The 283,830-nt window shown below is 49.4% G+C and overlaps 7 protein-coding genes across 10 annotated transcripts; 2 read left to right on the top strand and 5 right to left on the bottom strand.

Annotated features, from left to right (window-relative positions):
- Nucleotides 1-17,212: 17,212 nt before the first annotated feature.
- On the top strand, nucleotides 17,213-34,683 carry ASB13 (ankyrin repeat and SOCS box containing 13). Of its 2 annotated transcripts, XR_008464668.1 has the most exons (7): nucleotides 17,213-17,323; nucleotides 20,886-21,073; nucleotides 22,702-22,852; nucleotides 24,993-25,127; nucleotides 27,256-27,447; nucleotides 29,200-29,379; nucleotides 29,725-34,683. XR_008464668.1 is itself a non-coding variant. In XM_054189817.1 (6 exons), exons 1-6 carry the CDS (start codon nucleotides 17,281-17,283, stop codon nucleotides 29,325-29,327), a joined length of 837 nt encoding a protein of 278 aa, XP_054045792.1. In that variant the 5' UTR covers nucleotides 17,213-17,280; the 3' UTR covers nucleotides 29,328-29,436. The 2 variants fall into 2 exon arrangements, 1 of the variants encoding a protein (XP_054045792.1); XM_054189817.1 differs by lacking the exon at nucleotides 29,725-34,683 and having other exon boundaries at nucleotides 29,200-29,436.
- Nucleotides 34,684-41,650: 6,967 nt separating this feature from the next.
- Nucleotides 41,651-42,508, bottom strand: LOC128904890 (calmodulin, striated muscle). The gene is made up of 2 exons (XM_054189851.1): nucleotides 42,017-42,508; nucleotides 41,651-41,787 (listed from the first exon to the last, which is right to left on the bottom strand). Exon 1 carries the CDS (start codon nucleotides 42,506-42,508, stop codon nucleotides 42,059-42,061), a length of 450 nt encoding a protein of 149 aa, XP_054045826.1. The 3' UTR covers nucleotides 41,651-41,787; nucleotides 42,017-42,058.
- Nucleotides 42,509-48,046: 5,538 nt separating this feature from the next.
- On the bottom strand, nucleotides 48,047-103,912 carry NET1 (neuroepithelial cell transforming 1). 2 transcript variants are annotated; one of them, XM_054189743.1, is made up of 12 exons: nucleotides 103,764-103,912; nucleotides 74,220-74,286; nucleotides 68,996-69,055; nucleotides 55,223-55,330; nucleotides 54,261-54,428; nucleotides 53,420-53,482; nucleotides 52,885-52,981; nucleotides 52,689-52,765; nucleotides 51,934-52,191; nucleotides 51,508-51,678; nucleotides 50,429-50,615; nucleotides 48,047-50,040 (listed from the first exon to the last, which is right to left on the bottom strand). In XM_054189743.1, the coding sequence occupies exons 1-12, from the start codon at nucleotides 103,895-103,897 to the stop codon at nucleotides 49,640-49,642; spliced, it is 1,791 nt and encodes a 596-aa protein (XP_054045718.1). In that variant the 5' UTR covers nucleotides 103,898-103,912; the 3' UTR covers nucleotides 48,047-49,639. The 2 variants fall into 2 exon arrangements, with proteins under 2 accessions (XP_054045718.1, XP_054045728.1); XM_054189753.1 differs by lacking the exons at nucleotides 68,996-69,055; nucleotides 74,220-74,286; nucleotides 103,764-103,912 and adding an exon at nucleotides 59,895-60,032.
- Nucleotides 103,913-116,070: 12,158 nt separating this feature from the next.
- LOC128904868 (tubulin alpha-3 chain) lies at nucleotides 116,071-122,805 on the top strand. The gene is made up of 4 exons (XM_054189769.1): nucleotides 116,071-116,134; nucleotides 118,896-119,139; nucleotides 120,461-120,609; nucleotides 121,364-122,805. The coding sequence occupies exons 1-4, from the start codon at nucleotides 116,132-116,134 to the stop codon at nucleotides 122,345-122,347; spliced, it is 1,380 nt and encodes a 459-aa protein (XP_054045744.1). The 5' UTR covers nucleotides 116,071-116,131; the 3' UTR covers nucleotides 122,348-122,805.
- Nucleotides 122,806-127,293: 4,488 nt separating this feature from the next.
- Nucleotides 127,294-131,604, bottom strand: LOC128904873 (tubulin alpha-3 chain-like). Of its 2 annotated transcripts, none has more exons than XM_054189783.1 (4): nucleotides 131,582-131,604; nucleotides 129,121-129,341; nucleotides 128,770-128,918; nucleotides 127,294-128,265 (listed from the first exon to the last, which is right to left on the bottom strand). In XM_054189783.1, the coding sequence occupies exons 1-4, from the start codon at nucleotides 131,602-131,604 to the stop codon at nucleotides 127,294-127,296; spliced, it is 1,365 nt and encodes a 454-aa protein (XP_054045758.1). The 2 variants fall into 2 exon arrangements, with proteins under 2 accessions (XP_054045758.1, XP_054045765.1); XM_054189790.1 differs by lacking the exon at nucleotides 131,582-131,604 and adding an exon at nucleotides 130,210-130,227 and having other exon boundaries at nucleotides 129,121-129,343.
- A 3,623-nt stretch (nucleotides 131,605-135,227) lies between these two features.
- UCN3 (urocortin 3) lies at nucleotides 135,228-135,698 on the bottom strand. The gene has a single exon (XM_054189835.1). It carries the CDS (start codon nucleotides 135,696-135,698, stop codon nucleotides 135,228-135,230), a length of 471 nt encoding a protein of 156 aa, XP_054045810.1.
- A 7,811-nt stretch (nucleotides 135,699-143,509) lies between these two features.
- On the bottom strand, nucleotides 143,510-272,343 carry LOC128910301 (collagen alpha-1(VII) chain-like). The gene is given in 88 exon segments (XM_054203388.1): nucleotides 143,510-143,652; nucleotides 152,990-153,160; nucleotides 153,794-153,865; nucleotides 156,435-156,608; nucleotides 156,837-156,845; nucleotides 157,720-157,768; nucleotides 159,151-159,204; nucleotides 160,303-160,380; nucleotides 163,827-163,943; nucleotides 165,132-165,194; nucleotides 165,635-165,697; nucleotides 166,453-166,506; nucleotides 167,232-167,285; nucleotides 168,443-168,523; nucleotides 174,984-175,019; nucleotides 175,748-175,819; nucleotides 177,599-177,670; nucleotides 177,849-177,905; nucleotides 180,340-180,375; nucleotides 181,639-181,674; nucleotides 182,962-183,006; nucleotides 184,839-184,898; nucleotides 185,203-185,238; nucleotides 185,400-185,471; nucleotides 186,189-186,314; nucleotides 186,888-186,947; nucleotides 187,485-187,520; nucleotides 187,878-187,913; nucleotides 188,533-188,577; nucleotides 189,160-189,204; nucleotides 189,327-189,362; nucleotides 190,366-190,608; nucleotides 196,501-196,617; nucleotides 196,892-197,020; nucleotides 198,485-198,607; nucleotides 199,512-199,646; nucleotides 200,531-200,566; nucleotides 200,742-200,780; nucleotides 202,148-202,201; nucleotides 203,434-203,475; nucleotides 206,380-206,415; nucleotides 206,549-206,584; nucleotides 207,275-207,346; nucleotides 208,456-208,530; nucleotides 209,792-209,872; nucleotides 210,994-211,029; nucleotides 211,905-211,964; nucleotides 212,786-212,857; nucleotides 214,099-214,131; nucleotides 215,210-215,245; nucleotides 215,542-215,577; nucleotides 216,711-216,746; nucleotides 219,115-219,150; nucleotides 219,348-219,407; nucleotides 220,022-220,093; nucleotides 221,417-221,470; nucleotides 221,636-221,662; nucleotides 222,326-222,412; nucleotides 222,529-222,597; nucleotides 223,328-223,372; nucleotides 225,873-225,899; nucleotides 225,998-226,078; nucleotides 226,367-226,441; nucleotides 227,549-227,739; nucleotides 228,059-228,202; nucleotides 229,554-229,677; nucleotides 230,958-231,097; nucleotides 231,437-231,640; nucleotides 232,907-233,053; nucleotides 236,212-236,331; nucleotides 237,289-237,435; nucleotides 237,872-238,009; nucleotides 238,701-238,850; nucleotides 239,291-239,419; nucleotides 240,623-240,781; nucleotides 241,432-241,551; nucleotides 241,760-241,906; nucleotides 244,055-244,171; nucleotides 245,282-245,437; nucleotides 245,984-246,100; nucleotides 247,575-247,704; nucleotides 248,848-249,008; nucleotides 250,004-250,177; nucleotides 251,229-251,322; nucleotides 252,871-253,030; nucleotides 253,483-253,663; nucleotides 256,989-257,128; nucleotides 272,262-272,343. Coding segments are annotated over 87 exon segments (7,668 nt in total). The 5' UTR covers nucleotides 257,059-257,128; nucleotides 272,262-272,343.
- Nucleotides 272,344-283,830: the final 11,487 nt, after the last annotated feature.

Genomic DNA, 283,830 nt, shown 5'->3' with positions numbered 1-283,830 from the left:
CTTGTTATTTCTTGTCCTGTCACTGGGCACCACTGAGAAGAGTCTGGCCCCATCCTCTTGCCCCCCGCCCTTTAGCTATTGATGAGCATTGATGAGATCACCTCTCAGTCTTCTCTTCTCCAGGTTAAACAGCCCCAGAGCTCTCAGCCTTTCATCAGCACAGAGATGCTCCAGTCCCCTCATCATCTTTGTAGCCTCCGCTGGACTCTCTCCAGCAGTTCCCTGTCCTTCTTGAAGCAGGGAGCCCAGAACTGGACACAGGACTCCTGATGTGGCCTCACCAGGGCAGAGCAGAGGGGCAGGATGACCTCCCTTGACCTGCTGGCCACGCTCTTTTTAATGCACCCCAGGAGACCATTGGCCTTCTTGGCTACAAGGTCACATTGCTGCCTCATGAGCAACTTGTCCACCAGGACTCCCAGGTAGGTCCCTCTCTGCAGAGCTGCTCTCCAGCAGGTCACCCCCAACCTGTCCTGGTGCATGGGGTTATTCCTCCCTGGAAGAAGTGCAGCACCCTACACTTGCCCTTGTTGAATTTCATTAGGTTCCTCACCGCCCAACTCTCCAGCCTGTCCAGGTCTCACTGTATGGCAGCACAGCCTTCCGGTGTGTCAGCCACCCCTCCCAGCTTTGTGTCATCAGCAAATTTGCGAGGGTACACTCTGTCCCCTCACGCGGGTCGTTGATGGATATATTGAACATTATATATTGTCCCTGGTTGCCCTGTGAGGGTGGAAGAGGAACCGTGTGCCTCATCCTAGGAGACAGGAGAAGGGCTCTGAGCTTCTGCGGCAGCTGCGAGGAAGAGCAGATCCGCAGTCAGAGCGCTCGGGTTTCCACCTCGAGCGTGACCATTCAGCCGCCACCTCAATGAAACACAAGTATTTTAGTATTAGGAATTATTTCTGATGAAGAAACGTAGGATTTCTGGTGAGACTTCCTTTCTCAGTGATCTGTTCCTATTTCATCTATTAGAAAAACATGGAATTCGAGGGAAATTCGTCATCGTTTTTCTGGGGAGAGTAACAGGAGCCTCTGGAGGTCAGACTATTTCTAACTGGAGTTTCTATGTTGCTGTTTGCTGCCTTTTTGGGTGGTGGCATGCATGGTCTGTGCAAGAGGGAGAGCCCATGATCTAACTGTGGTGGGGACCTAGTTCCTGGCAATACTCTTATTTTGTCTTCTTTGAAAGAATGACTCATAAAGTTCTGGCATACTGGCAAGTCTAAAATAAAGAAGCAGTCATTTGAATATCTATTTCCTCTTTTATTCAGAAAAAAAAATGAATGATGCCTGCAGACGCTGTCAGTCACTCTGAAATAGAAAATAGTTCCAATGAAATGAATCAACTGGGAGGTGGAAGCAGCAGTTCCTGAAAAAAGACAGTGTCCTCCTGCTGAAAGACGACACACAGCGTTAAAGCAAATAATTAGGTTTGAGATCATTATTGACTGTGTGGGGCAGCATCAGGAGGCCCAGCTGCTGCTTGAAGTCTACAAACACAGTCTGAAAAATGACAGATGGCAAAGGACCTGCGGGTTCTCTCCCCTTGTCCTCCCATGTGTGAATCATGGGACAACAGATGACACAGAAATACGTGGAAACACTGAGTTTCTCCTATTTCCTTATAATCATAGAATCATAGAATGGTTCGGGTTGGAAAGGACCTTAAAGATCGTCTAGTTTCAACCCCCCTGCCCTGGGCAGGGACACCTCCCACCAGCCCAGGTTGCTCCAAGCCCCGTCCAACCTGGCCTTGAACCCCTCCAGGGATGGGGCAGCCACAGCTTCTCTGGGCAACCTGGCCCAGGGGCTCACCCCCCTCACAGCAAAGGATTTCTTCCTAATATCTCATCCCAATCTCCCCTCTTTCAGTTTAAAACCCTTCCCCCTCGTCCCATGGCTCCCCTCCCTGATCCAGAGTCCCTCCCCAGCTTTCCTGGAGCCCCTTTAGGGACTGGAAGGGGCTGGAAGGTCTCCCCGCAGCCTTCCCTTCTCCAGGCTGAACCCCCCAGCTCTCTCAGCCTGTCCTCATGGCAGAGGGGCTCCAGCCCTCTGGTTGTCTTCATGGTCCTCCACGAGACCCGCTCCAACAGCTCCATGTCCTTCTTGTGCTGAGGACTCCAGAGCTGGATGCAGTACTCCAGGTGGGGTGTCACCAGAGCAGAGTAGAGGGGGAGAATCACCTCATACTTCTTCTGATGCAGCCCAGGCTGTGGAGGGTTTCTGGACTGCAGCGCGCATTACCGGCTCATGTTGAGCTTCTCGTCCACCAGCACCCCCAAGTCCTTCTCCTCAGGGCTGCTCTCAAGCCATAACATGTGGCACGAGAGATTGGTTTGGTTTTCCCTTGGTTTCCTAAGGAAATGAGGCTTGTGATCACACAATTTTTGTCTGTCTGGCTCTTCCATTAACTTTTGAAGCCATTAGCTAGTTTCAGCCCAATTGGACAACGAGGTAGTGGTTTCAGATTCCTTTCTACAATTTTCTAGAAAATCAGTGGTCTGCTGGAGGACCGTCTTCCTCTCCTGCTTGTGAGAACATCTAAAGGGTAAACTGTCCCCTTAGCTGCTGCGAGGGAGTCCAAGTGGGAGGAGGTCACCAGTGGATCAAGGTAATTTTGAATAAATGTTTGCATTTGTGTAGACCTCAAAGCCAAAACATGAAGCCCATGGCTGGCTGATGCCCAGCATGATTGTTCTTTCATCGGCATGGCTGTCGGGACAGATTAAAGCAGGTCTAAAAGGTAAAATGCAAGCACATGGAAATATGGATGCCTTTTGGAGGGTGCTGAAAACCCTGGTGTTCCTCTGCTGCGGAGACTTTGGACAGACATGTCCAGAAGGGAGAGGGGCAACTGCAGAAACCAAGAGGAACCACAGGCAAGGGGGCTTCAGCAGGGAGAAGAGGCAAGATGGGCTTCTGTCACAGCGGGATCCTAGCATGGTTTTATGTCAAGACGGAGTTTCCCTTCCCAGGCAGTGCTTCCAGGAATGAAGCAGAGCAGCAGGACTGTCCTGACTGATCTTTTTGTACAAGTCTGCAGCAAGAAATTGCCTGGTTTTGAACAGAAACGAGCCTGAACCAGAAGGCTCCTTAGATGCTGCATCACCAGGCCAATCTGGAGACAGGCCCCAGCATCTGTTTGAGGAACTTCTGATGTGTGGTGGTACAATATTAAGTTCAGAGCCATTTGTCTTGGAAAGTGTTGGCTCAGGACCTTACTGAAAGAGAGAGGGGAAAGAGAACTTGTGGGTTTGTTTGACCTCTTTGGTAGCCTGTTATGTTTGGTTACTGAATGGGATCACCTGGCCAAACTGGATTCAGAGCACAAAAGGCAAGATGTAGGGAGTTGTCATTGGACTCAGCTCCCTCTTGCCTTGGCAGATGTTTATTGATCCTTATCTATGCAGAGATGACTTGGGGGGAGCTGTGGAAATGGCTCAGCCCGGGGTGGTCTCAACACGGCATTATAATAAGAACCCACTGCATTACAATGAGAACATGAGAACGGAAACCCGAATGGTGCCTTTAACAAACAAAACGCCCTAAGTCACCGTCCCATCCCACCGCTATTCAGTGAGTGTGACACCAGACATCACAAAATAAACGTTGCTACCTAAGGGGCCATCAAACCACCAGAGATAACCATCCCAGATAGTGCAATCCATTCCGGCACAATCCTGCCCAGTCATTGAAACAGGATATTTAAGTCCCAAGTTTTGGGAAGAAAAATGGGGAGTCTTCCAAAGATACAGCTGGCCCGTAGGAGATTCTTCCCCCCCTTGTCCAGGACACTGTGCAAGGTAGTTTCCCGGGACCGAGTGGCCTTGCCAGAGAGAGAGGGAAAGTGATTTAATAACATAGGTATGGTTTCTAGCATGCTCTAAAATCGTGATTTCTGCACTCGCTTAAGGTATTCATATCTAGCACGCTGGTGGTTTGTTTTGTTACTTTTTGGGATCACTCGTTAGGTGGTAATAGTGTATTCCATGAGCTGTTTTTGGTTTGGTTTTTTTTTTTCCTTAAATTGCAATAGTGCATTCTTCCATTGTATCCATAAAGACTTGCAATAGTGGCGTATCAGACCTCGGAGTGAAGTCCAAATAAATTGTTAATTTGAACCTCTCAGTGAAGTCTTTCTCTCCACCACAGTTACTCCTGCTGGTATGCCCAGAAGAACTGTAGAGCTCTCTTTGAAGGTGTCATGGTCAGAGAATTAAAAGTTTATGTAAAGACTTAGAATCATAGAGTCATAGAATTGTTAGGGTTGGAAGGGACCTTAAAGATCATGCAGTTCCAACCCCCCTGCCATGGGCAGGGACACCTCCCACTAGATTGGGTTGCTCAGAGCCCCATCCAGCCTGGCCTTAAAAACTTCCAGGGATGGGGCTTCCACCACCTCTCTGGGCAACCTGTTCCAGTGTCTCACCACCCTCATGGTGAAGAACTTCTTCCTAACGTCCAATCTGAATCGACCCCTCTCTAGTTTCAATCCATTCCCTCTAGTCCTACCATTACCCGACATCCTAAAATGTCCCTCCCCAGCTTTCTTGTAGGCCCCCTTAAGATCCTGGTAGGCCACTAGAAGGTCTCCTCGGGGCCTTCTTTTCTCCAGACTGAACAACCCCAACTCTCTCAGTCTGTCCTCATAGGAGAGGTGCTCCAGCCCTCTGATCATCCTCGTGGCCCTTCTCTGGACACGTTCCAGCACGTCCACATCTCTCTTGTAGCAGGGGCTCCAGAACTGGACACAGTACTCCAGGTGGGGTCTCACAAGGGTGGAGTAGCGGGGGAGAATCACCTCCCTCGACCTGCTGGCCACCCTTCTCCTGATGCAGCCCAGGATACCATTGGCTTTCTGGGCTGCTAGTGCACACTGACAGCTCATGTTGAGCGCCTCATCCACCAGCCCCCCCAAGTCCTTTTCTTCAGGGCTGCTCTCCAGCCAGTCACTGCCCAGCCCATATCGGTGCTTGGGATTGCCCTGACACAGATGGAGGACCTTGCACTTGGTCTTGTTGAACTTCACGAGGCTGGCATGTGCCCACCTCTCCAGCCTGTCAGGGTCCGCCTGGATGGCATCCCTTCCCTCCAGCGTGTCAGCCGCCCCACACAGCTTGGTGTTGTTGGCAACTTGCTGAGGGTGCACTCAATGCCACTGTCCATGTCGCTGACGAAGATGGCTTAAGGAATGGGTTCAAGCTGCAACAGGGGAGGTTTAGGCTGGACATTAGGAAAAAATTTTTCACAGAAAGAGTGGTCAGACACTGGAATAGGCTGCCCAGGGAGGTGGTGGAGTCACCGTCCCTGAATGTGTTTAAGTAGTTTAGATGTGGTGTTGGGGGATAGGGTGTAGCGGAGAACTTTGTAGAGTGGGGTTGGTGGTTGGACACAATGATCCCAAGGGTCTTTTCCAACCTAAATGATTCTATGATTCTATGATTCTATGTTAAACAAGACCGGTCCCAGTACTGATCCTTGAGGGACTCCACTTGTCACTGGCCTCCACTTGGACATGGACCCATTGACAGCCACTCTTTGGGTGTGGCCATCAAGCCAGTTCTTTATCCACTGAATTGTCAGTCCATCAAACCCATATTTTATCAGCTTGGAGATCAGGATGTCATGTGGGACAGTGTCAAAGGCTTTGCTCAGGTCCAGGTAAATGACGCCAGTTGCTCTCCCCTTGTCTATTGATGTTGTGACCTTCTCATAGAAGGCCACCAGGTTTGTCAGGCACGATTTGCCCTTGGTGAAGCCATGTTGATTGTACCCAATCACATCTTCGTTATTCTTCTGCCTCAGCAGTGCCTCCAGGAGGATCTGCTCCATAATCTTACCAGGCACAGAGGTGAGACTGACTGGCCTATAGTTCCCTGGTTCCTCCTTCTTTCCCTTTTTGAAAATGGGGATTATGTTTCCCCTTTTCCAGTCAGTGGGGACCTCACCAGACTGCCACGACTTTTGAAATATAATAGAGAGCAGTTTAGGAACCTCATCCACCCATTCCTTCAGTACCCGTGGGTGTATCCCATCGGGTCCCATGGACTTGTTCACTTTCAGGTTCATCAGATGGTCACGAACCTGATCTTCACTTAGGATGGGCAGTTCTGTCTGACCCCTGCCATTATCTTCTGTGACTCCGGGAGTGTGGCTGGAGCCCTTGCCAGTGAAGACTGAGGAAAAGAAGTCGTTGAGGACCTCGGCCTTCTCCATATCACTTGTCACCAGTTCTTCTGTTTCCTTTCTGAGGGGGCCCACACCTTCCCTAGTCTTCTTCTTACCATTAATGTACATATAGAAATTTTTGCTGGGCTCCTAAGAAGAAGCCTGGACTTCTGGGCTCCTCAGAAGGGATGGGAGCAGGCAGCTGGCTCAGGAATGGCTGCTCCTCAGCACCACGAAGGTTGAGCCCTTTTGGTTTAATCCAGGTGGACAGAAAGAGGTTTGTTCTCACTCATGTCTGCTCTGCTCCTTTTTCTGTCAAGAAAGATCAAACCAAAGAGCAAGGAAGTGCATGAAGTGCAAAGTCAGGAGCTTCTTGACCCAAAGGTCTACTTTATTCTACAACACCGTCAAGGTGTATGTTGTCTCCCATAAATCTGTCTTGTCACATCCTTCACTCGACTCAAGCAAAACTCATGATCTTGCAGCAAGACAACAAAATTTTGCCCCATCTTTCAAGAATAGGGGAAAGTCTTCAAAAATATCACAGCAAATACCATCTTCAGCTCTACACAGATGCAGGAATCCTCCAGCATGATGTTATGTGTGTGGTTTCTCTGAGATAGTTTCTCTCGTGCTTTCCAAGTCTGCGGGTGACGGACAGACTGTGATTAACTGCTGAGGATTATTCCTCCCAGAGAAACACCTGATTGAGTCTTCTCCCTCAAAATCTTCCCTCTAACCTTCCCAGCATATGCTTATCTGGATAGGCCAGCACATTTTCCGAGCCTACCGGTCCGTCAAGAGTCTCCCATCTCTTTGAGGAAATCCCAAATAACTCCCTGCTTCATGACGTGCTGTCGTGGTTTAGCCTCAGACGGCAACAAAGAACCACGTGTCGCTCGCTCGTGCCTTCCTAACACAGGAAGAATCGTAAGAAAAGGCAAGACTCTTGGGTTGAGACAAAGGCAGTTTAACAGAACAGCAAAGGGAACAGGCAAACAACAACAACAACAACACGGATAGGGGAATATACAAACGCGATTACGGAACCGCCGCTCCCTCGCCGCTCGCCGCTCGCCGGCCGGACCCGGGCCGCCCCAGCCCGCTTTTAAGCAGCAACTTCCTGCCCCCTCCCCCGGCAGCTCAGGGTGGGCGTGGCTCACATGGCATGGAATACCAGGAAAAGTTAACCCTATCCCCACCGGAACCAGGACATTATCCACCCCTTATTCCATACCATCTATGCCATGCCCAGCAGGTTCCAATGAATTGCCACCACTTTCCCCTGTTATATATATATATATACACACACATATAATGCCCTTAGTTTATGGGTCATCCCTCCAAAGTATCCGTTGAGTTCTTTTAATCCACGGCTTTGGGCTCCATCTGTTAGAACAGTCTCTCAGGGCAGGTGAGATGCTGGGTGGTGCTGGTCTGTTGCATGCTGTATTTTTTCGGAGCTTGTGACTGGTGCACCTGGTGTGGCTCATGCACGCAGTCCGTGGGCTGAAGATGTAGATCTTGAGGAAACTGCTGGGCGCCGGCTGCTGAGATCAGTTCTTATCCCATCATCCCTGTGCCTTACTTGTAGTACAACTGATAGCAATTATAGCAATGAGGACATACAGTGACGGTGTTACTTAGCAATTAACAGCACACAATCTGATTCATTGGCTATTCTCGCCCAAAATCAGATCTCCATGAGGTACACATCGGACTTCCCCATCCTTCCGCATCACCCACCAAGTGCACCCAGGTCCTTGGGCAAAAGCAATCCCACGGGTGGGTTTGCCTTTGCCTGAGGCAGGACTAACCCAGACTGTCTTCCCTAGCATATTCTTCATGTGCACTACGGGGACTTTATCCCCTTCTACAGTACGTGGAAACTTTGATTGGGCAGGGCCAGCCCGATTGTTAGATCCCCTGGTGTTAACTAGCCAGGTAGCTTTTGCTAAATGCGTATCCCAGTGTTTGAAAGTCCCACCACCCATTGCTCTCAGTGTAGTTTTTAACAGTCCATTGTATCGTTCTATCTTCCCAGAGGCTGGGGCGTGATAGGGGATGTGATACACCCACTCGATACCATGCTCTTTGGCCCAGGTGTCTATGAGGCTGTTTCGGAAATGAGTCCCATTGTCCGACTCAATTCTCTCTGGGGTACCATGTCGCCACAGGACTTGCTTTTCAAGGCCCAGGATAGTGTTCCGGGCAGTGGCATGGGGCACAGGGTATGTTTCCAGCCATCCAGTGGTTGCTTCCACCATTGTGAGCACATAGCGCTTGCCTTGACGGGTTTGTGGCAGTGTGATATAATCAATCTGCCAGGCCTCCCCATATTTGTATTTCAGCCATCGCCCTCCATACCAAAGAGGCTTCAAACGCTTGGCTTGTTTGATCGCAGCGCATGTCTCACATTCATGGATGACCTGTGCAATAGTGTCCATGGTCAAGTCCACCCCTCGGTCACGAGCCCATCTATATGTCGCATCTCTCCCTTGATGGCCTGAGGAGTCATGGGCCCACCGAGCTATGAATAGTTCACCCTTATGTTGCCAGTCCAGATCCACCTGAGCCACTTCAATCCTAGCGGCCCGATCCACCTGCTGGTTGTTCTGATGTTCCTCCGTGGCCCGATTCTTCGGTACGTGGGCATCTACATGGCGTACTTTCACAACCAGATTCTCTATCCGGGCAGCAATATCTTGCCATAGGTCAGCAGCCCAGATGGGTTTGCCTCTGCGCTGCCAGTTGCCCTGCTTCCACTGCTGTAACCACCCCCAGAGAGCATTTGCCACCATCCATGAGTCAGTGTAGAGATAAAGTACTGGCCATTTTTCTCGCTCAGCAATGTCCAAAGCCAGCTGAATAGCCTTCACCTCTGCAAACTGGCTCGATTCACCCTGTCCCTCACTGGCTTCTGCAACCCGTCGTGTAGGACTCCACACAGCAGCCTTCCACTTTCGATGCTTTCCCACAATACGGCAGGACCCATCAGTGAACAAGGCATATTTCTTCTCATTTTCTGGCAGTTTATTATATGGTGGGGCCTCTTCTGCACGCGTCACCTCCTCCTCTGGTGACATTCCGAAATCCTTGCCTTCTGGCCAGTCCATGATCACTTCCAGAATTCCTGGGCGACTGGGGTTTCCCATTCGAGTTCGCTGCGTGATCAGTGCAATCCACTTACTCCATGTAGCATCGGTTGCATGATGTGTGGTGGGGACCCTTTCTTTGAACATCCAACCCAGCACCGGCAGTCGAGGTGCTAAGAGGAGCTGTGCTTCTGTACCAACTACTTCCGAAGCAGCTCGAACCCCTTCATATGCTGCCAATATCTCTTTTTCTGTTGGAGTGTAGCGGGCTTCGGATCCTCTGTATCCACGACTCCAAAACCCTAGGGGTCGACCTCGAGTCTCCCCTGGTGCTTTCTGCCAGAGGCTCCAGGTAGGGCCGTTCTCCCCGGCTGCGGTGTAGAGCACATTTTTAACATCTTGTCCTGCCCGGACTGGCCCCAGGGCCACTGCATGGACTATTTCCTGTTTGATTTGTTCAAAAGCTTGTCGTTGCTCAGGACCCCATTTAAAATCATTCTTCTTCCGGGTTACGTGCCCATTAGTGACATGCTTTTTCTTGTGTTTGTTGGAAAAACGTGTTGTCTTTTCATTGCCGTTGAACTCTGGTGTTTGCTGACGGTGTATTCATGCAGCGTACACCTCCCGCGGTAAAGCACAATTAAGATTTTCATTTTCAGGTTTGACTTATTCTTGTGTTTGGTTTGGGGTTTGGTTTTTTTTTTGGCTACTTTGGTATCTTGCAGCTTCCCAAGAAACCAACTTTTTGTTGGAGTTGTGATGACAAACATTTAAATAAGCTCTAGTGGCACTGGGGAATCAGCACTCAAGTTGTTAAAACAACCAACCAACCCCCGATAAAAGCCTCTAACAAAACCCAGCTTGTTTTCTGGTGTTTTCACAATGGTGTTAAAACCACCCACCGCACTGGCAGCTACAAGGTCCGCTCAGGAAATGAGTCAAAGACGACAAGAACGTGACAAAGTACAGATGAGCATTTTCAGTGGTGAGCAAGCGATTTTTTTATTTTTTTTTTCAAGTCTCTCTGCCATTTCCCCCCCCCCACTTTTTTTAAAATCATTAGTGAGGCAGTTATTCAAAAGGAACAGCTGTGCTGCTTACCCTATATTTTTGCAATGTAAACCTGACAATCTCTGAAGATAGAGTCTAAACATTAATTATTAGTTCTTACCGGGCACAAGAGTGGAGCCAAGAGGTACAACCTCTTTCTATAACCAAAATGTTACTGTTTGATCGTGTCAAAACAAGACTGTGCGTACGATACCGTGCAGATCTCCTAAACAGAGTAACTTTTTCTTCTCTTGCAGTAATCAGTCCTGTAGTAATTAAATGGAGGGAGCGTTTGCAATTGAGCTGATACCGGCTTATGTGAGGCGAGAGTTGGTCGTACCACTCGTATTTCAGACTATCTGCAGATGCGGGCACGTGATCCTGTTCAGCTCAGTGATATTCACAGTGGATTATGTTCTCATAGTTGGAAATGTAGATTGTACCCGTGATCCTCCTCCACAACCGCTTCTTTCCCACTTTGACTGTACTATTTCCAACCTCTAACCTATCTCCTTCCGTGGAATCCTGTGTTCTCCCTACAGAAGAGCCAGGTGAGGCTGAAGGGGTGCTGGCTGGTCTCAGAGAACAACTTCTCTCCTGCCGTGGGCCACATCAGCCCATTCAGTGATGCTTCATCCCCTCCATCAGGAGAGACACGGAGCTGTTGGAGCGGGGCCAGAGGAGGCCCCGGAGATGCTGGGAGGGCTGGAGCCCCTCTGCTGTGGGGACAGGCTGAGAGAGCTGGGGGGGTTCAGCCTGGAGAAGAGAAGGCGCCGGGGAGACCTTCCAGCCCCTGCCAGTCCCTAATGGGGCTCCAGGAAAGCTGGGGAGGGACTCTGACTCAGGGAGGGGAGCCACGGGATGAGGGGGAAGGGTTTTAAACGGAAAGAGGGAGATTTGGATGAGATCTGAGGCAGAAATTCTTTGCTGTGAGGGGGGTGAGCCCCTGGGCCAGGTTGCCCAGAGAAGCTGTGGCTGCCCCATCCCTGGAGGGGTTCAAGGCCAGGTTGGACGGGGCTTGGAGCAACCTGGGCTGGTGGGAGGTGTCCCTGCCCAGGGCAGGGGGTGGCACTGGGTGGCCTTTAAGGTCCCTTCCAACTCTAACCATTCTGTGATTCTATGTTCTAAATCAGTAATATCCATACTTTCCAGAGGAGAGAACTGAGGCAGTGAGTGCTTTGCCGGAGGCCAGATAAGGAATTGCGTACGGTTAAAATGCAATCGTTCTTAGCCTTCTGCTTTCAGGTGTTGTGTACTGACAGGTGTTGTGTACTAACTCCTGACCTTATCAAACTGAGGCAGACACCGCATTTATCTCTTCATATTATTGCCTGTATCATAATTTCGTTATCTACAGCTGATTAACACCAAGCACTCTCTGAACCGCAGCTGACATTATATGCAGATCTGCGGAGATTTCCATCTCTACCTGGCGCTACCTGCTATTCTCCTGCACTAAGACGATGAATTTATCCACTTAAATTCATCCCTGGACCCACCTTGGGGCAAGAGGTGAGAGAATTTATGCGGTTTTCCGAGATCACTTCCAGCCCTGTCCTCTGTGTTCCTGTTAGGGTGTTGGGACACCAGCTCTTTGCACCTGTAAACAGGGAACGGGAACCCTGAAAAATGTAAAAAACCAGTTCTCTCGTCCTGCCTTTGAGGTTGGCATGAACGGCTGCAACATACGGACATAAAAGATAATATTTCACATTTTGAGAGGTCCCATCCTGGGCTAATCCTCGTACTGTTTCAGTTACAGGCTGTAGCAATTTTAGTTTTTATCAAGTTAGTGAAAGAAAGACTTGATTTTCTTACTACGTGAAAGTGGCAGCAGGTCCACCACTGTGCTGACTCCCACTGGAGTTATTTGACTGCATCTTCCTGCAATGGAAAATTCATTTCCTTCAAAATTAATATTTTCAGGAGAAAAATGTCCACTGATGGAAAACATTGATTTTTTCCCTCAAAGCGAGGAACAAGCACAGGGCGGGGATTTCTATTTTAGAAGCGCGGTCACTGCGGAATAGTAAGAAGCAATAGAGTTTTACTTTTTTTTTTTTTTTCTCCTAAAAACGTAATTTTAGTTTTTTCTAAAAAGATATATGGTTTCTTCCTTTATCGTGCTGTGGGTGAAGGGGGAAGCAGGTGTTCTTCAGCTGGCTGTGTACCTTCGAGCACAGCTCCCAACCACCTGAGAAACGCAGGTGCGAATGCCAAACCGGGAAGGGGGGGGGGGGGGTGTGTGCGCGTAAAATGGAAAACCACGACGAGAATTCCTCCAAATGTCTGGCAGGAAGGCAAAGTGAAGGAATCCTGCGGAATCTCTCCTCGGAGGAGCAGCTCTCCTCGTGGATCTGCTCCCGCGGAGACCGTTTGGGGCGAGGGGGATTATTTTTGGTCCCTTGTTTTTAATCCATTTCTTATGTCTCCTTGCTTACTTCCTCCAGCAATTTGGGAAGAACGGCGGGGCAAGACCGCGAGACTGGGAATGTAATAAAAGTAGGATACACAAGAAAGCCGCCTCTTTCAAGACCTGGATGTCAAGGAGAAAGGTTAATAACAACTATCGCGTGGCAGTTGTCCAAGCTGCTGGCAGCTGTTGGCAAAGCTTGGCTCCGCTACCGGAATCAAGGCGTCAGCGTTTGGAGCGCGTGGCACCTTTTCGAGAGTTCAAGAAGCGCGGATTCGAGTGGCGTTTCTCAAAACCAGCACCCAAATTTACCTCCTTGCCCAGGCAGGTGCCAATCCACGGGTCTGGTTTCTCTTCGGGTAAGGCAAAACAAACACACAGGCACCAAAGTCCTCGTAAATATCAGCTGCCTAAAGAATCTGTTGGGAATTAGGACAGTTTTGTGTTTCTGGGTGCGACTACGGGAGTGTGGAGCAGGAGGGGGAACGTGGCACGCAGGGGAAGAAAATCCAGGGATGAACAGCAGATAACTGCACAGCCTGGGTTCTTCCTCCTCATTTCTAATGCAAAGGACGGCAATTTAGAGAAGGAGGAGGAGGAGGGGCAGGTGGAAGATGAAGTCTGTGTATTACCCGGCTCTTTAATTTCAGTCCTAGGTGATAAAATGGGAGAAACAGAGAAGGATGTGGAAGATTTTAGGGCAGTCGCTGATATTTATGTTCACGTTCTGAGCGTGATATGCTCACGTTTGCCTCCTGTCTCCTGCGGTTTGGTCGCTGTGGCTTCTCTCCCACTCCGTGGCCCTGGGTGACTGATTAGCAGTTTATTGATAAGATGCAGTTGCTGCCCAGGGCTCTGAGGAAAATCATAGAATCACAGAATGGTTTGGGTTGGAAGGGACCTTTCAAGGTCATGTAGTTCCAACCCCCTGCCCTGGGCAGAGACACCTCCCACCAGCCCAGGTTGCTCCAAGCCCCGTCCAACCTGGCCTTGAACCCCTCCAGGGATGGGGCAGCCACAGCTTCTCTGGGCAACCTGGGCCAGGGGCTCACCCCCCTCACAGCAAAGAATTTCTTCCTAATATCTCACCTCAATCTCCCTCTTTCAGTGTAAAACTGAGGGGACAGAGTGTATCTTCAGCAAGTTTGCTGATGATACCAAGCTGGGAGGGGTGGCCGACACTCCAGAGGGCCGTGCTGCCATCCAGCGTGACCTGGACAGGCTGGAGAGCTGGGCAGAGAAGAACCAAATGAGGTTCAACAAAAGCAAGTGTAGGGTCCTGCACCTGGGAAGGAAGAATGCCAAACACCAGTATAGGTTAGGGGCGGACATGCTGGGAAGCAGCTCTGAGGAGAAGGACCTGGGGGTCCTGGTAGACAGCAAATTATCCATGAGCCAGCAGTGTGCCCTTGTCGCCAAGAAGGCCAATGGCATCCTGGGCTGCATAGGAAAGACTGTGGCCAGTAGGTCGAGGGAGGTCATTCTCCCCCTCTACTCTGCACTGGTGAGGCCACAACTGGAGTACTGTGTCCAGTTTTGGGCTCCCCAGTTCAAGAGGGACAGGGAACTACTGGAGCGAGTCCAGCGAAGGGCAACCAAGATGATTATGGGACTGGAGCACCTCCCTTATGAGGAAAGGCTGAAAGAGCTGGGACTCTTTAGCCTGGAGAAGAGAAGGTTGAGGGGGGACCTGATTAATGTTTACAAGTACCTAAAGGGTGGGTTTAAGGAGGACGGAGCCAGGCTCTTTTCAATGGTTCCCAGCGACAGGACAAGGGGCAACGGGCACAAGTTAGAACATAGGAAGTTCCGTTCAAATACACGGAAAAACTTCTTTACGGTGAGGGTGACAGAGCACTGGAACAGGCCGCCCAGGGAGGGTGTGGAGTCCCCTTCTCTGGAGATTTTCAAGACTCGCCTGGATGCAGCCCTGAGGGATGTGCTTTAGGCAATCCTGCTCTAGCAGGGGAGTTGGACTAGATGATCTCTAGAGGTCCCTTCCAACTCTGAAGATTCCGTGATTCCGTGATTCCGTGAAAACCCTTCCCCCTCATCCCATGGCTCCCCTCCCTGATCCAGAGTCCCTCCCCAGCTTTCCTGGAGCCCCTTTAGGGACTGGCAGGGGCTGGAAGGTCTCCCCGGCGCCTTCTCTTCTCCAGGCTGAACCCCCCCAGCTCTCTCAGCCTGTCCCCACAGCAGAGGGGCTCCAGCCCTCCCAGCATCTCCGGGGCCTCCTCTGGCCCCGCTCCAACAGCTCCGTGTCTCTCCTGTGCTGAGGCCCCAGCGCTGGAGGCAGCACTGCAGGGGGGTCTCCCCGAGCGGAGCAGAGGGGCACAATCCCCCCCTCGCCCTGCTGCCCACACTGCTGGGGATGCAGCCCAGGCTGCGGGGGGTTTCTGGGCTGCCAGTGCACGTTGCCGGCTCGTGTTGAGCTTCTTATCAACCAACACCCCCAAGTCCTTCTCCTCAGGGCTGCTCTCCAGCCATTCTCCACCCAACCCCGAGCACCAGCTTCCCCGGCCCTTCCTCCCCACAAAACGTCCAGTGTCCCCACTTCACCCTCCCAGCATCTCCCCGTGTCCCACACCAATTTCACAGGCTCCTCCAGCCTCCCCTACCCCTGTCAACATCCCAGTCTCTTCTCTCCCCAGTGCCACCATTATCCCCTCCCTACACACACACACCAGTGACCCCAGTACCCCTTCCCACACCCCAATTCCCCCAAATAACACTTCCCCATGTACACCAGTACCTCTTCCCCACACACCAGTGCCCCAAATACCACCTGCCCACACACACCAGTGCCCCAGTATGACTCCTGCGCACACCAGTGCTCCCAATAACCTCCCACCATACACCAGTACCCTCCTCTCCATATACACCAGTGCCTCCAGCCCCTGCAAACACCAGTGTCCCCAGTACCCATTCTCCCCATACAGCGGTGTCACCAGTACCTGTTCCCTGCAAAAACCAGTACCCCCAGAACTCCCTCCCCACATACATCAGTGGCCCCACTACCCGCTCCCTACCCGTTCCCCCCACCAGTACCCCCAGTCCTCCCTCCCCCATACACCAGTACTCCCAGTAACCCCATTTCCCCTTCCCCCCATATATCAGTACCCTCAGTACCCGCTCCCTACACACACCAGTACCCCCAATACCCCTCCCCTCCGCAGTACGCCCACTACCCCCCCACACACCAGTACCCCCAGTACCCCCTCTCTGCACACACCAGCACACACAATACCACGTCCTCCCCTGACCAGTACCCCCTCCTCACCCACACCAGTGCCCCCAGTACCCCCTCTCTACATACACCAGTGCCCCCAGTACCCCCTCCTCACCCACACCAGTGCCTCCAGCACGCCCTCTCTACATACACCAGTGCCCCCAGTACCCCTTCTCTCCTGCACCAGTGCCCCCAGTACCCTCTGTACTCCCTCCATATACACACCAGTGCCCCCAGTGCCCCCTTCCTCCCACCCCAGTGCCCCCTCCATATCCACACCAGTGCCCTCTCCATATCCACACCAGTGCCCCCAGTACCCCTTCTCCCCCACCCCAGTGCCCCCAGTACTTCCTCTGTACACACACCAGTGTCGCCAGTACCCCTTCTCCCCCACACCAGTGCCCCCAGTACTCCCTCCCTATCCACACCAGTGCCCCCTCCCTATCCATACCAGTGCCCCCAGTACCCCTTCTCCCCTGCACCAGTGCCCCCAGTAGCCCCTCCCTGTATACACCAGTGCCCCCAGTACCCCTTCTCCCCTGCACCAGTGCCCCCAGTACCCCCTCCCTCCCACCCCAGTACCCCCTGTACTCCTTTCATATACACACCAGTGCCCCCAGTACCTCCTCTCTCCTGCCCCAGTGCCCCCAGTACCCACTCCCTATCCATACCAGTGTCCCCTTCCTTCCACCCCAGTGCCCCCTCCATATCCACACCAGTGCCTCCAGTACCCCTTCTCCCCCGCACCAGTGCCCCCAGTACTCCCTCTCTACACACACCAGTGCCCCCAGTACCCGCTCTCTATACACACCAGTACCCCCTCGCTTCCACCCCAGTACCCCCTGTACTCCCTCCATATGCACACCAGTGCCCCCAGTACCCCCTCCCTATCCACACCAGTGCCCCCAGTACTCCCTCCCTCCCACCCCAATACCACCAGTGCCCCCTCCCTATCCACACCAGTGCCCCCAGTACCCCCTTCTCCCTCACACCAGTGCCCCCAGTACCCCCTCCCTACACACACCAGTGCCCCCAGTACCCCCTTCTCCCCCACACCAGTGCCCCCAGTACCCCCTCCCTACACACACCAGTGCCCCCAGTACCCCCTCCCCATCCACACCAGTGCCCCCAGTACCCCTTCTCCCCCGCACCAGTGCCCCCAATACTCCCCCGTCCCTCCCCAGTGCCTCCCCGGCCCCGCCCGGGCACTACAACTCCCGGCGGCCGCCGCGGCCGGGGCCGGTAGCCCGGAGGCGGGGCGGAGCGGCGGAGACCGGAGCCGGCGGCCGCTCCAGCGCTGCCGGAGCCGGCGGGCCCGGGCCATGGCGAGCGCCGCCAGCAGCGGCTCCCTGCGGGGCGAGATCAGTGCGTGGGGGGCGGCGGGGCGCCGGTGCGGGGAGGGGCAGGGCGGGGCGGGGCGGGTCTGCTGCGGGAGGGGACGAGGGCCGGGGGGGCCGTCGTGTTTTGGGGGCGGGCAGGGTGACTTCGGGGCGGGCAGCATGGTTTTGAGGGCGGGCAGGGTGTTTTGGGGGTGGGCAGAATGGCTTTTTGGTGGGCAGGATGGTTTAGGGGCGGGCAGGGTGGGTTTGGGGCGGGCAGGATGGTTTTGGCGATGGGCAGGGTGGGTTTGGGGATGGGCAGGATGGTTTTGGGGACGGGCAGGGTGGTTTAGAGGCGGGCAGGGTGGGTTTGGGGATGGGCAGGGTGACTTCGGGGTGGGCAGCATGGTTTTGGGGGCGGGCAGGATGTTTTGGGGATGGGCAGAATGGCTTTTTGCTGGGCAGGATGGTTTTGGTGATGGGCAGGATGGTTTTGGGGATGGGCAGAATGGCTTTTTGGCGAGCAGGATGGTTTAGGGGCAGGCAGGGTGGTTTAGAGGTGGGCACGATGGTTTTGGGGGTGGGCAGGGTGCTTTAGGGTGGGCAGCACGGTTTGGGGGTGGGCAGGTGGCTTTGGGGTGCACAGGATGGTTTGGGGATGGGCAGAATGGCTTTTGGGTGGGCAAGATGGTTTTGGGGATGGGCAGGGTGGTTTAGAGGTGGGCAGGTTGGTTTGGGGGATGGTCAGGGTGGCTTTGGGGCAGGCGGCATGGTTTTAGGGGCAGGCATGGTGGTTTAGAGGTGGGCAGCGTGGTTTTGGGGGTGGGCAGCGTGGTTTGGGTACAGGTCGGTTGGTTTAGAGGTGGGCAGGATGGTTTAGAGGCGGACAGGATGGTTTTGGGAATGGGCAGGGTGGTTTTGGGGGTGGGCAGGGTGTTTCTGGGGGCGAGTGGCCTCTCCCGAGGAAAGGGATAAGAGGAAGGTGAGGATGCTCTTGGGAGAGCCCCTGCTTCTGGGCATGGGGAATTATCATTGTCCCTCCACGAACTAACGTGCGGGTGGGATCCGAAGAGACGTTGGGGAGCTGGAGGAGAGGGGATGGCTCCCTCCTCGGAGGGAGATGGCAGGTGGGAGCCATGCAACACCCTGGAGGGCCCAAACCCTGCCTCCCACCAGCGGCTGCCAGCGGGGCCGGAGGTGACAGAGCTGCTTGCGCAGCTGCTGAGAAATCCTGTCCCTGGGACGGGGGACGCAGCAGCTGGAGCGGTGGGCTGGGACGGGCAGCCTGCCCTGCCGAGGGACCGCAGCAAAGGCCGTAGGCGATGCAGGGCTGTGCTGGGCGGCTGGTTCCCCCAGTAGGGATGCTCTCTGGTGGCATCGGGAACCAGCCGCGTTCCTGTGTTGGCGAAGCGGAGCCCTAAGTCTTGAACGTGCAGATTTCAAAAGTCTGGCCCCCGCCTTGTGGTTACCCTCCTGCTCCGTAACGGCGGGTGCCGCTGGCTTGAGGTGGATGTGGGAGCCCCATCCACTGGGACCGACGATGTTCTCTCTCACGTGAGCCACGTAAGGAGTTGTGGAGAACAAATTTGAGGAGCCTGCAACTTTGCAGGTTTGGGGTTTGTTTTTTTTTTAGAATGTGTGATGGGCCTTTAATGAGATGCTGCTGGGGCTTGTTCTTCTTCCCAGTCCCGTTGGTGGCAAAGTGATGCTGCTCGGTGGCTGGCAGTTCGAGGGCTCCATCCTCATTTGAACTTCTTGCTTCTCCTGACATATACTGTGAGAAGCTCCAGTAAAGGAATAACATCCTCCCTGGGAATATTGGCAAAGGGAATGAAGATCTAACAAGCAGATAAAAGAGCCTGAACGTACCCTGTGCTGTGAAAATGCCGGTACTCGTGATTCCTTTTCAGGGGGTGATTTCCGTCCACCGTCCACCTCGGCATTGTGGTGTTCTTCGGGTCAGCTCCATCTTTTATAACCACTGGCTTGTGTTGGTGTTTACTGCTTTGCGCTGGTAAATAAAATGCCGCGTTCAGGGATGGAGAGAAGGCTGGTCAGTCCAACTGAAATACATGACAAGGCATTTATTTTTTAAAAAATAAGGCAAATAATCCTTTTTCTCCCACTCCACAGACATGGGTGCCTGCCTTGGAATGAGGGTCTTACGGAAGTGTATTCAAAGGAGAGGAACTATGGCTGCGACATCTGTTTTGCTGATGGTTTTTAGTATTGATCTGTTTGCAGGCAGATACTGCTCCTGTAAACCCTGCTTTCGCAGGGTGCCGAGGCCCCTGTTTTTAAACAGAGAAGATGCGTTTTTCTTGCGGAAGGTTGCGTGAAAAGGCGTGGGGCTGTTCTTGAAACTCGTTGCTTCCTTGAAAGCAAAACGCACCTGAAAGGAGAGGATATGGCTGTTGGTGCTGGGAAGCTAAGCCCAGACTTGCCCCCTGTGAGCGTAGATGCTGAGCGAAGGCGTCGAAGCCAGAAACTTAGTTTTCAAAGGTCCGATGACCTTTTGGGAGGACAGTTTTTAGGTGGCCTGAGTTGCTTTCTGGAGGCATCCCATTTCCAGTGATTTTTAGGTGCAGCCAGGAGGGACAGTCCTCCTAACGTTAAGTGGTTAAGAGCTCGCTGGGATGAATCTGGACCTAACAACCTCTGGACCTGCCTCCTTGGTCCTTGTGGCCAAGAAGGCCAATGGCATCCTGGGGTGCATCAAGAAGAGTGTGGCCAGCAGGTGGAGGGAGGTCATCCTCCCCCTCTGCTCTGCCCTGGGGAGGCCACACCTGGAGTGCTGTGTCCAGTTCTGGGCTCCCCGGTTCAAGAAGGACAGGGAACTGCTGGAGAGGGGACAGCAAAGGGCCACCAAGATGCTGAGGGGACTGGAACACCTCTCTTATGAAGAAAGGCTGAGGGATTTGGGTCTCTTCAGCCTGGAAAAAAGACGACTGAGGGGGGATATAATCAACACTTATAAATCCTTAAAGGGTGGGTGTCAGGAGGATGGGGCCAGGCTCTTGTCAGTGGTGCCCGGGGACAGGACAAGAGGGAACGGGCACAAACTCAAACATAGGAAGTTCCACCTAAACATGAGGAGGAACTTCTTTGCTGTGAGGGTGGCAGAGCCCTGGCACAGGCTGCCCAGAGAGGTGGTGGAGTCTCTGTCTCTGGAGACATTCCAAACCCGCCTGGACGCGTTCCTGTGCCACCTGTTCTGGGTGACCCTGCTCTGGCAGGGGGTTGGACTGGATGATCTCCAGAGGTCCCTTCCAACCCGACCATTCTGTGATTCTGTGAATGCTGCTGGGGTTTGTACTTGGGTAAAGTTTTGAGCAAGTACAGCAAAGCGTTTCAGAAACTGTAAGGGACCATTATGAACAGTCCCTGCCAGGGCAGCGGTCAACGGGGAACCCACAAACACAAAGCACCCAGTTTAAAATCCCGTGCTGAGTCGGGGGCACGGTGAGGAATGAGCTTCTTATTCCCAGTTGTCTCTTCTAGCTGCCAGCCCGTGTTCCCCGACTGCTTTTCTCCAGCACGGAGAGACTCATTTGCTCCGCGCGCGTGATTTTATTAATTTACTTATTTATTTATTCTTTCCTCTCTAGGCTTCTGGGCCGATCGAACGCCGGTTCACGAAGCAGCCAGGCGGGGAGAAATCCTGCAGCTGCAGCAGCTGATAGAGAGCGGCGCCTGCGTCAACGCCGTCACCTACGACTCCATCACCCCCTTGCACGAGGCGAGCCTGCGAGGGCAAACGCAGTGTGTCAAGCTCCTGCTGGCTGCGGGGGCCCAGGTATGTTTCCGGGACTGATCCAGCTGGGCACATCATCTTGATGTCTGGAGTTATTTCTGGGATCTGGATTCTCCCCATCTAGCTCTAGGCTCTTCTTCACCACCCTGGGCTTTCTTGACAGTCAGCAGAGGATGGCAGGCCTCTTCAGAGGGTGTTTGAGCTTGATGAGGACTTAAAAAGCTGCCTGGAAGTGTTTTTTCTCTCTGTCTCTCCCCCTCTTTCCTCACTGACGATCAACAGAGCCCGGAGGGGACTAGAAATCTAATTTCGATGACTCAAATATCTAAAGCTAGCTGGGTTGAGTCAAGGAGCCAGGAGGGGAGCAGAGGACATGTAGCTTCCAGCGGGGATTTATATTTATTCATTTTTTTTCTTCTTGTATTTATTTAATTTTATTATGGAAACAAAAATCAGTCTTTGGATATAGCTAGCGCCAACTGTCTTCAAGGGCTTGTGACTTCTCAAGGCTGAAGACAGCCGTCGGCAGAGCAAAGCTGGTGGAGCGGAGCACACGTGCGCTCCGTGGTCCTTCTCAGTGCAAAGGCGGCCAGCTTGGCTGAGTCCCCTGATGAAACTGGGCTTTGCGCTAAGGCAGAGAGGAGTTCCGTTGTGTTACGTGGCCGCAACGCTTGTGAACTCCAGCAGGAAAGCAGTAGAAAAATATAACATGGAAATAACAGCCTACACTTAGAATCATAGAATCGCCTTGGTTAGAAGAGACCTTTCGTTTCACAGAATCACAGAATGGTAGGGGTTGGAAGGGACCTCTGGAGATCATCCCGTCCAACCCCCTGCCGGAGCAGGGTCACCCACAGCAGGTGGCACAGGAACGCGTCCAGGGGGGTTTGGAATGTCTCCAGAGACGGAGACTCCACCACCTCTCTGGGCAGCCTGTGCCAGGGCTCTGCCACCCTCACAGCAAAGAAGTTCCTCCTCATGTTTAGGTGGAACTCCCTATGCTCAAGTTTGTGCCCATTACCCCTTGTCCTGTCCCCGGGCAGCACTGAAAAGAGCCTGGCCCCATCCTCCTGACACCCACCCTTTAAGGATTTATAAGTGTTGATTATATCCCCCCTCAGTCGTCTTTTTTCCAGACTGAAGAGACCCAAATCCTTCAGCCTTTCTTCATCAGAGAGGTGTTCCAGTCCCCTCAGCATCTTGGTAGCCCTTTGCTGTCCCCTCTCCAGCAGTTCCCTGTCCTTGAACCGGGGAGCCTGGTTCGGATCATTGAGTCCAACCATCAACCCAACACTGACAAAAACCACCACTAAACCATATCTCTAAGCGCCACATCTACTCGTCTTTTAAATCCCTCCAGGGACGGTGCCTCAACCACTTCCCTGGGCAGCCTGTTCCAAGGCTTAATCACCCTTTCAGTGTAAAAATTTTTCCGAATATCCAGTCTAAACCTCCCCTGGCGCAACTTGAGGCTGTTTCCTCTTGTGACTTCAATGTACATCTGTGCCCTGAGAGTGACGGCGACAGCGCAAGCCAGGTTGCTGGTAGTCGCAACCAACTCTTTCCTGAATATTTCTTTCCCAGAATACTTCTAGGGTTAAAACAAGTAAAAATGTCGGCAAGGGGGTCTTGCCTGCGGGTGCCTAACGTTTTATTTTTCTGCCCTGAAGGTGGATGCCAGGAATATCGATGGCAGCACTCCGCTCTGCGACGCCTGCGCCTCGGGCAGCATCGAGTGCGTGAAAGTGCTGCTGTCGCACGGCGCCAAGGTGAACCCCCCCCTTTACACCGCCTCCCCTCTCCACGAAGCCTGCATGAATGGTAAGCCCGCACGGTCTTATCTTTGCACGGTTATGTGTAGATTGGGAAAAAAACCCAACAAACCAACAATAAAAGCAGCTGCCAAGTGTCTTAAATCGACCATAAGCTGTCGTTGCTCATCAGACCGTTACAGCTTGCGAATATTTCATCTTTACGTGGGCACACCTCCTGTTGATCGCAGAACGCAAAGTGCTGTGTTATCGGGTGAATAAAGCCGTCCCTTGTGTTGGCTGCTTTTATCCCAGGTGAAAGACGTGGGATAAGATGTTTGGCAGATAAACTGCCAGCTTCTTGATGCTCTGTTAGAAAACCTTGAGCCGAACCAGTGGCTGCGCTCTTGCGAGCAGGGGGGTGTTTGCGTTTTTTCCCTCTGATCCAAGTTGAGATGGAACAAATTGTGGAAAGAGCCCTGGGAGTCCTGGGGGACAACAGGATGACCATGAGCCAGCCATGTGGCCTCGTGGCCAAGAAGGCCAATGGCATCCTGGGGGGCATCAAGAAGAGTGTGGCCAGCAGGTGGAGGGAGGTCATCCTCCCCCTCTGCTCTGCCCTGGGGAGGCCACACCTGGAGTGCTGTGTCCAGTTCTGGGCTCCCCGGTTCAAGAGGGACAGGGAACTGCTGGAGAGGGGACAGCAAAGGGCCACCAAGATGATGAGGGGACTGGAACACCTCTCTTATGAAGAAAGGCTGAGGGATTTGGGTCTCTTCAGTCTGGAAAAAAGACGACTGAGGGGGGATCTTATCAACACTTGTAAATCCTTAAAGGGTGGGTGTCAGGAGGATGGGGCCAGGCTCTTGTCAGTGGTGCCCGGGGACAGGACAAGAGGGAACGGGCACAAACTTGAGCATAGGAAGTTCCATCCCAACATGAGGAGGAACTTCTTTGCTGTGAGGGTGGCAGAGCCCTGGCACAGGCTGCCCAGAGAGGTGGTGGAGTCTCCGTCTCTGGAGACATTCCAACCCCGCCTGGACGCGTTCCTGTGCCACCTGCTCTGGGTGACCCTGCTCCGGCAGGGGGTTGGACTAGGTGATCTCCAGAGGTCCCTTCCAGCCCTATGATTCTGTGATTCTAAATTGCTCTAATTAAGGCACGAGACCGTTTTAACCAGGTCGTCCTGTCGCAGACCCCTCCTGGTTGTTCAAAGCTGCTGGAGGAGGCTGTCAGGAGGGAAGAAAGTGCCGGGGACTGTTGGGCAACGTTGCTGCCTGCTCTGCTCCTTGTCCCTCTCACGGCCTTTTCCAGCTGGAGGGTCTGTCGAGGGGATAAAAGAAAACTTCAGGGGCCAAAATAATATCCCAGCTGGTGTGTGCCAGCCCCTTTCTGCTCCCCCCGTCCTCTACTCAAGCCTCTTCTGGACATTTGGATCTGGGTTACGGAGCAGGAGCAAGTGACAGCAGCAAAAGGGTTTTACATGTAATTCCTCCCTTGAGCTTCCACTTGCAGGGATGCAACACTGGGAAAGCCTGAATGTGAGAGCGGCAATGTGCCCGTTAGATGATTGTGACCGAACTTCTTAATCATTTTGTGCCTCAGTTTCCTCTTTGTAAGGTGTAATACCTCCTCTCTCCTCCCCTTCACTGTTTTTATGATATGCTGTCCTGGACAGTTTCCCTTCGACGACGAAGGCGATGGCAGACAGCAGTTTTGACAAACAGGTGGTTACTTAAATCCGTAGCTGCGAGCTCTTGCTTAGCTTTTCCTCGTTAAGCCTTTTTTCCTAAGGCTGGATGATGATGACTGCCCGCTTCCTGTTACCTTGTGTTGTCGGCATTGGAGAAAGGAGAGGTGGAATGGTCTTGAAGGTGATCTGATGCACCCAGGGGAGGATCAGCAACGCAAGCAGCTCCACGAACAGCGGGCGATTGAGTGCAAACCCTTGAATTCGGGTTTGTTTGACCTGACTCCCTGCGAGACCTGTTAGCTCTAGCTCAGCGCCGTGGAGATGTGACTCTATTTCTCGTGTCCTGGTCTCGGTTTCGGTCCCGCAGTGCGTTGCGTTGACTCACAAGCGTTTCTATTTTGCAGCCAGCACCCCGAATACTAAAGGGGCTGTTTGTGCCTCAAGCGGATCTCAGCAGGCCGTCTGCTCCCGTTTGAGCTGGATTCTTTCTTTTGACTCGCATCTTCCCTTTCTAAAGGTAGCTCGGAGTGCGTGCAGCTCCTCATCGACGTCGGTGCCAACTTGGAGGCTCACGACTGCCATTTCGGGACGCCCCTCCACGTGGCCTGTGCCAGGGAGCATCTGGACTGTGCAAAGTTGCTGCTCAAGGCAGGTATGGCAGCCGCGGGGTTTGCTGCTGGGCGGGCAGGGGACGGCGGTGTCTGCACGCAGCGTTTCCCTCGGTGCTCCACAGCGGTGATCCCATCGAAGAGCTTATTCATTCGCAGCATAGTCATAGAATCATGGAACGGTTTGGGTTGGAAGGGAACTTTAAAGGTCATCTAGTCCAACCTCCCCTGCCATGAGCAGGGACATCTTCAACTAGACCAGGTTGCTCAGAGCCCCGTCCAACCTGACCTGGAATGTTTCCAGGGATGGGGCATCTACCACCCCTCTGGGCAACCTGGGCCAGTGCCTCACCACCCTCAGCGTAAAATATTTCTTCCTAATATCTCATCTAAATCTCCCCTCTTTTAGTTTAAAGCCTATCGCTACAGGCCCTGCTAAAATTTGCGCCCATCTTTCCTGTAGGCCCCCTTTACATACTGCAAGGCTCCAGTAAGGTCTGCCTGAAGCCTTCCCTTCTCCAGACTGAACCCCCCCCCAACTCTCTCAGCCTGAATATAGATGACAAAGGTGAAAGGTTTTATCTTCTCGTGAGCAAAGCTTAACGCATAAGCATTTTTTCGGCCTATGCCTGTCAATATCCAGTTTGTGACGTTCCCATCCTCTTATTTTAATAAATTCAGAACTCTCCAGCCCCCTAGAGCCAAGTTGCAACTTCTTTCCAAAAGTGGTACCGACTGGTGCGCGTGCGTTCAGCTTTGGTAGCACCGTCGCATGGTTTGGGGTGGGTGTTAGGGAGAGACGTTCGGGTTTGATGTTGTGCAGAAAACCAGAGATGAAGTCCCTTTATACCTCAGGGAGATCTGGTTGGTGTTACGCCCAGATGAGTTCGCTGGATGTTCAAAGTCCACGTTCTGTGCTCCAGGTTTCACATCCCAGTTTTCTTGCTGCTGACTTTGGGGGAATTTGGATTTAGACTTCTTGGCTTTGCCTGTGCTTAGCGGGAGGGGTGGGGATTTGCTTCATTGAACATTAGTTGTCTGAAAACGACACGTCTAAGCTAGTTTCTTTCCAGTGGCTCCCCTTCCCTGTCTTGGGCCCCCATTAATTGATTGCCCAAAAATGCCTGTTTCTCCCTGGTAATTGTAAGGGCAGTTCAGTGGGGGCTACACGTATCTAAAAGCCCGTTGTTGGAATTCAGTGAGGTTCATCTCACCTCTGCTGAACAGGTCACTTGATAAAATGCAAGCAGTTGTGGGGGGATTGGAAGGACTTTTGGCTGTCAGCTTATAAAAGCCGAACTTTCTTGGCAAAAATATCTGTAACTAAGACTTGATCCTGCAGTACTGGCTCATGGTGAGCTGCAGCACCCTGTGGGTCTGGCGTATTTCGGTCAAAACAGTTGACAAAGATGTCACTGTTTGAGTGGGAGCGCTCCATTGAGATGACCGGGAATGGCTTTTTGCTGGCTTTGGACAGCACAGGTTCAGGAAGCAATTCTGAACTTCACGCTCAGCAGCCTGTTTACCCAGTAACGTGGGCTAAAATCCTTTCCCTGCAAGAAAAACGTAAACCCAGAGAATCATAGAGTCATAGAATGGTTTTAGTTGGAAAGGACCTTAAAGACCATCTAGTTCCAACCCCCTGCCCTGGGCAGGGACACCTCCCACCAGCCCAGGTTGCTCCAAGCCCCGTCCAACCTGGCCTTGAACCCCTCCAGGGATGGGGCAGCCACAGCTTCTCTGGGCAACCTGGGCCAGGGGCTCACCCCCCTCACAGCAAAGGATTTCTTCCCAATATCTCATCCCAATCTCCCCTCTTTCAGTGTAAAACCCTTCCCCCTCATCCCATGGCTCCCCTCCCTGAGCCAGAGTCCCTCCCCAGCTTTCCTGGAGCCCCTTGAGGGACTGGAAGGGGCTGGAAGGTCTCCCCGGCGCCTTCTCTTCTCCAGGCTGAACCCCCCCAGCTCTCTCAGCCCGTCCTCACAGCAAGAAAACTCTTGCGTTGCCAGCACTGAGAACTTGTTCAGCAGTTTGGTTTCCTGTTTGTGCTGTTTTGTTTGGATCGTGTTCCAGCTGCTCGTGTGTGTTTTAACAGCAGCTTTTTTCTCCACTCCTTACGTTTGGGTCATGTAAGGCTTTCGTGAATGGGTTTGTTTTTCTTTCTGGCCTCAGGGGCAAATGTGAATGCTGCTAAACTTCACGAGACAGCCCTCCACCACGCGGCAAAAGTGAAAAACGTAGATCTGGTGGAGATGCTGATTGAGTTTGGAGGAAACATTTACGCGAGGGACAACCGAGGAAAGAAACCATCGGATTACACCTGGAGCAGCAGTCCCACAGCAAAATGCTTTGAGTACTACGAAAGTAAGTGAGATATGATCCCCTGCCCCAGGAATTCAGTGACTGCCAGCTCCATTGCACCAGATCTCCATTCTTGGTCCACTTTGTAAATCCCTGATCATCTTCCTGTGAAGGTATAGAGCTCTCGGTGGCAAATGTACGGCAGCTGGCCGTAGGCTAGCTCTGCTTAATTGTGGTTGAAAGCCAGTGGTAAGATGGTCCAAATCATGCCCTCATGGAATTCAGGTCCCTCTTGTGTGTCAGCATCAGCATTTACGCTTTGATGCATTAAGTCAGGTCAAGGAAATCGCCCAGTTGAAAACTCATTTTATTTGGGGCAGGGAACGCATTAAACTTCAGCTGCGCTGGCTGCCTGATTTTGGAGGAGACACTTGACTGAGGTTTGAGGGCGGCTTTGACTCAATCTTTGTCTTGGTTACCCTTAGTGGACCTCAGAGGAGTGGACCTCAGAGGAGTAATTCACAGGCCCTTCTGAGCATGCTCAACACCACTGCATTAGATGATCCTAAAAGTCACAGAGTCATAGGATGGTTTGGGTTGGAAGGGACCTTTGAAGATCATCTAGTCCAACCTTGCCTTTCACTCAATCAGGACACCTCCCACCAGCCCAGGTTGCTCCAAGCCCCGTCCAACCTGGCCTTGGACACCTCCAGGGATGGGGCAGCCACAGCTTCTCTGGGCAACCTGGGCCAGGGGCTCACCCCCCTCACCATAAAAAAAATTCGTCCCTATAGAAAGAAAAATTTCTTCGTTATAGACGACTGAAGTATTTTCTGGCTTCACAATCCTTTGTGTGGTGAGCATTTTACAGCCCCTTCTCCCTCTGCCTTCTTTCCCTGGGGCAGTCTCTCCTCTGAGTTATTCCTTGCTCTCTTTTCCGAGAGGGCAGCGAATGGCGCTGGTCTGGCTGCAGCTGAGCTGCCCGAAGAGATTGGATCCTACGTGCCCGTAGACACTCCTTGTATCTCACCAGAGTTTACTGCGCCCTCAGCCCAGCTGGCAGAACTGCAGGTGTTTTTGCTTTTCAACACAGACTGTTGTAACAGTCTGGCGATAGCTTTAGTGTTTTGTTTTGGTTTTTTTTTTTTCCCTCTTGATTTGTATCATTAAATTCGGGACTAGGTCCAGGAGAGATGCAGATCTTGGAGGCTGGTGGTTGCCGAGGCTTTGGGGTAGGGATAGCAGCTTCTTAGGAATGACTGCTTCCAGAGCAACGTGCCCGGTTGTCACTCTACGTCTACGCATGAGCATGGACACCCAGCGTCGCGGCTGCAGGCTGGCTGGAAGGAGCTTGGGGAGTTTTCTTGGAGCTCTCAGCAGAGGGCGGAGCGAGAAGGGTTAACGCAGTCCTTAGGTGGAGGAACGGAGCGGTAGAGAAGGGTTGGAAGTAGGTTTTGTTCCTATATACAGTGTTGCCGAGGCTTAGTACAGCATCATCCTCAGAGCAGGTGACCCAGTGGGCATCCTTGGGCTTCAGGGGATGCAGGCGAGGAAGGGAGCTGGGAGAAGCGCCCTGCAGCTGTGCTTGGGATTTCTGGTGGGATTTGCATCGGGAGAGAGCGCTCCCATGGCTCTGCAGTGCCTTCCTTGGGCCTGGGTGCTGCGGGAGGTCGAGCGCTTGTAAGCGGAGCCGGGCTTGTGATCACGGTGGGGGCGATGGCGGGGGTCACCCTCCCGGGAGGTCTCCGCTCTACGGGAAGATCAGCCGTCCGCCGAGCCGCAGCCCTAACTTTGGGTCCTCTTTTCTTGTTTTAGAAACGCCTCTGAGTTTGTCGCAGCTCTGCCGAGTTACGGTGAGGAAAGCCGCCGGGCAGCGAGCGCTGGAGAAGATTGCCAAGCTAAATATTCCTCCGCGATTAATCCAGTACCTGTCCTACAACTGACGGGGGCGAAGGTGACCGGAAAGGATGATATCTTTAGCTCCCACAGTATGAAGTATATGTCTCTTTCTCTTCTACCTCCCCCCAAGAAACTAATTGTAATTTAAGCAAACCGGTGTAAATAGTATTTATGAAGCAGCGCTTCCTCTTCTCCACGGGCAAAGACAGGCTCAGGCAACGTGTAGCACTGGCTTGAAGTTGTAACCTCGGCTGGGGGGATCTGTTAGACTGTCACCGCGTTCGAGGCTGGGGCGCTCGCTCTTTGAGCAGGATTAATCTCGCCTAATTTTACCTGTCTCGGGCCTAAAGGCATCTCTGCGTGTGATCTCTCCCGCCTCCCTTTGCAGTCAGTGAAGAGAAAGAGATAATTCCGGCGCGTGATTCATCTGTCCTGTTTTAGATGCCCGTGCTGGGACGGTACGGTGTGCCTCGGGAGCGCCTGTCTCCGCTGACTGCAAAGGGATTTAGAGGCGATACCCTCGGCTATGGACGTCCGTGCCCCTGCAGGGAGGGTGCTGGATCCCACCTCTGTGTTAATAACTCCAGTGATGGCTGCCTAATGCCAAGGGACAAGGCTTGGGAGACCTGCGCGTTCTAGCTGGCGGCAAAGGAAGTCCCCGGCAAGCTCAGGACTAATTAGAGGCGCCGCAACCGGTTCCTGACTTTCCGTGAGCATCAGCGCTCCTTGGCTCGACACCAGCGGTGAGGACAAACTGCTGCCAGATCAGGGTTGACTTTGCCCGCGCTCCTTCCTCGCTGAAGGGGAGCCAGCTCTTACCGTAGCGTTCCTCTAGGGTATCACCGTGTCTGATTTCCAAGCCCACGCAGGAAGCAGGTCTCTCTGCACGTCCAAGGCTGCTTCCCTCCAGATGGCTGGTCCCAAAGGATATTTTTCCACTTGCTCTGAGCCGCCGTGGCCACTCTGGTGGTTTTATGTGCAATAAGTGGCAGAGCTGCTGCCCGCCGGTGCCTGAAGCACGGCGAGGGCATTTCCCCGGTGTAGTGATGCGCCAGATCCCTGCGGCGTGTAATCGCCCGCGAAAGGCAATAGGAGGGCTGGGCTCTGCCTTGGGTTTTGAGATTTTTTTGTTTCCCCCTTTTGATTCCTCTCTCGATGCTGGATCCATCTCCAGAGGTTGGCAGCGGGAGCCAGCCCCGAGCCCGCGCGCTCCTGAGCGTCGTGCTCAAATCAGCTTCAGCAGGCGCGACTGCGGCTTTGTCCTTCCGTGATTTAAACCTTCGGGGTGACATTTGGATGAGCGGAGCCAAAATTGTCGTCTGCCTTCCAGATGAGACATGACGTGTCGTCTGCAGGCAGTAACCTACAGGATACGCGGTACTAAGAGCTCCCCGATGCCCCCACGGCAGGTCTTAGCGCTGTGAGGGGAGCAAATTCCTCCTCGGAATGGCAGCAAATGTTACAAAATCCGCTGTCGGACGTGGCATGGAGCTAACTCGGGGCTCTCAGCATCCTTCAGGCTGTGAACTAACGCTTGAGGGCAAACGGTCGCTTGCCTGCTGCCTGCAAGGTCCCATGTCCTGTGTCCCCCCCCGCCCCAGCCAGCACCATGGGGCTCAGCCTTGGGAGGGGGAAAAAGCACAGGGTCAAAGAGCTGAGGTGGAACTGAATGCACTTTAATGGCATTCCAGCCATAAACCAGCAAATCGCTTTGTTTTTTAATTTTTCGTTAGGTTTGTTCCCCCACCCTTTGTTGTTTTTTGGTGTTTTTGTTTTTTTTTTTCCTGTGCCGTGTATCCTATAAAACAGGACAGAAACATTTTTGAGATCCTGCTCTTTGGGGGATTGTCTGTTTATTATTCTGATTTTTTTTTTTTTTTTTTTTTTTTTTTTTGTGTTTAAACGATCAGAAATGTGAAATTGCCAAGGAGCTCAGGGAAGCCCCGGAGATGTTTATTGCGGGATTCCTCCCTGTGATTGATAGGATAAAGGTTTTGTATTGTGTCTCTGTAGAAAAGCTTCCTCTGCCCAGCGTGCATGTCCTTAGAGATAAATACGTATTAGGAAACTGCACCTTTTGGTAATTTGGGGTGAAAACCTTCCCTCTGGGTTCAAATTGTTAGCTTGCTTTTTTAACACTGCCTCAGCTGGTGAAATAACGAAATGGTAAAGTCCCAAGTTTCCAATGTGAAAACAAAAGACTCCTCGAACAGCCGAGAATAAATTTACAAGTTCCTGTTTACATCATCTTTATTTTTTCCCTCTCTTTCAAGTCACCTCCCTGGTAGGTCCTAAAGTGTGGTTATTTTTTTTTTTCAATCTGTCTCTTTTAAGAGGTCTTGCTGATCAACGCGAGAGAGCTGAGCATCTCCTATTTGGCGGCGATAGCCAGAGCCGTTCGGTAGCGGTATCCTTAAGACATCCACATGTTACAGCTGTATCTGGAGGGAAAGGTGTTCCAGGAAAGTCCTTGGAGACCCAACGAGGTAGAAAACGCCACCTGAGTCGTTCCCTGGTGTGCTGCGGGTGGCCGGGTCACGCCACGGCTGTTGATGTCCAGATGGGTGTTCACTTGCGCGTTTCTGGGTTTCCAACCTACGAGTGAAAATTGAGATGGAGACTCTTTTTAGTCTTTTATCCAACCCGTCGAGCCCTCCCTTCTCTTCATCCCGCAGGGATGTCTCAGCTGGTTGCGAAGCCCCTTCTGAGCTATCAGGTTTTACAGCTCAGAGGAAAGGCCAAGCAGACGCCAAATTAAACCGATGCGATGTTTTGGCTTCCCTTAATATCTCAGACTGCACTTTTTGCGGCAGTTAGCAGTTACTGCATGAGTAGCGGCGTCATCCTTGCCACAGCTATGGTCTGGAGAGTTTAGGAATCACTGCGGCCGTCTCAAATTAAGATGAAAATTAGAAGCTTTGGGGATTAACCTTGCCCTAACAGGGTGGCAGGGGGTTACGCTGGGTGTCAGATTTGGATGAGGGTCTCTCCTGGCCCGTGAATCGCTGAGAGAACCTCCACTTACTAATACGAGAGGCCGCGGCAGGGCATCGGAGAGCCATCCCCAGCGCTCCGCTTCTGCCAACCCATCGCTCCGCGCCGCCCTGCATGATGTGAGCCGCGGGAGTGGACGATTTGGGATGGCCCTCAAGACATCCCAGAGGCTGTGGGTGTGCTCTCCTGTATCCCACGAAGCCGTACCCGTCTCTCGTTGCACCATCACGTCGCAGGTGTGGGTTGGGAAAGGCAGTTGTGGCTGCCCCCAAGAGATTCCTCCTCCGGTTATTTTCGCACTGGTTGTTTTATTTCTTATGTGTATAAGAAAGGTCTGAAGAGGACCTTATCTTCTGGAAGTTTTATGCATCTCGCCTGGGTGCAGCCTCTGGCCACGTAGGGTTGACTTCTCTCAGTTATGGGTTAAAAAAACGTGGAGATCCCAAGCACCCAAGTCACGCTTAGTTTATGGGAACTGGCTGCTTTTGCTGTTTCGGTGGCAAGCGAAGGACCCATGGGTTTGTAAAGAGTCTGGGGATTGTTGGGAATGAAAGAGGCTGGCTGAATCACGGGTGTTATTAAGTGAAACTCCTCGGCTGACTCTGCTTGGGTTACACCCTCTGCTTTATTTTTATGTCAGGTTCTGGCTATTATTTGACTTCCTTCACCCTCTAATCCAAATGTCAAATCAGGGCGTGAATCCAACGCAAACAAACCCAAACCCACCAGGCCAGTCCTGCTTTCACCCGTCCCCTTCCTTGGGCTCCCCGGTCTGCAAACCCAGTTGAGCGTTTCAGGCCACCTCCCCTCTCTTGTGGGTTTCTCCTTCCTGCGCCACCAGCTTTGCTACGGATCCAGCAGCATGGGGAGCCATCTGGAATAACCCCACTGCTTCGGAGAAGCCCAGGTGAGAACAGGGCTTTGCTTTCATCCATGAAAATCATCTTCTGGACAGTCAGCGTTGGTCCTGGGCGCTCCCAGTTGCTGCTGGCCGGGCTTCTTAAGATCGGCTTGCAAGTGGGAAGCTTGATCCTAGCAGCTTTTCTCCAACCATGTGAAGTTTGTCCAGAAAAAACAAGGTGTGACTGAAGCCGATGCATTGGAAGAAAGCCTCCCGGTGCTGAAGACTTAACTCCTTGTAACGCCGGCAGCCGTTACTTTGCCCGGAGGAGGCGGAGAGGAGCCACCCTTCCCCTCCGTGCGTGAAGGAAGGATTTGCGCCATTGGTTGCAACTTTCCGAGTCTCGGCGTAGAGAAGCAGCGGAGAAGGGAAAACTTCAAGCACAAACAGCGTTAGTTTTTGGGGTTTTTTTTTATTTTTTAGTATCTTCAGGGGACTTTGTACAAGAGATTGAACCCCAAGAGCTGCCCTAACCTTAGTGAGCAGCAAACAAAGACCTCGGTGTCCTCTGGAAGGTGGCACCTGAAGATGAGTAACGCGGTGGTTGCATCACGTTTAAGGCAAGCATGAGCATGAAGTCTCTGTTCTACCTCTTGATTTAAAAAAAATAACATCTCCAAACGCTGAAAACCTTGAGTGTTTACCTGAGCCTTCACACACCCCGTTCATCACTTCCCTCCTTTCTTCAGGGGAAGATGCGATCTTGCAGGGACTTGCAAGAAGATGACCTGTCCCGTACGCTTGAGCGGGAGCAGATAGGTGTCAACCGGGTTGGGGGGGGTCTCTGCTGACTTGCGCTTGCTTGAGGTCCAGCCTCGGGCAGCTCGGAGTTGGTGAACGTCCTGCTCCCTGGCCCGGGGGCAGCTGGCACACCGGTTGTTTTGAAATCGGGTTTTTTAAGGCTGAGGTTGTTATTTTCAAACTTAAAACCTAAATCCATAGCAAGGTAGCAAAGCACAAGGGAGGGGAAAAAAAAACCCTACTGATTTCCGAGGACCTCTGGAAACCTTGACTACTTCTACGTGGGGCACGTTTAGGTTTGTCTGTGCTGTTAGTTAACTCCAGGCTCTCCTCCCTGCGTGCCACCAGGATAAAAAAACCTCATGGGTCCTGCAAAAAACCCCAGACCGACTCATTTCTTCACCCCACAGCGTAGATGGGGCTTGTGCTTCGGTGTGTGCCCTGTAAGTGGGATACCCTGGTGCTTCTCTGGGTTTAGGCGCCAAGACGCTGGGCTCAGAAAGCGTTGACCTCTGTTTGGAAAGAGTACAGCGTGCTATGAAGAGGCTATTTGTATTTATACCTGGTTGTCTGATGTTTTAATGGTTTCTAGCACATCGTGACGGTAAGATTTAGGCAGGTGCAAACGGGCTGGAGTGTTATTTCATGATTAAAATTCGCTCTGAAAGGTTTCGTCTGTGCTTGACTGTGTCTCTTCCACAGATGGCTGTGGGGTCCGCGTGGGAGCCCTGCCAGCTCCCCTCGCCTCGTCAGCCTCATCCCTAATTGATGCTGCAGGCAGGACCGTGGCTTTATGGACCTGTGCAACCAGCCGAAATTACCCTCCTGAGGATGAACCAGCCTGGTTGGCCACATCCAAAGGTTGCCCAGAGAAGCTGTGCCCCATCCCTGGAGGGGTTCAAGGCCAGGTTGGACGGGGCTTGGAGCAACCTGGGCTGGTGGGAGGTGTCCCTGCCCAGGGCAGGGGGTGGCACTGGATGATCTTCAAAGGTCTGTTCCAACCCAAACCATTCTGTGACTCTATAGAAATAGGCTGGTTTTTTTTATAGCGGTCACAGGTTTTTCGGGACATGGCAGCTGAGATTTTTGAGAGGACGTGGAAACGCTAAGAAATAAGCGCCCCCCCCACCCCCCACCCCCCGCCCCTAAAAAGTTTTGGTCCTTGTTTCCCAGGGATGCTTCCCGCATCCAGCTGAAACGTGGGCAGAAGGGCTTGGGCTGGGGAAGCCTCTTCCCCCCGGGCAGCTCGAGAAGGGGTTGGGGGAAATCCTGAGTCCTGGAAGAAAAGGGAGGCTGGAAGCAACATCCCAGAGGAACTGGGAGGAAGGAGATGCTGTCCCACCAGCCAGATCCTTCTCCTGGAGGAGGAGCCGATCGGGGTGGGGAAAAGCTGCCTGTGGGTTTTGGGGGTGATGGTTTGGGCGGGGGGGAGGAATCGCCACCGATTTGCCATGGGGGTGTGTGTGAAAAGCTTCAAAAATCCGCAGGTTCTTGTTGCCGCTGGGGTTACGGGGAGCCTCTTCCCGCCGCGGTGCCGCTTGGCGGTGCTGCTCCCCCCGGTAAGAGCAGCCAAAGCTCCCCGGGGAGTGGGAAATAGTCAACCGGCCGGGGCTGCACCGGCCACGTTTTCGCAGGAGAAAGACAAATCCTGGAAGAGCTTTGAAAAAAAATCTGCTCCCCGAAACAAGCCTGGGCGGTTTTCCGTGGGCGGGCGGCGAAGGAATCACGGGTCCCCCGGAGCCAAGATGCTCTTTTATTCCGGCAAAGCTCTTAAATCTGCAAACCACGGGCCCCGTTTCGCCTGTATTTGTTTTTTTTTTTTATTATTATTATTATTATTATTATTTTATTTTTTTCCCATATCCTGGGTAAAAATAAATAGCAACGACAAATCACGTCCGGGCGATTCGATTCCTACATCCTGGCTTCAATTCTCAGCGTCGCAAGAAGCTTTTTCGCGTTCCCCAGATCTGTCAGTAAATAAAATTCCCTCTGCTCTGGGCTCAGGGGGCGGTGGGCTGCGTTGGTTTTTTGTTGGTTTGTTTGTTGTTTTTTTTTGGTTTTTAAGGAGAAAAACGGGAATGGAGGGGAAGTTGTGGAAACGCAGCCCGGCTGGGGGGAGAGGGGGAGCGGGGGGCAGGTTGTGCCTCCCTGGGTGGGATGAAAATAGGGCAAAAAAAAAAAAAAAAAAATGGGGACGGAGGGACTGCAGAGCAGTTATTTCTTTATTTTGGCTTTGCCTGGGCTCACTTTTTTTTTGGGGGGGGGACACACACGACATCTCTTCTTGCAAGGGCTGATTTGGGCCTAGCGTGGATCAAAGTGGGAAATTAAGGGTGTTTTTTTTAGGATATAAAGAAGGGAAGGCGCTGGGCTCTAAAGCTGTGGAGGTGGGTGGGTTTTATTGTGTATCTCTGCGGGGGGGGGTGGAGTGTGATTTATAGAACTACAGCACCATCCTCCTGCCTAGCCCGGGAGGAGAAAAGAGGGGAAAAGGCCCCAAAATCTCCTCGGGCTGGGACGCGGGGGGCTGCGGTTACGTGGGGCTGCCGGCACGCCGGGCCGCGTGCGTGGCGGCTGAGGTCATGGCGCTATTAATTTCCCGTTAAAAGCCCCCCCGACCGCTCCGGGAGCTGCAGGGATGGAAAATGAAGCAGCTCCGATTGCGGCCGCTGCAGTTAACCCCTGCAGGGATGTCTGACTTTTTTTTTTTTTTTTTTTTTTTTTTTTCTGGGTGCGGAGAGAGCCAAATCCCACGGTGCCAACGATAGACTACACCCCTTGAAGGTCGATGGTGACCACCTTGGCCACCCTACGGCTGCTGTAGGGTCTCATCCGGCTCCTGGAGGGCTCAGGGTCCCCTGAAATGTCTGGAAAACTCTCCCGGCGCCTGCGAAGACCTCGACTGATTTAATCCCCCGCCAGCCGAGCGGGCTGGAGCCACATCTGCCCACCCTTCGGTGCTGGAAACCCAGCCATCACCGAGCACCCGGGGGCCATCGGTTGGTTGCATTTCACCCTCAATGCTCCCCCCCGCTCCCAGGGGCTGAAGCTGGGGGCTTATTTTGGTAACTCGAACTTGGGCAACCCCTGGGCTGTGGAAAGGGGAGAGAGGAGCCTTGTGAAATGCCGCGGCAGCTGGGGGATCCCAGCGTCCCCATGAAGAGCCCCAAGCGTCTTCGTGAAATCCCTTGGTGCTTTATGTTGAGCCTTGGGAATGCTGGGGAAGCGAGATGGGGGTGCCGGGGAGGTCTCCCCCCTCCTCCTTGCAGCTGGGCACAGGGCTCATCTCATGCCCCAACAACCTACCTGGCATTTGCAGAGCATGGGGACCCCTGTCCTGGTCCCCTTTCCTGGTCACACTTGTCCCCAGCTCGTGGTTGTTCTGGTCCCCTCTTCTTGTCCCACTTGTCTCCTGCTCCTACTTATCCTCAGCCCAAAGACTTGTCCTTGTCTCCTGGTCCTGCTTGCCCTTGTCCCCTGGTCCCTTCTCCTGGTCCAACTCCATCTCTTGATCCCACTTGTCCTTGTCCCCTGGTCCCACTGGTCCCTTCTCCTGGTCCATCTCCAACTCTTAGTCCCACTTGTCCCCTGGTTTCACTTGTCCCCATCTCCTGCTCCCATTTGTTCCATCTTTTGGCCACATTTTTCCTCTTTCCTGGTTCTTCTTGTCCCCAGCTCCTGGTCCCACTGGTCCCATCTCTTGGTCATGCTTCTCCCCAACTTCTGGTCTCGTTTGTTTTCCTCTCCTGGTCTTGTTGGTCTTGTGGTACCATTCATCCCCTCGCCTTCTCCTACTCATCCCCATCTCCCTGTCCTGCTTGTCCCCTCTCCTTGTCCCAATTGTCCCTTCCCCAGCCTTGCTCTCTGGGGCAGCAGAGGCAGTTTTGGCGTAGACCTGGCAGGATTCAGTGCAGACTTTTGGGGCCAGAGCCTTTCCCCATCGGGGGAAGCCCACGCAGCCCCCCAGACCCCCTCGCTGGATGCCCTGGCAAGCGCAGCCAAGAGGGGAACGCGATTTTGGCCGGGCTGTGAGCTGAGTCCAAGGAAACTCGTGTCATGCAAAGCAGCTCAGTGCCTTGGATGCTGTTGGGCGTCTGCATCATGGTGGCACCCAAAGTCCCACGTGGGACAGCGGGGCTAATACCAAAAAAAAAAAGGAGGTAAACCCAACCACTCAGGTCCCCAAATCGGGCACTTTGCCCCCAAGCAATGTCCCATCTGGTGCGACCTCGGGCTCAGCCCTGGATTTGGCACCAAATTGCTCCATTCAACATCATCTTGGCCATCCCTGGGCACCCGTCGCCCATCCCGTCCCATGCCCCTTGCCCGGTCATGGGCCAATTTGTGTTTGATTTGTTTTTTTTTAATTTCCCGCCCGTGCAGTGCTTTCTCCTTTCACAAACGACCTGAAAGTGGAAAACCAGCGAGAGAAAAAAGCACTTTAAAACACGTTAAAAACCACCCCTGAGAAATGAAACAGCTTCCTGCCAGACTAAACATTGGAGAGATGTACTCCCAAATGTACCCCCCAAAAAAAGGGGGTTTTTTTTTAAGTTTTGTTTAGTTATTTATTCCCCTGGGCAGATCCTGGCTTGCTGAACCCAACCCAGCCCTCCTCCGCGGCATCCCCTCACCCCTTGCCCCACCAGCCCGGATCAACCCCGCTTCAAAAATCCTTTTTTTCCCCACTTTTTTTCACGGCAGGCGGGTGTCGAGGGGCCTCCCCTTCCCGCGGGCAGCGACATTTCCCAGGCGATACGTCACGTTTGCTTAAGAGTTATTGCCGGGGAGGAGGCAGGGAGCTGCGGGCCCGGGGTCGGCAAGAAGGAGGGGAAAAAATGGGGAAAATGGGGAAAAAAAATCCTGCCCTTCTTTTCAACATCCTTTGGGAGGGCTCAGAAAAACTCCTTGGTCCCCCTTGAAGGAGGTCTCAGTGTTTTTTCCCCAACGTTTAATTGATGTGTTTTGAAAGCCCAGTTGTTGAAATGTTGTTAAAATGACTTGTTTTGCTAAAAAAAAAAAAAAAAAGGGAACGGGGAGAATTTGTGACTGATTCAGCAGCGCTGGAGTAGAAGCCGCTCCGGTCCTTCATGGTGGGTGATGCTGGGGCGGGGTGTCATTAGCCGCTTTTCTCCTAAAACCCATAATTTTGGGTAAACAGGGTCCAGGTGAAGCAGAACCGTGAGCAGGGGGAGGGGAGCGATGGGGGGGTTACACCCCTGTTTGCGGGTGGTGCTGATGCTGGAGCCCTCGGTGGGTTTTTGTCGGAAAGGCTGGAGGAAAATACATGGAAAGGTGGTGGAAGATTGTTTGCCAGTGGTGGAAGTGGGATCAGCTGCTGCAGCCTGGATTCAGGAGATCCCCCCGAAGTCCCATCCCAAGGGATCCTCCAGGGCCCATCCTGCAGGAACCTTCATGTCCCATCCTAGATGATCCCTATGTCCCATCCTAGATGATACTCACATCCCATCTTAGATGAACCCCCAGGTTCCACCCCAGACTATCCCCCAAGTCCCAACCCAGGTGGTCCCCCATTGTCCAACCCAAGTGGTCCCTCATTTGCCACCTCATATGGCCTGCCCCATCAGGTCTCATCTTAGATGATCTCCTAGATCCCAGCCTAGATGATCTCCTAGGTCCAACTGCAGGTGATCCTCCAAGCCCCATCCTAACTGATCCCTGGTGTGTTGTCCCAGGGGACACTTCTTCCCTCTCCAGGTCCCATTTTAAATGATCCTCCCAGGTCTTTTCTCAAGGGATCTCCCAGGCTTCATCTGAGATAATCGCCCAAGCTCCATTGTAGATGGTTCCCCACATCCTTTCCCAGGTGACAACTCCCCCAGATCCCATCTTAGATGACCCCCAGGTCTTATCCTAAGGGATCCTCCAGGTCCCAGCCTAGATGATGTCCCAGGACCCATCCCAGGTGACCCCTACCCCAGGTCCCACCCTGCGATCTTCATCCCCAGGTGCAGGAGACCATCCCGACCAGCTTTTGGGGTGAAAATGCCTGGTCTCTCTTCCTTGACACCCCACGGTCTCCCCTTTCCACCCTGCAGGGACTCCTCCACCTCCCAGGCACGGAGTCCATCGCCTGTACCCGCTCAATTAATTTAATCATTAATCAACGCCGCATTCAAACCGCCCCGTGAGTCATGGATCTGCCCCACGTGGGGGAAGGCAGCGTGCAAGCTCCAGGATGGATCCTGCACACCCCATCAGCTCCTCCACCTCCCGTGGGGCAATTTGGGCCTCGAAACTTGGATTTGGGAAGCAAAATCCCCTCCCTTGGCCATGCTGAAGCAAACAAGACCCTCCCATCCATCCGTCTGTCCATCCTGAGTGATGCCGGCGGAAACCTTCCCTCCGTGCTCCCGAGCATCAAATTGAGGGAGAAATGGGCAAACCCACAAACGAACATTCTTTTCCGGGCCGGTGCCGCTGCTGCCGGGGCTGCGGGGCCGGTGTTTCTGGCAGGGGTCCAGCCTCCCGCTAAAGACCGTTGGTAAGAAAAACCAGCTCAGGATAAGTGGCGTGAAAAAAAAATACTCCGGTAATTAAACAACCCCAGAATAGAAGGAGAAAAGGTCAAGCCTAAAAATACAGGGTATGGTTTTGCGCTGAATACGTGGCGTTAATAAATAATCGTGTTTTCGGGAAGGTCTAATTTTAGCGTCTCGGGTACAATAGCCTGGAGTGACCCCTTCGCTTGTCTTGATCTGGATGGATTTGGAGGATTTTTTGGGCTGGCTTTGCCCTGCTCGTGTCCCCCCCGCGGGGCCGCGGGGCAGGTGGGGTGCACGAGCGAGAGGGCAGCGCGTGGTGAAGGCGCCGGGTGCCGGGCTGGGATGGAGCGAGCGTGGGCGTGCTCAGCCCCGCCGGCCGGCGTGCAGGCACCAGCCCGGTTTTCCCAGCGTCGGGAAAACAACCGGGATTGCCAAAGATCCCAGCCCCAAGGATGGGCTGGAGGTTGGGGGGGTGAAGTCCTCGTGGTGACCTGAACATCCCCAGAGCTGTGATGTCGCCGTGAAACAGCCATACCCTGCTCATGCCACCTCCCTGTTTGCTCGTTGGTGACTGGGCATTAATAAGACCCATTATAATTAATTTTTCTTCAACCCCCTGCCATGTAGGGGATCACCCCGGCCCGGGGCGGGAGTGATGCTGCAATCGGGTTTCACCCTCTCTGTGGGGAAACTGAGTCACGGAGAACATGACGGGGTGGATTATGGCCAGGAAAGGTGAATCCCGCTCCACTTATCTTTGGGATGAAGATTAGGGCTAAATCCATCTCCTTTTAGATGGGGAGGAGAAAAGGGCCCCCAACACCCTGGCAGACCCTAAAAGCGATGGAGATTTGGGGTGAGGATGGCCACAACGGGGTGGGGCTGTGGCTGGAGGGTGCCCAGCACCCATGAGGGGCATTTTTCCAGCTTGTAGGGAAGAAGAATGGGGGGAAAGAGGATGGGGGTGATGCGGGGCTTCACCCTGACCAGGATACGCCCATGTCGGTGATTTTGGGGGGCTTGTTTTATAACAGGGACCCCAAAGAAAAGCTGAAGGAAGCACTGGCAGCCATGGGGGGACATTTCTTTATTGGACTCGGTGCAGTGCTGGGGGACATGTGGTGGCCACCAGCACCTCTACGGACATGAGAGGTGCATCTCGTGGGGGGCAGCGGGGAGGGACCCCCCGTGTCCATCTGCAACCCAAGCCCCATCCTGCCAGGTGGGACGCCCGCATCCGACGCAGACACTGGCTGGTGATGTTCCATCTGGGATAAAAGAGGATTTTTCCAGCCTGGGATGGTGGAGAGAAGGCGGTAGGGGATGGAGGGGCTGGGGGACCACCACAACCTCTGTTCCCTACAAAGAAATGAAGGAAAAATTTTTAAAAAAGCACCATGAACTTCATTTTCGCAATCTCCAGCAAGAGTTGCTGGGCAAGAGATGGTCGGGATGGGGGAAATGCAAGATTCGGGATGGGGGAAATGCAAGATTTGGGGTGGCCATTTCAATGGGTGGGGTGGACCCCGTGGTCCGGGACTTTCCATGCACGTGGGGTTGGGCGCGAAGCCGCATCCCAGCGAGTTACCTGTGGGGATGGGGTTGGAGATGGGTAGTATGTGTGGGGGGGTCACTTCTCCGTCATCATCCTCACGAACTCCTCATAGTTGACCTGCCCGTCGTTGTTGCAGTCGGCCTCCTTGATCATCTCGTCCACCTCCTCGTCCGTCAGCTTCTCGCCCAGGTTGGTCATGACGTGCCGCAGCTCTGCCGCACTGATGTAGCCGTTGCCATCCTTATCAAAGACCCGGAAAGCCTCGCGGATCTCTTCCTCGCTGTCCGTGTCCCTCATCTTCCTCGCCATCAGCGAGAGGAACTCGGGGAAATCGATGGTGCCGCTGCCGTCGGCGTCCACCTCCCCCACCATGTCCTGCAGCTCCGCTTCGGTGGGGTTTTGCCCTAACGAACGCATGACGGTGCCCAACTCCTTTGTGGTGATGCAACCGTCTCCATCCCGGTCGAAAAGGGAAAAAGCCTCCTTGAATTCGGCGATCTTCTCCTCCGACAGCCGCTCGGCCATGGCGCTCCCCGCTCGCACACGGCTCTGCCCCGGCACGTCGCGGCGCCGGCGGGGAGGTGCGGATGGGGCCTCCTCCCTCCAACCTGCCTCTCCCCAGAGGAGGAGGAGGAGGAGGAGGAAGAGGAGGAGGAGGCAGGAGCTGGGGCACGCGGGAGAGACTGAGCTACGGGTTCAGCTGGACCCTGGTGGAGCAGGCAGGGCAGTTTCAGGGTGCTGGAGAAGGGTGACCACCTTGGGCCACCCCAGCTGCTGTCCCGCTTGCCCTGCCAGTGGCATTTTGTGGGGCCGGCTCCTGATGAACCTCTAATTAAGGAATTTGTGCTGCAGCTTGCAGAAAAGTGGTGGTTTTGAGGCGCTGGAGGAAGGAGGGTGATACACACTATTTTGGGATATTTTAATGCAATTTTGGTGGGGTTTGGAGCTGTGCAAAGCCCTCCAGCCCTTTACTGGGGGGGCTGAGAGGGGACCCCCCCAGTCTCCCCAGCCCCAGGACCATCCTGGCGATGCTGGCGAATGTCAAACCTGCCAAGGGAGGGTTCCCTTCTGCAGGTCCAGGCAGAGCCTGGCTGCCCGGAGCCGGTGTGCTCCGCACTGACGGAGACCTGAATCAGCCGTGATGCCTCTTCCGGGCTCCCTGGGAATGGCCCCGCAGCCCCCGGGGCAGCTGACGTGGTGGTGCATCAGGTGAGAGGTGTCATGAGTCCTGCCCCGGTTAGTCAGGGGTTAACGCCTGGGGCTGAGTGAGGGTTAACCATGCTGTAATGGCCTGCTTTCATTTTTACTCATCTCTTACAGCAGGGAGTACAGCGGGGTTGCGAGGGAAATGACAATGAGGGCTATTTCTCTGTCCATCTACCCATCCGTCCATCCGTCCGTCAATCCATCCGTCAATCCATCCATCCATCCATCCATCCATCCATCCATCCATCCATCCATCCATTTATTTATCTGTTTATCCACTCATGCATTTATCTGCCCATCCATACTGCTATCTGTCCGTCCTACTATCCGTCAGTCCACCCATCCCTCCATCCCTCCATCCATTTGTCTGTTCATCCATTCATACTCGTATCTACCCATCCATCCATCCACCCATAAACTCAACCAATTTATCATCCATCCATCCATCCATCCATCCATCCATCCATCCATCCATCCCAACAACCAACCATCCACCCAGCCACCCAACCATCCATCTGTAAATCCATCTACCCTCCTAACCACATTACCATCCATCCATCCATCCATCCATCCATCCATCCATCCATCCATCCATCCATCCCTCCATCCCTCCACCCACGTGTGCATCCTTGTGTCCATCCACCCGACCACATTATCATCCACTCATCCATCTGTCCATTTCCCGATACATCCAGTTGCCCAACAATCCATCCAGTCAACTATCCATCTGTCCCTCCAACCATCCATCCACGCATCTGTCCATCCATCCGTTCATTCACATTGCCATCCATCTACCTCTCCCTCCAACCATCCATCCCTCTTTCCTATGTGCCCATAGCAGCCCAGTGACCTTCCCCAGCTGGGCCAAGGAGCTCATGGACCAGATGATCAGGCGCAAGGAAAAGATAGTTTGACTTTCTTGGCTACAAGAAACTGGTGCCAGTTTGCCCCAGTTTAACCCAGTGAGGAATTAGAGCTGTGGGATTTGCAGGAAGGCCACAAAACAGAAGCCAACCCATGGGACAATTGAGGAATGAATGGGAAATGGGGCCTCCAGGTGGGACAAAGTCTGGGAGGGGATCACCGTCTCGAGGAAAACCTCATCTGGAAAAAACTCCGGGCATGTAAATCACTGCAGTTGCAGGGAGGACTCGGCCCAGCCGTGCCGGGAACCTGTCTGGCGAGAGGCACGGCACTACTCGCCCTGCGAGCGCGTTTCGGGGAGGGGAGGGGAGGTCCCGGCAGCTCCTCTTGTGCAATGAGCTGCTCCCTAATTGTCTGTCTAATTGCCTTCTCTTGCTCTTCTGCTCCAGATTTAATAAGATGGAATCAAAATTGCTGTGAAAAAGCCCCGGGCAGCCAAGCAGGGAGCCAAGAGGAGGGGGAGCTGGCTCGAACCCAGCTGGGAGAGGCAAACACCAACAAATAAACGAGTGTTTTCGAAGCCCGGGAGGATTAAGGTGCTTGTTCAAGCTGTGGGGAGAGTTGTTTGAGCTCCAAAATGAAGGTGGGCTGGGTGGAGGGACCCTGGGTTGCTTTGTTGAGGAGGAAGGGGTTGCTCCATCCTGGGTGTTCCTTGGTGCTGAGCGAAGCTGGAAGCTGCTGGGGGGGTTGTTTCCCCATGCCTCCCAATTGCCAGCACCCATCACCAGCATTCATGATCTCCCCATCATGAGCACCTATCACCTCCCCACGACCAGTACCCATTGTCAGCACCCATGACCTTCCCATCACCAGCACCCATCACCTTCTCATTACCTCCCCATGACCAGCACCCATGACCACCACCCATCACCTCCCCGTCACCAGCACCCATTACCTTCTCATCACCTCCCCATGACCACCACCCATCACCTCCCCATCACCAGCACCCATCACCTTCTCATTACCTCCCCATGACCAGCACCGATCACCTCCCCATGACCAGCACCCGTGACCTCCCCATCACCTGTCACCAGCACCCATCATGTCCCCATGACCAGCACCCATCAATTCCTCATTGTGCTCCCATCACCAGCACCCATCACCTCCCCATCACCTCCCCATCACCAGCACCCATTGCCTCCCACGTTTCCAGCAGTTTTTAGGAGAAGGTCAAGCCAACCCTTGATTTTGACTGTGCTTAACTGCACCCTCATTAGCATGGCAGGATAATTAACCTCATCAAACTGCCTGCTGGCCCATAAAATCCCGCAGTTTGTGGCCGAGTCCTATTTACGGCATCCGAGATGGGCTGTGGGGTAGGATGGGAAAGTGGTGAGGCCACCACGGTGGGAGGCAGAGCACGCAGCCGCTGGCTCGTGGGCATTCTGGCAGCTGGTTTCCCTGGGATGTCTCCAACCAGAGCTGGAGGGGTCAATGCTTTGATGGAGGGTGCAAGTGGCTGATGTTAAAGCCTCACATGGTGGAGCGGGGCCAGAGGAGGCCCCAGAGATGCTGGGAGGGCTGGAGCCCCTCTGCTGTGGGGACAGGCTGAGAGAGCTGGGGGGGTTCAGCCTGGAGAAGAGAAGGTGCCGGGGAGACCTTCCAGCCCCTGCCAGTCCCTAAAGGGGCTCCAGGAAAGCCAAGGAGGGACTCTGGCTCAGGGAGGGGAGCCATGGGACGAGGGGGAAGGGTTTTCCACTGGAAGAGGGGAGATTGGGATGAGATATTAGGAAGAAATCCTTTGCTGTGAGGGGGGTGAGCCCCTGGCCCAGGTTGCCCAGAGAAGCTGTGGCTGCCCCCATCCCTGGAGGGGTTCAAGGCCAGGTTGGACGGGGCTTGGAGCAACCTGGACTGGTGGGAGGTGTCCCTGCCCAGGGCAGGGGGGTGGCACTGGATGGGCTTTAAGGTCCTTTCCAACCCAAACCATTCTGTGATCCTATGGTTTTCCAGGTGTCAGTGCCCCGCTCGACCTCAGCGTCTGGCTTCGAGCCCTTTGACCCAGGTAACATCTAGACAAAACCCCACCCCAGCCCAGACGGTTAACAGCAGGCAGTTGGAGTACCCTGAGCCTGCGCAGCGTGTAATGCCAGCCCAGATGTGCGCAGATGTGCGCGGCGACATCTGGGTTTGCGTTTGCAGACAAGGCGGCGGCGGGAGGGAGTGAGGGGGAGGCTGACGAATCTGTGGAAAAAGAGAAAGTTGGATGGGGAGAGGGAAACCGCTTCGGCGGGGAAACCTCCGCAGGGCCCCGTGCCCCCGTGCGAGCCCAGACGCGCCGAGGCCACCCGGTCCCGCGAGCGTCCGTGGGGATGGGGAGGAACCTCCGCGAAGCCCAGCATGAATTGCGTGGGAGGTTTAATGCGGAAAATGGGATTTTGGAGAGGCTGAGCTTGGGCACGATTCCGCAGCGGCTGCGGGGAGGGTCCCCGGGGGATGGCGAGAGGTTGGGTGTAGAATTTGGTGGTTTGTGTTTTATTTTAAGCATGGTTTTAATGGAGGTTTCCAAAGTCGAGGGGGGGTGTCTGCAGGGCAGCTCAGAAAATCAGGCTTTTCTAGCCCAAGCGAAGGGACCCCACTCCCAGATGTCACCGGGCTGGAGGAGGGAGGTTGGGATGGGGGTGCCGGGGAGATGCTCAGGAGAGGGATGTGACCTGCTCTGCCCAGGTCTCACCTGTAAACCAGGTGTTGCCTCCGCTCCGCACGTAGCGCCTGAGCTGGGTGGATCCCCCAAGGTAAATACGGGGCTGGGGAGCTGCTTGCCGAAGGTGGACGTGCCCACGTGGCCGCTGGGGCACGGACACCTTCCCTTTTGCTGGCCCCAGTGGGGACATCACGTCATCCAGGGTGGCTGAGGATGCAGGGACATGGTGCCTGCCCCGCTTCCCCCTCTGCCTTTGGGTGTCTCACCCCGCTGTGTCCCGGGGTCCCCCCGTACGTGGGCTGGGGGCGGGGGGGTGGTGTCTTGGCTCAGGGGCGAGGAGAGGGCTGGCCAGGACCCACCGGAGCTCAGCGCAGGAGGAAACCAGGAAAGCCCGGCTTGTTTAGTCTAGCAAAGCCAGGGCGGTCTGCACATTCCTGCCGGAGGGACGGCGCGGGGATAGGAACCACCGGGAGTCAGGGGGAGAATTTACTTTTAAAGGGAAATTAAGTTCTTGGCTAATTTGCCGACTGTTGGCCAGAGAATGAGGAGATGAAGGTTCAGCCCCAGCCCGACGCGTGGGAGGATGAGCCGGCTCTCTGCGGGATCTCCTCGCTGTGGAGGAAGAGCTGTGTGTCCCAATAGCTCATTAATGCCTTTTTTTTTTTTTTTTTTTTTAAATGTCAAAAAGAGCCTTTTTTCCCTGTTTCTCCCTGCTTGCCTCCTCTGGATCAGAACTCAGCTTCCCAGGTCACAGCTCATCCCAAGCCGTGCCCTCCCTTGGAGGAAGCGGCCCCGGCAGAGGGGACTGTGCCTGAGCAGGGTCCCCCCTTCTGCTTCTGAAGGTTCCCCCAGGAGATTTCGAAATATTTGCTAAACAGGTAGTCTTTTGGTTCTGCGGGGCGGTTTCTCTTCTGTAGGAAGGAGGTTTCAGTGCCTCAGGAGGACAAGGAGTATCCGCCTCTGCTCCCTTTTCCCCCAGAAAGGGCGGGGAGCGATGCAAGCGCTGGGGTGAGTCACGCAGCTGTGCCCCGTTTCACAGCGGCGCCCGTCGCAGACAGAGGGCGGTGGCCACCGCTGAGTCCCACGAAGCCCAGGGGGCTGTGAACCAGCGGCTCGTGTCCTGCCTGGCCACAGCGGCGCGAAGCGGAACCGTGACACAAAAAGGGTTTGGAATAAAGCCCCGGCTTCCTCCGTCCTTTCTCCCAAGCTGGGTGGGCTTGGAGAAGCGCAGGTACGTGCTCACCTGCGGCCATCCTGGACGTGGACGAGCGTGTCCCCCCCAGGCAGTGACCCCGATGAGGCAGGCAAGAGGCCGTCAGGAATTTAGTTTTATTTGGCACTCGGAACTGTACAATACATTTACAGAGAACCACACGTTTGAGTCTATGTACACCCTCTTCCCGTTGCCACCATTACTGGCCACACACGTGACAGGCAATAACCCTCTACACCCGTTAGGGCTTCTCAAGCGGGGAACGCTCGAGGACAGGTGTGGTGGGATCGCTTGCTCGCCCCACCATCTCCAGTCCAACGGCAGGAACAACCTGCTGGCTTTGCTCAAAGCTGTCACTGCTTTGTTTCCTCCACCGCATCGCAACGCGGTTACCGCGCTGGCATCTCTCACACGACTCTTTGGACCGCTAGAACATGGCAGTGTCGCCATTACGAGTATGTACAACCGCTACCTCCTCCCTCCTTACGCCTCATCAGCTTCAAACGCTTTCTTCTCTCTACCTTTCTACAACATGCAATAAACCCCCTGGTTGCCTCCAGTCCTGCCTCCCCGCGGAAGGCGTTTCATTTCCAAAAGGCAACATTAACAAGAAAAATCTACCTTTGCTCCCTGCTACTCCCCCTCTATCTGCTGCTCCTCTTCCCTCCCCAAAACCCTTTACGACGTGCCTAAAACCTTCCTAAACCAAAACGTTCCTAATCCTCCGCTACCGACGCAGTTCTCTGACAGTAGTGCGGAGCGCGCGCGAGCCGTTGACGTGGCTGACGTCGAGCGTCTCCTGCCAGCCGATGGCTCGCCCGCGCCCCGCAGAACTGTGGAGTGACACGTGAGAAACAGTCCGTACACGCACACCTCAGAAGGATCAAGTACTCAAAAAAGAAATGCCAAGTCTGAACAACAATGACATACAAAAGTAAAAAAAGAAAAAAGAAAAAACAAAGAAAAAAACCAAAAAAAAAAACAACCCCCAAAGTTGAAACAAAACAACTAATAAAAAAATTAAATATCTGGCAGGTTACAAGAGTGAAAATGAGGAATGTACAAAGGAGACAGTAAGATGAAAGATTCCAGTAGGTAAAATTGAGAACCTGTTGAACCTGGGGTCTGTTTTGTTATTTTTCTTCTTAACATGAGAAGTTGCCTGGACTCTGATAACCACACACTGTACAAGAGAAGAAGAAAACATGAATTCAAGTTTCGAGTCTCGCAGTGTTGATCCAAACCCCCTGCCAAGGGAGGTGCCCCCAGGCTCGCGGTGACGGCCCAAACTTCTGCTTTAGCTTTACTGGTTTCCAGCCTCAAACACCGCGCGTGGAAACCTTTCAGAAGCCAAAGTGTGCTCCTCAAACCTGTCGTGAGCACTCAAAAGCACGAAGGCTTCTGAATCACTCACTAAGAGCGCTAAAACCAGGTTCAAAGTGGCCACGTTTGTAAAAACAGACTCCAGTTCAACAGTGTTAACTGTATACCAGTAGCTGCCATTACAACAACAACAAAAAAAAAAAACAAACCCCAAACAAAAAAATATTCCGTTCAGTAGAGTGAACCCGATCATGCTCACATTACAAGAAAAATGTACAAATTATTTATAAATAAACAGTCTTGCACCAGGATGGCGCTGGGCTCCTTTTTTTTTTTTTTTTTTTTTCTTTTACACCAGCGTTTCTTTCCGCTTGCCACTTAGCTGCTTCTCCCGCGTTTTTCTGTGCCCGGATGACGTTCGGTGTGTTTTCATCCCCTTGGCTTCCTCCGAGTCCAGGATGGAGCCGCACTCGGACGTGCTTTCGTCCAGCTCCATCTCGGTTATGCCAGACATGGCCGATTGCCTCTTCTGGGCTTTGATGTTGGGCGCGGAGGGGTTGTTCTCCTCGGCCTCTTCGCTCAGCTCCGGCAGCTCCTTCAGCTCGGCAGCAGCAGCAGTTCGCTGGAAGGGAGCGATGGCGGTTCGGATGCAATTAACCCATTGCTGCTTGTGGAAGACATCGTTGGCCTGCAGCGTGTGGGACTGGCCCGGGGAGGGATCTTGAAAACGAACTCGGAAGATATTTTTAGCTGGAGATAAACATAGGAAAAAGCAGATCAGTTCCTAGCTCAATATTGAGAGATTCCATTGCCAGACAAGCGACCTGGATTGCCCTGCTCTGCTCCGGGGAAAGCTTTCAAAACCCCACCAAACCCCCCGCCGCCGCCGCCCCAAGCCCCACAATGCAGCACGGACAGGCTGAAATGGATTTTTATTTCTCATGTGAGCACGAGCTGCAAAGTTCATGGCCGCCAAATATAAAACTGCAAAGCCCAGCAGTGACAGTTTAAAGGTGGATGTTAACGCAGATCACGTGTCTGCTCTCCTCAAGGAACCTCAGTCCACAGAGATCTACGCCCAGGTGTAATCTCTCCTCACCAAGAGATTCCCAGGCAGATGAGCTGGTTTGCTCCCTACCTTTATCGGAATTGCCAAAAGCTCCTCGGAAGGAGCCTCCCATTTTCACATCGCCATCCTGCAGGTCTTCGAGGAGCAGCTCCTGGACGGGGATGGGTTGCCTGTACACTTGGTAGGCCTGACGCTCGTTGCGAGTGACCGGCCGGGTCAAAACCAGGATGTCTTGGAAGAGGAAAACGTAAAGTTTCTGAAAGGGAAAACACATTTGAATATGAGCAAATATGTACCGTGTGTATTCAAAACGGTTACACATCCTCTGGGATTCAAGGCCACGTTATCTGAAGTTTCGCTCACATTAACTTTCTGAGAGTTTCCTGTTACAGCAACGTAAGGCCCTGGCAGCGGTGGCCCAGACCACAATTACATCAACAGGTTTTATTGTTTTAATGACCCTTAAAAAGTGAATTATGGCTTACAGGTGGCAAGAACAGGACTATTAGAAGCAATATCTTGTCTTTCATACAAAATGCTTCATGTATACAGAAGTGTAATGGCCGAATTAAACAAAAAACCTCCTCAACCAACCAAAAAAAAATAAAGAAAACGGAAAAAGAGTTGATGTTTGAAACGGGGTTACTCCTGGAAGCCAGAACAAAAGGCAGCAAACCCTTGGGTACAGCAGGGTCTTTCAGCACTGCTGCAGCGAGAGATAAACTTCTGGCAGTTCAGCTCAAAGCCAAACAGGCTTTTGCAGGAACACTTTTGTTTGGAAGAGCTGTGCGCCAGCGCTCATAATGGGGAATGTCAGGGCACCTGAAAGTAAACAGCCGGCAGGAAATCCCTTTTGATGGAGTGCTTGGGCACAGAGCACACTTTCTATGGTAATTTCTGTGCTAATTATTTTCCAGCTTCAGAAGGCCAATTGTAAAGCTGTCAGCAGGAAACTTTCCCTTACACCCTGAAACGCAGACTGCCATCAGGTGCTTTCTCTTCTGCTTTTTAAATTTAGCTAATTGTCTAAAGTAAGCCTAAGGATGGAAGGGCTCCTGGTCCTGCTATGACAGACAAACGGTTTTAACTACCTCTCAGGGAAGGTTTCCAAACTTGACAATTAATTACCATGAACATGAGGGACTTACATGTCCGTTTTTATTCTTTAGCTCCCCGTGGCACAGTAAAGCTTTGCTGCCTTCAATCCTCGGGTCCTTCTGCTTCTCATCCAGGTACTCCAGCTTGTCAATGTAATACTGGCACTCCGACTCCCCCTTCTTCAGGTTGATGTCAGAGAGGACTCCTTGGATTATAGATATCTATAAACCAAAACATTGACAAATGATTAAATAGTGACCTCCGCTTGTATATCTTCCCTTTAAGCGCTACTTAAGGACTCCAGATGATGGAATCCATATGGACCCATCTCTCACTTGCTTTCACAAAGGGTTACAGATTTGTGTCCACTGAGAAAACCGCCCCATGAAGTTGCCGAGGTTTTAAGAAAGCCTTCTGGAGCTCCAGAATGACATGCTTATGTCAGAACAACAATCACAAAAATTACTATTACTTACGGCTTCTTCCAGAATCTGGATATCAGGATGGTCTTTGGGAGTGTGCCTCAGGATCTCTTTTAGGAGCAGTGGGTATTTGACCAGCCGACTTCGAGGAATGTCCAAGAAGCTCCAGAGGTCTAGCTTGCGGCTGAAAGGAGACTCAAGGCAGCGCTGAAGGAAGTCCTGCACTCTCCGGTCCTGCTTCTTCTGATCCAGAAGCGCTTTGGCTGCCAGCTGATTGCTACAGTAACCTTTGTAGGCATGGAGTCGTGGTAACTGCAGGGGAACAGAACAATATTCAGGAGTCAAATTCCGTCTAGGAAAAGCATATCGCATTAACGTGTCAGACTCGAGGAGTTCTACTTCCCTTAGTGCTGTATTTTGCCCAATAAAAAAGAGCTAACAGACTATCTTGTATACGTAGCTAGTCTTTTGTGAGGAGAACAAGGGCATCCTGCATGCAACGCCTTTGAAGTTCAGATGTTTGAGATTAACAGCGATAACACTATTGAAATCACATCAGTGGCAAAGAGTCCAGAAGATATAGACATTTTAAACATAAATCAGCAAGTAATTGCAGTCACACTAGTGTAAGTCTCCAGGGTAAAATCGTGGCCCATTACGGCTGACAGAGTCCCATTGTTTTCAGTGTAGCCAGGATTTCCGTTTCAATCTTTCGCTCAAGGCCACAAAAGCCCACAGCTTTTCGGCTTCTAGCTTTAAACACTCTTTAAGCACATTGTTAGCCTGCTATCTCTAAGTTATGTACTCACCCACTTGACAAGAATGGGCCCAATCTGCTCCACTGTTCCATCTGGTTTTGTTGCTTCTCCTAAACTTGCCAACAAGTCTGGAATCGAAACACAAAAATAGAAATTGCAACAATGCCCCAGTACACTGTTCAAATGTGAGAAAGCACAGAGTTCCTCTTGTCAGCACATTATGTGAAAATGCTCCGGTTGCTCTTACCTTCGTGCAGAGGAATGTAAGAATCCAAGTCCCCAAATATGTGGGTGAGTTCCTCCTCAGACATGATAGAGAGTTTCAGCATGGGATCGTGATAGGCCTGTCAAAGAACGCCAATATTAAAATATATTCAAATCTCCCTAGCCTAGATGCTGACAATTTGAATATGAGGGGATGCATCACATGCAGGACAGATATGAAGCGAAGCCAACAGAAACAGTAACATTGACTTTTAATGGTAAAAGATTCATCTCTATACGAAGGTATCAAAGCCTTCAAATGGAAGGGACTTTGCTGTCTGAACTGTTCTCCTCTGGGAGAGGGATTCCCCAACCAGCTCTGTAGGACTGCAAAGCACAATCGTTTTTTGGCTGGGTTTGTTGCACTCAAACCAGCACTGTATGACCACTCATGTCAGCTTTCCAGGCCAGCTGTGGATTCTGGGCCTCATAAAGCTGATATGTAACGATTGCAGGTGAAAGAAACTTCATTATTATCTGTAATATGATTACTGACTGCAGGAGAAGAACTCACTCACCTTTCTGGCCAGCTTCAGGTCTTCAATTAGGTCCTGCTCTCCCCTGGACATTTCATATATTGCCTGTGAGGAAGGGAATAAAGCATGGAGAGTCATTTTTAATCCCAGTCTTCGTCCAAAAGAGCCTTTCAGCTCACATAATGCACATCCTGTCTCTGCAGCTTGAATGGTTTTGCCATCTGACTCACTGTATGCCACCTGGGCATGACAACTTCAAGTAAATCTGCCGGCTTTCCCAGCTCCGAGAAAGCAACATGACTTACAACTGTGTGAAAGCTGTGACGCTCGTGCACAAGCCAAATTAAATATTAGCGCCTTTTAAATCACTGCTTTTACACAGGCAAGTACGAAAAAAACAAAACCCAGAAAACCACAGAGGTCAAATCCCAGGCGTCTTTAGTCAGCTTCTGTGTTGTCATTAGAAGATTTGTCTACAAACTACAGGAAAAAGGCAAGCCAAGGCCTTGCCATTTGGCTTTCAACCAATTGTCAAGAGCTTTAAGAGAAAGACAGCTGGCTTTACAAGGAACCCGACTTTGGGTCTGCTGCAAAGCAACCAGTGTGGCTGGATCTCGAATTTCAGAAATGCTGAGCACCCCCACGGAAAGAGTTTGGCATCTCTGAAGAGTCAAACTGGGGAGATGAACTCCCTAGTGACTGAAGAGAGAGAAGCCTACCTTTTCCCATGCCTAATGCAGAAATAAATCTAGTGGTTTAGAAATGAAGGTGCACAGGATGACACAGTCACCCACAGATGCTCGTTACTCCTTTCCCCGCCAAGGAAACAGCCCAAGCCAAGGCCTCTGCTGTGTTTCCCAACCCTGTTTAACGGGCAGCCTACCTCCTGGCGCTTAATTTCTTTGGTGCTCAGGGACTCTTTCATGTTGACATCTAACATCTCAGACCAAAGTACGCTGTTTCTTCTTTTAGGAGGAGTAGGAGCAGCGGATCTGCTACATGACTTCTGGGCACAGCCTGGAGACTTGCTGTCACTGCGAAGGGCAAATGACTATAGGGATTAAAAAAAAATAAAAATTAAACAAAAATACGTGGGGTCAACATTTCATAAGTGTTATAGTATTATCCATACCCCTCCCAATCCTTCATCCTCCTCTGTTGTACAGGGCAGGAAAACACACCCAGACACTTTTCCTCAGATAAAGGAACACTTTAATCAAGCTGCTGAGAAAGCCCAGAGACTGGCAAGCTTTTCCATGCACCCCCCCTGCCCTGATCCCACAGCAGCGCTTGGGAGGAGGATGGGAAGGTAAAGCTTGGGTCTATTTCCAAGGTATGAGGAAGTAAATAAACTAGGATCATAATTCTACCTATAATGGGGCTAATCAGGAGCCACTTGAACTCTGCACTCGTGATTTGCAATGTTTCTAAAACCCAGACACAGAAGCACTCTTATCTGCATGTGTGGGGTATAGGGTTCCTTAGACAACACCTCTCTAATGCTATTGAAAGATCACTGAACAGTCAGTTCACGTTTAAGCACACGCTCCAATACACGTTATCTCAAGTACTGGAACAGTTTATCAACTAATTCTCCCTATGAATCAGTTGTTTGTTTTTTTTTTACTACTTAAACCCTCAATAACCTGTTTATCTAGCAAGCTACCTCTGAATTCCCAAACTCTTCTTCATCCCCAAGTCCCAAACAAGCCTTCTATCCTTGCATGAATCATGTAGGAGATTTTCAAGAGGTGCCTTGAAATCCCAGTGTCTGTTTTAGCCCCAAACCGCCAGTACCTTCCCCATGTCTCTAGACTTCTAGGACTAGAAGGCTCTGCTTTTTACCTGTATTGTCTGCCCAAAGCGCCGAACTGCACCATTTCTTACAGGAGAGATCAAGTTCGCCAGGGATGTGACCCGTGCTAAAGGACGAACCCGCTTATTGCTTGGCTCCTGTAAATAAAGCAGAGAACAAATTGTACTGGCTGTGACTCCCACTTCGTTTCTCAAGCCGCCCAGGCAGGTTTAAAAAGCACGAACCCACTTAAGGAGTGAGAAACGCAGCAAAGAGAGTGTTTTGAAGTAGTCATTCATCTTAAAAGGAAAGCAGAGGCTGTAAATATTTGTCTGAACTTAATAAGGCTGCAATTAAACTGCAGAGAGTTTGCCCAGTGTAAAAGAGGCAAGATAACATACACGTCAGTCAGAAGTCAAAATAGGGCTCGAAGAGGGACTGTTATGGTTTGAACACAAATAGACTGAAGTGTTCTCCTCTGCAAGGCAAGTGACTGTCATCTAAAGATGGAGCGATGATCTGCATCTCTGTTTTATCATGTTTTCCTTTGTAGGAAGAATGTGTTTTTCCATTTTAATTTTCTTTTGGAGAGAAAAGTAGCAGCCGGGGCCCAAGACAGCCTCAGCAGCTATTCTAACAAATAGCAAATGACCACATGCTGAACATTCCTGCGAGGGACACGCACACATGAAGGGGATAAAATTTAAAACCTTCAGTTTACAAAGCTTCCTCCCCCTTCTGCTCTCCCCCCACCCCCTGCAAGCCATCATAATTTTTCTTAAACGTTGTTTAGATTTGAAAGATAGAGCTTCTGCTTTTCTACACCACTAATCCCTGCTGGGAGCCCAGAGCATTTTCAATTCTGTCCTGACCGAAATGCTGCCAAGAAAGAGGAAACGCCCCATGGAAACCTCCTGCTGCTTAAGCTCAGATCAGTTTTTAAAATCATGCTGGCAACCCCACATATTTTACATCAAAAATATTGTGTTGCAAGGACTGTACAGGAAAGGTGTGCACAACGGGACACCAGGAAGAGATGGACTCAGAGCTTAAGGCTAGGAGAAAAGCTAGATAAGGTGCCCTGGTGCTCTTAAACATCTGGCAGATGGTTGGATGTGACTCATCACCACAAGGAAGTTTCTTAGCGTTAAGATGAGTTGATGGAAGCAGACTCTTTTTTGAGTTCATCTCAGTAGAAATTTTACCAAAGCTTTGCTAACAAATTTTTTGTTAATGCCTAACATAAGTCCCGCCTCTTATGTTTCTAAAGGCTAAAAGGCGAAAACTGCTTAGGACAAGCTCTCCGCTGTCTCTATTTCCAGTCTGAGATTGCAAGATAAGGGGCCCAAACCCTTCGCTTCTGTGTAGCAACCGAAGTGACAAATGCTGAGACCAAAAAAAAGGGAATAGGAACACACAGAGCTGGATTCCAGTCATGAGACTGAGGAAGCATAAAAGCTACGTATGTAAGATCTGATTTCAGCAACATGACCCGAGGAGTGGCCCGCCTGTCTGCCTACACGCAGTGTTAAGCAACAGAGGAGGTTAGCTCACACTGAATTAAGCCTTCAAAGTTGTGGGGGGGGGGGAACATGAAAAGAAACAATTTATGACTGCTGCAGAGCAGAAAGACCTCTTGGCACAGCACAAAGCGTGTTCAAAGCTGCGCTTGAAACGTTTGGGTAATCTCAGAACTATGAGGGTACTATAGAAATGGGGAGAAGCTGTAAGAGAGTGCCCTCAACCCCGGGACCCCGACCCTCAGCTGCGTACAGCACTGGGAACACCACAGTCACTTCTTTCCTTTGCCAACCATGAGCCACTGCGCTCAGGACAGAGTCAGGCAGGAAAAGGATTCTGCAGAAGGCTGGAAAGTTAGGCCACACTCAGAAGACGACAAGGAAACTTTAATTAGTTACAGACATTTCTGAGTGGAGGAAAATGATAGGTAATTTACTTCTAGAAAACCACCTATCAGAGTACTAGAATAAAGCGATGCAAGCCAGGAGAAGCTTAAGAAACTGCAGGAACGTAAGCAGAAAATATACAGACAGCAGCCACACGCAGCTCTGTCAAGGCCAGTGATATAAATAGCATGGAAAAGAAAAACCTGACAGCGAAAATTAATAGCAAGAAGCCTCAGTGCTTTAGAACGCTTGTACAGTCTTTCACAGCTCGCTGTCCAAGGGTCAACTCTGCAGCCCTTCCAGATACGAGACACAATGACACACTATCTGCGCTGAGGGACATGTGTGAATGCCTTCCCAGCACATCTGTGCTGGGCTGAAGCGACACATGCATACACGCAAGGTCTGGCAGAAGGCATTCCTGCCTCTCCGTTTGGGACAGGCAGTACAAAGAGACTCCCTGGGATTATAAATCGCCACTTTTCAGAACAGTTGATACGTACCGAGACGCGCAAAGACAGGCTTGAAGCAAAAAGCACTGCTCTCTTGAATGAGAGGGAGCATGGCTCCCGGGGAACCCTCCTCTGCTCTGAGGAGGGAGGAATTTCGCATGGATCGGCATGACCAGAGTGTTTTCTGTACGTGAGATGTGCTCCCCTGGGGTGTTCGGCCAACAGAAAAACTTCTGTGTGCTATAAATTCAGCTTAGCTAAAGGCCATTTCCCCTCTCTTAAAGAGAAACAAATACCACTTTCTGTCCTGTGAGTGCTCTCAGACATGAATGGCTCAACTGCCAAAAAACCGCATCTGTTTCTTCTTCTTCTCCTTCCAACTATATCGTTTGATCCAAGACAGGGAGGCGGGGGGGAGGAAAAATCCCTCTCCTCAGAAACTTCACCTTCTCTAAGATCTGCATTTCAGCTTGGGGTCATGTACTCCACTTACAGTCAAACCCAGCCGCGGTGTAAGCTGAGACTCAGTGCAGTTCATACTACGGATAAATTTGGCTCAGTATTATTTTTTTTTTCAGTCCTGTACTTCCAAACAATGATTAGCCTGTCTCCACGCTATATTACTTACAGAAGCCCAGATTAGAATGATGTCTGTAAAGTTTCTGTAACAAGCTAGCAGCGTTAAGCATTACAGCATCGACATAATTAAAACCCCAGCGAGTTCACCAGCACTTCTGCTTCCATTCAGATTTTTTTTTTCCAGGGGACTTTTTATTAAAAGTGAATATAAATATATCATAAACGTACACACAAAAGCTAAATCGGTGTGCCTCAGCTGGCAGACAAGACTTCACGCTAGTGGAATTTCTTCAAATGCTTCTAAGTGCAGGTTAACTCTTCGCATTATGAAAAGACTGCGCCTTGCTGCTCGAAAGAAAACCAGGCTCCACTTTTGAGCAACAAACACTTTCCTCTAGCAGCACGCACGCCTATAACCTTTCCCCCCGTGCTAGGTAATAATTAGTGGTTTTTACAAGGATCACTTACTAGAGTGCAATGTCCTACGTGCCAGTCCCAGACCAATGCGTACAAACACAGTGACAAATCTAAAAATCACGCGCAGCAAAACTTTTCCTATTAAGCCAAATATGCACAAAGGGTTTTAGTCACCAGCTCGAATAATTCCTGCCAGAAATCATCGCCACCTGACTATCTTTTTTTAAGACTCACGTGCAAGGAGCTTGCTGAATCTCAAGCTCTGTTCTGAAAACGGCTGCCTGCACTCCAACCCAAGAACCAGCCTCCGGTTTGACACGTTGGGACAGAGATTACCACCCTCGCCTTTCTCAAATTCAACCGGCTGTTCGCAACCAAGGGAGAAACCTGGCCTCACGCTCCGCTGATAACTCCAGTGGCTCTCGATAGCAACTCAGTACCTGGCACCGATAGGAGTGTTGGTTTAGGAATCATTACTCAACCCCAAACCCAACTCTTAACTTCAGACACCCAGCATGCTGGTTATGCCCTACAGAAAATACACACTTTAAGAACTAGAGGCGATTTATTCTCCTTTAAGAGATCTGGTTTATGTTATTTCTCTCCCAACATCTGGTTTCCCTTTTGCACAATGAGATTGCCCAAGTTTGGCTGTTTTAAAGGCAGGATTTTAAGAGGCTGGCGACTCAGACCGGAGCCCCGAAGCCCCAGAGCTGTCTGGAGCCGCCTGTTTTTTCTTTTTTACCTCATCTCACCGCTAATCTTGGAAATAAAACCCTGCCCAGGGCAGTCGGTCCCTACCTGGCTGCTGAACTTTTGCCTTCTGTCGCAGCAGGAGGCATGCGAGCACCTACTAGGAATGCAATTACTCCCATCTACATAACAACAGACGATAAAAATAACAATACATCAAAAACCACCACCCCTCCAAACCCCGACCAACCCCCATGATTATTTCTTTGGGCTTATGCAGCAAACAAACGCCCTAATTAGGAAAAATCCTGTCAGTGGAAAGAGCGCACAGAGCAACAGGAGTGGGGTTTTTTTGATGAAAACTCCCCCGGGAGGAGCGGGGCGAGGCGAGGCGCCGAGCTCGGCTTCGGCTCCCCCGTCCCACTCCTCCAGGACAACCCCCCTCCAGGGGTTATGAAGTTGTCACTTCTTTTTAAAGACATTATTTAATTTCACTTTAAATCACCGCCTGCACCTTACGCCGGGGCCGGCGCCCAGCGGGCAGCGCACCCGGCTCCTCGCCTCCCCTCAGGCGCGGGGAGCTCAGGCGGGGGGCTCCCAACCCACCACTTTCCCCTCATAAAAACCAAAAAACCACCCTTTTTTTCACCCCCTCCAACCCCGCTCCTCCTCACCTCCTGCTCCCTGAAGGACTGATTCTGCGCGTCGATCACCCGGATAGTCCTTTTGATGGGCAGCAGCCCCCCGAGCTCGTCGTGAGCCACCATGGCCGCCCCTACGCGGCCGCCGCCGCCTCAGCCCGCGCTCATCCCCGCTCTGCGCGCGCCGCCGCGCCGCGCCGCCACCTCACCCGCGGGGGCGGGGCTACCGCCGAGACCACGCCCCCTCCAACCACAAGTCACGCCCACCGCCCCTAGCCCCGCCCCCTGCCTCCCCGGCGGGGTGCTCGGGTGCCTCCTGGCCCCTTTCCCGTCCCTTATTTCCTCTTAAAATCTCCCAAAAATGGGACTTTTGCGAGGTTCTACTTTAAGGCAGCAAGGTGCGGGCACCCACTGAGGGGCGAGGGGGCTGTTCCATCACACCCCACGATGGAAAGCAGTTTGAAAAGCACGGGGCTTTCGCTATTTGCGCCGAAAAGAGACAACACCAAATATGTATGTTTTGGGTTTTTTGGGTTTTTTTCTCCTCTTTTTCTTTGCTGGGGCCCGCTGCTGTCCCATGGCCACTTCACAAGTGTGGAGGTAGGGCTCACTCCTGATGGCGGCTCTCGTCGCCGCTGGAGCATAAATCATTTCCTGCTGCGAGTTGCTGTTTTTTTTTTTTAACTGGCCTCAGCTCTCCTTGCTCAAAAAAAAATAATAATAATTCTTGTCTAGACCTGTGCTTTTAAGTCTGCTCTTGGCTTTAAAGGTTGTGCTGGCACGGCTCTGTTAGCCAGGGGCTGGGCTGAACCTCTCCCCCCTCTTCTAACAGGGGAGCCTGTCTCAGCAGGCCTGGCTGGAGATGCAAAGGGTTTGTATTTTTTGTTTATTTTTTCAAGTCATATTATTCCTGGCGCCGCTACAAATCTCCAAAATAAAAGGTCTCTTGTGCTGGTAAAAATAAACCGAGTTTATTTGGCGATAGGAGGGCAGCTGCGTTGCTGTCTACCTATGCTAACCAACCTTTATTTTATTTAATTTATCTTGGAGGGGATAAATTTGGGGTGGCCGGGAGCGATGCAGGGTCCCCGGATCCCACATGGCTGCTGCAGGGTGGGGAGAGGGTTTGAAACGGTGTTTCTCAGAGTAATGGGCAGGAGGAAAGTCTTGCTGTCCCCTCCCTTGGCTATTTATTTATATTTTTTTTTAGCTTTGTTTGCTTTCCTTCCCTGGAGAGTTGCTCTCGGAAAATCTGCGATGCGAGACCAGGACATCGAGGATCGTCCACAGGACGATTCTCAGAAACTCGGGGTACAGCGAGTTTCCGTACCCTTGTTTACTCTTTCAGATACGGGTAATCCTTTTTTTGGATTACTAAAATCAACCATTTTTAAGACAACTAACGACGAAAGGGACGATGACTCTGGGGAGGAGCAGGTAAACCCTCCGCTGAGTTTGATCATTTTTTTTTTTTGAGGAGTATCAAACATGCCCATTTCTCCTACAATCTAAGGTCAAAGGTTTGTTCAAATTGGTCTAAAGATTCAGGTCTAAAAATTGGTCTAAAGATTCTCAACCCCGAGAGCGCGTCTCTTCTCAGTGAGACGTAGACAGGCCGTGCGGAGCCAACTGAAAATAGGGGATGGACAACCAGGAGCCGAGAGGGAAGGCGTGAAGCAGAGTCACGCGCACAAAGGTGGCACTTAAATGCTTCTTGTTTGGACCAAAACGTGATGTCCTGCGTCTTGAAGCACTCCCTGCCGTATGAAGTGTTCTCGGTGACGTGTTAAATAGTCCCTTCTTCTTCCTGAGCCCTCGGGGAAGGGACCTGGGGAAGCACGTGATTCACCGGCGAGGAGATCCCTGACTTTTCTGCGTGACACCTTGTGAGGCTAATGAATTCGTGGTGATGCAAGCCCCAGCTGATGCAGTCTGCTGATGTCATGTCGTGGAAACGTAAAACTCTGGCCTGATGCAACAGGGTTCACCGTATGCCTCCTGGCATGGCATGTGCAAAGGGTTACGTGCCCTGGACAACTTTCTTTGTTCAAATTAAGGGGTAGGTAAGGCCTTAAAGCAACAAAACCCCCTAAGATAAGCGGTTCCCAGCTGCCCCTGTAGCAGATGGGATGATTTCTGTGGGTCCGCCGTATCATCAAGTGTCATTTTGAGGCAAAATCCACCCTGGGTGGTGGAGATGCACCGTGCAATGGGTACTCATAGAATCACAGAATGGTAGGGTTGGAAGGGACCTCTGGAGATCATCTCGTCCAAGCCCCTGCCAGCGCAGGGTCACCCAGAGCAGGTGGCACAGGAACGCGTCCAGGTGGGTTTGGAAGATCTCCAGAGAAAGAGACTCCACCACCTCTCTGGGCAGCCTGTGCCAGGGCTCTGGCACTCTCACAGTAAAGAAGTTTTTCCTCAGTTTCAGACGGAATTTCCCATGTTCCAGTTTGTGCCTGTTGCCTCTTGTCCTGTCACCAGGCACCACTGAAAAGAGTCTGGCCCCATCCTCTTGCCCCCTGCCCTCTAGATATTGATGAGCATTGATGAGATCCCCTCTCAGTCTTCTCTTCTCCAGGTTAAACAGCCCCAGGGCTCTCAGCCTTTCCTCAGCAGAGATGCTCCAGTCCCCTCATCATCTTTGTAGCCTCCACTGGACTCTCTCCAGCAGTTCCCTGTCCTTTTTGGACTGGGGAGCCCAGAACTGGACACGGGACTCCAGCTGTGGCCTCCCCAGGGCAGAGCACAGGGGCAGGATGACCTCCCTCCACCTGCTGGCCACGCTCTTTTTAATGCGCCCCAGGAGACAATTGGCCGCCTTGGCCACAAGGGCACATTGCTGCCTCATGGGCAACTTGTCCACCAGGACTCCCAGGTCCCTCTCTTGTAGAGCTGCTTTCCAGCGGGTCAGCCCCTAACCTGTCTCTCAGCCTTTCCTCGTCACAGAGATGCTCCAGTGCCCTGATCGCCTGCACAGCCCTCTGCTGGACTCTCTCCAGTAGTTCCCCGTCTTTCTTGAACTGGGGAGCCCAGAACTGGACCTTGGTAACCAACATGCAACACAGGGAAGGCATTAAATTGGGGGAAGCCTGAAGGCAGCCAGGGTGGAAGGTGATCTTGCGCAGGTATAATGACCATTCCCCAGGCCCACGGCGTCCCCTCTGCAGCAATGTAACCAGCAGCTCAGAGCATGCTGCGACACCTGCACATTAGTTACCTACTCATGACGCGCAAGAGGCAGTGTGAATATGACCTTGAAGTTAGTAAAGTTCATTGTAGTGGAAACGCCACTCCAGTGGGCAAACCATCCGAAAAAAGGCTGTGGTACTTGGGAACGCTCTGATGAAAGCCAAAATAGATGGAAAAAGAAAGGAGAGTTGTTCCTCGTGCAGCAGAAGCAACAAAGCCAGACTTACGGATTTGTACCCTGTACGCCTCACACCATAATCCAAACTTCCCTCTGACTCAGGGCATACTCTTCTGCCCAGCACCATCTCTCTCTGTCTTCCCAGTGCCCCCTTACCCCTCTGCCCTGTCCCCAACCTCCTTTGTGCCTTCTCCTGTCCCTCCAGCCCACTGGGCAGGGATCAGCCCACGCCGTGGAAGCTCTGAAGCCACGAGAATGCAGCCTGGCCAGTCGCTGTGTTGAGCGACGGATAACAGACCAGTTCTTCCGGCACTCCTGCCCGTGGGTATTAATAACATTCCTCCCCCATACTCAAATGGGGATTTTCACTTCTAGGAGCAAAATACCGTGGTGACTCCTATCCTGCTATCAAATTAAGGAGCTGGGAAGAGTTCAAGTGACAGAGGAGTCAACCAGCCCTCATTGTTTTAGTCTTATTTTTAGCTTGGGTTTTCATTTCCACGGAGAAGGGAGGACTGCTGTTATGCAGAGCTGTGTGCCTGAAGTCCTGGGCGGTCTCATACCTGCGACATTCCTTGCTCCTGCAAGTTATTCTGGGTAGGGCTGCTGCTAAATAAAAATGCTCTCCCGGCTATTGACATGTTGTTTTGTTATTTCAACCCCAAAGCATCATCAAATAAATTTTAGATTAACAAACGATGGATTCCTAAGAAAACACGCATCCAAATTCCAATGTACAATTCCAGACTGATGTAAGTTTTCACAGTTAAAAATACTCAGTTGTCTAAGCGACACATGGCATCTGGCTAGTGCCAGGGGTTGCCAAGCGTGGCATGCAGGAATGCTCCCCCAACAGCTGAATATGTCCTCCAGCACCTGTGTCCAGGGTGGCCGCCGCTCATGACCTGATCCCGTCTCTTCGCTTGGCACTACTCAAGCAAATCACGTGCAAGGATGGTGAGCAGACAGTTAATGTAAAACCCTAGCAGGCCCGGATTGTGATTTTCAGCCTACCTTCAGTGGAAGAGAATTATTACAGCGCCCTCAATATTCTTGTAGTTCAGGTCTGGCCAGGTTACGCAGCTCTAACCATCAGCCAGGACACTTCAGAGTTTCTTTATTTTATACCGAACCCTGCAAGAAGGATGTTTGCTGCTGCTGCTGACGAGCTAACGACAAAAGATCTCGGTTCTGCCACCGTCTGGAGGAGAAGACCTTAGCTGGTGCATTAACAGAGCCCGGAGGCAGGGGGGTATTCCTCAGTGGGCAGTTTTCCCAGTTTTCACAGGTCCTGGATGCCTCTAATCTGCCTGACATCTGGATTCAATTTCTTCAAAGAAAGAACCTGCGACATTTTAATCCCTTTGGCGGCTTGAAGTCTCGGGGAAAACGAAAGCATCCATTACATTCATAGCATATTCATTTTCATTGTTGTGCGGGTACGTTTTGAAATCCTATTTACTAGGAACAGAAATCCACCTAAAACCTCACTTTACAGCTATTCTTAATGCGCTATATATAGCGTATCATGCAGAACACTCAAGGACTGGAATAAACGATATCTCCATAGGCAATGATCTTCTCCCATACATGTTCACGGACCCAGGACAGTCAGACACCCTCTGCCATACACAAAGTTGTTTACTGTCCATGAGCTGTGTTTAACATTCCACTCCCAGATATTTATATTCAGAGCCAAATTCAGAGCAGTATTCTGGAAAATGAGCAAAAGTAGGCTATGACCCATCAAGAGAGTATTGGGTCATCTGAAAAGTTTACGAGCCGGTCTGGAATCCAGCATTTATTTTGGATGGTGGGAGGTCACTATAATTAGTTGCCATTCATCTCCATTATACAGTTACAAATAAAAGAAAGCCTAACACACAGCGCAGATGCATTTTGACTGAACTACAACCTACAGCATTCTGCAGACCCCTGTAGAAAACAAGTTACCTCAACCATCTCCGAAGTGAACGCTTGTGCGCTCAGGCCAGAAAAGCAATTTCCATCTTATGAGTATGAACGCAACACCAGAAAACAGGGACCGTCCAATCTCGTGAGAGTATTAAACCCAACACCTGCCCTAACGACAAAGTAATGGAGCGAGAAGCTACAGTTGACTTCAGCTCCTAACCCGCTCACGTGCCGACTGTTGTTTTTCAGAGTTGCGCGGTGTAGCCAATGCCAGAGATGTTCGTTTTGATCAAAGTCTATTTCCAAATACAAATTTGTAACTTATGCACGGGCACGTTCTTGCATGAATCAGACACGCCAATAAAATTCCCATAAAAGTCCTCTAGAGCGGTTGTACCTTTGGAAGGGGGAAGGGAGGAGGGAAGGACTGTTTTTGGTGTTTCTTTAAAGCTTGTGGATATATATTCTAAAGGAAGGAGTTAGCGCTGTAGTTTCTTGTATTATTTAGTGATGGTCTTTAGGCTGTTACCCCTGCCTGAAGGCAAGCTGCTTGTGGGATGCTGGCCATGGAAAGACATTCATTGATGGTTTCAAACGGTCCGGAGGAGCAAGAATGCCAGACACAAGGATTCTCTCTCCACCTCCTCTTTTTTTCCAAGCAATATTTTACATGCAAAAAAATCAGTGTTTATCTGCCTTCCCTGGAGAGGTTGTCGCTGTCAGCTTTATCGTCACAGGTTCTCTCTGTTGCCAATGCTAGTACAACTCCAGGGCTTGTTTGGGCTGAAATTCTATCCAGGCTGAGTAATATTCACAGAATTGGTCCCAAAAAGGTGAGTAAGGCTTTGAGAAGGACACAGCATGGAGGTTCATAGAAAGGGTCCTCGCTAAGACTTCACTTCCTCTTTGAAATCCCTCTTCCTAAAGCCTTACAAGGACATCCCATAACCAACAGAACACAACATCCAGACGAGACGTGATTCTTACCCATTACTCAGCCTGGCTTCATTTTGCCTCTGGTAAAATACACCATCGGATCCGTCTATTGCCTGTCATATACTGAAAAGTATTTATCTAGTTGCTAACAAACATCAAGGTACACACACACCTTCAAAAAACACAGTGCTGCTTCCTCCCATGAATCACTCGCCACCTTACATAACTGCGGGGGTAACACGGAGCCGTTCCATACGGGATCACTTAACAAAATGTTTGTTATAAACCTACCTGAAATGCAAAAATAACTCTCCGTTTTCAAGCGCAAAGATCTGCTTAAGAAATTCCTGTCCTCAGCTTCTTGTTTCTGTCCCTGCACTGTAATTCATTCTCCCTTCTGTCTCAACCGGACAGTTACCAACAGCCCATGTTGTAGTACGGCTCGAGACATGATCTGGGGGAAAAAAACCTTCTTTCTCCCAAAAGGAGAGTGTTTTGGCTCAAGAGAAGGGGTGACTCAGTGCTGAAGGAAGTGGATGCTGTAACTCTGGTCTCAGGTTGTAACTTCCCAGTCATATTTTGGTAATGTTTGAAGGGTTTTAGGCTCTATGTCAAAGTAGAAGGTTAACAGACCTAATAGATCCGGTTCGTTTTTGAGTAGGACCCTGGGTGACAAGGGGGAGATTAACAAGCCCAAATAAACAAGAATAGCCGGGGCATCGCAGTCCGTCTGAACTGGCGTGATCTCCCCTGCCATTTTGCATACCATCTTCCTGGTATGCGGAACGATAATCTAGAACATGTGAGGTTTAAACATCATTAAAGGTCTGCTCAACCTTTTCAGAAAGACGGGTACACATCCAAATTAAATAATCCCTTTCCCCTACCTTTATTTTGAAAACATACATTGGGGAAGGTGCCAAGTCTGGGATACTAGGGTGCAGCTCCCTGCTCCAAAGCAGCCCTTCGTGGGATCACCATCGACACGGCAGTTTTGGCAGCACAATTATATCTAGTAGGAGTGTGAATGCAGTATCCTGGCAAAACTCCTCCGTTATTACAAGTATGGTGACAAAACAGCAGCTTGTCAGCTGAGCTATATCTGCCGGGGGAGATAGTGGAGCTGAAATAACAGTTATGCCGTGGAGTTAGACATTTTAGAGATAAACTCCGAAAAATCAGTTTCCATCTGTAGGATGGGGATAAAAAAATATGGTGTGATGTACACGTAACATTCTTAAATTGTCTTGAACTTCTCTTGTGTCCTTATTTTGTCAATGAAACAGACATATCCATGTCTGCTGGAGCCAATTTTTAGGCTATTGCTTCTCCCTCATCAAATCTAGACAGAGCAAAGTATAACCTGTGCTACAGCATAAGTGCTCAATGAGACTCAGATGACTTTTGAAAATCTGACTCTAAATAATTGACTGTGATGCTTTTTGAAACTTTTAATAACCTTGAGGATTGGTATCAAAAAGCCTGAAAATTACAATCCAATTAGTGCCATTAATTTATTTTAACAAGAACAGTGGAGTATATTTGGGGTGTGTGCCTCAAATGTCCAGGAGAGCCTGACCCTTTCAAAATAACAAGCTAAAAATCAGGTTAAACAAAAGCTGCAGTCTGAACTTTGACTGTATTAGCCTAGGGATTTCCCTTTTTCCTTGGAAGATTTCTGTTTAAACTCCTAAAAGGCGAGCACACAAATTACTGTTGATATTTTAGTTTCACCTTGAAGTGATTGCTTTGTGGAAGAACCCCTAATTCGTGCAATTTTGTCCAACACATAAAAAGGTAGTCCGATTAAAAAGAAAAAAAACGAAAAAGAAAATCCTCTTCCCTGAGGGCAGCCTTCCTAGCCATAACACTCCCATCTGCATCAGAAAACCAGAAAGACCTCAGAAACAAAACAAGCCCAAAATGCAGTCAGTTCAGAGGCATCTGCACTGCTGTGTCACAGCCCTCTGCAGATAATCTTTTTTTTTTTTTTTTTTTTTTCTTCTTTTCCCTCCCCTACTGGGAAATTACAGGAATGATCTTATCTGGAAGAGGAGATCTAGTCTAGAGGGGTCAAAGCCCAGAGCTAGCCTCTTGGACACGACCATCGGTCATGGAAATCATCCAGCAGTAGCCAGGTTAAGTGAGGCTAATAAATAATGCACAAATGCAAAGTAAGTAACAACAACAGAGGATGCACTGGTCATTAGGTCAAACAGGAAATTCCCCACTAACAAATTACTTTTAATCCCAATCTAATAAACCGTAAAACCCACGTAGTTAACTCTGAGCTCAATAGTTACCTTCCTAGGAAAAACCCTATTTCCATTCCTTCCCCTCTTCAGAGAAGTGTCCGACAGTGAGACCCTTCAGGGCAGATGGACAGCGGGAAGTAGTTTCTCTTTCAGAAAACCAAACTGTGATAATCCGTGGAAAAAGATGCAACTCTGCACCTCCCCACCCTCATTTTTGTTAGTCACTTTAATCCATCGCTTTAAGAACAATTTGCTACCCAGCCAGTCCAGCTTGTTTGCAATACAACGAAGTGAACTAACCAAAGTCAAACAAAAGCAACATTTGAAGGGTCTTTCCACAGTTTTGCTTCCTGGCACTTGAAAATGCTTATGTTCTTGCTAAGTACGGGTTACAGGCATTTATTTCGCACAACATTAAAACTGTGGCGGATTCAGGATTCAAATGATTAAAACAGGAGATCACAAAGAGTGTTATGGATATCGCTAGCAGGACTCAGCCCACCCCAGAGGTGTATGCAAGAGCAAACACAGCTGTACACGTCTCTAAACTGTTGATGGTGAAACGCAAACACAGAAAGTATGGCATTCCCCGGCAGAAGCCACTATAGTCGACAAAGGAGATGGTTGCACAATACCGTAGAGGAGTGTGTTTTGATTACCTTGAAGTCAAGGCTGCAAAGGCTGACTGCATCATCGTCTTTCTCTCGGCGCTTCCTCTTCTGTAAGAAATGAAACAGTTACAGCTGTACACTCGATTTGCCTTCAGAAAGAAGGCTCTGCTTTTTTATAAAACAGACTAGAGACATTTTCTTTCTTTACATCCCCAACTAACTGTAATAACTCAAAAAACCTAAAGGTTGAAAACAAATGCAAAGCAGGTTTATGCTGTTTCATGAGGTTTGTCACCTGATCAATACCGATAAATTATACGCCGATTAGCTTGTTTCTCTGCGCTCCCATAATTGTGGCTGTGAGTAAAGTCTTAAGCAGGAAATCTCAGTAGCAGGACAGAATGCAGCGGTTACCACTGTGAAACGATTTGAGATTCATTTAGTTAAATGAAACATTTTTTGTGGTTCCTGAGGTCAGCAATCCAGCAATAAAGCTGGGCTTTTTGAAAGAGTCAGGTACGAAGAGGGTCAGACTCGGCGATCATTAGGATCCGAGGTCTCCAGGGGACGCCAGGAGATTCCGTGCCTAATTCTTACAATGTTTGCTCAGCAGCGTGGCTGGGCTCGGGCAGGGGTCTGAGAGCGAGGGGGATCTGCAGGTTTCACCCTGGAGGCAGCGCCAGCATAAAGCAGTTTTGCACTAGGTTGGTTGTTCCTGCTCCTCAGCTACCCTCTAATACCCAAATATATGTTATTCTGGGGATTCTTACTGCGCATCACGGATTTGTTTTATAGTGCAGTTCCCTAAACAGCTGAATGCGTGTACGGGAGGGCATTTCAATCACCTATTTAATTCATTACTTTGGACATGGCCAGTAGACAGCTGTGGCTGAAGCATCCCTGATAGGAACGCAACGGACTAAAAGAATAACCGTGTTTGTGGAAGAAAGATGAGGCTTTTGGCCAGGGAGCTCTCAGCTATTTCCCTTTCTAAAGAAGAGCACAAGCCAGTGGAACAATGATCAAAGCCATCTGCACTGAGCTTCCTGATACCTCCCACTATTTCTGTACTATCTGGGCTTTTACATTATTTTTTTCATTACCCAGATAATGGAAAACCAATCGTGGACTCATCCTGTTAGACTGTGCCAGCCTGCAAATCACCTGGTCTGGAAAAAACCTGGGTCACGAGCATAAATTGTTTGGTCACCCATGAAACAAATAGTTGATTTTCATCCTCTGTTTGACCCTCGTCCTTCGACATTTCGGAATGAGTCAAGTTCATCCTCTTCCACTTCATTAAGTCCAAAAGAAAAGAAACTATTTTGTGTTTATATATCGATCTACATGTTGTTTATCAGTTTAACAGCCTAGACATTGAACTAGGTGAAATGAGGAAAACGCCCTCTCTGCGGCTGCAGAGGGAAGTACTACCACAAGTCCACTCTGAAGTTCAGCAAAGTTCAGTCTGGTGCTCTACCAGTCCAGCGGCTTGACCTTCCGTCAGAAGCAAATACGTAATTCCTCTTTTCTTACAATTTAATAATATATTCAAATCACTTGAAAGTTTCAGCTTTAATAGAAGTTTGTCATCCATTGTAAGTGTATTTAAAATGTTTGAATACAGGTATTCATTCAAATTATTTTTAAATGCTGACCAGCCTAGTTTCCATGGTTCCTTTGAGAAGGTGATGCTGCTGAGGGGATGTCCAGCTTCCCCGGAGGGTTCTCAGAAACCTGTTCTCTTGTTTGGTAGTGTTTTCACAGGATGTGTTTTATGCTGACTCTACCATTTAACTATGAAATGCACACATGTAATGGGGAGATATTACAGAAGCGCACTCACTAGTTTCTTATATTTTGGGTTTCGGTGCTGTGTTTTTTTTCTCAGCTGTTCAAACTAGTTACAGAAGCGGATTCAAGTACAACATTCCCCAGTGATTTCTGGTTTTCTGTTTTTATTCTGTATTTGCAAAGACAAGATACCGACTCTGTCACGTGAGCGAGTCCCTTCACTGAGACTTGCCAGCTACAGAGCACAAGTTCTCACATTAGATGTTATGTCTTACCATATTTATAGCATTGACACTGAATTAATGTCCCAGCACGCTCCGCACTTTTTGAACAGACCTTTGGCAGGCTTGAGAACACATGCAAATGCAGACATTTGTTCTTTTAGGTTTAGTAAAATATTCAGGGTTGGTTATTTATCAAACCCTGCAATAAAAGACTGCTATAACCACACCTTTTTGGTCTGCAGATTATTTTTCCCATATGTAAGTCAAGGATATTAGCATCTATTTAACAGAAGAAAACTTGCAATAAAGACAAAGACACCACGCCTTTTTGGTCTGAATATTATTCGTTCCTTATGTAGTCAAGTATATTAACATCTTTAACACACAGCTCCAGACCAAAGCCCAGACACGAAAGGAAGGCCAAAGTTTTGTTTTTAAACTGGCTAGACTTATGCAATAAGTATTGCACTGGCTGGGCCCCATTTCCTTTGCCCAATATAGTTCCATACAAAAACTTAGACATTTCGCTCCAGAGCCAGCTGTATCATTCCTCCGCGGTGCCAGAACCGAAACAGATTCCAAGAAAACGGCCTCTTCAGACTGCTCAAATCTGGGCTTTTAAAGCCACATGATAGGAAAGCAACTGCTACGGTACTGTTTTCTCACATTTTTGAGACGGTCACGATCAGAGATCTGATACGTTAACCTTCTCACGAAACTCAAGTCATGTGGAAAAAGTTACTTCTACGAAAGTTATTAAACTGTAAAAACCGTGAGACCCGATTTAGGCTCTCAAAGAGATATTGTAAAGGAGAAGCATAAAAAAATGCTAATCGGGAGGGCAAATTAAATATTTTGTGACTCTATTTTAGAAAGACCTAAATAACGCCATGAGCATGAATGCTAATTACATTTCAAGGATTCCGATTAAAGCTCCAGGAACGCTTTTTAAGAAAGTACTGGTTTTCAATTTGAAAACAATTCTAGTCATCTAGTTTTCCTCTCTCCTACTAAGGGCTTTTGCCTAAAAGCAGGATATTTCGTTCTTCAGGGATCAGTCTGGTTTTTGCTGCTTATTGCCCACCTGAAGTCATAAAATACCAATAAGGCTTCAGATGAGGAATGTGCATCAGGACAGTTAAGTCAACAAAGATCAAGTGCCTGTTTCTCATAAACGAATCTTCCTTAATGAAAAGGAGAAAGGAAAACAGACCACGAGTAACCTTGCTTCCAGTCAGAAGCCATCCAGAGGATGTTTTAACCCAAACTACAGTAGTCTTTTCTTAGAATTATGCAGAACACGTACTAGTCCTTCTCTTTAAACCCACCCCACCTCTGCAGGCATGAAAAGGACACTTGGCTGAGTTACCCACTTCCCCTGAGGCTCAGGCCAGGTACATTTTACAGACTTTTGGCCAAACAGCTGCACAAACTATGGCATGAAGAGATGCTATTTGTGACTGGCATAGGAGTACTTGGTGGTCATGGGGCAAAAAGAAACCCCTTGTGTGACACACTTAGTCCAGCACATGAGAGACGACACCAAGAAAAGTAAGAGCTCTTGCTTGCCAACAGGCTGCTGCCAAAATACAGCGCTCTGGTCAATGTGTGTCGGCATAATTACATTGGCAAAGCCTCTAAGCGTAGACCTGGTCCCTGGCCACAAGGTAAGGATGTCTGCTGGGCAACCGAACTGCACAGCTATGCGCTCTCCTTCGTTATTCTTTCTCTCCTGTATTTTCTCCTCTTCCAGTGTTTGATGTATCAGTTAAAGACTAACCTCTAGCTAGTCACAGGAAAGCTTGGATGTCCAGAACAGGGCTAGAGTTCAGAGGTACCCACCATCTGTAGCTCCAAATGAAGCTACTTGGGCTTGAAGGGAGAAGTGGCAGTGGACCAGGTTGATGAGGGACATGGAGGAGGAATGCAGATAAGCAACGAAGTCCTTCAAAAACAGTTGCTTTGGTTTTTGTAGTCTGTCATGACATGCAATACGTTCTAACTGTAATTGAGAGTTGAGCTGAATATGCGAATAGCCAAATAAAAGCAGATTAAAAAACATACAAAGAACAGGAACAACCTGAAACTCAATCAAAATGCTTTTAATTTGTGATGATAGAGCACAATATTTTCAAATTTGAAAGAATATAATTTCTAGGGCTTTGTAATGTAGCTGTAGTCACCAGATGAAAGTTTCTAAAATTAAGTGAAAGAAAAATCTACAAAAGATTATGGTTTTGTTTAATCCACTCCCACACTGGGCTGGTGTTCGTGCAGCCTCAGAATTGCACATGGCTGCCCTTCAAGGCACAGCCAGCAAAGTTCTGTCTAAATACATGCTTTCACAAGATGCTCCAGTTGATTTTAGATGGGATTTCCTTCCTAAAAGTTAGTCCTGTCCTTTTCCCCACCTCCAGACACATTCTCACGCCCTTCCTTGTGCCACTGCAAGCATTCATACAGCTTGTGCAGTCAGCTGGATCAGCTCATCCAAAACTCTTTGTTTTCTTTTTGGTAAGGCAAGGTTTTCAGCCAGATCAGTTTGCTGACTGAGGAAAGCATCCCCACTTCCACGGGGCAGTGGGGGGCAAATCAGCTTAGGCAGCTCATGAAAATGAGCTTTGAGGTAGGACAAGATCTATATAACACAACACCTACTTCAGCTGACTAATCGCCTTGCAATCCTTGGTGCATGAAGCGGGACAGACGTCATGAAGCAGAAATTCAGAACACAACGCCAGTGTAGGTCCTCTGAACCACTCTCCAGAGGGGTCCATCTCCCTCTGCCAGCTCTAGAGGCTGGATGTGAACCACTTCCCTAATAAGGGATGCATGTTAAAGGATGGAGAGAAGAGTACAAGGCTTACAGCAGTTAGGCCATGTGCTTGCTCTAGGTAGTTTCTACCAAAAATACAGATTTTTGCATTTAAGAAAAAAAAAATAGAAAAAAAAAAGGTTTACTTCTACACCCTGTGTATTGCATTGCCAGCATAGTTAGCAGGACTGCTGAAACACATCAGAAAGTAAGAAGTTTATAAAGAAAACATGGTGTCCCGGATATCCTGCTTTAATCCCTGTGTGCAAAAAGCACCCTCCAGGTAAAGCTCCGAAGCCTCAGCGCTCAGAAAGTGTCTAGCCAGGTAGAGAAGAATGTGTTGATTTTCTTTCTCTTACAGGCAGAGGCACCTTCGCCTCTGAATTCCTGCCTTTGTTTCATGTTTTTGCAATATGCACCCACCAGTTGATTGACTCACCAGGGTGAAGTCCCAGTGTGGTCCCGGAGTCAGAAACGTGAAAGAGCTGCCTCGTCTGAGAGGGTACCTGTGAGCAGAAAAAAGAAATAAGGTAAATAATGTAGCAATTGATAAACTACATCTGTTTTCCACAGCTTTCATGGTATCATACATCTTCAACTCCTAGCACAACAGTTGCGAAGACAATGATGTAGCACAGTCTTTGGGAAGGAGAGATCAAAAGGATTGCCAGTATTCCCCACCATGATTGCAGGTGTTAGATTAAAAATCCCAGTTTGCTACAATAAATGGCTTTGTGCAACGGAGGCGGGCAAAAACCTCCCACTGGGCCCTGCAGGCTGGTCTGGAGGAAAATCTCTTTTTGACCACAAACCTGCTGATCTGACCAAGAGGAAGGATAAAACAATAATAATAATAATAATAATAATAATAATAAAAAATAACAATATTGTGGCCTCATTTTCCAAGGTTAATGAAGCTGAAATGAAAGGAGGCAACAAGCTGCACCTTTGACAATGCAGCCTTGTAGTTTCCCATAAAATTACAACCAGGAATTGAGTTGTGGTCTTTCATTAAGTCATTCTCGCTCCAAGAAAGTTAAACCACCAGAAAGCACTACACACAATAGACCGTTTGTATAATCCCTGCTCTTTGAACAATGGTAAACGAATTGCCTTATGCAAGTCATTTATTGTACTAGCACCGAGTTAAGCAAACAAGTTATGTTCCAACTTTCACTGTCTGGTGGACTTAAGGTATGTTTCCAGCAACAATTTTTTAAAGCTTATTCTGGCCATAGTATGGAGAAACATTTTTTGTCTGTCATTGGCTTTCTACATGTAGAATTTTAGTCCCAAATGGGCCACACTTTTTTTTCAAGGGCAGCCAGATGTATCACCTAATGGGGAGATTTCCCCCTTGCTGTCACAAACTCAGACAGAAAAGGCATCTCCTCGCCAGCTGCACCTTTCTTCTTCGTACTGAGATCCCACAGGATTATAAAAAACCTGGAAATAATATAGGAATGCAAATCCTTCTGACTTTCAAGGGACTTGCACTCCAGCATCGCTGAAAATTCATCTCGCAGAGTATTAGTAGTATTTAACGTCAGCAGCTCTCCATATCGGAAGAGAAAAAGCATTTGTCTGTAAAAGGTTTGTGCAGGGTGGGGTGTTCTGGATTGGTATTTGGAAAATATAAGTCAACCACCCAGAAAATACTTTTGCGCTTCTACCAGCCAATGCAGAGCAACAAGGTAAATGTTATATGAAGTGCACCTTATTGGAAACAAGATGTGAAAGAATACAAGATGCTTTTGGCAACAAGGCAAACATTTTATGCAGCAGATATAGACTGCACAGGTGAGCTCTCTAGCACTTTCCCTCCAGAAATATATTTCCATGCTGACCCTTTGCTTAGCACATGTCTGTTAATACAAGTGACGCTGTCTTTTACTTCAAACTCAAATCTGAGAAGAAATCTAATCAGCTGCTGAGTGCCTGAGCTAGTTCTGTGCTCCTCACTCCAGGAAGGACCGGTGTCCAGGCAGCACATTTCGTTTCTTGGGATGACTCAAGGAGATAACCCAAAACTGTTATCTGGCATCTGCTACCAAAAAGAAAAGATCACTACGTGCAAAAAGGGCACCTTCTCTTTACTCCCCACTCATGGTGAAGGAATGTGTCTGTCACACATAAAAGGCTGAAGCAGCCTTTAGCAGAAAATGACGCTACTTTGATGTGGACGGGGAGTGAGAGCTGTTCAGCCACCTCAGTAGGTCACACAGAAGAGGAACAACACTTCCCTGCAGCTTCTGGGGTTGCCAAAGTCCCTTTGGGACCTGTTTAGGGAGCATTTCACCTGCTCCAAGGGTCTGAGCGAGGCAGCTGCCATATAAGCAGTGCAAATGCTAAATGAGAAACATCTGCAGTGGAAAACCAGGAAGCAGGATCGTCATCAAGGGCCTCAAAGTGGTTAGAATAGTAAATATGCCACCTATGTTATATATATACACATAGCCTTATCTATCTAAATATATAGATATCTAAAATAAATACCTAAAGTTTAAAAAATACATAAATATAAAAAAAAAGCTTGTTTAAAAGTCCCGTATGCACAAATGGAGACTTATGTAAAACCAGAGGAAACTTTTCCTCAGACCACACAACCTTCAGGTACCTTCGGATCAGCCAAAACCTTTTAATACAATCACTATGTCTGTGACACTGGTCCAGAAAGGAAAGTGGCATTTCCAAGAGCTGCATACCAGTACACTGATTGCTAGATGGAGAAGAAACTTCTGGAAGGGAACATTCTTTGGGATTTATAAGAGTACATACCGCTCGGGAAGAAAATCTGGGAATGAGCATCGGATTTCTTTGAAATTTAAAATAGAGTCATTTTTTTCTCATGAGAAAGAAAAATCCTTACTGTCTAATCCCAGCATCTAACCTGCTAGGCTGCCCGGACCAAAATTTATGAGTTTGATTAAACCTCCCTTGACTACAGATAGAAGAGCAAAGAGATAATTAATGGTGTGCAAACTGTGCCCTGCGCAGCTATAAAGAGCTACCGGAATGGACTGAGCCTCAGTCTCTAAGGCAGGCAGGAGCTTTCATGCTGGGAAGCAGGAGCACAATTTTAGTCCATGAATCTTGATCTCCGACACCAGAGGCAGCCAAATTGTGGCCTGGAAGCCACACGAGGCTTGCAAACTGTTCAGAGTAACTCCCAGTCATCCCAGTATGAACGTGGGCTGCTTGTAGCTGCCTCAGTTACGTTGTCCTGGGTGCACCTCGAGTTGCGTCCCCCTGCCCGTCGGGAGCAAGGGGACTGCAGGTATGAAGATGAGAACAAGCAGGGGTTTGGCTCATTTGTACTAGTGCATTCATCTTTCCACCAAATGGAGATTTGACGGGGTATAATCAAGTACGTTTGGCTACAGCAGCCTTTTAAAAAGCTCAAATTTAAAGGTATCGTTGTCCTGGGTGCGCCTTGAGTTGTGTCCCCCTGCCCGTGGGGAGCAAGTGGACCGCAGGTGTGAAGCTGCCATTGAGAACAAGCAGGACTTTGGCCCATTTGTAGTACTGCACTCATCTTCCCACCAAATAGAGATTTTTATGGGGTATAATCAAGTACGTATGGCTACAGCAGCCTTTCAAAAAGCTCAAATTTAAAGGTATTGTATGCTTACCATTATGTTCTCTTACACTCATATGTTTAAATCAACCACTGTAGATTTCCATTTATTGCCCAACGTGTTTCATTCCTATTATACAGACATTATAATAAGGTTTTAATCCAAAGCAGTGTTTTATTTTGGCATGCCCATTGTAAGGCTTGTACCTCGTGGGACTGCCTCTGTAGCGTTTCAGATACCCCTCTGCTCGAGCTGGGGTGGGACTCCTATAGCTAAATGCGCAAGACGCCTCCCACTCTGGCCTCCCCACTGTCCTTGAAAAAGGCTTTTCTTGATGTCTCCTGGAAACCTGCCTGATGGCGTCTTTCGAAAGACAACCTGCAGAGATGATCACACAGGTATTAACCTCTCTACTGCTACTGCTCAATATCAAGACTACACAGCCACCATTCTTTCATGAAAAGGAGAAATGATCACGTATGAGAGGCATTAACTTGGAAACCTCAGCATTTTAGAATGAGTGTGGAGGAGTGTGGAGTACAATAGGATTAAGACTCAAAAATCTACAGGCAGCTTTTTTCCAGTTGTCCACAAGAGCTGGAGAGAAATTTCTCCACCTCAGACTCCATCATCTAAACTTTCTCCCTCGGTCACTTCAGCTGCGGGGAGAAATGCAGCTAATACCTCCCACAAAAGGCATGTGATATAGAAATATCTGCCCCAGGTAAAAAGTTCCCCTCAGTCATCCAAACACCCAACACAGATCTTCTGCAACAACAGAGCCCATTATAGACCGGCTGCTCTTTCCTCCTCTTCAATGGTCTAGTGAGAGGACTCAACCAAGAGAAGAGGGCAAAGTAGAAATCAGAAACTGCTCCTACTCACATGCCACCAACATCGACACTGTTCTGGGAGTAGGAATTCTCTCATTTGTTCTAGGGTCACGGTATCACAGACATTTTCTGACTATCTTTTGTTGTAGGAATGAGCTTTTTGTGGTGTAAAGAGATCTTACTGATCCTCTTTCCTCCTTTAAGTCTTTGGCTTAGTGAAGGGAGCTGAGATCTGCCAGGAGCTGTCAGGAGTGGCAAATGGACAGACATAGTATGAGGGTCTGCTTCCCTCTAAGTGGAAAAAAAGACTTTTGGGAAAGTGGCCTCTGTCATCTCAAAGCTTCCTCACATCTCCGGGTGTCCCCTCTCCCGTCACTGCTTGCTAACTGAGCCTTGAAGAAGTACCATTTAAGCGAAGATCATTGGGTTGATTGCCTGCAGAATTGCTTGAATTTCTGCTCTGCTTGTAGCTCTGCTAGAGCCTGCAAAGCCCTTCAAAACTACAAAGCCAAATTTAGTCACCTGCATGACTAACGTGTATTACGTGTAAATGGATGAGTCATAATTGTAGTGCTCAGATGGGCATCCCTTGCAAGGTCTGTCAAGAATCTGAAGAACAGTGCTGGTGAATTAAAGGTCAGCAATGACCGTAAGAGCAATCCTGGAAGTTTTACCTAACGCATCGCACAACGCAACGTGAGAAAAAGCAGAGCTGCGTGACAGAGCGCTGCGCTGTTGGTCATCGCTCAAAACACTGTATGATTAATTGAAACAAGTGCAGAGTGGCCTGGATGTAATGTTTAGTACCTGAAGACAGCAGAATAAAATATTGTGCTGGTGTCAACAGTTGGATATAGTTAATTACCGTGTTTACTACAAAGCTGTTGCAACAGCCCAGCCCAGTTGTAGGAACATCCATAGATATCCCTGCTGTGTCACCCAAACGAAAGGACTAAAGTTGTGTTCAGTCACTTCATTGGAAAAGATTCTTCTTGATAGAATGTCTCCAGCATAATTTCCTTGTTTAAGACAGGATGAGGAGATACAGCCTCTTTCCTTATCTTAACAGGCTCAAGACAAGCAGAAAGTGTTAATTATAACCGGCTGATTCATGTAACTTTGAAACCTATTTCAAAGTGACTAAGAACTTCGGGGTTATGAAGACGATTACGTGAACACACAAAAATACTTTTTGAGATGTAAAATGTTGCGGCAACACTCTGGCAAAGCAAATCTCTCCAATCTAAGAGCAGGGGAAGGACAATCTTGTTGAGACTGTACAGAAAGAACAAACACTTTTGTTTTGGTACCCTCAGTTTGCTTCAAGAAATGAATGTTCCAGGCTGCTTACCAGCAAATGATGATACTGCCAGTCTTGCCAAGAGTAAGTCTTTCCAGAGCCTGTTAAAATAGAGATTGCCATACTGACAGTCCATAGAGAGATTAGCTATGAAATATTTTAACCTTAAAAGAGCACGTGTCATTTGTATTTTCAAGTTGGCCTGCAAACAGGTTTAAAAAACCAGCTACCAACATTGAGAGAGGCAGGGGAAGTCCTGAACACAAAACCTGTTCGGCAACATAGCAGGGGAGGAGATGGGGGCCCCAATAATCTTAATAGAGGAAGTTTGGGCAATTTAGTAGATAACATATTGATAAAGGCAAGCAACCGGGCAGGCTCAATTGTTTCACATTGAAGCCAGACTAAGGAAACAGTCATTGTTCACCGCCTTCCTTGAATAAACATCAGGATCCTCTCACCAGCACAGGACGGTATGGATGAAGCAATGGCAGTGAGCACTTGGCCAAATTTATTCTCAAAATTTAATTTCAAGGTTGATGATTCCCTTTCAGAGCTGGATGTGTTTTGAAGTTCAGAAGGGAGGGGTAAAGTGCAGTGAAAACACACACCTCATCTTAAATCAATTTATCAAAAAGCAAATGTTTCTGTCAAGTGCTGTGTTGCTTCTTAAGCATCTTTTTATTGCGTGTCTTCTCCAGAGACAGGGTTTTTTTGTGTTGACATTTGCCATTTTTTTGAGGAAGGGCGGGGAGAAGGCATAAAAGAGATTTTGGGGTCAACAACAATAATCCAAAAGACGTCCACAAAGGGTGTGCTAGAATAGATTCCCATTAGTCAGACTAGAGGACAAAGCACAGAAGAGCTTCACTCATCAGGTTAGAGCAACTTCCCATTAATGTTATTTGAAACATTTTTCTCCCTTTTTACTGTAAATCCGTACCGCCTAGTCAGCATCATTCGACAGTCTGCACTCTTTTTTTTACTTATTTTTGATGACTTATCCAGGAAACTGCAGAAAAGCTTTGATCTGGCAGTTCTCTTAAACTTTTTAAAGTTCCAAAATACATTCTTCAGACTGGGCAGCAATTCTGTGTTTCCTTCCCCTCTGACTTCCAACCCCCCCCCTTTTTTTTTTGTTTTCAGAGCAAGCTGTTCTTAAATATAAACCACTTGCACCAGTTAAGTACTAAGATGGTGACTATTACAGCAACATGAACAGATTAAAAGTCTTTCCCCAAACGAGCAAGCCACACTGGTGAATCCTGTTTTGAACGACAAGAACAGAAAAGCTCCACAAAGAGTCTTTTGAATTTTAATTTAAAGCTTTTCTGCAGGGGGGGGGAAAGAGCCTCTGGATTTCCAACTTACTGTAGTTAATATTTCTACTTCTACAATATCCAGAGGCCTTGGCCAGAATAAGAGGCCTCCCAAGCACTGTGCAAACAAACTCTGACTAAGGGCACTTATGGCAGTACTTGTCATGGTTCCTTATCTTGAAAAGCTCCAGGGTAAAAGCCTTACTTGAAGAAAAACCTATTGACAGACATTTTAAATATCTAAAAGCAAGACAGAAGAACTCAGTACTTCAATGGCCAAGAGGAAAATGGTGCCAGTGCACTCCGCATGGAGTTCAAGTCCGCAGACTGCTTCTCCATCATTAATGCTAGCTCATTAATGCTATCGCTGCCAGTAACACACAAAAGGAAGCGGGATACTTAGAGCCGTAATTATATAGAGCGCAAAAGAATGACGGGTTGCTCTCTGGAAATGTGGTTTAGAAAGCTGCAATAACTTTCTGGCAGCAGCAGCATCACAGTTTGCAACACTGGTGCAATTAGTAATTCTAGCAGTCTCAGCTTTCAAATAGCAAAGCCATGAAAACCCACGGCAGCGGAGTTAAACAACGATCAAAAACACTTCAATCCATCTACCACTTGGACAGGGCCGAGCAGCGCTACTGCTGAGCTGAGAACTTCTTGTACTTTTCAGACACTCTGGAATAGCTATTATTTTGCTCTTTTATGTTGGAACAACCTCTGCTTCTAAAAGGAAGCGCCTTCAGACACTCTGGGAAGGTTTAAATTATACAAAGAACATTAAATTTTTGTTTAAATAGTTTTATGAAGTTCAGCTCAGACTAAACGGGAAGAGTGATTTTCCATTTTAGAAGCGTTTTCTCCTCACAGGTATCGGTGGTATATTATAGCTATTTGTCTGAAGAAGCAATCAACAGCAGCACTGAACACGAGCAGATAAGCCCCAAGGAGATTAACCATGCGCTGATATCCTTAAATAATCACACGCCTGACCTCTCCGGAGCTGCACGCTAACAGTCTTTCCACAGCCAACGCAGCAACATCTAGTTTCATCTGAGGATTGAAGTGATATCTTTTCACCACACACTTCCCTTATGACCCAAGCATCTTCCTTCCAATTTGCCTTCACACTTCCCTCCCCAACCGGGTATCTGCTCCAAGTCAAATCCAGTAAACGCTGAGCTCCCGAGCACTGTTGCTAAGGCTGGCAGCCAGATCTTTCTGCAAGAGAAAGAGAAGGACTTTTCGGTAGCACATGGTCAAACCTCCTCTTTTCCCCACCCCGATTCCCTTTCCAACCGTTCAAGTTACTTCAACGTTTATGCTTAGCACACAGTGAGCATTTTTCAAAGGCTTCTGGGCGAATGACGCACTGCAGCACCCCGTCAACCGAGCACTGAAATGAAACAGATAACAATAGCCTTTTGTGAAGATTATTTGTAAGAGCCTTATTTCAGCGATTTAGTTTACAACGTGACCGTGCAAACATTTGCCCTTGCCAAACTGAGAGGTAGCAAACATAAGCCCGGGTAGGAAAACCTTTGGTCCACTTTGCTGGCGAGCTGGCCCGCTGAGACAGCTCTGCAGCTGCACAGACTGTCTTCAGTTGCCATCTTGGCCTAAGGTTGCTTCTGAACACACATACAAACATGGTGAGGAGGTGATGGGAACACTGTAAAAGTCTCAGGGAACCCGTACTGCCAAGGAAACAAAACCTGGACGCCTCAAGGAGTCCATGAATCCAGACTATGCCCAAGCCAAGAGGACAGACACACCACAAGGCATGAGCCGTAACTGTGGCGCTCCAGAAGTACGGTTCCTCTTACAGGGCACAGGAGGGAGCTGGTGTCCCTACAGACTCATCAGAATTAACATCTTTATGCCAGTGATGGCATTGCCCAGCTGTTCCCTCACCCGAGCCTTTGCCCTTGCCTCCATCCATGTTTTGTGTTGGAAGATAGCAAGAGCAGGCTCTCCTCCACACAGCCTTGTGGCATGCAGGGATAGAGCTGTACAAAGAAAGTTCCAGTTCTGCAGGCAGGTATTCTTGCCTGCAAGCACGTAAGAGAGGATTATGGCAATAATCCATCACTAGAAAGAGAAAAACTTTATTCCTCTTCATTAAGAGAAAATGAAAGCTACTGACAGAGCTAACATCTCCCGATAGATGATTAAGCACATGCTGCGTGTAGTAATTCTGCCCACTTCACAGAGCTATTTGTACTCTCATTTCCAGAGATATGATGTAAATGCTGAGCCGAGGGGGGAGGAGGGCTGTAGGGAGAAGCAGTGCAGCTGCTGACAAAATATTTTGCTTGTCAGAAGCCGTGCAAGCGCTCTCGCTGCTGCAGGATTGTCCCTGGCAGAAAGGCACAGCCCCCTGAGGCAGAGCTCATGCACCCCCAGAGGTCTCGAGCAGCCCCGTTTCATGCATCAGGCCCTTGTCAATCAGGTCTGTCGGCCGTGGACGATTTCTCGCATGAATGATGAGTTAGAAGATAATCCCGACAATTAAAAACCAGGAACAGAAATAAAACCGCACCAAACACCACATGCCGAACCTCGGCTCTCCTTTTCCTGCTGAGCGTGTAGCCAGGCCAGGGCTCATCTCATCTGTCAGCCCCCCGACAGGGAGGCAGTTGTCCAGGCTCCCCTGTCACTCCTGGGGAGGGTGACACCTCCAGCTAGGCATTTTAAGCCAGCTTGGCTATGCCCTGGAGGCGCCTCTCTTTCTGCTTGGGCTATAAAGGAACCTTGTGTGTGGCTCAGATTTAAGCAATCAGCTTTTAGGTGACCAAAGTTAGGTGAAATGAATCTTCCATGCAATGCTTTGGAGATATCAGCTGACAAAATGTCTGGTTAGAGCTCCGATGCAATATTCATAAATACATTTTTGACTCACTTGGTCATGTCATCCTAGATGTCCAGTTGATAGCAGGTATGTCTAAAGGCTTAGAGAAATCTTTAGGCAGGCTTTATTCTAAATAGTTCACATCCTCTTCAGCAATTTTGGTCCCAAGGTCAGAAATGAGCTGTGTTGCAGCGAAACCATCACCATTAAAAAAATAAAAGTGGACTTCTCAATGCAAACGTGTTAAACTTAAAGCGACCAGGTGATAGTGCACAAGCACAATAAACGCCACAAATAAACGCTTAGGTCTTTGGACTACATTCAAGGAGGAAAGAGGAAAAAAGGAAATATTGTAAATAGCCATGCTTGCAGGAAAGCACTGTCTCACAGAGACTAGACTCGAAGATAAGACTGTCTTCACAGCGTCTTCATATACTAAAGTGAAGGCTGCTGTCTCTAGGTGCTGTAATGAACCACTGACCCTTTTGGATTAACTTTACGTGACTTTTTTTTTTTTTTTTTTAATTCCCACAAAACCAGGTTCTTGAGGGCTGCAAATGAACTTTTCACTTTTCGAACATTTTGAGGCAGGGAGCAAAAAACTTTAAACATAGCTCTTTCCACTTAGAGTGACCCCTGCGAGCCCCTTCCCCTGCGATACCTATTTTGAACACTCTCAGGGGAGAGCGGTCAGGATGGAGGAATTCCAAGTGCCCAGAAGCCATGGGAGCGAGCTCCGCTGCCCGGCAGCCATGCCAGCCGAGGAAGACTGGGTCGCTTCAAATCCAGACGACTATTTTGAGTTCTTGTGGGAACCAAGCTTGATCCAATAAATATTAGAAGTTATCACAAGAGAACAGTCAGGCAAACATACATTTTAGTGCTGACAGGCACAAAATTTTCTCTTTTTTAACTGTAAGCAGCTATGCAAACAGTCACTTCAGCTGTATATTTTTCTTTTTTTACGCAAACTGTCGCTGGTATGAGTGCAGTTATGCCAGTTGTAGGGCTCAGGGGCTGGAACAGCAACTTAACGTGGTGTAACAAGCTACTGCTGACCAGCTGAAGCAATGTAAGAGTCCACAGACATCTTTGCAACCTGTAGCAAACGCGAGGTAGTCCGAGCAAGAGTCCAGTTAGACTTGCGCTCAGTGAAAGAATCATCTTCTGCTGAGGCTGAACATGTGCATGTAAAAGGTTATTAAAGAACGGCTGAAATGTGGTTGCTTGCTTCTCCTAGCATAGCTTTCTTTCTATTATACAGGATTATACTGTGGCTCAAGGCTCTCTTAAAAGTGGAGGAGATGGGGGATTTGCAAGAGCGGTGGTACTGCCACGTGTGTATTTAAAGGAAGCCATCTTGCCCCTTGCTCTAGTACCAGTGCAGGGACTCAGCAGCACTAGAATAATGTGTTTGTAATTACTTATGATTCACAACAAAAACAAACCAAGCCACAGGATGGCTTCGGCTTGAAATAATCTAAGCCAGCATTTTTCCTACTGCTCAGGGCAGTTCTACAGAAGCCATAAAATACAGCTTGACTGGGGTGGGGGCAGGTCGCATCCCTTTTCCTGACCATTCCAGTAGAGGAGAGGCCTTCCTGGCCACAGCCCCACCAGAAACACCCCAGGTAAACAACCAGCCTGAAGGCTGCAAGGTCCACACGGGATCAAAACGAGACTAGACAAAGCCTTGGAAGAGATTTACTGGGGGCCACTAAGCAGACAAACTGAAAACTGGTGGAGACTGAGATGGTACAGGAAAAAGGAGCATCATAAATGTTAGTCTTGTTCTTACTTAGTGCCCAAATCATAGTTGGAAACAGCTCATTGGGTCAGAAGGACCCTTGTTCTGAACCAGACCTTACGTTCTTAAAGTTCACCTCCTTCTCATCTTTGGCAGGGCTATGAAAAGACGGCCTGCATTGCTTCGCAGGCTGAAGGAGATTAGCACTTATCCCACGCAACAAAAAAGAAACGGGGACAGGGTTAGATTTGGGCAGAGCAGACCGAGCCAGCAGAAGCAATCTAGGAACCGTGGATTAAAAAAAAAAAAAAAAAAAAAAGGAGCCATAGGAAAAACAGAAAAGGAGACAAGAGAGAAAAAAAAAAAACAAACCAGAAAATACCAAGGACTAAGGAGTTGGGCAGGAAATGGCTGCAGGGTGGAGCTGTATAATGTAATGTCTATACAATTTAAGGGTAAGATAGGAAGAGAAACAGGCCTTAGTAGGTGGGTGGTAAGGCAGAACTCAGTGACTTCATATTTTAAATATTTAAACATTACAAGTACTTGAAGGTGTACTTTGCTCATACAAAAGAGATTGTTTAATGCTTTTACTTTCTGCAGGCACAGTCCCTTTCATTCTTTTCTTACTAAATGTAAAAATGAGTAAACACATTTAGTGCTGATATCCCAGGCAGCTCTGCAAGCCAGTGACAAATTGACCTGTGCTAAGTTGACACAGGCCAGTAATCACCCCAGGAGAACTCATTTTCTCAAGCAGGGTTTGCACTGTTTTATTAAATTAATTTAAGGCACTTTAACTAGTGTACCTTCTGTGCTCAGGCAAGATAACTGTTTCCTTTCACTGTGACTACCTTTCTTCACACTGTTTTAACCTTGAACTACCTCCTTTCTCATGTGAGCTTGGAGGCTTCAGATTCCTCAAGGTTCCCTTTTCATGCAGCATTTCAGCCTTGCCCTTTCTATGAGAGCTTCAGTGGCGGGTCCCAACTGAAGCTGTTCCAAATGGTTGGTACCTGTTCTGACCCAAGCTTGCAGTCACAGAGCTCCAACATAAAACCGCAGCAGTGCTTCTCGGTCCTCCATGCCCATCTGTATGTGTTTAGGACATACATCATGATGTTTCCTGCCAAGACCCTCCACTCTCCTGCTGATGGGAAAGCATTAGAGCAGTATCACTTCTCAAATGACTTCGTTCAAGGCCTAGATGACAACTTCCAGTTCGAGATACCTTCATTCTCCTAATCTGGCCAATTTAGCTCAGTTTGCACATGGATGGCAGTAGAGATCAGGTTAGACCTCAGGCTAGAAGCCAAATTCTCATTATGGGGATGACAGTCACAGATGTTATTTGGCTATCTGACCGTAGAGGTTTTAGAGGCAGTAGCAGATAAGGAACTGAGTAAAGAAAGGCCTGCAAGGAGAGGAAAAGAGCTTGAAACTCAGACAAAACAATACAGATGAAGGATTAAGAAATCAGGGAAAATGTAGTTACTGCAGTAGACAAGGAACGGCTGCCTCCAGGGATAATTTTATGGAGGCTGGCAAGGAAAGGCGGCTGCTTGTGGGCCAAGGAAGACATATGAGCTAGCATGATGAGAGAGGGAGGAGAGTTCAGACACGAGTCTCTAATCTCTTTCCACGGGAGAAGTATAAATACACCTGAAGTCTGTTTTCAAGTTTTAAACAGGGAGTAATAATGAAGTTTTATTAAAAGTGTTATAGCTGTTTCCAGTTATTACAACAAACAAACAAACCACCCACACACAAAATAAATCTCACAGCGCAAGGGGAAAATAGCACCTCTCTAGAAAGAACGTACAGGCTTTAGAGAAGAGAAAGTCTGCTAGACATGTCCACAGGAAACCCGCTATTAAAACTCACTCAGCTCAACCAGTGGTTATTCATGTTCAAGAGAACATTCTTGGACAGTTAGTACAAAGATTACTCTGTCTCTTCTAAAGATTAGCCCGAAGCAACTCTTTACACAAAGAAAATCGATTTCTGTTCCAGAACAATCTCAAATCTGCCCCCTTACGTGTACGAACTAGTAGTGCAACAGCCCCACTACACACGACTACAAAGAGCAGTAGGCTCGATGCAAAGAGATAATCCCCAACACATCAAAATGAATGTCAAAAACCGAGTGGGAGATACATTGCTTAGCTGAAATAACAAGCAGCAACACAAAACGTTACATATGTAAACCTGGTTCAGAAAACACAGCTTGATACAAGGATAAGGACTATTGCATTGACAACGTTGTTTATCTTAACACTTTACCTATTACAGAGGGCAACTCCTTTCCCAACTGTTGGTACGGCACAAGTTAAAACACCAACTCATTTTACTGATTTAAACCACCTTAGGGAAGGGGACGTGACACCAACAGCAGCTGGCAGCCTTCGAGGCGGGCGAGCCAGAGGCCGGGCTGTGCTGTGGTTAATAGACATTTTGCTGAAAGTCAGCACTTCTGCGCTGGCCTCCGTCTGTCCTTAACTGCCGAGACGCGAAGCTGAGCCCTCTGGAAAACAATTAGAACAAAATCAGCTGCTCGGGCCCAAAAGCTGCTTCGAAAGATTGTTGTACAAAGTGCAAAGTCCCATGAAACAAGTGGCAACATCATTTGTGGAGGACAAGGACACTAATTAGATAACGCTTCGTAGTGCTCTAGGTGATATATTCCAGCCAGTTTAAGGGATTTATGAACACAACTGCCATTAAAAATAAAGTCACCCACAGGAATTAAATCTCTTAGTCTCACTGGAAAGCCTTGCACCTAGAGGTTTAAACTAAGCCAAGCGCCGTAACTGACTCTTCTCACTAAGCAAGATAAGAATTTGTTTTCAGACCTTTCCATAAGACCTTCATGTGTGCGGGGGAGGGAAATCAGCTTAATTGTAACTTTATGCAATAGGCTTTTGTGGTCTCTCTGATGCCAAAGACTAACATATTCTGGGTTCTCAAAAATGAGCCTGGAACCACCCAGACAACTTTGCAGGAGAGCTTTTAAGTGAAGACACAGGTGATGAATGCTCCCAGCCCTGCTGTGTTCCTCCTCCAGCCCACCCACGTGCTGAGAGCCCAGGGCGCCCGGGACATGTTCACATGCTTTGGTTTCCTGCTTGCTTTTCTCCCTCCAAGTCACTTTGGAGCTTACCGAGTTTAAACGGTTTAGGAAAAGGACATGGTCAGCAGACCATATGTCACGGAAGAATATTAATTCAGTGTGGGAAAGGGAAAAAAGTCAGCCTGTGTTCAAGAAATTATTTCCTTTCATCCTGGGTGGGGAAGCACTAACCATATGACTCAGTAAAACGAAATTAATCCTAAATGTAGTCTAATGGGTGAATTTACTGTGAATAAACTCAAATCCAGAGCAAAAGGAAGAAAAGATCTGTTTCCCAATCCAGTGGTGACACCTAGAGGGAGAGGATTTCATTGCGTGCTTGGCAGCTCCTGAAGGGACTGAAAGAGATACTGGAAAGCTCAGTCAGAGCCAGCGGTGGCTCTGGAGTCTCTTATTTCATACTCTGGAGTTCCCTTGTGTGTGCTCCAGCACAGGAGGACACAGCGAGAAGAAAGCTCCTGGCAGTAACAGAGCTCCAGAAAGACAGGAGAAGAAGATGGAGGAGAAAAGGGAGAAGCCTGAGCCTCTTCCAAATGGCCCTGGAAGGTCTCTCTTCCCACGAGCTCCTCTGTAGCAGCTCCCGATGCCCAGTCACCCCCACACACTGTAGGAAGAACAAAGTAATTTGCACAGTAGCGTCAGCAGGATGCAAATCATGGAATGGTTAGAATTGGAAGGGACCTTAAAGATCATCTGATTCAAACTCCCCTGCTCTGGGCAGGGACACCTCCTACCAGACCTGGTTGCTCAGAGCCCTGTCCAGCCTGGCCTTGGACACCTCCACGGATGGGGCATCCACAGCTTCTCTGGGCAAATCATGCTCAGCCACCTCCAGGATCACAGACATGGAGGACCCAGGACATTAACTCCACTCCTCAGACTCAAGGGCTTGATCTTCACAGGCTTTTTTTTTTTTTTTTTTTTTTTTTTTTTTTTTAAAAAAACCTGCCACCTTTTTCTCTCAACTTTGCACATCATGAACGAACTGTTACACCTCAGTCATGGAGGTGGGGAGAAAAAGACATCAGAGAAGCCAAGCACAAGCCAGCTCCATAGGAAACCAGGCTGCATTATTGTCTGTCCTTGGGATGGCTTGCTAAAACATGCAGGAAACTTTAGCCAAGGTTGTTACTACTCCTCCACATAAGGTGGGGCCCACCTGGATTTGCAATTCTAACTACATTATTGGCTTTATGCCTTTTTTGTTGTTGAAGTCTGCATTTTCTTTGGCTTCACCAAAATAAAGATCAAGAATAAAGGTGAGCAGTCAAGCATCCAAATGGAGCAAGGATAATACTTGCAGCACGGAGCCTGTAAGATCGTGGCTGCACAGAGACACTTTGCATCCCTCTTCAGGGATCTAAATGCTTCTTTTGGAGAACTTGTTGACAAGCATGGGGTCCTGCTCAAGGAACAAAGAAATTGCCTTGTCCACCTGGGACCCACCCAGACATCTGACAATCAAGTCTGAAAGAATCCGTGCCTTTTTCCTCCCTGTTAACACTACTGGGAGGACCTCCATCCTAGCTTTAATTTCTGGGAAGACTTCAAAGTAACCCTAAATAAAATTGCCTGAGGAAGGCAAGGCACCGGGAAGTCAAGGCCTGTGATCAAGCTTGCCTTCCTGTCCATTTGCAGGTGAAGTTGAAAGTTTGGTCAGATAATTGCTTACAATTATGTCAGCACATTTAATAAGGTACTTCCCCTCTCACCAGGATGTGGTAACTGGGGGACCACCAGGACTACAGCACCACAGAGTTAAACAGATTTGCTGGCAGCCTGTAATTTCGGGTGTGGAGAAACTGAAGAATTATTTACATTTCTCAGAGCAAAGGGAAGAGGTACGCCAGCTGAAACAACGAAGCTGCAAATTTTAAACAGTTAAAAGAACAAGGTATGTATTTAGGCATGTGAATCCTATGTGAAACTGCAGCTGCTTTCCAGGGACTGCTGAAATTTGCCCTGGAGAGTATAAAAGCTGGGAAGCAAGGAAGATGTGCAGCTAGGAGGACAAACTTAATGACCGTTTAAAATCTTATTTGAAAGCAGGTCACAAGCCTTCACCTGCCATTTTCTCCAGCTCATTGGGTATGTTAATAGCATGACATGGTTTAGTTTTGAAGATGAATCTAATTCCTAAGCTCGTGCCTGCAGCCTTTTGTGTTCAGGGCTTGTCAGGAGGTGACAAAGTCACACTCGAATGAGACACTGCCCGTGCACGGCTGTGAAGAAACGCGCAAGGTAAAGCAGTGGTTGCCCGCTGAGGACACACTCGAACCACATTACCAAAGGCCAAGTTCTCCATGGCACTCCACTGCATGACATATTTTTCCCAATGAAATGCAAAGCAGAAATCCCTCAGTGACAGCCATCCCAGTCGCTGTGACAAGCTCTGCTGAAGGTGGCACATTGGCCGACTTAACGTAGGACCTGCTCTTCCAAGACAAAAGTCCTTTCAGGAGCAGCTTAGGTGATGCTACTTGTTTCCAAGCCAAATTCAAATTGAATGATGCACCTAGAGTCTGTTCCAGAATCTGGTGGATGCATTTTCCTGATTTGGAGTATTTTATGTTTATATTCAGCTGCTAGTCTTGATTAGCAGATGAAGTAATTCCTGCGTTCACTTCCTTTGCAGGTTTTTAGAAGGCCCTTCAATTACAGCAGTAAAAGGCATCGGGTACCCAGACACCCACACTAAATAAAACCCCACACTATATAAGTGACACTGTCTTCAAGAACAGCTGTGATGCAAACATGAATACTCATCACCTGTGAGCAGATTTTTGAAATGTAAATAAAAGTTCAGTGTATTCTGAATGTTTACATCTTTTAACTCCCATAAAGCAGACAAACGTTCCAGTATAAAAGGAATACCAGTAGTCAAATTCCATTAGCTTCCCTGGGAATTGTCCATACAAGCTTAAGTACTGTCTAATCATCATTCAACTGATTTACACTGGGGGGAAAATGCTTTTCCATCCTCATTAACTGTTTTACCTCAGCAGCATCAGGATCATCACCAGCTTTTTCCCTCCCACTTAGAATGATTATACGCAAGTTTCTCTTAAAAATAATTTATGTTTCTCTCACCCTATTGCTTCTCAGTGTTTGTTCACCTCTCACCATCATGTTCCTTTCTGGGAAGAGTTCTTCCTTCCACAGTTTATCGTCAGGGCTGCCTTATCACTGCTTTCCTTTCTCAGGCATTTCAAAACTTTCCTTCAAGTTTTTTTGCTGCAGTGGGTTGACACTTAGCAGAAACACCATGTTTCCTGCTGTTTCTTCTGAGCAACGCAACAGATGATAGCAGATCTAAAGCTGACGCAGAAATGAAAGTATAAAATATACTGGCAGATCTGACAGGAAAGGAAGAGAAGGGGGGGAAGGGGAAAAAAAAAAAAAGAGAGAAGGCAACAAGTAACTTTAGCCAACTGATAGCAGAGCTAGGAAACAAGTGTTAATGGTAGGGATGAAATTTTCCCAGTATCCAGAGAGGAAATCCTTGCAAGTCAGCTGAGATGGGAAGTTTCGATGGCTGTCAAATTGACTAGTGTTTGAAATAAATCTATTGTACAAAGCAGTTTAGGGTAAAAATCAGTGAATTGACTGGAAACCTCGTCATCAGTTTCAGTGGTCATATTTTCATTTGCACATTGCTTTTAAATCTTAGCAATGTTTTAAATGAAAAGTGTTGGTGAAAAGCCCAACAAGAAAGGATTTGCAAATCAGGAAATCAAAAGTAATGATAACTTCCCAGTACAACTAATGTCCATAGGAAACTGGGTGGTCCTAAATTCATTCAAGATTTATAATTTTAAGATCTAAACTCTGTCTTTCACGAGCATGCCTCCCTCATTCATGTATTTTCCGTCAAACCAAACTGTGCTTGCTTACTACCACAGACAGCAAGATCCACTACAACTGCCAAAAGATACCACTTCCATAGTTATTACCTCACATAATATATAAATAAACATATTTTAAAATCACTTCCTCCCAACAGGCTTTTGCCAAGCCTCCAGCAAAGATGAGCCCCTATTTAGGAATCCTTCATTTAAGAAATTATGTTAATAATTTTTTGCATTAGTGCTTCTTCATTATCTTCCTACAGGAAGATTCATGGGTTAATCTGCAGCCACTAGACACGCACACTAAAATACTCTGAACCATTTCTCCACACTTTTAATATATGTGAATCTAGACAACTGCTTATCATATGCCCATGTCCTAGACCAGACAAAGACTGAGTAAATATTTCTTTTCAGGCAATAAATGTTTACCTACAGCTTATTCTAAGTACTTTTAAAAAAGATGTCGGTAAAACAACCCCCCTAATATTTTAATAAGTTAAATTCAAGAAAAATGTTGCCCTCCTGAATACATGAGGAAGGCCAACCCACATTTTGTATTTCTCTTGAACTATTGTATTAAAAGAAACTGCTTCTATGAAGTGGAAGAGGAAGAGAGCTTGGCAGATTTATTACTTCATAGGAGCTGAAGGGCACTTTAGGTGCAGGACATCTACTTTGGCACTTCTGAAAAATGGTCTAAGGTATTTGCTCACATCCTTCCGCATGTAAACAGCTCCCAAAAACTGAGCTCAGAGGAAGAAGAACCACTTTCAAATCCTAAAGGGCAGGGTTTTACTTGGTGTAACTTTGGCAAGACAAAGAGCTGCCCAGAAAATTGAAACCAAAAGAAATTAGGCAAAAGGTTCCTAATACAACAGAAAGTGAAAGCCTTGACATCTGGCATGATGTCAAGTGTGAATAGTGAGCATTTGGGTCAGTAGAAATAGGAACAATGCAAATATTTAAAGTACACAGCTCTGACATTCGAAATGCTTGACCCAACAGTGGAAGCTGAAGAGGGCCCACAAGTTCTCTACTGGTGATACAGCAGCACAGTCTCATTCTTCTCCCATCAGACTTGTGAATGCCTCTCCTTCGGCCTGTACAAGTTTCTCCTCTCTTCCTACCCCTTTATTTTCTCCATGGTCTTCCCTTTCACGATGATACCCGGATCTAGCCCCGCAGGGAGCTGCCACAGTGCCACAGCACTCTGCTTACTCAAACCTACTCACATTTCCAACCCTTATTTGCAGAATATCTCATATTAAAGCCTATCCACATGACAGGCAATTCTGCAGGTTAACAACAATTTTGCCCCTACTTGACATGCCCAGCGCTCTACTAAACTCAGTCAAACACCATCTCCATGGAGAAGGAGGACTTCGGTGCTGTCGGTTTTCCTCACCTCCTTCAGTAATTTGCTTAGCTCTGTTTACCAGACATAATGCTCCCTTCCTTGCCTATTGATCCCTGCCAGCCTTAGAGAACGCTTCGAGATGTCTCTAGTAGCCACACCAAGAAGAGCATGAGGTTTGATGGCTACCTGCATGCCAGCATGTGAGAATGAATGACAGGTGACCTGATAATCAGAAGCAGGAAAAGATTTTTGGAAGCAATCTTTACATTTTTCATCTCTTCTTTGATTTAGACAAGAAAAGCACTTGTCCAAGAAAATAATTTTCCAATTCTTTTCAATATGAGCTCTTGAAAACACTCTAGAAACAAAGCTGGGAGTTTAAACCCTTTCAAAGGGTTAAGGGCAAGCAATGGGAGCTGGTGAAATACTTCCAATTCAAGAGTTTCAAGGCTTTTGTGTGAAGCAGTTGCACCTTGAGTCTGTGCTGGTTTGACATCCACTCAGCAAAGCACCAGGGTGCTGGTCTGAAGTGCTGTCTCCACATTCCCAGACAGTTAGAGCTCAAGTTCTTACAACTCCTTTTTACCCAGTAGGGATGTGAGTACAAGGTCTGTTATATTCCTGGAGTTGAGAAGGGGATTAAGTAAACCAGGTCTTCTCTCCTTCACAACTTTTCTTTAACCTATGTGCTGTTCTCACCTAAGCTCGTTAGACTTGAGGTCTAATGTGATGGCAGCATACATGGTACATCCAGGCTGCCTTTCTGGCAGTGGAATGAAAGTCAAGAGGAAAAATAACTTTGGTATGATTTGAACTTCACTCTTCAACATATGTCATAATATTCTTGTTCTGGAAAAAAAACAACGTGTTTTGTCACAAAGAGATGCAGCCTTTCCCAGTAGCTAAATGCTACTCACTGTTTGGATAAGCTAGGCACGTCTCTCTGGTTTACTACTGGTTTAACGCTTGTCCCTTATACTTGCTAAAATCAGGGAAACTACAGCACACTTCTTCAGCAAACCACTACAAAAATAATTTCCTAATCCTCCATATTAACAGCATTATTCCTCTCTGCACGCTCCATGCCCCTTTGGAGGATCCATCTTTTTCTACAGCATCACATCTATTTGCCTTCATTTTAAGGCTCCTTACAAGACACCCACTGCTATCCTCAAAGAAGCCTGTGCCCACCACTGTTATTTAGAAGGAAGGCTGCTAACTTTCTGCTGGTTTTGATTAGCTGAACTCTGGTATTTCCCCATGTATTCTCAGACCACCTACCCTCTACAGTATCTAATAGAGTCATTCTTCCATCCCTTTCAAATTCTCCTGTTCTTGTGCTCCCTTGCCTGCCTTTACCTGTTGTCTGTTGTGTTACAGATGCAAGATTCAGTCTTTTGAGAAAGACCATCTTTATGTTGTTTCAGTTTCCTTTGATCACACAGGATATAGTCAAGACATGCAAAGTCTCCTCCTAAAATGAAGATAACCAAGACAGGTGCCTGGATAGTTCACTGAAGTGAGAACTGGAAATGAGAACTTGCATGATTTCACTAAAATGATTGTCCTCATATGGAGTCAGTCAGTTCTCCACTATCCAGATCAGCAGGACTGTAAGAATTAGTTGCTTTTTCTTGACCTTTCCCTGCAGAAGCAGCATTTGATTAAGTGCTTTGTTTGGTAGCTTTGGTGTTGTGGGTTCCCCCCTCCCCTTTCTTTTCTTTGTTTGCCCCCCCCGCTTAAGAGCTACTGCAGCTACTCATAAATAAAAAGTAGGGGAAAATGAGATCTTCTCCCTGTCACACCGAACCATGTCATTGCTGCTGGCTTATCCCAACCTTCGCCTGATACCTAGGTCCGAAGCAAGCCCAGTCAGAAGAGACAGCTAGAGTTAAGAACATCCCTAACTGTAGAAAAGATACCTTCAGCACACACAAATATTACTTCACTGGGTGCAAAAGCCCTGAAGGGCTCATTCTTATCATCAAGGGACCATGTTTACAGCAGAGATGCTACCCTTATCTTTTGACTCGCAGGACAGAAGTTGGCTAAACCTGGCAGTAATAAACTGTCTTCATCCACTGCGAGTTACTTATCTGAAGGGAGCATTCTGCAAGGCATCTGTGATGAGCTTGCCCTGAAAATATTAATTGAAGCAGTAATAGCTGGGCTTAAGCAACTGGATGTTGAGGATAATGATTTGTGAGTGAAGATAATTATTTGGTAAGTGTACCATGACTTCTGTTTTACAAGACAATAACAAGCAGGCTATCATCAGCATATAGTAATTAAGAGACTGGTGTTACCCACAGTCAACATTCACATAGAGGGATGTTGAGAGTGCTGAAAGGTTTTAATAACTGGCTGGTGGCACTTGCTACATGGAAAGCAATCATGGAAAGTATCATGGTTTAGAAAAAGCAAGTTCTGAATGATTTTGCAGGTCTTTCCTTCTTCCTCCTACACTCATCTCATCTTCCCTGTGAGAAACTTCATTCATTTCCACCATCTCCAAGCACTGAGAAACATCAAGCTGCACTGGGAGCACACTGCGGGTGGAAGAGCATTCCACAGGCACTACCAACATTTCCTAGAGATACTCGTTCAGAGGCCACCAAAAGTCCATGGAGTGTATACTTCAGCTTGTATTATTAATTCTGCCTGTGTTTTAGCACATTTCACATGTCCCAACAGTAAAAAACTCAGGAACTATTTCCAGAGCTGTGCAGCTGACTAGTCAGGTATGCTTACACCTTCTTTGGCTCTTGCAGAAAAATACAGGGTACAAGACGGTTCCTCCACACCAAGAGTTGTTAATAGGTGCCCAGTAAGGTCAGAATTTCATTCCAGTTTGCTGGATTTTACTACCGGATTTTAATAAACCCTCTGACACTCAGAGTGTAGCAAAAGAGAAAGACGACCTCAAAATGATACAGCTATTTCCCTGAAAAACAGTCTCTAGAGGAAGAAAATATAGTGTCACAAGATCACTGCCATCAGTGTAAAACCTTTCAGTTTTTGGGATACTTTGTTCCTAGCCCTTTCTCAGTTCCTGAAGTATTGTGTGTCCTTTTACAAAGGACAGCTGAGAAGCACAAGTAACAAAGTACACAAGTCGTATTTTCACCCTTAAAAACCCCAAACCCTTATTTGATTTTTATGAATTATTGACAAAGTATCAGCATTCTCTTACAGTAACTTCAGCCCAAAATACGGACGCACAGTTTAGGATACTATGGCTACTGGAGCATTACCTGTCTCCTGCGAATTGCGCATTAGAGGCCTATGGAAGGACAACTGGCTGAAGTGGTTGTGTATAAACTTGTCGTGCCTTGAACACATTCAACCCCAGACAGAGCCTGCTTTTGGAATAAAAAACAGTGGTAATAGGAGAGCCTCTAGACATTTTCTGAAAGCTACACTGTAGCTTCCAATTATGTTCAAGTGATGCATTTTAATAGCTACCTTCTTCAGTGGAGTAAAAGTTTCCATTTGTGCTAACTTTGAAGTGATAATAGGAAGGAAAAGTGTATGTTTGCACTCTTCGTTAGTATTTTACCAGCCCAAGAAAGTCTGATGGAATATAGGCTTTAATCACAACAGAGATCAAGAGCAAACCAACATTCATTTCAGAAAAGCCATAATTAGGGAGAAGAAAGGAAAGAGAGAGGCATCACCATCAAAAACACTTGGCCTTCACAACAGAGTGTTAGGTCACTGGCCAACAAACAACTGACTTTAAACAGCATGAACGTGTAGAGTGAATAAATAAAAGCCAATTGAAGAGTTTACTGCAGATTGTGCAGAACAAGTAGGTGATCAGGGAAGATTTTTAAAAGCTGTGTTTTATATATATATATAAAAACATATAATTCAGGAAGGACTCCCTTTCTTCAGATGCATCCTTAAAACCCATTCTTCTCCCGTGTGGACAACCAGCTGCTTTGTTCCCATCTCTGCTACGGAAACCTCTTCTTGACAAACCTCCTGCACAGGCTGCAGCGAAGGGTCTGGCTTCACATTACACCTCTCCAGAGTGAATGCAGGCTGCCACCAAAACCAGGCCATCTTTCTCCCTTCCTCCCAGGCAGATCCCTGTAAGTTGAATTCAGCTGTCCATAGGGAAGGGTGGTTCAGCTGCTGATTTAATGTAAAACTTCACTTTTTGGGGTGAACCACGCAGTTCGCCCTGCAGCCGCACAGTGACTGGGACTGCTGCAAGGAAAGCAGCAGGAATGGAGGTGGTTTTGGGAGCCCAGACCCCACCTTTGGCAGCAGTTTGCAGTTGCACCATCTGTGACAAAACACAAAACCAGACTCTCAGCTCTTCTCCAACACCTGCTACTCTACCAAGCTCCTTTGTCAGCCCCATCCATTGATCACACCAGACAGAAGCTGCTTGTCCTTGCTTTCTTAAGTCAATACCTGTCACCCTGCTTCAGACCACCTTTTTTTTGCTCAGGGGTTTACTGTGACACCACCTTTGTTTGCACAACTTGACAATTGAGCATCTTTTCCACCTTCTATTCTAACGTGACCTACATAAAAACATTAGCTTCTTTTAATCCTTCCATACAAAGTCAGCCACTTAATTGGGATTAATCCCATTTGAATAACTACCGAGAAGTGACGGTTACGATTAAAATATTTACAAGTACAAGAATACGTACAATCAACTGTGACTCTCTTCAATTCTCACTGCAGATATCTTGTCTCAAAGTGACACATCATTGTCTCTTGTTCAGAACCGCACTGTCTTTACAAGATCTGGGACCCCAGGTGCTGAGCAAGTCCCAACAGATCACAGAAGAGGCACAAACACTGCATGCGAGTCATAGGATCAGTGGTTGAAAAGAGCTCCGGCTCTCTACTACCAAAGATGCAGACACTCAAGAAGGGGAGCGTGAGCTAGGGCTCTAATTAGATATGTGACTTGACAGCCCACCTCTATCCTCAGAAGCTCAGCAGTACTCCAACTGTGCACGATCGCCTCTGGGTGCTTCCGCAATATGAAAGCTACAGAATGTTTCTAGACATCGGAGAGAACAGTTGACTCTGCACAAAGATAAAAAAATTTTGCAAGGTCCAGGCTTGCCTGGGGTTGGAGGGGACCTGTCTCCTCCCAGCATGGTGCTGGGCCATCCCAGCTGGAGGGAGCTCTTCCAGAGCCAGCCTCCACACAGGCTCATGCAGCTTGGCAAAAGATGTATGCAAGATGCAAGTCGGGCTCAGATAGCATGTCTGGGGCAGGAGAGAGGAACTCACCCTTTTATTTATGTGTGTTACCTCAGAAGAGATAACATACCCTGAGCCGTCAGCTTCACCTGGATTCACCTTGACTCTAGATAAACTATGAATTTGGGAACAAGATTACAGAGCAAACAAACCCCAGAACAAGGTTTCTTTCATCTGTCCCAGAAGCCTACCTGCAGGTTTTTTTTTGCCATCTTCTATCTGCCATAGCTGGGGACATGAAGTTCAGAGAAACAGTCACCCAGCAACAAGTAACATGGTCTGATTCTGGGTCAGAAACCAGTTGACAACAGACTGAGTGTTTTCTCGGTAAACCCATTCCTCACCCCCCCTCAGGACTGCCCTACTTTGGGCACACTCTCTAGCTTCCTCTCCCTCTGTTCATCAGAGCAATTACCTCTCATGTTTATACCTTAAGGCTGATTCACAACTTCATGCAGTGGTATTGCCAATGGAGGAAAGGGATGAATGGAAAATTATAAGATGTTAAAGCAGTTCCCAGATCAGAGCTATCAGGGGAAATAGTCCCTGTTCATAACTGTGTGAAGTCACTGTCTCTAGCACGCTGTCAACCATCTCCTCCCTTTTTAGATAAAACTCTGGGATTACACAGACAAGAGGCCAACTACAAATACTCTGTCCAAACCACATCCCTTCACACCTCCCTGGCCACATATCCCTCTTTTGGAAGTGTTAGGAATTCTCTGGCATCACAGAAGTGAAACTTGATGCTTTCTACACAAGTTAAATGAATGCTTAAAAAAAAACCCGTCACTGAAACAGCAGATTCGAGACTACTCAGGAATGTTGTAGCCTTGAGAGTCTAAGGGTACAAAAGCAAGGCAGGGTCTGCAAGAGGACACGTCTAATAAAGGATATTACCTCGCCCTCAAACATTGCTGAATGTATTTAGTGCATTCACAGAGTCTTTCAATCGGACGCCTCAGGATTGCAACTGGAGCTCCGTTTCTGCCTGGACAGATATTTGACTAAAATCGGTCTGGTGGGCAGAGGACTCCTCCTCCAGGGTCAGATTACAGGGCTGGAGACAAAAGCTTTTTCATGCATGTGTGCACACACACTCACAAGGTTAAGGCAAATTAACAGAGGGAGTGAGGCAATTCATTGTGCATATGTTTAAATATATTCATGCTCTAGTGCAAAAGCGCTTTCTTAGGGAGTAGGGGCCTTTGCTTTAGTGTTCCATGGGGTTCTCCGGAGGGCCAGATGAATTCAACCCCCCAGTTTGTGGATTTTCTGTTAAGAGCAGCCCTGTGGAGCAGGCTGGCCGTTCAGACCACAAACACAGTGCAAAATGGGAGTTCTTGCCTGTCCTAGCCCAGAGACTCAAGTACTGATCCTGCCCACAACAGGTCAATAGATGCAGTCACCATTAACAAGGGGCAAATCACACACTAACCTATAACAGCCCATGCAAGGTTAGACTGGTTTAAAGCTCAGGAACTGATCCTGGTAGAAGGACCACTCGGACATAAGGCACAGATTGTGCATATTTGGCCAAAGTGTTTTTTTAAAAAAATGCTTCTGGGCTGGTGGTTTTTTTGTTTGTCCTTTTTTTTTTTTAAACCCCGTCCCTCTGTCCTTTTTTGCCACTTCCCCAACAGCTGAAGGGATTAAACAATTCAAATTTTGTTATTAGTGGTTTGCAGCAAGACAGTTGGCTCTGCATTACTAGGGTGGCAAAAACACAGCAAACTGGTCAAACGGTGCCTGTCAGTATTTGTGAGACCCCATCTGGATACTGGGTCCAGCTTTGGGCCCCCCAGTATAAGAAACACCAACAATTGGAGCAAGCCTAGCCAAGGGCAAGCAAGGTGGTGTTGGGGCTGGAGCACAGGATGAATGAGAGACCAACAGCAGGTTCACTCAGCCTACGAAAGAGAAGGCAAAGGGGGATTTAACTGCTGTCTACAGCTATCTTAAAAGGGGGTAGAGAGAAGTAGAGAAAGACATGGTCACACACAGCAGAACGGAAAGTGGCAACACGCACAAGCTGCAGCAAGGAAAATTCCCATTAGATGGAAGGAAAAATATTTTCCCCCAACAATAAGTGCAGTCAAACTCTGGAACGCAGACCCAGAGAGGTAAGAAAATCTCTGTCCTTAGAGGTTTCTGAAGCTTCACTGGCCAATGCTCTGAGCAACCTCACCTAAATTAGAAGTTGGCCTTGCTTTGAGCAGGCCAACTTTGCTTTGACTGCAGACCTCCCAGAAGTCCCTTCCAGTTAAAGTTTTCTATTATTCTGTGAACAAGCCTCAAGCCAGCGACTTCTTGAATTGCTCTACCTACATCGCAAGACCACATCTAGGTGCCGAGCGGGCATCATCTTGCTTGCAAGTCTCCAGATGAAGGTTTAATACCTACATGTCTTATCTGCATAAGCTCCTTTCCCAGTTTTATCACAATTTCCCTGGGCCTCACCACACAGACAAGCCTCACAAAGGAATGCGCGACCATCCCAGAAACTGAGCCAGTGTGTTTCATCACCTCACTGGATCACTGAAGCCTTCAATTATGCTACGCTTTTCAAGTGCAGTAATTAAGGAGCTACAATTTGATCTTCAAGATGATACCCAAGCATGTTCCTATGAAAACATTTATTTTTAAAAGTTCATTAAAACGTTCTGCCATCCAGAACACACAATGGTTACTAAAACTGGCCATTATGGAAACCAAGCTCACGGACGTTTACCTGGCTTTGATTTAAGTCACCTAATAAAGAACATCCACTCAAGCCTGTGGGGAATTTCACCAGGTTTTGAAACAAGGGACTGCCCCAGTCAGCTTCTTTTCACTCATTCCCATGGCACAAACAGGGCTGCAGGAATCATAGAATAGTTTAGGTTGGAAGGGACCTTAAAGATAATCTAGTTCCATCCCCCTGCCCTGGGCAGGGACACCTCCCACCAGCCCAGGTTGCTCCAAGCCCCATCCAACCTGGCCTTGAATCCCTCCAGGGATGGGGCAGCCACAGCTTCCCTGGGCAACCTGGGCCAGGGGCTCACCCCCCTCACAGCAAACAATTTCTTCCTGATATCTCATCTCAATCTCCCCTCTTCCAGTTTGAAAACCTTCCCCTTCGTCCCATGGCTATCCTCCCTGATCCAGAGTCCCTCCCCAGCTCTCCTGGAGCCCCTTTAGGGACTGGAAGGTCTCCCCGCAGCCTTCTCTTCTCCGGGCTGAACCCTCACAGCTCTCTCAGCCTGTCCTCACAGCACAGGGGCTCCAGCCCTTGCAGCATCTCCATGGCCTCCTCTGGCCCTGCTCCAACAGGTCCATGACATTCTTGCGCTGAGGACTCCAAAGCTGGAGGCAGCACTGCAGGTGGGTCTCAGCAGAGCAGGAGCAGCTCCCAGCACTCCCACCCAAGCAGCTGGAATGAGAAGGGCTACAATCCCCCATCAAGCACAAAGAACCAGAGAAACAAGGACAAGACCCTGATCACATTTAGGGGTGAACCTCTGCCCAAATACAACATCTGGAGGTAGAAACTGGGCTGAGGTAACTAGACCCACATTAGTCAGAAATGGGTCGTTTCTACATCACCTGCATGCTTGGAGAAGTTATTTCCTAACCTTGAGGGCAACAGAAAACATGAGCCTCTACTGATCAATCTGGGTTTGTCTAGATACCAGTCAGCAGGAGGTGGGTCACTCAGGGGTCAGCTGCTGGTAGGGCAGGAGCTGCTTATAAACACATCCAGGTATCATTACTGGGGTCAACAGAGAGAAGCTGATCTTCAGGTCAACTTAAGTAACAGTTTCTTTCACTGGGTGGTCTTGGGAAAGTTTAACAAGTTCAATATATCAAAATACCAGTAAGAGATGGCGCACACACAGGGATTTAAAAATCAGAGTAAAAGCCAGGGCTGACACTGGAGCTGAGGTGGGTCTCCCCATGCCCAGGAGAAAGAGTTGATCTGGTGTTATGGTCTGCAGAAATCTTCGCGGCTCAGCCAATCTCTCCAGGAGATGTAAAGACACCCCACCCCCAAATTATTCCCACCCCAGGGAGCAACAAGGATCCTCTCCTCCATCTCCCAAACTGATGTGGGCCATGGGCAGCTGGCCAGACACCCCCACAAGAGATGGGGGAGAAGGAAAGCTTTTGCACGAAAGCCTAGGGGTAGTTTGGCATGCAGGGGTGGAGATAGGAGCAGATTACACCCCACCTTAAGGGCCAGAAACAGGCAGGTAAACCAGTTATGACCTGAGGAATACCCCTCCGCCACTCTTACCTTGTCAGATGGGGCATTGGTGGACCCCTTGCCTAATTACAGGATACTTGGGGACCCCCTAAATTAACAGAAGCTCTCACCTTACAAGACAGGAGGGAAAGCCTGCTGAGGGTAGGTGGGGGGGGAGTCCTTTGTTACAGGATGGAGGGAGGCATCCCCTACAACCTGGAGGGGGAAGGAAAGGAGTGTCCGTCTCATAAGGTAGGAGGTCAAGGAGTTCCCTACAGCCTGCAGGGGAGAAGTTTCCCTTATGAGATAAGAGGGAGGATCCCGTACAGCCGGAGGGAGGGAATTTCTTTTGTAACATAGGAGAGCGAGGGGTCCCCCACAGCCTGACAGGGGTTTCCCTTCACAAGACAGGAGAGCATAGAGTCCCCTGCCGGCCGAGGGGAGGCCCCCCCCCCCCCTTATAAGACGGTGGGGCGCGCATGACCCAGAGGGAACGGTGGGCCACTGGCGGGGCTCCAGCCCCTGACGGGGGGACGGGGAGGGATCGCGGCTCCTACCGGCTGCAGGAGGCGGCCGAGGCGGCCACACCGGGGGTGCTGTCTGCCGGAGGCGAGCGGCTGGCGCGGGCCTCAGCACTGGCCCTGCCCCGTCTCCGCCGAGGGGGCTTCTGGCCCACGGGCTCTGCCTCCATGGTGACAAGTCGCGCCGGAGAAGGCGGGGACCCGACCAAGCCGCGCCGCCTCCGCTCAGCGAGTAATGGCGACAGCGGTGGCGGCGAACCGGCGGTTTGAAAATGGCGGCGGCGGCGGCGGCGGCCAATCAGCGCGGCGGGCGGGGTGCGTTGCTAGGAGACGCGGGGGCGGGGCAAACGGAGGGGGAGCGGCTCTGAGGGAAGAGGGGCGGCGGGGAGGCGGGCCGTCGCCCCCCAAAGAGCGCAGCGCCCCCTAGCGTCCGGCGGGGCGGGAGGACCCCGGCTAAGGGGAAACTGAGGAACGGAGCCGTTACGGCCGGCCGCCACCCGCCCTCTCCGTCCCGGCCAGCGCTGTGCTCCCTTTTCTCCCGCCCTCCCTCCTCCCCTTCAGCCTTTTCTCCTCGGCGAAGGCAAAGCCAGCACCCCGCGGCCCCGCGGAGGGCGGCAACTTTCTCATCCTCGACAAAGGGAGGCAGAAATCAACAAGAATTTGGAGAAGAAACAAATGCGCCCCCCCCCTTCCCTGCCCTTTCCCGCCAAGAAAAACCCATACCTCAGAAATCAGCTCAAATCTTAAAAATTTATGTCAGGCACCCCCCTCAAAGCACACACGAGTGCTTTAAAACACTGAGTGCGCCCTTGGCAAGCTTGCCGGTGACACCAAGCCCTGTGGCACGGTCGACATGCTGGAGGGAAGGGATGCCGTGCAGTGGGACAGGCTTGAGAGGAGGGTCTGTGCAAACCTTATGGGGTTCAACAAGGCCAAGTGCAAGGTCCTGCACATGGGTTGGGGCAACCCCAAGCACAGATCCAGGCTGGGCAGAGAATGGCTGGAGAGCAGCCCTGAGGAGAAGGACTTGGGGGTGTTGGTGGGTGAGAAGCTCAACACGAGCCGGCAACGTGCGCTGGCAGCCCAGAAACCCCCCGCAGCCCGGGCTGCATCCCCAGCAGCGTGGGCAGCAGGGCGAGGGGGGGATTCTGCCCCTCTGCTCCGCTCGGGGAGACCCCCCTGCAGTGCTGCCTCCAGCGCTGGGGCCTCAGCACAGGAGAGACACGGAGCTGTTGGAGCGGGGCCAGAGGAGGCCCCGGAGATGCTGGGAGGGCTGGAGCCCCTCTGCTGTGGGGACAGGCTGAGAGAGCTGGGGGGGTTCAGCCTGGAGAAGAGAAGGCTCCAGGGGGAGACCTTCCAGCCCCTTCCAGTCCCTAAAGGGGCTCCAGGAAAGCTGGGGAAGGACTCTGGCTCAGGGAGGGGAGCCATGGGATGAGGGGGAAGGGTTTTAAACTGAAAGAGGGGAGATTGGGATGAGATATTGGGAAGAAATCCTTTGCTGTGAGGGGGGTGAGCCCCTGGGCCAGGTTGCCCAGAGAAGCTGTGGCTGCCCCATCCCTGGAGGGGTTCAAGGCCAGGTTGGACGGGGCTTGGAGCAACCTGGGCTGGTGGGAGGTGTCCCTGCCCAGGGCAGGGGGGTGGGACTGGATGATCTTTAAAGTCCTTTCCAACCCAAACCATTCTGTGATTCTACAGTTCTAAAAACGCAGTGTGAGCTTGGGGTGTACAGTGGGTGTGGGCATGGGGTTGAGGCAGCAGCTTCCTTCACAGAGCTGCCTACCCGCACTCCTCGGCCCCTTTTCCCTCTCGCTTTTACAGGGTTTTCCCTCTCTCCGGACAACAAGGGATGTGCCCGGACCAAATCGGCCCCGTCCAGTGTCACAAAACCATGCAAAGGAAGGTGGGATTTTTGTCTCCTGCTCGCTGGCGCAGGACGGATGGGATCTCGCAGGCTGTTGTCCCTGAGCCATGTGCACGGAACTACTGTGTAAACCATTTGCAGTGGGGTCTTCAATTCTGATAGTGCTGGAGAAAAGCAGACGCCTTGGCTAGACAGATGTTGGCTAGCAAACCCCAGAAACTCTGCCTTGAAAAGTGATCAGGAGCCTTCATGGTTCCTCTTCAGATTAAGTGGTGCTTTGAACGAGACACTGTGTGAAAGTTTAGACGTGGTCAGGTGAGGGTATCGGTTGGAAACGTTTCCCACTTGGCCGAGGTTTTGATTTTCCTCCATTTCAGCCCTTTCCCTCTGTGGAAAGTGGCTGTGGTGGAGGGGATGGGGTCTCTCCCTTCATGGGGTGGCAGCTCCAACTGTTCCTATAAGAGAGGGTGGGTTATGGTTTATTATTGCTTATAAATTGGAACTATCTCCTCTGGAGTTCAAATCTGCCTTTAGACCAGACAGTTTTGGCAGAAAGCTCTCCCTTTAACAATGCTGGCACCCCAGGCAGCTATGCTGGAATGGCCTTTTACAGTTTATCATGTTCATTTCAGTCGCAGGTTGATCTCAACTTCTGTGTAGCAGTTGGATGAAATGCTTTGAAACCCATTAAAAACCCCACATATGCACAAGGCGTTTCACTGACTTGGCTGCATTTTAGTAATGAATCAGAAATGGATTCTTCAGAGACACCAAAAAACAAGTCTACCTTTTGAAGTGCAACCTGCAGCTCGATTCAGAAAAAGTAGATGCCCCCTCTTGAAGCTGAAGAGAGCAGCCTGCCAAAAGGTTTAACATAACCATATGCGAGACAACGATTTGAAGGTTTTAGAAAGAAGTTGTGCTTCTATTTTGAAACGTACCATTGGGATGGGAGAAAGACTAAGCATACCCGATACACCAGGCTTACCCTCAGCAGAGTATGCCAGAAGAGACAGACTCAGCACTGATATTATGCCAAAACTAAGGGAATTAATTTTGCTTATTTTATTCCAGTGCAGACTTAACATGACAAAACTGTGAAGTTTCTATTTTTGTTCAAACCTAAACAGTTTAGCAAGTTGTATTGCCTCACTTGGTATTTCATTTATATTGGCTTACAGTTACTGATAGACATTCATAAACTTCATCTCCACCAGCCAAATTCTTTCACGTCTTTCCAGTCCTTCTTCATAGCTGACTCCTACCTCAGAGACCTCTCCTGCTCAGCTGGACCCTGATTTCTGCAGCAGCCATCCACAAACTGGTGTGTCCTCCTTGGTTTTGAAAAGCTTCCAGTTTCTCAAGACCTCCTGTTTTTTGCATCCTGCAGTGGCTGCAGCTGCATCCCTGAACACTGTATCCCGCCCCAGTACAGCAGGCAGTGAGCCATGGGCTTATCAAATGATTTTTCCGTCTAGTTGGAGAACTCTGCACAGATATTGGTAGTCTGAGAGGTGCTTGTGGCAGGCCTTCTCTGCTGAAACTATGGGTATGTAGGTCATGAGGGCAAAGCACATCCGAGGATGAGGTCTCTCCTGGTGAAGTCAATACTGAAGTCTCTGCTAAACCAAGGATGCGATGGGAGAGGACACCACCCCATCAGCAGGTACAAGTGGGATGCTGGATATCCAGGCTGTGGTTGGTGATGTCCTACATCTACGATGTGGCTCACTTGTCTCCTGTGGAGCCCGAGCGCTCCAGGGTGGGGTGGGAGGTCATCACGGAGATGCCTGTGGAAGCCGGCAGGTCTCCCTGTCTTCAAGTTGATTTGCAGAGCTACAGCTTGGGTCTGAATGACCAGGAACCCTTGCACGATCCACCAATCAGCAGGCAGTAGAAGAGGGGTTCTGGGAGGCTGCTACAGATGAGTATTCAGTCCGAACGTAGATTTTTGAAGGCCACTCTTTGTTTGGAGTCAATCACAATTGGACTGAGCTGTGGCCAGACTGGGGAGAGAAACATACCCTGAATCTGAACTCGAGCAGAGTCAGGTCTGCCTTGTTATCAACTTCTGTCACACCCACCTGTCTTTGCCTTTCAGGTGCATGTTCAAGACAAAAAAACCTCTCCATCTGGCTTCAAGCAGAACTCAGATGGCCTCCGCTCTGCACCCGTCACACTTTATCTGCCATTTTGGAAGTCTCATCAACCAGCGCTCAAAACCAGTGTTACCTTCCCAGGGCTGTATCAGTCCCAGAGTGTTGGCAGCATCTCCCTTCCCACTGACGTGCGGCTCACAGTGAAAGAACAACAGTGGACAACAATCTGAATTTCAACCGTAGCAAAGCACTTTCACTGGAGACCATAGTAAGAAGGAGGCCAGGTAGCAGTGGAAAGAGAGGAACAGAGCAGGGAGAGGCAGACTGAAAGTAAGAGTTACTGTTACTTTCCTCTAGAAGGGTCTTAAGTCTTTATATTTGGTTAATTTAAATTACAGAGACTCACCTACAACTCTCCTTGAACTCACAGCAGCCACAGGATCTGCTGAACAGTGGAAGAAAAAGGGGAACCTCAAAGCATGGGCCACAGCTCAGAAGAGGTAAGAACCTCTCATCATGGGCCACAGGATTCCTAGTGCAAACATTTTAGGAAAGCTGAGAAGCCAGTCCAGCTCAGGGATCCTTTTCATGTCTCTTGTAATCCTCTTCACTAGATTTCCATCGATTTTGGTGTTTCTCCAGTGACTGTAGGCTGTGGAGCTAGATGTATGCTCTAGACAGCTGCTCCCCTAGCCCGCTCTCGCTAGTGAAGGACCCACAGGAGCTCGTTCATTTGCTTGGCTATGGAACCAGGGCCTTGTGGTTGGACCCGACGTTCGAGGCAGTACTGCACTGTCCACCTGCACACCACCCTGTCCAGCAGAGATGGAAATGCAGAAGCCCTGAGTAGGACCAGGGAAGAGGCAAACTGAGATGTTCTGTGAAAGAAATCTTTTCACAGCTTCCGTTCCCTGCTGAGAGGCAGCAGCAACAGCAATGATTTCATCAGAGGAGCCAGAGGCTGCCCAAGCTGCCCACTGTCCTTCCTGACGCTATGGAGATCTGCCTCTCAGATATTCCTCCCTCTCTCTGCTGTATGGCAGTGCCTATCAGACTGGAGACATCCTGCCCAAGGGGTTCCCCAGCTTCTCATCCCAGCAGGATGAGGGCAAGCACTGGGCAGGAGGGGTACATGACTCTGCTAATCAGCACATGAGCAAGAGTCTTCAACTGGACGCGCCAGCCTCACCCTGCGTCTTCTTCCTTGACTTACGCGTGAGACTTACCCGCCGCATAGCCCTGATAACTACTACTTGTGCAGTTTGTGTGCTCACCAGAGCTTGCTGTTTTAATAAGCGTAAGTGGATTTAGGATGCTATATAAAGATATTATCTCAAAGTCAGGCATTTAGCTCAACACTGGTTGGTACAACCAGCCTCTTTTGTGATGGTCAGGACAGAAGCTCTGCCTTGCTTCAGGCCGCGTCCTGACTTTATGGCCGAGTCCCTGGTAGTGTCTGAGGCTGTTTACACCACTAAAGGTGGACTTGGGCAGCCAGTGTCCATCAAAGACAAAGTCATGCTTGAAGATTATGCCCACATGGTATCTATGGGATCTCATGAGTGGTGCACAGCTGGAATTACTGACTTGCTTGAGGGGCTGTCTAAGAGGGTGGTGAAGGGCCCACTGATGCTACAGCACCTCCCTGCTCCACGTGCTGTCAGGGGCTGCAAAAGAGTTTCAGTGCATAAGAAGGTCATGATGCTCCAGGAGAAATCTCAAGTTTGAGCTTTGCTCCATGCTTCATCTTTGAGGCCTGAAAAGATTTTGCTCAAAGGAGGGCTTTTGCCTGCTAGGCTTCCTCCTCCCCACTCTCAGCAAGGAGTAGTAGAGACTCTATTGACCTAAACGTCTGTCTTGTTAGGACTATTCCCTTTTGGAAAGATTTTTCGGATTAGGCAGGGGATTAGTAACACATGCATTAAGGACTTGTGGTTCTCAAACAAGCAGACTTAATTAGGCAAAGATTAAAGCACGCTTCGTTGACACCGATCTCTTTCAGGATTCAAAGCGTCAAGTTATTTTGTAGAATTTTATACACTTGGCAACGTTGCTCATTTAAGCACTTACACTACTTCGAAAGTAGTCATCTGGAGGATTCAAGGCAGCTTAGACATTTATAGTGCCATAAAACCTTAGTCCATAAATTGCACGTGATTAGGGAGTGTGTCACCGTCAGTATTTAGAGGCATTTAAAAAAACCCACCAACCTGATTTGTATTTTCATCTAGAAAAAAACCCCCTAGAAAATAAGCGCCATAAAACTACATGAATATTATCCTTGCATTCCAGGTAGTCAGCAAGCATCAGGCTAGATAATACGTGTGGTTCACAGCCACGGCAGGAACTGTGCCAAATGACACAATCAACTCAGGAAAGGTTTCAGAGCTCTTCCATGAGGCTTACGAGGTACCCAAGCTGGCCAAACTGCCGCTGTAAGCCTCAAGTGCTGCGCGTCTCAACGGTTGCACTCCGTACAGAATTGATTCCTTTGAGAAAAAAAAGAAAAAAAAGGCAAATTAGTTTGGATAATCCAAGTGTCTCTACTTTTCCATTCTCACTTCTCACACCTTCTACAAACATTATAGTTGGGCCTCGCTTTTGTTTTATCTTAGCCAGAGAGCTGACCCATGTGAAAAAAAAACCCCAGTTTTAATAGTAGCACAGCCCCACGTGTATTTTTACAATGTATTTCAACTTCCAGAAGATGAAGGAAAAAGTGTTCTTGCTTTTACATCTTCTATATGGTTGTTTACGTAGGCTTAATGACAGCATTTATCATTGTCACAGATTTAGGACCATTAGAAAAGCCCCGTGAACTGCAAGTAATCAGAATCGTCAGTCATCTATTAGCTTTGTCTGTGGCAGTGGGAAAGGAAAAACTTCTCCTTTGTGCGGCTCAGCACAGCGGGGAAACAGGTCTCTAGCTACAGCGTTACGACGCCCTTTTGACACTGCTGTGTATTTGATTTCGGCAGCTCCAAAACAATCCTTTTTCCATCAGGGAGCAGGGATATGTGCAGGAATGAGAAGATCCCACGCAGCCAAGAACAGCCCGGACAATCAAATGTGCCTACCCACCTTTGCCAGTCATGCAACAGATTTCTGTACACTGCACATTCAAATTAATCCCAATAATTCAAATTAAACCTCTCTGCTGCAATCTAATTCTTCCAAAACACTTAATGCAAAGCTTCAGTTTTCAACCCCACTAAAGGCAGCGTTGGTAGCTCTGGCGTTTACCACGAAGGGAAGCGCTAAGGCTACGTTCTTAAACTGGTCATGGACTTGGCAAGAGCTTTTCTAATCAATGTTTTCCCATGTGCAAACAGGTGGGAAGGAAAAGTGTCACTGAGAAGGGCCTTTCATAAAGGATCAATAACAAATTGAATCAATGCTGACATGCAGCACCAGGCAGCTCCATGGTGAGGACTAACAGCAATGCCCCGATGAACGATGGGGATTCTGGTTCAGTCTCTTCGATTAAAACAAAAACTTGCAAGACTGGTAGTAGGGTCAACTACTAGGAGAGCAGAGAGGGGCTGGGATCCTCTGCAGAACCAGATAAAATCACTTTATTGGCAGAGAAAAAGACACAATTCAGTTTCCTCAAGAGATGTGCACACACACGCACTCTTGACTGATGAGGTGGATTCAGCTTTGTGGACAGGGAAATGCAGGAGAGAGATCAAGAAGAAAAAACCCAAATATCGGACAGGTGAAAACAAGTCACACAGCAGGAAGTTTGTTCCTCGTAGTCCTGCTGAACAAATTGAAACTAAAAGTGCCTGTGAGCTGATTCTAATGTTGGACAAGGTTCAAGGGCAGGGGACAACCTGGTTGGCAGGGAAATGCGTTGAGGGTTATGTGGAAACCACATGGAGTTCAGAAAGTCCCTGAGCTGAATAAAACTCAGAGGAGAGATTTCAGGGGATATGTTAAATACATTTTCCTGACTCTTTACACGTCTCCAAGCAGCTGCTCGTGGCCACGGTTGGGAGCAGGAGGCAGACCTTGGCCTGACACCTTACAGCCACCCTGAAACTCATTAAAGCATATAAGTCCATCATTTTTCAAGTTGCTTTAGAAGAAAGTTTTTCCTTAAAGCATTTACCTCATTACTGGCGAGGCAATTAAAGGGAGAAGAGTAGAAATAACCCTTTGCAACCGGAGAACAAATAAAAATATATCCTTGTGCACTTGCTATTGCTAGAGCCTAACCCCACCGCAAAGAAGCCCGTACCCCACAGCTGGTTCCTATCTGCTTTAGGGAACGCGGAGGAGAAGCACAGCTGTGCAGAGACAAATAAAGAGATGGTGCTTTCTCCACCCTCAGTTACGGGAATAGCTTTGAGGCAGAGCTGGTTGGGGGAATTCTGCTGGAACTGTGTTCTGCTGAAATATGCAGTTCCACTCCGATCGAGCCGTCTAGCAGAACGGGGATGGGTCTGCCAGGGTTTTATTTGGAAAGAAAAATGAGGGGAGTGGGGAAGAAGTTGGATTGTCAAAACATCCCATCCTATTAGCCTTGAAATGAAGGGTTTCAGTTTTAACCACTTTTTGCTGTAACTTTTTGCGTTACAATAGAGAACGTCAAAAGTTCCTACTGATGCCGAATGCTTCTTTTGACAGTACTGTATTAGTAATTTACTTTTGCGGCAAGTTTAATTATTTTTTTTTTTTGTGAGTATAGCTGAGTGGAACCCCGTGCATTCAAATTGCTCCACTGTCTCGCCCGGCAAGGACGTGTTTGCAGATGGAGTTTGGCTGAGGGAAAATCTGCACATTGGAGGGAGGGGTAGGAAACCACGTAAGCAAAACACGTGAAGTTATCCCTGCTTGTATCCTTCACGTGCACGAAGCAGAAAGGGCTGACTCCAAGGCCAGGCAGTATCAAACCAAACCATGCAAGGACAGAAACACACAGAGTGAAATGCTGGAGATGTGCAGGCTAACGCTTGGATAAATCATCTCTGGTTATCAGTAACAGATGCCTGAGCTGAGGTTGGGGCCTCACTGCATGATAGATAAAGGACAACCGCTATCAGGAGCAGCGCTTCAAAGTCAGCCCTGACAAACCTAAATTAGGGTAGCAGTGGCCTGAGGCCTCCCTACAAGGAGAAACGGGGGTGTCCACAAGACTAGTTGGCCCGTCAATACGTGGGTGCCCTTGGGAAGTTCCTAATTTGCTCATCAGACGTAAGGCTGAAGGCCATACAGCAAATTTTGCAGGGCCACCGTGTGATGGCCACCAAAGCTCCTGAAGGTGGCAATGACCTTGTGAGGAGTGTGCTCACTGCTGGCTGAGCTTTGGGAACCGCTGGCACAGGGCAAGTTCCTCCCCTGTCACAGGCTTATCTGTGAATAGTGGCGTTACATAGGATGAGTCCAGGTTTTTTTCCCAGGTTTTCCCAGGTCACTGGGGAGTTCCCATTAATGGTGTTAGTGGCTTCGTGCCTCTGGAGGACAACGGAGGCAGATAGAGACCCGCTGGGAAACGGGATCTGGCAGTTCAGGCTAACGTGGAGGATGGAGATCTCTAGGACTGTTGTTCTGCATATTCGGCCAGCGCTGAATTCACTTGAAAAGACAACAACTGCCTTCGGGGGGATGAGGGTGTAGAAAGTTGGCAGCTTTCGCTCCCCTGAAAAAGGCATAATGAGAGCCAGTGGCTGGAAGCTGCTGCGAGGGAAATTCACATGTGAAACAGGGAGCAAATTTAACTAGGTGAACAATTAAACATGGGAGCAAATTATTTCTGAAATGGTGGATTTTGGAACTACATGAATCACTATTTTTTCAGTTCAGCCAACAAACCGAAAATACTAAAAAATCTCACATTTGGCTCAGCCTGAAGTAAGGTGAGATTCCTCCTCCCCCGCCCACCACCACTTTTTCCTGCTTTGGCAACACCAAAAATGAATATTGAATTAAATAAATTAATATTGAATTAAATATATTCTCTTCCCAGGAACAAATCCTTTTGATTCTATGGGGGATCCTCTAACAAAAGCAAATGACAGGTGTAAAAGGTGACATTTAGGTGCCATTGTCCAAAGCAGGACAGCAAAAGCAGTACCTTCTCTGTTCCTCAGCAGCCTGGTGAGTCAAATGCTTGCCCAGAGTGTGGCCACTGATCGGTTCTTCCTTCCATCTCAGGACACTTGTCCGGCGTTGTTTTGGGATGCCACGCACGTCCTCATGGGTAGGGATTTGCTCCGTAGAGGCGAACAGCAGCTGGTGCCGGACCACCTGGTGGGGACAGCAATAGGAAAACCAGGAAGAGCGAGGAGGCGATATCTGGGATGCGGGAGTGGGAGAAAAGAGGCAGCAGCTGTGAGGTCTGGCTATAAAAAGGCCGGGAGCTGCCGCAACGGGTCCTCTGGGGGGGTGGTCTCTGTCCTTTTCGTTGGTGCCGTTCTAAATATGTCTTGGAGCTGAGATCGCAGCCAGGTTTTCTCTGTCACCACCAGACTGTGGCACGTCTCTCTTTTGCTTTCCATTCCCCAAGAAAGACAGAAATCAGCCCCAAATCTTTTTGACTTGGTGTTGACCAAAAGCACATCATTTAGCGGATAAACCCTTCATGCTCTAAGATGCCTGAATTTCTTATTTTCTCATTGAGGAACAGATGCCTCTTGGAAGGAGAAGATCTTGTCTGACTGGCAGGCTTGGTCCACGCATTTGGGAGGCTCTTGGTTTAGGCCAGAAATGAGTAGTTTCTCTGTACTCAGGGGCCACCTTTATTCCCAGCAGAAGTTTGGAGGCCACGGTGTTTGCATGATGCTCCGTCTAACAAAAGAACCCTGCCTGACCCAATTACGGCTGAATTCCCCCACTTCCAAAACAGGCATAGCCATGTGCTCAACCTGCTTGGCTTGTATTCCCTAAATCCATGGCATAGCCCCAAGCAGGAACAGGGTAATGCTCCCATCTGCCCTCAGAGACAGAAGTTGGGCTGAACATGCCAGTGGAGGAGAATTCTTCCATAGATGCCTTCCTTTTGCAGGTCAGCTCATCTCTTTTTCTGTCAGGGCTGCGGTCTTGTCCCCGTGCCTCGGCAGAGCTGGGGGGTGAATACTCAGCAGAGCCCATATGCGCTGCTGACAGTACAAAGGGAAAGAAATCTTCTCTAAAGATTTTTACCCTATGGCTGGAGATGTCCTCACAATCAGGTCCTTACGTACAGGTCCTTGGTGAGAGGGTTAATTTTGCCTCCTAAAAAATTCCTTGGGATCAACTTAGAACATGTTGCTTGAGGACTCGCGCAGGTGAGTTCTGAATACATTCAGGGATGAAAATTCCCCCATCCTTAGGTTCCTGCTCCAATGTCTGACCACCTTCATGGTGAGTTGAAAGGTATCCTCTTCTCAAGCCCTACACTTACCTTGTCCACCTATGTCCTGTACTCCAAATCCGACCAGCTTGGTGGGCTATGCTGGACTTGCTCCAGTCTACCAATGTCTGTCTTGTACTGGTCAGATCAAGCTGGGCACAGTAAGCAGAGAGGGTCTCACAAATGCTGAACGGAGGAAAAACTCCCCGTCCCTGACTGCCTGGCTGTGCTCGTGTTGTGACATGGTTGTGTTCCCCACCACTGAGCTGTCAACCTGTTGCAGCTGTGGCCAAACCAAAGAAGGTTTGGGAACCTTTGAATGGGGGAACGAAGAGGTAAATAAAAGAATTAGTAAATAAGTTACCACTAACCACTCTTGTCTACCTGCTGCGAATAACCATGCAGGCGGTACTGGGACTTACGGACAGATCCAGAGCAGTCTAAAGACGTACCTACCCATCTGCAGGATGGGGCCAAAACTGGCTCAGAGTCTCCTTACATCAGCTCTTGGCAGGAGGGTGAAATGAACCCTTAATGGCCAGCGGCAAAGGGAGGGCCTGAGCCTACACCTGAATGTCCCAGAGGTGCAGGAGTCAGCAGATTGCCCCGAAGGTCAGTGGGGATACGGCAAAAAGACCAAGAATTGTGATGGTCTCTAAAAATAGACAAGACACAGCATATCAGTGGCAGCGCTCTGAATAACGATAAGGGGCAGATTGTTTCTGCTGGATAAAGTGAATCATATGGGGGCACACAAACTCCCCCAGAGTTTCCTTCTTTTTAACCAAGCCTAAATTTTGGCACCTACTCCTCCCGCAGTCGAGGGTCATTAAAAAAAAAGAAAAAAAAGAAAAAAAAAGAAAAAAGTTCCTATCGCACTGTTGCCAAGGCTGTTTAGTCACAGAAATCACACTGGTTAGACGCTAACAGACCATTTTGTCCCTTGCTGTTCCTAGGGATGCAAAGGAAAAGGAGCTCTGTTCCTTTAAGCTAGCAGAAAGCTTCTTTATATTCAGGTGGAGTCAAGCCTTCCTGGGCTATAAAGTTGCAGGGAGAGGCAGGGGCAGCAGCTGTTTTGCTTAGATCTTAGCAAGCCTCCAGTCTCACCATGGTAAGAGCATGCCTTCTATTTGTATTAGTCTAAACTTAAAATATAGCCTGTATATTTTCCAAGCGTACTGAGCTAAACAGCTTGCTCTTTTTTTCTCTCTCCTTTCTCTTGGGGATGTTAATTACAAGCAGCTTTGATTGCTGATTACCTTCTGGTTCATTGATTCCATGTTTGCTCCTTATAAGGGAAAAGTGAGGGACTTGGTTGGAGGAGAGCTATTTAAGTGGCCTCTTGCTGCTTTTCACACTGAGTTTGCAGCTCCTGAGGTGGGGTCTGTAGAGTTGCAAAGTTTCTGCCTCTTTAATGCAAGTTGGGTTTTACTTTTCTGGGGGGGAACCAGCACATCTTGATACACAACTATGTGATAGACTAAAGTTTAAATTTTGATGCTGTTGGCCCTTTTCCCAAAGTTTAACACTTGGACTCTTAACGCTGCCACGAGCAACTAGTGCAACTTGCAGAGACCTTTAGGGTTGGTTTTTTTTTTTCTTTCTCCTTAGGAGTGAGCTGCCATGTTGCCTTTGTCTGCTACAGACCCTTGGGATTAGATATTAAATGCATAAAGTCCCCCTTTCCTTCTAGCTTTTTAATTGACTCTTTGCTCTGAAGGCTTTGCGGCTGTGAAACTGAATTGGATTGATCTGGTTACTAGAAAAACTGCAACCCTGAGCAGTGCTGGCTGATCTAGTTGAAACTTTTTGTAAAGAATAACACAACTGTCACATATTGTGAGTGCAAGAAAGTAACATGTTGGAAAATGTGGTGGTGTCCCTTTGCATGTTGCAAATGGAAGCAAACTTCAAAGTAACGCCTGGCGAGTCAGCTTTTGAACTTTTCCTTTTATCTATCTGCTGACTTCTGGAGTCTGTCCTGGCTATAAAACAGTTAAACATTTACATGGTATTTCCAATGGGAAAATCAGCTGGACAACAATAGGCTGCCTATAGCCAGGGTCTGTAAAATGCAGTTCATCTTGATGCAAATGTTGGAGATCTGGGATCTCAAATAACCTCCTGCCATATTTGACGTGGGGGAAAAAACCTGCAGAAAAAAGTTGAACGTTTTTCTTTCCACCAGCCCCCACCCCTTTTTTTTTTTTTTTATTCCCATTCCCTGTGCTCTGGGCTGAAAATACCAGTGCTCCCTTGAAGCAGGTGCTGGGACTGGGGAGCTGGGAGAGGGTAGCGAGCGCAGCAGCTGTCCCAGCCAGTGCCGGAGGAGCGGCTGCGGTGACAAATTGTGTCACTTCACCCTTGCAAATTGTGGTGAGGAGCTATTGCAACCATCTTGCGGAGAGGGATGGGCAAATGGCAGTCAGCATTTCCCACATAGTGCAAATATCAACTCGGAGAGGCAGGACTTAAACACAACCTCCACACTCAGCAGAACTGGTGGTCTCGGCCCAGACTGGGATTAAGCGGTGTTTAGCCAGCTGTGGGTAAAGGGGTTGGTGTCCCTCTGGGGTACGAGGAGTCTTCATCCAGTTGGTGTCTAGCTTTATGGTGGATGACCTGGACATGCTGTGGCCATTGGAGTTGCTTGAGGGCTGAGAAGTGTGTTGGCACATCCATGCTTGGAGACTAAGACGGGAGAAGTTGCATTGCGTCCTTCTCCCGATGGCTATTGCCACAAGTGGTTGGTGCCCAGGACTGCCTAGCACTACTTAGAGGGTAGTGACTTTCAAGGGACAGAGTCCCTCCAGCAGGATAGTTATGCCTAGGGGTGGTCACACACAGAGTGTCCTCTCAGCCCTGAGACAACTGGGTTGTCGGTGACATTTGTTACGCTCTGCTCGAGGTGGGCTACTTGGAGCAGGGGAGCTGGGCTTACCCGTGGAGATCCCCAGCTCTGAGTAGGACTGGGGTGAAATGAACCAAACAGCCCATCAATGCTACAAATAATGGGATCAGCGACACTGCTTGCCACCCCCAGGTGGGATCACCAGCTCCCTTTCACCCTTTCATGGTGATCCCTTGGGAAGCATCACCGCCCCAATGCCTTGCATGGCAGTAATTGGGAGTCTCTGCTTGGGAGCGGAGACATGAGCCTCTGTCATTGCTTTGATCTTGGGGTAGTGGAAACAGCAGAGATGCCAATTACCATGGGAAGAGTGCAACCATCAAAAGTCACCAGAGAGTCTCTAGAAGACACCAGTGCCTCCAATACTGCCCTGGAGTTAGAGGCTCCTGGAGGGTGAGCTGGTTAAAGAAGGACTTGGAGCCTCTCCCCAGGTGTCAGTCTGCCCTTGTTTTGGCCCCAGGCATCTGCTGGTTTCCTCCAGCCTCGTTTCCTGCTGTGACTCCCAGCTTGGCTGTGGGTTTCCCAAGCTTGGCTTCTCCCTGCTTTGGTACAGAGCTTTTTTGGATCAAGGACCCCAGAGCTGTTGTCCCTGATGCCCCATTTCTCTGGGACCCAGGGGACTGACAGCTGCTCCGCTCCATGGCAGGGCCAGTTGAGCACTGACTGAGGAGCCAGCACTGCTCAGCTGCTTCCTGCCTCATCATGAAGCCCATCACCTCCTTCCTTCCTCCTCCCCTGGGCTGGGAGAGCCCTTCCGAAGGATGCTACGTGTGCGGCTTGGCTGTGTCCAGCTGCCCAGCAGATCATGGTTTGATCCTTGCTCCAACTCCTGGCGGTGGGCGGAAGCCACCTGTTTCCCTCATCATCCACAGTAGCAAATGGCTCAAACAAGAGCCGTGGGGGCTAGTGCTAAGTGACAGGATGTCTAAAAATCGCCTTAACAAGCCATTTCCCCTTCCAGAGGGAGTGCATTTCCATCCACATCGGGCAGGCTGGCGTGCAGATGGGCAATGCCTGCTGGGAGCTGTACTGCCTCGAGCATGGGATCCAGGCGGATGGGACGATTCCTGGCCCCAAGCAGGTGAAACCTGTGGAGCCAAAGTCTGAACAAGTGGATTCTTCTTTTGAGACCTTCTTCTGTGAGACAGCGTCTGGGAAGCACGTGCCCCGAGCAGTGTTCATAGACTTGGAGCCCACTGTCATCGGTAATAGTGGGGCAGTTGGGTGTTGTGGCATCTCTAACCATGACTCCTGATCCTTGTTTCCTTAGGACTTGTGCTGCTGCCCATATTGGCCAGCAGCTCCCACTCCTCTGCGCCAGTAAAATGTCTCCAGCCATCAGAAGGAGACAGAGTTTGCATTTCCAAATGGACCTGGGAGTGACAAACCCATTACTCTTATTACACTGCTTTGTCTTTAGTTGGTCCCTCCTTTTAAGAGACCTGCTGTCTTGAGCAGGATCCTCAGCAGGTGTGAAGTGGCATGAGTTTATTAACCTCAGTGGCTCTGAATTCCACCGTGCTATTACCTGATGTGGCACATCGGGTTTTAATGCTACCTGCGAAGCATCTTTGGGCAGATGGGTACCACAAATTTCGTGGTTCTGTGGAAACTGGGTGCCTTGCTACTGCAAGCTGTCTACTTCTCCTTCCAGCTCCATTAGTGATCTCTGGGCTTTTGACTTGATCATGGCACTTTAATTTGGAGTACCTTCCTAGAAAACAAATTCTTTTTTTTTGCTTGAGGCAGAGATGACTCCCAACCACCTGCATCCATCTACCTGCTTCTGCCTTCTAGGCTTTACCTGGGTGTTTGCACCTATCTTATCATCTAGGATGTGTGACTCATTATTTCATGTAATGGAAGGAATGCAGACTTTTGTTTTGGTTCCACTTAATTTTTAGGCACCTTATCAAGGCGCTAAATTGGAAACCTAGTGAGCAAGCCAGTAGAATATGAAATGTATCTAATATTGAGACTGAGTGGGTTTAAATACCTGCTGGAGATGTCTCCAACCTCGTTGACTGCATGGAGCCTAGAGAAACTGCTCCTAATGCCTGTTTTCATAAGGTGCCTGAAGCCGGGTTGGATATACCTAGCAGAAATGTCAACACACTGACAACACTCTGTCTCCTCTTCCGTGTGCTGTAGAGCAGAGGATGGAGGTGGTGCTTCCAGCCACCTCAAGATGCTTTGCAACAAGCAGAAACACAAGCTGCATGTGGTAACTATAATCCTACAATAATTTTGGAAACATAGGCAGTGTCCTAACTTCTTGAGATCCTAATGTAATCTGGCTTAAATTGGCTGCTGGGTGAAGATGGAGGATTTATAGTAGGACCTAGACAAATTAGCCTGGACAGGGTTATTCTTACCCCTTCCATTATTCCCAGTCTGAACTAACCATGCCATGACTGTCATCTTATGTGGGGTCCTGGTAGATTTGCCGCGTGTTTTACTCTGTCACACTAATGTCTAGAACCTGTAACTGTGTGCTGCTCTCCATGACTGCTCCTCCTTGTGTAGATGAGATCAGGACTGGCCCCTACCATGCGCTTTTCCACCCGGAGCAGCTCATCAGTGGCAAGGAAGATGCTGCCAACAACTATGCCCGTGGCCATTACACCATTGGGAAGGAGATTATAGACACTGTCCTCAGCAGAATTCGTAAAATGGTAAGAATAAAGACAGTCTTTCCCGTAAAATGACACACCATGGAAATACAATTAAACTTTGGGTTTGGGGTAAAAGTCTTAAAAGAAAAACACCTCTATGTGAGCTCCAAGGGCAGCCGCTGTTGCTGTGATTAGATTTGGGGCTCAGTAAAGCAAGGGGCCATTTGAACAGGTATATCTGGCCTAAAAGCAACTGTTGTTATGTATGTGTGAAGTGACACACTACTAGACCTAAGAGGCAGAAGAGAAGGACTTTTGATCACAGGGAAGCCACTCCCTGGTTGTGCAACTGCAAATATTAATTCTTAATGGACAATTGTTAGCCCAGCTGGGTAGACCAAACTCCACATTTGATAGGAGTGAAGCAGGATTGTAACAAAATACTTGGATGCCTGTCAGTGAAATGTTTTTTTGAGATGTCTCCTAAGGTTCTAGGACCCACACGCTAGTTCCCATCCCCTCTCAGGTGCAGAGGTATGCATTGAGCTAATTATCCATGAAATAATGGAACAACTTGCCAAGAGTCTCCATCCTACCACGCAGATTTACCTATGGCAGGTCCATGGAAATGCTGTAATTGCTTAACACATGTATAGTTCAGATGCTCAGGAGAGTGACATACTGAGTGAATCCATTCCAGGGACTGGGGCGCTCTGGCCAGTAAGTGCTCTAAACAGAATTTATTGCTGTATTACTTGGGATATTTATTCCAGTCCTTAACAAAGAGAGGTCAATATACATTATTCTGCTGCAGGCTGACCAGTGCAGTGGACTGCAAGGGTTCCTGGTCTTCCACAGCTTTGGGGGAGGCACAGGCTCCGGGTTCACCTCCCTCCTCATGGAACGGCTCTCCGTGGAGTACAGCAAGAAGTCCAAGCTGGAGTTCTCTGTGTATCCAGCCCCACAGGTCTCCACGGCAGTGGTGGAGCCCTACAACTCCATCCTCACCACACACACCACCCTGGAGCACTCAGACTGCTCCTTCATGGTGGACAACGAAGCCATCTATGACATCTGTAACCGCAACCTGGACATCGAGCGTCCCACCTACACCAACCTCAACAGGCTGATTGGGCAGATAGTCTCGTCGGTCACTGCCTCCTTAAGATTTAACGGTGCTTTGAATGTTGACCTGATTGAATTCCAGACCAACCTGGTGCCCTACCCACGGATACACTTCCCACTCACCACCTATGCACCCATCATCTCTGCAGAGAAAGCCTACCACGAGCAGCTGTCGGTGCCAGAGATCACCAATGCTTGCTTTGAGTTCTCCAACCAGATGGTGAAATGTGACCCGCGCCGTGGCAAGTACATGGCATGCTGCCTGCTGTACCGGGGCGATGTGGTGCCCAAGGATGTGAACGCAGCCATTGCAGCCATCAAAACACGCCGGTCGATCCAGTTTGTGGACTGGTGCCCCACGGGCTTCAAGGTGGGTATCAACTACCAACCTCCCACGGTGGTGCCCGGGGGAGACCTGGCCAAGGTGCAGCGGGCTGTCTGCATGCTGAGCAACACCACAGCCATTGCGGAGGCGTGGGCCCGCCTGGACCACAAATTTGACCTGATGTATGCCAAGCGAGCCTTTGTGCACTGGTACGTGGGGGAGGGCATGGAGGAGGGGGAGTTCTCAGAGGCCAGGGAGGACCTGGCTGCCTTGGAGAAGGATTATGAGGAGGTTGGAAGGGACTCGGCAGATGGAGAAGAAGACGAGGCTGATGAGGATGAGTATTAACAAACTGCAGTCTGTTTTTAATCAAGTCAAACCTCAGATGAAATACAAACCCTCTGTTGTCAGGCTAAACTGGTCTTGAGTGCCTGGAGGTGCCAAAGGATTACCTTGAACCTCGATGCTACCGTTTGACCTATTATACCTTTTCTGCTTGCATAGTCTATGTGCTCATAGCGCACTTCTGTAGCATGGGTGTCTCGAGCTTTATCACGCTGTTGTTTATCGATGAGTGAAGCTGAATAGGTGCCTGGCTTAGTGTTGGGGACGCATCCTGCCTGGGCAGAGCATCCTGGTTCCTAGTCCAGGGGAATGCGGCAAGCTGCCTGCTTTGGCTGAAATGGCAAACCTTTGCTCTGGCTTTTACTGTAAAAGCACCTTTTAATTAGAAATGTACCTGTACACTTCTATGCAACTTTTTTTTTTTTGTATTTGAATAAAGACATTTTTTTGTTTTGCTTTGAGTTCTTTGGGTTTAATCAGGTTGTTTGTAAGGGGAGGTCCCTACTGCAGCGGGAGAACTGCAAACGCTGCTAAGGGTGTGCTCTGGGTGGGCCATCTGTGAAGATCATCAACCATAATTATTGCTGTGAGGGAAATGCCCTATATCCTGCAGGCACTTGTCTGTCTGGAGCTGGATGCTGCTCTTCTGACCCTGAAGAGTAGCCCAGAGGAAGCATGTCTGGGAGCAGGCAGGAAATCCCCAGTTTGACCAGCGCCAATTGGGGAGTGATACCTGAGTAAAGAGCACCTTCCTGGTGGGGTTCTTCCCTCCTCACTGTCTCTGGTGAAGCTTACTCGATGTCTGAGCAAGTCCCAGCTGCTGGGGCAGTGCTGTAGCTCTGGGCTTGGGTCTTGCTCAGAAGTTGAGGTGGTGTGATTGTGAAACCAGCCCCGAGAGCCTGGGGTTGGAGTTTGCCCCAGGGAGGTGAGCCAGGTCCGTCTGATGGGGTGACTCAGGAGGAAAAGCAATGAAATGCCCCAATAAGATATGGGGAGGGTTCCTAAGGCTGTGGGACAGGAGAATGGCTGGCTCCGTGCTGTGTTGAGTCTCCAGGTGCCCTGCACATGGCTGTTGCATCACACTTTGGTTTTTATATACCATAGCCCCATGTCCACTTTTATCTCAGTGCTGGGCTCTGTCTCAAAATGGAGTCAGTGTTTCTCTCCAGACTTCCCCCATGCCCTGGAGCTACAGCTGCCCTCTCGCCTGACAGGGGGGATGATTCTGGAGATGTTCCCAAAGCGATGCCTGGGGAGGTACATCCAGGGATGGTTTGAGGGACGGGGACGTATTGCTGTGTCCTATACTTGGGAGATGGAAGTGGAAGGAACCCAGAGCTTATTGTTGACTGTAGTTAGCCCAAAATTCTGGGGTGTTGACAGCATGAGTGGGCAGTAGGTGGACTCCTAGGAAGATCCCCCTTGGTCTGAAGCCTCCTCTGTGCTCAATTCACTGCTCTGAGATTGCCTGAGATAAAATGTTAGGCATGTCCCATTGCTGTCAAGGAGGCTGAGCATCAGACTACCCTTTGAGGCTGCTCCTTCTGGGGATGGTCCTCTCTTTTATCTTTGCTGTGCTGATGGAACCCATTGAGACACCCCAAAAAAGGTCAACCCAAAGTCTTTGGTGCTCAGTAGGTCTCCTCTCATACACCCTAAGTGGTCATTTTCTACACCCTGATTCCTGGGGACAGGGACAACCCACCTCCCGGGTTTCCACTTGATTGTCCCCAGCCTATACCCCTAGCACTGACAACACCCCTCACAGGGGAACAGTAACTGCTCTGTTTGCCAGAAATGAGACTGTTCAGGGCTCAAAGATACTTTCCAAAAGAGAAAAGATGACGTCTGTCTCTGTACCCACAGGTACTTGTGCTGGGAAGTTTCCAAGCATGGCCTTGAGGGCCGCCACCTCTCCCTGGTGGCTCCATTTCCCATAGACAGCTGGGGCTGGAAGACACTGGTTCAATCCCCCTCAAAATGTGGGTGGCAGCAGCCTGGTGTGGACACAAGGCGAGCATCGCTCCCACTTGGAGCTCCGCGCCAACCCAGTGTGGCTGAGCAAGGGCAGGAGCGCATCCATGTGTTTCTGAAGCTTGGAAAGCAACCAGCACAGCACCAGGGCTGATGTAGTTGGAGCAGTTGTTTATTACTGAAATCGATTACTCTGGTATGTCCATTAACACAGACCTGCTTCTGCCCTCCCACAGATGCAGTGAGGGAGAGAAGGAAAGGATTTTCCTTGGAGGAAGAGCAAACCCATGGTTTTTGTGGAGTTGGCATCTCCAGCTCAATGTCCATAGGCAATGCTTTGTCCTCTCCATGAGCAGCGGATACTCCAGATCCATGCCCAAGAGCAGCATGGGTTTCTTTGCACAGCTTCAGCTTTATCGTGCCTACCTGTGTGCTGGAATAGCAAAGCTGGTCATAAAAAAAGTGCCCACCAAACAGCAACACATGGAGCAGCCTGAAGGATCTATGTTTCCACCATGTTGCTCCAGCCCATCCACCACCACTCATTCACTAGTTCATTATTGCAATAAGGGTAGACCACAGGGGCCAAGGCAGATTTGTTCATCGTTGTCCTGTAGAGAGGAGGCTTGAGGTGCCTGTAGAGCTCTGCCACTGACTTCTCACAAGGTTTTGGGCAAGTTCCCTCTTCCTTCGTGCTATCCAGCCCTGATCCAGCAGCATCTGCTCCTTCTTGCTTCCATCCCATGGCCTGATGCAAGAAGAGAGCTGTGTCCAGAGCAGGCTAGGGAAAGCTGTACATGGTCCTTCTGGGGTCAGGGGTGATAAGGCTGCTTAGCAGGGTGGTTGCTCAGCACAGAGGGACTTGGTCTTCATCTGGCTGGGGGACAAATTGTCTCACTCCATCATCAATTCCAGGCCGTTGCACACAGATGTGATAGAAAGGATCCTGCTGCCATTGCAAGCAGATGAGCCCGAAGCTCATGAACATTCACGAAAATGCTCTGATGGAGCTGCAAGGCCTTCAAGGCAGTGGACAGGACAGTGGTGTGGCTGCAGAGATGCATGTGTTCACAACCCGACTAAGAGCTGGACCTTTCCTCCACTTCCAGCATGGGTAAGAGCTGTGCACCAGCTCACACCAGCTCTCCGCCTTCAAGAGCTAGTGGGTACACCAGGAGATTGAAAATGAGAAGAAGAAAAAAAAAAAAGACAACCCCAAAAAGTACTTTTTGTGAGCAGGAGGTTGACCCTCCAAGAAAGCAGAGTGTTTGACAGATCTATGGAGGTTAAACGTTTCCAGTGTCAGAAAAATCAGACTGTCTAGCTGTGACCTCAGGCCACCAAGCTTGGTACAGTGGCTGAGACTCTCTCCTGCAGCACTGCACTAGTGAGCATTGAGATGATCTGCCTTGACTGCATGCCACAAGGAGGTCAGACAATGAACTCCAAAACAAGTTCCCTATACCAGGACATCTGCAATGAGCAGAAGAAGAGCTCACCCCACCAAAAAAAATATAAAATAATCACATAACACTCACTCAGGTGCTGGCCCAGTACCCAGGAGGGGAAGGCAGAGCTGCTGTTCCACCTGCCTGAACTACTTTTTTTCTGCTTTGCCCTCTCTCTCCTCCCCACCCTGTTCTTTTTTCTCTCTGGAGGGAGGTTTGAGCATCACTTTGAGGTCTACCTCAGCCCTCTGCAGAGAGGCATTTCCCAGCACATAAAACTGCATCTGGTGGGGCCAGGAGGCTCAAAGGAGGTACAGAATTGCTCCTTCCCTCTTCTGCAGCCATCACATTGCCAGTCCACCAGTCCCAACAGCATGGCTCCCCCAAGCAGAGGGCAGCTGGAGGTGAGACAGCCCCCAGGAGCTCCCACCTTGGGAGATTGCCACCCCCAGGAGCCCAGCTGAGTGATGGCAAGTGGAGACAGGCTTTAATAATAACCACCTCCCACCGCTCTTGCCTCAGGTTGTTCAAACCCTCTTCCAGTGCAACCCAGAGCCAACACTGTCAGCCCTTCAATCACAGCCTGACTGCAGATCCAGCTTGCCCACCATAGCCCAGCCAGCTCCTTTTCTTGGATCACTTACTGGCAGGAGAGTCCCCAGCGGAGAAATAACCTGCTCCAGTCCAAGGAACCTACAGAGATCAATTAAATCTCCTTTTTCAGCTCATTATCTGTCTGCAGGAATTCTAGCATCATGTCTGGGGCACAGCCATCACCCAGCACAAGAGGTAAGAAGTCTAACTGGGGAGATGGCTCCTTGCTTTATGACTTGGAGCTAGGACATGGTTTGGCTGCCTTTGCAGGGCTCTGACAGACAGCAGAGCTATTTCATTTCTCATCCTTGAGCCCAGTTGAAATTCCAGGCAATCCCACTCCTGGCAGCTGGACACGGATTGCTTTAGCAGGGCTCTGCACGGCAGCAGGGGACCAGAGAAGCCTGATCCCACTCCCTGGTGTGCCTTGGAGCAGAGAGCAGCACAGAACACCCAGAGCCAACTGCGACTGAGCACACAGAGAGGCCACCGGGAGCCAGTGCCCAAGTGGGATCATCACCCCAGTGTCAGTTTTAACACGGCAGTTTCACCCCAGGGCAAAGGGTCACACTGTGCTGTCACCCACCCCAGTTACCTGGGCTCATCCCAGCACCTACAAGCAGGAAAGCCCTATGGGTAGGACCACAGTGACCGAGGAAACATGGGAACCACTCTGCAGCTACCACCCCCTACCTCTCCCATGATCTAGTTAGGTCACACATCAAGACAGGAGAAGAGGTTTTGCTGGTCACCATTTATTCAGCCAGCTTTCTGCATACACAGGTCTTGACCAAAGAGTTGCTTTTGGCCAAGCTGTAGAGTATCCAAGTCACCATTCCTCAGACCCAGCCCACAACTCCGTTCTCTGGAAGGAATTGCAAGAGTAGCATCCAAAAAGCTTCATCCAAACTGTCTTCCAACAGGTGAAAAATACTATTCCTCATCACACTCCCCTCCATCTGCCGAGTCCCTTCCAACCTCCTCATAATCCTTCTCCAAGGCAGCCAGGTCCTCCCTGGCCTCTGAGAACTCCCCCTCCTCCATGCCCTCCCCCACGTACCAGTGCACAAAGGCTCGCTTGGCATACATCAGGTCAAATTTGTGGTCCAGGCGGGCCCACGCCTCCGCAATGGCTGTGGTGTTGCTCAGCATGCAGACAGCCCGCTGCACCTTGGCCAGGTCTCCCCCGGGCACCACCGTGGGAGGTTGGTAGTTGATACCCACCTTGAAGCCCGTGGGGCACCAGTCCACAAACTGGATCGACCGGCGTGTTTTGATGGCTGCAATGGCTGCGTTCACATCCTTGGGCACCACATCGCCCCGGTACAGCAGGCAGCATGCCATGTACTTGCCACGGCGCGGGTCACATTTCACCATCTGGTTGGAGAACTCAAAGCAAGCATTGGTGATCTCTGGCACCGACAGCTGCTCGTGGTAGGCTTTCTCTGCAGAGATGATGGGTGCATAGGTGGTGAGTGGGAAGTGTATCCGTGGGTAGGGCACCAGGTTGGTCTGAAACTCAGTCAGGTCAACATTCAAAGCACCGTTAAATCTTAAGGAGGCAGTGACCGACGAGACTATCTGCCCAATCAGCCTGTTGAGGTTGGTGTAGGTGGGACGCTCGATGTCCAGGTTGCGGTTACAGATGTCATAAATGGCCTCGTTGTCCACCATGAAGGAGCAGTCTGAGTGCTCCAGGGTGGTGTGTGTGGTGAGGATGGAGTTGTAGGGCTCCACCACTGCCGTGGAGACCTGTGGGGCTGGATACACAGAGAACTCCAGCTTGGACTTCTTGCTGTACTCCACGGAGAGCCGTTCCATGAGGAGGGAGGTGAACCCGGAGCCTGTGCCTCCCCCAAAGCTGTGGAAGACCAGGAACCCTTGCAGTCCGCTGCACTGCTCAGTCTGCAGCCCCAAGGAAAAGACCAGAAGGACCGAGTGAGTGGAGCTATTCTGGTCTCATTGGACTTCAGTTAAGCTAAAATACTGTGTTTAACCATCAAGTTTAACACATCTTTTTGTTTTCTCCCCCCCACAGCTTCCACTTCTAACAGGTGAGATGTCTTAGACACAGCAAATGCAGCTGCTTTTAAATCATCTCCCATTTAACCAGGAAGAAAGGCCTGGCCTGAGAGAATGTCATACAGGGTCAAATAGATACCCATGACAGTAGCAGTCAAGAAGATTAGGAAGAGTCTGAAGGCCACTAAGATGGCATCTTCAGTCACTTGTTTACTCCTTCAGTCCCAACCAGCAAGACACACACCCACATGAATCCCATCATGTTGCTCCTGACCACAGTGGCATGGTCAAGCTGACCAAGATATTCTTCCCCCCATTGCATCTCTTGATGGCCAAGGCAACAGTAACCAGAGCACTAATGCAGAAGACCCTCTACAGAGTTGTTACCATTTTCCGAGCCTTGTCAACGACCGAGTCAATGATCTCCTTCCCAATGCTGTAGTGGCCCCGAGCATAGTTGTTGGCAGCATCTTCTTTGCCATTAATGAGCTGCTCCGGGTGGAAGAGTGTGCGGTAGGTCCCAGTCCTGATCTCATCTAGAGGAAGATGGGATCTCATGAGGGTCACTGGCACAAGATCCACTGTCTGCCAAGTTAATTGCACTAATTTAGATGCAGTTTTACATGGAAGCTGGTAGCCTTACTACCAGTTTAGGTGGCCAACACAACACCTCAGGGCAGAGAAGGTATTCCCCACCCCTGCTCCCCTCAAGAGGTTTGGAGACCTTCCATGACTTACCAATGACAGAAGGCTCCAGGTCAACAAATATTGCTCTGGGCACATACTTCCCTGAGCCTGTATCACTGAAGAAGGTCCCAAAGGAAGAATCTGTTTGCCCTGGGGATGCAGTGGGGGAGATGATGCCATCTGGCTTGATACCATGCTCCAGGCAATACAGTTCCCAACAAGAATTGCCCATCTGGACACCAGCCTGGCCGATGTGGACAGAAATGCACTCCCTCTGCATGGGGGCAGGAGAAAAGAGGAGGTTATGAACGTGCTCTGACAAGTTAGACTAAGGCTGGCACTTCTGGGTGTCTTTATACAGCACATGGCCAACAACCAACAGGAGCACTAACCCAGCTTGGTGGCACCCAAGAGCTGCTGAACTAGCAACATCTCTCTGACGAGATGCTTTATCTCCCACAAAGGCAGAGATTAGGGCATTGCGGTAGGTCCCTCTGCATCCCAGCACTCTCATTCCATTGCTGGACAGCCCTGTTCCCAGGAGCAGGCCACCAAGCCCAGCACGTGACAGCTGTCGAGTCCAACTGCTCATGGTTTCTTCTCTTGACTCTGCTGATCTTGCCTTGGGGCAGAAGACAGGGCACAGACAGCCTTCCCAGGTACTTCACCTGGGGAGGAGGGAATGATTCAGCCCAGCCAGCCTTAGGCAGCAGTGCCAACACTCCCCCCAGGCCCTTCCCAGGGTGGTAGGGGCAGACTTCTCCCCACCCACATGGGCAGCAGCAGCAGACGACCTCTGCCTCTCTCCGACGGTAGAAGCCTGCAATGCTGAGCTTTGAGTATTGACTATCAGAGTAGTTTCTCATCTCCGTTTAGACCAGATGCAGCCACAGAGAATCTCTAGCTAGCTGAAGACAGCTAGAGAGGATCCCAGCTAGGATGGGTAGGGACCAATTCTTCATCTTCTCCATACAAGACTAGCAGTTGTCCCATGAATCAACCGCTCTTGGCTTGCAGCGAAAGGAGGAGTTCTCATGCAGAAAGTGTGGTTGAGCTCTTGAACTCCTTGGCCCAGGAGGCTGTGAAAACCAAGCTTTGGGGTTCAGGGAAGCTGGACTAGAGACTTCCACTGAGGCTTACTGGGGAAAAAACCCACATCCAGTTCAGGAAGCCCTGAGCTACAAGATAGGGAAGTCTCAAATGGGGTTACCAAAGGTTTAGTCTGCCTGCTGTGGCCTGGGCAGGACACTGGGCTGCTGGAGACCCAGCACAGCAACTCTCAACTTTTCTCGCGAGAAGCTTGGCCCGGCAGGATCCCTACAAAGCACAGAAATAGGGAAGCAACAGCCTACATGAGAGCAGAGGGTCCTGCCCCGAGGGTTGGAGTCCAATGGATCAGTCCTCAGCCACGACTGCATTTCTCTTCTGACTCAAACAGTTCTGTGACAGCCACAGCCACCCACCAGCCCAGGGCCAGAACAGGAATGCTGAGCCAATCTCTGCAAGGGGAGACCTTCATCCCCTGCTCCACATCTGCCCCAGCTTCACAGCAGATCCAGATGGGCACCTATCTGATCCAAGACTGAGCTATGTCACCATTTAACCCCACCAAGACCTTTAAAGTATCTTCCTACAGGGGAACAGGCAGATCTGAAGCTGTTGCAGCAGGATAGTCTTCCCCAGGCCAGGAAGAGGTGCAAACCAGGCTTGCAAGGCCAACCCAGCTCCAGAGGGCAGCTCCCAAGCACAAGCTCTGCACCCCCAGAAGCCCCTTCTCCAGGGCCCACCATATGCTCCTCCATAACCCACAACCACTTTCATCCCCAAGGAAACCCACAGCCAAGGGCAAGACACCTTCCCTGAGCTGGAAAGAAGAGATCCCTCCAGCTCCACCCTCCTCCAGAGCTAGGAAGGACCAGCCATGGCTCTCAGGGAGCAAAACCAAGCCCCACAGCTACTCACCATGGCTCTGAACCACCTGGGCTCCTCACCACAATCACAACCACCTCCCTGAGGGCACACCTTGTCCACCTCCCTCTTGGGCCTTTTATAGCAGGCAGAGCCGGGCTCTCTGCTGAAGGGCCCCCTCCTCCTCCTGCCAGCACCTGCTGGCAGAGGGTTCAGGTGTTTCTGCCCTGGGAGCAGCAGCCATGTGGGGTAATCCAGGTGCTTGGAGTGACTTGCACCTGCAGACCCATGGACTTTGGAGTTTCTTTGGCTTTTAACTACTCAGGCAGCATTGCTTTCCCCGTGGTGTCTAAGAGCACTTTCTGTGAAATCAGGAAAAGAGCTTTGAATAGTGGTTTGTTTTTTTTTTTGAAGAGTATCTGGTTTTATTTCTTTAAAGAATGAGGCTCATTTTTAAGACTTTCTTTTCAATCTTCAGGACTGGAAATGTGCTTTCTACTTTCCATCCCCCTTTTTCCAAATGCAAACAGCACATCTGTTGAAACTCCTGGGGATGGACAGGAGTTGCAGGAGGGGGCTGCTGCCTTGGTCGTGGGGCTGGGACGGCTTCTCCAGCATTGATGCCATGAGAAAGCCAGGCTCTGAAGGCTCCATGGCAGTGCTGGCTCCTGAAAACACAACCCACCTACCATCCTGCCATGTCTGAATTTTGGAGCATCCCCCTCCCTGACCCCAAGCCATGGTCAGTGCAGAGACCAGAGGTGTCCCCAGCCTGCCCCATGGAGCTGTGTCCTGCTGCCAGAGAGGAGCGCAGGACCTGTTCGCTGCTGGCACACTGGTGGGAGAGGGGACTTCTCTGTTCCTCAGCGTCCCTTCTCTAAAACAGGGATAAGAGCAGTAGGTGGCAAAAATTCATGAGAGATGCTGAGGCTGTTACATGATGTGGGGCTGATGGATGTCCTGGAGGACTTGGGACAGCTGAGGAGAGAGGTGACACTACATGGCGTAATGCCGGGACTTAGAGGCACCAATGAGACTGTCACATTGCCAATGGACAATGGTTTTATTTTCCATGCAGCATACATGAAAGCAAGAAACTCATGGACGTGGGATGTCCCAAAGGCCAGAAACGTAAGTTTTAAAATCTGATCTAGGCTTAAGACAGGGAGGCTGCCTCTACGTGAACACAGCCCCACCTGGCCCAAGTCAGAGCAGGAAAGGACGTCCCAGGAGCAGGATAGGACATCGCAGGAGCAGGGCTGGACATTCCAGGAGGAGTCTCTCATGATTCCCTCCAGGTGTATCTGCAGCCTGAAGTGCATCTCACCCTCCTACTTAGGGCTCAGCTCCTGACGTAACCCTCGGCGAAGCCACCACGTTCTTGGTGCTCTCTGTCCTGAGGAACACGGGATAACTCTACCCCTGGTGACTGCTGGAAATCAGCTTGGTTTATCTAGCCAAGACCCTGTGTGTGTGAACGTGGGTACATCTTCACACAGCAGGAGTGCATTTTTGGCCAGATGCTCAATGCCTGTTGGGTTACACTGCCTGAATCCTTTCCTCACCAGATGGGTGTGGGACCTCCTTGATCCCAAAAAGGGGTTCGACCCGAGGGGTTGCCTAAACCACTGCAGCATCTCTGGTTTGCTCTGATATGGGTGAAGGAGGCCTTTGAGTATGGGCACATGGAGGAGGAGAAGGATGACAGGGGGGTTCCTGGAGGCCAGGGAAGAGCTGGCTGCCTGGGGGAAGGATTATGAAGAGGCTGGAAGGGACCCAGCAGTGGAAGAAGAAAGATATGTTGGTCAGAGAGAGCATGCAGCAGCTGCGCGACCACACCTGAAGAAACTGCTTTTTTTGAGGGCAATACCAAGAGTTTGGGTTTTGTCCCTGCATGAAATGGCAGGAAAAAAATGAATCCTCACTTGACTTTTACAAAACTGCACATATCACCCCAAACAGCAACGCTGTTCTTCCCCGGCACAGCGGCCTTGGCTCCATGTGGCCCAGAGCCAGGTGGGTGCTGATGGAGATTTCAGCGCTCCTATTTCCATCCAGCTTCCTCAGGAAATCTGGCTCCTCCACCCTCTGCCTGTGTCTAAGCCCCTCCAAGCAATCCCCGGTCTCGCTTGGCAGAGGTTGAGAAGGAAGATTAATTTTGGAAGGGTTTGTCCAAGGCAGTGCCGGGTGTGGGTGAGACTCCCCCACTGGGATGCAGCTGGGGAGGGAGGATCTCTGCTTTCCCCATCACTCGCTCTCAGCTGGTATCTGCTGTCCCCATCTCAGCTTTACACGTGAAAACACAGACTGGTGCCAGCACACGCCTTGGCTCATCTGCTCTCATCATGTCGCTTCAATGTTAATTGCCTTCATTAAAGGGGAGCAGAAGAAAGACCCAGCGCGAGCCTCAGGCATGTGTTGTTTTACTTTCCAGGCACTAGCATGGGGCTGAGATGTTCCCCTTGTCTAACCCCATGTTGGGAAAGGACCCCAAGTAGGGCTGATGCAGATCCTCACGGCAGTGGATGGTGGGGAAAAGCCCATTTCAAGCCTGGGCCAGTGCTCCACTGGCCCTCACTGGGGAGCACAGGGGAAAACCTCTTCAACTTTCTGCTCAAAGCAATGATTTCTCTGAGCAAATCCCTCTGTCGCTCCTTGCTGTGCCGAGGCTCCTCTAGGCAGCCCTGGGCATCAGAAAGGCTGAGCCTGGAGAACCTTGGGACACCTTTGGCCAACTCCAGAAAGGCTTGAGAGTGCCTCCAACAGGGTGCCCTGTCCGGGGCTGACCTTGCTCTGCCCTGCTTTGCCCGACCAGATGCGAGCGTGCAAGCGTGCCTCAGTTTTCCTGGGTGTAAAACGGGGACAATGCATATGTCCTGCTGCACAAGAGCCCAATATACCATGGGGGACGGATGTGTAGGCTGGTGGGCTGGAAAAATGTATAAAGTTGTATTCAGTGTACGTAAAGGGCCACGTAGTCCAAGGCTACTGCAGATTGCAACAAGGAGAGATGTCACCTGTACACCCTTGGAGCTGAGGCAGGAGGGGCTCGTTGCACAGAGATGCATGTTGGTGTGTTGCCTGCTGGAGATGTGTGCCATCAGGGGAAGGTGCTAAAGGGCCTGGTGTGTTATTTTGGCTTTGCTTTTCAGGCTTCAGTTGAATTTGGGTCCTGTGGGTCAGCTAGGAGCCTTGGCCACCCAAGCATGGGCTTGCTGGGGCTGAATTCAACCTTCTCTGGCTGCCCAGTGGGGCAGAGAGGAGACGCCTCCAGCTATGTCTCTGCAGGTGGCTGGTGGGTCCATCTGCCAACCCTTCAACTGAAGACCTGTGGCCCTTATTAATACCCCACCTGGGGTGCTCCCCATGGCAGTGTCCTGGACAGACCTGGTGAGGTGCTTTGCTGCTCTTGGAAAACATCTCCTGGGGAAGGAGAAGCCAAATTCCTCTCCACCTCCCACACCTGCTACATGCAGGGATGCAGGCCAAGAGACGGATTTTCCTGTTGGAGCTGGGCTGGGAGGTGATGAGAAAGGGAGATTTAGAGGAAGGGATAAATAGTCCAAGGTGAAGGGGTGGGAGCCTGGTGAGCTGGGACTCAGTGGAAGGTGGAAAAGAGCGGGGTGAATGAGGACTGTCCCGATGCTGTCCCAGCTGCAACTGCTGAAGGTGCTCGTGGGGAAGGAGGTGGTTGGTTGTAAGACAACCTTAAAACCTAGAGAGTTCCCAGGAGGAGAAATTGGGAAATCCCTCTTGAGGTCCCCTGACCAGTCTTGCTTTTCCCTTCCCAATGCAGTCATGGTGGTGTGTAGGAACAGCTTGTGTATGGGGATGGAGTAGCGTCTGAATCATGGTGGGGACAGTGATATGAGGTTGAGCTGGAGGGATATTTTGGAAAGCCTACAGGCCCAGACAAACCCGACCAAACCCTCTGTGGAGGCGATGGGAGAACAAAGCATTGGAAACTCAAGAGATCGTAGCTTTAATAGGGACCTTCCCGAGGCGACATGTCCCCTTGCCCTGCTGCAGACATTTCCCCGCGTGCGGAAATTTCCAGCAGGAGGGATGGAGGAGATTGGGAAGGAGAGAAGGATGAAGAAGAGATATGAAAGTTAGGTAGTTCTATGGGTCAAAAATATACAACACTGATATCATACACGGTCATCAGTCCCCTCTGGCTGGCAGGCTGGGGGCGGGTGGTGGCCCTACGCAGCCAGCCCTGCTCTGAGTCCCCCCTGCCCTGTGGGGGGTCACTTTCGCCGCCCGATTTGGGCCATGAGGTGCGCGTTGGCGGCAGCCTTCGCTCGCAAGTTCTTAGCTTTGGCGATGTTGAAGAGGATGTTCATGATATTGGTGGGGACGTCGAGGGAGAGGGTGACCTTGGTGCGACGATCGCTCTTGGCCCGGTTTTGGTATGTCTTCCCCTTCACCTGCGCCTGGGAGACATATTTGTAATGGCCTTCCCCTGGGAACGTCCTTTTCCCCATCTCTTCGTCCACTGCGTCCTCCCTCTCCTCCTCTTCAGACACCTCCTCTGGTGATGGGGAGTCGAAGCCTCGCTTGTCCAAGATGGCGTTTTCCTCCGGCAGGCTCTTCTGGGCTTCGGCAAGGGCTGTGTTGAGGCAGCTGAAGATTGAGGCGGCGTTGTAGAGGCGGAGAGCCCAGCTGGTCTCAGCAGCGCAGAGGAGGGCGAGGAGGAGCAGCAGCCTGGTGTTGGCCATTGCGGTGGCCTGTGTGGTGGAGAGAGCGAGGGGAGGGCAGAGATGGGCATGAGCTTCCCGCGGGCCCCAGGGGCAGAGCACTATCATCCCCCCATCCTCCCACATCCCATGCTCCTGGGTTCACCTCCCACATCCGTCCACCCCAGTCCCACCTAGTGGTTAGGGTAGGTGGGAATGAGTTGCCTTGGGGCCTCCTCCTCTAAGATGCAACCCCCCAGCCCTTGTTTTTGGGGTGCTGGGTGGGAGGTGGGATGTCCAAGGTGCTTTGCAAGGCTGCAGTCTCCATGGAGGGGAAGATTTGGCCCCCCCTTTGCCGAAACACAAGTGCCTGCTGCAGGAGAGCTGGTTTCTACCATGTTCCCTGCCTGGGGCAACCTCGTTGCAGTTCTCATGCAGCCCTCTCCACCTTGCTAACACCTCCACAGAGTAACCGGGTGTACCACCAGCTGCTGTAAAGGTTGGTTTTCCTTTCAGCTCCTCTCTGGTCAGCCTGAAGCCACCAGAGGTGTTTCTGTGCTCTCTGAAGTTGACGATTGCCTCTCTCACCCAACTTGGTCTGAAAAGAGTATGGAGAGTGGAGTACAGTCAGTTCCAGCGCTGGAAGGGGAATTCAGTCAAATGGCTTATGTCACCTCTCCAGCCCCAGCTTCTGGTGCTCCAGGGTTGCCCATTACCCCATGGTTCCATCCCCAGGACTCCTCTGCACCGTGGGTACAGGACAGGACATCCCTGGAAATGTTCGAGGTCAGGTTGGATGGGGCTCTGAGCAATCTGATCTAGTTGAAGATGTCCCTGCTCATTACAGGAGAGGTTGGATGAGATAACCTTTCAAGGTCCCTTCCAACTCAAACTATTCTCTGAGTTTCATGATTCTATGTCAGGCTGCCCCATCTGATGGCACATTTTGGGGGCAGCCCCCCCATGGACAGCCCTGCTTGACGACCTGGGGGCAACTCCAAGTTCACAGCACAGCAGCATCACTCCCTGCTTGAAATATGGTCATTTTTAGGTTTCATGAGGGCTGAAAACCTCAGGATAACACTGCTGCTCTGTGAACCTCTCCATTCTCTGAGTCCTGTCTCTTTGGGAAGCGACCCATCTCCCCGTATACCCACCCTACCGCTGAAAAAGGCCACCTAAAAGGCCACAGGGGATCTCCTGGTGGGGTCTTTGCCCTTGTCGAGGTCAGACAAGTGTCCCTGGAGCCAGCCCCGAGGGCACAAGGTCCTTCCAAGCACTTGGAGATGTGCTGGCATTCCCAATCTTCGGGCCCCATCTTGTGGCAAGGACATCGTATGGCAAGCCCTGGCCAGGGGACAGTCCCCAGGAGTGTGGGACCCTGCCTGGGGCTGGGGTTTCATCTCTGATCTGGGGCTGTGAGTTGCTAAATTATTTGCTATGGGGATGGGAGTGTGGTGGGGCCAAGAAGGCCGGTGAAGCCCCTGGGCAACGCTTGTGGAGCAGGATGGACCCTGTGGGCCATGGCCCCATGGACCTCCATGGGCAGCTGTGTCTTTGGGCTACTGCTGGGGATGGAGGCTGTGCCTCCCTGTGTGAGGGGCTGCTGGCTGGGGACACGTCCTCAGACCCATCCAACATCACATCAACCCTCGTGTCCCCAGGAGCCGTCATTCTGGACCTGCTCTTCTGCTGCTGAACCACAGTCCCTGAAACTGCTGTCACCTTAACTCTGCCCTTCACTGTCCCTTGGAAGGGGAGATTGGGGCAGGTCATACAGGCAGGATTTGAGGGACCTCCTCGATTTCCACTTCTTTGCCTCACTCCACAGAACTCCCCCAGGCAAAAACCATCCCCTTAACTCTGCCCTGTGTCCAGAAGGACCTGCAGCAGCCGTGGCATGACCCAAGCAGTGCCAGCAAAGCTGTCGCTGTAGGATGGGGCAGGAGAACCCTTCCAAGGCACACAACCCCCATGCAAGGGCGATTCGGGGCTCGAAACGCTCCTTGCTTCAGCCCCAAAATCAGATATTTAAAGCCTGGAACTTAGTGTTTGTTTACAAAATCTTAACAGGACAAACATCTTTCTCCCACCCCAAAGCGTCCCCCCTTGCAGTTGCCTTTCAGCCCCAGAAGAAGCCGTTTTCTCCCAAGCAAACCCCTTGCAGCCCCTGCTAGCAGGATGGGGTGCTCGGGGCATGAATTTAGAAATTATTGAGTTTCTCATCCCTGCCTGCAGCCCCTGCTCTCCTGGGGATGCTCTTTGGCCCCGAGCTGCTGGATGGAGAATGGGAACATCTCTGAAAGCCCTCGCAGAGCCGGCACGGCTGCTGGCAGAGAAATGAGCTGGTTTGGGCTGCCGCTGCCAGCTCCAGAGCCGCGGAGCAGCATCTCCGCGGAGCAGCATCTCTGTGGAGCAGCATCTCCACGTCGCCTCTCCCCGACCGCTATTTCACCACTGTCTGAAACGGGCATCTTGGCCCCGTGGCCTCTTGGGCTTTTTCTACTTGGAAAAACTCTTTGGGGACCTTGGCCAAGGGAGGGGAAAGGCAGAGCGAGGGGGAAGCGGGGCTGAAACACACCCGCAACCCAGCGCCTGCTTTTCTGGTCCTCGGCTGTGGGATGGATATCCTGGCAAAAAAGGTAAAAATCAAGGCAAAATAGCAAAAAAAATGCAGCTTCCAGCTGTGCTGGCGGACAGCACAACCTGGTATTTTTGGGTTCTCTTGTTTTGCATGGGGGTTTTCTGCCCTGGCATGCCGGAAGGTTTTTTTTTTTTGGAGCAGAAAGCAAGTTGGAATTGGGTTTTCTTCCCTCCCCGCCCCCCCAAAAAAAGCAGGAAAAAAAGACGAACCACCTGCGGTGGATCTGAGGAAGTCGGAGTTAAATCTGCCGCTGCAGGAGGGTGACCTGCGGGTGCCGAGGGTGGAAATTGCCAGGATGCCCGTGAGAAATTTACAGCCACGATATTGAGACGGTGGCGACAGCCAGGGCAGGACCATTCCTCTCGGCTGAAGAGCTGCCTCCCGGCTTTAACGGAGAAAAGTAAATCGTTCCGGCGAGGCAGCTCCGGCAAACTGGGGACAAAGCTATCGGCAGGATGTCACCGGCTGCTCGGCAGCAGAAGCGCTGGATTAAGCTAATTTTTTTCCCCGTCAAAAAGTAAGTCTGGAATAAAATAACACTGCGGATGAGACCTGGAGACTTTTAAAATTCTTTCTGATGCCGCCTCCATTTCCCTAATGAATCTCACCTGATGATGCTGATTCCCAGGGCTCCAAAATCCAAGCTAACCCCGGGGGGACGGGGCTGTGCCCTCCTCTCCTCCCCATCCCTTTAACCACAGCACCGGTTTGTCTCCCCACTTTTCGATTTCCCAAGATGTCCAAACCCTACCCAGGCTGCGCAGCCTCCAAAAATTGTTATAATAATAAAAAGAGATGTTTCTTTGGTTAGAAAGGAGGGTGGGGGGAGTCTCTTAACACAGTATCTTGAACTGCTTTTCCCTATCCTGCTTTTCTTTTTTTTCTTACAGAGGGACGTGGGACCTGATCTCCCGAGGAAAGCACTGAAATATTTAAAGTTTGTGCAAATGAAGCTGGTTGCTGGTTAATAAACGAAACCCGGGCACTCACCTGGTAGTTGGCGGCGGTCGGGATGGGAAGGGATTGCTGCGGTCTCACTCCGAGGAGAGAGGCATCAGGCGCGTTCCCCTGAACTTCTGCACCCTCGCTTTTCTTTTATTGTTATTAAGAGGGCTGTGATAGTTTTTCTCTCTATGGAAACGCTTTTCCCCTCCCTCGTGTATATATAAAAATGAGCGATCACGGGGTTTGAGTCGTAACTCCAGACGTGGAGCCTTCATTTGGGCATGATTTCATTAAGATGAAATCAGAGGGAGCTGGCAACGTCACGGGGCTGCGGTGCCTCTCCCCATTCAGAAGGAAAAAAAAAAAGGGGGGGGGGGGGCGAAGAAAAGACATCTGAAGCTGACAGCCTGGTGAGAGTCACCCAAAAATTAGGTTGTCTCCAATGCTGGGACTTTGCCGGATCACGCAGACATGTTTTTCCCCTGCTCCTCCAGGTAGCCAGGCACTTGGTGCAAGGATATTTTAAATGCAAAGGGTCTTTACGCCCCCTAAGGATGCCCGTTGGGGTTTTCAGCATTGATTAACAGTGTTATCCCCAATTAATGTGTTTCTTTTCAAAGAGGGGGGCTGGTGCAACACCAGGACAGTGCTCATAACCCCCGCCCGCAGCAGGTACAGGCTTGCCCCGCTCACACTGCTCTGCCCTCCGCCTGGTTTCCTGTTGCCAGGGGGTTTTCTTCTCCCAGGCAGGTGGTGAAAACCCTGGAAAACTGAAATTTTGGGGACCTTCTTCCAGGATGTGGTGGTACAGTGCTGCATTGGAAGAGGAGGGTAAGGATGATGTGTGTCTCAAAAAAACCCAACCCTCAAACTCCCCAAAGGCACTGAGGTCCATCAGAATTAACTCAGGTTGCCCCAAGACAGCAGCCAGGCTGGAAAACCCCCAGTCTGGGGTCCCAGGACCACTCTGGTCCCAGTGTGGTCCGAGTGAAGTCTCCTTCATGCCCCATGGTGCTAGTTTGCAAGCAGAAGTGCTTTGTGCTGTAAAGGGAAAGGGGATAGAGAGATCTCTGGTGGAAATAGGGGTTGCTTCATGTGGTCCTGGGCTGAGACGCTCGAAGGAGTCAGGTCTCTGGTGGAGGGTCCCAGATTTGCGGCTGGGCTGGAGGTTCCTGGTGGTCCCAGGACCCTGCTCAACCCCGCCCGCTTGTCAGAGCTCCTCTCTGAACCCTGCTTTAAAATGCCACCATCACCTTCTTCTAGCAAAGGGCTGGTGGGGTGCAGTCATGCCTGTTAACGGACAAATCCTACCAAAGGTGGGGAAAACCCTCTGAGCCCCCCCCGAAAGGTAACAGCAGCCAGTAGCGACCCTGGATGGGCTCTGAGTTAGGATGGGGAGATGTTCTTGCTCTTGGAACACACCAGGGATGGTCACAGTGACTTCTTTGGAGAAAAGGAGCCATGACTGCATATTCTTGGATGAGCAGCTTTGAGCTTCTCACCCAGCCCCTGAAGATGCTGGCTGTTGTCTGAGAGGCAGTGACCAGTGATGCTGAGAGTTCTCCTTTGGCTTCAAACTGGGGTAGAGCATTCTCCCCTTAATCACCTCCAGCTGTTGGCTTAGACACATCGGGTTTCACCATTCCAGCAATTCACTCCTTTTTCATTTTCATTTGAAGCTTTCATCTCTTGGACCGATGTTTTCTTTTCCCCTCCTTCGGTGAGATCTGGAAGGCAGTTTGGTTACCCAAATCTTTGGAGCCTTTGGTCATAATTTTGGGCAAGCAAATCCTCTTGCAGACTACAACCCAAAAAGCTGGGTGGGAAACTCCGTTAGAGGCACTTCTTCCTGGCAAGAGCGAGGGAAATCATCATCTGGCCCACAGTCCTCACTCTTCTCCATCTGGCAAACGCTCATGGACTCATTTATTGCAGAGGGATGAACCGTCTCTAAGGGCTGCATGGTCTCTGGAGCTGATGAAACCCTCGAGCTCCTGCTCTGCGGTGAGGAAGCAGTGATAGATGAGAGTTATTTCCAACCTGTCCCCCATGGTGGAGGTCCATTAAAAATTATTTCCCCCTCTGCTCGTTGCAGATGTGTGAGCGCTGATTCTCAGCAACCTTCGGCTTTCCCCAGCTTGGATTGTGCCCTGCCTTTCCTTGACCTCTAGAGGGTAAGAAAGTTTCAAGTCATCACTGTTACCCAGTAGCTTAATTAGCGTTGGTGGACCAAGTGACATCACAGGGCAAGACCTAAAGCTTGGCAGAAGGTATCTAAGGCTTTTTAAAATATATGCAATTCCGTGGGTGGTGCTAAGCTCCACCCAGGTTTGACTAAACCCAGGTTTGACTACCCATGGATGAAGGGTGGACAGTGAGGTCTTTGCCAGCATTTCTCTTCTATCATGCCTCCTTGGAGAGATGTGTGTTCCATCCTTTTGCTCCCTGAGGGCTGCAGATTTTGACTGTGGTCCTTGCAGAAAGCTCAGGAGACCCTTGGACACTGTTTGGCTCAGACCACTGATAGCCCTGCCTGCTTCAGAGTGGGTTAGGGACTCACCTCCCTGATTTTGTTGGTCTGGGGATGGCAAAGGGGGTTGAACGTGGAAATATATGTGGGATGGGGGCTCTGAGTGCTGACCTGGCCAACGGGTGCTTTATGAAAGGTGTGTGGGCACTTAGAAAATGGGTTCCCCTCTGCCTGCTGGAGGGGGATAATGCTATCCCTGCCTTGGCATCGCATCCCATTGGGGTTGAGGAGCACTTTAAAAGGGCTGGGAGAACCATTGAAAATATCTCCAGTGACATTTTGGACTCATTTGTCACCTGCTCAGAGGAGATCAGCTGAGGAATATAAAACATGTGGACAGGTTATTGCTTCTGGCATGGGGCATGGGTTTGGCATCCCCTGGCCCCAAAGGTAGGGCAAAACTGGTACTCCAGAAATCGAAGCCTGGTGCAGCCCTCTTTTGTGAGGACCTGGCCTCCCTGATCACCTCCAGGAGTTTCAGGTCTTCAGGCCAAAACTGAAGCCCTGTTATTGCCAAAATCACGTGGAACCTGTGATTCAGGTACTCGGGGAAGGGAACATAGGTTAGGGAAAGGCGTGATGTCAAAGTAGATCAATTAACCCCTCTAAAGCCCCCTCTCTCCTGGAGATGATGAGATTTTTAACTTGTTTCAGTGCATCTGCAAAGTGAATTAAACTATATGAAGACCATAGGTTGGCACGGGGGAAGGTCTATTTGGCTGCATCCGCACAAGTGATGGCTGCTTCATCGTCGCAACCATCCCATCCCTTGTGGTGGGGTGGTGGTCCTCTCTCACTGAAGCTTTTCTGGGGTTGAGAGGAGAGTGTGTCTGGTGGAGGGCAAATGTGTGAGCCTGTAGTTTTTATCTATTGCCACTATCTCAGGCTGTCCCCATGGGCTGTACATGCTCTGAATGGTTGGAAATGGGGTGTTCAGCCCTTCCTGGCTATTGACTGCAATGAGATGATTTGGGGACATTGGGAAAGAGCGGACCCACATGCCAGGAAGTCCTGTAGGACCCTGAGGGGGTGTTGGTCAGTGCCAGCTGCCACCTGGGCTCTTCAGGGTCTGCAGCTACTGCAGTAGCCTTGCACAGCAGGGTCACAAGTGCAGTTACCATCTCCACTGTGGGTCTATCTTCACACGATGGGGGTTGAACCTCATCCCATTTGGCTGAATTGGGTGGCAGTGGATCCCAAAGGTCTCAGGGGACCAGGGCACAAGAGAGGACTGAAAGGCAAGGAGGGACTTTAACGCTTAACAAGCTGCTTTCCTGGGCAGCCAAGCTTGAGACAGATCGTCCCCGTGGCTGCAAAGGCAAAATGCAATCAAAATAACCCTAAAGACATGCTACATTTTAAGGAATGGAGTATGTACACGGGTCCTCCTCAAAAGTCAATCCTGCTGCCAGAATGACCCGTGTAAATATGAGTCTATTTATTTTTTTCCTGCAGAACGAAGCTGTAGCACGGAGGCGAATGCCTTTCCCATCATCCAGCATGTCAACACTGGAGCCAGGTGGTGAAACCCATCTCCATCTCCTGGGCAGATGCTAGGGTGTATTTCTGTGTTTTACTCACCCATAAAACACTTTGCTGTTGGGAAGGGTCGGTGCAGGACAACATCCTTTTGGGAGGCAAATCTGCATGCCATGGATGTGGCATGGAAGACGTGGAGTCTTCGCGGTGATTTTATTAGGGGAAAATAGCAAAGAGAAGGCAGCGCCTTCGACGTCAGACTGCCTGGTTCAGCCCTATCAAGTCTGCTCTGAAAGCCAACCAGACTGTTTTAGCCGTCACCGGCTGGCTACCGTGGCTCGCAGATCCCTGCTTCAGTTGCTTTTGCAGGGGATCAGAGAGGAGATTTTGCTGCAAAAACTGCAAAAATGAAAATATTTTCATGAAAATAACCCCAGCTGACCCTGGGGAGGGAGGGAGGGAGCCGTGCTACGAACAGCCTGGGGCACCCATGGGAGCTGGCTGGCAGCAGAGAAGGCTCAAACTCCTGCAAAGTTTCTCCGAAAATTACCAAACTCATAAAAAATGCAGGCTTTGTCACGAGTGTCCTCGCGCGTCTCCCTCGTGCGTCTGTCTCTCCAGGAGCAGGACACCTTCCCACCTCTCCGCAGCCTGCCCTTGCTCTCGCCGAGCTCAATTTCCTCCTGTGAATCATCGTTTAAAGCCCAAATGTGGGCAGCTGAAGAGGATCTTATTAAAGTTTCATCACTACAACCATTCCGCTACCGGGAAAAATAAGACACAGCGACTCGTGGTCGTATCGCACCAGAAGCCTTGAAAGCAAAAAACACACCCCAAAACACCAGCAGAGAAGTTTTGCGATGCAAAGTTCTGTTGATGGCTTCCAGGCCCACAGTGGCATAGAGTCGTGGGACACAGACGCACTGTGGGTCCATAGAGGGGCGAAAGGGAGTTTTCTGGTTTGCTTTGCCCCTTCTTTAATAATCTCTAAGACTCAATTTGCATTTTCAAGGCTGTGGAGGGAGGAGGACCTTGCTGTGATACAAGATTCCCCATCTCTCTGTAACCCTACAACGAATGTCCCTTCCTGTCCCCTGAGACTGGTTTTTGGTGGGTTTCTCTTCCCCATAACCCCATTTTGGGGGTGATTTTCACTCCTTCCAACAGCCCAGCAGCCACAAGTCCCTGCATGTCTCTCCGAGGGGGCTGTGGAGTGGGCGCTGAGGGCTTGGAAAGCTTTGAGCCAGGACCTTGGTAGAAAGAGGAGAGGAGCTGGGGACATGGAGTTTGTTAGTTTTGCAGGGGTTGAATTATTCTTTTGCCTTTTTTTCACCTTCTTCGGCCTTGAGTCTCTCGCTGCTGCTGCAGGGTCACCAAGGGATTTACAGCCCTGGTTGTATGCAAAGCATTTGGCTGCCTGTAACGAGCAGTTACCCACCCCACCTTCAGCGTTTCATGTTCCTGGCAATTAATTAGCTCTGCTTTGAGCTTTTGATGCAAACATAATATCGGAAAACCTCTTTGGGATTAAATGGGCTGGGGCTATTTTGCAGATCGCTACACATGCTTCTCCAAGAATCGTTTGGGCCAAGGACCAACTTCACCACTGACAGCCTTCAGGCATGAAGTAAAGCTTGGTTCTTGATGCTTTCCTTCCAAAAGAAGAACAGAAAAAAGCAATGGAGAAGAAAAAATAATCTTAAATCCTCCAAATTGTCTTCCCCAAGTGTTTGCTGCGATGTTTTTATCTGCTCTCTCTGTGTTGCACCTCCTACCCCTTCTCCAAAGAGGTGTTTGCACCACCTGTACACATGGTATGTGCCTGCAGCTACCTGGGCATCACACCTCCAGTTGGAAGGAAACATCTAAAATCAAGAAAAAATGTAAAGGGAGGCAGCAGGAGCCTGGATCCACGTGCAGGAGCAACACTGGCCTTGGGACATTTATCCTGACGATGGGTCTTCATGTAAAACCTATTTATACCCCATGGAGTGAAGCATGAAGAGAGCTGCTTCTCCTTTTTCCTGTGTCTGTAAGCAGGGATCGCTCACACTGGTGAGGCTGCAGCAGCCGGATGAGGTGGGTGGGAGAGACGTTGCCCAAGAAATGCCATGGTTGCTTCACTACAGATGGGTTATGATGCTCCTCCGGCACTTCTTTGCCATGGGGATCATGGCCATGGGTTGGCCCCTTGGCTTCATGATCCATGGGGAAGTGCTTGGGGTGGTTTCAGGGGCAGGTGGGACACATCTGGGGGATGCAGGGCCCTCCGGTGGGGCTCAGGATGCTCGGCTAAGGGATGCCCAAGGCAGCAGATGGGTGAGGAGCCATCCAGAGGAAGCCTGAGGGATCAACTGGGATTTACTGCGGTGGTTTGGGATGCAAAATGGGTAAGGATGGACAGCCTGAGGCAACTCCCGCAGGAACACTGGCTTTCAGATAGGGAGAGTTTCTCCCTGGTTTTCCTCCTAACCCACACAACAATGATGTCAGGGGCAAATCCAGCCCCATTTTTGCTCCTGCTTGTCCCAGCTCAGATGGGTGGAGCTGCCTTCCTGGCACAGAAGGTTTTTCGGGCTTTTTCAACAGATTCGCTCTTTCTCAAGGGCGTTGTGGCTGTTGGTTTGCAATTCCACCCTTGCAGTGGGCAAGGGATAGTGTTCACCAGTGGCCTCCCAGCGATGCTGGCACGAGGCCATATATACCAATATGCTCCGAAGTGATGGATATCACCCAAAAGGGCTGTGGGCAGCACACAAACCTCCACCAGCTCCTGCAGAGCCCGAGCACGGAGGATGTGGTGGAGAGTTTTGCAAGCTGGACTTGCCGGTGCTCAGGTCCAGCCCTGCATTAACTCATGGCCATTTGCCTCCGTGGCATCTCCAGAACCTAAATTACTCCTGCTCTAAAAATACCGCCTAATTAATTAACCTAGCTGAGCGCAAATCAAGCTGGTGACAAGATGGTGAACTTTTTTGTCGCTTTTGACTCTGGCAGGAGCGAAGACAGGGGCTTTTGTCAGCTCCCTCCCAAACAGCCTGTCTGCTCCAATCTGCTGGGCGCAGCCAGAGGACGCTGGATGATGCTCGGGGCCTGGCTGTCAGTGCTGGCGGCCATTTCGGGGATTGTATCATTATCAAATTACTAAATTACACCGGCCCAGCCTCTTCATCTCTGGCAATCCATTTTCTTTTGTCAGGGTTGCTAAGGAACCGCCTGTGGACATCGGATGCCGCGATGAGGCGAGCTTCTCCTCTCCACACCTTCTTGCAAGACTTCTCTGGCTGGATGCACAAGAAACCCCCTCCTGCAACAGGGCTGAGCATGCTCAAGCTATAGGTGCACGTATATCCATAGATACAGACCCAGCTCAGCTCCTGAGCCGCGTGGATCCACAAAAAACGAGTGATGGGATCACTCGTGCTCCAAAATTGCCCTCCGCTTTGCCAGCTCCATGAGGATTCTGGTTTTATGTACATTAAAGCCCCCCCAGCTTTTCACATGCTTGGAGATGACCGCTCGTAGCGATGCTCTCTGCTTTCTAAGGCCATTCTCCAACGTGTGTTCAGGAATCTTCTGGCTTCGCCCTGTTTGGAGCAGCCCCAGCTCCCTGCGCCTGGAAAGCAGTTGGCTCGCCAGCAAATCGTTCGGCCCTATAAAAGTCTCCCCCACCCCGCAATCAAATCATTTCAAGAAACTCAATTAGAGTGACATGACATTTCCAAGGAAACACCGAGGATGCGTTCCGGTAATGTTTTGGCCCTGCCAAAGCGGTTCAGATGGCAAATCAATAGTAAACATTTAAGGCTAGATGTATTAAAAAAAAATCAAGTTATCAATTTCCCATTACGCCTCAGCTGCCAGAGCACTGATGGGAAATTCAAGCTGCATTTAATACACCTAGCAGAGAACTGAACAGCTTGATCTTATACACTTGCCCACAATATTGGTTTTCACTTCTCGAGTCTTCCAGCCGCCTTGCAAATCTGAATTAAGTTATCTGGCTCCCTGGTGAGCTGCTGCTTCGGCCTGTGCCATCAGCACGATGTATGCTGAAGGGTCTTGAGCCAAATCACCCTCCCCGTGAGCCTCTGCCCCTCTCTTTTGGCTACACCTTGACCATGTAACCAGGTGACCAAACTTGTCTCCCAGACTTGGCTTTGGGATATGTGCGCTCCTCGCCAAGCTTGGAGCCAAAAGCTGCCAAGAAATTCTGCACGTGGGGAGGTGAAGCCCTATTTTAAGTGATGGCACTGAACTTAAAAGGAAAAATGAAGGTGTTGTCCCATTTGTTTTTGGTATCTGGGAATAATGAGGCAGAAAAAGAAACTCCCCATGTTCTCCAGGATGCCCCAGGTCCTCCAGGTCCATTTGCTCACCTCCAGACCCTCACTGTGCTGCTGATCAATGGCTATAAAAATGATCTTCATGCAATTACTATCATCTCCTCGGGCTTGATGTCCACTTAACATGCCTGCCAAAGGATTCACCAGCCCACAGTGATGCACCCTCCTCTTCCCTAATGCCCTGGTGCAGTTGATAGTTGGAGAGGGACTGTGAAATGCAGGGCTGGTGTCCCTGAGAGAGCAACCCTGGGATGGAGGAAGGCTTTCTCCTCTGCGTTTTGGTAAATAAATGCCACTTTGAGTAATTCATGAGCTGTCTGGTGGCAATGGTCCCAAGGAGGGATGCTGTTGCACCATGAATTGGAGAAAGGCTCCTGGGAGCATCTCTGTTGTCTTGGTGGAAACGCCACGTCGCAGCACACGGGGAAGGCAGAAGCAGGACATGGGGGCAGATGCCCAGGAGGAGACATCCTGGGAGTGTTTGGGGAGCCGAAGGAGGCATGGGGAGCGTGCACTTTGCAGAGCACTGCAATGAGAACCTGGCTACAGGATAGGGACAGGCCAGCCGGTGACCCCGAACCATGCGCTGGGGATATCGGGTGATTTGCACCCCAAATCCACACAAGCGGCTGGTTTGTAAGGTGGAGATATGTCCTGTGCATCACTGTATCAACAGAGATGGTGTAGCCACACGTGGGCTGGCTTGGTAGTATGAAGCAGGAATGAACAGTCCGGCATTTCCTCTGATGGCCAACCCGAAGCCTTTCTTCTCAAATCCCAAGATTTTTCTTGGGAAAAAATCTCCCTACCTTGCTGGGCCAAATCCCACAGTCCTGGGCAGGGGTGGTGAAATGCTGGACTCTGGACAACGTGCAGTCTTGGGCAGCACAAGGGAAGCCAAGGGCAGGGAGGCTGGTCTGCGGGGACATCTAGAACATAGCTACTCCAGACCCATAAATGTAATGTTTTGGGTTTTTGTTTTTTGGTTTGTTTTTTTTTTTTTTTGCCATTGCTACTAAAACACCACAGGCTTTGCACTGAATTGACACCCTGGGTCAAGTGGTGGTGGCCACTGGAGTATGACAAGCCCATATTTCTGCTGGAGGCCACCAGTGCCTTCGCTGAAGGGATGCTGTCAGGGTGAGCACCACACCAGAGAAAAGGAAGCTGGTAGGAGGATTTTTTTTTTTTGCTTATAATAATAAATATTATTCATGAGTTTTTTCGGTGTTAATTAAATAGTAAGAACTGTTTATAGTGGGTCCCCTTTTGCCCATACAGATATTTTTGCTCCGGTCCAGCTGTGGGCTGGTTTACATCAGGAACGATCATTTGGGGAACAGGGCTTTGCAAGCAGAGATGTCCAAAATTAGATCAAAATCAGATCAACGTGGGTGAACCTTTCTGGAGGTGCATCCCCAGCCCTTCATATCATAGAATCATGGAATGGTTTGGGTTGGAAGGGACCTTAAAGATCATCTAGTTCCACCCCCCTGCCCTGGGCAGGGACACCTCCCACCAGCCCAGGTTGCTCCAAGCCCCGTCCAACCTGGCCTTGAACCCCTCCAGGTATGGGGCAGCCACAGCTTCTCTGGGCAACCTGTTCCATGTCTGAGCTCCTTTTTCTCTCCTCCCCTTCTTTTAAAGCTCTGAAATGCTGTTTGCTCCGCACAATTGTGGGAATTCAATGACTTGTGCCCCTTGAAAAGATCCCACCTAAATAAAGATCTTCATACCAGGGTGCCAAATGAACCTGTGGGTCTTGCACTCCGTTAGGTCCCTGTTTTCTTGGGCACGGTGGTTATTTTTGTCAATGCAGTTTAGGAATGAAGGTTTTTTCCTGCTGGTTGCAAACGCTTTGCTCCCCTGGATGGTCTCAGCTCCCCTGGGCCGATGGAGGAGCTGGAGTTCAAGTCATTCCATGTCTCCTGAGCTGCTGAGGGTGCAACACCCGCACAGCCCGGCCATGGCTCTTCAGGCATCGGCATCCTGCGATGTCCCTTACAAAGTGTCCCCCATCGCTGTGATGCCAGGGAAATGCGAAAGTGTGGGGGGTGTTTCCTCAGAAAAAGCACCTGTTTCTCAGCACTGTGGCCTCATCTGGAAATGCAGAAGAGCTTTCTTTTTGGTGATGCCGTACCCACTGTTTTGCTTCGGTGGGAACATTTTGTTTCTTTTCCGAGGGGATATTTTTCTTGCCACGATACAATACCTGAATGTTTTCCTTGCCAAAGTACATTTCGATACAGAACAGCATCTCGAGAGGAGAGGCTGGAAATGTCAGTCTGAAAATGGCACTTGTCTCATTGCCAACATTTACCAAATTATTTTTCTTTTGTTTTTTTTTTGAGTGAAAAAGATTTTAGCTGTGGGGCGAATAAAAATAATAAAAAAAACCCCCTATGCTGGTCCCCCTTTGGGGCTTGGGATACTGTGGGTAAGTGAAATTCTTCTTCTGCCGATGCTGCCCTGCTGGGCCGGGGAAATCTGAGCTCAACCCTACCAAATTGTGCGGCCAAACTTTTAGTAAACCCCATTGATTTCCTAACCGTCTCCCCGCCAATCCCACTCCAACATGAATCCTCATTTAGCCATTCTGTTCCCACCAAAGGTGTTTGGAGGGGGAAAAGCAATTCCCAGTGCAACCTTTGAAGACACAACGCAATGTACATTCTTTAATGAAAACATTTTTTGTCAATATGGGGTAGAAAAGCGACCATTTATAGAAGCTTTGGGCGTGTGTATTGGGAACCTGTTGTGGAGAGAGGAATGGAGGCTTGCACCCATGGATGCTCACATTGACGATGTGTGCTCGGAGGAGACGTTATCGGACAGGACCCCTCCCAGCTGGGTCCACGTGGCCACCAAAACCCAGAGGTTTACCCTCCCACTTGGATTTCCGCACCTCTCTGAGCTCCAAACGCCTCCAAGACTTGGCGTTGGCATTTTGCAGGGAGAAGCCCCGTCTGGTTTTGAATCCTGATTTTTTCTTAATGTATGGTTTGGGATGGCTCCTCTTCACCTGCCCAGGAAATGGTCAAGTGATGGAGAAGGTGGGACTTGCTAAAGGCCATAGGGAGTTTAGGGACGAGCTGAAAGGTTACCTGCTACAGGACAGAGCTCAACCTGCACACCTGGTCTGACATGGGGAATACATAATGGAAATGACATAATGGAAATTCCCAGCTTTCTCTCTGTCCTTCTCAGGATTATGAACTAGGATTATGCACAGCAGCATTAACACACTTTTATTTTACAAAAATAAACTCAAGGGTATGTGGCGCCCGGTTTTGCATGGTAGTCCTATGGGGCGAGCGGTGCAGTCATGAGCCTCTGGACATCTCTGCTTTCCCAAGCAATCAGATGCGTCCCTCTCCTCATACCACTTTAATTCCTGCTCATAATTACAGTCTTCCAACATCTTTTTTCAAACTTCCTTTGCCTCCTCACATTAAATGGTTTGTCTTGCTTGTCCAGTCTTCGAGACGTCCTGGAGACACTTCTTGCAGCTCCATTTCTTTTTTATTTAAACATGGCAATTGCAGCCGATCACCTCCCTCTGTCTGGTTTTCAAAAGAGAGGAAAGAGAAAACAAAGGGGATGTTGGAGGTTGGCTACAGCTTGGGCTTCTTCTTGGTCCTCCCATGCTCACAGCAGCTTTGGAGATCCTTGACACAATGGAATTGCCTATACCAGGTTATGCCACAACACATCAGAGATCCATAAAGCAGATGTTCCATCTGGTCCACGTCCGGGCACCATTTAGGGTCAGCCAGGAGAAATGGCCACATAGAGGACACACAGATCTGGCTTAGTTTTGGGTGACTCCCACTCCCCAGTGGTTGCTTCTCCCCCCAAAGGGAGTGCAGACACAGTGCTGGAGGTATCTACTGCTGCTTTGTGAAGCCTACACTATCTCTTAATGTTGGGGTAGAGCATTGGCTGGGAAGAGGTTTGTTTATTACCTAGTGCTGCTGGGACAGGACTTAAAGCACTGAAAGTGGCTTCCCCTCACGCAGTAGGTTGCAAAGAAGCGGGCCACCAAACGTGGGCACTGACCAGGCTAAATGGACCAACTGGTCTACCTTGACTGCCCTTTGGGTCAACAAAGATGGGCTCCCCACAGAGCCCAAGGAGTGATGCTAACCCTTGTGGTGGGATGGGGTAGGACATGACAGAAGAAGGCATCCAGTTTGGGCCTTCCTGGCCAGTCAATACATATTCCTTCTGCCCAAAGAACACTTCAGCTCTCCAGGATGTCCCTGCCTGTCCTAAACTGAGCAATGAATATTTGCACTGCCTTCTTCCTTGCAGAATAAGAAGCCCAGGCTGTGTGAAGTCCATTGTATATCAGAAAGATTCAACTGGCTGATAAAAGACTGGGTAATGGTTTTGATTTTATGGACAATAGGTGCCAGCCTAAAACACAACCAACAAAATGCAGAGCACCTGAAAACTCTGAAAAGAACCTCAACTTACAGATCCCTGCCTTTAATTTCTTTCTTTTTTTTTTTTTTTTTTTTTTCTTTTTGTAAATGCCTTTGAAGACAGAGCAGATGAATCTCACCAGGGGTTTTTTGTATTGTTGAGAACTAATGCATTTCTCCTGATGCCCGGAGGGGTTGCCTTCATGCAGAAGAAAGGTTGAGAGAGGAGTATCTTTCTAGGAAGGCTGGTTTCAGCCACAGCTGTGTACTGCTCGGCAGCTGTACTGCTGGCATTACTGTCAGGGCCAGCAGGAGCTCGTTTTCCCTGCGGTGAGCTACCACATGCCTGGAGAGGAGGAAGAGCCACGCAGGCTGACCCCATGAACCCTAGGAGCCCCACTGGGTTTCCAGGAGTGAGTTTTGCCCATTGAAACCCTGGATGAGGTGTGACCCCAATGCAGGGGTGTTTGGGACTGCTCAGGTCAGGGCAGCTCCACCAGCTTCAGGTTCTGCCTGAAGTCCTTGGTGTCTAGAGAAGCCAGCGAGGTGCTTGGATGGACAAGTCCATGGTTCAGAGGACACCAGGCCCCCAGATTCCTGCAAACCTCAGGCCTTAGAACACATGTGGTGGCTGAGCTCAGGGTATGCAAACTACCAGGACCCAGTGCTGGTGCCCACAAGGACCCTCCTCATCACCCACAGGTCCATCTGCATCCCATAAGCAGATGTGGCCCAAGGAAGGAGATATCCAGGAGCTCCTAGGAGGGGCTGAGGGGGACCAAAGTGAGCTGAGAGTGGGAGGGACCTTGCAAACTAGAGGCATCCCTCTAAGTCCTTGCTTGGTTCTGGTGGGGCGCCATAAGGCAATGGAGGTGGGCGTATCGTGGATGGGTTTTTTCATGCTTTGACCTTACCGCTGGCGGGAGGAAGAGGAGGGTTGGAGTGCTCAGGGGCTGCCTTACCTGCTGAGGTTTTGCACTGCCGCTCACATTTCCACTTGGTTTTGAAGCGGTTGCTGTTGCCTCGGCATCCCCCAAAGATGAAGGGCCGGCAGGCGTTCGCCTCTGGGTGGTAATACCAGAGCAGGGCGTAGTGACGGCAGGAGCCCTCATCCATCGGCTGCAGGCAGGGGGCTGCAGGGAAACACCCCCCCACCCAGTCATGTGTCAGACCCAGGTGGGAAAAGGCCACACTCTGCCACCCCAGTCCCCCCCCGTGTGAATGTGTGGGGCTGGTCCAGGGACTCCCACTGCCCCACAGTCAGCACCTTACCCCAAAGCAATGGGGCTGTCAGAGCAAAAGGGGCAGCAAAGACCAACGGGGGGCATCCAGCAGCGGATTTCCATAGTGGGATGAGCACGAGGCTCCTTTTTGCTCCATGGCACCACCTGCCCCTGCGGTGCCCATCATGGTGGTCTCAGGCCTTTGCAAGGGGACAATTAACCCCTGGGACCTGGGGCGGGGGGGTGTCTTTGCAGGGGTGGGTGCATTCGGGGCGTTGCTTGGGGGACTCTCACTGTGCATTTTGCTGGAACGGCTGGACAACACAGAATCGGGTAAAAACACCCTTCAGTTTTTTCACCACCAGCTCAACGGCCTGGGGCAAAAGAGGCTGCTTTAAGCCAAGTCCAAAACCGAGATTTGAGGCTCTGCTTGCCGGCACGTGGAAGTCTTTCCGTGCCGCGTCCCCTTGATCTCAATGCCAAAAAGCACTTCCCACCCGGGAAGTGACTTCCCTAAATGTCACTTAATTCAGCGCATTTCACCTGGTAATTGACTGTGGGCTTCTCGCTGCTTCTGCTGAGAGGGACCCGTTATCTGCTGCTCCCGGGGAGCCGCTGGGGAAGCAAATGGAAATCACACGTAACGAGGGCACGCAAACAAATTAGCCACCATTTAAATATAGATCATTGGAGCCTTACATGGCTTTCTGCCGGCTAACAAGTTCTCTTAATAAATGTCACAGAGCAATTGGCGAGGGGAGGGAGAAACCGGCGGCAATAAAATTCTTAATGGTGTTAAACAACTCAGTCAGAAAGGTTGGGTGTTAGTCAGAGAAAATGGAAGTATTTGTGGTTGTTTGCAGGAGATAAATGTCAGGCTGGAGTTTTGTAAATCTGCGAGCTTTGAAAAGCCAGGAGCGATTGTAATCTGGCAGTAATAACCCTCCGATTGCAGAATCCTGTTAACATTTAGAGCGCCTGTCCGCACTCATCGCTTAGCAGAGCGATTTATGAGCCCTCCTGCCTCAGACCCGGGCTGTAATGGGATTGTCAGCTGGCGACGGCGGCAGCTGAGATTCAATAACATGTGGTACGCCCCATCGATCTGAAAACCGCCCAGATCCCAAACGCTGCCTTGATATAAAGTGAGTTTAAACCCAGATGGATGATGTCCTTGATGTATGACACAGACATCAGGAGAGCACTTGGGGCTGGGCAGGAGGAAGGCGGTGATGGTTGGGGTCCAGTACTAGGCTTACCTAGGATTTGGGGGATTTGTTTGGTCTTTAGCAGGTTACACGAGGGGAAAATGGAGGCATGCTGCACGGCCAGCCTGCAGAAAGCTTTCTCTCTTAGATGCTGGGGGACCAGAGTTTGGACGGGACTGTTGTAGAGGCACGAGATGTTGCATTTTTAGACGCCTCCCTTCTGCTGAGATACACCTGGCCCTGCGAGTACCTGTTTCTCTGAGACAAAGTACTGACGCCGTCCCCCTGCCCGTGTCAACGGCAGCTCCATCCATGCCACCCAACCCTCCTCCTCCTCCTGCTGACAAAATCTGAGCAGCCACATCTTAATTTCTGACTGGCTGAATTGCAAGAAATGAGTCTGGACTCTCCCCCATTACGAGTCCTGCCCCGTCTTGCAGTGTGTTTGGACTTTGAGTGCTGAGTGCAGAAAGCCCTCCGCAAGCAAGCCCATAATCCCCTATTCCTCCCCACCAGCAGGATGTTTTCCCTCTCTGTCTCCCATAAATCAAGATTCAAAGCCAAGCCCTGATGAGGAGGGTCAGAGGGTCCACGGGTAGCTGTGGCATGGATTTGAAGATGTGATGGATCTGGACGATGGCAGCTCATATGGGTCCTTCTGGGTCAAAGTGATTTCCAGGTTGCTGCTAAAATTTAGGGCTACCCAGAAACCCAAGCCAGTCACGTCAAAGGGTGCTGGTTGCCTCCATCAGCATCCCAGGGGATGGGCAGGCCCATAGGGCCATCCATGACCCATTATCCTATGGGGACAGGAAAAGGAGGATATCCAACTGGTAGGTCTTCTGTGCTAAGGGGACCGTATTGCTCATCAGGTCTAGAAGAAGCTGGGCCAAGCGTTTCCTCACCATAATGCTCACTACAGTGGTTGATGATCAAGAAGAAAGGGTAGATGATCTGAAATGCAGCTAAAACTGCCCCATCCTGTCCTCTCCCTGGAAAGGTGGTCGTTCTCAGCCGAGCATTAATGGATTTCCCTGTATCCAACATACTCAAATCCTGGGCTTTGCCACTGGGACACTGTGTCCCAATGCATCCCAAGGTGGTCCTGCAGCCTTCTGGGGAGCCACCCCATTGGTTGTGCCTACAGAGTGGGCCATGAACCTCCCTCCAGCAGAACATTGCTCACCTCCCTGTGGCTGAGCAGCCTTCATCCCCAAAAATGATGATTGCACCTTGGCTGCCTGGTGATGCTCAAGATGCTACTGGGAGCTTAATAATAACTAAAAGTGTGGCCAATATTGGATCATGCTCTTGCCCTGTCCGGTTGCCTGGTGTAGAGGTAGATGTAGTGTGAGTAGATGCCACCAACCCACTGGTGTTTGTGTACAGGTGGGTCTGTATTACATTTGTCCTGACCTTGGCCCTTCTCTCTCCCTCTCTCTCTTGGGCAACACCAAGGGACAGAAATAGAGCTGGTTGTTTTCCCATTAGCTGTAATCAGTAGCTTTATCCATTAAAGTGTTCGTGAGGCCTTGGGCAGAAATAGTCTGTAATAGCTCAAGTGTTTGGTCTCAGAGACGTAATTTCTGGCTGGCAGGAAGCTTTACTAGAAGTTGCAATGGACACGGCAGGGAGAGGGGAACAAAATCTGCCTGAAAATGGCTGCCTCCTTCCAGCCTTTCAAAATACATCCTTTTGCAGGTGGTGATCATCAGTGGGGCCGTGCATATTTGGCTTTTTCCTCACCTGCCACCCGTTCCGGGAGCATCAGCCCACCTTGTCCCAGAGCCACAGATCAGCTCTTTTCAGCACAGGGGATCACAGCATGGGAGCTCTCATTGGAAATCCCGTCACTGCCTCCTTTCTGCCCAGTCCCAGGGAAGAGGATTTAGCACTGGGTTCATGGGGTGCTCCAGAAGACACCATCTGCCATGGTTGGAAAGACGGAAAGCATGCAGCCATGCAGCTGCACTTACCTGCAATAGGGGAAGGTGGATCCCTGAAGGGCTTCACTGATGTCACCAATGTGGCCATCCTCTGGGTTTTGTTAAGCATTTCTTCCTGGCTTTCACCATCTCTTCTGATGTGTTCCCAAAGCTGGAGCTTTTGGAACCCTTGGAGCTGCCTGTTGATTTCAGTTGCCTCCAGACCTGTGGATTTAATTGCTGGCTCACCGATGATGAAATCTGGTGGCACAGTTGGAAAGCCACCATGCCTTGAAAAATAGCTGTAGCTCAAGAAAATTATCGCCACTGCGCAACACAATGTGCGAGACGAGTCACAACACAACGTTTTGTTGGCCAAAGCCTACAGAGCACTGAGGTACGTAGTCATATTAGCAGCCTTACCCCTTTCCATGAGCATCCTTCCCAGCTCACCTCCACAAGCTGCAAACGTAAGACAGACAGTGCACAGTTTTTATTGCTACTTCTTTTTTTCCCTAGGTAAATAAGATTTTTCAACCAAATCATTATTTTTACAGGCAGCACATGCTTTCATGCACTATTTTTCACCCTTTTTTTTCCCCCTCCCTTCAAAGCGTTCAAATGCCCCCTAACATCTCTAGGCAGAAACGAGTGCGACTCCAGCTTAATGGCTGAAGTGTCTTGGCAAGTGGTGGTGAACCCAAACCCACCTTGGCCGTAGGCAGACCCCAGGGAGTGGGGCAGGAGTGGGGCAGCTCTCTGCTGGCCTTCAGGACCTCTGCAGGGCAAGGAAAGCAAGACCCCAAAAGCCTGGAACCCTGGTGATATTGGGATCCTGGGGTAAAACCATCCCCAAATGCAGCGGGTTTCATTACTGGTGTGGCGCTGGTTGGCGGTTATTCACCACCCGAGAGGAGAGGTCTGTGTGTCAACAAGTGCCACGAAGTAGACAGGAATTAAAAGGCTGTTATTAGGCAAAATGCAGCTCCAAACTTGCCCCCATGACCCAACGCCTTTCGTCAATCAGCGGGGAAATGGAGATGACCAGGGAGGAAAGCTTTGCTAACAAAACTGCAGGGGAAGAAATGGGAAGAGAGAGGGCTTCAAGGGAAAAAATTAAGAGTTTGAGTAGGAGGTCAGGACTATGGCAGAGACCTCGCGGCCCAGAAGCCCACACTCGTCTCCGAGCATGGAGAGGTGGCGCGTCTCCGTTTGCTGCTAATGGGGTGATATTTGCTCTGCCGAGCCAGCATGTGCTGGCACTCAAATTGCTCCAATTTAGTCACTGGCAGGTGTCAGAGCGGTGGCCCCAAGTGCGTCTCGACGGCCGACTTACCGCATTTGCCTCTCATTTCACTCCTGACCACCTCCTTCACCTCTTCCTCCTGTGCCGTGGAGGGAAAGCAGAGGTTAGTGGTGATTTTCTACCCTGGTACCATCTCCCTCTGCTCTGTGTCCTGTCCCGACTTTGCTCGCCCCACTGGAGGTGGCTTTTGGGACCACAAGTGAAAACATCTCAGCTTGGGTATGGCCAAGATCAGAGATGTATGTTTGGTGTCACAGAGACTTGGTTCAAGATTTGTGGCTCATCAGGGAAATGATTCCTTTTGCAAATTCATGTCCATCCTGCAGCCAGCTCCTCTTGCCCCAAGGAGCTGAGACCCCGAGCCCAACGTGAGGACCATGGCACACCTCAAGTCCGGGCTGGCTTTCCAGTGAGTCTCCACAACGTTTTGACACTGTCCCTGAAGCCATGGTCTCGCAGATGTCCCTCACCTCTGAGAAGCTTCATCAAACCACCTGCATCCATGCAAAGGGTCTGCTCAAATCATACTGCAGCCTTGACCCATGGACATGGGCTGTAGCACTAGATTTAGATGAGGTGTAGCTGCACCACATTTTGTTCTTCTCCTCTGCCTTTTAACCAGCTAATGATGTTCTCCACAGAGGGAGACATCTGATCTCAAGGATTTTGAGTCTGTGCCTGACCCTTGGGCCAGACAGCTGTCACTGTTTCACTTGAGCATCTTCCACGTGCTACAGCTGGTATCCTACTGCACTTCATGTGGTCACTACCTCTTATCCCTTGTAGGGATGACAAATTTTGGGACGCTTACTATGCAGGGAGCTGGGGTCTTCAGCCGCCCGCACATAGGGCACCCTCGTCATGCCAAACCAAATCCTGCTTGTCCTCCACACACTGGAAAGATGAAAGTACCCCGTCCTATCAGTCAAGTGGCGCAACACACATTTGCTCAGGCAACAGGGCGGAGACCCTAAGGTTAGGGGAGCTGCAACAGGGATCTTGCCCTGACCCATGTGGGTCAACCATTCCTTCTTCAGGATTTATAAACCCAGAGCAGCAGCTTTTGGAGTAACGCCAGCTCCATAATCCACTCTGAAAAGGGGGCGCATTGCTTTCTCCTGCTCTTTCTTTGCATTTGATCATCCCTGTGGCATTGGCACTGATCCTATCTGCCAAGCATGAGTCTGAAGCATCACAGGGAGGATGGGAGTGGGGAAATGTGCCTCGGGTTCTGGGTCATTTTTTGGGCTTGACGTAGTACAGCCCAGCACTTCTCCCACCCCAGCCTGTGCATGTCTGACGTCTCTGGGTAACGGCCAAACCCCTCATTTCCCGGATATTCTCTGAATGAATCTCTTTCTCAGCATTTCCCTCCTCCTCTACACCTCTTAGGGGTAGTTTGTCCTATTTTCTCTATTCAGGCCTGTGTAATAGGATGTGATCTTGGGCTAAAGTACTCACAGAAAGACCAGGATCTCCCTTTTCTCCTTTCTGGCCGGCTGGACCATTTTCACCCTGTTAAAAACACTTAAGTCATTACAAAAGCTCAGTAGATTGACCATTAAATGCTCCAAGGATAAATTGCACCTTAGAGAGGAAAGGATGCACTAGGAAGGGAGACGGGGAAAAAGGCTCACATGTTTTCCCTTAAATTCGAGGGATATCTGTGAGTAAATCACTGAGTGAAGGAAAGGACTCATCCATGTACAAGGAAGCAAGAACAAAAATGTGTATCAGAGAGCTGGCTGCAAGCTCCCAGATTTTTTGGGAACTCTGCCCTATCTAAACACTAAGGACGTTACCAGCTACAGTTTAAGTCAGGTTTCTTTGCAATTTGTAAGGGACCACAAAAGCTGAGGTGGAGGCGTGAAGAGGATCTGGCCTCCAGAGAACCTCTGGGAACCAGAGGAAGCAGAAGATTGCAACTGGGATTGCAATCCCAGCACTGAAAAGGTGAAACACAGGGAGATGCTGAGGTTTGCCAACAGGGCTTTCTGCCTCCCAGGAGAAAATACCTCGAGAATTTTTCTGATCAGAACTGGTGAAAACTGGATTTGTTGTTTAAAATTGATTAAAAATATTAAAGGGAAAGGACGGATGCAAAAAGCCCATGAGCCAGCGTTGGCAGGACCTGCAGCATGTAGGGACCGATCCAGAACATGGGTTGCAGGTTGGGATCCGGAGATTAAGCTCATACTGTTATACTCTGATGTGCATTAAAAGGCCGAGCATTACCCCTCTGCATTGAAGGACTGCACTGAGTATGGTTTTAGTCCTGGTCTGCCATGCCAAGCACGGGTGAGGACGTGCTGGCCCAAAATATGATGTTTTCCCAAAGAAGTCTTATATAAATCTACTGGCAGCCCACAGGGCTCACAGCAGTTGTTCCAGTTGGAGAGACCTTCAGGCAGAAGTGTAGGCAGCATTGCCCTTGTCCGGTGCCTGGCACTTGGGGGTAAAATTCATAAAATTGTAAAAAACCAATATTTGGAGAGCCAAGAAATGCAACTGAGAACAGCCAGGGTTCATCCAGCCCCAGTGCAGCGCTCTGCACTGCTGCAGGGTGGTGAGGAACCCCACTGGGAGGCGAGGCTGGCTCATCCCCGTACTGACCATTTCTCCTTTTCTGCCATCCACGCCTGGAGGTCCCCTGAGGCAGAGCTGAGGTCTCCCTCTTTTCCCTCGTGGACCCTAGAGAAGAAGAATAAAGCTCAGTTAGCAGTGCCCAAGCACCCTCCAGAGATACCCCACACCACCAGTTGGGGGTTTCCCACTAAAACCCAACCTGGCATCAGTAGGAGAAGACACTCAGAGCTCTCTGGATTTCAAATGCTCCCCAGACAGATCAGGCGTGATGAGTCAGAGCCCTGGGCTTTGCCCCCTCTGCCCTGGGCAACCACAAGGAGTTTCCTATGGTCCCTCCCTGCAGAAAGGATGGATGCTGCGGGGGTAGAAGGCAGGTTTCTCTCCCTGACACTCTAATTTAAGAAACGGAGTCTCAGCAGGGGGAGAAGGGCTTGCAGATGGAGATAATACCCTCCCACACTAGAAATGAGGGTGGCCTTGCTGCTGTGGTTCAGACCCAGGGACTTTCTCTTTTAATTTAGAGAAAAGACAAGTAGCAGTGTGGGTGTAGAAAGTGGCATCTCACGGTCTCTCTTTAATCTGTGTCCAGACGAAAGCCATTCATTATCTCATACACGGCTTTCTAAGCATGCAGTGCTTGTAACTGCTAATATAAAAACTTTCAGCCTTTTTAAACATACATGAGGGGCCCCCGCACTTTCAGCTCCTTCCTCCCTTCCGTGATTCTTTTGATATATTTTTCATTGCAAGGTACAGCCTGGGGAGCAAGGGAAAGAAGAATAATGTTGCTGCTGTGGTCTGAAGCTGGATCTAGTCCGTTTTTTATTGTTCTGGAAGGGTCTTCCTACAGCTGCACCCCTTTAGGGAAAGGCTCAGGGGCAGTCCTTCCTATAATCCCCCTGTCAGTGGTGAAGCAGCGGGTGGGATTCAGCTGTAGCTGTAGGCTCCTGAGCAACGCAGGAGGCCCAGACCATCCTCTGTGCCCTTGCACCATGGACCGGATTGGTCTAGGTCAAGCTTTTATTTGATGACATCTCAGAACACAACACAGATGTTCCATCTGACCATCAGTGCAACGTGGACCTTGCTGCACCCACCTGCATTTTCCCTTCCTTAATCCCTTCTTCCCTAAGATTTAACACTCAGTGTTGGGTATTTTTTGTTTTACGGCTCCAAAGAGCAGGGTACAAACTTTTGGAACACGTGATGCTCTTCCTCTGTATGGGGGAAAAACCAGGTTAAGACTCACTAAATCCTACATAGATACCTTTATACCGTCCAAGTCAGAAGTCCTTGCAAGGGGCCCTAGGACAGGGAGATTGTTGAGATCCTGGAGAGATGATCTAATGAAGTCCAGACTCATTCAGACTTCCACACAAAACTGGGTCTGAATTGTCCCAACTTCTGCCCTCAAAAGCCAAAGCAATTTTCACCAGTGTATCTTTACCAGCACAGTCCTGAGCTGTCAGATGCAGCTACACATCGGCTAAATTCTCCATGCTATTGAATGCGCTTCTCACTTGGTGAAGGATAGTCATTGGTCATCAGAGTTTGGATTATTTGCCTGAAATAATTCAGCAGGGCATAAGAGAATACAGAAGAAAATCTACCTCTTCTCCTTGTTTTCAAAGCAGCAGCACAGTCAAATCCCCATTTAGCAGAAAACTCAAGTATTTTACAAGCCATATGTGTGGATGTGTGTACACCCAGGCTTTGCATACACACACACGCAGATGAAATCCTTACACATGGTTGTATAAGGATACATCAGTCAAGGGTGAAACATGGCACGCCAGATGTTTGCCAGGCTTAGGGCCTGGTAGGAGCTAAAACAGGGCTATCCCTGAGACAGCTTATAGGAAACAGTTGCTCTTTCATGTAGTCAACCAAATTTCGCTTTTCTTTTCACGGAATCACGGAATCTTCAGAGTTGGAAGGGACCTCTAGAGATCATCTAGTCCAACTCCCCTGCTAGAGCAGGATTGCCTAAAGCACATCCCTCAGGGCTGCATCCAGGCGGGTCTTGAAAATCTCCAGAGAAGGGGACTCCACACCCTCCCTGGGCAGCCTGTTCCAGTGCTCTGTCACCCTCACCGTAAAGAAGTTTTTCCGTGTATTTGAACGGAACTTCCTATGTTCCAACTTGTGCCCGTTGCCCCTTGTCCTGTCACTGGGAACCGATGAAAAGAGCCTGGCTCCGTCCTCCTTAAACCCACCCTTTAGATACTTGTAAACATTAATCAGGTCCCCCCTCAACCTTCTCTTCTCCAGGCTAAAGAGTCCCAGCACTTTCAGCCTTTCCTCATAAGGGAGGTGCTCCAGTCCCATAATCATCTTGGTTGCCCTTCGCTGGACTCGCTCCAGTAGTTCCCTGTCCCTCTTGAACTGGGGAGCCCAAAACTGGACACAGTACTCCAGTTGTGGCCTCACCAGTGCAGAGTAGAGGGGGAGAATGACCTCCCTCGACCTACTGGCCACAGTCTTTCCTATGCAGCCCAGGATGCCATTGGCCTTCTTGGCGACAAGGGCACACTGCTGGCTCATGGATAATTTGCTGTCTACCAGGACCCCCAGGTCCTTCTCCTCAGAGCTGCTTCCCAGCATGTCCGCCCCTAACCTATACTGGTGTTTGGCATTCTTCCTTCCCAGGTGCAGGACCCTACACTTGCTTTTGTTGAACCTCATTAGGTTCTTCTCTGCCCAGCTCTCCAGCCTGTCCAGGTCACGGTTTTGCTCTCGGTTCTTTCATGTTAATTTACATATTCTCTTTCATATTAATTTATATATTCTCTTGTCCAAGCCTGAAACTCAGCTAGTCCCACCAGCACAGCTGAGAAGGGTATTTTCATTTCCAGTCCTCTTTCACTTAAAAAATTCTTCCTTACTTAATGGCTGCTGTCTAAGGGAGGGCGATTAGCACTAATCTCTAGTATCTGTCCCTCCGCATTGTGTTGGCAGCAGCAAGACACTCTTCATTACCATAGAATCTGGGGGCAGCATGTTCCTGCTCATAAACAGTATTAGCATGTCTCATTTCCAAGTCTTTTTGTTAGATTTCAAAAGGTGCCCAGCATGTCTTGCATGCAAAGACACTTATTAAGTATGGCCCACAAATGGGGTCTGAAAGCCACCAGTTCCTTCCGAAACCTTGGCATCCTGCACCCCAGATAATTAGCAACAGGAGGGGTGCACTTGATGCCCTCATAACTTGAAATTATCAGCCTTCCTTTCTTCACTGAGAGGTCACATCTTATGCTGCAGATAGGAAAAGAAGAGAGGAAAGGGGAAAAAAAAGTCTCTGGTGATAAACGCACCAAGAGATCTGAAGTACATTGACCAATATCCCAGAGAACGACAGCAGACTTTGCAGCCATGTTGAGCTGGGACGCCTCAGGTGCCAGTTTGTAAGAGGTGGGGAGATCTATGAAGTGGGGAGATGTATGTGTACACAGTGACATATGGAAACACATCTGGGGTGCTATGTCGCATAAGGAAGTGAGGTACAGATCTCAGCAGGTTTTAGGGCATCCTACAGATCACTTGCTACTCACCTGTGGCCCTGGTTCACCCTGTGGCCCTTGAGGTCCATCTGGTCCAGCAACTCCAGTCTTCCCAGGCCATCCCATTTGTCCTTTGAAGCCTCCCAGGCCAGGAACTCCTTTGGCCCCCTGACAATCACCGACACAAAGCACAGGTTTGTTTAGAGATGGGCCAGTCAAACATTATCCAAAGACTTCCATGGCATTGGCAACTAGGGGAGACCCTTTACATTCTACTTTGTCTGCTGTTGGGCCCTCCTGAGGAGGAGAAAGAGAGTTACCAAGAGCTGGCCTATGAATTTCCTACTCATCTGCACTGTTGAGCTTCCTCCTGGAGCTGCTGCGAACAGAAAAGCCTCCCATTAAACACAGCAGAAGGAAAGACCTCCAGTCAGCCCAACACCCAACCTTCAGCAGTGGCCGACAGCAGATGTTTGTGGGAGAGGAGAAGAACAAGAGAGGAAGGGATGATATTTCCCCAGAAAGAACCTCTCAGCCTTTGACCATTCACAGATCAGAGATTTAGTGATCAATGGCGGTTGCTTGACAAGAGGACTCAGTGTTTGAGACAGATGACCATCAGGGGATGAAAAGCTGTTTTCAATAAAAGCAACACATTCTTTAAGACCCCAAATCAGCTGCAGACAAGATGGTGGAACTGAATGTGAGAAGGACTGGAGGGGGTGGAAAATGCCCAAAGACTTGATGGAGGCTGCTGGGATTATTGTGTGGTTTTCTTTCTTTCAAAACAGTTGCTGTTTTAACTGAAAACCCACTTTTCTCCCATGGGGAGGTATAAATTTTAGACTTTCACTTTAGAGAAGAAAATGGGAAATTAAGCAATGCAGAGAGGCAAAATCTGTGGGGAGTGATCAAGGTGGGGTCTCCTCAGGGAGCTGAGAGCAGAGTCCAGGAGCAGGTCAGTTTGGAGACCTTTCCCACTCCCATGGCCAACGTGCCCAGGAGGCAGCAAGTATTATCCACTTCTTCTGCCCCACAGCTTCCCAGGCACCCTCTACCCTGGGCATGGCGATGTTGAATAAACTCTGATAATTAAGGGTTTGGATGGCTGTTCCTCATACTAATCAGGCACCCTTCCGGGGTTTTGCACATCAGCAGAGGGTGAATTTAAGGAGACCTCCATCTCCTGCCCTTTCCAACTGCAGTTCCAGCCTTAATGCTCTAGACAGTTGACATTTGCCCACTGGAAAGGGTACCAATGATGTAAAAAGTGTATAATTTTGTTAACTTGACCTGATGGATGTGGGATTTATTCCTTTATAAATGGCAGCTCGATGCAGTCTGGCGAGTACTAACCTTTTCTCCTTTCTCTCCAGGAATCCCCGAGGCACCATCGTCCCCTGATGCTCCCTGTTCACCCTGGAAGGAGCCAAGATAAAATCATGGACTTGGCAAGGTTGCAATTTGCTGGATGAACTGGCTTTTCTTCAGATTACAATATTATTTACTGAGTGGGACCCAGCAGGGTCTCTCAGCTTGAGCATTGGTGGTACTCAAGGAGACTGATAGAAATCTCATTATAAAGCCCCATTACGTGACACATGCTATAGGGCCTGTGGAGCATCGGGGCTGGGGTGGATGAAGCCGGTTGAGTCTTGCAGAGGCAAGTGAAGAGGTCCCCACCTGAGATGTCCAAGCATCTTCACCCAGGTCTATGCTGGCTTATAGGAACAGATTCAGAATAACCCCCTTTGTGCCCTTTGAAAGAAAGAATCATGTTGCAGAGGTGGATTTGCAGCATCTGCTAAGCTTTTAGGAAACCTCCTACTTGTAGGCAGATGCATAATTTAGATATTCACCTTTGGTCCATATGGTCCATCTGATCCTGGGATTCCTGGTTTTCCAGGACTGCCAATTTCTCCCTGTGGATGGAAAAGCAGTGGATGGGCTGTAAGTGCACACAGCCCCTAAAACATCGGGAAAACTGGCTCCAAAATGGCAAGGTAAGTGGTACTTGGGGGGGAACATGATCACGCTACTGGTAACAGAAAGCCTAAGTATAGGCAAAGTCCTACTTCAGACCAGTATAAATTTTAGACAGCCCTGACTCCAAGACCACCTACATGAAAGTAGGTGGGAAATTCACTGAACGGTACTTCATTTACCCAATAGGCCAAGGCTGATGAAGGGAGATATTAATAACAACAACAACAACAGTCACAACATATCCCATTGGCTCAGCTATCAACAGCTCCCTTACTTCTTATCAAGCTTTTCTAAACCTTTCATAAAAAGACCATTAAGGGTCATTATCCCTGTTTATAGAGGAAGGACCAGTGGTGCTGACAATCGGAGCGATGTGCCCAGCAGTAATTGTGAAATGAGTCCAGGCAGTTGCTAAGCCACAGAGCAGGAGGGGATTTGGGCAGGGTCTGTTGGTTTTTTTTACACTAGGTTATCAAAAAGTTCCCTGCAAGCCTTAAAACCTTCCTGTCCATGGCTCCCTGTGTGACCATGTCCCCCTGTGCTGCAGGCTGCAGCCCTGTGCCACCAAGAGGGACTTCTCCTGCTAGAGTTAGGGTGGCTTCTTCATGCATGATGCTGTCCTGGGCTTAAGTGGGAAACGCTGCTGGAAATGGGGCAGGTAGAGCAGGACAGAAAGGCAGGCTTAGCTCACCTTGATGCCTTCGGCTCCAGGAGCACCGATGCGTCCCGGAAGCCCTCGTAAGCCCTGAGGATAAAGCAGATCAGAGGTGGTGACGTTAAACCAAGTTGAGGGCAGGAGGGAGGAACTCTGTGTGTGCATAGGGCAAACCCCAATGTGGCGCTGCAAGCTCTTGCTTTGCTCGCAGCATCCCGGAGAAGAGAAGGCTCCGGGGAGACCTTATAGCAGCCTTCCAGTCCCTGAAGGGGGCCCACAGGAAGGCTGGGGAGGGGCTGTTTCAAGGGCATGTTGCGATAGGACGACGGGCAATGGCTTTAAACTAGAGCAGGGCAGGGTTAGATTGGACATTAGGAAGAAGTTCTTTGCAATGAGGGTGGTGAGACACTGGCCCAGGTTGCCCAGAGAGGGGGTGGAGGCCCCATCCCTGGGGATATTCAAGGCCAGGCTTGATGAGGCTCTGAGCAACCTGATCGAGTTGAAGATGTCCCTGCTCACTGCAGGGGGGTTGTACGAGATGACCTCTAGAGGTCCGTTCCAAGCCAACACATTCTGTGATTCTATGATCCTTCCCCACCGGCCTCACTCCATCCTGGAGCTTGAGCTCTCTTCCCTGCTTGTCCCAACCTTTATATCATGCAGTGGTTGAGGTTGGAAGGGAGCTCTGGAGGTCGTCTTGTCCAAATCCTCCGCTCAGGCAGGGTCACCTAAAGCTGGTTGACCAGGACCGCGTCTGGACAGTGTTTGAATATCTACTAGGATGGAGATTTCACAGAATCTCGCCCATCTCCTACCTTTGTTCCTTTCTGCCCAATGTCACCAGTGGTCCCAGGATCTCCTTTCTCTCCCTACATAAAAAAAAATACAGACAAACACATCATGCATAGCCTGAAAGGTAAAGAATAGCATCACCTTGTGTTTATATTGTGCTTTTAACCACCAGGGGCTCCTTGAAAATTTGCAGATCATGATCACCTTGCTGCTAGAAATGCAGCCATCTCTGGAGTGGGACGAGGAATGACCTTGTCGAAGATGTGTGTCAGCTGCTAGCGAAGTGGGACAAAATGCTGTGGTGAGTCACCACAGGGCCTGTAGCTTATGCTGGGCAATGTTTGGAAAATGACCCTTGAGGACCCGTGTGTTGGAACGAGTGTTACTGAGGTTTGAGCAAATGGAGTGGCAACAATCGCCTGCACCGTGGAGATTGTCTCCCTCAGCTCTTGTGTTGGTCACAGACCCTGGAAATTCAAAGTCTGGATCGTTCAGGCACTACCTGAACGATCTAGAGGTTGTTCATTAATTTCAGTGAGGTCTTCCTTTCCTGCTCCCTCCCAAAATCTTCTACTGTTTTTTGGGTGGGTTTTTTTTGTGTTTTTTTCTCTCATGGGAAAACAAAAGAGAAAATCCACCAACAGATTTCAGCTTATTTCCCGAAAGTAAAGTGAAGGCATATTCCCATTGAGCATCACTTTGGAGATGCAATTTCAGTAATAAGGGGTTGAAGTCCCATCCATGTGCAGGATCTTATGTGGGGGCAAGAAAGGCATCCTGTCGTGACAGAGAACCAGCTTGTCCCAGGAAAATGAGGTCCATAAGGGCTTTAGCAAATGGCTGCTTTGTTCCCTGCTCTCTCCATGAGGCAGATCAGCATCAAGGAGATCTGGACTTGGTACATGAAGGAACTTGAAATTTGGGCCTTGGTAAGTAAGAAAGGTAAAGTCATGCAGAAAATTTAGAAGTTTATTGCTAGATACATGGACAGATTCTCTGCTGGCATCCAGAGAATGGCTCCTCCTAAAATTCAGGCCAGGATGTGCATTAGAGACTTCTCCAGGAAGTTTAGAGAGCAATTTCATCTCCCTTTTGGAAAGACTTACCCTGAGCAAGAACCTGACTCCGGTAATGAGGCATGTAGGGTGTGGGAGGAGAAATGAATCCAGGTTGGAGAAAGGCACAGAACCTCTTTCTACCTGACAAACGAACCATGTCCTTTCCTGCTACTCACCGGCTTCCCCTTCTGCCCCTGAAGACCTCTGTCGCCTTTGGCTCCCTTGTTTCCATTCTTTCCATTAAGACCTGCTGCACCCTGCCAGAAAGAGGAGAAAAATTCATTTCTGCATCAGCTCTTGCAGGGAAAGTGGCTGAGGACAGTCCTCAGGATGGAAACTCAATAGTAAGAGCCTGGGTTTTGTGTCCCTGCAGTCCGAGGTCAGAAGCTCCCCTAGTACTAGCACCAAGACCCGAGGCTGGGATTTAGCACCCATAACTCATGGGCTTGTGAGCCACTGGCAAATGCAACCTGGGAGCTGATTTATTTATAATTACAGCTCTGGAAATAGAGGCCTGCAGCAGGTAAAGACCTCCCATGTGGGGAGCTGAGAGCCAAAATAAAGATCCTCATCCAGCCCAGACTTGTGGGCAATGCTGGGCAGAGGTGCTTCTCCGACACCTTTTTTTGCCACACTTTGGAGGTTCTCGGCTTGTGGAACCACTTTGCAGCTCAGGTCAACGTGGGACATTGGAGCCACCTCCATCATCAGGGCCTCTTTGCACGGTGTCTCCCACTGTTTCGGTAGCAAGCTAAAAGCTACTGGAAATGCCCTTTTTTCTCTTTTTTTTTTTTTTTTTTTTTGCAAGGCTGCCACAGTCGACTCATCCATTCTGGCCGATTTCGATGGCAGTTTTCAGAACCTGGATGTGAGATGAAATTGTATTTATCCCCACTTGAGACACTGATTGCACAGGGCTCAGCTCACTCAGAGGAGAATGAATTGGCTGTTGAAGCAGATCAGGAGATGAACAAGTGGCATTCTCTACTTGGAATTAATTTGCGGTATGTTACTGAAAGGAAACACATTTATTAAAAAGAAATGTAAAAAAATCAGCCACCAGATTTGTATGCCAGGCAGACTCAGCACGTTTCCAATTTCTCCTCCTCTCAGTGGTGAACAGACAGTTCAAACATGATCGCAGTGACAAGCAAACATCCCAGAGACACAGGGGTGGGACGATGCTGTCCCTGATGGTGGGTCAGACCGTGAGGACAGACCCACTACCCAGATATAAAAATTCAGCTCCTCCTCTGTGGAGCGTGTTGCTTCTTCAAACCCTTCCCCAAGCCTGGGCACATTTTACTTTTCAGAGTAAGAAGAGTATTTGGGAGCCGACCGGGTGCTCCTCCAACGGCTTTTGCCGGTCATGTCTGGATCAGGTAAAGTCCACGTCCCTCAAGCTCTGCCTACACTATCAGACACAAACATCTCATGCAAGCCCTTTATTTACTAGTAGCTATTTATTGACACGATCAATATGAAGTTCCATCGGAGGAAGTAAACGGACCATAAAACTCCCAGCTAACTAGAGTTTCTCTGTTTGCTAGGACAGATTGCCTGCTTGGAGGGTAATAAACCTTTTGGTTTGATGGTTAAATCTCACAAGCCCAGGATACCTTCAAGTGCCTGGTGTTTTTTTGAGATAGCTTTGAATTGGGTACAGATCCATCTGGCCAGGGATTTACACACCTGTATCTAAAGGGATGGGATAAAAATTATTCTTGAGCCTGAAGGAGCCTGACACTAGTTAGAGGTTTCTCAATCAGCTTTAATATTTCTCTCAGTTGTCCCTAGTGTCTCCTGTGTCAAGGAGAGACCTTTCCTTGTTTTCCTGTGCTTCCCTACTTGCCCGTGTCCAACTCTCATCTCTTCCATCTGCCTTAGATCATGAGGTGCTTCTTGCCTGCTCTTGACTTGAAAGGAGCCCAAATGGCTTTAGGAAGAGTTAAGCTCACAATTTGTCCTGGTAGGCTGAAAGGCAGCTGGGTCTAAACCTCGGTCCCGTAAACATAAGCAAGTTTTTGACCTGGGTCTTATCTCCCCATAGGTGGACTCCTACGCAGCAGGGGCTGAAGAGACTTTGTCATATGGACTAGAAGGTTTATAAAAAGGCTTGAATGTGACAGCAGGTCTGTCCCTGCTTCAGCTAGGGGGGAGAAGCAGGTCAGAGAGGTGATGCTTTTCAAGGCCATCTGCACCCAGGACAAGAAAAAGATGGTATAGGAGAAAAAAAAAAAAACAACAAAAAACAAAAAAAAAGAGAGAGAGAGAGGAAGAGGGAAACGTTTGAGCACTAGGCAATGGAAAAAAGCTGAATGGAAAATTGTTCCCTCAGATTTACATGCCATGTTCTGCCAGACAAATAAAGGCTGGTCAATAAAACCTAGCAAAATGACAATTTAAAGGCAATTACTGGTGAAGTACTGGAAATGGCTCTTGCTATTTGGTTCTGTTACTAAAGTGTTGCTGGAACAGGCTTCATTTAACTGCAAAGACACCACGAAGGCACAGCAACGCAGGGGCTTAGTCATAAGTCCTGAGCGCTGGCTGTGACGCAAAGACGTCTTAGAGGAGCCAAGGATCTCTGCTTCCAGGCACAAATTCCTGCGAAGCTTTGGGCTTGGAGCCAGGGAGGAGCCTGCCTTGTCTCCAGCCTTATTGTTTACACTCAGACGAACGAGCTGGGGAACTGGCTGGGTCACCCTGGGAAAATGTGAAACCTACCAGCAGAAATGCCCCAACGGTGCGCCCCAAAAGGATCGATCTGTTTGAAGACACACATCAAAGGGCTCATGCATTTCCAAATCGTGGCGTAGGCTGCAACCTCAGCTACAAGGTTCCCCACCTCCTGGGCTCCAGTGCTCAATATTTGATGGGATGATGCATATAAAGCAGCTGGAAGTCTCAACCTAAGAATTTCATCTCTGTTTTTATCCCTTCCCTGCTGTGTCTTGTGTCTAGACTGTCCTGCCCACAATTACTTGCTGCAGTCCTGAGGATCCTCCCAAAAAAAATCCTTTCTTGGATTTCTGGACCAATGGGAGCTGCCACTGGTCCTTAATGATGTAAGGAGCATTTGTTCTCAGGCACTACATCTCAGCCTGCTCCAAAGCCTCCAAGGTATCTGGGCAGAGATTTCCACCCGCAGCCAGAAGTTCTGGCTGATTAACTTCCCTTTGACCAGCCTGGACTCATCAGAAGTGCTCAGGACACACCGGTGCACCCTCTCAGGGCAAGAATTTCTTAGGAGATGTCTTTTTCCACTCCGAGTGGCCAGGGACACCTCTTGTCAAGCCCAGGACAGATCCCTACACCCCACCTTTCCTCTTTTTTGGCTTGAAGTGTCCCACTGCTCAGCAGGCAGGAGAACTGAGATGCCACATGGGTTCACTGAAGTCCACACGCAACCAATGAAGGGAGGTAGACCTTTCCTGATGGGACCCTGAATAGCTCTTAAGAGTTGTCTGCCCTGCACTGTTATCTGTATCAAGAGCTCTTGTGCTCTTAATATCTATGGTAAAGTTAAATTCCTGCTTATAACCATTCTCACACCTACCATACTCTGGGCTATAGGGCCTTGGTTATCATCCAAGTCTTCAGACTCTGCAGAGTGCTGTCTGGTTTTGACACCCTGTGCTGCGTAATGGTGGCAGAAGAGTGTCCTTCAGCCTTCCGTTAGCCTTCCTGGGCTGGCCACATTTAGCATCTGATTGTCCCGGTGTTAACCAGAATCCCCTGACTTGCTCTCACTTCTTGCATTGTCTTCAGGTGTACGGCTTTGCTTTCACACCTTGCAAACTGCATTGTGCTCAATCATCAGCGTGGACCAAAAAATCCTGTATTTCCCCCATCCTTCCTCTCACTCACGTGCTGGTGGCTCTGCTCCAATGCAGGCTTTGGCAGATGTGCTCTGGCAAGCACTGAAGAATGAAGTGCATCAGAAATGGTTCTGAGAGCAAAAGCAGAAGGTCCAGGGAGCTGGTGAGTCTCCTGCTCTCCGGGCAAGTTTAAGCAGGACACCCAGGGAATAAAATGCCAGTGGTGTTACCTCATGGACCCTGGCTTCCTCAGTTATAGGGCAAGGATCCATGAGCTGCTGGTCAACGATAGAGCCCAGCTCACAAGAGGAGATGAAGAACATCTCTGAGCTCCAACTTGCACACCTATTGAGGAGGACTGCAAACCAGGATGGAGAGGGCCAAGGCACACTGGTAATTGTAGACCCTGGAAACCTAAAATAGGGCATAATGGCAAGAGAGGAGTATTCAGAATAGAGCTTTAGGGACAATAATGGGTTAATCTGCCAGTATATTAATGCACAAAGCATGGGAAATAAAGAAGAGAAGCTGGAAGCCTTAATACGCGATCAAGATAGATTGCAACTTAATAGGCATAACACAGGCTGCAATATTAATACGGAAGGGTGAAGCATGGCAGGAATATCAATGTAAAAAAGAGCAGTGCTTTTAGAAAGGAGGAAAAAGGAGGAAGAGGTGTCTTGAATACCAAGAATACACTCATTTGCTTTGAGGTCCTGTTGTAAAGTTAGATCCATTGAAAATCTCCAGGCAATGATTACAGGAAGGAGACACAAATGCTGTCACTTGGTTGGGGAACTCCTACAGATCACCAAATCAAAAGAAGACATGGATCAGATTTTTTACAAACTAGTTAAATTACCCAGAGTGAATTCAGCAGGACAGCAAGGGACCAGCACATTTTTGCAATGAGTTAGTGGCAATTTGAGGATATGAAAGATGGAATTAGAGGGAGTTGAAGGAAAATGAGAACTGCTAGCCATTACCTTCGAGACTTTGAATAGGACAGATTTGCTACCGGTAGACTGCACCAAGTAGTGTCTGCCTTCAAGCAAAGGGGAGAAGGGGACCTGGGGAATGATACATGGGACAGCCTTGCCTGCCCCTCCAGAATAACTTGGGGAAAAACATAATCAAAGTATCTGTGAGCACTTAGAAGATAAAGTGAGACCTGGCCTTGTGGAGAACAAGTCACATCAGGATGTTGTGTCCTAACACAGGTGTCTGAAATAGATCTTGTGAATCACACGCTAAGAGTACCCTAAAGCTGCCAATAAAACAAGTCTGAGCATGGCTCGCTCAGATGTGGAAAGTGAACATGGCAGACACCTAACCTGAGGTCAGATGAATTTCAACCAGTTTGTCGTATATCATGGCTCTTCCAGCAAGGCCCCAGCTCTGATCTGACTTTTGCAATTTTCGAAATTCAATGAAGGACCAAACCCAAGCTCTGTTATCTCAGTCTAGCTCCAAGCACAGCGCAGATACCATTAACCTGCACCAGCAGAATCCCTAAATATTTCCAAAAGAAAGATTACTTGGTCTTCCTCAAATACTGATTGACAAAATAACCACTTTCTGGTAGTTAACCGTATTATGTGTCCATCCCTGTGGGAGCCAGTAGAAAACAGCACATCATCCAGCTACGACTGGGTGGTTTCTAGCCAGGATGGTGGAGTCCAGCTGTGCTTCCTTCGCACACAGCAGCCTCAACAAACGTCTTTGCTCTATTCCCGCGCTACTACTGCTTGGTCACCTGTGGATTCAGGTGTTCACCACAAAGCAATTCCAAAAAATGCACTTGATCCAATGCCTACGTGCGGTGGGTGATCCCAGATGCTGAGGTCTTACAGCGCGTTGCAGCCTCATCCCTTCGCCAACAGCGCTCAGAAGGTTGTTAACAATTAGGCAGGGGTTGAAATACTTAATTGAATGAGGGTCATTTTCTCAGTGAGCAATTACCCGGCTGGATTATGGGCTTGTAAATAGTTACATAGCCGTGGCCAGCAATCAGTGGGCAGCGCTGAACGGCGGTAGAGCCTTCACAGCAACAGATCGTTGCTGAGAATTGCTCTCTCACACACAAAGAGGGATAATTGGGGAACAGGTTAAGAAAACACTGGTATTTCTTACTGCGATAAAACAATTGAACGCGCTCGTATTTCCATGACTTGAGAAAAAGCCCAGTCACCTTTTTGTGTTCCCTTCCTTCCTATTCCTTCCTTTCCCAGATGAAAAGAGATCAGCAGGGGTTTTTTTCACTTTGGACAACCTTGGAGACCATTTTTTTCACTTGGGGGTTTCTTCCAGGTGAAACGGTGAAGTTCAAAGGCATGTAAACACTTTTGCCAACCAAAATTGCTTTTCTTTTTTTTTTTTCTTTCCCGATTTCAATTTGTCAGGAAACGAAGTGAACTCAGAGATTACCCAGGTCCTCCAACAAAGCTGTTTTCCCTCTGGCCAGTAACATGCACCCACTGAGAATAGCCACTTGTAGTCCAATCTCTGAAGGATATATACATTTCTCATGGAATAGACAACCTACAGTCACAATTCTTAAGCCATTTGAACATGAAACATCATCTGTTCATGTCTGGCAATGCCCCTCAATACACTAAAGGCATTAAAAAATAATAAATAAATGCATATTTCATGTGTTTCTTGATGCAAAATGCAACATCCTATTAAAACATACCTCTGGCTGTGGTCCCCCCTGCCCACAGCTGGTTTTCCAGCAAAACCCTGTTGAACGTGGGCTTTGTGGAGCCGCAACAGAGCCAGCATCACAGCATCCCACCCCACAACCCATACATGTGGTTGTGGGGAGAGGAGCAGCAGCGCAAGCCCAGCTCCGCGCCCAAGACTTGCAAAGGTAGAGAAACACGCTCCAACTCACGGCAAAGCCCGGCAAGCCTGGTTCTCCTGGCTCCCCCTGCAAGGAAATCATGACAAATTACCAGGCGAAGAGCTGCATTTCCTCTGGAAAAAGGTGTTGCTGTAGGAGATACCTACAGCTGTGGAAGAGGAGACAAGGAGACCTTTGGGGACCCTTCTGGAGCTGGAGCTGGAGGGACAGGTAGGATACCCCAACACCCCAGCTGGTCATCCGAACGGAGCCCTACATCTCCGCTGACTATAACTGGGGCTTAGACAGCAGTTCACACCTCACGCCTGAATATTGACATTTCAGCGAGTCATTATTGACCGTTTTAGCCCAGGTAAGATGCCAGAGCATTCTGCTGCTTTACAAAATGGGAGAAATCTTTGGGACTCTCCTGGAAAAACACAGCTACTTCTGCCCTCTGGCAGCCCCATAACATTTCAATCAGCAATTTGGAAGAGGGCATCATAGAATCACAGAATGGTTTGGGTTGGAAGGGACCTTAAGGGCCATCCAGTCCCACTCCCTGCCATGAGCAGGGACGCCTCCCACCAGCCCAGGTTGCTCCAAACTCCATCCAACCTGGCCTTGAACCCCTCCAGGGATGGGACAGCCACAGCTTCTCTGGGCAACCTGGGCCAGGGGCTTACCACCCTCAGAGCGAATGCAGAATTATTCTCTGAGAAAGCTGTGACAGAATTTTATACATCAGTCCTTGTGTGATTTTACACATCAGTTCTTGCAGGAGATGCCTTAACATAGGTGCTCACTGTACTCACCTTCTGTCCCACTGGTCCTCTTGTTCCAAAAAGCCCCATCACTCCCTTGGAGCCAGCTTCACCTTTGACTCCCTAAAATTTTAAAATCCCCGTCAAATACATTTTAGGTACCTACTGCTCTTGAGGTCACCCTCCCTGAGAGAGAGACCAGTAGAAGAAACCCATGGAGATGGCAGAGGGGATGACAAAAAGCACCATTTCTATAGCAGACCAGCCCCAGGGAGCTCAAAGGTCTGTATGGTGGCCAGTGCTGGGGAAGAAGGCCACCAGCTGTGGAATGGCTTGGCAGAAACCTCAGTGAACTGTCCCGTGAAAGAGTTGGTGACCAGTGATGGGGATTGAAGAAAAACAAGCAGAAAAAGGTCTCACACCTCTGGATGAGCTGCCTCCTCGCAAACACTCAAGTACTTGACCCTGCTGGTCTTACTGGTGGTGGAGATACTACTCTGGAGCTTTGTCCAAAGTCACTCAGATATTTGGCCAAGAGGTGTTCTTGCATTAGGAGATGCTTATGTATTATTTTTTTATTAGAAAGCAGTGTGACAGATATCATGTATGGGCTTTCATCTGACTTAAAAAAATAGGTACCACCCATGGGAGCATCTCCACGGGTTTCCCTTACAGTCCCTGGGGACCTAATTTGTGCAATCAGTTGTGGTGAGGACACGAATCGCCTCCTCGCAAGGGAGATGCCCACACTGGATCAGGCAATTCCCAGCCTGAACTACTCTGATTATACAGGTTCCCATGGGCAAAAGCAGGAAGTTGATGTCTAGCCCAGACAGGGATGCTGCTGTTGTAGATACTTATATTTATTCAGCAGAGTCCCCGTCCTGGGTCAGACTTCTGGAGCAAAAAGTATTAATATAATATGAAAATAGGTATGATTAGTACATGGAGATTTAATCTGTGACTCAGTCTGAGAGTGAGAGAGTTCTGTGGTTCCTCCCAGCGGAGTGGTGATGGGTTGAGACATGAGACCTCCACAGGGTGCTCTCAAAGAGCAAAGGCAGACTGAGGAGCAGGCGCCTCGCTCTGCCACCACCCAGGGGACAGACCCGTGTGATGAACAGGGACAGAGGAGCCAAGCAAGCCCTAACAAGAATGTTGCAGGAGCTGCAGGGTTTGAAGTAGCATGGCCAGCTCTTGGAGGGAGAGGGAGATGCAGGACTCTTACAGTGCTCAAGTAACTGAATGGTCACTTTTCCAAGAGTGACCATAGAATCATAGAACCATGGCATGGTTTGGGTTGGAAGGGACCTTAAAGATCATCCAGTGCCACCCCCTGCCCTGGGCAGGGACACCTCCCACTAGACCAGGTTGCTCCAAGCCCCGTCCAACCTGGCCTTGAACATCTCCAGGGATGGGGCAGCCACAGCTTCTCTGGGCAACCTGGGCCAGGGGCTCACCACCCTCACAGCAAAGGATTTCTTCCTGAGGTCTCATTGAAATCTCCCCTCTTTCAGTTTAAAAACATTCCCCCTCGTCCTATCGCTCCATCCCTGATCCAGAGTCCCTCCCCAGCTTTCCTGTAGGACCCTTTGAAGTACTGGAAGGCTGCTCTAAGGTCTCCCTGGAGCCTTCTCTTCTCCGTCCTCTCTTATCCCGTACTGCAGACATGGTCCCAAAACTACAGAATTGACACCTGGTAAAAACTGGATGTGTGTCATGTTCCTAAGCCCCGGCCCAGCGTCCTCCTCTCCCTTTCTGTGGTAAGAGCTGGGCGAGTGTGCTCTTGCACCGCGTTTTCCAGCAGGCACGTGGGAAGGGAGGATGCAGAGATATCGATCACTTCCTCATGCAATCAGCGACTTTTTGCTGTCTCTCTCAGTCGCATTGAGAGGTTCATACCTTTTCTCCTACAGGCCCATCCTCTCCCTTCTCGCCTTTGTCTCCATCAAAACCTGGCAGGCCCCGTTCACCCTGAAAGGTAAGACAGAAATTAGTGGATTGTGCCTGTCTCCTGGGAGGACCCATCTCTCAGCCACTGGCACTGGAGCAAAGTGCTGGTTCTCAGTGCTTATCCCAAGCTGTGCTTGGTGTTGATGCCACCAACAGTGGGAAAGGGACAGCTTAAATATTCAATAGGGGTCAAACTTACGGGATCTCCTTTACTGCCTTTATAGCCCTGGGGTCCAAAAATAGTCATGGGCTCACCCTAGAGAAAGGAAACATGGAGAGATGTAGACACCCTGTGACAGAAGAACTCATGTGTCCCATTGGATGGAACCACAGTTGTTATGATGGGCAAAATGGGAATTCACACATCTGCAATGAAGCTAAGCATTTCCCAAACTGTGGTCCATCTGCTGTGAAAGGCACGTAAGCTCCACAGCACAACATTGATTGTTAAGGTCCTTAACTAAAAGCTGGATAATGAACGTGCACAGAAAACTGCAAGAAGTCCTGACGTTTGACAGTGACATCTTGTTCCAAAAAACGTGCGGGTCCCCAGTCTAGATGTTATGGCTGGAAATGGAGCTGCTCACAGCACGACCCTGAGGTTCAGCTCCTGATCCGAGGCTGTCAGTGGTGGCACTGACATGGTGGCTTGGCCCCTTCGTCACCGTATGTCACGCAGGATGCCAAGGTTTGATCTCTTCCCAGGTGTGGGAGGTGGCCATAGGCAGGATGGTGAATGGGTCTACTCACGGTGTCCTGATTTACGGACACAGAGATGGAGTTAAGGAAGGGGAGTGGCATTTAGGGCTCCCATCAGAGGCAGTTTTTGGAAGCTCAGACCCCCAAACTGTCCTCCTGAGAGAGCCAGTTGCTACAGGTGCCCAGTAATCACGTGGACATACCCATGCTGAGTCTGTTTATCACCTCAGCAGCTGAGGAGGGATATTTTGCTCCTCAGAGAGTGAAGAAGCTGCAACAAGGCTATTCCCATGCAAGACATGACTCCGCTCTGGTAAAGGCTGTGTCTCCATAGTGGTGAGGCTGTCCATAGTTTGGAGGGAGGAGGCCTGAAGCCACCTTCTAAGGGGCAACTGTAGCCCACTTGAAAAGGACTCCCTTTACACCAGCTCTCTTCAGTTCAGGGTGGCTGTGGCTTGCTGCTGGAGTCTTAAAAACCGTGCATCAATCAAGATTCCCCAAACTTTGACAATCTTTTGCAGTTTGTCCAACCGTCACCATCACCATAGGACCCTGATCAAATACTGGCTTAACACACCCTCCTGCTTCCCTGCGCTGGAGGGTCTCTAATGGAGACGGGATGGGGCTCAATCAATTTTGGGGACAAAAGGGTGAATAAATATCCTGTAGTTCGATCCAACACATAGCACAGGCCCTGGGATCCGTGCAGTTACTCCTGTACTGACCGAGGGAGAGTTAGAAAGTTAAGCTGCAATCATGTGGAACAAACCCAAGCCAATTATCCCCCCCCACCCCCGCCCTGCCTCCGCTGTTTTATCTCGCAGTCCACCTTATATTTTATTAAGGTATTCTTTGGAAAATGCATTACACATTCCTTCAGCCTGGAAAGTGTTTTGGGGCCTCTTCACGAAGCAGATTAAGAATTGATTCGTCTCTGGAGCGAGTCCCCTTTGAAAGTAGCTTCCTCGGAGACAAATCAGCCTTAATCATTTAATACGGCATGACTCAAAGGCAGAATCGTCATGTAGGTTTTCTAAAACTCATTTTCTAACAAGGCATTTCAGCCAGGAAGGAAGTTAACAAAACACTGGGCAGAAGTTCAGCATTTTCTGTGCATTTTCCAGAAGCGCTTGGGGAGTTATTTTCGCATTACCTGCTATGAGCCAGTTTAGGCTTTTTAAGATCGCAGTATGCTTTGGGGTGAGCTGCGGAAATTTCAGCGGAAATTTTCTTCCTCCCTTAATTCACAGGAGGCACTTTTGTGCCTCAGCAAATGGTTGCCAAAATGACTTTTCTTCTGTTGTTTTGTTGGATCCCATCAAAACTATCTGGCAAAAAACAACCCGGAGCGGTGTGTCCAGTGCACGGATGGCATCGACAAAGTGGATTGAACTTGGTGGAGACCCCCAAGAAGGAGGGGGGCATCTGCGTGTTGTCTTCTACTACCTACATGGGTGTACAATGTGGAGAGGATGGATCCAGGCTCTTCTTGGAGGCACACAGTGAAAGGACAAGTCGCAACAAGGGAAACTCCTGTTAGACAGAAGGAAAAACTCCTTCACCCTGGGGGTGGCCAGATGCCTGAGCAGGGACACGGAGAAGCGCACGTGAGGCTCTGAGCCTCAAGTCCTGAAGATTTCACTGGCAATGGGATCATGATCCAGGCAGGTGGATGGCGCTGCACGCACCACCGTGTAGGATTTAAAGTCCTCTTTGATGAAAGGCGTTTGTACCCCGTCCTCTGGGATCCTTGCCCAGTGCTCCACGCTGGGTGGGCTATGCTCACCCGCATGTAATGAGACAAATCCTATAAAAACACTAAGACCCCAGATATTTGAAAACACATATAAATATTTTTCACCCTTTATGCCTCTACCTTGTAAGATCAGTGACATATTTAAATAACTGTCCATCTGCTCACTGGTAACTATAAAATCCTGAAAGCCTTTTACCCGTCTGCCCCAAAAAGTCACAATCTGGAATGTCCTTACTCTTTCTCCCTTGGGTCCCAGAAGTCCCCGATCACCCTGAACACAGGAAAGAAAATAAAGACAGTGAGCGATTCCCTTTTTACTCATTCTTCGTGGGTTGCTCAGTCCACTGATTTGCATGCCAAGCTGCTAAGATCTATCACAGCTGGAAGTCAGCTCCTCTGGGCACTCTGCAAAATGATTAGCTTCCCACAAGAGTTTGCCTACAACTAGAATTTATTGTATTGATACAAAAAAAAAAAAATAATAGAGACCGAGAGGACTGAAGTGGTTTGCCTGACTCTGTGCTCAGCACATCCACGATGTGGAGCTACTGCTGGGTTTCGACCTCCCAACTGGATGTAGCATCTCCATGCTGCAGAGATGTGCCTAGACTATATGTAGGGTGGGAAGGCTGCCTATATAATGCAGGATTTCCTGAATTTGAACCTCAAATCTGGCCTGCTTTACTGAGAGTGTATGAAATATTAGCTATTCCTGAAAGTTTTTTACAATGGGCATGGAACATGAGGTTGAAGGGCAGGACTAATTCCTGATGGCATAGAATGGTTTGGGTTGGAAGGGACCTTAAAGATAATCTAGTTCCATCCCCCTGCCCTGGGCAGGGACACCTCCCACTAGACCAGGTTGCTCCAAGCCCCGTCCAACTTGGCCTTGAACCCCTCCAGGGATGGGGCAGCCACAACTTCTCTGGGCAACCTGGGCCAGGGGATCACCACCCTCACAGCAAAGAATTTCTTCCCAATATCTCATCTAAATCTCCCCTCTTTCAGTTTAAAACCCTTCCCCCTCATCCTACGGCTCCCCTCCCTGATCCAGAGTCCCTCCCCAGCTTTCCTGTAGGCCCCTTTGAAGTACTGGAAGGCTGCTCTGAGGGACTCCTGCTCACTGATACAAATTAAAGGGTATGGGTTGCCTGGTGGGCCGTCATTGTCCTGCTGATGCTGCAGGACACCTGCTCCGTAGCCCTCTTCCCCCAGCCCTGCGCACTTGGGGATCAACCAGCGCATACCAGGGATCTCCTGTCCAAACTCCCAGATTTTCTTCCAAAAAGAACTAGGCGTGCATAAAGACAGCAGGCGCCCTTACCACAGCCCAGCCATTACAGGGGGCTGCTAATGCCACTTCACACTTCCACACGCTGACCGAGGTCCCCTCCTAGTCCACCCCCAGAAGATGCTGGGATTATCCCCCCTGTTTTAACAATGGCATCAGCAGCGTGGGCTGCTGTAGAGAAAGGCTCCCCACAACGACGCCTTCCTGCACAGGCACTGTGTAGATAAGATGACTGTTGCTTACTCTTTCGCCTTTCACACCCGGGAAACCTTTTAGACCCTGCAAGAACATAAAACAACATGTGAAGATGTGTTAGGAAAGAGCATCTTCCACCTGAAGGCAGAGCTGCCTCCAAGGACAGGGTCCAGCTTGGAGAAGCTGCTGGTGGGACCAGCACAGGAGCCTCTACTCTCCTTTCCTTTCCCCCATTTTGAGAAGTGAATCAGAGTAGCACAAAGAGAAAATTTAGCCTTAAGCTTCTGCCCACCACTGGGACCTGGGCACAACTCAGGATCTCTTGGCAGATGTATAAATTTAGCCAACCTCCCGCGCTTTGTAAGCCATGTACTGTGCTTTTTGTATCCTTAACATTAATGAAATGTGGCCTGCACCTCTCGGAGAACGTAGGGAAAAGGTTGGTCTCAGTGGGCTCCTCCCAGATGGGGGTGATGGGGCTCCACAGATGTCCCCCAGGGCAGGTTGGAGCCCCTGGAGACGCAGTCAGGATGGGAACCACACCTGGAGAGCTGAAAAGCCATGGTGGTCACACCAGGTGTAACCCCTTCGCAAAACTGGTGACCAGTGACCTCCCATGAATACGCAGAGAGGTGGCACCTTCCACGTGCAGAACCGGCAGCTCATCACAGGGGTGGCCATGGACAGGATGGATGGGGAGGAGACAGAGTACAGACATTTCCGAAAGGGCACAAAACCTGTGTTTTTCCATCCCCCTGTGCCCTGCGCTGCTGCTCTGACCACTGGCACACATCATCTGGCAAACCCTTGAGGTGTAAAGACCAGTCTTGCTGAGAATCAGTCCTTCAGGGATGAGATCCCAGGGTGAAACCTGGTACTGCAACCACCCTTGGCCTTCTGAGGAGCTTCATAAAGGCCCATCCTACTTGTAATAACGGATTAATTCCATTACAGATAACAGCCTAATAAATAAAAATGCCAGCTGTGATCTGTGTCTCCCCTGACTCAGTTCCCTATCAATGAAAAGGGAATTTACAACAAAACAAGACCCCGAAATCGATGCAGACCTGACAAAGAAGAACAGAGAGGGAGTGATATTTCCGGAGGACTTCAAAAGCAGCCTGTAGATGAGTCAGCCAAATGGACAGGAGCATAAAGCAATTGCGCTCTGCATGACACCTTACGTCTCACAACTGCCTGTACTCACTCATGCCAACACAACATCGGAATTCAGGTTCCCAAAGTCTCTACTTCCTGCTGAAAGCATCAACCTATTTTATTTTTTTTCACTGCTCGTGGGGATTTTGCCAGCCCAGGGCCCACTGTTGTCCGCGCTGTAAAATCAGCCCTTGTTGCTATTTTAACACTCACCATCATGCCAGTAGGGCCCCGGATGCCCACGATGCCCTTGTCACCCTGTTAGGATGGAGAAGGTTGTACTGATGATCATCAGTAAAGACAATTGCAACGTGCATAATCCCAACTCTGCAAACCAACCCACTGGGCCCAACAGGAATTGTTCAGCATGAGGAAGCCCAGATCCTCAAAGGAGTTGTCCAACCTCTTCACTTACACCTCCATCAGCATTAGGTGCCTTAATGCTCCTATGGGTCTGGGTCAAAGAGCCTAAAGGACTTGAGATCATCCACATGTCACTGCCGGTAGACACTGCAGTGTTTAGAGAATAAGGCTTCGGTCAGATTGAAGCTTCAAGCTTCAGCTTCTCCTCAGTCCCTGAGAGAAACAGGCATTTGTGAGACGATCTGCACCGATTTAGCATGATATACATCACTCCGAAAAGCTGTCTCTTCCTTGCTGTTGGTATAGAAAGGCCCTGGTAGGACTAGCTCAGCAGAAGCCATCTGAGGCTGGATGACCTGGTGTGTCCCTCCCCAAGATGTACTTAACAGCCGAACTTAACAGCCGACAAAGGCACGTGCAACAAGAGATCTGAGATTTTCCTGGGACAGGGAGATTTCTTCCCCCTAAACTTGATTTCATCAGGACTCACCACAATAAATAAGGCAGCCAGGAATTCACCTGGAACTCATATCACTGACTTGCAGAAGGAAAAGGCCACCAGTCAATGGCTCAACAGTAACTTGTGCCTTTGGAGACCAATGCAAGGCTTATCTTCATGCCCAGCTGTGGTTTCCAGAGGCTGCAGACCTTGTTCTGAGCCTCCCTTTAACTGTGCTGTTGGCTCCTTATAAACCTTGCTGTGAGGGATAGCTGTGCTGGTGGGTCTACAAAGTCCTTTTATGACCTCCCTAGGTAGATCCTACAAGACCTACCTGTCTTTAAGATGCCTAGACTTAGGCATTGTCCTGTGAGGCCAAATTTAGATCTCTTATATAAAGCCAATGTAATTTGAGGTTCTGTGATTCACTTTAGATTTGTGCTGGAGTCAGAAGAGCAGAAACATTATTTCATCATTTCCTTCAGATAATGAAGCTTGAGTGAGGTTTACCCCAGACCTTTCACAGCTGTTGACATTCTCATTAAGTGTTTTGTCTCAGGGGCCTCATCGAACAGTTCTGCTGGCAGATGGGGAGTTTGTCTAAATGGATTGCAGCATAAAATCAGTTTATTCGTGGAACAGCCACAGAAGCAGCAAATTGAAACATGGCCTCTGATTACGACTCAAGAGAGTCTCCCTGGGGTCTTTGCCAGAAGGAAACCAAAACTTCTCAGCAGCATGATGAAAAGTGAACGCTGCTGCCCCAAGGATGACAGGGGCTGGTTTCCCTCTGCCCAGGACAACAGGAGGGAAGAGGGAAACGAGGATAAAAAAAAGCTGGAGGCAGATTTCTGAAGGAACGAGCTTGCAGGTAGCATCCCCAAAGCGTACAAAACCAAGGAGGTTCCTCACTGAGCTGCTAGGATTAAAAAATGCAGATGTCGGGGTGTAGGTATTGCCTTCAATGCTCCCGTCTGGCCAGGGAGAGCACAGCCAACACAGTCAGCGGGGCAGGATTCGCTTGGCCACGCAGTTGGCCAGTGTGACCTGGTTGTCTAATTATGGAAGGAGATGCTAATTGCAGTCTGTGGATAGATTCTGGTCAGTGCCAGCTGGGCATAGCAGTGTCCATCACCTCCAAATCTGGCTGGTGAAAAAATGAGGGTTCTGAAATCAGCCCTTTAGGCATCTTCTAAGATGACTGAGTAGGAGGTGATGGTACAAAGCTGCCTCCAAAAGAGGGTAGGTTGCAAGAAGCCAAGCCAGGAACATTTATGTAGGGACCTACCCGAGGGCCAGGCAGTCCGCGAGGACCTCTTGGGCCAGTTGCTCCAACGCCGATTTCTCCCTGAAGAACAGAGAACCTCAGAGGTCTCACTCGGAGCAAGGACACCACATCACACGATTGCTGATGTGTTTGGCCACGATTTAAATGTCACAGAAAGAGTCAGGAGACTCACTTCCATTGACTTTCTGCTGGTCTCTCTGGAGAATGCTCCAGCAACCATGGGGAGGAAGGGCATGAGGGTGGAAGAGGGATGAAGTGGCTGCGTTGGGTCAGAGATAAGGAGCCCAGGGGAGGGCGGTGGGCTGTCCCATTGCCACTCCAGGATCTCAGCTACTTGTGACCTACCTGGCTGGTTGGCACTGACCTTGTTGCCTTTGGGTCCGGGTGTCCCAGAAATCCCCTGTAGGGTGAGGAAAACAAAACAAAAGGGAGAACTTTGCTTAGCACATCCTTCATGGTCTCCCAGTGCTCCAAGAGGGTGAAAGCACACCCAGCCCAGGTACCCGGGCCTCAGCCTCTCTCAAATGATCAAAAGACACTGGGGTGATGTACAAAAGTCACCTCTTTTCCTGGGGATCCTGATGGTCCTGAGGGCCCAGCAAATCCATTCCGTCCTCTCTTCCCACGCTCCCCCTTGAAAACAAAATTCTTTAAGGGGGAGAACACCCTGATGGAAATGTCCTGCTTTCCCCCACCCAGCCAGAAAGTGGGAGTTGGTGGCCCTAGGTTTTCCCTGCACTGGCTGCAATCAGGAGGAATAGCCACTGGGGTGCTCTCCATGTGGGCCTCTTCTTGTTGGGGAAAAGGGACTCCAGCTACACCGAGACCCTGGGTTTAGGCACATTTCTGTCCCCCATCCCACCGCCAGCTAAGCCTCTATGTCCTTGCAATAAGACTTGTGCATTGCACCCTCCGTTCCCAAAGACTAATGACCCTCAAGCCCCTTGTTCACATCCCCTGTGCTATTGTGACCCCTTTCTTCCCAGTCATCTCATCAAGTCACGTCACTAAATTTAAAAGAAAAACAACAGGTCCCCACCTTGCTTGGAGCTCCACTGCTTTTTTTTTTTTAACTTGAAGGACATCCTCCTGCACCAAACCTCTTGGCCTGTTTTTTCCCCAACTACATCAGTTGGTCTAATAAAAGCTGTTACTTCTCCTTTTGCAACCAGGCTTTGTTCCTGCTTCTCTTCACTGACTATGTATAGGCTCAGGGTCTGGGGACCTGCATAGGTGGGGTCTTGACCCACAGCAGACACACGCTGTAGACAGTTTTAGTATGACCATCGTTGTTCTCCCCTTGAGGTGGCTAAAACAACACATGCAGTCCCCTCACCACACACCACCTACCTTCTGTCCTGGCATCCCAGGCAGACCTGGAGCCCCTCTGTCCCCCTGTGACCCAGGGGTGCCAGCGTTGCCACGAATGCCCTGGATGCCCTGAGCTCCTGGAGGTCCTGGGGCCCCTGGCTCGCCCTGTTGAGTGAATCAGAAGGAATTTGGCTCTTACGTGGGATTAACTGTCCACCCTGTTTCCTGCCCCCCCAAAAGGTCTTGGAGAAAGCCTGGGGTATATCCTTGAATTCACGTGATGACAACACAGAATTTGGGCCACCCCCTGCAGCCCAGGTCCATAAGAGACATCCTAGGGCTGCAGAAAGGGTTGTACCATGGCTTTCTAAGTGAGGAGCCCTTACCTGCAGACCTTCAGAGCTCTGCAGTGAATTCAAACCCTGCAGACCTGCAATGGCCCAAGGCATTGCAGAAATGCATCTCTGCTGAGACCACAATTCCCTGGATTTTTTCACAGCCACATTTATCCTCTGGACCCCACCTGCTTTGAAATGGCCCTTTGGAGGACACAGAGCACTGTCTCTGTCCCATACCCATGTGATGGTGTCCCTGCCTTCCAGGGCTGGGACTGGTTTTGGTGCAGTTCCCACGAGCTCTGTGCTCTACACCCAGCAGTGGAAAGATCAGCAAGGACTACAAAGAGCAAGCCCCAGACAAAACAAGTGAGGTCCTACCTAGAAGAGAAGAAAGGCTTACCTTAAATCCAGGTGGCCCAGCCTGACCAACAGGGCCTCTGAACCCGATTCCTGGTTCTCCCTGTGAAGAGAAGGAGGTCGGGAAAAACCAAGATCACTCCTTCCACTGTGGAGTCATCAAAATGAGAGCTTGCTTCATGCTGCTCCTTGGGCACCCAGCTGAAGTCCCTCAGAGCTAGATCCTACATTGAGGGTTTCTACAGAGCCCTCACTGACCATCCCCTCTCGTCTAGATGGTGGGAATTCTTATCTGACCTGGGGAGACAAAGCTGCTGAGAGCATTTAAACAGCTTTAGAAGAGAGGGAGTTTTGTTGCAGGAGATGGCGTCAGGGGACTCACATATTCTGACATTACTCATTTGTAATGTGGGTGTCCTGTCTGTGTGAGCCATCTGGAGTTCTTCCCCAGTCAAGAGGGGGATGCTGGGTCCCCAGCAAGTGAGTGGCCACACTGATCCCATATCTCAGGAGGTTACCTGGACACTTCCCCCTGAGATGGGGAGGTTAGATATGGCAAAAGGAGGAGGGAGAGCAGGAGGCAAGCTCTCACTGTGTAAGAGGAGACACCCCCGACTGTGGTACCAACGTTTTTCTTTACCTTTTGACCATTTTCACCTCTGTCTCCTTTGCTGCCCTGTGAAATAGAGAGAGAGTTACCAAGACTGTGCAAAAAGTCATATGAAATACCACCTCAGTGCAACCCTGAGCAAGAGCAAAGGTTTCCATTTGTGCTCGTAGCCTGCGTCAGCATGGAGCAACTGGCCCCTCTGTCCTCCACCTCTTTTCCCCAGAGGAGGTGGGCAGTGGCTACGTGACCGGTTAAGAGCCAAATGCCCTACCACAGGGCCACACTGCTCCCAGGAAGGAGATGGAGTACTGCGCTGACCCAGTAGATTTTGACCTTCCCATGGCAATCTCCAGTGCTGGATTTGGGCCACTTAGCTGGTAACGCTGTCCTGCTCCAGCTGCCGATACGGACTCCACAGCTCACCTTTTCTCCAGGTTCCCCCATCTCCCCAGGCTGCCCCTGCAAGACAAAAACCATCCACCTTCCAGCCACCTCCTCTCTCTCCCTCCTTCCCTTCCCATGCCTGTGTCCCCAGGATGCTGCACCACACGGCTGTATAAATAGTAGCCCATGCAAAGTACCCCGTCCCCATCGGGCTGTGCTTTTTAACCACCACACCTTGTCTTCTCTGCCTTTCTCCTGAATATCTGGGTCCCACCACCTCGGAACTGCCACTTGGTCCCTATAAGCCTTTACGGCCAAAAGAGTTCATGAAATGGTGTTTTGTGTGGCCCTTCTTCCATCCCTGTCCTTGTGCCAGGGCTGGCTTTTGCTCGTCTGTCACCTGGTTCAATTCACTGGCCCAGCAGAAGATGAACATCAGGAAAACCCCCTGAATTTTTCTATTTACTCCTGAGTGCATGGCAGATGCATGTTAGCATTGCTGGAAGGGAGGGAATCCCAGGTTCAGGGGTAAAGGTGGGAATGGGGCAATCCCAATTTCATTGCCACAGTCTCCCATAGACCCTGAATGTCCTCTCCTCCAGCACGTCCCCAGCTGCCTCTCCCCTTCCAGACCCTCTTAGCACAAAGAGCCTTCTCCTGGTCTCAGAGGCTCAGGCCAGAAAAGCAATATCACCTTTTCTCCTTTGTCTCCACGGACTCCTGGAGCTCCCATTTCTCCCTGGAAAACAACAGTCAACCCCTTCAATTGCAAATGAGCATTCCCATGAGGAATTTTTCCGTTCCTCTTTGGACTAGGGGGGTGCTGCCATTGTTCCCACATTAGCTTTTGGCAAACATCTGTGGAGGAACCCCTCATTTCCACCACTCGTGTTCCCAGAGCAGACTGGGACCCTGTCCCTTCTATCCTGTGCAGTGGAAATGCAGAGAGAGAAAACATAAATTGAGAGTAAGGGCCAGATATGAGTGGTAAGCTGAGGGTCTCCCTGACCCAGGACACTGCGGATGTTAAAGGATGCCATGAGCTTGAGGGAAACAGGAGAAGTCCACAGAGGATGAAACTATTGAGGATCCCCAAAACTTAAAAACCTTGTTTGGATCAGCTGCAAAAGGTTGAAGCCTGGAATCTCTGTTTGTTACCAATGGCCAAAACTGTTGATTATTGTCTCTTGAACCTTCTGGCCTGGTCAATTTTCACCCATGATTCCTCAGCCTCCAAACGAGATTGCTCTGGGACACGGATCACTGCCCTGGCTCCCCCCAGGTGCTGTTGGGTATCTGCATTAAAAGGTGAAACACTGACCTTTTGGCCATGGAAGGGCAGATCTGCTGGACCAGTTTCCTCCTTCTATAAGAAAAAAAAAATGCATGTACGGAGTGGGGCTGGGATACAGCATGATGGGAAAAAGGACCAGCTGCATCCTCACCGCGTGCAGCTGCGATAAGAGGAGTACAACATGAACGCTGTACCTTAATTCTCCTCAGGTGATGAGGGCCTGGGTATGCCTTGAATCGAGAAAGAAAAGAGGAAAGTGTGAGAGCAGTTGGAGAAACTTTTTGGCCTTGAGCCATGTAAAAGACATCTCTGAGGAGCGAGATGTTAGGCAGCAAAGGGGGAGGCTGGAGACATCTCACAGGGAAGCCGTGTGTTACCGGGGATCAGAAGAACCCCATTGAAGGGCTCCTGGTTGGGTATGGGGTGGCCTCCAGGCTCCTTCTGATCTGCTCCAGCTCAGATGGGACATCTGAGAGCTGGTGCTGCCCATTGCATACGGGCTGCCAGGGTTTGTGAACCAAGAAATGCCTCAGTAGGGGGATTTTGGCAATGGGACAGAGTTCCCACCTTAACCCGTTAAAGAGGGCTATGATCTCAAGGTGTGGGTGAGCTCAGCTCAGTGCTGCCATCCCTCCTGGGAACAAAGGGCGAGGGTCACTCACCACTTTCAAAGAAATTCATTCAGGCTTTGGGGAAATCACTTGTTCAGAATTTTTCATCCCTAACTCCTGGAAATAGATCTTTCTCTCTTAAATTTTGTAAAAATCAACTCTTTGCACTTTCCATTTCTGGCGTAGTGTGTTAAAGTTGACAATGTAGTTGTGCAAGTGTGTCAGAGATGTTTGTGATTATAAATACACAGATATATTTACACATTTACATGCACATACAAATATCATCTATATTCTCAGGACACAAAACACCCTTCAGTTACGCTGCTTTCCCCACGAACCAGGTTATTATGTTCCCTCGTTGATTAAGTTTGATTTTTCCCACTTCTCTTTTCCGAGCAGCACATTTCCCTTGCCAGATACAAGGGAGAACAATCTGCTCTGCCAAGAAAAACAGCGTCTTCTGCATCTGTTTCTTGCTTTATTTATTAATATTTATCACTAACCTTTCATACTGCCCCCCTCTACATTTATCATGATTTTGCACAAGTGAGAGGAGGCAAGGGGGGTTCCCCTTGCGTCCCTGTGTTTGAAGACACCCTTGTATGGGGTCTTCACTCACCGTGGATCCCGACGGGGATTTCCAAGCTCCAGGGGCACCGGGGGGGTGAACCTGTGATGGAACCAACGAGGAAGGGTCACCGCTTCCTCCTGGGTCACACCGATGGCTCTGCTCTTGCGCACAGGCCATCCCGAAGCTGCCGCGGTGAAACGGGGTCTTTACCACGTGTCTCTGGTCCTCAGCTGATCTCTGGGCTCTAACGTGCCTTGGGAGCGCAGAGCCGTCGTCTAAATTCACATTTTCCTGTGGGAAGGGAAACAGCATCCTGCTGAGCACCTAATATTAACTACTACTACTACTGATGATGACGAGGTATAATAATAATATACTATAATACATATATTATTTAGCACTGTGCAATTAATTTACTGCCATTTCAAAGAAATCAAACCCACCTAAACTATTGCAACTTTGAACTTTAAATGCCGCCCTGCACCGGCCATGCCTGAGTCACACACCTGCTACGTGATTAACGTACCCAGTGTGTCCGATTGGAATAAGGCAGCTATTAATGCCTATTAATGACTACACGTTAATCTGACACTTGGTGATATTTGCAGAGCTCATGAGTTTGGCCAATATATATTTAAGGCACACGCAGTAAAGCTTGTACAAACAGTTACTGGCCTGGCTCATAAATTGTTTGTTCTTTTCCATATTAGCAATGGTAAATTATCTAATTGCTGTTGTAGAAATTATACTATTCCTGGCTCTTGGATATCTCAGTGGACAGCAATTATTCCCTGAACCGCACAGTGGACGCACGGCAGTGTAGCTTTGGTGACTATTTCGATATGAAAGCAAAAAAGCAGTGAATTTATTTATAACGAAAGAAAGCTAGGAACCTCCTTGCACCCAAATGCCAACCCTGAGACCTGCAGGAGCACATGAAGGAGAGGGAAAAATCAGGATGGGGTGCGGTTATTTAGCACTATTCCCACATTTTTTTTGTTGCAGAAACAAAGGCCTGTGTTCATCTCAATTAATTTCACCTACAAGTATGTGTCAAGACTTTTAGATGGTTAAAGTTAAGGGAAAGTAAATCCTAAATAAAGTATTTCCAAGAAATGCCGGTTCATCCAGCCCTGGACACTATGCTGTCAGGTTTGCAGGGATGATAGTCCTTTTTTGCTGGGTTTTAACCAACCAGACGATGATTTCGCCCAGCGGCTAATGAACCCAGGAAGTTTCTGACTCACCAAAATGCGTAAGGGAAAAAATAAATAAATTATTTTGGTCCAATTAAAATTGAAATTCTTTACTGAAGGAAAGCGAGGATGACAGAATGAGGAATAAAAGAATAAAAGAACAGATTGCTCGGAGGAGTGTCCACCTCGGGTGGGTTTTGTGGGACAAGCCAGAGAAACATCTCCCAGGCTTACGCAGAGGTGACCTGGGTGGCTCAGATGGCACCATCAGGTGAGACCGCGTGGATGTTTCCGTCCATCCTGCCCCGCGTCACAGCTCATCTGCATGCAGAATGGCTATAAAACACTTCGGCTCTTTAGCACAGGTCCACGTTCGACTCGCAGACGTGCGAATAGCATCACTCGAGGCAAGCCCATGGGTTGCCGAGACCTCGGCGAGGTTTGGAAGGCGACCCGTATGCATGCGATCTCATAAAGCTGCCATTTACTGGGGCGGTGGGAAATTGCAGGGGGTAATAACTCTCCTTCAATCTGTAATTCCTCCGCAATTTTAGCAGTTTCGTGCTCCGAGACGCCAGCAATAAGGCACCTCAAAGAAAAGTAGAGAGGCTGCTGCTTTCTAAAGGAATGATTTACTGAGGGCAGGTGGCAATGTGAAAAAGAAAGGAAAAGAGATAAGGAAGAAAAGGAGGAAAGGAATTGATAAAGTTAGGACAGGAAAGGGAAAAATGGCAATAAAAGGGGGAGTAAAAAAATATTCCTGCAAAGAAAGAGGTACAGGAAAGAGAGAAATAGAAAAGGCCCAGGAGATATCAGATAGGAAATTTAAGTGACTATGGGTTTATCCACACTGAGACAACCAGGGGCCTGGATTAACTCTGAAAATGAGTAAACTTAACTGCAGGGGAGCTGGGAGATGGAGGAGGCAGGAATTGGCTGTTACAGCCCCGTAACACCGAAGAAGTGGCTCATCAACAGAAAGAGCAACCGGCCACCGCTTCTTGCACGGGCATGTGTACCTGGGCTCATCCTGCCTCTTTATATCCGCTAATTTGCTTCCCCCATTAACTCCTGCCAGCCAGAAATTGCACCTCTGAGATGAAGCTCTTGGGCTATTATGGGCTGCTTCTCTCCAGGGCCCCGTGAACCTTTTAACAGGTAAAATTTGTGATTACCGCTGCTGCTGACTGGAAAACAGCCGGCTCTATTTCGCTCCCTTTGCATCGCCCCCGGGTGAGTTCAGCTCGGCTGCAGGAGCCACCAGGGATGAGAGGACGCAGGAGCTGCAGGGAGAGAGGGGCTGCTGCTCTTTCCCTGCCTTTGGACCGCACTTTTTCCTCCTCCTGAGAAGGAAAACCGAGGAAAACGCCCTTGGGGTGCGGGTGCCATAGTGCCCTAGTGGCATCTATTCCACTTTTACACATGCCACTACCAAAATGGGGCTCACCGGACACGAGAGCAGGAAGGGTGATGCTATCTGCCCATCTTTCAAATAACTCTTCATTTGATGGGGCATCCTCCGGGCTGGGATTCAGAAGAAGGTGGTTGGCAATGCTGGGCTGCAGGATTACACTCATGATTATTGCCAAACACCTAGATCATAGAATCATAGAACGGCTCAGGTTGGAACAGACCTTAAAGATCAACTAGTTCCAACCCCCCTCCCCTGGGCAGGGACACCTCCCACCAGACCAGGCTGCTCAAAGCCTCATCCAGTCTGATCTTGAACCAGCATGGATGCTAGAAGCAGCATTGCTGTCGTATTGCACATGCTAATCCATAGGACTCTTGAACATCAGCCCCAGGAGGGCAGAAGATCATCTCTATAAACCCAGAGTGCAAAATATCCCCCCCAGAACCTCCTGTGCTCTGCTCCTGATAACTCAGACAGTGACAGGCGGGGAATGGCTGCCTTGTCCCATCTCCATACAGCCTGCTCCTGGGGTTAATCAGCTTGAGCTCTGATTTCCCATTTGAATTATAAGTCTTCTCTTTCCTCCCTCCGGCTCTCCTCCTGCCTTTCACTGCAAGATTAAAGAGCCCTTTAATATTCGGCACCTCCTTCCTGCGAAAAATCTTTCATGCAGAAATCAAGCCAGCTCAGGCACCTTGAGTTTGGCTAAAAAATGTCCATTCTTAGATGTCTCATGATAAATGAGCCTACAGCCACCTGTGAGTCAGCTTTTGTGGCTCTGCTCTGCACCTCCCATGGGGCTTAAAAAAAAAAAGTGGCATCCCAAACAGAAGGCAGATATTGCTTTTGGTCCTTGGGATGCAGGGATTAAATTAATTAATTTAATGGACTTGGAACTGTTGGAGTGAGTCCAGAGGAGGCCCCGGAGACGCTGGGAGGGCTGGAGCCCCTCTGCTGTGGGGACAGGCTGAGAGAGCTGGGGGGGTTCAGCCTGGAGAAGAGAAGGCTGCGGGGAGACCTTCCAGCCCCTTCCAGTCCCTAAAGGGGCTCCAGGAAAGCTGGGGAGGGACTCTGGATCAGGGAGGGGAGCCACGGGACGAGGGGGAAGGGTTTTACACTGAAAGAGGGGAGATTGAGATGAGATATTGGGAAGAAATCCTTTGCTGTGAGGGTGGTGAGCCCCTGGGCCAGGTTGCCCAGAGAAGCTGTGGCTGCCCCATCCCTGGAGGGGTTCAAGGCCAGGTTGGACGGGGCTTGGAGCAACCTGGTCTGGTGGGAGGTGTCCCTGCCCAGGGCAGGGGGTGGCACTGGATGATCTTTAAGGTTCCTTCCAGTTCTAAACATTCTATGATTCTATGAATTTTTACGCCCCTGTTGAATGAGAACAACTCTTCTTTTGCCCAAATGTCACATTTGGCATGGCCATATGGTCCCTTTTCCTTCCTGGTGCCATGACCACAGTGTCCAGGCAGACGGATACACTTAGCTCACAGACACCGAACAAACAGGGCTCACTCCCACTTCATCAAGGAAGAAGATGTCTACGGTGGGGTTGATTTATTAAATGACTCCACACAGGGACATGTGTGAAGCCTCGAGGAATCTGCTTACAAAGAGCATTGAGCGTGGCTCAAATGGAGCCACAGATTCGGGACTTCCCCCACTTTCATGGTCTCCGGGTGCAGGTCCATTGGGACTGATTTCTACTTGCTTTCAAGAACAGGACATCAAGAAGCTCCCACCTCAGCCAGCGTCCTGCAGCCCAGTCCCACAAGAATTGAGGGGGTTTGGGCTCCATCCTCTGTGCTTCCAGCTCTCTCTCCAATTTAACCATGGCCCCATAAAGGGAAACAGTGCATCCAGGAGGAAAACCAAAGCTGATGGATGCTCATTGCACAAGCCATGGTCTCCAGAGCTGCAGCTTACACACATACACATGTGCGTGTGTTTGTGTATGTGTGTTTGTGCCGTGAGCCCTCTCGTGGCTGCTGCAACAAAGGTTGTTCCAGCTTCGTGATTCAGCGTGGTGTTAATTTGCAGAGCCAGCCAGGAGACGGGTAAAGCGGTGGGAGCAGAAGCAAGTGTTCAGCAGACTACCTAAATCAGAGTGAGATTTTCTCCAAGAGGGTCTTTGAGCTTCTATTCCTAGAAATATCCTTGCTAATGCTGTCCCTAGCAGTAATTGTGCCTGTAGCTGCAAGCAAACATCCAAGGGATTATTATTTTTTTTGTTTCACTTTCTAAGGCCGTGGCCGTCCTGTCTCCAAGTATTTTCAAAAAGAGCATTCCCTTCAACACACAGGAGCACATCTGTATCCAAAGGTGTTAGAAGAGCACTGGGTGAATGTATTTTCCCTCTCTCCATCACCGGGGTTGGTGTCACTCGATGCGTGGTGTTGGCGTAGGGTCTCCCAGCTGGGCTGGACTGTGGAATTCTGGTTACAATGGTGTTCGAACTGGAGGGTGCTGGGTTTGGTATGTGGCAGTGGAGCATAGTTTGGGCTCTCAGAAGAAAATGAAATGCCCAGGAGGGCAGAAAAAACAAAAGAGTGAAATGGGACGTTTGGGCTCAGACAACCACACCGCAGCAACGCCACAACTTATTGCCCATCAGCTGAGCTGTGATAACTGCTGCTCCCAGCCTGGATGCACCCTCCAACTTTGATGAAAATGATATAAAGTGTTTTAGAGGATACGTGCACATGTGCTTGTAAAGCAGTTCTAACTCCTGGCTGTGAAAGAAACCTCTACTTTGCTACCGTCCTTCAGCTGAAGCACAGAACAAACCACTTCCACTTTTTAAGAGGCAGAGGTTGAAGGAAGAGGTAAGGCGAGTCACCCCGCGTCTGGGTGAAGTTTCCTCTGGGACAATCACCTTGGCTCATTAAATTACAATGACAATCACCAAAGGCTCATTAAATTACAATTTGCTCTTGTTGGCGAGTCCTTAAAAAGCAGGAAGTCCCCAGATACCTGCTCAGAACCCCAAGTCCTCCTCTTTTAGGGAGTCAGACTCTGCAGTCCGGAGCTGGGCTCTGGAGGATGCATACCAGGGTCTAAAAGACTAACGCTGTGCAGGGAAACCTGAGGGTCTGTGGACTATTCTGAAACATCTTTGAAATGTAAAAAGGAAAATGAAATATCTTGTGGGGGGCATATCTTAAATTCGCTGTCTGGGGTCTGCACTGTCCCTGGAGTATTACAAGTCTGATTTTAAAAAGTATTGAGAATCACTGTCTATACAAATAACCAGACCCCAAATGATGCTGAGGTCAGATGGATTCAGATTAGAAAGAGATTTCCCCTTTTTTTTTTTTTTTTTCCCCCAAAAGTGGGTAATTAACCAACAAAACATTTGCCAAGGGCACTGGGGGGTTCTCATTTTCCTGCCTGTATGCAGAGGACAAGGTTGGCCATCAGCCTCCCGCCTAGGTCCCATGTCCAAGCAGTGATGTCCTCCAGGGATGTGGGGGGAACTGCCCCAGGACTCAGAGCACTGGGTGAGAGATGTACCTCCCGGTCCCTTCCAGTCTATCACTTATCTCCACACTGCTCTGCTGTGAGAAGACGTACATGGCTGGTGTCCTGCTGTGGTTGTCCTTCCACCCTGTCCTCCAAGGACCTGAGAAGCTCCACGGACTGGCTTCCTTGAAGACCATCTTCTGGGCGTGGTGGGGGCACAGCCAAGCTCTGCAGAGGGTGGTAGATGAGCGACAACACAGTCTTACTAATTACCAGAGTGGAAGATGGAAAACAAGACCCTTTTCTGGGTTCTGACACTGATTCACGCAGACATCCTTACCCTTTCTCTAGCTTAGCTTTTTCACTTCAGTAGAATAGGGCAAAACTCACAGAATTACAAGGATTTGTCCGATCAAGCTTTGAGAAATGTAACCACTTTGCATCTATTAAATAAGCGGAAATGGAAAAGTAATTAAAAGTCACCAAACAGGCATTTACATACACTGCCAAGAGAAGTGTTTGTCTCTCTTGAGTCTCTGTCCTTCCTTCTTTCCTCAGATGTTTTCTCCAAGGACTCAGGATGGTTTCCCAGGGGCTGATACTCAGGTTCAGAACCACCAGCAGAGGGACCCTGTGGAGACCAAAGAAAGTTACTGCTTTTCATAAGTCAGGACATCATCTGCAATACGCTGCTTTATCAATCAACACTGCCATTTATTCAATAGCATGCTCAGAGACAGCAAGACAAGGCTGGAGAGCCAAGGGGCCAAGACCTCTCTTGCTCCTTACTTGGGAAGTGCCAAAGGAAGGGCTGGGGCAGCCTGCAAGGACCTCTGGTGTGTCAGAGGGCTGCTTTGACACCTTCACTCCCAACTCGCTGGTTTAAGTCCTAGGCAACCTGGACAGGCTGGCCCAGATGAGCAGAGAGGTCCCCAAGCCTTTCTGCCAGATTGGGTTGGGCTCCCAAAGCCCAACGGAAACAGCTTTGGTGTCTCTGTACCCCAAATCTCAGCCTTGCTGGCCCCAGGGTTGCTGGCACACACCCAGTTTGGGTCTCTTGGTGCAAACACACCGACTGGTGAGCACTTCATCCCCTCTCAAGCCCCTAAAATGCTATCATCCAGGTTGCAATGATCTGGAAAAGCAACGTGTCACCTGAGATCACAGCTGGAGCCCGGAGCTGAGAGGGGATAAGCCTGTCTCACCCTGTCTAAGTGCCTGAGCAACTGGGGAACCAACCACAGAGGAAGACAAAATCATCAGGAGTTGACTCCAAACATCCCCACAGATTTTGTGCTCCAGTCAGAGACATCTCCTACTGCTGACCAACAAGAGTTTATGGAGAGCGAGTCACTTCTTGGCTGCCAAAAAGAGGACAAGAAAAGCCCCACTGCAGCTGCAGGCACTGTTTCCTGGACTATTCCTTATCAGGACTGTCTGGTATGAGCAAATTAAGATCCATGACTCCTCTAGGAGCTATGAAAGGTGACCTGAATACAGCCCTCTGATGTTATTCCTGGAGGTGTACTGTACCATGTTGGAACTTGGGTCCAGTATGGAGATTAAGCCTTAACATTTCTAATAAATTCCTAATTCCCATAACCGCAAACTATCTGTTACTTGCAATTGTGGAGGATGCAGATGACTAAATTATCTCTAGCAATTAGCTTGGTTGTCAAGCACACGAGGGCGGTGGGGTCATGGCAGAGACTCCTCTCTTGGGCAATCTCAATCCAACCTGACAGTGGGGTTGGATCCATCCCTGCTGGGGCAAGAGAGATGCACCTAGATTACAGCCTCCAAATGAGGAGACGTTGCGGGCAAGTTCAACAGATAACCAGCACAGGGATGGCTTGAAACCAGCCCAATCTGTGCTGGTTTTTTGCTCAGAAGACAAGAAGGAGTTGTGGTTGGGTGGAAAGGAGAGGAGGATGAGGATCAGCAGAAGGCATCACTGGAGCATGGACTGGGAGCTCACAGGCAGCCGGTACACATTTGATGTCCGATCTCTTAACATCATTGCTGCAGCAGACCAGACAGACAGGAGCACAGATTTACATAGCTACACTTCATCTGCTCTGCTGATTATTTTCACCTTAAGGAGTCCTTCAGACATCGGCAGCACCCTAAACTGAGCCTCCACCTCCAGGCTCTGTGCCTCTTCTGTCACCTCGGTGCTGGCCACAGCGTCAGGAGAAGTATCGAACACCAGTGAATCCTGAAACATCAAAAACATTGGGTTGTTGTGGCGATGGCAAACCTGAGCTCCCAGGTTCCACGCATGTGATAAGCTGGATCCTGACAGGTTACTTCTGCCCACTGCTCCATCCCTCCAGCATGCTATGTCCCACCTGGTGGCATTTCTGAACCAGAATGGAGTGACGAGGGGCAATGGTTTTAAGCTAGAGCAGGGCAGGTTTAGATTAGACATTAGGAAGAAGTTCTTTACCATGAGGGTGGTGAGACACTGGCCCATGTTGCCCGGAGAGGTGGGGGAGGCCCCATCCCTGGAGACATTCAAGACCAGGCTGGATGAGGCTCTGAGCAATCTGATCTAGTTGAAGATGTCCCTGCTCGCTGCAGGGGGGTTGCACTAGATGACCTTTAGACATCCCTTCCAACCCAACACATTCTATGATGATTCTATAAGTAGTCAGTAATTCCCTGCTGGCCACTCCAAGCTTTGCTTCCAAGGTATTCCTGCCTCCCTGGGATCCCTCTTGCTTTTGAGACCACCCTCACAATCACTTTTCATGCCTTCAGCTGCTTTGCTCCACTTGCACACCCACCACTCCAACAACCCCCAGCCCTCAAGGAGCACAAGGAGGCTGATGGCTTTGGAGGATGGCTTCTAGCTACCTCCATCAACAGGGGTTGACTGATTCCTTTATTTCCACTGAAAAAAAGAGTGCTTTGCAAACCCATCGGTTTAACCAAGATCCAAGATCCTGGTGTGAGCCATTAGCCTCTTCCAGCTGAACTATTTCTTACAGTGGCTGCAAGTCACCATAACCTGCTTGATGACAGAGGTGTCCCTGAAGCCTTCAATGATTCGTTCTGTCTCCCTCTCATTTCCTTCCAGGTCTGTCTGTCCCCTAAGGATGACAGATGATGATACTCACGCCATGCTCAGTGGCATGCAGAGCTGCCTGCTTTCTCCTGGAGGTCTTGCTGGTTCTGAAGCCACCCAGCTGCCGCACCAGCTCATCCAGCCCGTCCCGCAGGAGTGCATTGGAGAGGTCCTTCAGCAGTGCCAGCTGCAACCAGTGGAGACCATTAAGCCCAGTGCCACCCTCCCGTTAATGAAACACAATAGTGCAAGTGCAGCCACCCCAAAACAACAGCTGCATTTCTAGTGGGGTTCACAGGGCACCTGGTGAAGCGATGTCTCCCGACAGCCAACGGCTGATTTAAATACGGGTGTCTACAGTTTGGGCATCTAGAAGCTGATTGATGGTGCTTACGTGGTGGCTTTCCCCACCCTAAATAAAACATTTGACCTAAAATATTTGACCAGATCAGTCAGTCCCTCACCTCCCTCGGTCATATCTCCACAGCTTACAGAAAGGAGCTGAAGGTAATGAGCACAGCTATAAGGATCTGCCTGGTAGATATTAAAACCTGAGCCTCATCACACTTCATGAGCCTGATGGCAACCTTGAGAGTGAAGAGGAAGGCTGCCAGTCTAGCACTGCTGTATTGCACAGTGATTATTCACTATTATTTGTGTTATGAGCTAAGGAACAGCCCAAACTGGACTTTGTGCTAAACAGGACACACAGCATGGCTGGAGCACCCAGAGGGCTGTGTGGGTCTCCTCTTGCTGGCTGTGCAGCCCAGTGGTGAAGTACAAGCCAACCCAGGTGACAGCACCAAGCTCTGAACAGGTATTTGCCGAGTCTCAATGTCACATGGGCCTCAAATCCACGGTCCACCCCATAACATAGCAGCAGAAGAGATGTCCAAGAAGCATTTAAATATATGTGGTAAGTTGTAAAAGGAAATGCAATAACCCTGCCTTCTTGTGAGTGCCGGTGCAGGACCTGGGGGAGCACACATCGCCTCCAGAAGGCCAGAGGGAATAGATGGAAAAGCTTAATTACAACCACCTTGTCAGAAGGACGGTCAAAATGCTACCTACCTTGATACCATTTGCTTCAAAAAGCCTCTCCAGATCCTGCAAGAGGAAAGAAAGGTCAGAACTTCCCCTCCTCTCTCCTCTAGCCCTGGTCCGCGGGTGGTTGATGGCCAAGCCTCGGGGCACACACTGGGTTCCCTCTGCCGTCCCAACCCCAGACAGAGAGGGAGGTGTTTCCAACATTAACAGGTTCTATAATTTTTATTTTATTTACCTTCATTTCCACTCCTTTGCCTGGGGGACCGGGTTCTCCCTTCAGATGAACAAGAACAACTCATTAATTAAGTCATTATCCCAGTGAGCTGCAAGAAGAGGAACTCTGAGGAGGCACAAGGGTCACGTATCTGGCCCTTACTCTGCTACCAGCCCGCTCAGTGACCCCAGACAAACCCCCATCGGTTCAGAGAAGGAGTTTGAATTCCACCTTGCTCACCAGGCTCCTTCATCCCTCCATCATATACAGCTGTTTGCTGTATTTCATGGGGCAGGCCTGGACCAGAGCCAGACATGAGCATTATCAAAGAGAGGTCTGGACCAGAGCTTTGCATCACCCCCTTCTCCATTTCTTGGCCATGCACAACGTGTAAAAAAGCAAAGGTTTTTGAGGCCCCTTAATGCCAACCATGCTGTGGCAGCTGTGCTGAGGTAGCAACAAGGAGGAGGATGGCAAAGGTTCCCCCATGGTTGGTGGTCCCTTCTGGAGGTGGACATGGAGCTGGTGGCCCTCTCTACTGACACATGTGGTCAGGGTCAAATGTCTCCAATGGGTTGGACTCCCAACAGCAAGTCACATAGACAGGCTGTCCATCTCTCCTTGCCCAGCATGGCGACGCTCTCCAGGTGAGTGATCCTGGGCCATCACCACAGGTGAAACTACAGATGAGCTGCAATGGCTTGGGAGGACCAGCGTTGGGGCGAGGAACATCTTCTGAGGCGGGGGTTGACCTGCCTCTCTGACGGGCTTCATTTCACTGAAATCTGGTTTCTGTATCGACAGATTCCGGTGGAATGAAGGGCGTCAGGAAGGCCCCGACAGTGCTGCATCTCCATACCAAGGGGTGCTGGGGTGAAGGAGCCGCAATGCAGGGATGCACTGGCTGAACTGGGTACGTCTGAGGCACAGCCCATGCATGGCACCTGGATAAGTCCTTGCCTTTGCAAAGACCTACATCTCATGTCAATCAGGAGATCTACCTGTACCTGCTGATGCTGCTTTCTGCAGCATTTTCCTCTCCATTAAGTGAAGGATTTGTTCCCACCTCTAAAGATCTCTAGGTGTGCGTGGTATCAGAAGCCATTTCTCCTTCAATCCCATTCTGATGTGCTCTTCAACTTGCAGATGGGAGGAAAGGAAGGAAGCATCCCTGAACATTTCAGAAATTTATCCCATCCAACTCCTGAACAACACGTTCCTACCTAAATGTTGTGTATCTGCTTAATTGAGCTGTAGGACAACAGCATCGTTGTGACCACAAGTCTACAAGCCCATCTCAGAACCTGTGCTTTGAAAACCAAACCTTTTAGGGGGTAAGAAGAGAGCTGAGATGGGTGCTCTTCCCCTCTGGCCAGCCCAACACAATGGTACCAACACAAAGACGCCTCCATGCATTCAGGACGTACCTTTGGGCCTGGAGGACCTCTTTCTCCTTTCAAGCCATCCTTCCCACGATCCCCCTGTAAGCCAGCAGGAACATGTTAGTTCTTTGTCCCATCTAAAATTCCCAGTGGAGATGATGGTTTCATCATGCATTGTGGCATTTCTCGTGCGCTGGCCCCAGACTAACACCTTTTCCAGATGGACCAACCAGCCTTGTCTTGTAACTATCTCACTGATTCACGTAATTAAGTTAAATCTGGGACAACACTGCTCTTCACTTGAAACATGCTGCTTCTACTTCGGCCCTAAAGAATTACCTCTCCTTGCAAACCAAAATTTACCTCTATTTCCGCCCCCCCCCTCCCCCCCCCCCCACCCAGCTTGGCTGATTAAGCAACACTATTTCTTTAGTAAAGCCTGGGACTGGATGCTTTAAGTAGGGTTTGGGGAGGCAACAGACCCATGGTGATAATGCTTGCAGCTCTTCTTCTCCCACAGTCCATCATGTGCTTTGCCAGTCACTCAGGACTCACGAGTCCCACGGCTAAATCTGAAAACGGTCAGGACAAGCCCAGGCCTGCCTGCAAAGGACCCATCTAGATATACACCCTGCACCTCTCTGAACGAGCCTTTCCTCCCAGCACAGCAAAATGTAGTAGAAATTGATGCTGCGGCTGGTCTGCCGCCTCCATGTCTACCTCGCATCCTTCCCTGTCCCCAGCTGCAAGGTGCCTGAAGGGACCTTAAAGATCATCTCGTTCCAACCCCCCTGCCCTGGGCCGGGACACCTCCCACCAGACCAGGTTGCTCCAAGCCCCATCCAACCTGGCCTTGAACCCCTCCAGGGATGGGGCAGCCACAGCTTCTCTGGGCAACCTGGGCCAGGGGCTTACCACCACCACGGAAAAGAATTTCTTCCCAATATCTCATCTAAATCTCCCCTCTTTCAGTTTAAAACCGTTACCCCTCGTCCTATCGTTACACTCCCTCATAAAGAGTCCCTCCCCAGCTTTCCTGTAGGCCCCCTTTAGGTACTGTAAGGCCGCTATAAGGTCTACCTGGAGCCTTCTCTTCTCCAGGCTGAACACCCCCAACTCCCTCAGCCTGTCCTCACAGCAGAGGGGCTCCAGCCCTCTGCATTTGGAGCACCTTTGTTGTTTTAGGTGGGAACAGCAAGAATTCAGGAACTTCTGAGTTTTGGGCTCTGTTTGCAGACTTTCACTTATAAAAGTAATGAAGCTACAAAATACACAACACATGCAAGATAATCATTCTGCTTCAACACACATCTCCAGCAAAGAGAGCTTACCTTGTTGCCTTTCAGGGTGATGGTGTTCTCCAGAGAAGACATCTGCAAAAGGAAGAAAGCTTGCTCACAACGTGAAGGATGATGTCTTGGATACAAGCTCTCACCTCCTTGTGCCTTTTATCCCCATTAGCCCTTTTCCATGGACATAGAGCCACCTGCTTCCTCCCAAATCAGCCAGCAACCTGAACCTTCTATGTTTGGACTCCAACCAACACCGAGCTGGTGCAGCAGCTTTGCTCTCACAGGTAAGAGATTCAGGGTGGCTGTGGTGTCGGTGTCAATAACTGCATTTCTAATGAAGGCCCTCTCAAAGGGAACCGGGGTCATAGAGACACCACTTCCCTGCTGTTCAGGACACTGCTTGGGTCCCTCTGGGACATGGGCATAAAAACATGGGACATGGTTTTAGTAGCCAGTTGGGTAACTGCATGAGTGAAAATAAGCCTTTTGAACCCTAAGAAGACCCGGCTGGGTGATGGAGCAAGATGGTTATGCATTAGCAGAGAAGGATCTCGCCATACCCTGGAGCAATAAGGCTCTTCCCAGTTTTGAAGGTGTCCTGGTTCCGGTGGGGATAGGGTTAACTTTTCCTGGTATTCCATGCCATGTGAGCCACGCCCACCCTGAGCTGCCGGGGGAGGGGGCAGGAAGTTGCTGCTTAAAAGCGGGCTGGGGCGGCCCGGGTCCGGCCGGCGAGCGGCGGCGAGCAGCGAGGGAGCGGCGGTTCCGTAATCGCGTTTGTATATTCCCCTATCCGTGTTGTTGTTGTTGTTGTTGTTTGCCTGTTCCCTTTGCTGTTCTGTTAAACTGCCTTTGTCTCAACCCAAGAGTCTTGCCTTTTCTTACGATTCTTCCTGTATTAGGAAGGCACGAGTGAGCGGCACGTGGTTCTTTGTTGCCATCTGAGGCTAAACCACGACAGAAGGGAACACTGAAAGGAATTTTGAGTTGGCACCCCCACATCCCACTCCTGAACACACCAGAGTCCAAGTAATGCAGAATATAGGAGAGACAAGTGAACAGGAGCCCCAGTAGATAACAACAACTGAAAATGGGCCTGGGACCACAAAATGGGGTGGTTTCAAACAGCGTGTTGGTAGGGTTGGGAGCGGAGAGCTACGATAAATGGAGAGGCGTCACTGGAAGGCAATGACTCCTTGCTCCTGGCTTGTCCTGAGTTCCGAAGTCAGCAGAAACTACTGTCTTGTACAGGAATGATACTGCTGAAGGTGGACAGTAGCATTTTGCCTACTTTGAAGCAGCCTCTTACTCATATCTTGCCAATCCCTTATCCTTGGCAATGGAAGATAAAGTCTAGCACAGCTCTCCCAAGATGCAGTCGTTTGGTTTTGCGCTGGGGTGGCTTTACCTCCACTGAAGCTGATGGGGTGAAAAAATGCCTCCTTGCACATTCATGTACTAAAACACCTTCCTGATCACCTAAATGACCTTTCAAAATCTCTTCCAGCCTTATTTTTGATGAACCTTCGTTGAGTTCTCTCTCTTAATCTGACACAACTTGGTGTTAGGCCTCTTATCCAAAGGAAAACTCTTTGCAAAGACACAGGAGAGTCCTGAGCATGAGTCATCCCACGTGCCTAGGAGGCATCCATCTCTCTGCCTCCACTACAGAAGGAGCCCAGAAGCCTTGATTCCGCAACAGTTAGTGATTAATGGTATGGGATGGGTTCATAGCTAGGTGTTAGTCCCTTCCGTGTCACAGTCTTCTTGCACCATCAGTGACAAGCCATTTGGGATGGATTCATGCATCTATCTGTAGAGGAGCTAGATACACACGCTGCTTTGCACCTTTGATAAGGCTAGGAGGGAAATCCACTCTCCAATACTGTAAGAGATGGACTGTAAATTCTCTGAGGAGGGGCAGAAGGCCCTCCAAGCCTTCAATGGAACACCTCAAACACTCGCAAGGGAAGAAATAACGCAGGCCTGGCTTTCAAAGAACTGATAAGGCTTACACTTCTCGTGCCTGAAAGCGTGGGAGAACTGCCTTGTGAGGACAGGATAGTTCTGCCTCTCGTGTGGTGAGCTCGCTAGTTCTCAGTTCTCGAGGCCACTGTGTCCAATAAGTGACCTTTGCTTCATTATCCACGAAATCTATGTGAAAGCACACACCCCTGCATATGCTAATGAAGATTATAGAGATTATGCTAAACATGTATGACTATGGCACTCGTCTCTCCACCCAAATCATGCTACATGTCACCCGGGGGAAGGGAGAAACCTGAGTCGAGGCTGTCCTCAGCAAGGTGGGTGGACCATGCTAATTCAGCAAACATAAAAGGGGAAAATAAGTGCCCCTAGAAAGGGGACAAAGAAGAAACAAAAGAAGATCATGCCTGGGAAGATTCTTCCCAAGAAAGAAGACTGTACCTGAGAAGATTTTTCCAAGAAAGAAGATTATGCCTAGGAAGATTCCCTGAAAAAAACGCTGGAACCAGGACCGATGATCTCTTTATCGTCTTTTTCTCTACCTTTTCTCTACGCCCTGGTTTCTCTTTTGTCTCTAGAGTTGTTAAGTGGCGATTAATTAATGGTTAGAGTTGTTAAGTAATGACCTTAAGTACTGCTTGTCATAAGTTGTTGTACATCTGGTGTTAACTAACACGACGTATACCCCACCACCTGCCATAATTTGTCACATACCTAGCCAATTATCATGGACTCTTTAAGACCAATACTAATCATTTTGGGAAACTCATAAATGCTTGTATACGGACCTTGAGATTTACCTCACCTTGGTCCGCGCCGTTGGGAATTTACGAATCTGAAGTGACTTACACCTGCTCTTTCCTGACAGTGGGATGAAAACAGAAAAGCAGAACGCTCTGGCAAAGTGTCCTCCGTGGTCCCCAGGATTCATGATAAAACTCAATATATCCCTTTCCCAAACGAACGTGTAAGACAACAGGATCAGGCGTTACTCACAATGCTTCCAGGAGTCCCAGGCAGCCCAGGCTCACCCTATGAAGATACAACACCACCGTACCCGCACCCCCCCCCAAAAAAAAAATAGTCAGTGATGCACTTCAACATTTTAGCCCCCAAACAAACTTTCTCTCATGCAAGGTTATAAAAGGGGAATGTGCAAACCTACAGCTTCGCCCTTGTCTCCCTTCTCTCCAGTGATTCCCTAGGAGGTGGAGAGAGAGGCAGGATGAGAACAAGCCATGGTAAAGGAAGGGGGTCTCAGCAGTCCCCCCTCTTCTTGCCAGCTCAGCATCTGATGGACTAACAAGCCCATCTTTGAGCAGCTGAGCTAATGAAATGTGGATTTCAACATCTCTCCTGTGGAGGAGTTCGCTGACATTTAATAAGGGGCGAGATTATTAACCTCTTCCTCAGTGGGTGGGCTCATTAGGGACTTTCCCCTAGTCAGCCGCTCAGTTTCACCAAGTTTGTAGCAACACCACGTCTTTGAGACCTCTGACAATGCAGCTGATCTTAGGCAGTGTTTTCCAAAGCTATTAGAGGGAGATCAGGCAGACAGAACCTAAGCGCATCGTTTTCCTTCCTTCCTCATCAGACTGAGTCAGTATTAAGTGTTTCGTTTCCAGCAGTGTAGGGCTGGGGAAGCTTTTCACACTCAGAACCCCCCAACGCACAGTCCTGCTAATCCTGTGCTCTGGCTAATCACACAAGAAGGGAGAAACAGCCCTAATCTTCCCTTTGAAGAGAAGACTCCCTCCCCAGGAGAGAGGGAGGGAGCTTTCTATGCCTCCCAGGCCATAAGGCAGAAAAAAAAAGATGGTTGTTTCTTTGATTGGCATTGCACTATCCCAAATTCTCCCTCTCTCCATTTCTCCTTTAGGGATTGCCTTACATCCTTTCCAGGTTGTCCCGTATCGCCTTTTATCCCTTGCTCTCCAGGCCGTCCTGGGAGTCCAGGCGGCCCCTGCAAGAAAGGATTTGGAGAAGCAATCAGAAATAGAGCATGTCCAGCAGCAAAAAAAGTAAAGTAAAAAAAAGGAAATGCTACACCTCCCCTATGTTTTTTCACCCAGGAAAGAAATATTTAGGTTTTTTCCATCAGACTGAGAGAGTTGGGGTTGTTCAGTCTGGAGAAAAGAAGGCTCCGAGGAGACCTTCTAGTGGCCTACCAGTATCTTAAGGGGGCCTACAAGAAAGCTGGGGAGGGACTTTTTAGGATGTCGGGTAATGGTAGGACTAGAGGGAATGGATTAAAACTAGAGATGGGACGATTCAAACTGGATGTTAGGAAGAAGTTCTTCACCATGAGGGTGGTGAGACACTGGAACAGGTTGCCCAGAGAGGTGGTGGAAGTCCCATCCCTGGAAGTTTTTAAGGCCAGGTTGGACGGGGCTCTGAGCAACCTGATCTAGTGGGAGGTGTCCCTGCCCATGGCAGGGGGTTGGAACTAGATGATCTTTAAGGTCCCTTCCAACCCTAACAATTCTATGATTCCATGATCAAACACCACTATTATTTGCGGCAATCTTTTTTCTGCATCTGCTGCAGATCATAAAGAACGATCTCCCAAACCCCCCACAGTTTAGTTCTTTTCTGGCCTTTCTTTTTCAGCCTTTAGCTTTGGAAGATGAAACCAAAGCCAAAATAAGAGAAAGAAAAGCCAAGGGCAAGACGAAGGGGATTCTTCATAGTCTCATCTAACCCCAGGACAAGTCAACAGGAAATAAAATGAGCAGGGGTCAGCTTCAAAACAAATCAAAGCGGGTGTTTGTCCTGCTGCTGCTGAACGAACCTGTGCAATGCTTTGCCCAGGGCAGTTGAGGTTGTTAAAAGTTTATGTGGGGTGACTAAATTCACGGCAGGAAAATCTACCAAGAGCTATCAAACCCGTAAGATATCAACTCTCAAACAGGACATCCTGCTTTTGCATTGTTCTCAGGACTTCCAGGGAAGTTGGTCACTCTCAGGTGAGATGCTGGGATGGATAGACCTTCTTTCTAACTCAGTGCAGCCCTTCTCCTATACCTCTGTACCCACACCTCCGGCTGTGAGTGACCCTGCTGTGTTTGGTACCTATGTAATTCTGGAAGGTGTGGGCTCCCCATTGATTACCTTGGTCCCAGAGGTGCCTTTCTGCCCTGGTTCTCCCTACAACACAATGCAAAAGTGCTCAGTTACATTTCAACCTGTGACCAAGTTCTTTTACCCTAATTTCTTACTCGGGTTAAGAGGTGTTATTTCAAAATAAGGCTGAGAGAGCTGGGGGGGTTCAGCCTGGAGAAGAGAAGGCTGCGGGGAGACCTTCCAGTCCCTAAAGGGGCTCCAGGAAAGCTGGGGAGGGACCCTAGAGCAGGGAGGGGAGCCATGGGATGAGGAGGAAGGGTTTTAAATGGAAAGAGAGGAGATTTAGATGAGGTATTGGGAAGAAATTCTTTGCTGTGAGGGTGGTGAGCCCCTGGCCCAGGTTGCCCAGAGAAGCTGTGGCTGCCCCATCCCTGGAGGGGTTCAAGGCCAGGTTGGACGGGGCTTGGAGCAACCTGGGCTGGTGGGAGGTGTCCCTGCCCAGGGCAGGGGGTGGCACTGGATGATATTTAAGGTCCCTTACAACTCTAACCATTCTATGATTCTGTGAAATCACTGGTGACTCTGAAACTAGGGGTGTTGGGCAGCAGGGCTTCAGGATCAGAAGCATGGATGCTTCTTTTTTTTCAAGCCTTCCCTTGGTGTTCCTGTTTCACTCGATGTCCAGGGATCTACTCAGCCCTTTGAACTGAAGAAAGGTCTTCACTGAACGTGGTTAGGAGAGGCTTTCCAGAAGCCAGTTACGATCCTTTTGTGAGGGGCCACTTTGTTTGATCGTAAGAGGGAACTATTATGCCCTAAACCCAAAAAGCTCTTCAGGGCTGCTGTGGCGGCGCACCATGCTAGTTCCCTGCACGTCAGGCAGATGTGACTCAATGACAAAACAACATGGTGTTGAATAATAAGAAATGTGGTGTCCAGGCATTGTAAAACAAACACAATAGTGCCACATACCCTGGACCAAGGGTAAAGAGATTCTGCCCTGAAATGTAGCCAAAAGCACGACCTAATGACAACCTGCAAAGGATCTACCTCCTCACTTGCAATGACAGAGCGGACAGAACAAATGAGAAATTAGAACCCTTGATGAGCAAACCATCATGCCTTAATAAAGGTAGTTTGTCCATTCTCATTTGTTGACCACTGTAGTGCCGAAACCCGTGTTTTCACCAACCAGTGTAACACGCATGTTTTTGACTGGTCCCATCTTGTCATTTGTTCCTGCTTTCCCTTGCAAGGGCATAACCTGGGGTTGTTAGCTTGGTGCAGATTGGCTTTCCAAGGGCTCCAGCATGACCATCTGACCAGATTGTTAGCTTCTACTTACATCTTTACCTCTTAGTCCGGTCTCGCCTGGTTTCCCAGGTAATCCTGGTTCACCTTTCTCTCCCTTCACACCTATATCCCCCTAAAAAAAACAAAACTGGCGTTACATTCCTCCTCCTGCATTTCACAGTACTCACGCTTTAGACACTGCAGGGCAGATTCAGACAGCATGCCAGGCCCCATGGCGAAGCAATTCCTTCCACGCTCCTGGTTCAAGCTTGGGCTCAGAGCATCTACCCTGTGCTAGGAAGGGCTGTGCTTACAGTATTTGCTGAGTGGGCCAGGCTGGAAAGTATCCTTCTCTAATTTAATCCATTCAGACTCCATGATGAGCCTTGCCAGATACTGCAGGACAGACTCTTCTGAGGTTCTCCACCTCCAGGAAGCTTTGCAGCGCAAATGAGGTGGCCCATTAGTGGAGACCCAGGAGATGCGCCCAGTCTTGAGAGAGTGGTGTGGACACAGGGTCAGTTCCCCCTCCATGTTTTAACTTCTATTTCCATGTAAAGTCAGTTGGGCTCTCAAGGATGGGTACTTACGTGTCTACTCTGCTTTAGGTTTGTACAACAGAGACCTTCCTCATCGCTCAACCACTTCACCATGCCTTCTCCCAGCCCAAAACACCTCTTGCTGCCTTCTCTACTTTGCAACTGCATTAACACGTCTTGTTAACACATGCTGTCTTGGATGCATCTCATTTATCTCTTTTGACATCCAATTTCTCCATGCCAGTGAAGCCGATTCAGCCTAAATATTCCGTTCACTGGGCTACCTGTCATGCTGTAACACTTCCCAAATCCATATGCTCCCTCAGCCAAGCCTGGGGAGCAACGCTGTTTAAGCAACATACACAGCAAGACAGATTCACTGAACAAACACCGCATTTGGGATGTTTTCCAGACCTCTCTTGACCAGTTTTGAATCTTTGCTAGGGGGAATCCCACAAGTCAGGATTTGCAGATTTTTTTAAAGATGCAAGAGCATTTTTCCATTGTTTTCTATGCAGGGCTCTGTGTGTCTTAAGGAGAGTCCAGCAAAGTTTCCAACAAATTTGTTCAGACCTTTCAGCTTTTGAACACTCCCTACGTTTTGACACTAGCCCCATGGCAAAGATAAAACACCACTGACTCAAGCTGCTTTGGGTGGCACAGACATCAGTCATGAGACGATGCTTTACGCGTTGCAATCATTGCGTAGACTCACCTTCTGACCTGGTTTGCCAGACAAACCTACATTTCCCTGCAGAAATACAGACCGTTAGTCACATGGCAAGAATGACACAGGTAGAATATTTGCAGGTGAGGGTCCTCTGTTGTATCTAAAGGGTGTAAACATCAGACTCGATGCTGCCAAGCCGCTCTTTGATTGCAGGTATTAGCAGCTGAAACAGTGTAGTAAAATGCGGAGAAGGGAAAACAGATGGTGTCCTAATGGAAGGGGGCTGGAAGCCCCTAGATGCATCCGTCTTCCCCACTTTGCAACCATTAATGCTTTGATGACTAGCTTTGATAGAGGGGTGGGAACCTCAAAGATGTTAGGTTTTGCAAGTTTTTTGCTGGTTTAAAATGAAAGGGGCTATTAATATCCCCACCAAAGGGGATATGAAAATATCCGCACAAAAGAGAACACCGAGAGATCAACCCAACCCTTACTAGACATCAGTGACCTCATGTGGGAGCCACCAGAAGCTTGCACCTTCTTAGACACAAAAGTCAAGGAAATAAAAATCAAGTTCACCTTTAGGACGCAAAGCCATTGGAAATGGGGCGCCCTTGGCTCTGCTGTTGAATTACCAGGTGAGCATTGACCGTCTGTGCTTTCTTCCAGACTCACGAGTGATCCTCTCTCTGCATTTCAGAGGACCCTCCCTTAGCACTGTCTTCCACAGTAAGGTGCAAACTACCCCATCACACAAACCCACCATGGGATCACCAACCACAGGGTGACAGCCTAGCACCTTGTCACCATCCCAGCATTAATTTCCTGATGACAGGCCTCAGGGGTGAAGGCCAAAAAATTCATGTGCATGGAGGTGACAGAGATTTTGTCTTTGAACCTTCTGATTTGCCTTCTTAGCCCTCCCCCTCCCAAAGACAGCGTGTTGCCCCACTCACCCTGTCGCCTGGGTCTCCCTTCAGCCCAGGTTGACCAGGAATGCCGAAACCTGGACTTCCCTGCAAAAATCAGTGATGATGCGTGTCTCAGTGTAATGTTTGGAGAGCTTTCCCTCTCTGCACCTCTACGTATGAGAGAGAGAGAGCCAGGACTAAATCCTGTGCTGGTATCACCTCTCAGCTTGTCCTTATGGCCGCCACGTGGTCCCTCTCCCCTCCTAACCACAGTACTTGCCGCCTCTGAAAGATGCTGTTGTGCAGAGCCAACTTTCTCTAAAATGCTATTTGGGGGACCCAGGATGTGCCTCAGTTTCCCCATCCCGATCTTGCAGATCTTGGCTGCAATTCTTCCACTGCCATGCACACGCTGTGGTGGCATGACCTTGCCACTCTTGGGAACTTGTCCTGTGCCATGCTCATCGCTAGCAGCCTCCACTCCACCACCACTTTGTAGCTGCCTCAAGGGTCAGCCTGCTTCCCGTCCTCTTTGTAACTACCGGGAGTTAGCTGCCAACGCTGCGTTTGGTGTAAGGAGGACGCAGAGGGACACACAATGTCTACCTAGAGCAGTTTCCAAGCTCACGACATAAATCTCCACACCTGAAGCTGGCAGGAAAGGACAGAGCAGATCCCAGACATTTTCAGCAAACATGGGCAGCCAGCAGAGCTGAGCGTTGGTAACTGCGTCTCTCTGACTTCCTTTCAAGGCGTTTTTGATGTCTCCGTGTGATAAGACTCCCCTTGGCTTTCAGCACACGGGTGCTTTTTGTTAGCATGATTTGGGAAGGAGTTCCATCTGCCTCAAGAGTTTCCTTTGTGGATACAAACGAAATAAACCCTTCTACCCATAAAGGATGCACCAAGAAAAGCAAGTGCTTTACCTTCTCTCCTTTGTCTCCTTGTATTCCTTTGTCCCCTCGTGGTCCCAGGGCCCCTGTTGGTCCAGTATCTCCCTGTGAATAAAAGATATCCCTAAAGCTAATAATATGATGTGGGAAGCCAAGTTCATCCGTTTTCCTAGAGCTGCATTTTGCACTTCTAGTGTGCTCTGAAAACCATTGCCAAATCCACCCATCCATCCATCCATCCTTGGGTTTATACCGAAGCTTTCCCCTGGTACCTGGGCTTTTGCCATACAAACCCCACCACAGTAGTTACACCCTCTCCAGCCATGCAAAAGCTATACCGTAAAGCACCATGCAGGCATTTATAGGGCTACAAGCAGGATAAAATTCAGATCCCAGGCCACTACCTAAATGCAGCCAGCCTAGAAGAGGAGAGACATTCTTGCTAACCAACGTCAAGCAATCTGGACAATAAGACCAACAAAGGGAGGTGGCTCCGCCATCCAAGCGCAGTGAAAAGGACAAAACTCATTTTTTCTTTAAGGGGTGAGGGTGGTATGAAGCACTGTAGGGTATTTCATGAATGTCAGCCGTCAAAGAGCCAGGACGAGTTAGTCCTGCAGCAAATACTTCTAACATGGATAAGGGAGATCTATTTCTTTGCAGGTTGACAATGAGCTACCAAAATTAAAAATAAAAGGAAGATATTCCAGGCCATGTTCCACCACGAGGCCACTACAAAAGTGAGCTGTATCCTCTGGGCTATAAGGCAGATGTACAACACAGTCAGGGAACAGCTCTGCCTCAGACATCTCCTTGGTTTGAGAAATTCAATTTCCTCCAGTCATGGGGAAGCCAAATGCTGGGTCAGGGGCCTGAAGATGTGGGGAAATCTCCATTTGTGGAGATGCTCAGCACACAAGGTCCTGAGCAACCTTACCCGGCTTGGAAGCTGGCTCTGTTTTGAGCCGGAGGTGGGACTAGAGACCTCCAGAAGTCCCCTCTAGCCTCAGCTGTGCTTTGATTTTATGTCAATGCCTCCCTTGGCTAGCAAGTAGTTCCTGTGAGTGGGCTGGCTCTGCACTTCAGTGATCTCTCCCTTCTAACACTAGCGCATGGAAATCCCAAATTTCCCCACAGACTAGGGCTAGAACGAGAATGACAGGTACAAAATGTTAATAAAAGCAAAAGAAATACCAGCAGGGCAAGGCTGCTGCTACTTTTCCAACCTCTCTTCTCCAGTCAATCACAAGGGAGACATGATTCAGATGGTGAAACATGGTACAACCTTCACTTTTTCAGGCGAAGAGCTCATCTAAGTTTCAAGCAGTGTTAATTAGTGGACTTACCCTGACACCTTTCTTGCCTGGAGGCCCCAAAACCTGAGGATGAAAAGAAATCACTGAAATGCTCTCTTATTTGGAAAAAAAATATAAATCCTTTTCAAAGTAAGGTCTATTCATGCCACCTTTTCCAAAGCAAGAGAATCTCAGCTTTGATTATGGGGTGGGAAACCTGCACTGATGGCTAGAAAGGGCTACAAGACAGAAAGGACTACAAGCCAAATCCCAAACCCAATGAAGCTTGTGAGGAACCCCACCAACTTTGGTAGGTTTTGGCTCCAGGGATGGACTGAACAATCACTCACATGCAAGGTGTTATTGGCAGATAACTGCTGTAGCCTTTGCTAATACACACCGAGGACTGACCTTCAGACAGCAATGCCTCTGGTCATTCAACCATCCTCCGGGACACAACAGTCTGTCCTGGTGGTGGGTCTCAGTCCTTAATGCAACCTCTAACTGCTCCCACAGCCCTTGCAGCAATGCCATGGGACACGCAGAGGTGGCCACCACCAAGGTTTCTCCTTATAGCTGCCCTAGCATTTGGAGGGACACAAGGAGCAGCCTCTTCAGCAGGGACCAGAGCAGCCCCACCGTGAATCATAGCATGGTTCGGGTTGGAAGGGACCTTAAAGATCATCTAGTTCCAACCCCCTGCCCTGGGCAGGGACACCTCCCACTAGACCAGGTTGCTCAAAGCCTCATCCAGCCTGGCCTTGAACACTTACAGGGATGGGGCATCCACAACTTCCCTGGGCAACCTGTTCCAGTGCCTCACCACCCTCACAGTAAAGTATTTCTTCCTAACATCCAATCCAAATCTACCCTTGGAGCTTGAGCTGGGGGACAGTTGTGGGGAGGCTTTATCCTTATGTTTCCTGCACAGCAGTGAATCTCCTTCGAGGAGACAGTGAGCAACTGTGGTGCAGGGCTGGGAATACAAGAAGTGGAGCAGGGAGCAGAAGACATAGTTGGCTGGAGGGTCAGGGAAGAGATCCATTTGTTCCTCCTGCAATTCAGTGGGACACGTCTCTCTTGGTCCTTGGTCTACTGGCATCACTGGTGGTGACGCTGCATAGCGATAGCACAAGAAAGGCTGTAATCCACTCATAGTTACCCCCATAGCTGGAGCACCTGGAAATCCTGGGTTCCCCTACAAGGCAACAGGACACAAAGTGAACAATCTGGGTCAATGAAAAATTTCTGCTCATTGCTTTCCCCCATCTGTTCCTTAAAACAGCTCAAAATTCATCTCAGAAGCACCAGAGCAAAACAGAGAGGAGACACTGAGCTCAAGAACATCCCTGCTGGCTTCATCTCTGTGTAAGCCCCCTCATAAACACACTCAAGTGCACTTGCAAGAGCTGCACAGATGGAACAAGCTGGTGAAAGTCAGGATACCTTCACCTGAGCTAGCCAAACATGTTGTTCTCTTGCTGTTTGACTTACCTGGTCTCCCTTCTGCCCTGGAGGTCCTGGGAGTCCCTGTAAGAAAGGCATCAAAAGCTAATTTCCACCAGACTGAAAACAGATTCAGCACTTTTGGTCCCTGCTGTAGTGAGAAGCTCCCAGCCAGAGGGAAGGAGGGAGGAAGCTTTTCAGCCCAGTTTTTCCCTAACTACAAGACAGCTCTGCCAGACAGCTATCAGGGTCTTGGGTGAGAGATGGGAACCCCATGCCCACCTCTAGCATGCCTTGTTGCCATCTACCAGGAGACCAAGTGCATAGCAACAAGGTCTCATCCCAGGTACAGCTCTCAAAGATGGTCTTTTGCAAGCAAGGAAAGGTATGGAGATGGCCATGAGGTGCATGGGAGCTACCAGACCAGGTGAGTGCTTTGTCTAACCCAGCCCCAGGACTCTGCTCAGAGCTGGAAGCTGCAAGTGCACGTACCTGCTGTGCTCACAGGGCCTTGCTCCTGCAAAGCGCACTGGCTCGAGGAAGACTGACAGACTATTTCCATTTTTCACTACTGTAGCTATTCTTAGTAAAAAATGCGGACATCTCTTTTAATCTTTGAGGTTATAATCAAATGGATGAGCAGAACAAGTGCAGCTGGGGGAGCTGTAAAAACGGCAAACCTGAAATACAGCTCACTAAAAGGAACCCGTGAATACTCAGTATGGACTGGCAAGGAGCATTCAAGATTTGTTTGTCAGTGTTTGCTGGCTGCAGACACTCTCGGGAATTTACCGTCGGAGCAAGGTCTATCCCATGCACGAGAGCACCTTCAGCAGGAGCAAGCTCCTGAACCTTGCACTTACATGGTATGTAGGTATGGGGCCCAGTTATATCTGGCCAGACTGGGAGAAGCCTTTGGGAGGGACATCAAATTCCCTCCCTCTGGAATTCCAACCAGATACCTCAACGTCCTGAACCTGAAACCAGAGCCAGTCCTTAGAATCGTAGAATAGTTAGAATTGGAAGGGATCATCTAGTTCCACCCCCCTGCCCTGGGCAGGGACACCTCCCACCAGCCCAGGTTGCTCCAAGCCCCGTCCAACCTGGCCTTGAACCCCTCCAGGGATGGGGCAGCCACAGCTTCTCTGGGCAACCTGGGCCAGCGTCTCACCACTTCTTCCCCTCCTACTCTGCCCTCCAGTGCTGGCCAGTCTCACCTTGTCCCCTTTAACACCACCTTGCCCTTTGTTACCCTGGAAAACAGAAGATGCTTTAGTTAAGGCTCTGCTGGCAGAGCAGGACGAGCCTGGAGGCTCACGCTGAGCAGGTTCCCTCCACTGGAGACTGTGAAAGCAGAGTAGGAAAGCAAATTAAAAAAAAAAAAAAAAAAAAAAAAGAAAAAATGAAGTTTTTTACATATATGTCATATATAGTATATAGCATGTTACATATGTAGTCCATGCACTTACATATTACATATTAATTACCTGTCTAGTATCAATAATATATTGATATCTTGTATAATAAAACATATTACTATACATACTTTATGCCTAATATTAAATTGCTTGCATATTATAATAGATAGTTACTATATAGTTATATCATAATCATCTACTATATAATACACATATATTACTGTATGTGTATATGGACTATCCTGAGCTTGATCCGACTGTTTCCTCCCAAAAGCCTGAGAGCTGAAGATAAGACAGTCTCTTGGAAAAGTTGAGAGTCTACAGGATAGATAATGTGCAGGTTTGGAGTGGTGGGGTAGGTCCAGGCTTGGCTCAGAGGCTGAGCATAAGCAAGAGGAGCAAGGTGAAGATGCTGGTCCAGGGCCCAGGTACGGCAGGTTCTATATTTGCATCTTGTTTTTTAATCTTAATTTTTAATACTTCGTTCTGATTTGATTAATTTGGAGGCACATCCTTGGCCCAATCAGTTGTTCTTCCCCAGGTGGTCCTGGTTCACCCTAAGTGAAAATGAGCAGCTGTGATTGCCTCCTGCACCTTCTGCTGTCCACTCGGAAAGAGCTCATGAGCAACGTCGACAGTTACCTCACTGGTGAGCACCCTGCCACATTGTGCTCTTTCTCCCCATTGCTTTGCATGGGCAGCCCATGAAACACCCCGGCACAGACTCATATTTGTGTGGACCAGGACTGAGCAATTCAAGGAGGTCTTTGCTCTTGCGAAGAGCAACACATGAGCTGCAAACTGGCTATTGGCACTTGGAAGGACTTGACCGATTTAAAATCCTCTTCTATTTTATGAAGTAAAAAAGCACTACTGCAAAGGGAAGCAAACCACTTTGTTTCAGGCTGAATGAAACATTTCCTTGGATACTATTTGCTTCCTTCATTTTCCACCTCTCTTGGAAGTATGAAAATAATTTATTTTGAGGTCAACGTGGACATTTTTTGAGCTTAACGGACATGAAATAAATCAGTGACTCAGATCCATTTGACCATCAGCAGTAACTCAAAGAGTACGCCCTGAGTTACCTGGAGAAGGGGGTGTGCAGAGAGCCATACAACCCAATCCTAAGTGCTCCTCCAAGAGACGTGACAACCTGGGACCATGCTGAGTTGCCCTATGTACCACCTAAACCTGAGCCTGGCGCTCCCCACACCAGGGAAAATCCAGACTTCTTGACTCTTTCTCTGGTGTCAAACTTCAACGCGAGCTCAAGCCAGGTGCTTCAGGAAGAGGCAAACATCCTCTCAAACCTGAACTGAGAGGCATTTGTCCTGGCTCAGGAGAAATTCTCCTTCCTCCTGCAGCAATCGTCCCTGTACATGCCAAGATCTTCTGATTCCTCCTGCACCCGCAGCTTTCCAGGTGTTTTGTTACATGGAGAAGCCCTGGAGTTGAACCCCAACATCTCCATGAGTAGTGAGAGCTGAGAAGATAGGCAGAAGTCTGCAAGAAAATCTTCCTGCCTTCCACGATTCCCTTCCTTACCAGTTCTTGGCATTTCTCATCTTCCCTAGGTTCCCAGCAGAGTTGCCAGATTTGGACTGGAGCTACAGTTGTCCAGTCCCTTTCCTCTGGCAGCACTAGGACCCCAAAATCACTCCTCCCCACCAACCCCAGGGTCTTAAGAAAGGTGAGAGGATTGATCAAGTCAAGGTTTCCTTTTCTCCCAACACTTGGAAAAAGATGGGCACTTCCAGAAGAAAACTCAAACTTCAGGATGGGCTACATCACCTCTCCCAGAGCTGGTCTTTCTCCACTGGAAACATGGGAATGAATCTGGGCCTGGATGGTTCAGAGGAAGGTGTCCAAAATACAAATGTGAGACAATCTGCTTCTTACATCTTCCTTCCAAAACACATTTAATGTGAACTACTACAATTCTGCAGAGTCTCACCAGCCACAAAAATGCCATCTATTATTTTATGAAAATATCCTGTCTTGCTACCATTCCAGGTCTCTGCTGCACCCAGCAACAATGACTTCCACTGGCCAGTAACTGCTGATATATAAAATTATCTTTCATTGCTTTTGAGTAAAGAGTCGACATTCCCGCAGCCTACGATGATGGTTAGAGCTAGATGTTTTCCTTGGCACCTGAATACCAGGCACAGGGACTCAGGTTCAGCATTTCAGTACCCACCTTTGGTCCCGGTGGTCCTGGAGGTCCCATCGCCCCCTGAAAAATGAGAAGAAACAGTGAAAGCTCGAACTTTAAACCCTGGCGTCTTCCCTTCTGTCACCCTTTCCATTTATAACCACAGGATGCGACCTCTGAGGAAAACCTAGATAAGAGGGATTGAAGGAGACTCTGGAGACACTGAACCCTCCAAGGGGATTTTAGCTGGAAATCTCACTCCAAAATTGTCAACCCACCTGCTCTCCTTCTTCCCCCTTCATGCCAGCAGCGCCAGGAATGCCAGTTCCTGCCATCCCCTGCAACGTAAGCACAGCATTGCCATCAGGAAAGCTGGTCCCCAACGTGGCAGAGCATGATATGTCCTACCCATGAGCTCCACCCTTAGCCACCTTGCAAAGCAGGAGGGGAGAAACTTGCTCTGTAAATACTTGGCTAAGACATATCTCTAGCCAGTAACCTTCAGGCAAGGTGCAGACAATGACGTGGAGGAGAGAATTAAAAACCCGTAGGGTCTGTAGGTGTTTTCAGTGACCATTTCTGTAGGTGTTTCCAGTGGCCATTTGAAGCAGGACGGGGGATTCAGTGAAGCAGACCTACCCAGGGGACAGGGAGCATGCAGGGTTTGGGGCATGTTTGGGAGAAAACACTGCTCCTGACAGCAGCAACTGCAGAGGACAGCAGGAACTTGTTTCTACCACTGGGTGGAAACAAGAGGACTGAGAAGAAAATCGACTTGGATGGAGATGGGTCATCTATTCTACCATGCATAGACTCAAACCCATAAAAGCAAGGAGTGAAGGGGAACGGTGGGAGATCCCAATGTGCCTTCCACATGTCTACCCTGCTACTACTTTGTCTCAGCTCCCCCTTGGGCTGAGATGCCTTGCAGACATCTGACATGAGTAATGACCTTTTCTCCCCTTGGTCCAGGCAGTCCAGGAACACCATCTAGCCCTACAGGGCCTGGCAAGCCAGGTCTCCCCTGAAAAGGAAGGTACATCATCAAATCTTTTTCTTCCAAACTGTTTGTTACCAATCATACTAAAGAAAAGGTTTATTTTTAAGTGTGCAGAAATCCAAGCAGAGAAATATATACTCTGATGTGCCTATCTTAACAGTTCCTTTACAACTGAGGATTTATAGAGACGTCTATGTATTCCCAAATTTCCTTTTCCCCCACAAATAAGCTATGGATCACTGGCTTTACTCAGGAAGGGAAAACAAAGAGGTGTTTGCTTGCTACATGGGAAGACAGAGCCTGGGTTCCCACGTTGATCTGGCAGTGGCTGTCTTCTGCAGTGACTCTTCATGGCTCTGTTGCTGTAAGAGGGTGAACCCATAATGCTGCTGGTGTAGAAATGGTGAAGATGGAAATAGCTGGCCTATAGGATAGAGCTCGGACCCATTTATGATGATGGACAGTAAGAAGCACCTTGGCAATGGTACAAGAACAGGACATGCCCTGTCCCTCAGTAATCTTTCAGGTTTGAGCCATTTATAATGCAGGAACTTCCCAAACCAAAGACGGTTTCTTTTATTCCTAGTCCTCCATGGACTTTTTTCCTTCTCTTATCTCCCCTCAAACTCAAGTTCCTACACCCCAAACATCCTTGTGGGATTTCTTCTGTGAAGAACCACCACCTTTTCTTTGTTTTGAATCTGCTGCCAGCTCGGTCCATTTTCTGTCCCATTCTTTTGACCCACCTTCTTGCCCTCCTCTGGACCTGCCCTGGGTCTTCTCTGTCCTGATGAGACCAGAGGGGTGGGATGCGGGAAGGAGGACAGTTGCACTCAGCTGCTCCATGGGTGAAGGAAACAGTGGGGGCTCAAGGGTGAACCACTGTCACTTTGGAGTATCCCTCATCAGGTGACAATTGTAATCATCTGCCAACATGATTGACTATGCCAGAGGGTTAATCGTCATGGTGAGCACCGTGATGGATGCACTTCTCACAGCTTTGCTCCATGCCATGAGGAAGAGCATCCCCTTGCTTTTCGCAAAAGGAATGGCTGTTATCCCATGTCTTTGTTGGGTTTCTAACATTTCCCTTTTGGCAGTTCCTGAGTGACAGGTCAACAGGATGAAGCTGACAAAGTGAGAAAACGCTTAATTGGCCCTGCTTAATCTGCCAGCCCTCATCATCAGAGTGAAGCATCCTGAAGTGTGGCAGCTGATGAGAGCTGACAGTAGACATTGTCCCTGTACACCGACCCTGCATGGCAGTGGGCATCTTGAGGCCAATGGTCCCTTCCCACCATGGCCAGCAGCTCTTCCTTAGTGACTGGACATCGGTGGACCACTCACCGGTTCTCCCACGCCTCCTCTGTCACCCTTGAGGCCATTCCTCCCACGAGGGCCCTGCATGAAGCACAGGACAGTCTTACTGTGTGTCCCAGGAGCCCTTTTGGGTCTTGACGGACATCTGGTCAGCATGGAAACCAGGCCCTATTGGGCAGCTTAGAGATAATAAAAAAATAGGCTCCTCATCCCATAGAGAAGTGAAAGCTAATCTCAGGTACTTACCCTGATACCTGAATCCCCGGGTTCACCCTGAAACACAAGGGACAAGGAGCATTACCGTGGGGTGGTAATTTAGAGAGCAGGTCCTCTCTAAACTTAGTCCCAGCAAAAAGCTCCTGCAGGCTGACAAGCCCAGAGACCAACACTCCCACCCCCAAGGGAAAACAGAGCTTTAGTAAAGGTACCTGCTATCTCGCATGCTCCAGACACCTCAACCTGCAAAATCTGATGACAACCTCCCCTTAGGGTAGAGGAGGGGAGTTTAGGTCTTGTGGTCTCTGCTGAGACTTTCTGACCCACCCCTGGTGCAAGGAGACATTTGGTGACAACCATCAGTCGGTTTTAGCACAAGTGATCCTGGGTATTTCACTCCAGACGCTGAATAACCCTCCTAGGGACCCGGAGCTGGAAAAGCCTTAGTGGCCACTGAATCTGGTCAGCCTTGTCTGACCGTAACCTTTTCAAGCTCCATCATCGATTTCCGCTGTATTGAACAGCGGGGCCCTGATAATGGGAACATTTTGCAGAGTTCCTCCTTTTATGCCTCAATAGGAAAATCCCATGACGGAGAGAAGAAACTAGCGTTCCCAGGGTTCTTGAATGAACAGAGTATCCAGGGACCCTGGACTATGCTGGGTCTCCTCTCTGTGTGCTACAGCATCACAGAACTATACTTCAAATAACCACGCTCACCTTGATGGAGATCCCTGGTGGCCCCTGTGGCCCTGGTAAACCTGGTGGCCCTGCTACCCCAGGAACCCCCGGTTGCCCTTTCTGTCCCTGCAACAACAAAAACCAGGAAAGGGAAGGACGTGGGCTCTCTCCCAGGTCCCTTCACTTCTCTGCCAGCCCTTGAGAGGCTGAAGGGTCCACCACACCTGGGGTATGATACTCACGGGGGGGCCAGGCTGGCCATTTCGGCCAGGAATCACCTCCACTCCTCCCAGCACGTAGCCTGGTTCACCCTGCATACAAGGGGAGGACGACACGTGCTTAGCTGCGTTGCGAGGTCCAGGTGCAATCAGGCAGTTTCATAATTTATGGGCAGTTTCATGATCAGCGTAAATGACTTTAAAACCAAACAGCCCCTCCCTACGCTGCAAACCCAAACCACCTGCTTGTAGCAACTCTTTTGCAGAGGCACCAGAAACCCCATGGCCATGACACGAGCTCTGCTTACCGGCACGGCAGAAAATTAATGCCAGGGAAAAAAAGGAGGTTGGCTTTCAGGGGGATCCACTCCCTGATCTGTAGCCATACAGACGGCTCAGGCAGATGCCAGGAAGGAGGAGGAATGTGCATTAGGGGCTGGGGGAAGGACAGGACAACTGCTCCTGGAATCTGCCCACAACTGACCATGAAGCCTTAACTTTTTGTGTCCTAAATGTATGTAAACAGGCTTTTTCATAGTGGAAACTCAGAAAGACAGAATAAGCAATACCTCCTTCTGCAAATAACCAACTGAAATGCGACAAGGGCCTGTGATAAGGATTAAGCACTTTTTCCATAAAGACATTAGATTCCTCCTAGCAAAACTGAAGGACAACTCCCCAAGCTGAAGATTAGCAGTGTAGGGCTAGTTACATACAGCTCAGAAGTTCATGTTCACCAAAGGTCGCTGTAAAAATACTTAGAAATTAGAGATTAGAGCAATACAATAGCTTTTGCCCAATGAAATCCAGGAATGAAACTCACTCTGTCTCCTTTTGGCCCCACTGGTCCAGGATAACCAGGAGATCCCTGGAATTAAAAAGAAATCCTGCGGCATTAAACACCAAAGCACCCGCAGGACCATCATTGTGGGATGATGAAGTTACAGATCTGTCTCTAATAAAAGTTCACTCACTTTTAAAGCGGTCATGAAAACACGTTCCTAGAAGCTGATTTTGGTCCCAACATTGATAAGAAATATATAATGTATGTGTCACCCGTGGGTGTGTTATGTGTCCCTCTCTAGCGATGGGTGCATGTAGGATGGACACCTGATGTAGTGACAGTGTAGTACATACAAAGCACCATGGGAAGCTGTGAGGAATGAGGGGTTGCTGCTTATTTAATCCACCAGGAGAAGGTAAACAGGGCAGAAGGGGCATTTGGTGGCTGCAGTGGTTTCTGTTGGACTCCTGTGATCTGTGCAAACCATGGCTCACAAACATCACAATCCTTGTTATAGGTGCTACCCCATCGCAGACACTGGCAGTTTGATCCAGATGCCCAAAGGTCATAGAATCATAGAATTGTCTAGGTTGGAAGGGACCTTTAAGATCATCAGGTCCAACCATAAACCTAACACTGCCAAGTCCACCACTAAACCATCTCCCTCAGCACCACGTCTACATGTCTTTTAAATACCTCCAGGGATGGGGACTCCACCACTGCCTTGGGCAGCGTGTTCCAATGCTTGACAATCCTTTCAGTGAAGAAATTTTTCCTAATATCCATCCTAAACCTCCCCTGGTACAACTTGAGGCCATTTCCTCCTGTCCTATCGCCTGTTCCTTGGGAGAAGAGACCAATCCCCATCTCACTACAACCTCTTTTCAGGGAGTTGCAGAGAGCGAGAAGGTCTCCCCTCAGCCTTCTTCTCTCCAGGCTGAACACCCCCAGCTCCCTCAGCCACTCCCTACAGGGCTTGTGCTCCAGACCCCTCACCAGCTCCGTTGCCCTTCTCTGGACACAAGATGGGTGATATCCTCAAGTAACCAAGGCACAGGGCTGGCAGACATGATGCAGGATTTATGGGAGGCCTGTGTCCTTCTGGAGGATGGGTGGAATAACAGGGTACCTGAAATCACAAGAGCTGACTCTTTAAGCAACAGAATCGAGCCCAAAAGATGGAGTTAAGTTCAAGAAGGTGCCACCAAAATGTTGTTTCTGCACAAGAGCTGGCTGCTTACACCCCATTGTAGACAATGGAGGGCAGGGGCAGGGGCTCGGTTCAATTACACATGCACCGGTGTCTTGTGCCATTTGTGATGCTCTTTGATACCTGCCTAGCCTGCAGCTCTCACTTTGGAAGTGCCCATCAAGGCCCATATTTTATCAGCCCTTCATGGCTGCCTTGGAAATCCTAGGGCATCTCAAATGACCTGGGCACACCTTGGTACCAGCCCCTTGACAATTTAGCCCTCAGAACCAAGGGTGATTTAGGTGGTCAAACACATTTATCTACTAACAGAGCCCTGGTAAAAGCAGGGGAGGGACATTCGTGAGTGCTGATCTAGTGTGCCAAGCTGTGCTATCACCAATGACATCAACAGCACGGAGCAATTAGTACAGTGAAAACAAGGGCACGTGAGGTTTGGTTGGTCTCGCTAGATGCACGTTTGCCAAGCGATGCTATGAACTGTTGCGTGAACAGTTTGTGTATGGGAAGGCCGTGAGCAAACGATGCTGCTGGTGATTATGCAGTAGGATTGATAGATGTGTCCAGTTCTGGGCACCTCAATACGAGAGAGATCTCGAGGTGCTGGAGCAAGTGCAGAGGAGGGCAACGAAGCTGGTGAAGGGCCTGGAGAATAAATCTTATGAGGAGCGATTGAAGGAGCTGGGACTGCTTAGTTTGAGGAAGAGGAGGCTGAGGGGAGACCTCATCACTCTCTGCAACTACTTGAAAGGACACTGTAGAGAGGTTGGTGCTGGTCTCTTCTCACAGGTAATTAGTGATAGAACAAGAGGGAATGGGTTCAAGCTGCAACAGGGGAGGTTTAGACTGGACATTAGGAAAAAATTCTTCCCAGAAAGAGTGGTCAGATACTGGAATAGGCTGCCCAGGGAGGTGGTGGAGTCACCATCCCTGGATGTGTTTAAGACTCGTTTAGATGTGGTGTTAAGGGATATGGTGTAGGGGAGAACTTTGTAGAGTGGAGCTGACGGTTGGGCTCGATGATCCCAAGGGTCTTTTCCAACCGAAATGATTCTATGATTCTATGATTCTATGTGACTGAAGGCAGAGTTCATAGTCCTTGGCCTTTTTCTCAACAGCTCTGGTTCATTGAGGGTTACTTGGCTAGAAGTGTGCCCATGTTGTATTGCATTATTTGCCAGATCTCTGAACAGAAGGAAACCTATTCGGAGCTATTCGGTGACAGCAATAGCCCCTCATAAAGGCAAAATGCGTCACTTGGTTCTCCTGTTCTCCTGGTGTCCTGCTCAGCACAACTGGCCTTTGAAAGGCTTGAAAAACAAACCTTTAGGGTCCTACCGTATCGATGATCTTTGCTGCATTCAAAATACTTACAGTATCACCTTGAATGCCAGGGAGACCCTGCAAAACAGGAGAGAGAGAGAGAGAGAGATTTGAGAGCCATGCTTACTTTTCTCTTAAATGGCACTTTGACAAGGTTTGTTAAACCAAATACTTACCATGAGTCCAGGGGGACCAGGAGGACCTGTCCGCCCCGGTCTGCCCGGCAGCCCGGGAATGCCGTCCTTCCCAGGTAGACCCTAAACATATGGAAAATAACAGCATCCAGGTTACGGCCCCAGACCTGCAAACCCAAACAAGCTTCAGGCAGCACTAGCCTTCTGTACCGTTTGAGGGAATCCCCAATTACCAGCACACACGTGCGATAGTTCCCTTTTCCCCGATTTCCAAACCCTGCATGGTGTAGGATATATCAAAAAAAACCATAAAAGATCTGAAGATGATTCTTTGCTAGATCTCTTCCTTCATTCTACTCATTTAGTCACATATTAATTAACTGAGTGGACGGTTCATGCTGGTGGACTCACCCTCTCTCCTTTCTCCCCCTTTGTAGTAAAGCTGTATGGGTCATAGCCTCCATGAGCTGGTGAGCTCCTGAAGCTCTTGAAAAGAAAAGGAAAATAGAACAAATGATAATGAAACTATTATCTGACAAAGGATGGCAAATAAACCCAAACCAGAGTGACCATGAAACACAGACTAGCACGTGAGTTGGCTCACGCAACAGAAGAAAGAAGCAAGGTTGACCATCCAGGAGACCTGTTCATATCCTCAGACTATTTAATGTCCCTGGGAGGTCATGAATTATTTATTGTGTCTCCGGCTTGTGCCTTGAAATTGGGAGAACGGGATGGAGAACACAAAGTTCTGTGAGGACAAAATGCAGTCAGGAAGCATATCGATAACTCAGGAAGTCTTGGCCCATGTTACACCTACAGCTCAGGATCTTCTTTTTGGCTCAGAGAGACTCTAAATATTCTTGGTTACATATCTGCAGGACTTCAAGGTAGCGTCAATGCAATTCTTCTCCCTCATGGGAGAGACCGTGGAAAGGAGTTTGTTGATGATGAAATAAAGACCCTAATTCAACTGTCCATGGACAGCATTAATCTCACCTAATTTTAGACTGCCATAGCATGAACATCATCATCTGAGCTATTATGCCAGTGTGGACGCCTACCTATGAACTGAAGCATGATCAGACTTTGCTGACCACACTGCGTTAGCTGTCCACCAACTACTACGGAGACTCATTTTCTCCAGTGAAGGTAACATAGACTGTTCAGACCTGTTGGATGTCAAGAGGTCACTGCGCTTTTATGTCAGCAACCTTTTCATTGAAACAGCCATAAAATATCACTGTTGGAGATACTCTGCAGATGACCTCAAATCCGTACCAATGACCCATCGACCGGAGTTAGAAAAGGGCAATCAATTTATAATAGATTCAAGTCCTCTGCCTCTGCAGTGGCCTTATGCAACAAAACTTTCCAAGCTGTTTTCCGGCTTCCCCAATTCCACTCCCTTGAGTTCCAAGATTTTGCTCCTTATCTCTAGGGTCGGACAGGAAGTGAAGTCAGGATTGGACCCAGTGTCCTAAATCTGTTCTGACTTTGCTTTAAAACTTTGCTCAGGGAAGAAGACTGCCCTTGTGCATGACGTGCGCCAAGAAAGCTGGCTTATATCAAAAGGGCTGTGAAGCAGCTCACCTCCCCAGATGGCAGCTGGGCCCCTGAAGGCTGAGGGTCAGAACAAATGACTTCTATCAGCTCGCGGAGGATCTGGGGGAAGTCGTCGAACGTGCTGACGTAGAAAACGTTCTGGAGGTTCTGCTGCAGCAAGATGCTGTTGAGTTCAACGGGGTCAGCTCCTGAGACACCCACAGCAATGATGCGGATCCCTGAAACACATCGCTCACTCAACGGAAGCAAAAATGTTTGAGAACAGAGTTTCCAATCCCCTCGTCACAACCTTCCTGTTCATAACCTCTGCTGGGATTAGGTACTCCAGTAGCCACGCAAGAACTCACCTGAAGCAGCATGTGTGAGTTATAGCAAACCAAGACACTCAAGCTAGGAACAGAAAGAAGAAAGGATAAAAGAGCGAAGAAAGTCAGCAGTGCACTCAAAGCACGCACGTCACATAACGTACCACCCTCAACGCCCTGGAAATTGATGGAGAACCAAGGCCTCAGGGAAACGCAACAGGGCAACTCTTACCCAAACCATGGGCTGCTCTGGCTGGTAGCAACACATCATCCTGGGATCGCCCATCAGTCACCAGCACCAGCACATGAGGGAAATCTGGTCTCATCCCTCTGGAGGACTGAAAGAACTCCTTTAGCATGTAGGTTATACCACGACCTGGGCAAACATAGAGAGGGACAGTGTAAATCTGCCTGTTGGGTCTGCAGGTGGGAACTGTGGGTCCTCTTCCACAGATGGAGAAAAAAGGGCATTCAGTGTGGCCCCAGGTATGGATAGTAGTCCCTAACATGGGGAAATGTCTTTTCAGGTAAGACAGCAGTAAAACAGGTTGGCTGAAATGGTTCAGGATGAATTCAGCAGATAGTTTCGAAAAGGAAAAAATAATACGTTTGGGAGATTTGAAGCACTTTCCTTGCAGTTTAGGAAAAAACCCCCACAGGATCCCCATTTCCAAATTTCTTTAGAAAGATCAGGAAAGTTTTGTGAAGAAATCTCCCCCAAACTGAAATGGTTAAGACTCAAAATAGTATGGAAAGGGACAATAGAGGCGTTTTACCTATGACAGGTAAAATGCCTCTATTGACACAACTTCCATAAAAAAGAAGGATTAGAGCAAGGTTACCCAGGAATCTGCAGTCTGACCAGCTTTATGCCTGCTTTCCCTAACCAGTACCATTAAAATTCTTGTATTTTGATCAGCCCCATTTTTTCTGTGTTCCTGGCCAATATCACGGAGCCAGGATGAGGTATATAAGCCTTCAATTAACAAACATGGGTGCCTCATGGCTTCCCTTTATCTTGACTGACTGGAAGACAACTATTAGGCCATTTAAGAAGAGTAAAGTTAAAACTAATTACCTTCAATTTAATATTACTGCTCATGTTCCTTCAGGGAACCAGGTATACCCTACTGTCCTGCTGGGAACGAGGAGGTGGAAAGCACTGTGTGTCTCGGAGCATTTAACTACATGAGACAAAAGTGTGTGAATTTTGGAGACGCTTTACTGGTGAAGAGCTGTGTTATTTGTGCAAGAGATGCCAACAAAGGACATTTACATGATGACACACCATGAAAATAGGACGGGGCACATTGTTTTGTTGTTAGGGGTAACAAGGCAATAACAGTTGGAATTTGCTGATTAAAATGTGCATACAGTGGGCAATAAGGATGCTTCAGCATTGACTATCCTTACCTAACGTTTATGGGCTTTGTCTCCAAGCCAGGTATAAAAACCTCCCTCAAGTGCAGGCAAGGTTATAAAATAATGAAGAGAAACCCAGTAGTAAAACTAGGACGTGGGTAAAGGACATCAGGCTAGCTGGGAAGACTATCCCTGGAAATAAAACTAAATTCAATCCTCCACTCTCAAATTTTGAAGAACTTTGGGCCACAACTTTCTAACCAGGTAAATGGGTTCAAAACACTCAGACAAATGTCATCCCTGGTCTCCAGCCTCTGTATTGGTCCAGAAGGTCCACCCCATGTGTGCAGCTCACCCATACAGACCTGTTTTTGTGTTGCCTCCAGCATAGCTCAGTCCCTTGACAGCTTTCAGGGCACTGTTGCGGTCCCGGTGTTGGTTGAAGTGGAAAGCTGCCCTGGGCTCCTCGCTGTACTGTGCAACAGCAACCTGCCAAAGAAAAGGGGTTTCAGACACACAGCAACTGTGCTATCACTCAATAAACTGCCTTGAGTTAGATAATTCAACTAGTTGCAGTGCAACAGGAGTGGAAAGCCATTGTGTTTCTCGCAGACTGAAAACTAGCACAAAAATGGCTGTCAAGTTGGCATGCACATAGGGCATAATCCATATGCTTATTCCATATGCTTAAGCACGGGCAAGGTATGGAAGTGTTCAAGGCCAGGTTGGATGGGGCTTTGAGAAACCTGGTCTAGTGGGAGGTGTCCCTGCCCATGGCTGCGGGGTTGGAACTAGATGATCTTTAAGGTCCCTTCCAACTCTAACCATTTTATGATTCTACTATTTCAGACTTCCTAGGGCATCAGATATTTCTGCACAGGCTGGTGGATACAGCCCAGGACTGATGGGATACCTGCGCCTGCGCACTTCACGCAGCTTGTGGTCGGGTGGGAGCATCTCCTGCTGCGGCAGGTCCCATGGCAGCACCCATCCCTCCTGAGCTGAACCCTGGATCTCCATTGAGTGCAAAAGGAGGCCAACTACTGAGCTCATACTGTAGCCATCAAAATGTCTTTGTTTCCCCAGAATTATTTGTTACCCCAGGGTAACTTCATCATGTACTGACACCTTCAAGACTACCTGTAAGGAAAGAGTGCAAGAAGCTCCCCTGATCAACTGAAAGTAAGATATGCAGGTGACCCTTTCAAAGGGCTAGTTTGGATATTACATTAATTAAACACAAACGACACAAAGAAATTATCTACAGAGTCTTCCAATTGGCTTTGCTGAGTTGTTGCTTAATGCTCTAGGCTTTATTTGCCCTTGAGGTGTTTCACAGCATGGCCTGGGGATCTGGTCCTCTGCTTGTCTGGAGGACGCAGCTGCTGGTGCGTGCTGCATCTCCCATCTGGGCCCCAACCTGGGTCTCCAACCATTAGCATCCTGGACGTGGGCAGAAATGGGGTCCTAGAGGGGGACCTGCACCTGATACACCCCTGGGCTCCATAACCTAGACAGCATTTCGCTGGGTGTGGGATTTGCTTTATTCCTGGTGACTCGCTCTTGGGAAAATAGCCAAGAAATGGAAATATATCCAAATGAGTAGGCTGAGATTTGGGAGACTTTTATTCATGTCTTTGTTGGACACACACATGTGTCTTTCTGAGCCACAACATGTAAGCGAGTAGACTGCTGTCATCATGGGGGTGAGCAAAAGGTGAACACTTGGAACGAAACCCCCTTTAGGAAATAGAATAACAAAATCTTGCCTGTGTCCCTTCAGGCCCAATCTTAGGGAAATAGGAAATGATCCGGAAGAGGAAATCCTTCACTTTATTGAAATTGCTCTGGCCAATACTTGAGGACTCGTCCACCAGGAACCCAATGTCTGCTTTGAACTTGCCACAGACTGCAGAGGGAAGAGAGGATCTCCGTAAGCTGGGGGGGTCCTAAAGCAGAAGCATGTTTCTTTGTGTTCAGAGCAACAAAACAAACCCAAGCACAAATACCTCTTGCGATGCCAAGTGTTGGTGAGTGAGCAGGCAGCACCTTCACCCCACAGGGTCGTGCTGAGAGCTTCACTGCATTTTAATCGGGTTTGTGTCTTCCCCTTCCCTGACATTGGTCACTGTCACTACTCAGTGAATGAAGACTAGTTTTGGCTCCTGAGATCAGAGAAGACCATGGTCCCTGGTGGTTTTGACCTACTGCTACATCGTCATCAAATCACACACGGATACACACTCACTTGGCCCTGGAAGAGCTGTCAGCAGTGCGGACACTGCGGTGGTGGACAGTAGGGTCTCTGGGGTCGGTGGTAGCGTTGTGGTGGTGGCCAGTGGAAAAGGAGTGGTCCCCACATTGCTAGGAGATACAGACGGGGATCTCATCGTATCCAATTTTGTAGAAGTCACTGGAGCGATTGGCCCAGGTGACTCTCTGTGAGGTCCCACTGAAAGAGGCAAACAGAAAGGTGGTTTTTAAACCTCTTTTAGTTATGATGCCACTATCTAGCAAAGCATCAGAAGGGTAGATGTCCTGGTTTGAGGTAAAACAGAACCAACTTTCTGTTCAGTAATTTTTACTTCTTATCTAGGCCTCTTCTAACTCTTTGAAATTAACAGCATGTTGTGTCTAAACAGTTCATTCAGAGTGATAAAACAGTTAGAGCCAAGGAATGGTACACAGTGAGGCTCTTGCTTATAGTTATTGCTATAACAACCAAGGTCAGCTCATTTGGTTATTTGCCCCATTGGAGGGTCGGAAGCAGAAAAGCGTGGAGATGTCCCACCTGCGGGGAGGAGCGGACAGGACAGGTGACCCAAAATTGACCAACAGGGGTATTCCATCCCATCTGCCCTGTGCTCAGTGTAAAAGCTGAGGGATCAAAGGGTCAAATCTCTTTCTTCAATGGCTGACATCCGAGGAGGACCCTGTCTATTCATTTGCCTTTGATCCCGATCCGTGTGTTCCTGACTCCAACTCTGGAACCCAGTTCCCAACCATTGCCGAGTCCAGCCTGGGACTTCCCCAGTGCCTGCCAGTGACGTCATCCTGGAAGCTTAATAAGGTCTTGTATATACTGTATCTATTTCATTATTTTCCTTTTAATCTTATTATTAATATTTCATTAGTTTAGTTTCTTCTAAACTCATAAATCTATCTCTCCTCCTCCTCCTCTCTGTGCATGAGAGGCTGTGGGGGGGAGGGAGTATCTGTTGCTGGCCATTGGCCAATTTGGCCAAAACCACGACAGTAGAGAAGCCAAGAAATTAGCCTCTCCTGTGAAGACAGGCTGAGAGAGTTGGGGGTGTTCAGCCTGGAGAAGAGAAGGCTCCGGGGAGACCTGAAGGAGGCCTACAAGAAAGCTGGAAAGGGCATGTAGCGATAGGAAGAGGGGCAATGGTTTCAAACTAGAGCAGGGCAGGGTTAGATTAGACATTAGGAAGAAGTTCTTTACCATGAGGGTGGTGAGACACTGGCCCAGGTTGCCCAGAGAGGTGGGGGAGGCCCCATCCCTGGAGACATTCAAGGCCAGGCTTGATGAGGCTCTGAGCAATCTGATCTAGTGGGAGATGTCCCTGCTCACTGCAGGGGGGTTGGGCTAGATGACCTTTAAAGGTCCCTTCCAACCCAACACAGTCTATGATTCTATGATTCTATGGTTCAATAGCAGTTACTTAGGTAAAACCCCAACACAAGTCTCCAGCCTTCATACCTGTTTGCCCAAGGAGTGTTGTCTCTGGTCCCTCCGTATGTCCAAAGACTGGTCTTATAGAAAACAAATATGTTTCTTTGGCACTCAGTCCTGTCACTCGATACGATCTAGAAGCTGCTGATACCAGTTCCTGGGAAAGATCAGAAGCTGTGAAAAAGGAAGAAACATGCATTGACTGGGAGCCAGAGAAACTCAAAATAACTCCCGTTTCTGTACCATCCCATCTTCTAATGACACCACCTTTGGTGAACAGGAGGTTGGGGACAAGATGAGTCCTGGGCTTTGGAGCGGAGGCTCGTGGTAAGACACATTTGCAAACTGCAGTGGTCAGGTCCTAAACGAGATGAAATAAGGCTGTTTGCATCTGACAAGGGAGTTCTTGAGTACATGAACAGGAAAAGAAAATGGGAATTTGTACAAGTGTTTAGAGAGGGCAGTTGGTCCAGGTGGTGGCCAAGGCTGAGCTCTGTGATAGACTGACGGTTTGCAGCGGTCAGCAGGTATAGAAACAAGATTCTTTTTTGTTAATAAATGGAAAGCTTGCTGAAAAATAGAATCGAACTAACTTGAAAAATTTGGTTGCATACAGTAGATAGTTTTGATCTAAAATAATGATAGGAAAAAATCTGTGAAAATGTATAATAATGTTGTGACATTTTATAACTGTCTTATTTCAGAAACATTGAATGATGTGTTTTGACGCTGTTCAAAGTGAAAGCTGCACCTTTTCATTCTGAAGTAGCATTTTCCCTTAAAAAAAATAAAGAAAAAAATTAGTTTCTATGGAAAGAAATTAAATCGGTGTATATAGCCTGTTTCATTAGATGTTCTCAATTGCCCCCAAAAAAATTTGGAAGGGAGGTTTTGCTCCTTTAAAAAAAAAAATAAAAATCCTTCTTGCAGTTTGACTCAAACTCTTCTACCCCCCTCCGGTTGGGTAGGCAAATCAAAATAATAACAATGGGTTTGAATGCCACGCAACATTGTCTGAAGGGATTTGCTGTAGGAAACGCAAGCTGACAGCTCTGCCGAAACACAGCTCTATGGCAGCCCACCACCCACCCTGCCTGCCTGGACCCCCAAACAGGCAAGTTCGGCTACTTTTCCTTTTGCAGCTATGCCATTGTGTAGCACTACACCTCTTTCTGTCACCTAATGGGTCTTTCACACAATGAGAAATACAGTTACCACGCTCGTACTCTGGGAGACAAAGAAGACTTTGATGGTGGACTCAGGTAGTTAGGACTCCCTGGATCATACCCAGGGAGGGATGCTCAGCGCAAAACTGGCAAGCATATGCAGGAAGAAGTCCGTGACCTTTGGAGAAGGAAGATGATCTTTGCTGGGGACAATTTTCTATGAAGAATGAAGCTGATGTTTTGCAAGAGACAAGAGACTGTGAGGCCCAAGGTGCAAAAGCAAGATTAAATGAGCTTCTATTGATTAGGTGGATAAGAAAACCATGACTGTGGTGCTCCAAGAACAGTCAAGAGAAGGTAGAAAGAAGAGAGAGGAGGGCAATGTCCCGCTGAACTTCTCCAAGGTTCTTCTTGTTGCATGTGTGAGGAAGGACGGCTCTGGAGGGAGCCCTGTCGACATACATGGGTTTAGTTTTGTATAACACTTGGACAGAGGAGGTCTACAGCTGGGACGACCTCAAGCTGCGTAGAAGGGGACACAATCCTGGGTGGCTGGAGTCAGCCAGAAGGGAGGAGGGCATTAAATGAACTTGAAAGGGGGGCAAAGGAAATGGGTAATGAATGAGTACTCATTTAGAAAAAAATCAAGTCGTGGAGAAGAAAATTAATCAAGGCACCAAGAGACGCACACAAAAAAAGGACAAAATTCTTAATTGCCTTTATACAGGAACGCTGGCAGCCTGGATAATTAAACAAGAGAAACTGGAATTACTCACCTATGAGCATAAATTTGATCTCGTTGGTACCACTGAAATGCGGTGGCAAGATTCATCTGATTGGAATGTTAAATCAATAGTTATAAACCTATTTCAGAAGGATTGGTCGAGCGAGGGCGCAGGGAGACTGTCAGACATGGTATTATCCATTTCTGAGCCCCTGATAACTCTGAAACCAATGATTTTTGAATACTTACAGATCGATCTTTTAACAGCATGGCAGAGAAGGGGAACAGTTGCATTAGATCACTTAAATCACCCTAGAGAACCCAATGTTCAGTTACCTAATCACTTATCCATAATATGTAGAGCAAAAAAAATGATGCTACCGCAGGAGACTTCATCCTGAGTGACACATGCTGCAAGTCGTAAGCTGCCAATACCAAAACGTCCTTGGAATTAAAAAAAATTAAAGCTGACGACCTGGTAACTCAAAAAAGCACTGCAGGGAGCGCAGGGGAATTGTGTCAGATTCGTTTTCTTTATTGACTTGTGAAGATGAACTGATCCTTAGCAAAAAGTTAGTGGCTGAAGCAACAACGGCAGGAAACTTGCTGTATTCAAAGGGGTTTAAGCCCACTCCAGGAAAAAATAATATAGCTGGTGTTTTCAAAGGGCAAACCCTGTAAGGACAAATCAATTGGAAAAAGAAATATACACTAGAAATTGTGAGCAATCATTAGGAAAGTTTTAAAAGCTCTTTACAATATAGTGAAGCTTTTAAGAAGATAAGAATTAGGGCTGTATGGATGACAAGAAACAACTTTTTTTTTGGTTCACTGCAGCTATCCCTGATGGACAGGTGGTGACTCTAGAGGAAGAGACACTGATAATGCAACCAGCGGGCTTTTTCCTAACCAATTTTCACATCTCCTTTTTCTTCCCCCGAGAATTTTGCAATGGCCAAACGGGTCATCTTGTGAGTCTCCTCAGTGGGCCAGCTGCCGTTTTCCCCCCTCTTTTTCACACAAATGAAGAAGCTGAGATGAAGGGACATGATGTATGGAAGGCCCCAGGGTCAACCTTCTGTTCTGCCGCTAAACAGGGTCCAGATGGATTCAAAAGAAGGAACGGTGTTGGTGCCATCAGTAACGCCACCATTTACCCCAGGTCAAACTGGGCAGCACTTGGAGACACAAGTCATGACACTTGAAGGAAACAGCCACCATTTAAGGCTGATGGTGGAAAGAAATTTCCCCTTTAAAACCTGCCTCTTGCATCTTCTGCAGCATCACCTGGCTCTAAGACCAGGTACTGAATCAAACAGGCCATGGGACAAGCCAGACATGTGCATGCTCCATCCTCAAATCCCCTTGGGTGACGGGGCAGCTCACACAGGAGCAGACCAAATTACAAACCATCCTTCCTTCCCCCACCAAAAAAACATTACCTGAAGACAAGCGCCACGTTAATAGGTATGTGGATGCCCCAGGAACAGCTGTCCATGTCAGCAAAACGCTGGTCTCTGCAGCCTCCTGCACTGTGAACTCAGTCACTTTGGGTAAATCCACTGTTAGAGAAGAAAGCAACAAAGCTTAGGGTGGGTAGAAGTTACCACCGAGAGCTTGCCGGAGCTGAAAGGAAGATGATGCATCTTTTGGGAGGCTCAAATCCTGAAATCAAAGGCAAAAAGTCCAGATAGAAACGATGAGCGTGAAGCACATCTCTGCTACACGTATCCACAGCTCCAGCTGCTGGTGAATCTCTCAGATGATATCTACCCTGGGGTGGAAAGATGTGTGTGTCCCAGGAAACACACTTTAGCCTGCAAACAGCTTTGGAGACCTTCTGCCTCCTAAAATACCATGTTTCTGGTGAGAGGTAGGAGACCCTGCAGCGCTCTAGGGGTTTTCCAGAAAGCTGAATCAGATCAGACCCTCAGCTGGTGGGAATTGATGGAGTTTTAGCAAATAACCATTGGCAGATCTTCAGCCTGGTCTGCTGGGTGTTTCTCTAAACTGATTGAAGTTTGAGCTGTTGAGTTGGGCAATAAAGTTTTTGCCCGCTCATTTGTGCCAGATGCTCGTGCTCCCTGAAACCACAGCGCTGGCCCCACACCCGGCATCTTCTCCCCCACCGGGTCTCCAAATCCGCCTATTCTGCAGCATCGATCAAGTCGCACGATGCCACAGCATTGGGAGCGATGTTTGCCCTAATCTACTGGAAATGGCCAAGATATTGTAACTACAGCGGTAATTCCAAGATAACATATCACAGAAATAGCATCTCACGGTCATCATTGGCATGGGAAGACAGGCAAAGTTCCAACATTTCTTAGAAATAAGAAGAAAGGACCAATGCATTTTTTCTGGCTTGCTGGCTGGTGGGACCTGAGAAGTAGTAAGGTGTCTAACAGCCAATTTTGCTCTTTTTCCATCCTCACGTTCCACCAGAGCCCCTAGGAAGAGAGAGCCCCCAGCACTAATGTGGGGATACCCTTGTCCTCACCCAGTGGTTCTGTACTCACAAGTTTTGGCTGTGAGGAGCGTGGGGCTTCCCTCCTGGCCCCCGATCATTGCAGACATGCAGATGGTATAGGTGGTGCTCTCCTTCAGTTTGGGGATCGTGAAGGAGACCGTCTCTGCTGCAACCACCCGGGAGGTTTCCAAGCCACCTAAGAGGAGCCATTCAAAAAAAGCCAGTGTTACACAGAAAGGGCAGGGTAATTGCTATCAACAATTATTGTTACAGCAGTTTCCTCCCACATATCTTATGGCACCTCGCCAGGGAGGAGTGTTATGTGCTCATTTTGCATATGGGGAAACTGAGGCAAAGACAGGCGAGAGATCTGGTCACAAAGGCATCACATACGCTGCTGGAAGGGAACAACTTCTCTGACTTCCCAAATCCTAGCTATGCCTACATCCAACGGATATCTTTGTTAGCGACTAAAATATAGCTCAAGGCTTCAACCCGCTCCCATAGACATTACAGTCCTCATCTACCCCCGAATGTGGGAAAAAGGAATGAGCTGAACTAAGCTCCTATTTTCTGGGGTTCCTTGTGCTCTGTCCTCATACCGCACCTCACTAAGAGAGCAGGATTCTTACCATTGAACGGCACCCAGGATATCTTATAATGAGTTACCCCAGGAAGCCTCCTCCAAGACAGCTTCAAAGTATTTACGCCAGTGTCAGTAATCCTCAGATCTTGAACGGCCTGGATGGGGTTGGACTCTGCAAGAGGCGCTGTGAAAATTCACCAGGATGAGATGTCTGAAGTAACAGCCCAAGTTACGCAGAGTTCATGGCTCTAAGCTATGGCACTGAAGGAAGATTTGGGTATTTATGCAAAAATCTACTTTTCAGACATTATCCAGGGATGTCAGGCTGCATTTCCTAATGAATCCATGGAGAGGAGCACTGTGGAGTTAAGCTGAGGGATCTCATCCACATCTTTTACCGCCTGTATGGAACTCTGGTGACACGATACAGGAACATGAGGAGGAGCCAAGAGAGGACAGATCATCCACATGTGTCTTCAAACACCGTGGGGAACTGTGGTGCAGATGAACTCACGTGAAAAAGACACTGAGAGGACCCAGGACCCCAAGTTTGAAGAAGCAGAGTCACAAATCAAGGAACAGCAAACCTCAGGAGGCATGCTGGTGAGTTGACCCCAAGTGGTGCCTGCAGAGAGGCTCCTAATTTCCTGAGATGGCTCCGGTAAGTAAGACTGGAGGGGATGTTAATAAACCTATGCTAAGCCTGTTCAACATGACAGAAAGACGTGTTCACTCCTACCCGTGGGAACACCATGGATTATTGCCACCAGCTATGAGGGCTACTCATGTCACTCCACCACCAACATGCAATGCACAGGACTATGAACCCAGCCTTTGCGTCCCAACAGAAAGAGGGTTGTTCCACCAGGACATACCTGTGTGGTGAGCCAGAGTCACCTCTGGCCCCTCAGTCTTGTTGAAGACAGCCCGAACACTGACTTTATACAGGGTGTCGGGCAGCAAGTGGTCAATCCGGTAAGCCAACACCCTACTGCCCAAATACTGAGTCTTGGCAACCTGTTTTTCTGTAAAAAAAAGGGATAGTTCAGAGCCTGTATCTCACCAGCGAGGCTGGTGGCATCCCCTCCAAAGGAAATAGCCATTCCTAGCCATTCCTTGCTGTACTACTGTTTCAGAGCTTTGGGGATTGTCTTCATACATGGAACCTGGAAGTGTTCGAGGCCAGGTTGGACGGGGCTTTGAGCAAGTGGGAGGTGTCCCTGCCCTTGCCGGGGGGGTTGGAACTAGGTGAGCTTTAAGGTCCCTTCCAACCCAAACCACTCTGTGATTCTATGAATGCAAACAGGGAAGGAGCCATCACCAACAGACGCGGGCTGAGGACCATGTTTCTCAACAGATGTCTTTCCTACCCCAGACAGTAGATCAGAAGTTTGGAAAGATGGCTCCCATGGCCGTGGCATGGGTCTGTGCCAGGAACAAGTATGTACACCCTTTCTCTCCTCACCTTTGCCGGCTCCCACAGGGCTCCAGGTGACTTTGAATTTGGTGGCAGCTGCTGTGGCACTCCACACCAGAGACAGGCTTGTGCTGGTGTAGGACATCACCTTGAAATTGGAGACGTAGCCAAGAGGAGCTGCAAGGTGAAGAAAGCATTAAACTACTGTGCAACAGGGCTCCTTGTTTTCAGTATAACAAGGCCAAAATTATGTAAAAGAGTTAACAGTTGCATCTCTGCTTATCCTCAGTATCTGATCATCCTCACCTTGTGAGACACCAGTTTGCACTCCTTGAGGTCTGGGCCACATGGGTACATCCTACCTCCCTTAGCACTGAGAAGCGTATTCTGCGCTAGATCCAGGTGGGAACATCTTTGCAAGCCCGGGACAGGCAGTACAGGGATCCAGGGAGTTGTGAAATCCAGATCCTGGTGTTCCCACACTGTCCGCAGGGTGAAACATCCACCCTGAGCTCCCACAGGTGCTGAACATCAGTGTTTGCCTGTGCCCACTCTTTGCAAAGGTCATCCCAGTATCTCCATACTGTATCCCAGGGTTCCTAGTCATCCTCTGCCACTTTTAAACCTCTCTGGAAATACCTTTGCTACTGTACAAATCTCGCCTCTGCTTTCTGATCACCACACTCAGCATTGCTGCCTTCCCCCCACCAAGATGCAGCAACCTCAAAGTTTGCCATGGGAGGACAAGCTCTGGCAATCAACTAGACCACCGCCTTTCCCCATTTTACACAAAGAATTTGCATCTACTGCCTCTTGTCCTGGCAACCTGATGTTCCAGCACAGCCCTTTGGAGTCCCCGCTTCTTTGAGGCAGGGGACAGCCCTTGTCACCGGGCAGAAAAGACCTGGTGAACGTTGGGGATGTTCCTCTGCCTTTATCTCCCTATGGCTCCCTACAGCAAAATTTACCCAGGTCTCGTCTCTTTTCCAGCTGGACTCTTTGACAATGTTGGAGTCTTTGGCCATTGGTCTGGGTTGTGGGATGCCTGGAAGCTCAGTGTGCACAGACTGGGCAGTTCATACCTGAAGCTCTGCCCAAGTCCATGGCACGTGAACAGATCCACTGCAGAGCATGTTTGCTCCAGTTTGCTTCTGAAGGCTCCCGGGCAGAAAACCTGAATCCTTTGGGATTCACAGTCTCAGCTACCAGGCACAGCAGTCAACAGGGCAAGGGACCACCACCATGGCACCTCGAATAGAGGTGATGGGAGTTGGGTGCAGGAGGCATGGTGTAAAGGCATTGTAGGGATAGACAAGGTTGAACCAGCCACACAAGGGTTGTGTGCTGTGGTACCTACTTCAATGTCCTGCCTGTACTCACATGTCCTGGCTGAGGTTGTGATCCCCGGTCCCTCCACCGAGCCAAAGAGCACATAGAGGGAAATCACATACTCGGTGTCATGGGCCAGGTTGCGGAGCCAGTAGGCTGTGATCGACCTGTTGAGGGCCAGCTGGCGAGGACGGTCTTTGCCAAAGAACTCTTTCGAAGACAGAAAATAAAATAGAAGAGGATAAAGACTGAAGAGTCTGGAGAGCAGCTCTGTTGCATACTGGGAAAGACACCATGTTTTCCCCAGCAGATCTCCTGTTCAGCTCCTTCCCCAGCTGCACCTCTGTTGTAGGACACCCGTGTGGGCACTGGGACAAGCGAGAGTTTTCCTATGGTTATTTATCTGGGAATTTGAATGACTAAAGGATCCAAACCAGCTGAGAAGAACTGAAGGAACCAAACCAGCTCTCACATCCGGGGCCCACAGTAACGTGGTGCCATCCAGGGGCAGCTCCTCTGTGCTCTGTCTCTCCCCAGTGTCTCCAGGGAGTTGCAAAGCCCCTGGCCTGGATGACCAAGCAAGGTGGTGTAGGACTCTTGGACCCAGTGGGATATCTGTTGGGCTGGGGTCAGACTGAACGTAGTTGCTACAGGGACCCTGCCTGCTAGGACTTCAGGCCAGGTCCAGGAATAATTTCTGGTTTCAGTTCATGCCCTGAAGTTCTGGGACAGGCTGCTCAGACCAGTTAATCAGCTGGACCTGACCCTACGCCCACAATCCTTGAGGTTCCCAATGCCTTATCTCCCATACTACAGAAGGAGGTGGAGGTGACGCAGGTTGGAGGAGAGTGGGATCTTACCTGGTGTAGGACCCCAAGCCACTCGGTACCCGGTGGCCCCAGCAACCGAGTCCCAGGAGACCAGGGCGCTGTTGATGGATATCTCACTCACTTTTAGCATCTGGACAGTGCTTGATGCCACTGCAAGACAGAAAAGGTGACCAATTGCATCAAGGTCCCAACAGCTTCTAAGTGTCTCCCATAAACTGTAATGACTCAGAACATTTTCTGCACCAGATGAAAGACAGGGTGGTGACTACAAACGACACCAGCTCTGTGCTGCCAGCACAGCCTGACCTCCATCCATGTCTGCTTGGGTTGTCTCCCACCCATGGTACCGGGCGCTTACCTGTTGTTGCTTTACTGCTCACCACCGGGCCCTCGACTTCCCCAAAGATGGGGTTGATGGTGACAGTGTACTCTGTGCCAGGCTGCAGCCCCTGGATCATGTAGTAGCTGTAGGTGTTGCTGAGATTCACGTCTTGGATGCTGCCCTCTGCAAAGGGAAATGATGTCTGGGCTGCCTTGGGTCAGACCAAGGAGGACCATCCTCCTTGGGTCTCCTCATCTGGGAGGCCGGTGGGCAATCATGCAAACAACCACTTGAGAACTACAGAGTTGTGTGAGATTGAATGGTATTTCATCCTCCTGGCTTGCACATGTGCTGGCAAGTCCTCAAGCCAAAGATGAGATAGGGCTTAGTGCAACAAATCTTGATCAAGGAGCTTATGTATATGCAGGTAGAAATAACCCAGAGCCACTCGGGCGGACCTCAGTGATCACCAGTAGATCAAGGCAACTCAGGGTTTTGCAGGCCAAAGGAAATAAATCAGGTAACAACACACAAATGGCCACGTATTGGTCAGTGACCAGTCCCATAAGAGGGTCCACACTCTGCCCAGCCCTGGGTGACTCGGTGCTGGAGTGTCATCTTGCTTTCCCTGCAGGACCCTGAAGCCCAACTGATGCCACAAAAGACGTTTTCTCATTTCTGTGTCTTTGTTGTGGACTAGAAACTGCTCAGCTCAACCTCTTGGCATGGCAGGAGAAGAGTTAAAACCTGATCCCTGGGGATCACACCCCGTTTCAGAGGGGCAGAGAGGTGCAGGCAGCAGTATGTTGGGGTTTTGGGGGAGAAAGCTGCCATTTGCAGTTTGGTCACTGGAGGGTGCCATGTCCCCATCTTCTGCTCCACCAGCACCCTGAGCCCCATCCCCCTTCTCCCCACCCCACAGCCAAAGACCTTCTCTCCACATCAGCCGCTCGTTTGTTTTATCTATTCTCTGTTTTAGAATTCAGAGAAGAAAAATTAAACCCTTCCAGTGTGTGGGACGGCTGCACGGGGATGCACAGAAGGTGTCTCGATCCCGACACCACTGCACCCATAAGGCATGGCCTTGGGATGGGACGGAATGTGGGAGAAGGACCCCACAGGGCCCAGAGGTGAGGCTGGGCTGCCCCTTGGGATTTTTGCCACCCTTGGATTTGGGGTGAACCAGTATCAGGCGAAAGAGCTGCTTGGAAAGAGCAAACCTGGAGCAGAGGTGACGTGCCCTTCCTGCTTCGACTGAGGCTGTCCCGCACTGTCCCCTCAAGAAGGGGTGTCCCCACCCCAAAGACGTGGCAGGCTGAGGATCCGCATGCTCCATTTCTAGCTGGGGTATCAAGCAAGGACTGGACAAACAGCTGAGTTTTGGGGTTGCTGTGATTTTTTTTCTGGAGAACCATTCATTACAAAGCAATAAAACCAGTTTTATATCTTCGCTGTAAAGAATTTTCCCTTCTGATGACCTTCAGAGCTGTTCTCCAACTAAATCCCCCTCCCCTGGTGGGAGACGTCTCCTTATTTCATAACCAGGGGAACCGAGCCAGAGGAGAGTGTGCTATTTATTCAAAGCCTGTGATGGAGCCCAGGTGTCCCGACATCTCATCTTGTCTTTGAAACACAGAAACATCCATCTCCCAAGGCCAAAATATGCCATCAAACCTGAATTTCTAACTTTTGCTCCCCCACACAAAATATTTTTGGGTTCAGGGCAGGGGAGAGGCTCCAGCTGCAGATGCAAATCTGTCTTCAGACACCAAAGTTTGTCTGAGAACGAGGATGCATTATGGGATGCTGGGGGACGGAGCCAGGTCTCAGCACTGCAGGGAGAGAAGCAACAAGCACAGGTGCTTCCAGTCTGTAACATGCTACCCGTCACCCCAAAAAGGGGGTAACCCCAGATGCTCAGGGGCTATGGGATGTACAGCTCTGCACGAAGTACTTTACCAGCTTCTCTCCAGCTATTAATCCTTTCCAGAGCTACCCAGGTCCAGTAAATCTGGCACTGATCCCATGTTAACAGGGCTGGATACCCATTAGCCTGCTTTATGCAGAGCCGGAGCAGCTATTTTTGCATCCATGGTGGAGTTTACCATCAACCAACCCATGCTATGGTTCTCTGTGGCAAGCTGCTGATTTATCCCCACGTGCAGAAAACTCCACCATTCACAGACCCCAAAAAACCGGTTTTCCTCCAGCTTCTTGTTGCACGTATGGACACAGAAGGTGTCAGTGCACCCAATGCCTTGGGGACCTCACAGCTCCTGTCCCTCCGTGTCCCTGCTCACTGATGCAGGGCCCCCATTCCTGAACTTCTACCTGCTGATGTCCAGGTGAGTCTGTACCCCGTTGCTCCCCGGACGGGGCTCCACCTTGCCTGGAGCGTGTCGGTGGTCTCATTCTGCAGCAAGATGCTTTTCACAGGCAGGAGCTTCACTGGAAGGAGGACAGGGAACAAACCTTTCAGAGCACCTACTTGCCAGTGGAGGACTTTGCTGTCTGCCCTCCCTGCCTCGCTGTTCCTCCAGCCTGCCTGTCAGCAGAAAAGGGATTTACAAAGGCTTCTGCCCTTCTTGACAGGCCAAAAGCATCTCCTAAAACCATATCTGTGACAATTGCTTTCCAGGACTGATGCCTCTAATGCACTTTATGCAGCGTGGGTGCAAAACAGGAGGGCAGGCGAGGCTCTGGCAGATCTCCCACCCTTCCTTCCAAGCAGCATGATGGCATTTGAGGGTGTCCATGTCCATGCATGTGATGTGCGAAGAGCAGGGCTCGAGGTTGGAGTTAGGAAGGACCTGATGAATCCTGCCCCATTGATGCGCATGTAGCTACACGTGCTGGTTTGAGTTAGGTCTTTTCTAATGCTTGGGAAAACAGTACTTTTAGAAGACTCTAGGGTCTGAATTTGTGAAAATATTTACTTTAGAGCCAGCTACGGTATGAAGGTTTCAAGGTCTCAGTGTTCCGAGCTCACCAGGTGCAGGGATGAGGAGGAGCAAGACCCGGGCACTTGACCCAAGTTGGCCAACAGGATTATTTCATACCATGAATGTCACATTCAATATAAATCAGAAAGTTTGCTGAGGAGTTTCTCCTCTTCCATGATGGCTGTGATCCTGAGAACTCCTTGCCCTGGTGCCAGAGCCCTGAGCCCTTCCCTTCCTCCTGAAGCCGCAGCGCTTGCAGTGTCCCACATTGGCTGTCCCTGCTGGGAGTGCACGGCTTCTGCTGGTGGGATGGGCTGAGTATAATCCTTGTCTATTTAGATTGGTATTGGGATCAATATTGGTTCTTTAGTATTATCAATGGTAATTATCTAGTCTTATTCTATTAAATCTGTTTATGCTTCAGCCCTCGAGTTTCCTTGTTTTTTCCTGATTCCCCTTCCCGGGTGGGGAGGGGTCATTATTGTCTAAATGACAATAAATTATTGTGGTTTCCTCAAACCATAACGCTGCAACTGTGAGGTGCTTATCAACAGCAAAGGGTGTGAACACTGCACCCAGGGCAAGAACGGAGCAGCCACAAAGTCAAACCTCTTACATGTTCTTCCCACAGCAGCCACAGGCTGGCTTGGCCCCTGGGGGTACACGGCGTAGATGCTGATGCTGTATTCTCTATCCTCCTGCAAGTTATCCAGCACGTGGGAAGAGACATCGTCCCGCAGAACCTGCTCGTAGGTCATTCCTGGTCTGTTGGCTGCAAAATCAAGGAGAAGAGTGATGGTGAAGCCTTCCCACTGCCTGTCTACATCCCATGGTGATGTCTTCACAACATGGTGCAGAGCATGCATAGGAGCTGGTTCCAGTGCATGGCTGAAGACTTCCCGACCCATGTGGTGTTGCTGAGAGTTATGACTGTAGCTAAAGCTTGACATATCCATGTTGTCCCAGCCCTCCAGATCACACAGAGCTGAGCGTGAGACACATTGAAGGCTTGAACTCACCCCATATTTGAGCATGAAAAACATCTACAGTAGGTCTGGATGTGACAGTGCACATGGGTACAAGGCATCCACAGCCCCACCCTCATCTTGTTCTTCAAAAGAAAGTCCTTCAAAGGATTCTCCTCCTCCACCCTGGAGGAACCAAACCATCTGGAAGAGGTTAACCTGGTCTCCTTCCAGAGTAATGCCAGGAGCTCTGTGGTGCTTTGTTCCTTGGACAAGATGGCACCTTTCCTGTCCTCAGGTCACTGCTCCTTTTAAAGGAAACTCCAAGAAAAAGGGATAAAATCTGAACTTACCTCTGGGGATGTAGATCTTGTAGCCCTCCAGCTTCCCCAGTGGAGGTGTCCAAGCCACCTTCAAGCTAAAAAGTCCTTCTTCTATCACACGGAAATTAGTGACCGGAGGCACAGGTGCTTTGGGGTACAAAAATAGTGCAGAAATTGATGTGACAGTGCCGTAATAAAGTGCCATGGCACAGACCCTTGGAAAATCTTTTGTCTTCAAGGACAAAGAGACACAAAGGTGAGCAGCGCCAGTTCTCCTGATTCTCTCAGCTGAATCCTCAAAAGAAACAACCACCACCCCCTCTACCAAACCCTTGTTAGCTTGAACAGTGAGCTGAAAACCCCCAAGGCAGAGTTCTTGCGGGCTTCCTCCTTGAATGGTGTTGGGAACTGTGAAATAACTACCCGCAAGGCATTTCCTCCTGAGCGGAGAAAACTCCGCAGTGGTTTCATGCAGACTGAGCAAGGACACATGAATCAAATGCCACTTGCGCCTATGGATGCAACTCTTACAAAGAGGAGCCCGTTTTGATCCAGCCAGCCATGGCAGACAGATTTATAGCTTCTGCCTCTGGCTCCATGTTGGGGATAATAAGAGAAGAGATCAAATGACTTTATTTCCACCAATTAAGACATTCCATCTTATTCCTGGCAAGCATATACGAATCAACCTCATTGAGGCGCTTTATTTATTCATCCTGTTGGAGATCTTCCCTCAAGAAGACAAACAATTTAAGACCTTGCAGGGGGTGGGGGAAGAAACAAAAGACAAGGAAGAAAGGAATAATTCTTTTCAAAAAAACCTTGGGCACAGCAGACTTGGCACTTCATGCAAAACAGGGAGGGAAGCAGAATTAGTGCACCCCTTGAATTCTTGAAACCCCTTGAAGTAGTGCAGAGAACTTCTGGGACAAAACCTGCTCCATGCATCACATCTGACCCAGAGTCTTGCACTCCAGGGTTTGGCCAAGAATGAATTTGCTCCTTTGTTTCCAAGATCCTTGTCATTACAGCCAGCCATGTGACAGCAAAGGAATTTGGCATGGCAGACTGCAATCCAGAGGAAGCCTACATTAATTAATGGGACCAGATATCACTACTAGGGGCATTTCCTAAAGGCCATGATCATACCACCTTGGCATTCACCTTGAGTGAAAGGAAGCCCTGCGTGCATGCAGAGTGCCAACCCAAACCTTTTGGACCACCCACTTCCGAAATAAGGTGCTTAGGATATACAGCTCCCCATAAAACTCATGTCTGTGTTTCTCAGTCCATGGTCTCCAAAAGCTTTCTTATCATTCCTTATACGAGTGTTCCATTAACTGAATCCCAGCCTGGATTCGTTAAATCCTGCTGGTTATTAAATCAGATGGTGTGAGCCAACAGGCTGCACCCTCTGCCTTCAAGAAGGTTAACCACATGGGTTACTCTGCACCCACTCATGACCCTGCACCCCACACCACGGACATCTGCACAGATGTTCCTCCTACCCATTCCTACCTCTTCTTCCCTCACTCCTTACACGTACGATTTGGGGGTATTTTTTTTTCTGTGCCCACACAGATGAGGAACACACAGGGATGACTGTGGAAGAGACACTCACTTGTTTTCCCCTTGACAGCCACCGACTCCCCAAGGGCATCCGCATAGACAGCCCTCACCGTGAAGACATACTTGGTGTTGGGTTTCAGATCAGTCACCAGCACTGTACTTTTGTCACCATCCAGCATAATCTGTCACACAGGGGGACAAAGGACATCATTATACCTCCATGACAGTAGAAGATCCCCATGTTTGCAACAGGTTAGGAGCACAAGGCTTTACATCTGATGCAAGGTGACTTCCATGAGCAGAAGCCTCTTAAAATGCAATAACTCAGAACACTGCGACCCTCAAACGGTACCTGGTTTCACACTGGACATAGCAGTGACACAGGACAGTGCCACAGGTGGGTTTCATGAGGTAGCCCAGAAAAAAACTCCACAAAAATATGAGTGTGCATAAGGGTGAGGGTGGTCCCCTTTAAAAAAATGGAGGAAAAGCAACGATCTTTGGCAAAGATCGTTCCTTTTAAGCTCATAGAGGGAGATTTCAATGTAACCGGAGGGCAAGAGAGGTAGAGACAACGTCTGTGTTTTCACTATGTTCTTATGAGATTCTGAGGCGGCCAAGGATGATCATTCTTGTTAAATACAATCTTAATAATTAATACAATTAATAATCTTAACCTTAATAATTTATGCTTTCATAGCTTTGTTCTATTATTAGAAAGCAAAGCTTTGCATGCATCTTCTATCCTTCAGTCTTGCTCTCAGACTTTGTGCAGTGACCAAGCTGAACTGGGGTGAGCCGGCACACACGACAGCATCCCTCACACAAGGACATGGCAAATCCAAACCCAAAACATGCAGAGGTCTTACCAAGATGAACAATCCTGGCAGCAAGAGGAACAGGGGATGCCGCTAGGGCAGCTGGATGAGCTTATTTGAGAGGTGGAATCACAGAGGGAAGAGGAGAAAGAGTGCTTCCCACTGACCTGTTCTTATCAATCCCAGGGGGGTTTGTGCCAGTTTGTGCCACATCATTCTTCCACCCTACCTTCCCCTGACCCACCACTCCCAGAAACTCCATCTCACCACAACAGCAAAGCCAAAATGAGCATGAGCAACCAACACACCCCAAAATCTGATGGTCTATCTATAGACCTCCACTTCAAGCAAGCAGCTTCAGGAATTTATGGCAATGCACTGGGCTGTGACCGGGATGGCTGAAGGACATGGTGCCATCTCCTAACCATGCTGTGCCATCAGCAGCGGGCTAACCCCCAACACCTGGATCTGTAACTGGTGCTCTGTAAAATGGTAACACAACTGTACCTGATGCTGGTCCTCTGAAACGGGCTTCCTTGAAGGCAGCAAGGGATGCAGATGGACACGGTACCCCGTCACCCTCCCTGTAGCTGGCATCCACGTGAGTCGCAGCGAGCTGTGGCTGTGCTCACTGACATACAAATCCCGGGGGCCGATGATCTTCTCAGCTGCAAAAAGAGAAAGGAAAGGCCTTTGGTTTGGACCCTGATGGCACCAGTGTTGGACGTGTGCAGGCTGGTCATTGTCGGAGTCAACACATCCAGCATGGAGAAAGCCTTGGGTATAGATGGCACTCACTCAGACTGAGAGCGCAGGGGCAGCTGGGCTCTGCTTCCAGGCCAGAGACACACAATTAGCTTTTCTTTTGGCAAGTTGTTTGACAGCACAAGAAGGGAAACCAAAACTGGTTCTGGCTACATTTTCCCTGTGAACACCTGCTTAATGCATAGGGCATCAGATCCTGCCTGCCCTTCTCCTTCCTGCCACCAGCTAATATTCAACCAGAAAGCTCGAACTCTCCATGAAACATCACAGGCAGCCCTGAAGTGCTGCAGAACCACAGAAGAAGGTAAAAAAAGACCCTCTAATGACTTGGATGAAGCTCCCCCAAGCTCTGCCCCATGCTTTTAACTAATCTCACGAGTTTGTGTGCCAAGAGGGGGACAGGAGTTCTTTGCTACCACCTTTGGATTTGCGGCAACATCAGTATCTGTTAGGAGAGAGACCTAGATGTCTTTGGAAATGTCTTTGGCTGCTTTTAGCATCTTCTGCAAGGAATGAAATTCTTTCTGAGACCCTGAGCTGTGTGGTCAGAGTTCACCATGAGAGGTTCATCATGAAAGCCCCCAAGGGGCAGAATTGCTGCCACAGCCCATTGCTGCTCCTTTTGTTTGAACCAGCAGCAAGACTTTCAGGATGCAGTATCACCAGACAAACCATGGAGATGCGGACACAAGCAAAATACACAGGACCACTGCCCCCAAGCAACTGATGCTCCGTGAGCTGGCTGCTCCTCTAGGGTCATCCAACCCCTAAAGGTCCCTTGTGATGAACAGAGGGGATGTGGGAGGTCCATCTTGTGGTGTGGCTGGCACATGCCGGGACTGGGAAGGGGCTGGTTCGAGCAGGTGGGAAGCAGAATAAAGGGAGAGCCCCAACGCACCTTGTACAGTCTGTTTGACCGGTTGTGGTGGCTCTGAGGCAGTGAAACAGAGCCTTCGAGAGAGTTTGGGGGCCACATTGTGGAGCAGGTGGAAATCTTCAATGTAAAGCACGTGCTCTGCAGTGGGCTCTGATGCTATTTTGCTCAGTTCATTCTTGTCAGCACCCTTAATTCCTAGAAGAAGAAAAGAGGAGGAAAAGAGGGGATCAAACACCATCCCTGGGACAGGCCAGGGATTGTCACGGGCTGTCAAGAGCAAGCGGGAGCAATGTGCTGGCCTTTGAGTTTCACACCAGCTTTGCAGTCATGCTGCCCATGGTGAAGGATGAAACGAGGAATGGAGGCTCAAGTTGGATGGGCAGTGGTGAAGCAGATGAAGCCATCAAGGAAAAGAGGTCAAGGTTTTCTCCAGAAGCATGTTAGAGATTGACCCAGGTGACTGGCTGCTAATGGGCTGAGAGGTGGAAAGCTCTCTTGGGGTGGAGAGGGAAAAGGAACAGGGCAGGATCTGGCCTCATCCTTCCTATTGGATGAGAGACATTTCTGCCCTTCTGAGCAGACAACAGGACTATGGGAGGCTGTGTGAAAATTGCAGGGGTTTCCTATGGTTGAATTTAAAAAAAGGAGGGGGGGGGAATCTCAACAAACCAACCCTGCCTAATTTTCACCTCACGTTTGCCCAAATCGACTTGGTTGCTCCCTATAATGAAACACCATCACCATCCCCTTCTTCTCCCCTGAAATGTTTGGTGAAGGGAAATATTTGACTTGTAATAAATGCTCTTGGGGGCAGGGAGGTGCTGAAATTTTTCCTTGCCCATGGAATTATTCTGATGGACATTTTTAACATAGCTGAAGTCGGTCTCTGAACCCCATTAAAAGAAAGCTTCAAAAGTAAAAACATTTCATTTTTGAAAATGTCACATCAAAACGTTTTGACTTTTATGGAACTACTTATTGAACTCCTCCTGAATTTGCAAGTAGTTTTGACAGATGCAAAAGCTGAATAAATCAGCTATCGACAACAACAAAAAATACCTAAGCACAGCACAAATGTGATTTTCCTGTACTTGCAGTAGTTGCTAGTGGCTGAGCCTGGGGATGGGTGCAGTTTTTAGAGGAGGGGGCTGTCGTGCCTCAGGAATCTTCCCCAGCGCGTAGACTGTTGGTGCACACAGAGTGTTTGGTGGCGATGCTCCACGTAACTTAGCGTGTCCATACGTACCTACAGCAAACACCGTCACCCCCCCATCCTGCAGGACCCGGGCTTCATCTTCAACTGAATCGCTGGATTTTCCATCCGTGATCAAAACAACTACCTACAAGAATTGGCATAAGAGCCAGAGAATGAAAGAGCACAACATGAGGAGGTCACAGAGACAGGTGGGGGATTTTCACACTGACAAGTCAGACCTTGGATGAAGTCCATCTCTCTAAAAGGATGGGCACTTGAAAATAAATCCTTTGATCACCCACACCTCTGGGGTAACTCACATGAAATCAGCTTTCACGAGCGTGAGCTGGGAAGGAAGCAGAGGATAAATGCTGCTGCTCATGTCAGCATCTTCTCCGCATGTCTCCTCCTGCCCAACCGTGTCTCACCTCTGCTTGGGGCAGAAGGGTCCAGAAGGGCATTAATGCCAGCACAGAGAGAGGATTCACTCCTAGAAGTTCACAAGAGCAGCTCTTAAAGGAGGACTCAGCTGCAGCCTGGACAACACACTTGACCACTGGCACCTGGATGGCGCTATCAGGTGGTAAGAAACTCTCTCAGCCACAGCCTGGGTTTCAATGACAGCCAGCTCAGCAACCCCAGACCTTTTAAACTTTGGGGAAAGTCCCGTGTCAGATCACATAGCAGGAGACACGGCTGGCGCATGGGATGATATACTGAAGACACAACCTGCTGCAACACCTTTAAGCAGGCAGTTGAGGTGGTTAACATGTCCCACCTGTATCATCATGTTCTCCCTCCTTCTCTGTGACCCAAAACAGGTCTCATTGACCCCACTGATAGCATGGATCACACAGACCACATTTGGCATGCAGGATCTCAAAGCAAAAGAGAAGGTGCGGCATCGAGCTGCAAACATGGGAGGCCCATGGGAGGTGAAAGCTGGCTGTCATCATTTCAGACTCGATCCATGGGGTGTATCCACTCCCCATGGGGCTGCCCCCTTCTTGATGTCGAGACTGTCTACCATCAGAGCAGAGCGGAGTGAACTGCTTCACGCAGCCTGCTGAGCAAAGCACAACGCAGCACCTTCTCTCCTCAGCATCCTCAGAGCCTCTAAGAAATTACGAACTAAATAATTAAAAAAAAAAAAAAAAAAAAAAAGATCTGAAGAAACCAATGACCCAGAACTGACACCTGAAAGGTAAAGACACAGCAACGTGTCTGGTTTCGAGTAAGGTGCTAACTCTACTGCCGCTCTCTGTAACTGGAGTGGATGGGTGCAGGCTATTAGCAACAGCTACGTGCACCAGCACCACAACTTGTCTCCTTGTCCTTATCATGTCCTGAGCCTGCTCAGTTAGCTTATGCAGTAAGTGCCCCGAATTTGGGTACTCAGCTGGAGGCGTTTAAGACTAGAACGCTGGGCACCTCTGCAATCTGTGGGGAAACATCAGCATTTTTACAAAATGAGTCATCCCCTTGAAAATCGGGAGATGCCTGTCTCCCTCTATCACCGATAAGTGACCTGAAGCTAAATGAGCTCCTAAATGTGGTACCCTCAACTCCAAGCTAAAAATGAGACGGGATAAATACAAACCAAATGGCTCATTCATGCCTCCAGGTGAAGAAGTCAGAGGTCTGATCCCTACTGAGGATGACACCAGCGACGTCATCACAGAAAGTCACTTACCTTTGCTGCATCCTCTCGCAGCGTGTCCTGGCGAGACATGGTGTGAGCCGCAAAGGCTAAGGCTGACCCGGTCTTTAAGCTGCCACCTTTGAGGGAGAGATCCTGAATTGCCACCAGCATTTCTTCGATGGTCACGTAATCCGTGAGCTCAATACTCATCCTGGGAATGAGAAATGGGGGAATACGGGGGAATAAGGAGCATGAAAACGCTGTTGGTACTGTTGGTATAGCAATGATGCTTTGATAATAGTAATGACCAGCAATAATGTTGAAATACAGCTAGTCACAGCAAGGAGTCCTCTTCACAGTGGTCAACAGAATCCAGGGCATGAGCCCCACAGAGCCCTGTTTCCATAAAATACTATCTAAAATGGGATGGTGGGGAATTTCTTGTGTCTGCATTAAACACCAGCCTCCCTGCCCTGAAAGAGTTCCCCATGGGTGAGCGCCTCTAGACTCTGGTGACATTGCTGGGGGTCTCTCCTACTTTTGTAATGCTCACTTTTGCTCTGCTCTTGTAATGGTTCATCAGAACAGCAACAGCTCTTTAACCATGGGGACATGGTTGCCCATCTAGAGCCATAGCTGGTGGTAGAGGATGGGCTGACCCACCTTGGTTTCTCCTCGTAGAGTGCCACTGCCAGCCGGATGCCTCCTTTGCCCATCACCACATTCTCAAAGGAACGGGCCATGCTGACGATGAAGTCCTTGACCAGCCAGGAGCTCTCCCTCCCTGCGCCCTGGGACTGCCCCACAAGGAACAGAATGTCGGCCACCTCCGCCGTCCTGCATGCTGAGGGAGAAGAAGAGCAAGAAGGCTCATGCCCACCATGCAATGAGGCGGCCAGGAGTTAAACTCCTCTGAATCACAAGAACCCCTGAGATATTGCCCACTTGGTTGAGCCTAGGCAATATTCCTTAGCTGCAATTCCTTAGTTGCTCCTTAATTTCCTCCTAATTCCCCACTTTGCTGTTGTCACACAGGGCAAGTTTCTCATTTGACGCACAAACACCAAAACCCTGATCCATCAAGGCATGTAGGTCTGTAGGACATGCTGGAACCAAGGGGATGCCTGGGGTTTCACATGCCCAGAGGTAGACATCGACACCTGAGCCAAACACAACTGAAATTTGGGAATGTGGCAGCTCTGCCACCCCACCAACCGTCCTGGGCTTCTTCCATCAGGGTCTCCAGAGCCAATGTGAGACACCCATGCAGACACGGGGACACCTGGCTACCTGTGCTTTGCCAGCCCTAGAACAACCAAGTCTTCCAGTCTTGCCCAGAGAAAGCTTGGGATACTCTGCGCATTCAGCTTTGCAACACTCCCCTCTTGCCTAGGTGCCAGCAGCCTCGAGCATGAAAAGGTTCTTGTGCAAAGAGTGAACAATTTGAGCGTTTTTTCTGTATGAGCCAGAGCTACCTGATGACAGCTGGCAGGGAAGGGACAGGTGTACAAGGAAATTTGTTTAACAAACAACAAGGCATATTTGCCTATACAGTGTTCAGTCTCAATTTAATTTAATTTTCCTTCGGCATCTAATAAATATATTTCATGGACAGAAATCTGATGACTTTTCGGGATGCTTAAATTAACGAAGGCTCTACAAGGGATGTTCAAATTTTCTGTTTTCTTTGGTGTTTCTCTCCTTTGCAGATAGATCCTGAGTAATTAATGTAGGGCTGCTAAAAAGTAGACCGTGCTGACTGCTGGAGGAGGGCTTTTTGTATCTTGCTCACCAGGACTGGGCTCAATCTCTTCACATTTTTTTTTTTCATTTTGTGTCACTGCTGCTTTGGTCTTTACCCAGCCACTGCCTTGACTTTCAGCTGCAAATCTGGAGACCCAACTTGCACCCAGCCAGGCTTTTGTTCCAGTTTGTTGTTCCAGTTTGATGGGCAGAAGCGCTAGGTGGGTTTCTTATGCTTCTGTTGCAAACAGAAAGGCTGTTTTATCCCAGCCTCTTCAATTTACCTGACTTTTACCCCATTTCTATAAGCAGGGTCCCCAAAGGGCTTGGAAGGACGCAATTTTTGTGCTCTCCTTCATGGCTGTGTCCCTGATCAATCCCCTTTGGCCACACAGCAGGACAGAGGATCGTTTGCTGGCTGTGGATGGATGGAAGTCCAAGGGTCTTTGTTACCCAAAGCTTTTGGTTTCTTCATCTTTCTTTGTACCTCCTGACACTGAGCTCTTCATGACTTAACAGTTCTGTTTACTGCAGAAAAATAATGACCGTCTCTTTTTTGTTTTACTTGTATCCAGCTGGGAATATAAAGCCCTTTCTCTTGACAAAAATGGGAGACAATTATTTCAATTTTCCTTCCTAGAGCTCTCTGTTGATACCTCCCTCCCCTTCTCAATTCTCCATAAGTGCTTTTCAGCTGTCAGAGGTGTCTTGGAGGCAGCTCAGCTGCTGGCAGCTCTTTTCCCAGCTGATGCTTCTATTTCAGATCTACCCCTTTCCCCCAGTTTTGACCTTGATGTCCCTGTTCCCCCAGAAGGACTTGGAGGGAAGGCAATGCCAGTCCTTGGCTCTGACCTCAGAACTGGGGGAAATCTTTCGTCAGCTTCCAAGGGTAACCACAACCTGTATTACCACAAGAAAATCCCAACAAAGGTTCAATGAGATGGAGAAGGCCACCCACCAGCCCTCTCCAAATCACCCACCTCTTGGAGTTACTCAAGGCAGGGCCAGACAGCTTTTCTTGGGAGACCTGCATTTTTGGCCCTGATCTGGAAAACATGCTCAAAATGCCATTGGTATCTGGGGGAGCTTTGCTAGCTACCTCTCCCCATCCCAAATCCCCAGAGGGCCTCCTCCATCTGTTCCTGGCCCCTGCGAGTCTTGCTCAATGCTCCTGCCCTTGTTTGCATCCAGGGACAATGAGGAAAAAGGCAACAAGCAAGAGCTCCATGGGATTAAAAAGGGCAGGATGGTGGCCCTTTCTCTACAAAGGGGCACCCAGAGCCCATTCTGTGAGATGCTGAGCCAGGTGCTCAGAACCTTTCCAGAGAGGCCCAGCTTGATAATGAAACCTGAGAGCGTTTGCTGCTTGGATCAAGTACCTGAAGCTGTCACTGGAAACATGTGATGTTAAGCATATTTGGATTGGTACCTTCTGGAGAAAATACCAACACAGACAGCTATATTAATCACAGGGGGATATGATTTTATTTGAAATTTTCCATGCACCTCCAAAATTACCACGTTTCATCAATCACAGGTTTGCCAGAGACATCTGTAAATGTTGATTTATTGCACTGTTCCCAGCTTTGAATTAAATAGCATTATAGTCAAGTATATTGGCTTAATTGACGGACAGGAACTTAATCAAGTTAATTTTGTAGCTGATGCCGAAGCTTCCATTAACTCCTTGTTGCATGAACTGGAGTTAGTCCAGGTGAATTTACACCTTCAAATCCTGGGGGCTTGTTGTTGTGAAACAATTCAAAGAGAGAGGACCCACAGGCTCATACCCAGCCTCATGACAGTCCCAGGAGCTCTGGATTAGCTTTGTAGGATGGAGCTTCCCGGTCCTGCAGGACCCTGAGGCTACGGAGACATGCTGTGGATCATGCTGCAACTCCATGAGGCTCTTCTCTGGGGTCCTTTTGTCTCCTGACTTTTGGGCCCAACCCCTCCTCTCTAAAAGTTCTTTGTGGGCTTGCACAGGCAATGGGGAGCCGGGGAGGAGGTGAGCCCTTGTGCCACCTCAACTCTCTAAACAACAGCAGGAGGCTTCAAGGCTGCCTTGAGGTCTTCTCTCTCATATCCCCTGTGTGGTGGCTTGTCCCATCTCTTGGATATCAGCAGGAGGGGATACATTTTCTCCCCACCTTCCTCTGGAACAGCTAGGTGGTACTAGAGGCAGGACACTGAGCAGAGTCCCAATTTCCCCACAAACCCTCGTGCCGCAAGTCAGGTCCTGCCTGCCTTTCGGGGCCAGCTAAGATGCTCGGTTATGAGATGATCCCAACCTAAAAGGACAGCACCTGTGTGTGTGTCCATGACATTAGCAGAAACAGCTGCTTGGAAGAGGTCTTTTTCTCCCTGATGTGTCCCAGCACATCACCCCCAGCTGCTGCATTTATGGTAGCCCACTTGTCACATACCTTCATGAACGGCCACGGCTCTGTACTGCACCACAGCCACTGCCAGGGCAAGGATCTGGGCATACAACATTTTCCTTTTTCTTGGGAATAAGCTCCTTCTTGGTTCCTGGAGTCAGCACACAGCCTGGAGAGTCATTCATCTGCAGGAGGAAAGAGGCTTTAACATGTGCCATCTGAGTATGATGCTCCCACCTGCTTACAGTGGCCAGGGAAGATTTTCTCCAGCTACAAAGGCTCATCTTGGCTCAGGCAATTGGCATTAAAGGTACCATAAATCCAGTAATTCCTTCATCTCTTTGCTGATGCCGGCTACAGCTTTGCTCCCCCAGCACCTTTCCCTAACAGCACCCTTATTCGGGGAACAACCACCTCAGGCAATTAAGCCTAAATGTGAATATTAATGGTGTGATGAAAGAGGGAAGCACCTGCTACCCTCAGTTACGCAGGGAGGAAAGATGAGTAGATCACTGCAGACAGCAATCACCTGCACTCAAGTCTTTATTAGCCTTTTTTGCAACTAACCTTCAGGTTCTTAAATCCAGGATTAACTGCCTTGTGCTTGCCGCCCTTGGAGGTCCAGCCCACCATCATGGAGCAGCCAAAGGAGGTGGAAAGCTCTGGTTACTGCCTATGGACAGTTTAGCGACTCCCCAAAATTGCTACAGAAGTCTCTCTCTGCAAAGCAGGGACTTCTCTCTACGAAGCAACAACTGCAGCAGAAGTGGAGTTGCCAGAAGGGGTTTTATTCTTTTTTAATGGCCAATAAAAAGTTCTTCTCCTGTTCTGAGCCTCACCTGCTCGTCTCGGGCTGAGCAGATTTCACAGGGAGACATGGACTACTTCCAGGGTGGAAAAGATGAGCTCGATGACTTCATCCAGCCTAGCTCTTTGCCAGGGCTGGATTGTTCCTTCCAGCTAACAACACGCAATCTCAAAAATCACATTGCAGTACAGATTTGGTCCCTTTTGGAATATAACCTGAGTTCCTGTGCACAGCCTGGAATAACCCCATCTAAATGAACCCCCGAACAAGCAAGATGAAGGTCAAGTGCCTGGAGCAGCCTGGTGTACATCTAGACACCAGGGCTGTGGTCACCTTGCCCATCACGTAGCTACAACTATCTCGGAGACCCTCAGGACTTTAAGTTCCCTTAATGTGTTTTCTGTTTCTTATTTTCCCTCTCTCTTCTCCTAATTGCTGGGTGTGCTTGGATGTAATCAAGATCTCTGCTGTGCAGCAGTTAACCTGTGCTATGTCCTTCCTTCCTAACTCCTGTCAAAACCTCTGTGTGGTGCCACCGTTAGTTGCTGTGGAGACGGCTTCAAAGCAAAAACACAATCCCTCCCCCCACCACCACCACCACAAAGAAAAAACAACAAATAAAAACAAAACAAAACAAGCAAATGTAAGCTTTTTATCAACACAAGTAAATAAGCTTCCAGAAAATCAAGTAATAGAGCAGTGCAGAGCTGAGACCCAAGAAAATAAGGTTTTACCATCTCCTCTTTTGCAAGAGTCATGTTACAAGCTTTGGCAAGATCACCCCATCGCCCCTCAGATCCCAGCACCCTTCTTGCAATGCCAACCTGGCAGCATCCCCTATTCCCTTCCCATTTAATCCTCAGCTCTGTAGGGCGGGGTCTATCCTGGACCATAACAAACCCTTCAAGACCAGGCTTGATGAGGCTCTGAGCAACCTGATCTAGTTGAAGATGTCCCTGCTTGCTGCAGGGGGGTTGGACTAGATGGCCTTTAGAGGTCCCTTCCAACCCAACACGTTCTATGAGTCATGGAGCAGGAAGGCAGCAAAACCTTTGACCGGGTTTCTGAGCTCCGTGTTAATCTTGTTAAAAACATATGCCCCCCCAGCAATTCTTCCTGCAGAGACCCTTATTTCAATGTTTTTCAAGAAGTGCCTCCTTCCATCCTCTCTTCTCCTCTTCCTCCCGTCATTCACGCCTCTACACTTCCTCCTGCCCAAAATACAATCAAAGTGAAGGACAATTTAGCTTGTAAATACAACGCACTGTTCTGAGAATGTCCATATTGAAAATAACACCAGAAATGCCATATAATATGTACTGAGACAGCTAATGCAGATCCTTTGGGAGCACATGCCCATCACAACAACTGGCACTGAAGCCTGTCCTAATGGTCTTAACTGGTCTTTACGTGGAAGCCTCTCCAGTTTCTGTGAACGGCACTGCGACCAGCTCACCCAGTCCTGCCCCAAAAATACCAGCTCTTACATTGAGACAGGAGATCCCCCAAAATGCTGATTTTTATAAGTGCCTCATGGATCCCTGGCGCTGTACCCAGGGCAAAGGAACCTGCACGTCAGCACATCCAACTGCCACATGTCAGATGAATCTTCATCTTTTGTCACCCAAGTTCACATACATGCAGGAAACTAAAAAAAAAACAGGCCTAAGCAACAAAAAAATAAGTCTGAGTTTCTGCAGTCACTTTGGGCAGCTAAGCCAAAGCGCATTCTTGCAGATAAAAATTTAACATGTGATTATTCTATTATTTTTTTTTCGCCAGCTTTGACACTGTTTAATGCTTCGGCATGGAAAAAATACAGTAAAAAATGCACATTAACATAGCAATGGGAAAATAGTCATATAAGGAATAAATCCTAGAAGACTGCGGAGGCAAAGAAAAAGCGCGGTGAGCCCCGGTGAGTAAGTGTTAACATTCACAAAACGTAAAGACCCTGCGGGTGTAGAAAGGCTCGAGCTCAGAACAGTCACACCTTGAATTCACATTGCGAAGGTGAGGAAAAGGATTCAAAAGGGTTTCATAACCTGGATGCCACAAACTAAACAAATTTCCTGGCAGACACAAATTCATATATCCACATGTGCATACATGTTGGACTTTTATGTGTTCAATTCTTGAACGTATTGAATATTTCTAATTTTTATTACATATATTTTTAAAATTTTAGTCAAAGCTGGCCTCCGCCTTCTAGCAGTGAGCTGCAAATGTTCACTCAGGGGTGGAAAACCCACCCAACTCCTGCTGCTGCGTTGCCAGCCTGGGTCCCTGATGGATGACTGCAGCACATCCAGATTACAGATGATCCCAAATTCAAGGGCGCTACTCTCTGACTTTGAAAGGAAAATTAGTCATTCTTTCTTGGTTTTCCCCTTCATGATTCCTTCCAAAATCCCACTGCCTTCAAGGGTTCAGCTAGGTATGAAATCCCATCCCTAGGTGAGAAAAGGCAGCGTGGGACACGTATACAGAACCATAAAATCATAGAATGCGTTGGGTTGGGAGGGAGCTTTAAAGATCATCTAGTCCAACCCCCCTGCAATGAGCAGGGACATCTTCAACTAGACCAGGTTGCTCAGAGCCCCGTCCAACCTGACCTGGAATATTTCCAGGGATGGGGCACCAACCACCTCTCCGGGCAACCTGGGCCAGGGGATCACCACCATCAGCATAAAAAATTTCTTCCCTATACCTAGTCTAAATCTCCCCTCTTTTAGTTTAAAACCCTTCCCCCTCATCCCATGGCTCCCCTCCCTGAGCCAGAGTCCCTCCCCAGCTTTCCTGGAGCCCCTTTAGGGACTGGAAGGTCTCCGCGGAGCCTTCTCTTCTCCAGGCTGAACCCCCCCAGCTCTCTCAGCCTGTCCCCACAGCAGAGGGGCTCCAGCCCTCCCAGCATCTCCGGGGCCTCCTCTGGCCCCGCTCCAACAGCTCCGTGTCCCTCCTGTGCTGAGGCCCCAGCGCTGGAGGCAGCACTGCAGGGGGGTCTCCCCGAGCGGAGCAGAGGGGCAGAATCCCCCCCTCGCCCTGCTGCCCACGCTGCTGGGGATGCAGCCCAGGATGTGGTTGCACACTCTATCCATTTCTTGAGGTAGAAGGCAACGCCTCCACCCCTCCTTCCTCACCTGTTCCTTCTGAACAGCCTGTGGCCATCAATAGCCACACTCCAGTCATGGGATTCTTCCCACTCGTTTCAGTAATGGCAACCAGGTTGTAGCTTTCTATCAGCATGGTGGCCTCCAGCTCCTCCTCTTTGTTGCCCGTTCTGCATGAAGCAGCATGAAGCAGCGTGAAGCATATCAGGGCAAAGAGCTGCTCTGCAGCTTCCAGACACTTGTTTCAACAGCCCCCTCCACCCGCAGCCCACCAGCGGGCCAAGATCCCACCTGGGCTTGCTCCTTCCGTGTGCTCCATCTTTCAGGATACATTTTGGGTACCAAGGCTGATGGAGGACTACCATTTGCTCTTACCATCGTTGTCCAACTTGGGGCAGCTCAGGTCACTTAGAGTCACCAGGTCACTTAGGTGCCACCATGATACTCATTTTATACATTACATATTAGCAAATATTAGCAAATATTAGCAAACATCAATCCAGCAGGTCATAGATGAACTTGCAGACAGTGGCTGCCACCAGCCCCTGTCAAAGATCTCCTAAAACCGCTACAGAGATCTTTAGAGAAATCTGGTAGGGGCAAGGAAACGACCTCATAAACTTCAGGCTTTTGCAAGGAATCCCAGCAATTTCCTCGATCTTTTACTGCTCCTGGTAAACAATTTATAGAGACAACTTCTCCAGGTTTTACAGTTCCTTGAACAAATTGCCTTCAAAGCCCATAAAGCTGATGGACCAGGTTCTCCCTTTACCTCACCTGGATCAGATGGCAGAGCTATGGGAAGCCTGGAAAGATGCAAGAGGGTAAGAGGGGAAAAAAAGCAGGTTTTACCACTTGCAGTAGTGCCAGAGGCTGGGACGTTCCCTCCATTTATTCTTCCTGTGTATATGTTTGCAATAAACTCTTCTTCCCTTTTTTTTTTCTTTCTCCCCCAACAAATTTTGGGATAAATAAGCAACCCCTGTCAGCAAGGTCTGTCTGAAAGGGATGAGACCCAGTGGATTCGCAGTCTCATCTGGCTGGAGCCTGCCTCCCACTTGCCTGTGGCTCCAGGTGGATCCCACGCATCCCAGGATCACCCATGCCAGATGCTGCCAACTCCAGCCACCAAATATCTATCCCTGTTGCATAAAGAGACAAAAACTACATTACAGAGCTGCCTCTGGGCATGCAGAGCCTTCCCCCTTCCCAGGGGATCCGTGCAACCTCCCAACACCCACCACTACCCCAAAGCACACATCACACAAGCAAACAGACCCTCTGCCTCGTGACCTAGCAAAATCTTGACAATTTCAGCCCAATCTGACAGAGGGAAGCAGGTCTCAGATCTTTTCATACAAGTCTCCTGAAAACAGCCAGCTGGACAGAGGAAGGATCTCCCTCCGTAAAACTGCAGGCTGAGCACAACCTTATATTAGCCAGCAGAGAACCCACCAGGGCTTCGGCTACATCTCACCTTACCAGACGTCACTGTACCCAGCATCCCAGGGCTCCTGTTCATGGAGCATCACCAGGCACGTCACAAAATCCTATGGAGAGAGATCCCAGCAGCCCCGGGAAGAGATCACGCTGGGATGTGTAATTGTAACACAGAGATTGGCCTGAATGGAGGATTACTGGGAACTTCAGGATGTGGAAGCACCAGAGAGACTGGCAGGAGAAGGGTATGGAGATGGTCCAGGTATTGATGGCACCAGCATTAACAGGTGACCGAGATCCCAGCATAACTACATGCAATTTAGCAGGATATTTGGAAAAACAAGGCACAGACTGAACCCAGACTAAAGCAAAGGACAGGTTCAAACCACTGAATTTTGGAGGCAACGTGAAAAATAAAAACGCGGGTTGAGACACCAGCAAGGAGGTAAAGGATGGACTCAATCCTAACAACTCACAGAAGTGGAAGGCGAAGGTCACAACCACTGTCGGCTCCAAAAAGGTACCAACAGCTCATCCAAAAGCAGCATGTTGTCACCAGTGTAAGAAAAACTCAGGAGACAGGATGGAGACGCAATAGCTGGTGTCAATTAGAAGGTCTGTCCTTCTACAAGCAAACATGAACACGAATTTTCTGCTGGGGAAACATCGGTTCTCTCCTTCAGCTTTGAAATGCTGGCGTGGAAAAGCCCGGTCGGGGCATTCCTGCAGCTCCTCTCCTGTGATTAGGCCCCATTTGCCGCAGGGGAGTTAAAGCCATTTTCAAACCTCAAGGAATATGGTGGATTTGAACGGGAGGTAAAATCTGGTTAAACATGGGTTTTTCCTCGCTTGACAGAAATAAGCCTCAGGGGGTCAAAAGTTTACAGTTTCTTTTTTTAACGGAGTTAATAGATTTTTATGGTAATTGATTTCTCTCTAAATCCCTTGAATACAGAGTTTAAGCTGTTTTTGTACAGGAAATATGAATGCGTTGAGTTGTTGGTAGCTGGAGGCACACTGCTGAAAGGCATGGGACTCTCCAGGAGCAGCCGGAGGGGTTGATCCGTGGGGAGGAGACGCTCCTTTTGCAAGCAGAGGTGCAAAATGGTACCAAAATCCAGAGCTCAAATTAAGTCCGAATGGGCTGGGAATGTCTTTTTGAAAGCCTCTCGGACACCTCTCAGGCTAAATCAGGGTTATACCAACACAGTCCAAAGTGTTCAGAATTAATTACGTGGATCAGGAGCACTAACTCTGGCTGAACAGAGAATCATAGAATGGTTCGGGTTAGAAGGCACCTTAAAGACTATCCAGTCCCACCCCCCTGCCCTGGGCAGGGACACCTCCCACCAGACCAGGTTGCTCCAAGCCCCATCCAACCTGGCCTTGAACCCCTCCAGGGATGGGGCAGCCACAGCTTCTCTGGGCAACCTGGGCCAGGGGCTCACCCCCCTCACAGCAATTTCTTCCTAATATCTAATAGAAATCTCCCCTCTTCCAGTTTAAAACCATTATCCCTCGTCCTATCGCTCCACTCCCTGATAAAGAGTCCCTCCCCATCTCTCCTGTAGGCCCCCTTTAGGGACTGGAAGGGGCTATAATGTCTCCCTGGAGCCTTCTCTTCTCCAGGCTGAACAACCCCAACTCTCTCAGCCTGTCCTCACAGCGGAGGGGCTCCAGCCCTCTGATCATCTTTGTGGCCCTCCACTGGACCCGTTCCAACAGGTCCATGTCCTTCTTGTGCTGAGGACTCCAGAACTGGACGCAGTACTCCAGGTGGGGTCTCCCCAGAACGGAGTAGAAGGGGAGAATCACCTCCCTCGACCTGCTGGCCAACATACTCAGCTCCTTCAGCTGGTGTGAGCTGGGAATGGCCATGTCCACCCATTTCATGCCATTCCTCTCATGTGGGTACTCACACCCCTTAGAGGCCATTTCCATATAGGATTTTCCGTTTTCTGGAAAGTCTCTTTCACTACAGTGACGGTGAAGTTTTGGCCATGCGACAAGGAAAGGAAAAATGGGATTTTCTAAATTCTTAAAAATACCAGTAACTGATATCAAAACAAGACAGTGCACCCCAACTGGGCCATCATCACAGTTTGCAAACCAGGCTCCAGCCAGCAGGCCTGTGGTCAGCAGAGATTTGGGTAGCTCTTAGGTGCTGCATGAACATGTTTTGTCTTTCCTGCTCACTCACTGATGCTTTTGGATCTATATCCCCATCATGGAGCTCAGCCCAGCACTCACAAGCAACTTTACAACACCGTGAAAGCAAGTTGCCACCTCACGCAACGCTTACATGAACAGAAAGCTGAAAAACCAGAGGGCCTTTGGCTCATCTGTCTCAACATGACACTTAGCCAGCTAATTTCCATCTCAAATTTCTCCTCCATACCATGCAACTCTCCTGCTCCAAGATCTTGCGTGCCAGGTGCCGCACGTGCCTTGATCCCAGCACCCGGCTCTCCGAGGAGTCAGGGCAGGGTGCCTTGCTGGGTGGCTCGGGTTCCTGAGATCAGAATGTCTAGTAGAAGGGGCTACCAAGAAGAAGGAATCCAATTTTTGTTTGCCCCCAAAAGCAACCTGCAAGCCCTGCGGCAATAGGTGTTCCCTACCCAAGGCACCTCTGTCCCCTGGGACTACTCACTTCCTGGCCCACAACATGCTGCATGGACCTCTCAGGAGAAGAAAGAGAAGTAAGATTGGGCTCAGAACCAGGAGATACCTCACTGGCACATGACGGTGCTAGCACTGTGGAGCACGTACTGCAGCTGGACTCTCTCTCTGGTTGCTGAGAGGAGGGACCAAGGGCAGATGGATCCTCCAGAAACGCCTCTCCAGTCTCAGAGCTGCCACTTGGCTTTCCAGACCCCAGGTAGGTAATGCTTGGGTAATTTCAGCTCCATCTCCAGGACATGTTTGTATCTACAACTTCACTAGCCTTCCTGGAATGACACAGTGATGCAGGTTGGACCCAAGAACCTACGTAATTTCAGCTGAGAGAGGGACAGAGGCATCCTCAGTGCACTAAGGAGAGCATTTTGCATAGCCCCCATGGTTTCCCTCCCCATGCCCCCTTATTGCCATAACATCTGGGCAACGCACAGCCCAGTTCCGCCCATTACCAGCTTGCCCAGGGCTACTAGGTTGGGCAGAAGAGAGGAAGGAAGCTAAGCTCCCCAAAGAGCCATGCTGGGTCCCTGGCATTCAGCCATCATGCAGATTTGGTGGAGAAAGCGCCATGGTCCCTGCACGGCAAAGATGACCACAAAGACCCCTTGGCTTCTGGTTGCAGTTCTCTCCATGAGAGAGGGACCTCTCAATGGGATTTTGCCCACGTGACAACCATCTCCCAACACCTGAGGTGGCTGCATTTGGCCACGTGCTTTTTAGATCCAAGCTTGAATTCTGATCCAGCACCATCTTGGGTCAAGGTGTGCCCAAAACGAACATCCCAGAAGGAAGCCAGAAGAGCCAGGAAGCACCTAGAGGAGCATGGATCAGGGTGTCCCTCATGCAGGTGCCCACACAGCAGAAGCTGCTGGTGGTGGTGTGAATTGTGTTGGAGTCAAGGGGTTAAAGCTCTGGTGGCCATTGGCGGCCCAGCAAACACCACGTCCTCAGAGCTGAAGCTCCCCTCTGCTTCTGAAGATGCATTGATTCACCTGGACAACCTCCCTCTCAGCTCCAGGCTATTCTGTCATGAAATGGAAGGATTTTTAAAGCAAAAAAACCCTTTTCCAAGGAGCATTTTTACCCGCGCGCTGCAGCACGGAGCCTGTTTAAACAGCAGCGTCAGCAGTCGTGAGAAAGTGCTGCTCCTTGCAGAACGGGTAAAAGGCTCCCCCTCCCTCTCTCAGAGCAAGAGCTTTGAGAAAGTGTTTTGTTGGGTCTTTTTATTTTTTTTTTTAATAAATACCATTGATTTCCTGATTTAAAGGGGTTGCACTGCGTAGTAATGTTTAACAGAGACGATGGGGAGAGAAGGGGGGTAACTCTTCTGAGGCTGCTCAATAAAAGAAGATGAAGTGAGAGCTGGAGGAAGCCTATTTTCCGCTTCGGCACCCAGCTGAACGTGCCTGGCTTGTTCAAAGGCAGTGGCCCACAAAGGCTGCCGGCCTCCCAGTCCCACCAACTCAAGGTTGAGACCCCAGAGTTGCTGTTTCCCTAGAAAACATGGTGGGGAGATGGAGGCCATGTATAAAAGCAGCTGGATTAACATCTCAGTAGGTCTCCTTAGAGCACGGCAAGGGTTGGCTATGACTCTCCTCTGGGGTGGGAGATGTGGCGTGGGGGATGTAGCGTGGGGAGGTTTCTGCCCCATCTTCTCCCCATCCATCAGGTTGCACCACAGCTCCAATATCCTCCTCCACGAATCCTGCAGTTGTTCCCATTGGGGTCACACAACATGGAACAAAGCACAGGTCAGGATGCGCTCAGATCTGATGAAGACAGCCAGTTAAGGGCAAAAAAATTCATGGAGGAGAGACCTCCGTGGGTTTTTGGCCATTCCCCACTGGGGAGAGGGCGGTAAGGCCGATGTAGAGCTGACAAGTAGCTGGAGATAACTTGCAGGTGGCACCACTTCCCCTGGTATGGGACAACTTAGAAAGTCATGTCAAACTGGGACTTGTTTTGCCACCTTCTGCAGAAACCATCCAAGCAGCATCTGGGAGCACTGGATGGAGCATTTCAGCTTAGAAGCACCAAGGAGAAAAACCAGAAAAATACCTTATGAGTCCTGGAAATGAAAGCTAGACCCTCCTTTCCTTTCCTCCACGCCACGGTAACTCCCCACACATCAGGTTTTCACATTAACAATAGCAAAAAATACCTTCGTAGCTAAACTTAGAAACCTTTCCAAGCAGAAAGTTATAGTCAGATGGTGGTTGTGAAGATCATCTCCAGCCAGTCTCTTTCCTCCTCTCCAAGAGACCTAGTTTTGGGGGAGAGGGGATTGATGGTTTTGCTTGCTTTGCTGTTGCAAACAACAAAGGAGGGTTTGCTGCCCACCCCTAAGGTCTCCTTCTTGCAAGAAATGCCAAGAGCGCAGTGGAGGTTTGGGGTGGATAACTCTGAAGGAGGGTTTTGCTGGAGATCACTGCTCATCGGAGGTCTACATGAAACAAATGGCTCTGCTTCAACCTCAGCGGCCTCCCCACTGGGCTTCTGATCCTAATGCAGCCTTTGATAGCATCACCTGGGCACGCACCAGCTGAGAAGCATCACAATGTGAATCCTACTTAAAAAAATTGAATAATACAGTTGCAAGGGAAAAAGCTAAAAGAGAGGCAAGTAATAACGGTCAAAGAGTCATTGGGTACATTCCCAGAAACAGGGGACACCTCGAAACCAGCTTCAACTTCTTTCTGCCACCTCTGTCCAGTTTAATGCGCAGCTTTGAAACGAGCCACTCTGCTTCTGGGGGGACCCCTCACCCCGTGTGGCATGGAGACACCGAACAGATATCACAGTTTTAAGGATATTTGCAGTTTCTTCACCCTACGGCCACCTGGGGCATTGACGAGACGATGCTCGTTAATCTGTCTTCCCATAAGGGAGGTGAAAGGTCTACCCTGCAGGATTATGTATCGGCGGAGTCAAAGGCAATATTTCCAGGTGGGCAGGCGGATGTTACAGACAAGGAGATCAATAGATGGTGGGGGGGGGGGGGGGGGGGAGGGCAGTGGAAAAAAAGGGTTAGGAAGTCAATTGATGAAGGGATTGACTGCTTGGCTGGCAGCCGGCTCTGCATTTCTCAGGTTACTCACACTGGGGCTGGATCTTTTCCAGGAGGTTATTCGCATTGCAAAGTGCTCCTTAGCATGACTGAGGGGACTGGGAGCTGGGACAAAGAAAACAAAGATCCCAGCCGGAGGTCCTGCAATCCCCCCCCCCCCCACCCCCGGGAGCCCCTTGGTTTTGTGGCAGGATAAACTCTCCAAGCAGATCCTTGTTGCCTCTGGGTTGATGCCATTTCACTGCCTCCAGCCGATTTGATTTGCTCTTGCTGGAACAAGGACCACGGCTGAGCATGGCAGGAGCAAGCAAGGGAAGAAGGGACTTGTACGTCCCCATCTCCTGCTCAGGACCCCCTGTGGACAGCCTGACCCTGTCCATCCACTCCTCCAACCCCATGGAGCCCCACAGAGACCCCCCACCAGGACCTACAGCCTAAACCTATTCCCCCTGACCTGGTCAGGAGCCAACCTCAGTTGACCACAAGCCCACCATAAAAGATGAACCCTAGGGGCTACTGTTGTAGAAAGCCTCCTACGATGAGGGTGGGCCCTGAATCTTCCCTGCAGTCTCTTGACATGATCACAATGCAAATTCCAGCTGCCCTCTTGTGTGGAGCCACCATAAATCTCAGCTTCAGTTTCTATTAAGCAGGTGAAACCCTTCCCAAATGCACCTTCCCATATTTCCCTGGCATTTTCACGCTGCTGAGCTGGTGTAACTAGGCAGGAATCTTGATTTGGACTGGTATTGTCTGCCAGATCTCATGTGCAGCACCGTCTGAGTTGCTGGGGCATGGAAGCAAGTGTGGTGCAACAGACAGACAACTCCCTAAACAGAAAGCACTGGCATAATTTGCCATTTTACTATGTACCATTTTTGTTTTACCTCTCTACAAACTTGCCAGCTGGTGCAATCATATTTTATACCCACCATAAACTGGTGTTAATGATTAAGGAAGAGAAAACTATCTCTCCGTATCCATCTAGACGGGCTTTTATGGACTCACTGTACAAAAAAAATCAGTTGATGACGCGTACGCTGATGGGCAAGTTGTACAAACAGGAGGGATCAGGCCATGGCAGCAGTGAAACTTTCCCAGAAAGCACTTATCTGCGGCACAAGGTCATGACTTGGCCCGTGCCACCAGCACATCTTGGTGACTTTGGCCCACTTGCACCACTTACTCCTCTGGGGGCCCTGGAGGATGCTCCCACTGAAGGTCCCGTGGATGCTTCTAAACCCATTTTGGATGTTTCTCTCTGTTCCTCGTGCTCTCCCAGAGGTCACTGCTGCATCTTTGCTCCCTCAAGACACAGGGGAAAGAGGATTTATGGACAGAGGATTGGAGAGGCCGAGCCAGAGGCACTCGCTCCCCAGCCAAAGCAAGAGCATCTTTCCCCAGGCAGCGCAAGAGTACCCAAACCCTGAGCTGAAACCCTCAGCAGCCAACCAAGGGGGTCCGTGGAAGGATTTGAACCCAAGTCTCTCACTTTTTACATTAATTTCTTTATTGCCTTCCACTTGATGGTGAGGCCGGAGATGAACACATCACCCACCTTTCACCACCAACTGCACCACCTCCTGGGCTCTGCAGCAAGCTCGAAACGTCACTCATCCCAGCTCTGCAGCTACACTCATCCATCCTTCCCCGCTCGCCTGATGGACTTTCCCAGTTACGCAGCCCCAGTCCCTGCCAGCTACGAAATGGTCCCCCCCGGTAAAATCCTTTTCCAAAACACAGACCTGAAATGTCCCCGAATTATATCTTGGCTCCCTCTGACGGTGTTTGCAGATCTGCTCCCTACCGTGGCTGCAAAGCCTTGGGTGGTGACAGAGTGACCTTTCCTATAGGCAAGGGGACATCATTCCTGCATCATTGCCTGGGGCAGGGGTCCATGTGGCCAGACAAGGGAGTCCAAGATGTCCTGCTGCATTTCATACAGAATCGCAGAATGACAGGGCTTGGAAGGGATCTTTGGAGATCATCCCATCCAACCCCCTGCCAGAGCAGGGTCACCCAGAGCAGGTGGCACAGGAACGCGTCCAGGCGGGTTTGGAATGTCTCTAGAGACGGAGACTCCCCCACCTCTCTGGGCAGCCTGTGCCAGGGCTCTGCCACCCTCACAGCAGAGAAGTTCCTCCTCGTGTTTAGGTGGAACTTCCTATGCTCAAGTTTGTGCCCGTTCCCTCTTGTCCTGTCCCCATCCCCCTGACACCTGCCCTCTAAGGATTTATAAGCATTGACAAGATCCCCCCTCAGTCACCTTTTTTTCCAGGCTGAAGAGACCCAAATCCCTCAGCCTTTCTTCATAAGAGAGGTGTTCCAGTCCCCTCAACATGTTTGTAGCCCTTTGCTGTACCCCCTTTCCCTCGTCCGCTATTGGGAATTAGCACGGTCAGAGGAACAAATCTGGCGGGGAGGCACTGTTTGGGACAGGAAGATCTGAGAACAGCCGAAACACGAGACAAGCCGTGCTTGGGAAAGCCAGGTGGAAAAAGCAGCCAAGCTTTCCTGCACACACCCCCCCTTTCAGCCGCGAGCCCCAGCGCACCAATATTTAAGGCCAGGGAGAGCTGACAGAGCTGCTCCAGCGAGAAACCCCTGAGCAGCTACTGTTCAAACAGCCTCCGGAGAGAAAATATCACCCCAACAATTCCCAGTCCTGCGCTGTATGAACATCTCACCCTCAGCCAGGCTGAGGGGAGCACCAGGACGTGCAGGTGAGGACATGTCCTCATGTGCCAACCCTTCAAACACAACCCCAAGCACCTCCTGGCCCAACACATCTCCCCAGGCACAACCCGACCTGACGCTGCTTGAGGCATTGATGAAGAGATGGAGCAAGAGGTTTGCCGAAGGGGATGCTTTGCAGAAGCACTGGGGAGCCAAAACCCCAGCATCATCCCTCCCTTTTCTGCTCGTCCTGACACATGCGATGAGGCGATGCAGGGAGTAATTTCTGCAGGCTCCATCCTACAAACCAACCACCTCCTCAGAGCCACAAAAGACTTTTCAGACACCCCATGAATCATCTGCCTGGTGGCTGATTTCCTTCTCTTCCCCAGAAGAAAGGCACTTTCTTGTAATTCACGATCGCAAGCAGAAATTACATTATTTTGGGCCTGCAATGGATAGCAGCCAAACAAAATTCTTAATCACCGCTGTTAGCCACAAGACATCGTTTCAGCAGCTACAGAGGGAAGTGGGAACAGGTGGACTGCTGCTGAAGGATCTCAGTCACCGCAGCCGCTGGTGTTGCTGAAGCAGGAAAACTTGGGCTGTGCGACTTGTTGCTGGGTCAGGAGAGGAGCAAACCCACAACATGGAGCTGCATGTCCGCGGTTTGCACCCGAGCGGTCACGCTGCGATGCTACAAACCCTTCGCGGACCCAGTGGGGCCCAGCCGTAGGAAAGCAGAATCCAGCCCCGAAGTACGTAACTTCTCTGCTTGAAATGATCCGACCTCCCCAGCCCGGCATGGCCCCAGTCCAACCCTTTCCACAGTTTCTCCCATAACCCGCTGAAATATTCATTTTGTCTGGAGTTATAACCAGTCCCGGGGCAGGGGGGGTGGGTGGTGGTTGTCCTGCTACGTTGCTGTTGTAGCTTTGATCCAGGACTTCCTTTCAGCACTTGCTATTTTACCAGCATCCCCCTCGCACGATCCAACTGAACAAGATTAGGAGAAAAATACAGCTCCTTATTCCACCAGTGGGAAGTTTACTGGGACCAGATTCTGCCCATTGCAATGCTCAGACCTCCTGGGTGCATCAAAGGAGGTGAGAGGAACCCGCTTCCTCCCAGAAAGCATCAAGAAAACCCCAAACCCCACCATGTGCTGCACATGGCAGCACTTCTTCACAACCTTTCCCTGCCGCCGAGACCAGCTGATGCCCCTGAGCCACCTCCCATCAGGCGAAACGCAAAGTCACCCCAAAAATTCAGATTTCAGACAGGTTTTGGGCATCTCAAGCATTTCTGAGCCAGCAGCAAGGGGTTCGCTCGTGCAATGCACTGGGACACGATTTGCAGCCCGGGGGCTGCCGCCTCCTTGTCCTTCCCATCGCCCCCCGGCCTGCTCTCACGTCTTTCGCACCGCAGTTCATTTAACTGCAACCCGAGAATGGGGAGAGCGGAAAAAAGCACAACGGAGCATACAAAAACTGATACCTGGACAGACGGACAGCTGGCTACAGGCGGCCGGTGCTTCTTACCTGGGCAAAGCTGCCGCGTGTTGGCTTCTCCCCGTGGGCGAGAGGGTCCGACAGCCCCAGGAACGGGTGTCCGTGTGGTCCGGGCTGCAGTGAAACTCCCCGCACGCTTGGAAGAAGAAGTTATGAGGCAGGAGGAGGGGCTGCTCCGGGCATCTCCCCCCCTCCGACTCCTTCTCCGCGGGCCGGCAGCTGGGACCGAAGCAGAGGAGGGGAGGCTGGGATGGGGATGCCACCCCACACGCTTTCAGCAGGAATGCAGGAGCAAAGAGGGGGGAGAGAAAGGGAGGGGAGGAAAAAAACAAATAATAAAAAACCCACTTTACCTCGTGGGCACAAAATAATAATAAAATAGCTGGGATGTTTGCAAAGGAAGGGGCTGGCTTGGGGAAAGGGTTGGGAGGGGGAGAGAAAGTCTCTGTTTCCAGCAGAAAAGAGAGGGTCTTGGCTGGTTACGAGCACCTGGAGAGCATGGGAAGCATCAGAAGTGGGGTGCAAAATGAATTAATGGTTCAAATACAGGGGTCTGACATCACTGTGTGGGTGCTGGAAGGGTTTGGAGGGGCATGAGTCAAGACATCTCAAATGAAATAATGATTGCACTTTGTCTTATCTCACAACAGCAGAGAGCTTCCTAAGAGATGGTCCCTTCGATGGAGAACATTAGCATTGCTGTTAACAGGCAGCAAGAAACTGAGGCACAGGGAAGGGAACGTGGGTGTCTGGCGTCCAGTCTCTGGGTTCCAACGTCTGGGAAATGACCCTAAAAGGGACACAAGTGCCACACTTGCCTCCTCGGCATGGGGTTGGTGAGATGACCACAAAGGTCTGGGTGAGATGGGCAGAATCCCAAAGGACAATGGAGGATGAGGTCTCTTGCTACTGGGAGGGAAACCAGCCCCAAACAGGGTCACAGGAGCACATCAGACATCTCACCCTCAGGGGAACACAGGGACCCCCAGCTCCAACCACCTCCTGCACCCATCAAAGCCAGAGGAGACACACCCTATGGCAGCCCAGCAGCAGGGTGAACCCCCCTCCAGCCACCCCTAGAGCCTACACCACACAAATAGAGGAGATTTCGGCTCAGAAGACACTCAGGGGAAGAACCAGAGATCCCACATCCCAAACTGCAAGCAGTTTTGCTGCTCAAAGTAGAGGATCACCTGGGTCTCCTCCCCACAGCGATAGTTATTTTGTAGTGCCCGGGGTCCTGGGAACTCCAGACCTGATGAAGAGCAGGTCTCACCGTGGTAGGTCCTAACCATCCCTGCGGCTAGCGATCCTGTGGCCAAAAGATAAACGGGCCAAAAAGGTCAAAGACAGAGAAGAAGAGCAAAAGACAGGAGGAGCACACTGGCTTGAGATGCGAAGTTCAAGGGAATCCCAGCCCCATCCCTGGAGGTCCAGGTGAAGCCAAAAGAAATGGGGGAGCGAACAGGACAAAGCGTCCTCAGGGCTCCACATTTTATTCCTGCTTATGGGACCACCACAGCCCCATTAATAAATGAGAGTAGTCTCAAATGGCTGCTAAAAGATATTCAAATTATTAATCAGCCCCTGTCTCCAGGTGTTTAGGCGCAGGTTGAAAATTAAGGGTAAGTGCAGCACAGCTCTTCCCATCGCTCCAAACCAGCTTGAGCCCGCAGGGAAAACACTTAGGCTGATGTTTCCCCATTCCAGCAAAACATCCCAGGAATTAACTGCTTCGTGTCCACATATACTCACAATTTCCTCCCCCCCCACCCCCTCAGACTATTCCTGCCTGAAAACATCACCCAAAGCTCTCAGGATTGCCTGCAGATCGAAGGCTTCAGAGGAGCACTCCACAAGGCTCAGGCTTAACAACTGAATCTAATTGAGCCATATAAAACTCCTAAATCCCTGAATGCCTCATTATCAGGCTGAATAGGCTTAATTGCAATTGTATCCCCGTTCTGCAATTAAATCTATTCACAACCTCGGAGTGGGGCAATCAGATGTTTGTGCCATGCAGCTCAAATGCATATCCAGCACCACCAGGACTCTGATTGCCATTTGGAGGTGCCCAAAGCGGTGTCGGGCCACTGAGTTGTGGTTTTAATCCAGGTCCATCAGGGTTTCTCCTGGGCGTATTTGGCTTCTTGCTCTTCAGTAGAAATGCAAGGAGCAACTCAATGGGCTCTCTTGACCTTTGGTGCCTCCAGGATCACTAACAATAAAGCACTTTGCAGCAGGATGGAGGTCAATCTCATCTACAGCCTGCACCAAGAGTCATGGTGCCAATGAGGCTGGCTGTCCTACATCTCCAGACCTCATGGTTGGCTTCTCAGTTGTCTAGCAAAGAGTGAACACACAGTGCAATGTCGTTTTGCGCCATTCACAGCAGATTCCTCTTCAATATGCAAAGTGTTGAGCTTTCCCTCAGTTATAGGATTTTTTTCCTCAAACTCAGCCAGTTTATTCTCTCAAAATCATGCAAATACGAAGTTTCTAAAGCAGAGATATCCCCACACCACCTTGGTTAGATAGACCTTGTTCCTTCAGGCAGCCAGAGAGATCTCAGCCTAAATAACCCACTAGGCTGTGACAGCAGGGATCAAGGAGGATGAGGTGGTGGGCAAACTCCCATTTTCTAAACTCATGTTTAATTTTAACACCTCAAAAGAGACCTAGTTAAGTGCTTTGGATATACGAGTCTGCACCCAACACGGGAGCAGACCCATAACACTCACATGCCTTACACCACCTTCAACCAGTGTCTTGGGGACTGTACCTACAATGTTGTTTGTGTTCAAGTATGGCAAGGCCAAGGAAGAAGCTCCCAAACTTGTACCACCTGGGTGATCTATAGGCTACGTATAGGTGCTAGCTGAGGTGGCAGAGTTCATAACCCCAGCACAGTACTGCACCAGGGCAACTGAGTCTTCCCATTCTCAAGCCTCATTTGCTCAGCACTAGGTCAGGGATCTCTGCAGGCACCTGCGTCATGTCCAGGTCCTCTGTCCGAATCCACAAAGAGGACCATCATGAGCAACGACAAGAAACCACAGTTGTCCATCATCTCCACTCAGTGTTGCGGCTGTCGAGATGAGGCCCATTTAGCCCACGACCTGTTCATGTGGTGGGCCACCTTTGCCCAAGGAACTGGTTCCAGGCCACGTGGTAGTTTCATGTTAGGCTGTTGAGCAGTAGGTGGGAGCGATGTGAACACCTGGAGCTGAGTGGCATCATATGTTGTTACCAAGCCCTAAAGCCAAACAGCCTCCGTCAAAAGGATAGGGCAGGGGTGAAGAATGGAACTGGTTCTTTAATTGTCAAAAATTAAGAAGAGAGGGGGGAAAACACCAAACCCAAGCCAAATGCAAATCATAAAAATAAACTTCGCTGAAGCTTATTTGGTAGATTTCCAAGAGAGGCTTCTCAGCTACTCAAGCAATCAGCAATATTTTAAAGCAATCAAGTGAGAGTAAGGGAAGGCAAACAAAGAGGATCATTCATGTGCAATCGTCACTTGCCTTAATGCCAACCATTTCTGGAGAGGAAAGACTTTCCATTTTCTAAAGTTCAGGCTTAATACTTAGCAAAATGTCTCAGCACCCACACATAATTCATCAGATAAAAGCCAGAAAAGCTTCAGCAGTGTTTTCTTATCCCCAACCACCTCTTGCCTTGAAAAACCTATGGAAAGGAAACCAGCCCTTGTTTCTCATGCCCTTGTTCTTCATTAGCCTGAGGCCCAGAAAGCAGCGACAGGGCCAGTGCAAACACAGGAGTTCCCTCATGAGGTTGAGAGCTGGACACAGTCCCTGGAGCCAAACAAGAGCTGGAATAAAGACGCTACCTGAGGTCTCATTCAGACCTGTCATGCCTTGAGGATTTACAGTTCCTAGCATGGTTCTTACCACTCCCACTTCAAGATAAATGCTATCATTTGATAACCCTGGCCCCAAAATCACTGGAGTAGCTTTCCCTCTTGACCAAAATTAGCATCCCAGTTGTCTTCCTTGCTGAGCTTTCCCACTTGGCCACCACCCCTTGCAGATCTCCCCCGACCATTCTGTTTATCTGCCACTTCGCTCTTCTTGCATGAAGGTCCTTAACAACTTTGCTTCTTTGGCCTCTCCCTCCCCTTCTCCAACTGCCTTTCCCCAGCTTTATAGGGTACCTCAACATCTCCATCCAACTGCCTGGTCCTACAGAAAGGCCCACCGTAGTTTAACCTGATCCTTTGTCCATTGAACTCAGCAGAGACAGTTCCCCAGGACAAGGGCACTGATGGCATGTCATAGCTCCAAATAAGGAGCAAAACAGCTGCAAACATTGGGACTCATCTCCACTTGTTTGAGTCTCATGCATGCTGAGCTTGATTGAAATGAAAGCACACTGGCATCTAAGGACACCTGAGACACCTTCAGCTCTCCAGGACACCGACTTGGTCACTTCTTTCATAGTTCTTTGTACCTTTGCACAGCAGATTTTTTTAAGAAGCACCTGGACAGAAATAAACCTTTTCCTTATTTCATGCTCAACTCCTCTTCTCCAGATGGGCCAACAAAAGCCACGTAACAAAGAGGGACATAGAAATGGAGAAAATCTGACCTTGCCAGAGAACAAGTCTACTCCTTTCTAGATGAAGCCTTTGGGATCACCACCAAAGCACGAAGCTGTACCAAGACGTGAGGTGACCCATAACTTCTGCAAGAAAGACACCAAACATCCCACAGACACTCAATACCCTCAACAAAGCCAGCAGGATGGCTACAGCCCTTTTATAGTGACCACGCCCAGGGCAGCTGCATCTCAGCTCCCATCCCCCTCCACTATCACCTGCGAGAGTTGTTATCGCCCCCAGCTGCTTTTAACCAGTCCTGTTTGTCCCCAGCCTCTCAGAGGAGCTACTACAAAAGTAAATGTTAACCTTTGTCAATCAAACCCAGCTGGTCTGCATAAACCTGTTATTTAAGCTTACTAGAAGTGATATTCTCACTAGCCAGCATAACGCAGACAGCGGTGGCAGATGCCTTCAGCTGAGTAGATGTGGATGCTGAAGATAGAATGATGAAATTGTCTAGGTTGGAAGGGACCTTTAAGATCATCGAGTCCAACCATCAACCTAACACTGCCAAAACCACCGCTAAACCATGCCCCTAAGCACCGTGTCTACCCGTCTGTTAAATACCTGCAGGGATGGTGATGGGACAGCTCTACAGATCTTTGACAGATTATGGTTGTGGTGGCTTTCTTGAGCCCGTGTACTTTTGGAAATGACCCAAGTGTTAACACTGGAGTTTGCACCAAGGCTGAAAAAAGTGTATGAGAAGCCTGAGGAGCTGCCTGACCTCACTACCACCACACAGTGACCTCACCAGGAGATGATACTCCATATACCCTGTTCCACAACCCCTTGCAGACTCTGAGAGCCACAGGCAGGGGCTCAAGGGCAACAACTGTGAGATGCTATGGGAAAGTGGGATAGGGTTTACACTGACTTTTGGTGTGGGGTGAAGGGGTTTGCTGAGTGGAGAGGGTGGAAAGCACCAGTTGGTCTCCATGCCCATCTCCTGCTGGGTCACAGCAGCCACGGGTTTTACAGCCAGTTTGGTGCCCATTCCGCTGGTACGTAGCACGGGGATGGAGGGAAGCACTGGGAAGCAGCAGAGCCCACCTTTACCTCCCTGCCCTTCGATGGTTCGGGAAAACCATCTCATTTTGCTGTACCTTGATTTCTCCAGGGGTGGAATAAAGATGATTTCACTTCCTTTGCGTACACACCAAGGTCTCTTAATGAAAAACACAGAGGTGAAACATGGAGCATTGCCTACAACAAAACAAAAACATATACAGGTATAAATGGGACTACATGAAGTGGGTCCTCCTGACCACTGCGGTTTTAACCGGTTCTCCCTACGGACACTTTTCACCCTTTCATTTATTTATTACCATACTAAGATTTGCTCATTTTGCAAAAAAAAATAAAAATGCCAGCAGCCACACAAAAGATCGAACCAGTGCCCAGGGAGACAACTGCTGCCCCCCTTAAAGCAGTGATGCGGTTTTGGAGAAGGGGATTGTTTCAACTCTTTGGAAAAATAATTAAAGAACAAGAAGATATGACCCAACCTACTTCCCTACACAGTCGGCAGCAATGAGCCACGTTTGATCTCCAGCGTGAAACCGAGCACAGCCACCCACCAGGGGATATCAGGGCAAGCGTGCACAGGCAGATTAGTTAAAGGAGGCAGAGGTTTGGTATGTGCCACCGGTCCTTATCAAAGCGTGACCCTCTTTCTGTGCCCCGTACAGGTTATATTGCAAACAACTTTAAATGTTCCCACTTCATCAACTTTGGGAAAAAAAGAAACAGAAAAATCATGCAAACGATCTCCTTTTGACCATTAGTACCTTTTAGGTCTTCTAAATTTAGCATGACATAAAACTCACAGGAAAAGTGGTTTTTCTTTTTAAGAACCAGAAATAGCTGCTAGAGGACTTCACTGGGGACCTTTAAACATGTGTGTCCGGGAAAATAAAGGCTAATCTACATCACACCGTGCAGAACTGGGGCGCAAACGCTGTGGTAGCTCTGAACCAGTGGATACACGACAGAGTAGCATCCAGAGACGCTGACTTCAGAAACAGGAGCAGCACATCTGCATCGCTAGTTGCCAGGTTGGGATGTGTTGCTGCCAGTCCCATCGCTAACTGGGGATACTGGAACAGAGCCGCATTGCAATTCAGAGATACGGACCAAGGAGGCACGGTGGGCAGGTGGCAAAAATATTGCCAGGGATGAAAAAGTGACCTCGTCTTGGTAACTGAGCACCGCAGTAGACTGAGCTCTGAATTTCGAACCCAACAATCATGGTCTTTTCTCTTAACTACACAACGCTTTTTAGACCAAGAGGTTTAGACCAAGAGACCTCAGTCCTGGTGCACGCTCCCAGTGGATTCCTCCTAGCAAAGATGGCCCCTCCGGGAAGCAAAATGCCATAAACGAGAAGTTCAAGAGAATTTGTGCTCTTGAGACAGCTACGCATCGTGGTTGCAGAAACCACCGCTGCTGCCAGACTGTGGCAGCAAGGTCTGGACTCATCCCATTTCAATGAGCAGTCCAGTCAGGAGCTTAGTTGCTGTTTAGTTTGGGTCACTCCATCATGGGGGCAGGACAAATTTGGGCACAATCCTGCCGTTAAAAATTTTTTACTTCGGCTGGTGAAAAAAAATCAGAAGAGTCGAAATATTTAAAGTTTTATCCGTGTGATACATTTCCGCTTGCCATTTCGAAGGGCGGTTTGGAGTCCGGGACAGGGAAATCTGTCGTTTGTAGATGTTCCCAACAAACTGCTCCATCCTGAAACCAACGGGATACCAGTCCCTGAAAACATCCTCCCGCCGCACAGCAACACCCAGCAGCGAAGCCGTTAATACAGCTCCATTTGCAAGTGGCACCTTTGCCCCTTGCTGTTGTGCAAAGGTCTTCCTTGCGGAGTTAAGGAACCAAGGCTGATTACTTTCCCACTCAGGTTGGAGATTAAGACCATTTTCCCATCTCTTCTGAAAGCTGTTTTCTCAGGCTGCGTTGCTCTATGAGCTCATTTTAGTCTGGCACGCAGAGCCAGATAGTATTACGCTCCAGGAACGGATATGATTTGCAATTCAGTGCATTAGGGACCGCGGTAATTGCAGAGCAGGGTGACCCTCTGCTTACAATTCAGCAGCAATTTTGCCGTGTCCTGCTTTTTTGTAATAGAATAAAGTCACGTGCAGCCGTTTATTTCAAGCCATTTGCAGCGAGTCAAAAACGCGTTCAAAATTTCCCTCTTCCCTTTTCACCATTTACTAAATAAAAAGGAAATAAAGCAAAGAAAAGCCTTCAAAGAACTCAACTGTGGTTAAGCCTGTAAGTACCTGGAAGTTAAGCCTATAAGTACCAGCCAGACAATGAAACGCAGAGACCCAGCCAAAAACTTCCCCTTGACTCTGCCCACGCAAGCACTGCGATATGATCTGCTTTAAATATGCAGAAATGTTATGTATTTTAAGCAGAGTAACGTGAAATAGCTGTATGTTGTACAGATGGGGAGATTAAAGGCTTAGCTCCATGAGCAAATTACCGTGGTTTAACAAAACGCAACGCCCGAGCAGAGAGGAAGCCTTTCAGCGTGAAAATGCTCCTAGGCCCGTATATACGCAAGGGGAAAAATGTTATTTTTTAGGCAGTGAGGAAGAGGTATGAGCTCATCTGCTTTAAATCATACTGGCCACGGGCAGTGCAGGATCACGCACACGGGAATACCCACGGAGTTATTTAGGCTCGGCTGATGCCTGACCACTTGTTAAGACGCATCAGGTTTGGTGGCTTTGCCTAAAACCAGGCATTTTATACCGTAAGAGGTGCCACCGAGCAGCTGAGACGTGCACGTGGCTCGCCGTCATGGCTCAGGAATTAGGGGAGACCTCCACCCTCCGGCAGAGGCTTTTGGAGCCTGGGAGAGATAATCCAGAACCTGAAAATACAGTAAATATTTACACGTTCAGGCCACTGAACCCATCCCCGTGTCTGACCCCTGCGGCGCTGGGATCGCTGACAGTTAATCCTCCAGTCTGGCATGTCCTACGTCACCCTCACCGCAGCGATCACAGGCGTCTGTTGTGTTGCCGTGGGCACTATTTCTCTTTAATTCATTAAAACAAAACCAGAGAAGCTCACATTTCCAAAAAAAATCCTTACCATTGATGGGAGGATGACCGAGCCACAAGGACCGTCCCCGGAGATGCGGCTGCTGCGACACGCGACAGCTCCTGCAGACAGCAGCAAGGCACCACCGGCCCGCTGGTGTCCCCATACCTGTGTCACGCAGGAGCAGTGCCCACAGCCTCTTTATCCAGTGGTATCCCGCCCTGTTGCCTGGGAGGATTTCAAATTTTGATCCATTTCAAAATTCCCCTGCCTGCAAACCAGAGTTTTCCAAAAGAAATGTGTACGGGGCACAGCTTGAAACGTTTCCATTTTTCTTAAAGAAGAACATAATCCAGCAAATTCTCCTATCTGATAAAATACTTCAAATTTAAGTAATTTAAAAGCAAATAAAGGAAAATGACCCTTTCAGAAAGCAGCCACACAGCACTCTTCCACTTTTCCCTTTGCAGCATCTAAACTGCTGAGCCTAATGCTCCGAGATGCTACAGAGCCACCTTCATTTTTAAAAAAGCATGATTTTAAAGATAATCTCATCATCTCCGGTGGCCCGAGTTACAATTTTGGATGCCTGGGAGCTGATAAGAGACTGAGTTACAGGGCAGAGGAGGACGGCTCTCGCCCAGGACACTGGATGTGCCGGGGGCCCTGCGATGCTCCAGTAGCACAAGTCACCCAAGGAATTGGTGGGAGAGGAGGCAGACACACAGCTCATCTTCCGCACGGGGCCACGTGAGCTCAGTGCTTGCTCTGACGGGCACTGCAGCACAGCTGAAGGACTGCTCAGATGCCACTGAATTGTGAAATGACAGTTTAGGTTGGGAACGGAGCCCCAGAGGACCCTTCTCCAAGCAGAACGGGCTCAATTCTCCAAGCACCTCCCTGTACGTCACGCTCTCCAGCCCCTGAGAGCCTCTCCAGCCCCAGGTCCCATCTCAGGGACCTCCACTAGACTCACTCCAGTTTATCAATAACCTTCTTGCGCTGGGGAGCCTGAAATTGGACATCACACTCCAAATGCCATCTCACAAGAGGGGAAGGGTCTCCTTCCTTGGCCCTTCGGGCTTCACCCTTACTAATGCACCCCAAGAAGAAATTAGCCTGATTTGCTTCAAGGACGTACTGCGAAGCACAGCATTCACCCCTCCTTCCTCATTCTTGGGTTTGGTTTTTTTTTTTTTCATTCTGGGTTTTTTTAACCTTTTTATGTGTATTTCTTGGAAAGAAGGCATGTGCTGGTGTGTTATACCTCAGCCCAGGGCTCCCCATTCACAGAGATCACATTTTACATCATCTCCTTCCCCCTCGAGCACCAGACGCTGCCCGTACTTGACAACCTTTCCATCCATACCTGTCCCACGCCAGCTTAAAATTACAGCTTCAAAACTCAATTTGGAGATGCGGGGAGAAACAGGGGAGCTCCTGGGCTTTTATATTTAATGTTGCTCAGCAAGTCCATTTATCTTCCCTGTCAAACCACACGTTTCAGTAGCACGCAGCCCCTGCCGTTCCCATGCCCGAAAGGAAAGTATTAAACACCTGATCACTCCAAGACCTCAGAGCCTCCTCTTGTTTCAGGACATAGAGATGGCAGTGGTGGGAAGGGTCGTACGTCTCACTGCATTCACATATATCTTGGAGAAGGGTTGGGAAGTGGCTCACCAAGAAGCCAGACCCTGTGGGATGGGGAAGGCAGTTGCGTTTGCCCTCAAATTCCTGCAATGAATGCATAGTCAATCCAGCACTCACAGCCTGGTGCATCCTGATTGCAACCAACAGACATTGAGGTTTCCCCAGCTGAGGGTATGGTCCCCACTGGAAGCATCTGAGCAACCTCCCCCCCGCCCCCTGCCAGCAACTTACACCAGGTTGAACTGCTCACGTCCCACTTTGCTCATCATCAGCACCAAAAGGTCTACCATCCCTCTGCCAACTTTCATAGTAATCCCTGCCCACAGCTCTGCTTTTGACGGAAAGAGGGCTGGAGGCACAAGAGGTTTGAAATCACAGCCAGGCCCACCTCAGGGCAGCGCACCACGTCTTCCAGTCCACAGCAAAACCGCCCAGCAAGGGAGGTGAGTCCAGATGATGGCTGAATGCAGAAGAACAAAACCCAGCAAAAATGTAAGGTTCAACATTTTCATATCTCCCTTCTTCCCCGTGCATTGTTTGGAGCACATGAACCAAATCAACCGCTGCCAGCCCGTGCCAGGTCACAGGCTAGCTGAGATGCTTTCAACAGGCAGCGATCAAAACGCAACCGGTACATGCTTTCTTCTCGTAGCCTTTCTGCTTGGGCTCAGGCTATTGAAGCAACTGTAGCGTGGCTCTGGGGGCAGCCAAGGGGTTATGAAATATCTCCTCTCTGGACTCCCACTTCATCTCTGCTCACAGCTGAAATCCATTAGCATCTACCAGCTATTTTATGATGCCCCATGCGGGGGGAATCCAGTGGCTAAGATAACACACGCACACGGGTGATGGACCAAGGAGGAGTGGTCCCCCAATATCTGATAGAAAGGCCACTCAAGGGGAGGAGACCTCACCCTTCTACTCCCTCTAAATGCTGTTTGGACCCAGGCGGGCTGTGCAGCACCTTGGGAAGAGCCAAAAGCATTATCACATCAGTAGATTGCATGCTGTGTCAAACCAGACCCTCATGAAACATCAGTGACTGATGGATTGTCACCTCTGGATACAAACTAACTCCACACAGCACAGATTGCTGTCTGAAACACAAGATTTTGGGGGTTTTGCAGGTAGACTTCACTTCTCTTCTTAGAGCATGTCAGGTTCACCAGCTAAAGAAGATTTCTTTTCACTGGGGGGTTGGACTAGATGACGTTTAAAGGTCCCTTTCAACCCAACACATTCTATGATTCTACGATTGTC

Source organism: Rissa tridactyla, chromosome 1, assembly GCF_028500815.1.
Source record: "Rissa tridactyla isolate bRisTri1 chromosome 1, bRisTri1.patW.cur.20221130, whole genome shotgun sequence".
NCBI lineage: Eukaryota > Metazoa > Chordata > Aves > Charadriiformes > Laridae > Rissa > Rissa tridactyla.
The sequence above is the reverse complement of the archived record's forward strand: the minus strand, read 5'-3'. Positions and strand labels throughout refer to the sequence as shown.

Bases quoted from the DNA above. Each gene is read 5' to 3' on its own strand.
- LOC128904873 (XM_054189783.1), bottom strand. From the start codon at position 131,604: ATGGCATCAATGCTGGAGAAGCC. The intron at 128,919-129,120 runs GTAAGTCATGGA...ATCTTCCTCTAG, and splicing joins CCTGGAGCCTTCTGTCATTG to ATGAGATCAGGACTGGGACC. The intron at 128,266-128,769 runs GTAACAACTCTG...TTGGGGCTGCAG, and splicing joins TTGACAAGGCTCGGAAAATG to ACTGAGCAGTGCAGCGGACT.
- LOC128904868 (XM_054189769.1), top strand. The intron at 119,140-120,460 runs GTAATAGTGGGG...CTCCTTGTGTAG, and splicing joins CTTGGAGCCCACTGTCATCG to ATGAGATCAGGACTGGCCCC. The intron at 120,610-121,363 runs GTAAGAATAAAG...ATTCTGCTGCAG, and splicing joins TCAGCAGAATTCGTAAAATG to GCTGACCAGTGCAGTGGACT.
- ASB13 (XM_054189817.1), top strand. From the start codon at position 17,281: ATGGCGAGCGCCGCCAGCAGCGGCTCCCTGCGGGGCGAGATCA. The intron at 17,324-20,885 runs GTGCGTGGGGGG...TTTCCTCTCTAG, and splicing joins CTCCCTGCGGGGCGAGATCA to GCTTCTGGGCCGATCGAACG. The intron at 21,074-22,701 runs GTATGTTTCCGG...TCTGCCCTGAAG, and splicing joins TGCTGGCTGCGGGGGCCCAG to GTGGATGCCAGGAATATCGA.
- UCN3 (XM_054189835.1), bottom strand. From the start codon at position 135,698: ATGGCCAACACCAGGCTGCTGCTCCTCCTCGCCCTCCTCTGCGCTGCT.
- NET1 (XM_054189743.1), bottom strand. From the start codon at position 103,897: ATGGAGGCAGAGCCCGTGGGCCAGAAGCCCCCTCGGCGGAGACGGGGC. The intron at 69,056-74,219 runs GTGAGTCAATCA...CATTTCTTACAG, and splicing joins CACACTGGGACTTCACCCTG to AAGAGGAAGCGCCGAGAGAA. The intron at 53,483-54,260 runs GTAGGCTGCCCG...CCTTCCTCACAG, and splicing joins AAGAAATTAAGCGCCAGGAG to GCAATATATGAAATGTCCAG.
- LOC128904890 (XM_054189851.1), bottom strand. From the start codon at position 42,508: ATGGCCGAGCGGCTGTCGGAGGAGAAGATCGCCGAATTCAAGGAGGCT.